General features: G+C 40.3%; 3 protein-coding genes, 2 long non-coding RNA genes and 1 other non-coding gene across 23 annotated transcripts; 4 read left to right on the forward strand and 2 right to left on the reverse strand.

Annotated features, from left to right (window-relative positions):
- Window positions 1–43,142: 43,142 nt before the first annotated feature.
- On the reverse strand, window positions 43,143–44,283 carry LOC139073405 (uncharacterized). Its single transcript, XR_011522101.1, has 2 exons — window positions 44,004–44,283; window positions 43,143–43,524 (listed from the first exon to the last, which is right to left on the reverse strand). It is a non-coding gene; the product is annotated as an uncharacterized lncRNA (long non-coding RNA).
- Window positions 44,284–44,668: 385 nt separating this feature from the next.
- HEY2 (hes related family bHLH transcription factor with YRPW motif 2) lies at window positions 44,669–56,533 on the forward strand. 2 transcript variants are annotated; one of them, XM_008544818.2, is made up of 5 exons: window positions 44,669–44,867; window positions 46,833–46,911; window positions 47,043–47,126; window positions 49,380–49,461; window positions 53,425–56,533. In XM_008544818.2, the coding sequence occupies exons 1-5, from the start codon at window positions 44,785–44,787 to the stop codon at window positions 54,108–54,110; spliced, it is 1,014 nt and encodes a 337-aa protein (XP_008543040.1). In that variant the 5' UTR covers window positions 44,669–44,784; the 3' UTR covers window positions 54,111–56,533. The 2 variants fall into 2 exon arrangements, with proteins under 2 accessions (XP_008543040.1, XP_070413094.1); XM_070556993.1 differs by lacking the exon at window positions 44,669–44,867 and adding an exon at window positions 46,378–46,664.
- Window positions 56,534–61,953: 5,420 nt separating this feature from the next.
- On the forward strand, window positions 61,954–63,081 carry LOC139073406 (uncharacterized). Its single transcript, XR_011522102.1, has 2 exons — window positions 61,954–62,243; window positions 62,370–63,081. It is a non-coding gene; the product is annotated as an uncharacterized lncRNA (long non-coding RNA).
- A 6,631-nt stretch (window positions 63,082–69,712) lies between these two features.
- TRNAE-CUC (transfer RNA glutamic acid (anticodon CUC)) lies at window positions 69,713–69,784 on the reverse strand. The gene has a single exon. It is a non-coding gene; the product is annotated as a tRNA-Glu (tRNA).
- A 717-nt stretch (window positions 69,785–70,501) lies between these two features.
- NCOA7 (nuclear receptor coactivator 7) lies at window positions 70,502–217,563 on the forward strand. 16 transcript variants are annotated; one of them, XM_070557006.1, is made up of 18 exons: window positions 79,725–79,861; window positions 103,229–103,342; window positions 137,027–137,144; window positions 139,148–139,249; window positions 143,212–143,432; window positions 163,053–163,132; window positions 166,611–166,718; window positions 169,842–169,955; window positions 170,521–170,646; window positions 172,158–172,342; window positions 176,055–177,097; window positions 177,751–177,919; window positions 198,690–198,837; window positions 208,261–208,386; window positions 209,682–209,834; window positions 214,505–214,600; window positions 215,009–215,082; window positions 215,458–217,563. In XM_070557006.1, the coding sequence occupies exons 6-18, from the start codon at window positions 163,094–163,096 to the stop codon at window positions 215,591–215,593; spliced, it is 2,517 nt and encodes an 838-aa protein (XP_070413107.1). In that variant the 5' UTR covers window positions 79,725–79,861; window positions 103,229–103,342; window positions 137,027–137,144; window positions 139,148–139,249; window positions 143,212–143,432; window positions 163,053–163,093; the 3' UTR covers window positions 215,594–217,563. The 16 variants fall into 16 exon arrangements, with proteins under 16 accessions (XP_070413105.1, XP_070413099.1, XP_070413096.1 ...); XM_070557009.1 differs by lacking the exons at window positions 79,725–79,861; window positions 137,027–137,144 and adding an exon at window positions 78,642–79,150 and having other exon boundaries at window positions 176,088–177,097; XM_070557005.1 differs by lacking the exon at window positions 137,027–137,144 and having other exon boundaries at window positions 79,468–79,861.
- An 18,565-nt stretch (window positions 217,564–236,128) lies between these two features.
- On the forward strand, window positions 236,129–255,352 carry HINT3 (histidine triad nucleotide binding protein 3). Of its 2 annotated transcripts, XR_011522649.1 has the most exons (6): window positions 236,129–237,223; window positions 244,714–244,831; window positions 246,754–247,749; window positions 248,424–248,493; window positions 250,732–250,858; window positions 253,068–255,352. XR_011522649.1 is itself a non-coding variant. In XM_008544760.2 (5 exons), exons 1-5 carry the CDS (start codon window positions 237,020–237,022, stop codon window positions 253,098–253,100), a joined length of 552 nt encoding a protein of 183 aa, XP_008542982.1. In that variant the 5' UTR covers window positions 236,668–237,019; the 3' UTR covers window positions 253,101–255,352. The 2 variants fall into 2 exon arrangements, 1 of the variants encoding a protein (XP_008542982.1); XM_008544760.2 differs by lacking the exon at window positions 246,754–247,749 and having other exon boundaries at window positions 236,668–237,223.
- Window positions 255,353–261,222: the final 5,870 nt, after the last annotated feature.

The following is a 261,222-nucleotide window of genomic DNA, read 5'->3' on the forward strand; positions in this document are numbered from 1 at the left end:
AGAACTATTAAAAAGCATAAAAGTACCCGTATGAAAACGCATATGTGACTTAAAAATTGAAATAAATGTTTAGTTTATATCCTCTATTTGAAATTCTGAAACCTACGAGGGATAAGTAGGTCAGAATCTTACGTTCTTAGTTTGTACGATAAGGTCACAATTCAAAAAACGATGCTTTGTATGTTCCAACATCTCAGAGAAAGTGGATCCCCCAAGTTTGGAGTTTCTTACAAAAACAGCTCTTCTGTAATGGTTTTGGATTTCATGTGGTTGTGATCTTTCCAGAATGAAGGACTAAGTCAATCCTGATGGAACTTTGAAAGATGCCACCACGTCTAAATGTTTCAAAGCCAACACTTCAACTGCAAAATTGTTCCCTCTGTTTTAAAGGAGTGATTATTTGATTGTCGATGGGGGTGGAGAGAAATCCTTCACCAGTAATGCATATGGGCGCCTGTCTCCATGATTACATATGAAAGAGGATGGGATCTGGGGAAAACCTCCTGATTCATTCAGACACACAAATCATCCAGAGGAGGGGGTTACCCTATTTTCTATTGAACTCTAGTAGGAAATTTCCCATGCCATAATTGTATTTGTTATAGTGCAATGATCAAAGTCAATAAATTCCTCCATCTCTCCCCATTCAGGGAAACCATATGGCATTCCTAGGAGAGTCACATGTAAGACTGGTTTGTTGGATATATGATTAAATACCCATGGGGGAAAGGAATGTGAGGGACAGCAAAAACACTTAAAAGAAGAGACTAAAAGAATGAACTCCGAGAGACACATGAATATATATTCTCTTCTGTAAGACCTGAAGTGGTAAATCTATACACAAAACATACTGCAGCGTGATCATGACAGGAAAAGAGGACTGATTCCTAAAACTAATGGGTGATTTCTCTCAGCAGCTGTGCACATAGAACCATTTAGGTCTTCATCAAAAATTAGCTGTTCTTGAGGCCAGCCTGGTGGCCTAGTGGTTAAGTTCATGCACTCTGCTTTGGTGGCCTGGGGTTTGAAGGTTCGGATCCCAGGCATGGAGCTACACACCGCTCACCAAGCCATGCGCTGGTGGTCCCCCATATATAAAGTAGAAGAAGACTGACACAGATGTTAGCTCTGGGATCGTCTTCCTCACACACACACAAAAATTAGGTGTTTGGGGAGACAGATATTTCCATTCTGGTGTCTATTGATTATCAGTCAGTCCTATTATCTGATGCTCTGCTTGGTTGCAAGGAAGATGTTACCACCTAGTAAAAAGCAAGGAGGTAGCATTTTCTTCCCTTTCAGATTGGTGAAGATTAGAAAGTTTGATAATTCCTAGAACTGGTGAGGATAGAAGGAAATAGATACTGTTGGAGTGAGTGAATAAGATTTTGGAAGTGCTATATAACTATATTCATCACAATTTTTAGTTTGCATAAACAATGGCCCCACAATTCTGTGGCTAAGAATTTATCTTACAGAATAGGCACAAGATACAAAAATATGAGTATCCATTGCAGCATTTTTTATTCTAGCGAGACATGGAGGAAATCTGAATATCTAGTAGGAATGGCTAAATGAATTAGAGTAATCCCCACAACAGAAGAATATGCATCCAGTAAGAAGAAAGAATAAGGTAAATCTACTTATTTCAGTCCAATATTTTTTTAAGTCATATAATGAGTTCACTCGTATAAAAAAAAAAAGAAAGAGAGGCCTGGCCCTGTGGCCCAGTGGTTGGGTTCGCACGCTCTGCTTCGGTGGCCCAGGGTTTCGCTGGTTCAGATCCTGGGCATGGAGCTAGCACCCCTCATTAAGCCATGCTGAAGCAGCGTCCCACATGCCACAGCTAGAAGGACCCACAACTAAAATATACAACTAGGTACTGGGAGGCTTTGGGGAGAAGAAGGAAAAATAAAAAGTAAATAAAATCTTTTTTAAAAAAAGAAAGAAAAGAAATTTTAAAGCATAGGCATATCGGATAAATGTTTGTTTATAACAAACAATGGAAATAACACAGAAAACTTCTGGAAGTTTGCATAAGAAATTGCTTGTAGTAATATGTCCCCAAAAGTGGGAATTTGAAGAGGAAAGGACTTTTACTCTTCATTGTACATCATTTTGTTGTGTTTGATTTTTTTATTTTAAATGTGTGTGAACATATAATTTTTAAAAACTAACAAAAAATTTCATGTATAGCTCAAAGTTTCTCTTTTTCCTAATCAACCTTTATTGAAGCTCAGTTTATGTGTAATAAAATTCACTGATTTTAGTGACAAATGTATACAGTCATGTAACCACCATCACAATCATGATAGAGAATATTTCCATTGCCTCTAAAATGTGCTCCTACCCCTTTGCTACCCATCCCATAACGCTATTCCTGGGTCCAGGAAAGCCCCGGTCCTCTTTCTTTCACTAGTTTGAACTTTTCTAGAATTTCATATAATGTAGCTGTATAAAATAGAATTTTTCATCTAGCTTTTTTCGCTTAGCGCAAAACTTTTATTTTTTATTTTTATTTTTTATTTTTGCTTGAGGAAGATTAGCCCTGAGCTAACACCTGTGCCAATCTTCCTCTACTTCGTATGTGGGCTGCTGCCACAGCATGGCTGACAAGTGGTATGTCTGTGCCCGGGATCTGAACCCACGAACCCTGGGCCACCAAAATGGAACATGAGCACTTAGCCACTGCACCACTGAGCAGCCCCATAATTGGCGTATTTAATTGGTAGCCACTGGCCATGTGAGCTCTCGAAATACGGCTACTATGAATTGAATTGTGCTTTAAGTGTAAAATATAAGATTTTAAAGACCAAGTCTTACATGAAAACAAAATAGAAAATACCTCAGTAATATTTATCTGATTACATAATAAAATGATATTATTTTAGATATTTGGGGTTAAATGAAATAAATTATTAAAATTATTTTCACATATTTTTATTCTTTATGTGACTATCAGGAAAATTTATATTATGTATGTGGCTCATATTATATTTCTGTTTTTAAAAGCTAGTTTAGATAATTTACATTTAATATTTTTGTCAATGTGGTTGAGCTTAAATCTACTATACTAATTTTTTTAAGACTATATTTTTATAGTCTATAAAGTCTATTAAGACTATATTTTATAGTTTTAGGTTTACAGAAAAATTGAAGGGAAGGTACAGAGATTTCCCTTAGATCCCCTGCTCTCATACACACATGCGTAGCCTCCTCCACTATCACCATCACCCACCAGAATGGTACATTTGTTACAATTGATGAAGCTACATGAGCACATCGTAATACTCGAAGTCCTTAGTTTACGGTTCACACTTGTTGTACATTCTACAGGTGTGGAGAAAAGTGTAATGCCATGTATTCATCATTATGGTATCACACAGAGTTTTTTCACTGTCCTAAAAATCCCCTGTGCTCCTCCTAGTCATCCCCCACCCCCAGCAACTACTGATCTTTTTACTCCCTCCAGAGTTTTGCCTTTTCCACTCTCTCATGTAGTTGAAATCATACACTATGTAGCCTTTTCAGATTGGCTTCTTTCACTTAATAATTTAAGATTCTTCCATGTCTTTTCATGGCTTGATAGCTCATTTCTTCTTAGAGTTGAATGTTATTCCATTGTCTGAAGTTACCGCAGTTCATTTATCCACTCACCCACTGAAGGACATCTTAGTTGCTTCCAAATTTGAGCTGTTATAAATAAAGCTACTATAAACACCATGTGCAGATTCTTGCGTGGACATAAGTTTTTAACTCTTTGGAGTAAATGCCATGGAGCGTGATTTCTGGATCATATTGTAAGTGAATGTTTAGTTTTGTAAGAAACTGCCAAACTGGCTTCCAAATTGACTGTTCCATTTTGCATTCCCATCAGCAGTGAAGGAGAGTTTCTGTTGCTCCACATCCTCATCAGCATTTGATGTTGTCAGTGTTCCAGAGTTGAGTCATTCTAATAGATGTAGAGTGGTATCTTATTGTTTTAAATTGCATTTCTCTGATGACATAAGAAGTGGAGCAACTTTTCATGTGATTATTTGCCATCTGTGTAGCCATATATTGACTTCTTTGGTAAGGTGTCTGTTAAGATCTTTGGCCTATTTTTTAATTGGGTTGCTCACTTTCTTATTGTTGAGTTTTAAGAGTTCTTTGCATATTTTGGATGACAGTCCATTATCAAATGTATCTTTTGCAAACATTTCCTCAAAGTCTGTGGCTTGTCTTCTCATTCTCCTGACATTGTCTTTCAAGGGCTGAAGTTTTTAATTCTAATGAAGCCCATTTTATCAATTATTTATTTCATGGGTCATGCCTTTTGTGTTGTATCTAAAAAGTCATCACCATATCCAAGGTCATCTAGGTTTTCTCCTATGTTATCTTCTAGGACAGTTTTGTGTTTTACATTAAGGCCTATGATCCATTTTGAGTTAATTTTTGTGAAGGGTGTGAGGTCTCTGTCTAGATTCTTTTTTTTGCATGTGGATGTTCAGTTGTTCCAGCACCATTTGTTAGAGAGACTATCTTTGCTCCATTGTATTGCCTTTGCTCCTCTCTTTTGACTATATTTATATGGATCTATTTCTGGATTCTCTATTCTATTCCATTGATCTATTTGTCTATTATTTTGCCAGTACCTCACTGCTTTGATTACCATAGGTTTATAGTAAGTCTTGAAATCAGGTAGCATCACTCCTCCAACTTTGTTCTCCTTCAATATTGTATTGGCTATTCTGGGTATTTTGCCTCTCAATATAAACTTTAGATTTCATTTTTTTCAATATCCACAATATAACTTGCTGGAATTTTTATTGAGATTGCATTGAATCTATAGATTAACTTTGGAAGAACAGACATCTTGACAATATTGAGTCTTCCTATCCACGAACATGGAATATCTCCCCATTTATTTAGTTCTTCTTTGATTTGGGTCATCAGAGTTTTGTAGTTTTCCTCATATAGATCTTATACATGTTTTGTTAGATTTATACCTAAGTATTTCATTTTTGGAGGTGCTAATGTAAATGGTATTGTGTTTTTAATTTCAAATTCCAGTTGTTTCTGGTACATAGGAAAGTAATTGACTTTGTATATTAAGTTTGTATCCTGCAACCTTGCTATAATCGCTTTTTAGTTCCAGAAGTTTTCTTGTCCCTTCTTTCAGATTTTCTACTTAGACATGTCATCTGTGAACAAAGACAGTTTTATTTCTTCCTTCCCACTCTGTATACATTTTATTTCCTTTTCTTGCCTTATTGCTTTAGCAAGGATTTCCAGTACAATGTTGAAAAGGTATGGTGAGAGACAACATCCTTGCCTTGTACCTGATCTTAGTGGGAAAGCTTCTAGTTCTTTCCTATTAAATATGATATTAGCTATAGGGTTTTTGTAGGTATTCTTCATCAAGTTGAGAAAGTTTCCTTCTACTCCTAGTTTTTATCATGAATAGGTTACTATGTTAAAATTTGTTTTCATTTTGTCCCATCTTTTTTTTATTCTTTTTTTTCTTTGTCTTTTACTGCCTCCCTTTGGATTCACTGAAAATTACTTTATTTCATTTTATCTCCACTATTGGATATTAACTATACTTCTTTGTTTTATTTTTTGAGGACTCCTCTGGAGTTTGCAATGTACATCTTTAATTTATCACAATCTACCTTTGAATAATATTAATTACTTCATGCATATTGTAAGAACCTTACAACAGCATACTTCTATTAACTCCCTTTTGACCATTGTACTATTGTTATACTTTTTACTTCTCTATGTTATAAATCTCATGATATATTGTTATTTTTGCTTTAAACAGTTCATTATTGTTTTAATGTTCATATCCTTTTCTCAGTATAATTCTACTTCTAGATATCGATCCTAAAGATTTAACTAATGTCTATAATTTGTTTACTAAATTTTCTAATTTGATATGTACTATTGAATTAAGGAAATATCTTTTTCATTGAGGATACAGATGACATAATATCCAAAAATACTACTAAATTTTAATTCTGTTGTGTGGGGTTTTTTTCTTCTATGCAAAGTTTACTTTTACATTGTTGTGTTTGCAGTTTTTCTGAGTTCTTACTGGCTCTGAGATATTTGCCCATCTATCCCTCTAGTCATAAAAGTCCATTATCTTTTAAAGAGATTTAAATGAAATTAATAGCATCTTTTTTTTTTTTTTTACACACATAGTGACCATTTCCAGAGCTCCTCATTCCTTTGAGTAGATTCAGATTTCTGTATGGTATCATTTTCCTTCTGCCTGAAGGACTTCCTTTAATATTTCTTGTAGTGTAGATTTGCTGTTAATAAGTTCTTTCAGCTGTTGTTGGTCTGAAAAAGGCTTTATTTCACCTTTGTTTTCAAAAGATCTTTTCACTGGGCAAAGAATTCTAAGTTGGCAATTCTTTCTTTCAAATAAGTTAAAGATGTTGCTCCACTATCTCCTGACTTGCATTTTTTCCAGTGACAAATCAGCTATCACCCTTATCTTTGTTCCTCTGTATTTAAGAAGTCTTTGTCCCACTAACTGCTTTTAATAACTTCTCTTTATTGCTAGTTTTAAGTAATTTCAATGTTATTATAATCTGGCCTATTGTGGCCAATCTTCATATTGCTTCTGCTTCACATTCATTGAGCTTCTTGGATCTATGGATTTATGTTTTCATCAAATTTAAAATTTTTTTAGTGATCACTACTTTAAATGTTTTTCTGCCCTCTTCTTTTTCGGGAGTCCAATTGCACCTACGTTAGATAGCTTGATGTTGTCTCACACTATGTGCCACAGGTGACTAATGTTTTGTTCACTTTTTCTTAGTCATTTTTCCTTCTGTGTTTCATTTTGGATAAAATCTATTGTTAAGTCTTTGAGTTCACTAGCCTTTTCTTCTGCAGCATTCTAATGTGGTATTAATTATTTTCGCTGTACTTTTCATTTCAGGCTTTGTATTTTTCAGCTTCAAAAGATCCACTTTTGTCTTTTCTATGTCTTCCATTTCCTCTTCTAATTGTGTTCATATTGTCCTTTATCTTTTTTAACATATGGGTATATTTATCATTGTTTTACCATCTTTATTTGCTAAGTCTAACTTCTGAGTCATTTCTGAGTTTGTCTTCAGCGATTGATTTTTCTTCTCCTTATGGGTCATATTTTCATGTTTCTTTGAATGTTTGATAATCTTTTTGTGTGTATGACAGACTTAGCAAATATTATGTTTTTGTCTGCTAGATTTTGTTGCATTCTTTTAACATTGTGAAGCTTTTTCTGGGACATGGTTTTGTTACTTTGAATCAGTTTGATTCTATCAATACTCTCTTTTGAAATATGTTAGGGTGCGTCCAGAGCAGGCTTTCATCTACAGCTAATTTGGTACTTTCTAAGGACTCTACCTAATGTTCCATGTATTAGGAGGTCATTCTACTCTGGCTGGTGGAAATCTAAACTATTCCCAGTCTCTCTAAGCTTCCTGTATTGTCCTACCTACTCCTTTACAATAATGCTTTCCCTAGCCTGGAGTAGTTTGCTCATATGCATGCTCATAAATGTATTCAGTCAAAGACTTGAGGGAACCCCTCTGTAAATCTCCAGAATTCTTTCTCACTCTGTAGTTCACTCTTTTCTGATATTTTCCTCTGAAAACTCTGAACTGCAAACTGTGTCTTTTTAATTCAGCAAATTGTCCAAACTCTCTTTGGGTTGCCTTCTCTAGGTTACAGCCTGGAAAATACTCCCAAGCAGTAAACTTTGGAAATCATAGAGTTTTCCTCATTATTCTCCTTCTTTTAGGGATCACTCTCCTGAGCTTCCTGTTGACCATGTCTGAAAACCATTGCTTCATATATTTTCTCTGGTTTTCTAGGTGTTTGAGGTGAAATGTATATCAGGTCCCTTACTCTATAATGGCCTACACAAAGATTTATAATTTGTAAATAATAGGAATACAAAATACAGATAACTCCAAAACTATCTGAATATATTTTACTTTTTACAGGACTTCAGAATTTTAGATTGACTCTTGGTCATCTTTCTAAGAATCAGTTATCATATATTATAGTTCTTCAGAATGATATTATATATACAAACTTCTGGGAGAGAATATTACATCTTTTCTCCACCCCACATCTTACTGTCATCCTGGATGAAGCCAATGTTTACAGACAACTGCTGCAATTATCTATTTTTACAATTCTTTAAAGCATTGATTTTTTTCCTGCTTGCCCATCAGATCCATATTCAGTGCTTCTCTGCTTCTTTCTGCCTTCTGTTTGGTTTAACCAACAGAAGCCCCTAGCAGGAGATCCAAGGGTGGGAGGAGACACTGATCCCATCCTCACACTTCTTTTTCCAGCCAAGTTTTTGGCAATAGGTGCAGTCATCCAGTTATGGCCAGAGTTCCTGGGAGCAGTAGCTCTCCCATGGCTACACCACCAACCAGCTTCCTCCTTGGTTCTTCAGGCCCAGGGGTGAAAATGGCTTGACTTTCTGTCACTGCTATTTTCTGCAGGTATCACCATCCTTTGTTTTTCTTTTTTGTGTTAACTGCTCTGTAAACAACCCCTTTATTAAACTCTCTCTAGTTCATACTTTAGCATGTCATTTGTTTCCTATTGGAGCTTCCCCAACCCCTGGCCATGCTATTAATGCTCCACATCTGAAGTTATAAACTCAACATCAGTCTCTAACCACAACTTCTTATCCTGTCAGTTCCCTATTTCCATGACTCTTAATCTGTCTGTTCTTTCTCCAATCCTGTGCCTGACCCCTCCCTCTCTTGCTTCTCCCAGTCTGTCAGCCTCTTTCTCACTTTATTTTCTTCCCAATTCAGCCTAGATACAACAGTCCTCCCAGATGAATGGATAAAGAAGATGTGTTATATATATGCAATGGAATACTATTTATCCATAAAAAAGATGAAATCTTGCCATTTGAGACAACATGGATGGACTTTGAGGGTATTATGCTAAGAAAAATAAGTCAGATGGAGAAGGACAAATACCATATGATTTCATTCATGTGGAAGATAAACAAATAGACACATAGCTACAGAGAACAGATTGGTGGTTACCAGAGGGGAAAATGGTGGGGGGAGGGCAAAAAGGGTAAAGGGGCAAACGTGTATAGTGACAGACGAAAACTGGACTTTTGGTAGTGAACACGATGTAGTTTATACAGAAGTTAAAATACAATGATAAACACCTGAAATTTATATAACGTTATAAACCAATGTTACCTCAATTAAAAAAGAAAGTCCCTCATGTTACTCACTCTTATGTACCCCCTTTTTAACAGTTCTCTCCATGTCTAACAGTTCTGAGTCCTCAGCTTGGTGGTCAACTTTTTAAAATACTCTGGGTCTTTCTTTGTCTATAAAACGAAGAGCTGGATAAAATAATCTCTAAGTAGGATAATCATTGCCCAAGTGAGTCACTTTTGAGGGTAAAAGGGGGAGCTGTTAATTACACACCAGGACAACAGGACAGTCCCAATGAACCTGGGCATGTGAGCATCTATCTCTGCAGCCTCTTCCGGCTCTAGAATGCCATAATTCTGTTACACACGTTAAAACCAGAAAATAGACCTCGCTTTTTTTCTAGAGTCCTGAGCTTGCAGCTTGCAGTATATCCTACTTAGTGAACACAACACAAAACATTTGGAAAAAACGCTAATAAGAAATCAAAGTCGTAGAGGTGACAACTGTGAAGTGTGAAGACAGTGCAAGAAGAAAAGATCCACAAATCAGTGTTTCCTTCCAAATCTCAGGCTCCTCACACATTTGCCCTCAAGGAAAGGCCGTGTTTTTTCTACCAAGTAACTGGAAGTGAACCCACAGAATAATCTACCCATTTGGGTATAAATGGAAACTCTAATACTCTCTCGCCTACGTGTCTCTTCTCTTCCATTTTCAGTTTCGTTTCGAACCGCTTAGAAGCTGATGCTCTGCCTGTCCCGCAACACAAAGACTCTTCTGACTGAATAGACATTGTCGCCATGGTAGCTGAGGGTCATAAACTCCTGGGCTGTGGGTCTTGGCATAACTCCATGCATTATCTGCATCCTGGTGCAAATCAGTCCCTTTATCTAATTAGTAGCCTTACACATAGCCACCTGCCCCAGAGCTTAACCATTAAAGATGCAATATTGCTGAATAGCTTGAGACAAGGGGTGACGGTAACAGAAGATTGAAAGCCAATCTCAGCCAGGCCCTTCCCTCCTGGCTGCAGACACCTGCAAGCGCTGGCCCACCCACACAGCAGGGGTTCAAAGGGAGGCTGAGAACAAATTACTTCTTTCTTCTTTGCACGGCCCACGTTGAGTGTGTCCTGACCCACCAGCCTCCCAGAAGCTGGGCCTACTGAGCTCGGCCTCCAGGACCCGTTTGACCATTCCTGCTCAGGTGCCCGACTGTTCCCTGCCTCTGAGCTTCCGACCTGAAAAGTCCAGCCCTGTCTCTATCTCTAGAACTTGAGCAACTGCCCTGGCCTACTGTAGTCTACACCCCGGTCCGGATACTTCAGAATTATGTCCTGATTCGCCTAAAAGACTGGATTCTTTTTAAGTTGGTTAAATACCAAAACTTTCTTGTGCTAATGAGACCATATTCCAGACTCATATTATCTGGATGTTGGTCAGGTTCATCTCTTTTTCTTCTGGTAAAAAATTCTAAGGACAAGAAAACAGAGTTATTTGTATTAACATTCACTATAGAGAAGGAAATATCTTCCTACATTCATTCTGTAGATCATGATGAATCTAAACTTTTAAAAAGTTGAAACCAATGCATTCTGAAGGTGTACAATGTGGTGATCCTGGCTTTTGTATCCTGGGTTGAATTTCAGAAATAATACCAAGTGCTGGAGATGGATGGGTAGAGGGATGGCAGAGGAGCCTGGCTACAATTTTACAGTTGGTGTCATGGTGCCACTTTTGAGTTTTTCTATCAATATGAAAGCAAAAGAGGACTCTAAGCCAGTATCTCTACCATGAGCTTCTGGAATTAAACCAGACTGAAAACTCACCCAATGTTTTCCTTTCTTCCGGAGAATATTTGTTCCACGTGTGCAGAGCAAGTACATGTCTCGCTGTAATTTTACTGTCATGTAATGATTTCAAAATTTCTTGCTTTTTGTTCTTGCACTATGTGTTTATGAGAATATATATCCAATAGAAACCTAGTAAACTAGGAAATGATTATACTGACTATGCTGGCAATGGTCAAGTATGAAAACTACAGAAAAAAACTTGGAGGAGAAAATCTTTACTCAGTCTTTTCGTCTATTCTTTTGCTAGTGCAAGCTATGATTTCTATTGGGGCTTTTTGAGGAAGATTAGCCCTGAGCTAACATCCACCACCAATCCTCCTCTTTTTGTTGAGGAAGATTGGCCCTGAGCTAAGATGTGCCCATCCTCCTCTATTTTATATGTGGGATGCCTGCCACAGCATGGCTTGATAAACAGTGAGTAGATCTGTACCCAGGATCTGAACCAGGGAATCCCAGACCACCAAAGTGGGGCACACCAACTCAATCGCTACGCCACCAGGCCAGACCCTACTTTTGTTTTATTGTCAGATTAGTGACTCCAGTTTGAAATGATATCAAGCACAGGATTTCTCATACTTCCTCAGACGTGCTATTCCAGAGGCTAGCAGATCCAACTGATACAGGCTTCTTGATATTCAGATATAGTCTCTTTTCCTGAAGTTTCTATTGTTCTTACTTACTAATTTGTATTTTTAAATCAAATGTCTGAAAGGTCTCTGAAAAGAAGTTGGCGTTTGGAACCTGTACAAGCAAAAGTGAAGCCAGGCTGACATTCCCTCCCTGCCACTGTGACTCCCCAACCACTCCAGGAACAATCAGATTAAATAGTTGTGCTCTGAACCCAAGCCCACAGGCCATCATATAGGTTTCTTTTGAGAAATGGAGAAACTACAAACTCAAAAACAAGAGCTTTCCTTGTGAAAATGTCTGTTTCTTCTCCAATCCTCCTAAGTTAGGATTGCCAACCAGTCACCACTGTATTCAACACAGATTTAAATATTCCTATATGCATTTTTCTCTTTGGCCACTTCTAATCATCCTTACCTGGTGTTCAGTTGTAATCTTATTAAACAACAGTGTTCAGTACTTAAGGAGGTGATGTCTTCCTGGTACGTAACTGCCCGTTCGATGTCTGATTTCTCTCCAGACTTTAACCTCCATGAGGACAGGGACATTTTGTTCCTTAATCATCACTCCATCTCTGTGAACAGATGTTTATAACAAGGAGAAAGTGTGCAAAGACCTTATTGTTTAGGAACTATGAAGAAGAATAAGTTCAACTTCTATGGCTTTTGAGAATTACAAAATAGCATTTATATTTCCAGCAATCTCTTAATAATATAAACCAATTTATCATCAATTACTGAACAAAACTGTGTTTGGGCTTCAAGAAACAACAGAAAATGCATGTTCGCTGATCCTCTGACTCTAAAAATTAATGAAAATAAAAATTTCCAGGGGCTGGCTCCATGGCCGAGTGGTTAAGTTCGCAGGTTCTGCTTCAGTGGCCCAGGGTTTCGATGGTTCAGATCCTGGGCACGGACATGGCATTGCTCGTCAGGCTACGTTGAGGTGGCATCCCACATGCCACAACTAGAAGGATCCGCAACTAAAATATACAACTGTGTACTAGAGGGATTTGGGGAGAAAAAGCATACAAAAAAAGAAAAGAAGATTGGTAACAGTTGTTAGCTCAGGTGCCAATCTTTAAAAAAAAAATTTCCCCAATAACCGTTACACTGAAAGGACACTCAATTTGAAACTTGCTGAGCTATTCAGAGGAAGTTGTGTAAGCCTAAAATGCATTGTTCAGAAACACCTGAGATAACCTGTAAGTTCTCACTTACATGGTCTTTGGGATGTAGCTTTTGACTTAAAGATGACCTTCTCAACTTGACAAATTTATCATTATGATTAATAAACACAGAATCTCTTTTTTTTTCTCCAGACCATCTCGTCCTCCTCAGCAAATCCCACAGAGGACACAGGAAGAGGGCAGGAATGCAAAGGAGGTCCATGGTTTGGAAACGGCCCAAGATAAACCAAATTTTTCTCCATATACATTAAACTGTCAGCAAAGAGCACCGTGACCCAGAGCTTGAACCAAGGGAAAACCCCACAGCCCTCTGAAGTCACTGGTTCTGGGAGCTGTTTCAGGGAGACAGCAGACAACCAGGGATTATTCACATGATGAAAATGTGTCCACCCAAGCCCCTATAAAACTTCTTTGGGAGCAGAAAACTGGGATTATTTCCCTGTCTCCAGCCCAGATTGTGTGTCTTGCCCCTGAGCAGAGATTTGGGAGCACTTGTGGTCCTATAGATCCCCACAGCTGCGCTGAGACTTGCAACACAAGGTCCTGCCTTCATTCTAAAGGAAAGTCCCAGGAAACTGACATCTGAGATCCAGGATTTCAAGATGGTGGGAACCTGAAGGTAAGCTGTCGGCCCCAGTTCCTCCTGATGCATCACCTTACAGAGACCTCCTAGCTAGCGGTGTGGGATTCCTGGTAGAAGTGTGGGGACAGGGGAAAAGGGAGGATGGAGACAAAGGCAGCTTCCTGCTCAAGACTGTCCCATCTCCCCTGGTCTGGGATGACCAACTGGGAAAACTGAAGGTAGGTGAGAACCATCTACCCTCACAGGTTTATTAAGCTCTTAAACAGTAATTCTCCAGTGACTAGGTTGACTCATGTATTTATACCCTAGGAACATGAATCTTAAGATGGCATTATTGACACAGAACAATCAAGAACAGACAAGAGCATAGAGTTAAACAACTTTAATCACCAGGGTTCTAGCATCTGCTTAACTAGCTGTGTGAATATGAAGAACTTAATTAACTTCTCTAGGAACAATTTCCCCATCTTCTAAATGAAGCAGATGAGGCCAAAAGTTTCTAAGATTACTTCTGGCTTTACAATTATATGGTTCACTGTCCCTAGCAATGAATTTCTGTGAATGCTATATGTAAGCCAAGTAGAAAACATATGCTGTAGGATATTTAATAATAGTAAAGAGGGAATCATGAGAGATGTGTGTCAATGAGAATGTGCTGCTTTTTACCAGTCATCCCAGAGGAATTTATGAAAAAATAGGATGTTTTAGTGTGTAAGAATGTCTGCTGAGCTAACAGCTGCAAGCTTCCTAGACGTGAGTTGTAGCCAAGGAAATAAAACTCAAGGATAGAGTAGAACCATTAAGGAGATTGTTCCTAGAAAGATACAAATATAAGCAGCAGGGCGGGAAAAACAGACAGAAGTAAACTCAGAAGAAGCAGAGAGCTAAAGAGCCTTGAAATAGAATGTGAGGATCCAGACATATTTGAGAAGATACGTTATGGTAAAAACAAAGGACAGAAAAGATGACTCAAGCCCACCGCGATGGATATATAGAGAAGGCTGATGGTGGTAGCCATGAATCCAATGAGGGTGAGGAGGTAGTAATAATAGCTGCCATTTGTTGAGCACTTACCAAGTATTAGAACTCTTTGCTAGCAAATTTATAAATACCTTGTCTAATTTCTAGAACTCTCTCCAAAGGATATTTGTGATGTTCATTATATATATAAGTAAATAAAGACCCAGGAAAAGTGACTTCCCCAAGGGCAAGCCCAGGTCTATCTGTGCTATTTTCAATACACCATTATTATTTGCCCATGAACAGGAAAGCCCCTTATCTAGGGGTTTGGACAATCAAAATTATTAACAAAGAAAAGCAGTCAGAGGCAACCATTGATGGATCAGATGGAAGTATTTCTCACTGAGCAAAGGGACTGTGTCTTCTTTACCTACCTTTTCCCCATGGTAGACACAGATGTGCCACCTAAACGCCCCTTCGAGGAACGTCTTGCAGCCCAGCTGCTGGGAGTGTGGCCAGCCTCCATCTGTGGCCTCCATCAAGGTTGGCCTCAGCTGTAGATAGAGAAATGCCTCACCAGAGGTCATGCCCTTTCCGGAAGCCTGCATCCAGTATTACCAAGCAAGGAGAGGGGAACGGTGATGGAGGACAAAGGCCCAAAGCCGATCCAGGACAATTCTGATGGGCAGTTCTGACTCCAGAGCTCCCAGCCAAGTGAGCCGAGATTTTGTCAGCCCTGCCTTGTAATTTGACTTCTCCCCTGGCCCGGTTCTGTTTCTACTCCCTTTATTTCACAGGTGTTGATCCCTAATAAATATCTTGGACTCCAAATTCCATGTCAGTAGCTCCTTCTAGAGAATACAACCTGAGACACGCCTATTACGTACTCACTAAATACTTGATAAATGAATGGATGGATAAAGCGGTATGAGTTAAGGAGCATTTTTAAAGATTCCTTCCCCACTCCCTGCAAAATATTCCTATTAGCTGGTAACTGAGATTCTACACTTAGAGGTTTATTCTTTTGTCTTACTGCTTCTGCTCTTGCAAACACTCATGAGGTGAATAGCATGTTAACTTATTGGATACTTATACCCTTGTGTAAAGAAAGTCCTGAAAGCACATTCTGATAGAACGAGAGGGAGAAAAAGCCTACGAGCGCTGATCAAAGAACATCGAGAACTAAGTGCCTGGATTCAATCCTTGTTCTACCACTTGCTAGCTGTGTGTCCTTGGACAAATCACTTAACTTCTCAGTGCCTCAGTTTCTGCACCCGTAAAATGGGAATAATAAGTGTAACTATCTCAGAGGGTGGTTGTGAGAATTACATGAGTCAAAATACAAAAATGTTTTGACTAGTGAAAGGCATGACATACAGCACTCAATAGCTATTAACTATGTCTATTACTAACTTCATACTCTTGCTACTGAGCAGGTCTAGCCATGTCTAGACATTAAATATTGAGTTGGAAAAGATGGGAGAAAACAAGAAAAAGTGAATAAAATAGAATTCTACAAATACTGTTGATATTAGAGTCAGATTTATATATTTTTTCTTCACATTCACCTCCAATCCAGTCTGAGAAATGGGTTTCTATAATGTCTTGCGATATTTCCATCACTCAAATTACCACATTGCTGTATAATTATCTGTTTTTGTGTCTATTACTACCCTCACCAGCTGTTGTGAGATTCCCAAGGGTAAGATAGTCCATCTTACTCATCCTTTATCCCCTTTCCATCCATCTATTCATCCATTTCTTCATTCATTCAACAAATATTAAGTGCATATCATATGCTAGACACTGTTTTTTTGACAATGAAACAATAAACAAAGTTCCTGCTTTTTTGGAGCTTATGTGCTGGTGGTTGAAATGGGCAACAATAAAATAAATAAATATTCACTGTATTGCCCAATGGAAGGTACTGTGAAGAATTACCCAGTGCTGAGCTCAGAGTAGCTTTTCAATAAATGTTTGTTAAATTAATGCACTTATCCAAAAGAAAAAAAGAAATGAGAGCCAAAAGGTGAATAAAGGACATTTTTATTGTTCCTTCTGCTCAGTTCAGAAGGGAAGAGCCATGTAGGACAGGGATGGCTGGAATAGGGGTTACGCATTTTGTCTTCTGCAGCTCAGCCTCTCAGAAATTGAGCAGAGTGAAAACCACACAGAAGGGCAAGGGAACCATGGAGATCGTTAGACGGGGAAGATTATTTCCTTATTTGTGCTACCTTGGTGCTGCTTGCACATGAATTTTCACTCTTAGATTTCTTTCACCCCATAGTGATAGAAAGATTCCATCATACCAGCAAAAAAAGAAGCTTACGTCTTCCAGTGAGTCTTTTTATTAATCATCATCATCGTCATCATCAGTGCTATAACAGGCAAATGTTATATACCCATTTTAAGTCACCACAGTGCCAAAGCCACCAATGTCATCCATCCTCTGGGCCTCCTTCTCCCTTATATATCATTGTTTTGAGAATTTCATCCAGACAAAATGCAAGTGGCACGTCCACCATCATACACGGTGATTCACAAACTCACCCTCTCCTTGGTCAACTGAATTGGTAAAGGAAAATGCCCTCTACCACTGAACCTAAATAACATTAAGTTGCTCAAGATACTTTCAATCGCTTCTCAGAAATACTTCATCTATAGAAGTTTCTCACTTCTCCCTTAACGTCTCTCCTCTAAGTATGGCCTTAAAATCTGAAGATAGTTTTTCACAATGCAGTGCATTTGCTTCCATTCAGAAAATTTTACATGTTTTACATTAGATTGTCTTATCCAGGGTAGTTTTTTTTTTAATGTGTATACACAAAGCAGATGAATTTGGAAGAAGGAAAAATCACTCTAAGGACTTTGTGCACGCCCATATCTGCTTTGTTCTGTCTGTTGATGTTTGTTCTGGCTGATGATGCTTTTTGTCATCTTGTTCATCCTTAAAATCCTGTCCACCTCCCTGAATCCATCCTCTGCCACAACCCACCGCCATTCCCTATCCGCCCAATGGTCCTTTCCACCAACGCATGTATTTGCTCCCCCTTCTGCTACCAGGTTTTGAAAGGAAAAAAAAAATTACATATTTCCGAACTCTGCACTCTGACTTAAAATCTCTACCTTCTTCTCATTGTTGTCACACGCTCACTGCTCACATCCTCAGCTCACCTCTGACCCCCACACTTCCCCAGCCATGCCATCACTAGCTTGGATTGAGTCAGAGGAGTGATTCACAGAATCATAAAACTCAGGGTGGAAGGGACCTTAAAGGTCAGCTAATTCAACCACCAAACTAAGTGGAAAAACCAGCTCTTATTTTCATTCTTTCTTCCCTCACTTCCCAAATTCGACTGCAAACATAAGATCAGTGTCTAGTTGTTATGGAACTTCCTGCTTTGGATAGCTTTTTAACTGAGGTAGAGTCCCCTCCCTATGGGATAGCTGCAGTACGCTCCTGTCAACAGTAGATGTTACAGATGGGGAAACCTACATCCTCTGAATGCAGAGTGGGTCACTCTTTCAAAAAGTGTTTCAAGGGGAACATATTTATTTCACTTACTTCATTTATTCCATGGGACAACTAAATACTGTTCCCAGGAAATACAAATAGACAATCATCAAAAAAAGATATAACAATGGCTCATAAACATATTAAAATATAATCAACCTCACCCATAATAAGATAAATAAATGTCAATTAAAATTATAATGATGTAATATTTCTCATCTATGATACAGGAAAAATTTAGAACAAGCACTCTCATACACTGCTGGTGGATGTGTGCAAAACCTTTACAGACAGGGATTTGCAATATCTAACAAAACCACTTATGTGTCCACCTTTTGATCCAGCAATCCCACTTCTAGAAATTTATGCTGAAAATACACCTCCAAAAATATAAAAATGTATCTGTAAAGTATTATTCAGATTATTCATTGCAGAATTGTTTATAATTTTTAAATGTTGGAAACAAGTTAAATGCCCATTTATAGCAGAACAGTTGAATGAACCACTGTGAATCCACATGGTAGAGTATTATGCAGCTCTAAGAAAGAAGGAGGACGAGCCCTAAGACCCAGGATGTGCTGGAGTGCTTTCCAGGACATACTGCTAAATGACAAAAGAAAAGCGTATCTATAGTAGTTATTTTTGTGTAAGAAAGAAGAGAAATTTAGAAAATATACGTGTCTACTTATTTGTGCATAAAGAAACGCAAGCAGGGTAAAATAGAAACTAAAGAGATCCGTGAAAAGAATCAAAGGAATGGTGGGAAATTACACCACTTTTTATGTAATCCTGACTTGTGGAACCATTCAAATGCTTCATATACTCAAGAAAACAAGGATGGGGGTGGGGGAATGAAAAAATGCAATACAAACAGAAATAAATAAATGAACCAAGTTGGGGGCAGGGGGAAGAACTAACTCAAGTGATTTTTAAGTGGAGTAGTCGGACTATACACATTTAGGTCAAAGACAAAAAGAAGTGTTAACAATTATTAAAGTCCACTCAGTAGAGATTTTTTTCTCACAGACATAAGGGTTAGCAATTCTGAAACTACTTTGCGTATGTTCTAGGATTAAGCAAATAAGGAAATACACTGTAGTCACTGGGAGCCAGATTTCACACTGAAAATGAAGAGAGTTACAAATGCGGAAAGGAGGAAGGTCTGAATGACCCCTGTGGCTTTTCCAGCTCTGTCTGCTGAGAAGATCTAGATGCAATGACACCCATTCTCCACTTACAACACTTTCCAGACTGTTGAGTTAAAGTCTGGGCAGGGAAAGCACAAGCTGGGTAGGGAATATCTTTTTGTGGCAGAAAATAAGGAAGTGCTCAAAGAACGATGGGCTTCCCACTAGTTAAATCTTGGAAATTTGAGCATCAAAATAATATTCAGAGTAACTTATTGTAACCCATTGGATAAAATAAGAATCCATGAATCCATAGTGTCATACATATGTACATACTAAGAGAAAACCCTTCCTTACAGCACAAAACTAACTAATAAACATAGAAGAATGATGGACTTCAAAAGTCACCATTTAGCAAACATCACTGAAATAACTGATTCAGGCAAGAATCATTAATGGATGCAAACTAATGCATGCAAATTTGATAAGTGATAGGATATTTACATACTCTCAAAATTTCTCCCATAAAATATTTATTAATTACAATGAAAAAAAAAACTAACTTTTTAGTGGAGAAATCCAGCAGATACCACCTTAACCAAATGATCAACATCATCAGTAATGGTGCCTGTCGACACCATGTGCCTCCTGGTATGATACACTGAGAAGGACACAGCATCACTCCTGTGGAATTCCTGCTGGAAATGGGTAACCCGAATCTAATCACGGGGAAACATTAGACAAATTCAAACTGAGGAACATTCTACAAGGTAACCGGCCATACACTTCAAAAATTTCAGTGTCGGGGCCAGCCCCATGGCTGAGTGGTTAAGTTCGCACATCTGTTTCAGTGGCCCAGGGTTTCACCAGTTCAGATCCTGGGTGTGGACCTAGTACCACTCATCAAGCCATGCTGAGGTGGCATCCCACATAGCAGAGCCAGAAGGACCTACAACTAGAATATACAACTATGTACTGGGGAACTTTGGGGAGAAGAAGGAAAAAATAATTTGGCCACAGATGTCAGCTCAGAGTCAGTCTTTAAAAAAAACAGATGTCCGTGTCATAAAATATGAAGCAAGTTTGAAGAACTGTTCCAGGTTAAAGGAGACTAAACTGAATGCAATGTGAGACCCAGCAGGGTTTTTTTGTTGCTATTGTGTATATTTGTTTTCTCTAAAAGGAATTACTTGGGCAATATTAAAAATCTGTCCATATATTAGATAATAGTTACATATGAATGTTAATTTCCTGATTTTGGTGATTACACTTATGTAAAAGAATGTCCTTGGTTTTAGGATATACACTTGAAATATTTAGGGGTAAGTGGCATCACATCTGCAACTTTCAATTTGTGTGTGTGTGTGTGTGTGAGGAAGATTCGCCCTGAGCTCACACCTGTGCCAATCTTCCTCTACTTCGTATGTGGGATGCCTCCACAGCATGGCTGATGAGCGGAGTTCATCTGCACCTGGCATCCAAACCCATGAAGCCCAGTCCGCCGAAGCAGAGCACGCAGACTTTAACCACTTAGCCACGGCGGCTGGCCCCCCTTCAATTTTTATCTCTTTGAGAATCTAGGTGAAGGGTATATGGGAATCCTTTGAAATTTTCTTGCAATTTTTCCGTAAGTCTGAAATTATGTCAAAATTACAACATAACAAAAAAAACTATTCTCCTCATGTGGTTTATCCCTCCCTTGCTTATTGGGCATTTATCTCGTGCTCTCTACTCTACTTCACTTTGTGCTCCATTCTATGGGTCTTCCACCCACTCAGCTGGTAAAAAAATCAAGAGTTTGGGTGTAGTGGGCAGTCTTTTGGTTCTCCTAATTCTCAGATGTAAAAAGCAGACGTATTTCCACTTTTGTTTAATATTTACCAAATCCATCCTTCACACACAGTAGCAGTTATGTAGGTACATATGCTGCTCTCATTATGTCATCCGCCAGAGGTGGCAGCAAGAATATGATGTGGGACATTTGGACCAATTCCAACCCTTTTCTATAAAACTATTCTAAAGCAAGAACACCTATATCATTGGTCCAAAGAAGACTAGGGGAGACTAAAATAGGTACATTTGTACTTTTTTAAAGTATCTATATACTTAAAGATGAGCTTGTGTGCACTATATTTAATTTGTTGTATAAATGTGTGTGTCACATTCATTCATTCATCCAGAGCACCTATATGGAAAAACCAGTACTTACCAAGTCTTATGGGTAAGTCTGTAGATTTCAAAGCTAAAGGAAATGTTCCTCTTCTGAAACAGAATTTTCAGGAAAGAACAATGTGGTAAGTGCTGTAATTGGATTATATGCTATGAATTATGAAAACACAAAAGAGAGCAGTTTGATATTAAATCACAGAAACAAGAGTCAAAAAAGCCAGAAAGGACCCCTAAGCTAACTGCCTTTGCCAGACCGACATCCTAAACCTTGTCTGTGGTCTTCCTGACCAGGAGCAGGGAAAGGATGTAGTGTCATCCCCATGCCTTGGAACCAACTCAGAGGCAGGGGCAGGTGAAGGGCGGGCACTGAGCTGGGAGAGAGCTGAGCAGAGCAGCAGGTCTCCGAGCCTTCCACCACCACGCATCCAGGGTGCCTCCACTTTTTATCTTGAAAATACAGACGCCACGTAGCAATGCATTTGATAAAAAGGCATTGGTGCTAAAAAGATTGAACTGGGCATGAATTTTAGCACATGATCTCTCCCATTGTGTGTGTGTGTGTTTCCAAATGGAATGTAATTCTCTCCATATCTGGCACCTAAGAACACAGAAAGATTGTTCAAAGAGACTGCGCTAACGATAGGTGGTTTATGTAAAAGGATAGTTTTTGCTGCGACATTATTAAGAGTGAAATACTGATACAACTCAAACATCCAGCCGGTGGTTAGATAAATGCTACGCTGAGCCATGTGATGAGGGATTTTTTTTTTAAGGAGGTAGATTTATATGTGTTCATATAGAAGATTGTTCCAAATATATTGTCAAGTACATATACAATTTTATTACCATTAAAAAGCTAATCTTGATTTATAAATTCAGATACGCGAGAAAGGTGACTTTTTAAAAAAAACAACACTATACGCTAATAGAAAATTAATTCCTGATATTGCCCGTGAGTTCCAGGAAGGCTGATGTAGGGCCAAAGGTGGAAGCAGGCACATTTTGTCCTTGGATTTGTCCTCTGTCAGTACCGGTCTCCCAGGTTCCGTTCTCACCCATCTGATCACCCATCTTTACATCATGCCGCTCATTTCCGAGTCCTCCTCTTCCCGAGTCTGCCTCTCCCAGCTACTTCCATGCCCTTCCCAAGAGTCATTTCATTCATGTCAGGCTGCAGGACATTCCGAGAGATCGCCTAAAGACCAGTGGGTCTAGACACATCCCACTGGCATTTCTTCTGCTCCTGGGGTCCTGCCACCATCCCTCCCTGAGGGTCTACCAGGGAAGCAGGCACGGCCTCCCTACCTTCAAACTCCCTAAGGCAGCTTGAGTCCTTTCTCTCTACCACCAAGTTCGCCTAAGTTGGGGAGACAGGGCAGAGGATCTTCTTTCTCAGGAACCCACAGGGAAGGATGCCTCATACAGTTGTGTGGTTTGAACAGTGCACACAGCTACTTGCTTGGGCACGAGTAGGGCTGAAATCTAGAAAGTCAAGACCCTTGGCACGAGGCCAAAGCTGCTGGAAGAAAGAGGGGCTTTTGTCTTTGTTCAAAGGTGTTGTCAGCTGCCTAAGCCACTGCCCCTGGGAAGGATCCACTCAACAAACCACCTTACTGTAATTTATTCAGCAAAATGTGACCTCTTTCTAATTTTCAGAGAGAAGCAGCATAAGCTGCCAGAGGTCCTTTTTTCCTCTCTTAATCTCTCTCTTCTCCAAAGATTTGAAATCTTTTTATCTAGTCTTGAAAGCTCTAAGGCTTCTTCTGACTTATCCTATATTCTTCCAAATCTCTTTTTATTCCCTGTGTCTTTTTCTATTCCCGCAGGGCTGGAAACTCCAAACTTTGAGACTCAGGAGTTGTTGACTTCCTTTTTTTAATGCATTCAGTTGGGTCATCTTTTCCCCAAGGCAATGAATGCAGAATGTGCTAGTTGACGGAAAGGGTGAAAGTCCAGGACCACCAGGAAATACAGTGGAAAAAAACCCCTCAGTTAATATTTCAAAACGTCATGCAGCCGTTGTGTGTGCAGAGACCAGTTCTGGAAGGCTGCACACTTGTCTAACCTGTTAGCAGCAATTCCCCTCAGGAGTGAAATTTGGAGATGAGACTTCTATTTTTTGCTATATAAATTTCCTGCATCTGGATCGTTTTTCCAAGGAGCTTGTGTGACTTTTGCAAGTATTTTTGGAAGACAAACTTTTTTAAAACTGGAAAAAAATTGCTCCGGTGCGCTTCCAGTGACAGTGTTCAGAATGATCACCTTCTCATGAGAGGTTGTGGAGAAAAAGGAACCCTCATACGCTGCTGGTGGGAATGCAAACTGGTGCAGCCACTATGGAAAACAGTATGGAGAGTCCTCAAAAAATTAAAAATAGAACTACCATACGATCCAGCCATCCCACTACTGGGTATTTATCCAAAGAGCTTGAAGTCAGCAATCCCAAAAGTCCTATGCACCCCAATGTTCATTGCAGCATTATTTACAATAGCCAAGACATGGAAGCAACCTAAGTGCCCATCAACAGACGAATGGATAAAGAAGATGTGGTACATGTATACAATGGAATACTACTCAGCTGCAAAACAGAACAAAATCATTCCATTTGCAATAACATGGATGGACCTTGAGGGAATTATGTTAAGTGAAATAAGCCAGCGAGAGAAGGATAATCTCTGTATGACTCCACTCATATGAGGAATTTAAAATTATGGACTAAAAACAGTTTAGTGGATACCAGGGGAAAGGTGGGGTGGGGGGTGGGCACAAAGGGTGAAGTGGTGCACCTACAACACGACTGACAAACATTAATGTACAACTGAAATTTCACAAGATTGTAACCTATCATTAACTCAATTAAAAAAGAAAAAGAATGATCACCTTCTCATGAGTGTTTTGTGGTGCACCCGCCTCTCTATGGAACAGTTAAGCTATTTTTAAGTTCTTGCTCATTGTTAATAAATGGCAATAATGACAAATTATAATAAATTATAAGAACTAACAATGATACATTATCATTAATGTGAGTGATGGAAATGACAGTATTAACTGATGAAAACAATATGGACTAAAACGCACATAAATTGCATAATTCAATTTGATCTATGGGCCGGGGGGCCACAAAGGGTCCCATAACTGGAATGCTGATTGCCCACTTCCTTTTGCACATGAGGAAAGGCCAACACTTAACAGATAATAAGAGCAAGTCCCAAAGAGGGCCCAAAGGAACAGAGCTGGGAGAGCTGGGACGAAAGCTCCGGTCTCTGGATTCCAGTCCAGGCTCTTTCTGTTATAGAACTCGTTCTGTCCTTCAGTGAACAGAGAGAGAACAGCGGGTAGAGGTGGGTTTAAGTGAATGAGGCTCAAGCTTCGAGCGCCTAATTTGCATGGGTGCTTTCCAAGGTACTGGGTTCCCATGGGTACATGATTTTGTAAAATGTGAAAAGTGCTATTTTTTTTTAAAACAACAATTGATTAAGGCCACTGTGTCTTTCCACTTCAGCTTCCCCTCATACTAGGTGGCACTGGATGGGCATGTGGCTTTTAGGGATATGAGTAGGGAGCAGTTGATTAAGTTGGAGATAAATACAGTTTCGGGACATTGTCATATATTTCTATGGTTCACAGTTACTTCCACGGAAGTTACTCCCAGCTCGCCTAGTATGGGACTAGATTCTAAGAATACCCTTACTGCCCACCGTGTCCACGCTCTGGTCTCCTGACACAGAGGCACAGGGCCCAAGGTGGATTCCTCCACAGCTCAGCTCTGCCAGCATGCGCTGGTGGAGAGATGGGGTTGAAATGTACAGAGGTAGAAGATAAGCTGTAGAAAATTCTTCCAATCGCCAAGTGCATAAAATTTTAACAGAGCATTTGGTTCTCATCAAGATCTCATCAAACCAGATGTTTTCTCCTGTCAGGAATATATTTGAGAATACAGTATGTACAATTATAAAAGCTGCGTATTTCTCACAGCTTATGGTAATTGTATGGAACAGAACTTACCAGACTTGCTAGGTTTGAAGGAAACACACCCATAACTATACTGAAAATAGAGAACAGGTCTATAATAGTTCAACAGCATACGAGGTTTTCCCAGCTTGACAACAGTTAGAAGAATTTGTATGACATTACTAGTAATGATGGTGCTAAAATTTTGTAAGCTATCAATAGTTTTTTTAATATTCAATCAACACTAGGCTAAATTATCTTTCTTTTCTCTCTAAGAATATAAAATTGATATTTAGTGAAGAAGCAATCGAGGAATATACAGCCAGAACATTATTTATTTAAAAGTACTATAAAGTTATGGCAGATAGTTAATTAATTTAAAAACTGCTCTTTCTAGCTTTTTTGATATTTATGGCTTTGTGAGATTTTATAAATGTGTAATTTGTGTGATCTTTCTGTACCTAATTTTGTATCTTTTTTTTCAAAGAGGGCCCCTCAAGTTGCATATGCTTCAGGAAGCCACTGAACCCAGATTCACCCCTGACGGCGAGCACAGTTTTAGATTTGCTTTTGAGCTTGCATCTGGCAGCTTCATTAATCCCTGCATTTTACTGACTTCCCATCCCACTTCCCCCTACTTCTTCTCTCCCTCATCCTTGAAGGTAATACACACAGAAGCTGTTCACAGATAACTAGTGAGAATCAATGGTTCTTTTTTTCAAAAGAACCACAACAGCTAGTGTTTTCCTGTGTCATACTTCTCAGAATCTGCCTTGGATTAATTTATTCATCAAATATATCCTGAGGACCAGTTATACGCTGGATTCTGTGCTAGGTCTTCCTCCCTTAGACCCGGCCTTGCCCAGGTCCCTGTATTTTAGAAGGTCCTCCAGCCACGCCCTTCCAAATGGGCTGGGGTCTGTGAGGCCAAGGGGGCATGCTCATCCAGAACCTTCGGCTCCTTTCCTAGATTACCTCCCGGGTACCTGGGACTCCAGAATTCCTTGCTTAAATCCCTACTGAGTCTGCTTCTGCATGGGCCTCTTCCCCTGCTCCTGCCTCCAGAGGGCTGATTTGCCTTGGGTATCTCACTCCTAGGGCCAAGGAGAAGCTGTTATTGCAGTGGGGGGAGAGGATACAGAGCTCGCATGTGAAGCTGCAGTGTCCACACACGTGCGTGTGATCCCACGAAGGTATGAGCTATAATGGGAAAAGAAAGGAACAAGCTAGTAGCTCCATTTGTATTCATGTCCCAGCCTCTACAAATGTCAGTCATGGGCCTGCTAAGACTGTGGGTGGATGTCTATGTCTTGTTTTTATCCCAGAGGTTCCTAAACTTTGTCTCTGTAATTTTTTAGTGTCTCTGTAGTGTTTCTCATGACATAGCTAGGACAAAAGAAATGCCTACCAGTTCCATTTATTAAGTAATTACATCCAAACAACTTAATACATAGTACTAATTCACATGGTGTCTGACAGATGTCACATGGTTTCCTTCGAAAATGTAAAGTATCGGAGCCAGCCCAGTGGCATAGTGGTTAAGTTCGCAGGTTCAGCCTCAGCAGAGGCCCCAGGGATCATGGAGTTCAGATCCCAGGCGCAGCCCTCCAGCAAGAAAGAGGAAGATTGGCAATAGGTGTCAGCTGAGGGTTAATCTTCCTCACCAAAAAGAAAAAAAGTAAAGTATCCTGCAGCTTCCCTGTGAATTTGCCGCAGAGACCTGTGGTACCTCAATGCATAGTTTGAGAATTGTGGTTTTATCCACTAGATTATGAGCTTCTTTGGAAAAGATGTTGTGTCTTATTCATCAAAGCAAATTGTATTTTCCAAAGAAAATCATATTTCCAGTCCCACAGACTTATCTAGAAACTTACCACTAAGTTTATTTGTGGTATATCTCATTGAGCTCTCTCACTGACATACAGCGTCTAACTCCCTTCCCTCGAATTTGCAGGGACCAGGGACCCACTTGTAATCGATAGAATGCAGCAGCAATGACACTGCATGACTTTCAAGGCCAGGTCATCAAAGGTGACATAGCTTCTACATTGTTAGCCAGCACACTTGCTCTGAGCTGCCATGTAAGCAGTCAACCGCCTCAAGGCCGACGTGCTATAAGGAAGCCCAAACTGGCCCACACAGAGAGACCACACGGATAAGCCCTGAGCCTACTTGAAGGACGACAGGGTCCTCAGCTCTGCCAGCTCCCTGCTCTTCCAGCTCCAACCACTATCTGGGTCCAACCACATGACACAGCTGATGTCATAACCATCCGTCTGAGCCCCTTCTGAATTCCTGTCCCACAGAGCCTGTGATCATAATGAAATGACTCCTGTTATTTTAAGCTGTCAGTCTTGGGGCGACTTCTTAAGTAGCAATGATAACTAGAAAACTTTTTCTTTTTTTATTTCCTTGAGAGTTATCACAGTATTTTGAATATTTTGGAAGGTCAACAAATGCTCACCAAATTGAGTGGAAAAATGGAAAATCTCAAAGTACTAGTGATTGATCTAAACTTCAATGGTGATTGAAAAGAACAAAATTACAGATGTGAACGTTGAAAATACAGGATCTTAGGTTAGATGTATACTGACACCAGAACAAACTTTGGATATTAGGATCCAAGGTTTTATAGAGTTTTAATAAATCCCTTAAGTGAGTCTATTTCTTTGCCTTCTGATTTTATCTCCTCACAGCAAAGGGCAAGAAAAGTATTCGAAATACTCATTTGCAAACTCGCTGTATCAAGAGCTCACTGTAGGGGTCGCATATGCTGAATTATCAATTCCATTTAATTGAGGATTTTAATTAGGCAATTCAGATTAAGCAAGGTACTACTATAATTGGTGGATTCCAAGGCAGCCATCTGTTCCCTTTGTGAGTATTAATATTATGTCATGTAATGTCTAGCAAGGAGAAGAATTTGTCAAGCAGAAATTTTCTTAACATTAGCAAAAGGTGAATGCTTAGGAAATAAAAGGCAGGAGCTAGGACAGCAAACAGATTAAAGACAGGAAAAAAAGAAAAGAAAAGAAAAAGCCCAGGAAGAAAGGAAACAGTCCAATTATTTGCTATGTTAAGAGAACCAAACCGAATTTAACCTTAGACATCTGTTTGTGTCTGGTGGTGTGTTTCATTGGAGTGGAGGGAGGTAATTAAAATGCCATGTAGCTGCTTGCCTTGTATGCATTTCTAAGCATAATTCAAACTCCTATGAATCTGCCCTCTCAAAGAAATAGCTGATTACAGAAACAGAACAAAACCTCTTTGATCCCTCTTGTGATACAACTAGGTCATGAGAAGCAGAATTCCAAATATATTGTGTTTTGGATGGCTCATCATGGAACGTCTGACTCAGGGAGGTTTTGAAATGAACAATGATGGAAATCAAGGCAGCATATAAAGCAAACGACTTGTTGGCATGAGAAAGCACCAACTCTGCAAAGGTTACTTAAATGGACTTTTTGTTAATATGACTATTTTTTTTCTAACTTCCTTCATAATAGGGTTTTTTTCCCCTAATGAACAGTGCCTAAAAGGTACAAGGATAAATATCAGGTGTGTGTAAAAAGAGATGAATTGATTGTGCCATGCAAAAGACCATAATGTCTTGGGTATTTGTGAAAGAAAAAAAGGACAACATTTGCAAGTTTCACATAAACTTCGACCTGGTTTTCTAGTGGTTTTATTATCTAAAATACATAAATATATCTGTGTCTTCTAGTCAGAGGAGAAGTTTTGTGCTTTTGGAATTAGTGGTGTCTCTCTCTAAAAGCGAAAACTTAAAATATTTTGCGGAAAATCTAGTATTTTTTAACATTTATCTGTAAAATAAAATGATTAGGATAAAGCTATATATCAGTAAAGGTGTTTTTTTTTTCTCCCTTACAAAGAACAGACAACCACACACAAACTAGTCCAAAACACAAAAGGGACCTAACGGCTCATATAACAATAAAGCTCAGAGTTAGGATTGGCTTCAAGTGTAGAGCAATCAGGACATGGCTTCGTTTTTCTACAATTGTCTTGGTTTTGCCCTTCTCCATAATGTCACCATCAGGCTTCCCTCATGATTCCAAAACAACTCTCCAGTGAAGGAGGGTTTTACGTGTCTTCACCGCATCACTCAATGTGCTCACTAATTGAACTTGGCTGGCCAACCCCAGGGGCCTGGGGACTGCACACATGCGTACATCAGCCTAATTGGTCACGTACATCTGATTGGTTGCCAGATGCATACATCTGATTGGTTGGTCTGGACCAATTCAGGGCCCACCCCTGGACTGGAGTCAATTCAATCCCACCGCAATTAATGGCTCCTACACAATGAGGAGGGGGGCTCTTCAAGGTGAATCCTGCAAGAAGGAGGGAAAAGGGGTAACGGATACCGGAAGATAATTAATGTTCACTACAGGTAGTTCCTAACTGTCACAGCAGCTCTGCTGTTTTCTGGACAAGTATAAGATTTTTGCCAGAAAAAAATAATCCTTCTAGTCAAAATTATGTTTTAAAAAATGCAGAAATCCTGAGTTTATCAGAAACAAATCAACGAATCAAATTAGCAAGAATTTCAACCAAGGAAAATGGTTTATAACAGTAGTTCTGATTCACTTAATGAATCCTAATTAAGGACTTACATGTCCCAGGTGCCGAGCTAGGTTCTGCACACCCAGGATCTCTTTATTATTTTTCTACTTGAATTCTGCATCGAAATACCTATCAAACTACAAAACTATTAATTTCTTGTCCCATTTTAAAGATGAATCAAAGATATAACTTATAAGAAATACTAAAAGGTAAAAAAATGATCAGTGCTGAAATTTTGAAGATAGTTGGCATTTATATTAGTTTATTCAGTATCATTGTGATATAAATAAATAGACAATATTATTTCTGGTAGCCTAAAAGGCATTCTTAAGGATTTAAATAAAAGATGTGTCTGTGATTTCCCTTAGGCTTTTAGAAATCATTACTTTTTCTCCCCAAAAATATTCATGACTACTACTGCCCATCACTAGTGATGCAAAGGCCCCAGATTAGGAACAATGACCAAAACAAAATAAAACAAAAAGTGTAGACACTAATATATATATAAATCATATAAATTCTGTACACAATGCTATTAACTTTAAAGTCAATTCTCCACTAAATCATTCTCTAGCAGTAAGATCTACTCTGATGAGGAGGCCCCAAATTTCCTATTTACCACGTAAATGCCTACAGGAGTCAGAATGAGCCAGCCTGACTCACTCTGAGCTCAACCTGAGGTTGTTTCCTCATCATATGACACTGAGCAACTCAACCCCAGGCCTCGGGGGACTTCTGGGAATGCAGGAGGAAGAATTAACCTTAAGAATTGCCATCTTTAGTATTCAAGTAGCTCATACCACTCACAGATTTCTCACTAACAAAGAATAGCCTGTATTTTAAACATTAGTCAAAAACCTAGCAGAAGTGTACACAGGACCAGCCAAGCACACAGCTGCCTTCCTATCAGCAATGAATGCATGCTGAGCACCCACTTCCCACTTTCCAAATTTCCATCCTGCCCCCACACAGCCAACCTCTGTTCAGATAATCATTTTTACTCAACACTTCACCTCCCACAAAGCAAGAGTGTGTAAGATTTATATAATTAATGTTTGTAAGGGACTCTTAGAGCCTTGTCTGAAAGATGCCTTTGAAGAGGAAAGGATTGTTGATACTATGATGTCCTGACTTTCTTATCCTTATCAAGACTGCTGCTATAAGGAGGAGCTGCAGAAATGATAGATGGGACCACTTTTATTCAGCACTGTTACAGGTGGCAAAACACGGCTGCAAGACTCCGGCAAGAATATGTCCCTGGGCGCCATCAACTGTATAAACATGTATCGTGTCAATCACTAAGAATGCAGGTACAATACTTTATAGATCAGGGATAATGTTAATTCCATCCTGCTTACATTGTGCTTTGTACTGGAAAAGTTCAAGGTGCTTCACAAGCACCATAATTTAGTGAAGCGTGAAATGAAAGCTACACATAAGAAAATTGAGGCATTTTGAAAAATTAAGACATTAACTTTATTCAGCTATTAACCCAGAAGGGTTGGCATTCTGTGCTACAAACGCTTTCTCCCATACAAGCTACTTTTGTTGTTATTTAGGAAAGGAAGGAAAAGGAAATTGACCTTCATTGAGTATGTACAGTGGACTATATATTGATGGGAGGTTTCACATTATTTATATTATTTGAATTCTAAAACAACTCAGTGAGGTATATTTTACAGTTGAGGAAACTAAAGCTTAGAGGCAAAATTAATATGGCTGAGATAACATAGGCTACTAAGAGACAGAGCCAAGAACTTAAGCCAAGATTCCAAAGCCATTGCTCTTTTCACTACACATATAACAGTGGGAGAATAAACACCACCGATCTACTAGTTTCTTTCTTCTAGGAGCTTGTCCTTACCTTTGCAAAGAACAGAAGAAACATAACTTTTTCAAATCAATTATTCTTGGAATACCCATGAAGCTGTCTCATACTTGCCAGCCCTTATTTCCCATTTGCATCCCTGAACTGTGGACTAAAAGATACAGGTTAGCATTTGATTATTTACAGGAAATCTCTATTTTAAAATAGTGCCTGATTTACACCTACTCACTGCCTATCAGACACGCAAACCGCCTCCAACACTTCCACCATTGCTGGGGTCAGAAACGTCATTATTATGGTGGGGATTCCAAGAGGAAAGAAAATTAATGGTTTCATCAGTGAAAACAGAGAAAATACCTGAGAAAACAGACAGGCCTTAAGATTGCTTGTACAGGCCGGCGGACTCAAGAAACTGGCCCTGAGCTCAAAAATACATTACCCTCCTGTAGACTGAAATTTTAAAAGATACTTTATTATAGTATTGGAATTTGAAAAAAGATAAATAAATCGTCTAAGTTCAGAAACATCGTTTTCCTAAAATACGCATTCCACTAAGAAGGCTACGAGGCATCTAATATTCACACCTTAGGGACAATTCAGATGGTTTTCCCAATACCTCTATGAGATCAATTGCACTGAGGAACTGTCCATTTTTGTGAGGAGAATAAAGATGGAAGTAGCTAATTTCGAAGCATGGGGCAGCTTGAGGGAAGGAGAAGTTCAAGGATCGGGGTACAATGCTGGGCTTGAGCCAGTATGAAGGCTAGTACCCTGGGAGAGAGGATTAATAGAATGAAAGGTAGATAGAAGGGGACATGAGAGGATCTTAAGAAGACATTAGGGGAGGTACTTGAAAAAATGATTCTAAAGTTCTTCCAGAAGTATAAATACAAGGGACACCACCAACAGACGAATGGATGCACAAAATGTGGTATTACGTACAATGTAATATTATTCAGTCATAAAAAGGAATGAAATTCTGATAAATGCTCCAGCATGGATGAAGTTTGAAAACATTATGCTAATGAATAAGCCAGATACAAAAGGACAAATTTTGTATGATTCCGCTTATACAAAATATCTAGAATAGGCAAATTCGTTGAGAGAGAAGGTAGATTAGAGGTTACCAGGGGCTGGGGGAGTGGGTTACAGGAGGTTATTGTCTAATGGGCACAGAGTGTCTGTTTTAGGTGATGAAAAGTTTTAGAAATAGATAGTAGTGATGTTTGCACAATATTGTGGCTATAACTAATGCCACTGAATTGTACACTTAAAAGTGGCTAAAATGGCAGATTTTATGTTATACATGTTATGCCACAATAAAAAATAGTAAAAAAAAAAAAAAAGAACCCAAAGGGCCAAGTTAAGAAAAAAGCAAAAGGAATGAAATCAGTCCTTGCCTTACTATTTATTGAAATGCATTGTTTTAAAATTATAATAATTAGAACAGCGAGGTACCAGCACAGAAACTGAGAAACAAATAAATGGTATCAAATTGAAAGTCTATAAGCAGATCTGATTATACACATGGATCCAGTATGCAATGAAGGAGGTGTTTAAGTTAGTGAAAAAGTAATGTATGGGGCCGGCCCGTGACCGACTGGTTGGGTTTGCACACTTGGCTTCAGCAGCCCAGGGTTTGGCAGGTTCAGATCCTGGGCATGGACATGGCACCGCTCATCAGGCCATGTTGAGGCGGCATCCCACATGCCACAACTAGAAGGACCCACAACTAAAAAAAATATGCATCTATGTACTGGTGGTGGGGGGGTGCTTTTGGGAGAGAAAGCAGAAAGAAAGAAGAAGATTAGCAACAGTTGTTAGCTCAGGTGCCAATCTTTAAAAAAAAAAGTAATGTATGCACATCTGCAGTTGATTCTGCGACACCTAATGAACGATTTGAAGGAGGAGCTGCCTCCTGAGGGCAGGAATTCTGCCTGCATTGTCCCCCGGTCCCCATGCAAAAGCATGATGCCTGTACAGTGTAGGCCTGCAGTTACTGTTTGTTGAATGAACTAAAATCCATTTCTATAGAACAGAATATATCAAAATAAATTCTAGGTTATTTGAATAAAGATTTTTTTAACTGGGAAAAAAGATTAAATACTGATAAACTTGAAAAAGCAAACCTTGTATATATACACATCAAAAACCTTGTATATATACACATCAAAAGGTGCATGAATAAGATTTAAAAGAAAATGACAAACTGAAATAAATATATATGTATATTTGTAACATGTGGGACAAACATTAAGTGCCTTGATTTATAATTAACACTTTTCTTTTTCCTTTTTCTCCCCAAAGCCCCCCCAGTATATAGTTGTGTATTTTTTAGTTGTGGGTCCCTTTAGTTGTGGCATGTGGGATGCCGCCTCAGCATGGCTTGATGAGTGGTGCCATATCCGCGCCCAGGATCCAAACCAGCAAAACCCTGGGCCGCCAAAGCGGAGAGCACGAACTTAACCACTCAGCCATGGGGCCGGCCCCTAACACTTTTAAGTCAATAATAAAAAGACAACTGGGGCTGGCCCTGTGGCCTAGTGGTTAAGTTTGATGCACTCCACTTTGGCGGCCTGGGTTTGCAGATTCAGATCCCAAGCACAAACCTACACCACTTGTAAGCCATGCTGTGGTGGCATCCCACATATAAAATAGAGGAAGATTGGCACAGATGGTAGCTCAGGGCGAATCTTCCTCAGCAAAATAAGAAGAAGAAGAAGAAGAAGAAAATAAAAAGACAACTATCTCAAGAGAAAAATAAAGTATATCAACATTCACAAAAAATTACAAATAGACAAGACTATGAAAAAATTCTAATGTCATAAATAATGCAAAAAACTCCAATTAAAATGATACTCGTTCATCCATCAGGTTGGTAACTGTGGAACCATGTGGTGTTGGTGAGGATTCAGGGAATTGAGTCTTCTCACACATTGCTGGCAGGGATGTAAACTGGCCCAACTGTTATGAAAGGTAATTTGGCAGAAAATATCAAAAGTGTTTAAAATGTGAATATTGCTTGGTCACCTGATTCCATTTTTAATAATTTAGACTAAAAATAATTTAAAACATGCACACATTTTTTACCTACAAGGTGGTTTATTTCAGCATTGTCCCTAATAGAAAAGAACCATAAACATTTAAATGCCCAATAATAAGAAATAGTTAAGTAAATTAATGATACATCCAGACTAAAGAATACTACACTCTCAAGAAAAATGATGCTCTAGACTATTTAATGAAATGGGGGAATGTTCATTATATATATTTAGGTTTAAAAGCAGGCTACTAAATAGTGTTAGGCAAAATGATCCTATGTTTTGTTAAAAGGAAAAAATATAAAAACTGAGAGGATAATAATCAAGTTCTAATGGTGATTGTCTCTGATTGTCGGGTTAAATGGCCATTTAAATGTTACTGCTAACACAATTTCCTACTTTTTCTGCAATGAACATGTATTGCTACTATAATATACAAGCAACAAAAGATGGTGTTAATTTTAATAAAAAAACAAAAAGGTAACAGGGAAGTTGGTCCCCTGATCTCAGGACCCATGATTAGTTGATCAGCTATAATATCTGTCTCTTTCCACGTATCTATCACGTTACTAAGTTACTAAACACTTGACACCATTATTTTATTTGATCCTTACTCTTTTACTAGCTATCAGTAACCCCAGCCACGAGGTCCTAGGTTCAGAAAAAGGAATATGCTCAAGGCCATGCAGGTAGTGACAGAGCTAAGAATGGTGCCTCTAGTGTCTGATGCCAAAGCTTATGCTCTTAACCACAAACTTCCCTGGGGCCTGCTGTAGAGTAGTTGGGCTTTTAGACCCCCAAAAAACTAACCATCACGTACCACATAGTTTCTATGAGAAAATGTTTTGGCACTCCAAACAACACACTTATAAATGGTCTCTGGGAAACAAATTTTTCTTAAACTGTGCATTGCTTCTACCTGTTTGCACTGTCTGTGTCTGTGTCACCTGCATTCTTCTTAGAGGCGATATTCAGTAATAATAAGAACACTGGCCCAGAATCAGATTTCCTGCATCAAACCTGATTCTACCCCTTAATACCCACAAAGCTTTGGGCAGTTGCTTAACTTCACTGGGTCTGTTTCCTCACTGGTAAAATAAAGATAATGATTGTCCTACCTAAAGGGTCCTGGTGAGGATGAAATAAACTAATCCACACAGTGCATTGTCAGCTCAGTGTCTGACACATAGCAAGCATTACTTGATAAATGACAGCTATCTCAATCATTAATGTATTCTCTGGATAGTAAACTCCCTGAGGGCAAAAATCACGTGTTACTTTGCTTTTGAATTCCCTGAAGAGCTTGCTAGATGCTTGATCAATGGATTGAAGCTGGACATAAGGTAATATCCAATGGGAAATCTCTGCATATCAAGTTTCCCACTCTGATTCAAGAGGAGCCCTACCTTGTCAACCTTTGCTAACTAAAAGGAGCCTTGTTTTATTCTTATTTGCAATCCAGTGACTAAAAGAAAATCACTATTTAAGGCTGTCTTGTGTTTCTCCATTAAACATTAATGCTGTTTACTGATTTAATATTCAATATTTAAATGCAAATTACTTTCATTTCAACAAGGTCTTTCAGGAAAGGATGTAACTTTATGAGTCTAAAAATAGTTAAATGACATTTGAATTGTAACATCCCTGAACATTTATTTATGTACCCTGTAAAAAGTAACTCTAACCTATTTCTCTCTTTCAGCAAGAAAGTAGCAGGAAAGAATCAAGGCTCAATCTTTCACTGAAAGTATTTGATCTGGATAAATCTGAGACAGCTAGCAGTGTTCATATACTATGTGTTACTTTGAAGTCAGTGAAGCTGAAAATCTCACTTTAGAAAGTTCTCTTAATCCTTGAGAGTATAACAGTGTGCTGATTTTAATTATGACATGGCAGATTTTAAAACAAATCTGTAAATATTGATGTGCAAGTCCTGGCATAATTCTGGGAATACTCCACAAAACAGGAGGTGAACACATGTTCTTTCATCTAAATCGGGTCATATTAAATAAGCCCAAGGAACTCAACTAAAACTATGAATTTCACAAGGGCGGAGTCAACATCCTACCTGCCAGTGCTCTTCTGGTGGCTAAATGACTTGCACTGAGAAACAAAGAATATCAAAAATTCCATTTATAAAGACAAATTGTCCTGGAATTTTTCTTCGACTATGTTTTCAATTCAAATGAGTGACGATAAGTAAAACGAGGAAGAAACTTGAGTGGATCAATCTAACGAATTACAGCTCTAAATATGTCACTTCTCCTAAAAACATCCAGGGACTTTCAAATGACTTTAAGAGGACACCCAGCTTGGCATGCGAGCTCCTCCATGACTTGGCCACAGCCTAATTCATTTTCCCCAGGACAACTCTCTCCCTCTACCCACCTTTCCTCCATCTCCTTCTCTCCAGCTCAGGAGCACCTTTCTTTCCCTTAGAATCTCCTGCACTCTTCAGCCTCCATGTGTCTTTGCAAATGCTGATCCCTCTCCAAGAAAGTGGACTGTGTCGAAGACCATAGTTATTCTGGACATCCTTCAAGGCTCTGCTCAAATGCCACTTTTTCCCTTAATCCTGTGATTGCACCAAAGGATAGATAAGGGGTTAGACACCTGTCCCCCGTATCATAATGTTTAACAGCAATACAAAAACATCCCAATAAACATAATATCTAAATAGAAAGTGTGTCTGTTCTATAAATGGAAATTGAAGACTAAAATCCTTGGGCCACTCCCGCCCTTCCAACAGGATTGCTGCCTCTAATCCTACACAAAAATGTTGGAGCTGCCACTGATGAAATCTCCCTTTAAAAGTGAATCTTCTTTCTCTCTATGACTATAGCATGCAGTTTTTCTTTTACTTTGGCCTTGAGTACAACAGTTGTTTGAATTCCCATATTATTTCCTCTGCTACCTCCTGAGAGCAAAAACTGAGTCTTATTCACCAGGTAGCACCCACACTGCTTAACAGGGAGCATTGCTCAGAGTTGGTATTCAATACGTTAGTGGCCTGGAAATGAGAACAAGCAAATTTGAGAAAGGCACGCTCTGAAAATTTAGGCCGTGATTAATGAGTTAGCCTTATTCCTACTTTCAAGTACACACACTAACTTCTGGCAGTGACCTCTGCCCATAATCTCTTTCGTTTCATTCTGAGATCATTTCCCCCCACAGTTCTGTTTATTTAGTCCCCCTCTGTGGTGTTCCCAACATATTAGTTCTCAAACTACATTTTTGAATGAGGACAAAGTGTTTCATTGTTGAAATTAAAGTGTGGACATTCTTTCCCAATTTACACTCCAAAAAAATAAATTTATCATTAGAATTTTTCAGTTTTAAATTTTGCTCACACCTTTGTTATCTCAACTAGAATCTATGTGCACAAATATATAGTGGTGAATTTATCAATATTTCATGAGTTCATGCAAGCAGAACAAGATTTTCCAGGTATTCCACCTGAATACCAGCAAGAATCACTCCCCCAACCCTTTATTATAACAGTCTTGTTCTCATTGCACCACGAGGTTCAAAATACTAAAGCCTGCCTTTCTAAGAGTCCACATCTCAAACATTGCATAAAGAAACTGATTTAAATTGTAGATGATTGAATACACAAAAGATAAGGTATTTCAGTATCTAAAATAAACTGAAATACAATGAATGCAATTTTCGGAAATAGAGAAAATACAAAAATTATAAAATTTGTAAATTCCATTTTACAAATGGTGGTTTAATTACAAAATGAAGCATTTTCCTCTCTGACTTGAGCTACTGGCTTGTGCCAGATATTACCATAGCCTTTTATATACTAACAATCAAGTCATGTCAATTAAAAAGTTTTTAATTATTTTGTGCCTTTTTATCTATCTGTATATAGATACTTGTATCTATTTGTAGATAGATATACACATATATACCCACATACATAGTTTATGCTGGTTTTCTATTTTCTGTTCGTATCTTGATCTTCTATTTTCAGAGTTTATTAATGTTCCCATTGAGAGTGTTATTGTAGCAAAATCCTGATAGCCAGACTTGACAAGGAAATCCTGCAGTGCTGTGAGTTTTGATTCATGACTCATTGCCGCCCTAGGATTCTCAGATTAAAAGTGCTACTGAAACATACAGTGCATCTTTCTTACATACTCAAGGCACAGTGCACAGCCCTTCTGCATGCTGCAGCTGAGCTTGGCTGCTCTCTGCTAAGCATCAAGACATCATGTTTCCAAAGAGATTGCATTGCCCTGATGACTATTGCAATTCCTCAAAGAATTGTTATTTTCTTTAAGTTTTCGTTTCCTAGAAATGGAATGAGCTATTACTTAAGACCAAAATCTATCTGTAAAATAATTTTAGTCCAATGTTCCCAATACATTATTAAATTATTTTAAAGGCTAAAGCCAGGAAAAAACCCAAACTTCTATGTTGTTCCTTTCAACCAATAGATACCAAGAATTAGTGAAATTCTTATCTACTACAACCAAAACAGCCCAGTTAAGGAAAAAAAAAAAACTTGCTATTTTTCTGTTTCTTGTAAAGTACATACTTCAATAGGTTTGCAAAGCATGAAGGTCCAAAAATAGCCTGTATTTTTTTCCACAGAAAATCTAAAATTAGCAACTCCTTATTTCCAATCTACAAGGGGATTTTTTCCCCCCAGAAAGTCATATATCAATTTAAAACTAAGCAGATAAGGGCATGAATATGCACACATCTAATAAAAATGTTCTAATAAGAGGATTAAGAAAATATAGATGTTCATTTGCATTCTAGTGGGAAATACTTTTAGTCTTAAAAATTTCCAAAGCTGTTATTTCAGAAATCTGTAGAGCCTCTCTCTTTCTTTCACTTTCATCAAGTAATGCCAACCAACTAGATCCAGGAATCTTTGATTTGAATTTTTTTCTAAAACTGAAAGCAGAAACTTTCCTATGGAGAATCCACATTTTGGAAACTCTGTGAGGCACTGGTCCTATTAATATCAATTAATTAATCTTGAGAGCTTAGTAGATAGCTTATTGAGCTATTAGAAGAAAAGCTATTGTCTTCATTTATGCATAATATGAATGTTATTGTTCATGTTATAATTAACATAGATACTTGAAGAATTTTAAACCAAGAAAATAATTAAATAAAATGTTAAAAGTCTGTGAACAAGGCAATCATGTAGTTCTTTTAGAATTCAGTGACTGGATAAAGTTTTTCTTTTTTGAAAAACACTGTGCTTCCTCTTTTCTGATTACTATGATAAGAAAACTCACTATGTTTCTCTTTCTGACTTGGCTGCCAGGAAGCTCAGGGCTGAACTAAGGGCCCATTTACTGTAAATGCTTTCCTGCTGATATTTAAGCATATTCTCTTCACTTATTCATTTATTTTAGTTCATGATTATTTCTATTTCATTATGCCAATGTATCTAAATTCTATATGTATGGAAAGAAGCTGGGAGGTCATCAATTTCAACAAGAAATTCATTCCAAACCATTTATTGTGTAACCACTACGAGTCAGGCACTATTCTAGAGGATGCGGATGTAGTTTGTTAAAAGATGATTTTCACAAGAGAAGTGAATATATCTAACTGTATCCTTAAGAGAGAGAAAAAACCTGCCAATCAAACCAACTTCAAGAAAACAGAAATTTCAAAGAATTTCCTTAAAAGAAAAGCCTGCCAACATCAATTTAACTTTCACAAAGAGGAAGTTAATATAGTGAATGTAGTTATCTTCTGACTTGCTTTCACAGGGTTATGAAAACTCATTACTTAGCTATATGACCCTCTTCTCAAGGGTTTGGCAATAAAACCAGCCTTCATCCTGGGGCATGTGCTAAGCAGTAATAACACCACTCATGAAATAAAAGCTTCCAAATAAATTACCCCTTAAAAACAGAGGTCAATTTAAACATTCTAACTTCCAGGAAAGGGGGCTTTGGGTCTAAGATTTCCTACCTTGGAGCTTCTGATGCAACAAATAAGTAGCACCTACTGGGGCAAGCCAAGAAACTCGATGTGCTTCGCATGGCTGACCAGGCAAGAATAAGTGTTAACCGGTGAAGCACTTCCCTTTATATAGATGACTTCAAGGTTGGTGGGCTCAAATTTGCCCTTGCTTTCAGCTTTGTTTTGCTTTACTGGCTTGCAAATACATGTTGCACAGTGCTCCTAAGTTGGCCTGCATGCTGCCAGCCTGATGTGGAGGAAGGTATTCAAACTTAGAAGGATCTTGCCCTTGGCCTCCACTCTCAGGCCCCAGCGTTCTCGCTCACTTTAAAGCTGCCAGCTCCCAATAGCCTTGTAATGAGGGAAGGCAGCCCAACAAGGCTGCCCACAGATGCATGTGCTTGTCACCTGCCCCAGCAATTGCAAATGGACTAGCAGTTCTCAGGGCAACATGCTTGCCTTCCCTTTGCAAGAGAAAGCTGTGTAAATAATTATTACATTTCAGATAGGGCAAATTATTGGACTTCTCGATTTGAACTATGGGGAGAGGGCTTCTCAGACTAACATAAATGTCTTTAAATAACAGCTGCCTGTATTTCATCCAGAAACTAAGTTAACACTTTTTAAAGCGGTGTCATGCTTTGGTGACTTTCTAAGAGAAGCCAAACACTGGAGAGGCTGACGCTTTTTAAGTAACTGTAAGCAGCATCTCAAAGGACTCAGAGAAGCCACAAATAACAAAGTCTGACAATTGATCTAGAAAAATCAGAGTGCTCTAATTAAGAAAAAAGCAGACCAAGAGGAATTTTTTTAAAAATCCCAGATTCGTGTCCAAAATGCTGTAAGGGGAATTTTAGAATTACAGCAAGGTAATCACTTCATTATTTTGTGCCACAAAACTCAAATTTTGTGGGACAAGATAATACTGGGTCAAGATCCCCAGACTTATAAATACAGATGCAAAAACTGTAACTTTACATTAAATGGGTGGGGGAAGAGTTGGGGAGCGGAATCAGGACCGCTGAGCCGGATGTTTCCAGTTCTCGGCATTCGCAGATGCACGGAACACAGACGGGATGATCAATTTTGGGAAGGCGGCCGATTCTCCCCTCCTCCATTGCCTTTAGATCCGTCGTCCTGGGCTTTCTTTCCTAATGGCATTTCGTTTCTAGGAAAGTCCCTCATATCTTTCGGTCTAATTACCTCATTGTACAAATCTTTGAAAAGGAAAGAACTTCGGCTCGCTCTGCGCGCTGACATCTTTTCTTCTGCCTGGTCTCTCAGTAAGCCTGCAACCAACTTTCGCTGAAAAGGATGTAGCTGAAGGGCGATGAGGCTTGAAATCCCGCCGTTCTCCTCTCATTCTCTCTTTTCTTTCTCTCCACGTTCGCCACCCCTACACCTTCTCCCCTCCCCCGACCATCTTCGACCGTTTTTAAGTATGCTCGGGCGTTTTAAAGAGTTTCCTCCCTCTGTTTCTCCCTCTGATCCGAGAGGCACTTTCAGTGGAAGGTAGACCATAGCAGGCGCCTGACCTGGGCATAGGCAAATGGAATACTTGAGAGGAGTAGATCTAATTGAAAAATCTCTTGCTGCCTAATTGCGATTAAGTATTTCGCAGATAAGTGAGCATATTATTCTTTTGATAGTGTTCAAAACTCCAGTCTTTTGCCCTTTGCATTCTTGTGTATTTAACAGACTTATATAGCGCTTACCATGTACCAGGCACTGTTCTAAACGCTTTTAAAATATGACCTTCTTTGCTTAAAAAATATCTTTGAGACATTAACTCCGAGTGTGCTTTTCGAACGTTCCCGCTATATTTTTCCTTATAACATGGTACAGCGGTTATCTTCAAAGAAAAATATGCAAAAACTTTAGTTGCTACTTTATTGCAAGCAAACCATTTCCCTCTTTGAAATTTTTTTCAATTATTGTAATCAAATACACTAGTATAGGGAGGAAGAAAATTTTTTTCTTTCAAGACGATCTCAGGTTTTGCCTCTGGCGTTTGCAAGCGCCCGCTAATTTGCTCGCGTGGCAAACGTTAATTGCACCTGTAGGCGTTCGCTTTCAGAGAAACGTGCAGCCCTCGCTGAAAGTTGTGCTGGTAGAGTTCGCGCCAGGCCGGCTGCGGCGCGTTCCCCTGTGGCCTGTGCGGACTGGCCACTGGCACATGCGCCTTGGAGGTGGAGCGGGCACCTCGCGCGCGTCGGGCTCATCACTCGCAGGGCGCGGGGATCTGGAGGGGGTGGCGTCTGGAGAGGTCTGAGCAGGTGGGGGCCGCGCCGGCTCAGCTCAACGCACCGCGCTCAGGCCGCCGGCGGGGCGGCGAGCAGAGGCCCGGAGACCTGAGCGGGCCGGCCACCCGCCCCGAGGCCGACAGCCGAGCTGGGGAGGTCACCGCCCCCCGCGGCCCCGCCGTCCTGACCTGACCTGGTCCACTCCCACCAAGCCCCGTCCGGCCCCCGCCAACTGTGTACTTTGCCCGGGGTTACTTTTCAGAAGTCAGGATGGAACGTTTCGGGTTTCTGTTCACACGGTTATTGCAGGCACCGCGGTGGGGACCGCACAAAAGAGACGAGGGCGTGTGGGGAAGGGGTTTTGTGTTTTAATGAGGGCTTAACACGCTGGCTGCAGGTCCTTCCTGCTCTCCCCGAGCCCAACCCCCCCCCCGGGCCCGGTCCTTTCACGTCGCATCCTTTCCTCTGTTCCTCCCCGCCCCGTGCCGGTCTTGCGTGGAGAGAGAATGGAGCGTCAAAGGGACGTCCTAAGCAGATCCCCCCAAATATGACTCCGTCCGTGGCGGAGGGCCGTGGTGATGGACAGACGCCCCCTTCTCAGAGGCTTTTCTCCACTCAGCACGGAGCTGTCCCGGCGCAACGAAGGGGAGTCTCCGGCTTGACCCGGACCGACCCGCCGCCCGCTCGGTCTGCTCAGCTCCTGCCCTCCGGAGGCACACCGGCGCAGCCTGTCCAAAATTGCAGGCACCGCGGCGCATGCAGAAAAAAGACAGCTTGAAAACATGTTTTGAAAGCTCATGTAGAGTTTCTACAACCCACGTTGTCCAATGCTCTAAAAACTGGACACGAATTCGTACGTTAGAACAATTCAACTTCCAAGAGCGATTTTTTTTCACGTCCGGAATCCTAATTAACTCTACCGCTGCGACTGCACACATCAGGGGGAGTGGAGAGTTGCAATTATCTGGATACTCCAAGCCCGAAAAAGTCGAACTTGAAAAACGACTAAAACTGTGCCCTGAAATACCCGCACTATTGCTCTAGTCCTGCCTGCCACCAGAGTAGACACAACCTCAGCCCACGGGCTACTCGGCGGGACCTACTCTCCACAGCCCCACTGGCCTAATGGAAATAACTGATGTAGAGCAAATCCAAAGTCCTAGGGTGGCCCACCTCTCAGACCCTCCGACCGCCAGCGGTTAAGTACCTGGTCGGGGAAACTCACGTCCTTATCTGTTCACAGCCCAGAGGCCGCGGAAGGAGCCTCGGCAGTTGCCAGAGAGAAAAGCAACTTTGATTTAAGGTTTTCAAAAACCCCAGAGAGCAAATGTGACCGCCAGGGTCAGCCAGTCAGCACTTTTGGTCCAGACAAGGGATAGCCGAGCGGGGCGCTTCGGTTAAGCCGCGGCGCCTCCCGACGTCACACACGCTCGCTCACACTCAGCCACGCGCTTGGGGTTAGTGTTCAAACACAAGACCGCAACTTCACCGGCAGACTGCGGCGAGCGGAGGAGGGCCCCAGCCGGAGCGCGGAGCCCACCCCCAGCCGGCCCGCCTCCGCCGCGCCCGCGCCCGCGCCCACGCCCGCGCGCTTCCCCGCTGCCGCCGGCGACCTCGCCCCGCCCGCGCGCAGCTCCAGCGCCCCAGGTGCGCGGCCGCGTTCCCACGCCTTGGCCGGAGCCCCGCGGCGGGCATTGGCGAGCGCGGCCCCGCCCCCCGCCCCAGCCAATCGCGGGCCACGCCGACCCCCGAGGAGGCGGTGCCCGGGGGGGTGGGGGAGCCTGCGCGCGGGAGGCGGGCGAGGGGGCCCCGCCCGCGCGGGGGGGCGTGGCCGGCGCCGGCTCCTGCGGTCGCGCTGGGCTGCGGCGTGGGAAAGAGCGGCGAGGAGCTGACCGCGCCGCCGCCGGAGCCGCGCCTGCCGGGCCCGGGGAGGGAGGGAGGGAGGAGGCAGGCGGGGAGGGCGCTGCGCCCGCGCGGTCTTCGTCGCGATGAAGCGCCCTTGCGAGGAGACGACCTCCGAGAGCGACATGGACGAGACCATCGACGTGGGGAGCGAGAACAATTACTTGGGGTGAGCGCGCGCTCGGCGGGAGCTGCCCGGAGCCCGGGGCGTCGGGAGCTTTGTGCACGAGCGGCTCCTTGGAGATCCCGAGGCTCCTCTCCGCGCGTCCTAACGGAGCGGGGAAAGTTCTGCCCGAGAAACTTGGAGCGGTGGGCGCTCTGGGAGCGTGCGTTGGGGTGGGGCGAGGGCTGTCGGGTTTCGCTGTAGGGGTGGGGCGGAGAGGTCGGGGGACGCGGCTGAGAGAGAGCGCAGGAGTGGGCGAGGGAGGGTCCCCGGCTGTCAGCGTGGGGCGCGCGGACAGGCACGTCCCGGAGACCGGCGACGCCCCCGCCACTGAAGTTGTGTTTGGAAGCACTTTCAACATGGGCCGGGTGAAAAGAGAAACAGATTGATTTTTACTTTTAAAGGGACTTGAAAAATGACTTGCTTTTTTTTGAGAAATGAAAGCAATTTGCGATGTCAAGGCCGAGTAGCTTGAGCTTTCCAGGTTGGCCGTGTGTGACTTGGCTGACGGGAGAGTGAGTGACAGATGTAAGGATCGTTTAGGGCATCGTCTCTTTGACTGCTTGTTCCTAAGTCTGGAAAAGATCGGGGTCGTGATCACAGAAGCCAGACCTCCACTTTCCAGTGACAGAGGGAGATTACCGAGGCATTTTAGTGCCAAGGCGGGTCAAATGATAATTGCTTCTAATTGGCATCCCCAGAAGCACCTTAATTATTTATCTGTCACTCAACGAGCAAAATTCTTCCTGCCTTTGGAAAACTGATTTTATTTCAATTTTGTCGTTCTAATACGTACAGACCAAAGCCTGACATCAGCGAACGCAAAGATATTTACATGAAACGTTGTTTGCAAAGTATCTTCGAATTATTAAAGTGTTGTTATGTCATCTTAGAAAATGAGGTCTGAAAAACAGAAGATGTGTCATGTGAAAGGCGAAACCCGTTGAAAAGGGGTGGGAATGAGGGGGACAGTGAATTCAGAAATAAGATCCAGAAGTGAGAAGGCGAGGTAATAAGAACCCGGTGTGTGCAACATTTCTAAAATGAAGGAGAACAAATAGCAGGAACCTGGAGAATTTGAGAACAGAAAGAATCGTAGTCTCCATGAATTATGAAGAGAAACAGATACAAACTAGAAAGGATCGTAAAAATTACGTGACAAAATAATGGTTGGTTGAGCTTTCAATATAAAATATCTCTTCATTAGGAAACTCACGATGGATTGCAGCTTCTAGAGCGTTAAGCTTAGATTGAAGGCTGAGAGAGATTCACCTACAGTTTCATTTTCAAAGTAAAACATTTCCCTCGTAGTTGATCTCATTTTAATTTCCCTACCAATGGCGTATTTAATCCGGGGCATTCTTTTGGAAGATTAGTCTGCAAAACATTAAAATTTGTCGGTTTTTTTCCTGTTGTGAGATATGACTAATTGAAGTTTGGAAATAGATAACTTCTGTTTATTTTAAACATTGCGTCTAGGGACAACAGTTTGACGTGACGACTGTATCTGTTCGATAGTGTGCTAAGCATGGCCTTTATTTTAAAATAGCTTTGCCTTGTTCACTGTGTCTGATGGAGAGAGGCGGAGTGATGCTATTCGGGATTAGATGACTTTGAAGAAACGTTTATGAGTGGAACTAGGCAGTACTAATAGCTCACTTCTCACCCTGACTGCCCATGATTATTTCACTGGGAGACCAAATAAAAGTCTAGGGGCGGTTTTGCCAATGGATTTGGCATCTGGATACTCCTGAAAATTTAAAAAAAAAAAAAAAGCGGGGCATGATTTCTACCTGAAAAAAGGTAAGGGCTGAATGCAAAGTATGTTCAGGGTAAAGCAAGAATTAAGAATAAAATCGCACGGACCTGAACTGTGCCATCTCTCTTAATACTTAATGTGTGCCATCGAGTGCCCAGAAGAAAGCATTTTTATGTTAATTCGGCACCTGACATACTCTTCCTATTTCTTAGGCAAAGTACTAGCTCTGTGATTAGATCGAATTCTCCAACAGCAACATCTCAAATTATGGCAAGAAAGAAAAGGAGAGGGGTATGTGGTTTTTTTCTTTTTATTTCATGTAATCCAGCCGAATGTGTAACAGTTGTATTTTTCCATTATGAGGAAGTTTATCATGTGTGTATTCATAAACTTTCATTGCTGTTTTGCTTTCTTTGGGATAGATAATAGAGAAAAGGCGTCGAGATCGGATAAATAACAGTTTATCTGAGTTGAGACGGCTGGTGCCAACCGCTTTTGAAAAACAAGTAAGCTACCCTCAGCCCTAACCACCTCAACCAAAAAGCTCAAAAAAATCTGATTCTCTCATCTGGGAATGTGGGTTCTTGTTAAAGCTCATTAAAATAATAGTGTATGTGCCCTGATCTGGTACAGAGCAGCTATTTCAATAAAATGCTTTGTTGTGGCAAAACTATTAAAAACATAATCCATCATGAAGTTGAAAAACATTCCCATTCTTCAGCTTATTTTCCCCTTAAGGGTAACAGTGTTCATGCTTTCTCTGTTCTTTCTATGAATACCAGTAGTGGTTTTGTTTAAAACCGAGCCGTATGTAGAATTCTTAAAACAAACAAAAAAAAAAAGATATGTGAAATTTCATCTTTGTCTCAAACTGTTAAAAAAAAAAAGAGTAACCTTTTTATTTTAAAAGTAAGCAAAGCCCAGGAAGTAACATCTCTAGTTCTGTTTCCTAACTAATAATAATAATAAAATTTCTTTACCAAGCCACTTGGTTTCATTTTTAATCGCTGGGTGAATAGAATGATATTTGAGTTGGGGCATCTCTTTTGGAAGTTTGGTAAAAATCAAAGTAGCCATAAATGCCCCTTTTCAGAATTCAGGTATTCCTTTACAAAAAAAAAAAAGATTTTGCACAGTTATAAAAGTAGGAAGCCAAGTGTTTAAATCTTCCTTTGTCGTTTTGGAAAAGTTTGGTTTCTCCTGCCGCCATGGCTAATGGCACAGACTTCTAAGAGCATCTTTCAAAGAATACGGGATCATACCCTTGTTGAAAATACTTTCAATTTAATTCAAATAGGGTATAAGACAGCAGTTGTTTGTTTATTCCATTTTGCTGTTTAGTTCATGAACCACAAACATTATAAAGCAAGCCCTACAATGCCTTTGGACATTATCCAGAAACTGCAGTTTTGTTATTAGTCACTTTCACTGAAACTCCTGTCCATCTGCATGGAAAGTTGAACATTGACAGAAGTACAAGATGCAATATGCTATCGATTATACATTTTTAAGAGAAAAGAGACACCCATTCTATATGCTGAAACTATCTTTGATAAGCTAAATATAGTAAGGAAATTCTAGCTTTGATTACTAGCATTTTCAATGACAATAGGCTGAAAATGAAAATGCCAGTCATCAGTGATGTTTTTACTTTGAGTGCCAAAACGTCTACAGTTATGAGGAACAGTCAGTTTGGTGATTTTTTTTTTCTTGGTTTGTTGGACATTTTTCTAAAATGTTGACTTAAAACAAACCTTAAAAGCTGGCCTCAGTTGTTTGGCAGTCAGTTGCCATAAACACAGGCTTTCCCATTTGCCGAACTTGGCTACCGACCCTAGTGAGCTGGCCCTGTCACAATATGATTAGAACAGTGTTCTTTCGAGCAGTTTAAATAACTCTGGCACTCTCGCCACGGATGGGGTGCTGATAATTTTCACCAAACAAGTAAAGCATAGGAACCTGAAATAAACTTCAATGTCCTTTTCAAAAAGACATATTGATTTAATTATGTAGCTCTTCCAGGAAATTAGAAGCCACCCACAGCCCTCTGAGACAGTTTGAGGTGGCACATTTGTATTTCAATTGGTTTCCAGAGGTTGCCTTGTTTTAAGGAGGGGGGACATAAAAATACATTTCTAAGACAATTTTATAAAGAACTATTTTAAAGGGTTCAAATATCTTTAAGCACTTATGATGCTTATTAGATAAGTAGTACAGTTTGCCGTCTTGTTTATGGTCTTGGAATTCACAGTGACACCTGCTGGTAATTATTAGGGAGAAAAACGTAAAAGTAAAGACAGAATTTTCTGTTTTGAAAACTCCTAACAATAATTTTCTAAGATCCCATGTCCTTATCCTCCAGAGCTGGGTTCACCCGACCTAGACTTCAGTGTTATTTAAGACTACTGGATGTGCTGTAATAAAATAAAGTTTATGATTAACCAAGGTAGGGATTAGATGCAAAGTTTGAGATTTTAGCAATTGTAATAGTTTTGGAGTATACTTAGGAGTATAATTATTCTTATGATAAAATTATTTATTATGCCTTTTAGTCTTTAAAAGTCAAAATGGCAAGTATCTGTCATTAGGTGTGACACAGTAATTAGTGTTTTCATGTAAAGTTTGGAAAGAATTCAGATTTCTCTGTGAAAAAATTTAATTTAAAATTTTCTAGTGGGAGGGAAAATTGAAAATTCAGTGTAAAATATTCCAAATTAGTTTCCCTAGGACTTATAAGACTTTCTTCTTTGTTTATTAAGGGATCTGCAAAGTTAGAAAAGGCTGAAATATTACAAATGACAGTGGATCATTTGAAGATGCTTCAGGCAACCGGGGGTAAAGGTAAGTTAGTGACTTCATTTTTTCCCCCTTCCCACCTTTCTCTTTTCATTTTTTCCCCCTAAGATTGTAGGGAAGTCATAGTTGAAGAGTTCTTTAACAAGCTGAGATAGGAGATCCCAGATTAAAGCCGTGGAAATCAATGCTAATGGCAGGATTGAACTCGTGGGAAAGAACTTCTGGAACAAAAGAAGCACTTGACCCTGGGCTTGTGTTTGCTTTCATAATACTGTGGGAGTAAAGCTTCATTCACGGCAGCCTGGTCCGAGATTTGTTTGGGACCTCAGAAGCGCATGCTGGAATCTGTGCAGAGAGACAAAACAAACACCCAAACATAAACAGGAGGTTAGAGGCAACCTCTTCTTCTTTCCCTTCGCCTGAGCCCCCCTTCAAACAGAGCTGGGACCTAATATAATGCAGCTATTCCAAAGGAAGTGACTCTAGAATTATCTTCATTGTTGTTTGCAGATTTGGGTCGGTCTTGGATTTAGAGCAGACAGAACATTTGAAGTGCTGGTAGTGAATCTCTGTGCTGGAAACCATGCACGGAGCAGTCATTCCTGTGGAGAGCAAAGACAAGCAGGTGCCCAGTGCCCAGTGCCCTGGAGAGGAGTCCTCTGCACTGGATAGTGATGTGGGGAAGGATATCCAGGGGGTCAGGACAGACCGTCACCTTGTGCTAAAAATTATAGACTTGAGATCCTGAAAGCTGTAATACTCATTCAGATTTCATTATCCACTTCTCACACATCACTTAGACTTGATTTTGTCCTTTTGTATCTTTTTCGCCCTTCAGGTTAAGCCTTTGCTATTCATCATAGGCAAGGGTGTTATTCAATATATTTGACGACTGGGTAAGGACAGAGTACCACAAGGGGCTGAGCGCTGTAACTACACCCTGGACGTGTCTCTGTGCTCAACATTAGCCTTTTATGACAGTACCATAGATTGCTCTAGATCAGAGCAGGGGCAGGGCATTGGAGGGAGGCAGCTGTTCTCCTGTTGCTATGGAAGTATTCAGTATTTAACTCCAGCAGTGCCATGCTGCTGAGGATCTGTGGGACCCAGCCCTGCCCTTCACCGTCTGTTACCTGTGTCGGGTGGAGGGTGGTCACTGCACAGGGAAGCCCACACAGTGTCACTTACCTTCAGTTGCACTTCTCAAGGAACCATCCTGAATGAGTGGGCATGAAATTGTGCTTTCTGCTCATCGAAATGTAACCCCAACCATAGGATGCAAGCATTCTTCCATAATAGAGAAGAGAACTGGATGAAATGGTAGAAGCCAGCCGTCCAGCCCAGCTTGGCCACTGCCTCGCCTTTGACCTGAGACAGAAGTTCTCTGCTGCACTGTGAGGCCACACTAGCACTCTGAGCTCTAAAGACCTCCCCAGCCCCGTGATTCTGTCTCTGCATTTGCTCCCTCAGGATATTAGGAGACTGACTGAATTTCTGATGGTGCGAGAAAGGTTGTTTGATTGCTCTACCTCCTTTGGCATTGTGAGCCACAAGGCTAAGAATTCTTATCAGGGTTTCAGATATTTGGCATGAGCTGTACTTCTAAAGAGTAATATTGTTCTTATGCCTTATTATAAAAACTAAGTTCCATCTTGGTTGTTATTCTTGGCTACCTGAACAGTCCTAAAATTCATCCCAGAATAGTTTATGAACAGACATTTCCAAGCAGGCTCCATGCTCATCGGCTCACTGCCAGGTCCTTAGGTCATACACAGCAGAATGTGTGGGCCTTGAAGAAGGGAGGCTGGCAGTGTGGGCCCGCATCGTCCAAGACTCATAATGGTTATGGGGTCCTCATAGTGCCGTGGTGAAGGGCATGGACTCTGCACTTGGGCTGCCTGGTTTCAAATCTTGCCTCTGCTATTTATTAGCTCTGTGACCCTGGGTAAATTACTAACCCTCTCTGAACCCCAGTTTCCTCACCTGTAAAATGAGGACAGTGATAGTGTCCGGCTCACAAGGTTGTTGTGAGTTTATTCACTTAAAGCTGTAGGGCACAGAGGAAGTGGTACGGACCTGTGTGCTATTGTTATTGACCCAAGATCCAGTTACAGGAGACAGCTGCTCATCATCATTTCCCTCTGCATTCAGCAATAGGATGGGAACCACATAATTTATATTCCTTAAGATGCAACAGAGAACTCAGCCATATGTAATAACATATAGCTGGCAAACCATAAATTTTAATTACTCCATGCCCGCTCATGAGAGTTCTTGGAAGCTCCTGGGGTTCCAATTCCGTTGGTTCATTCTTTGTTGCAGTCTATTATGGTATTAAGTAGTTCCTCGAGAGAATTTAGTACAGTAACCTAAATTTCTAAATCTCTCTGGGTTTCTGGATTCTGTCAACTCTGATGATTACTCCCTCCTTTTCTCATGGAAGTTGGAAGTCTGCAGAGCCCTCCAGAGAACGCTGAGGGCGCTTACGTGAAATCTTTCCGTGGGGGCGTCTTCTTCAGGAAGAGCTTTCCCTGCTAATCCCAGGGTTTTGTTGCTAACTACGCTGAAGTCCTGGGATGATCACTATTTTTATTGCTGATCTTCGACATTTCGTGTTATTCTCTTATATCAGCTTTGGACTGTTGTTGTTACTGTTTTAGTGGTGTATATTTTTGCCCCAGATGTCGTTTTTGAGACTTCCAAATTTCTGTTGGAATTCTAGCTTTAGGACTTTGAATATTGTGACTGTTTTCTAAAGTGCTTTGATTATAGAATAAGATAGTCTATTAATAGATGCTAAATGAAACAGGTAATGCATCGATCTGCCAAAAAAAAAAAGATAATGTAGTAAATGCCTTAGGTGAAAATAACCTTGTTTGATATTTCTCATTTAGGTATATACACATCCCAAAAGTGAGTAGACTAAATTTTAATTGGAAAATTGCTTTAAAAAAAGTTGCAAATGAGGAAGAATCTGAAAAGGATATGTTTATACATATTAGAGGTCACTAATTTAATTTGGTGATATTTCCCCAAGTGTCAGATTATCATCGGTACCCTAAATTGGCACTGATAATAATCAGACATTACTATTTTCTATTCTAATATATTATCTTTGCACAAAAAAGTGATTCTCATAAATGTGACCCAGCTCCACCCACTTTTATGTTAGTAACCATAGGTGTGGGTATTGGTACATATATACCAACACAATTAATATGCATTTTTTTCTTGGGTAGATGCCAGGAAAAAGTAAGCTAACCAATGAGGGAAATATATATTTGAACTTCAGGAAAACTAGGAGTTACTGTAATCTCATATCAGTAAAGGAGCCTTATATTGCCTGATAGAAAAATAAGATCTTCAAATTAGTAACAAAATTTTTTAAAAAACCATTTTTCTCTCATTAATTTTTTTTCATACAAAGTAATGACAAGACGTTTTCACTTTGTGGATAAAAAACACTGTGAGTCAAGAAGCATTTATGAGATTCTAGCACATTTCTGAAACAGCCCTCAAGCTGCTAAGATGCATTTCACATCTCTGTTATAAACGCCAGGCGGATGAGGGTGTCTCAGATAAGCCCTTTAATCTCCAACTCATGTGACAGAGACAGAGAGACTGGCACTATGTGTTAGCATGAACAAGTTTCGTAGGGAATTTCACTATCCCACAGTACAAAAGGAGAGATACCTTTTTTTTTCTCAAAGTGTTTGAAACACAGATGGTCTTAATTTTTTCTGCACTGTGACATTTGGTTGCAAGGATAACTATCATCTATAGCCTTGCCCGAGTTGTGAATTGCACATGTGAATTGCAAAGTACACTTTCTTAACTTCTTTGAACATTGCAACCCTAAGTAGCTGACAATGTTTTCAGAAAGGATCGTCATTCTACTTAAATCTCTGAAGGACAGAGTGGAACATAGGTGGTAGTTACTCTTAGTAATGGTATTGTTTTCTTTCTCACTCTTTCTTCTGGTCCCCCTGTGCTCAAACCCTGCCTTAGGCTACTTTGATGCACATGCTCTTGCCATGGACTTCATGAGCATCGGGTTCCGAGAGTGCCTAACAGAGGTGGCGCGGTACCTGAGCTCGGTGGAGGGCCTGGACTCCTCGGATCCACTGCGCGTGCGCTTGGTCTCTCATCTCAGCACGTGTGCCTCGCAGCGGGAGGCGGCGGCCATGACCTCCTCCTTGGCCCACCACCATCACCCCCTCCATCCGCACCACTGGGCAGCGGCCTTCCACCATCTCCCCGCAGCCCTGCTCCAACCCAACGGACTCCATGCGGCGGAGTCAACGCCTTGCCGCCTGTCCACCACTTCAGAAGTGCCTCCTGCCCACGGCTCCGCTCTCCTCACGGCCACCTTTGCCCACGCAGATTCTGCCCTTCGGATGCCATCGACGGGCAGTGTCGCCCCCTGCGTGCCACCTCTCTCCACCTCTCTCTTGTCCCTCTCAGCCACTGTCCATGCGGCCGCTGCAGCAGCCACGGCAGCTGCGCACAGCTTCCCGCTGTCCTTCGCAGGGGCCTTCCCCATGCTCCCCCCAAATGCAGCTGCAGCAGTGGCAGCCGCCACCGCCCTGAGCCCTCCTTTGTCGGTTTCAGCCACGTCCAGTCCTCAGCAGACAAGCAGTGGAACAAACAGTAAACCTTACCGACCGTGGGGGACAGAAGTGGGAGCTTTTTAAGTTTTCATTGGACTTCTTGCAGTAGTAACTGAATGTCCTTCATTTCTGAGTCAGCTTAAACCCTCTGCACCCCGAAAGTAGCCATACAGATGTCTACAGATCCACAAAGGAGCAATAAAGCTATTTGAGACACAAACCTCACAAGTGGAAATGTGGTATTATCTTTTTTCTCTTTTTTTGTTTAAGGCAGCTTGGTAACTGACATCAGCAACTTCTGAAAACTTCACCCTTGTTTCCATTTAAAAGTTTCCTGGAAAACACATGGACGGTTCCATCCAGCGGTGCATCAGTGTGTGTGATTGGGAAGGAAAATGCCCTGACTGAATTCTCGTGAAACTAGATGGAAAAAAATTCGTGTTTCATAAGTGCCTGAGCTAGTAAAGTTTTCTTCTGAACATATAACATTGCACAAGTAAAGAAGAGCATAGAGGTTAGGTTAAGAAAGGAAAGGGACAAGCGTCTTGCATTAGGCTGCAGACATTTTAATACAATGCCAGAGATGAGTACTTTGTTGAAACCAACAGGTTTTTATTGGCCAAAAGGATTGCTGAAAATAATTTTCAACTTGAAAGACCTAGTTTTATCCTAGTTTGCTTTCTCTGTTCAGACTTGCCAAGTGGCGGGTGACATTTAGCAATGCATTGGTATAAGCAATTATTCCATCAATGCTCAGATTAACAAGCATTTCTGCTCTGCCTGCAAACCCCCAGGCACTTTTTGTTCATGGCTCAAAAGATGGTGCTTCTTTATGTAAACCACACGTTTACAGAGTGCACCTAGAAGCATTTGTCTACTGTGTCCCACCAGAGGCTCTTTGATTCATGCCAACTGGAAAACTCGCCAGTTTGTAAAAGTTTAGATTAATTTATTCAGTTTCAGTTTGGACTGTTTTTACATATTTGTCCTCTTCAGTTTGTCCTGATAACGTGTAGTATCTATTCTTGTCACCTTTTGGGGAGAAGTTGCATTTCTGGAAGTGATGAGACAGGGAGAGGGCATTGGGAAGAGAGAAGCCACAATTTTGAAACGCTCTGTGTTAAACTTTGTAACTGCATTTGATCCCAAATCAAGATGAATGTATGCAAGGGATGTACATAAATTATTTTTGTCCATGCCTAGACTAGTGCTACGTAATAGTGTTTTGGTTTTGTTTTTTTATTTTGTTTAATGACAAAATAATCTCTTAATACATTGAAATTGAGCACATGAGATTTTATGTTTGAAAGATAAAGACACAGCATGTATTATTATGCACTTCATTTCTCTGCTGTGTGGAGAAAGCAATAAACATTATGAGAATGTTAAACATTATGCAAAAGTATACTTTTAAATATTTGTTTTAAAATTACTGTACCTAGTTTTTTTTTGCATTACTTTGTAACCTTTTTCTATGCAAAAGTCTACATGTCACTAATTAAATGAAGTCCTTTTTGACTATTTTTATGTGGAAGATTTACTTTGCAGAATGGAAAGTTGACATGAATTTTAAGTAAGGCCTTCCTTCACTAATAAGTTAAGCCATGGCTTTTCTTTTTCTCTTTCAAAGTCATTTGATATAATTCACAGCTTGCTTGAAAATAGCATTTATCTGAGCTTGTAAATCAATTAAGCACGGCGGGTATGACATGATTTGGAGGCAGGAAGTGATCAGTTTCCTCTGCCCTTTATTTTTAACCATGGTTCTTGGAAAAGTGCAAATACCAGAACTCCAAATAATAGTGCACCAAACATAGGCTACTAAGCTAGAATGTGTCACACATTTTGTAACTCAAAAGCACTTGTAGAGTGTTTTTGAAACATCACATGCATACAAGGTAGGCATATACGTGCCTCGTGATGATAAATCCTCTGTATCTACCTCAATGGAAAGTTCGTTAGATGCTGTAGAAATTATGCCGATATTCCTCTTTCTTGAATGAAGCCTAAAAGACACTATTTCAGAGTTTCTCAAGCTATTGGGCCAAACATATGAAAAGAATAAAAAGTAATGTTTTTATTATACATATCAATTTTGCTCAAAGTTATATGAAAAAAGTGGGAGGCTTCTTATATTATTTCAGTTTTGAAAAATCAAGCATGGTTTATCTAATTTCTTTTGTCTGTAAGTGGGTTAAAAAAATGAGCAGAAACAGATCAGCATGTTCCTCCTGTCTGTGAACTCCATGGTTATTGTATCTTCAGTTAGCTATGCTGGAATTAGGTAGCAAATAAAATGGATTTAGTGCTATTTGAAATTTGCTTTTTAATCATGATTTGTGGATCACAGGCATAGAAATAATTTTTGTTTAGGATCTCATAGCTGATTCTGTGCCTATTGTAATGTCAGCATTCAAAGAATTTCTTTTCGTTTTTTGGAATGTAAACTGTTTTAGAGATCAGGAATTTCTTTCTTTTAAAAATTGGATTAAATGTTTTAAGATAAATCCCCTTCCTTGCTCCTCTCCTCTCTTTCTCTTTCTGTTTGTTTTTTTCTTATATTTCTTTTTTCCCAGTTACATATGGGTTATTACTTTTCAATTTAATTGGTTAAAATATTTGCAAACCAACTTGCCACATAGTTGCTAAGGGTTGTCAGTGTTCCTAAAGATAATCATTGTCGGTAATTTATGTCATTTAAAGTTAATTGGTCCTTGATCAACATTTCACATCATAAGCTTTTAACATCATATTTCCCTCTTTCTATTACCTTTACCATTGAGTTTTTCATCTCCAAGCCAATGTTTTGTGAAAGTGGTGTTCCACCTTTAGGAGTGGTAATTTTCATGTTTGCTACCAAAATAGAAAAAAAAAAATTGTTCTCATAGTTCAAGGGAAAAAGAACTTTCGTGGTTTGATTTATTGATGGCATTTATTTGTGTAAAAGTTATTCTCAAAGTTAAAGGATTTTTTGGTAAGAAAAAAAAAGGACATTGTTAGAAATTTAGTTTTCCCCAAATGTTAAAAGCTATATTTATGCCTAATTAGAACAGTTTTGTATCAGTGTGCCAGAAAGCGTTTATTGAATAACTACTGTGTGCCCAGCACTGTGCTGTATACATCAGGTGTTGCATGGTGTGTAGTAGCGCATGAAAGTGTGATCCCACAGCCTGACAGAGGTGTGGCTGCTACCCCGGCTATTCACAGGGACCCTCAAAAGAAGGAGGGGCCCCAAGAGTGAGGAAAGGGATTCTGGGAACTAGTCCAGAGGCTTTTTGCTCTCCTTGGGGTCTTTTGCTATCACAGAAATGCTATTTCCTATCATATTTGAAGAAATCTAAGGGCCTTTTATAGTAACATTGAAACAAAAAAAATCCAACTATTAACTAGAGTGGTGGCTCTAGGATCCACACGTACATAGCTAGCATCAATTTTCATGAAGCCTTTTGGATTATCTTTCTTTTGCTAAAAATTAAGTGAACACAAAGTAAGAGAATCACCTTCAGTAACATTATCACAAAGCAAGATGATTCTAAAGTTCCATATTTCCAAGAGTCTGACTCCATCAGTTGGAATATATACTATTGGTTTCAGGCAGTTTTTAAGGAAAAGTGCCACCGCGGCATAACTTTACACATTGATAGAAGACATCCCAATTTCCAGAGAGTAAAAATGAAAAACAAAAATGCATCTTGGATTTGAGGCAATATTATTATATAATATTGTACTCGAATGTATGATTTAAAAAATCCATGGCTAGAGATTAGCTAGAGAAATGAGGCTGATTTAGTTGACTATAAAAATATCTCCTCGGGATCAGGTCCCAGCCAAAGAATCTGGATTGACTTTGTAATGGCTTAATGATCTAAAGATAAATGTATTTTTTTAAGCTTTTCATGTTTTAATTGCCCATTGGGACTACTCCTAGTTCTGAATTTTACTGAAGAATGGAGTTTGACTTCCTCTTGTAATTCTTTTAAGATCTAAGCAATAACCGATGTTGTGAATATTTCAGCAACTACAACAAAGCGTTTGAGCAAACATGACATCATAAACTGTCACTGTAGCTCATAGCCTCTGGAGGGATAAGTCTTTGAACTCGGATGGGGGATCTTAAAAAGAAGAAAAGCTTCCATAGACCATCTTGTATGAAGGGCCAGAAGCATATGAGAAATGGTTCTCTGCGTACCAGGGGCAACTTTCTCCCTCTCTTCTAACTTCAAAGGAACAGGCAGGAATGGGGTTGGTCAGGGAATTGGGTCCTCTGGTATAACTGACAGAACCAGCACCCGCTGTAAGTCACAGGTCTAAAGAAGAAAATAAAATGTAATCCTTACTGCTAATACTGTCTGGTTGTTCTCTGTGCTAAGCTCCATGCTGAGTGTTTGAAATCTCTTCTCTCATTTAAGCCTCATAACTGTCCTATGGAGTAGATAGTATTTTATCTTTACATATTAGGAATCGGAGAATGAGAGGTTAATTGTCCAAGGTCACAGCCAGCAGTTTGAGCTATGACTCAACCCAGGCCTGTCTGATTCTCAAGCCTTTGACCTCTAGGCTGTGGCTTTTCACAGGGCCTTTTTGGACTCAAACTCATTCAGACTAACCAAGAATTTCAACCTGCTTGGGATCACTTGTGACTAATGACAAGAGTAAATCTGTCTATACTATTAGCATAAAAACCTCCATCATCTCACCCTTTTAATATATGAAAGGATAAAAAAAAAAAAGGAATAACTCTACCTTATTCTGTAATACAACATGAAAGGAAAGTATTTTAGCAGTTCTCTGGTTTTGACTTTCAACTTTCAAGCAGTTCGGAGTTAAGAAAGTTTTAAACTACCTTGTTTAAGGGTACCAAAGAATATTCTATCATCCTAGTCAAGGTAGTTGACAAAAGTGAGGCAAAATAGTGAAGTATTAAGACTAGATATCTGAGTAAATTGAGTTTGAAAAGAAAAATCCTGTCTTCGATTGGATGTAAAAGATAAAAGATTTTTTTTGAGGGGAGAGGGCAGAATGCTGGATCGTGGTGAATGTTTATACATTCCAGGTCCATCATGTCATCAAACAACATTCTTCATTTGGCCTATGAAGACCTGCTCAGTAACCCATGCACTTCAACAATTCTCATTGTGAGGAAGGGCTTTTTCACTAATCTAAACTCATCGGCCTACAGCTAAGCATGCTTTCTATAACAGTTAACAGTTATATGTGCATAATTTCTCAAAAATCTTATATCCAGAGACATTTTTATATGCCTCTAAGTTCTTGGTCTTCTGAGAACCGAATATTCTGTTTCCTTGACCTCTGTTGTCATTCTCTTCGTCTGTGGGAATGGAGAGATTCATGCGTATGAAATGGTATATGCATGTAATGGAATGCCTTGTAAACTTTTTTTTTTAAGGGATAGAAAGAGGTTGAGTATCTTTGGCAAGTTAACTCTGAGGTTTCTTGAATTAAGTCTGCATTGTACTAGTTTTGTATTTTCATTGCAGTGAAAACAAAGTCACATATTCTCATGCAGAAGAAAAACTATTTCGCAGAGAATGGCTATTATTCATAATGTTTCACTTGTGTAATGGGGTGACAAATTTAAAATTGCTCATAAACTCCTAAAACAACTAAGTATCTGAGTTAACCCTTCCTTTCTTGATTATAAACTATCAAGCTGAATATTATTTACCATACTATAAAACTCTGCTTCCTGGATCTTTCATTATTTCTTTTTGGACCTTTTTCCTTAATTGCAGAAAGCCTCAAGAGTTTTTTTTCAATAAAACAATGCGAGTGAAGTTTTGTGTAGCTCTGTTTGCATGGACTTTCTCCTGGGCCAGCAATGGCTGGCCTCTTTCCTTGTCCTAGCCAGTCTGTCCCAGCGCAGCTGCTTTAAATAGGTTTCCCTTGGGGTCTGGCAAGATGATGGAGACGTGTTCAAAGTCAGGAGGGCAAAACAGAGAGGCACACAGACCATATTTTACTCTCGTCATAACACATTTCTCTGTCACAGTCACAAGCTGCCTCCTAAACAGGAACTAAGCCAGTCACTTTTTAAGTTTCACAAGTAGCCACTGTTAGATTTATTTTATTATTTTGACATACTTCTGACAGCAGAAAGATAAGCATGGCATAGAACAAATGGTCAGATGTAACGACATTATCACAACCCACATATAGCCTGGTGAACATCAGATGAGGGTACAGCCAAGCTCAGGGGACAAGCGTTGCCTATGGTGACAAACATCCTTTACTGCCACAGTAAGGAGGCTTGATAGCCATTGTGCCTCCTTTTCAAGGTTCAGAAAGCCCCCCAAAAGATATCCCTGCATCCATGACTGCTGAATCATTGAGCAGGCTTAAGGCATATGCGTTGCACCAGGAGAACAGACTTGAAGACCAAGTGCCTCCCGACCATGCCTATCATGGGAACGGGTCTCAGCAATAAACCCATGAATTATCTGGCCCACGCTGACCAGTTCTCACAACAGAGCTATGCCCTTGATGTGAGCGTCAAACGCCAAGCATGCCCAAGAGTGGGAGCCACAGACAAAACAACACAGGAGCAATAATTCAACAGAAATACCTTTAGCCACTTCTCCAAACACCAAGGTCCAGCAGGCAGCTTCCTTGCTCTGAATCTCAGGAGCTTGAGACAAAAGGAGAAACAAAGTTCACCATTGTCTGTCTTCATGATATGACATGGTGAGAGAAGTGGTGAAAGTTATTTGTCCAATTGTTCCTTTTAAATGTATAATTTAGAAGTTAAAATTCTGTAAGCATATCCTCTATTAATACAGGAAGGACATATTAACAAAGAGGTGGTTTGTTTAACGATAGTGCAACTCCACAGTCGCTTCCAGGATGATGCATGTTTAATTACGTACGTAAGTCTATCAAGCAGTTTTGTTTAAGATGTGGGGGCTTAGTAAAATTCTCGGTACTTATTCCACAGACCACTTATAAATAACTTGAAATCCATATTTATAATTCTAGTGAATTTATCTCTACTCAACATTTATAAGTCATTTTTAAAAATCTCAACTCTTCAATGAATAGTATGATGACTAAAAGGACGAGTTCTGAAATCAGACGGATCTGGATACATCTTGAGATGTATTAACTGTGTGACTTTGGACAGATTACTGAACCCGTGCAAGCTTTGTTTTTCTGATTAGTAAAATAGGATAAAAAAAACCACCTGTCTCACAAAGATTTTCTCAAGATTAAATGAGATAATGTACATAAGACCTGGCACACAGTACACTTTCAATAAATGGAAGTGTAGCTTCTTCAAATTCAGTTTATTCAAAATGTCTTATGATCCAAAATAAGTCACTTTGGGTCCCATTCACCCACTTTTATTCAAATACACACCAAGGTAGTCCCCAGCACCCATTCTCTCTACATTAAATGATTACATTAAATAAAAAGCATGGACGTCTTGCTTTTTATGAATATATTTACAGATTCACAGAATTTCAGAGTTAGAAGAACATAACCTAGTCCTGTGCTTCATTTTTCGGATGAAAAAACCTCAGGTCCAGCCAAGCTAGATAATCTTTGCCATAGTCACCGACCCAGGGCTCCTGATTTCCAATACACCGTTCTTTCTGAGGCAACACGACCATCATGTAAACATTTTCTTTCATATCTTTTATATTTTAGGTGCCAAAGTTTTTAGTTTGTTGTGGATGAGCTAAATAGGTCTGTTTGTTAAAACACCACACTTTATGTTTCCTGTTTTAAAAAGCAGTGGTTTTTAGTCTGATTCAAAATAAATACAATGGAATCAAGTTTCTTTAAAAGAAAAATCTTAAATCCAATGAATATGGCAGAGATTGAAATTACATTACTGTTTTTAAACGCTATCCTTCATCATCAAAAAGCTAATCACGCGCCGGTGAACTGAGCTGCGTCATTATCCGGCACTCGGACCGACTCTTTCAGATACTGGTTCCCCCCGCTATCCGAAAGTTCGCTTTACGCCACTTCCTCTTTAGGAAAGACCAACGTGAGTACCGGTTTTTGCTAACCAAAGGAAATCTGAATATGAAAAAAAAAGGCGAAAAGTAGATACAGCCTTCAGCGTTTGTCTGGCAGCGAGCTATATAAAGGCAGCGTCCATCCCCGGCAGCGAGAGTGGCGCCACCAAGCGCCTTCCCCAGGAACTGCACTCAGCGTCTCCGCGTGAAGCCCCCGCAGCGTTGAACCGAGTCTGTGAGCAACTGTGCTTTATCTTGATTTATTTTGGTAGGGTATTTTTTGGGGTCTGGGAACGCTCAAAACTTTTCCCCATATAAACTAATGGTAACTGCTTTATCGCTTTATGTCATTTCGGCTTAGGAAGGATTTCATAGGAACGCCCTACTTTCGGAGAGCGGGGGAAACCCGTGTACTGATAAAGCCGCTGACTCACCAACGACTGCGAGTGGGCTTTGAGCTGCTGCTGCGCCCAACCCCGTTTCTGTGGCTCCTTAATGCTCTCAGTGTGAAGACAAAATCCTTAACCTCAGACTACAAAGCCATGCCAGATCTGTCCCCTGCCCACTGCTCAGGCCTCTCCTCGTCTGTCTTTCTCTGCTACCTCTGATTTGCCGTCAGCCTTCCCGGCTCTCTTTCAGCCCCTGTTCTACTTCCTCTCTCCTGCTACAACAGCTTGCACATGTTCCTTCTACTTGGAATGTTCTTTTTTCCTAGGTAACAACTCATCTTCATTTTTCAGATCTAACAAACGGATCACTCCTCTGGTATCTCCAACTGGTTCAAAACCTTGCTGTGGAAACGGGTGAACCACGTACTTCTCCTTCGCAGAATTTATCAGTTGCAATTTAGATTTGTGATTACATAATTACTGTCTGTCTCCACCACTACGCTGAAAGCAAATGATAGTGGCTGTGTTTTTGTTCACAATGTTAAGTCTCCAGGGCCTCTTTGCCCTGTGTGTGGAACAGAAGGGAAGCTCAACAAATATTGTGGACATTGGTTAAATGAATGAATACATGAATGCATGATTGAATGAGGCATGAATGAATAAACGTCATATGCTGGACCTGCACACTTGTTGCATTGAATTTATCTGAATGCTTCCTCCAAACTTTAATCTGATAGCACAGTACATATGCAAGGAAAATCAAGCACAATCGATGAAATGAGAAGAAAGAAGCTAAAAGAAAAAAATCCTCTGCTGCTCCCTATGAATACAATAAACTCTAGATTTTCAGCGCACCATATTATAGCATCTCCAAGATAAGTATGGGTTACGTGGAATCTGAATCTGAATGAGACACATGAGGCTAGGATGCCACCTTGTGGCTTGTTTTCACATTTATCATTTTCAACCTGCCAGGAACTTTCCTACCTTAGAAAAGTACCATTATAAACTACGGCAATAGAGAGGAGTGGAATTTTGCTCAACTAAATATTGCTTGCATGCCATTATCCCAAAGTCTTCGTTCATTTTGTTATTCGTTTTAATTATTGAGTTGGTAGAGAAAATAGTATAACATATGTATAAGTTATAAATAATCAAATGAGAATGAATCCCTGTGTACCTATTGCCCAGCATGCTACTACCTGTACTGTTATAAAACACCCCTGTGTGGTTCTTCTTGTTTTCTTTTTGGTGAGGAAGATTGGCCCTGAGCCAACATCTGTTGCCAACCTTCCTCTTTTTTTTTCCTCCCCAAAGCCCCAGTACATAGCTATAGGTCTTTCTAGTTCTTCTACGTGGGATGGGGCCTCAGCATGGCTTGATGAGTGGTGCATAGGTCGGTGCCCAGGACCCCAACAACGCACCCTGGACCCCTCCAAGCAGAGCGTGCCAATGGAACCACTACGCCACCAGGCCAGTCCCCTCTGTGTGCTTCTTGCTGAATCCTTCCTCCATCGTCTCCATTAATGGGGAATAACTACTATGTGGCTTTTATTTATAAGTTACCATTCATGTATATGTCAATAAACAATATTTTTAATTTAGCATTTTAAAACTTCATATAAAATGGGATAATTCTGTATTTGACTTGCTTTATAAATGAATTAATATTTTTCTGGGATTCCTCATGTTGATAAGAGGAGCTGTAATCCATTTGTTTTCATTCCTCTGTAGTGTTTCATTGTATGACTATACCACAATAGATTTAGCCACACTGCTCTTCATCAACATTTAGGTTGCTTCTAGTTTGGGGCTATTACGATGGTGCTGCTGGCAGATTCCTGTATATATCACCTGGGGCTCACATGCAGGATTTCCCAGGGGTTGAATTGCCGGGTATGGCAACCTCCAACTTTACTAGATAATAACAAATTGTTTTCCAAAGTTATTTTATTGCATCAATTTACACTCCCACCGTTAGTGTATAAAAGTCTCAGTTGTTCTACATCCTTGTCAACACTTGATATTATTAGATTTTTCCATTTTAGCCACTTTGATGGGTGTAAACAGAATCCCTTTCGTTTTAATTTGCATTTCCTGATTACAAAAGAAGTTGATCCTCTTTTCAAAGCTTTAGTGGTCATCCATGTTTCTTCTGAGAAGTGCCAGTTCCAGTCTTTGGCCTTATTCTTTCATTTATCCACTCAAGAGTCATTTGAATTGTTACCATGTGTCAAGTACTGTCATAGTCTGGAGGATACTAAGATGAATCTGACCTAGACCCAATCCTCGTGGAGCTCTTGGCTTACTGTCACTTCACTGCCTTCAGGGATGATACTAATTATCAAAACCAAAAAACTGCTTCAATTTTGACCCCCAATTATATGATCATCACTTTGCAAGGCAGAAGTATGTTTTCTGAACTCTGACCTCAAGGAATTTACAAAAACATAACAAACACAAAACAATAGCAAATTATTTAAAATATTATGTACTATGTTACATACATTATAGAAATTCAGAGGATGTAATAATCAGAAAAAAAGCTAATTAATCAAGTAGGTCCTTGGTTTAAATTTAAATTGCTTTCCTTTCACATAACTAATGTAAAAATATTTTTTATAGCCTACTTAGTAAAGGAAGAAGATGAAAAAAAGGAACCATTTTAAGTCAATAAAATAATAACGATCAACATGGAGATGTAGCCAAGATTATTTTTAAATAAATAAAAATTTTACTGAAGAAAAATCGCTTTCACAAATCAACACACTTATCCACAAATGCAAGTACACTGTGTTTGCTTTTAATCTTAATTCTTAATTAAAAATTTTCCGCTTCTTTCTATGGAATCTGGTTTTGTCCAATAAGCAGCTAATGGGGGTTGACTTTCACCGAAGTTGTAATGCGTAGAATTCAATTATACTTTTGAAAGAGAACCTGAAATGTCCCGCAATTCCTCTTTGCTTCTATGCAACTCTCCCTATGAACCGCCCTATTTGTGAAGACTGCTCTAAAGAAAACCCCACAGTGCCACCAGAAAACTTGTTGTAGTGTGGGGAGTCTTAAGACAGGATCTGGGCTGGGCAAATCCAGGTTGGAATCCTGGTTCCCCCACATACTAGTGTGACTTTAAATGTTATACATTTTCTGACTCTGTTTCCTAAACTACAAAATAAGGATAATTGTTGTAAGGATTGATTCTATTATTATGGATAAAGTGCTTAGTTCAGTGTTCAGCATCCAAAAGAACTCAATAAGTGACAGACATTATTCAGAATGACTCAGTTTAATTCTTTTTCCATTTGTTCTTCTCTCAGTGGAAATAGCATTATGAGGGGCTTAACATGTATGTGACTGTCTTCAAGAGAAGTCCTAACAATCTACTTCTTGGTTAAATTGATTACATAATTCATTCATCCAGCACCAACCACATGTCCAGCACTGTACTAGACGCTGAAAAAAGTTCTTCCCTTCCTTCCTGCCCATGCTTGGTTACGCTCAGCCATTCTTACAATTCTGGTACGCATCCGCACAACTCAACATCCACTAGAGTAGTTCAATCCTAGATGAATGACAATTTTCTGTTTAAAATAGAATAATTTGACAAGGTCAGAAAAATATTTTTGGTGTGCAGCCAATAACCTTTGCTTTCTTTTGTGCAGGTTATATACTTTCTATTTCTTTACCTTTAAAGAACCTCCCCATATGTGGAGCATTTCTGCAAACAGTCTTTCACCATTTCCCCGTTCTTCATAAACATGGAATCGAGCACAATATTCTGGCTCTACAAAGCAGCAACTTTGTGCTATGTGTAGGTGCTGTGATATAGTGCTGTGTCTAAATGACAATATCACTTAGAAAAAGTGTACTTCTTTGACGAAAAATTACAAGAGAATGAGTAAAACACAATAAGAATGATATCAAAACCAAACAAAATAAAACTCCATTAAAAAATTAACCAAACAAGAAAGATGCCGTATGCTGTTAATGACTCGCTGCAATCTTCAGGGTCTTTCTTCTTTGGCTTCCTTGACCCAGACTTGTCCGGACCATCTTCCTTCAGATTTTCCTCCTATGTCCTCCTCTAGCCCAAGTCAAGCCTGCAAATCTCAGCTCTTCTTTGTGCTTCACTCAGTGCCTTGGCAAGCCTTTCCATTCTCGAGGCTTCAGTTCTCACCTCAGAGCAGAATCTCCTCCAAATCTACCATCATTACTCAAAAATTCAACCCATGTACAGGACAGCTGCATTTGGATGACCTCTCTTCAGTCCAAATCTAAATGCAACATGGCTTCCTGCTCTGCCTCTCTCCCAATCAGCACGCTTTCCAAATTACGAGGCCATAATCGAAAGCTTAATCATTTTCTTCTTTGATTCCTACTCAACGTGATAGAGACAGTCTTATTGCCCTCTGTAGGCCTGTGTCTACAAGAATGACTCGCATGGAGTACGAATTCCATAAGTGTTTGCTAAATCAGTGACTAAATGAATGATGACAAGAGATTTTCACATATTGAGGCCTATGAGGTAACTATTCGGGTTCAAAACTGATTCAGTCTGAACCAAAGAAGCCCGACTTATGGCCTATCAAACATACATTGTACATCTGCTTAACAATTAAAGTAAAGAATGCACTCTCTTAAAATAAGAATGCATACTTCTCCTCCTGCGCCTTATTGGCACCGTCCTGTTGGTAAAGCCTGTATTAATCCCTTTCCCCACATCAGGGTCATGTGGATCTGCTAATTTGCAACTGAACACCTCTTTGAAACTTTGATGAATATCTATCCTGGGTGTGTTTAATGTATGTTTTTTGTTCTAAAAAGGTATAACACTGTACCGAAAACCATCTTCTCCAGAACGCTTTCTTCCTTTGTGGAAAAGGCCTTCCCGGGTTATAATCCTCAGTTTGGGCTCAAGTAAAATTCATCTTATCTCTCTTATCTATAGAAAAGTTATTTGTTATTTTGTGTCGAAAGTGACAATAACTCTGTGAAGCATCATGGAGGCTGTTAGCATCTCCACTGTACAGATAAAGATCTAAGGGTTCAGAGAAGTTGTCACCTTCCGAAGGCAACCCAGTTGATCTTGGCAGTCAAGATTAATTCAGTCTCTGGCTCCTGAACAAAAGTGCTTTCCTAACACCTCTTTTTCTTCTCCATATTTGTTCTTCCATAATATCTAATTCATTGATAGGTTTGCTGTCTCTTTCTCACTGTAGTCCAGACCATCAGCACCTTGAATCATGTTTGTAGCAATGGCCTCATAGACAGACTTGCCCACCGTGATATTGCCTCTACTAATCTATTCTGCACCCAATAGCCATTGTCTCACCACTCATCTGTGCTTAATCGCCTTCATTGTCTCCTTGACCTTTTTACAACATCCTGTCCTCTTCTCTGCCACTTCCTTCTTGATCTCTCTTATCTGGTCATTACCTCTCTTACTGCTATTTTGCTATTTCCTTTTTAGTTATCGTACTTCTTCCTATTCTCCACTATTGCATTCTCACCTGGGTTTATTCCATGGTCTTCTGTCCTTTTTATAGATTGTCCTTTTGAGAGAACTCAAATCTTCTCAAACTGCTAAACTAATGGCTCCAAAATCTATTCCTCCCACCGTAAGTTCCAGCCTGTTTTTCCAGCCACCATCTAGCCGTGCTCTCTGTGGGGATCTGGCTGAGCTTACCTTCTCTTCCCAGTCTGTTTCCCCATCTTAACGTCCCTATTACTTTTTAGGCTACTCCAACTTTACTAATCACATAGAACATGTATAATGGAGTCATCAGTGATTCTTCCTGATTCTTAGCTCTATCTATCCTATCAAATACCAAGGCTTCTTGCATTCCCTTCATAACTCCATAGCTTTTCTTAAGGTCCCCCATAATCTGGCTGCACCAACTGATCTGATCCAGACCTGTGCTGTTCCCTAGCACAGGTCCCCTGCTATAGCCAGCCTGACATGGCCATCCTCGGTGAAGATGCTAGGTCTTGATCATCCCAGATCCTCTAAGATGAAATGCCCATTCCCCTCTTCTCAAGATTTCCAGATCCTACTAGCCTTTAGGCTAGCTTGGGAACCAGTTTTCAAGTTCAATTTTCATTCTTGTATCCACTTTCTTCACCCTTGCCCCACCACATATTGTAATTATTTAAAGTACCTATCACTTGGTAAATAATCAGTGAATGGTGCCTATTATTTTTGTTAATGGCAATAACAATAATAATAATACGCATATATTTCTGTCAAGTCCTCAATATAGGGCTCCTTAAAACACTAGAGTCACATCTTCTCTTCTCCACCCCCTGGACCATTAATAAATACTCATCATTTTCCTCTTCCAAACTAGTCTCAGCACAGCTAAAAGGAAAGTAAAACAAAGCCATTTTAGTTGTAATCAAGCTTTTAGTCTGTTTCTATGCTATTGTGAAATTTTAGATTTAAACTAAAATGGCCAAAAAAACCCAATAGCTCAAAGAATGGCAAAAGTTAGAATGTTTTTGAAATTTCAGAATGAAAAAAATTAATGCCTATATAGCATTCTTTTTCTTCTTTGACGCCAATATTTCCATATTTTCTTTTGGGGAACTCGCAGAATCCTATTTTGCTCTGAATATAAAAATTCCTGATGATACTTAACTCCATTTTTTGAGAGGGCTATATGATTCACCTGCTGGGAACTGACACACCGGATGCAAGAAATTGGCAATATTTGTACGAATCTCTTAGAGAAAATGTAAAATAACAGATAAAATGATGAACTAGAACAGGTTATTAGGAGAAAATATAATAAACCAACTGCTTGATAATTAACCAGCAACGTACTGAATAAAGATCTTAGACTCATAAAGGAGAACAGGTTAAGAACAGCTCCAACATACACAAATAATCTACAAAGTACGTAATCTGAATACGTAGAACTTGGATATAAGCATGATGCAGAGTAGGTATAATGCCACCTAAAATTATTTCCTCCTTTTAGCAGTCAAACAAAGCTCAAGATTAAACAAAGGCTTAAAAGTTAATGCTTGTATACACATCCAAATTATCTTCAAAACCTGGAAAATGCAGTTTTAGAAAAAGCTTCATTTTGGGAACAAATGTGTATAGAGTATTTTAGAATCAGGGATCTTTATGTTGTTTATTTGATTGTAAACAGTATTTGTAAAAAGGTAAGGTGTATTTTAAATCTTAGATTACATAATATTTAAACACTAATTGCATTTTTATGATTGGAAAAGATCAGCAACAATTACCGAAACTCAAGCAGTTAAAACTCACTGCTTTTACCTTGCCAAGTTGGCACAAAATAACTCCTTCCCTGACCGGGAATCGAACCCGGGCCGCGGCGGTGAGAGCGCCGAATCCTAACCACTAGACCACCAGGGAACTTACCAGCTTGGTTTCCTGAAATTTATTTGATTCTTTCAAAGCCTCCGCGTAACCGTGACCACTAAGAAACAAGTTTGTTGTTTCTAAGCTCCACCTACTTTGTTCCGGTTCTGAGTCTCCGCCTCCTAAACCGAGGCAAATTCTCGGCACTGCCTGGAGAGCTCCGCCGGCGTATTAAGAGCCGGGCCCTTCACATCTAATCCTCTTCCCGCTGCCCTCCTGGAAAAGACGCCCTGAAATTTCATGCTAATTACGTAACATGTAAATATCTATATCCAGACAAAAGTTAAAGTACTGCCCAGAACCTTGTAATTTGCTTTATTATTTTCTTAATCATCTAGCTTTTCTTTCTAAATCTAACCTCTGTCTCTTTCTGTCTTTCTGTCTTTCCCTCTTACGCAGATGTTAAGTCCCAGTAAACATTTTACTAAATCTGAACGATGGATTGCCACCGGCGGAGAGCATTTCACGTCCTAGAGCTGATGCGACAACGCACACGTCCTTGGCACAAAGCACATGCTCTATAAATGTGGGTTATGAAGGGCCACGGGGCCTTAGGGGACGCGACTAGATCTATAATATACATATGTCGTCGTGATTACTCAATTGGGAGTCAGGCTAACAAGGCTGAGAGAGCTGTGGGTGGCATGCCTAGTGAAGAACTGGGGCATCTACACGCGGAGCCAGTAAACCCTTCGAACCCACCGTTCCGTTATTCTCATATTTGTTATCCTGTGTTATCTGGGCAATTGCTTCACCTCTCCGCATTGTGTACGAGACACGGCCAGGAAATGATGCAATTACCAAAGGAGTCAAGAAACCTTCCAGCTCAGCCTCAATTCAGAAACCCCCATGAAATAGGAGCAGAAGGCCATAGGATGTAACTCAGCTTTGAAAGTACCAACCATTACAGCTGAACAAATGTGACCCAAGAGACTCCGATCCGCTGCAAGATGGAGGGAGGGTTAAGTAAAATACATATAAATTTGTAATGACCTTGCTTACAACATCCGGCGCCACTGTGAGTTACAGCCATCATCCATCACCACAGAATTCAGGTGAGTCTGTGCTGGAGTGTTGTTTATTGTTTTCAACAACTCAGAGATGGAGTTTAGATATTGATAAAATTTATCTAAAATTATTTAACAGTATGCAAACAGAAAGATTGAAAGGGCTCATTAAGACTAATAAAGATGGAAAAGTCACCAGAAGAAATTTCTTAACTTTTTATATTTTAGATGGGGCACACACCTCTTTCCTGTATCAAGGAATCTTTAGGAAGTCGAATTCAGTAGAGGGAGCTCTTACCTCTCGTTTGGGGATTGCCAGAGCTCAGCATTAGAGAATTCGGTTTTGAATAAAAAGGTAAAGCAGATATTACTTTTAGACTAATTTTAAGTTTTAATTGGTTTAGTCACTAAATTGTACAAAAAGGTATAGTGAACACCACCGTCCCTCTCTTATACCCTAATTTCTCCTCATTTCTTCTTCCCAAATAACCATTGTTAAGTTTCTTCTGCATCCTCCTGGAAATAGTCTGTGCAGAACCAAACTAATGTCAATCTCTTTTTCCCCCAACTTTTTTTCTTGAAACATCCCAGACCTACAGAATATTGGAAATATAGGACAATGAAGACACATATGTACCCTTCGTCTACACCTGTGCTGTCCAACTTAGCAGCACCAGCAACATGCGGCTATTGTGCATTGAAATGTGGCTAGTACGAATTTAGATCCTCTAGAAGCGTTAAATGCATACTGAATTTTTAAGTCTTAGTATGAAAAATAAAAGAATGTAAAGTATCTGTAATAATTTTTACATTGATTACATTTTAAGTGATAATTGAATATATTGGGCTAAAATGTTAAAATCCATTTCACTTTATTTTTACTTTTTTAGTATACTTACTAGAATATTTAAAATTATATCTGTGGCTTGCATTATATTTCTATTTTACAGTACTGATCTAGATTCACCAGTTGTTAATATTTTGCCATATTTCCTTTCTCTTGAGTTAGTTTTTCTGAACCATTTGAGATTAGTTGCAGACTTAATGATACTTTACTTCTAGATACTTTATCACATATTTCCTAAGAACAAGCGATACAATTATCACATATTTCCTAAGAACAAGCGATACAATTATCACACTTAGGAAATTTAAATTTAATACAATATTTTTTATTATACAGTCAATAATTAAATTTTCCAGTTTCCTAATAACACCTTTTATGCTTTTTCTTTTTATCCAGGATCCACTCAAGGATTATACATTGCATTTAGGGGTCATGTTTCTGTAGTCTCCATCTTTTAATCTTTTTTTTTTACAACATTGATTTTTTTGAATGGTGGAGGACAGTTGTTTCAGAAAGACTCTCAATTTAGTTAAATATGTATATTTTTTCTTTAAAGATTGGCACCTGAGTTAAAGATTGCCAATCTTTTTTTTTTTTTTTTTGCTTTTTCTCCCCAACCCCCCCTCCCCCCAGTACATAGTTGTATATTTTAGTTGTGGGTCCTTTTAGTTATGGCATGTGCGACGCTGCCTCAACATGGCCTGATGAGTGGTGCCATGTCCGTGCCCAGGATCCTAACTGGCGAAACCCTGGGCCGCCCAAGGCGAGCACGTGAACTTAACCACTCGGCCACGGGGCCGCCCTTAGTTAAATATTTCTTTTGGCAGGAAAGCTACCTTAAGTGATGTGTCCATCTCAGTGCATTACATCAGATGGCACATAATACTGATATATCGCGTTTATCTCTAAGGGTCAATGTGGTGAGCAGAATACTGACCCCTTTGGAGATGTCCCTGTCCTTATCTCCAGAACGTGTGAATATGTTACTCCACGTGGCAATAGGAACTTTGCAGATGTGATTAAATCAAGGATTTTGAGACAGAGGCGATTATCCTGAATTATCTGGGTGGACCCCAAATCATCACAAGGGTCCTTATCAGTGAAGGAGGGAAGCAGCAGAGTCAGTATCCCAGTGATGTGATCTGAGGAAGACTCAACCAGCCTTCGCTGGCTTTGAAGATAGAGGAAGGGGACTATGAGCCAAGTAATGCAGGTGGCCTCTAGAAGCTGCAAAAGGCAAGGAGATGGATTCTCTCGTAGAGCGACCAGAAGGAAAACCGCCCTGCCAACACCTAGATTTTAGCATAGTGACATGCCTGTTAGACTTCTGGGCTAGAGAACTGTAAGGTAATATATTTGTGGTTTTTTCAACCACTAAGTTTGTGATAATTTTTCACAACAGCAATAGGAAATTAATACAGTTAAGTGTGATCATTTGATTAAGGTGTCTGCCATATTTCTCCATGTACAGTTACCTTTTACACTTGGAATTAACAAATGTTGAAAAAAGCAATTATCACCCCATGGAAGTAATACTTGGAGAATGTATATGTTTTCTGTTCTTCAGCAAACTTTCACCATGGTTTTAGCATCCACTGATGATCCTTGCCTGAATCAATTATTGCTATGTTGGTTGCAAAATGGTGATATTTTATCATTCTCATAGAAAGAACTTTCCTTTCTCTCCTCCCTCTTTTTATTCTTTATTTAATTTTTAAATATCAGTTTGGACTATTCTTTTTGCTTTGTGTTTTTATTTCATGTATTATCTATTGCTATATCTACGTAGTTATTGATCTAATCTATTGCATTATTCATTTAATATTTAAATTGTACCAAATTTGGCCAGAAGGAGTCCTTTCAAGCTGGCTCCTGTATCCTTTTGACATGTCCCTATAAGGTTTTGAGCACTTCTTTCTGGCACAAGATGGTCTAGGGACACCCTGTACTTTATAGATTAACTGAGGAAGAATTAACATCTTTTTTAATTTCCTTTTTTTAATTTTTACACAAAGAGTGGCACACTCTATATACCTTTCTGTGATTTTTAAAATTATTTCTTCCAAAGGATATCCATTCTTTATATAAAGAGTTTTCTCATTATTTTTGATAATTCATAGCATTCCACCGTAAAGACATTTTATTAAAGCAGCTTCGTATCATTGGGCATTTAGATCGTTTCCAATCATTTGCTGTTACCAAAGCACTACAAAGAATTACCTTGGCCCAACATAATTTAGTATTTAGTTTTTATTAATTTGCCCACAAAGGACTCACCTTATAGAGTACCAGTTTCTGATTTGAAAATTGTTGTTATATATTGCAAGAAAAATCATGGCATCCAATTCAAATTCAGTTATAGTTATACCTTATTGATGATTTATTTTCAATTTGATTTCAACCTTACCAGTTTTTCTTCTTCTGTTCATTAATTTGTTCATCCACTGAACAAATATTTATTCACTACCTAATATATGTTAGGCATCAATGACATCAAGATGAACAAAGCAGGATCCCTGACCTTGAGGCTTAGTCTGGTGGGGTTCAAGTAAACGAGCAATTACAATGTGGTAGAGTAGTGGATGGTAAAAGAAATGTATGACTGTGCTTTAACTTAGTAAGTTTATTTACTAGGTTCAAAATGCATCATTCATCGCACATACTTTGCTGGTGGGAATGTAAAATGGTACAGGCACTCTGGAAACTCGTTTGTCAGTTTCTTTTAAAACTGAAAAGGCACTTAACATATGACTCATCAATTGTACTCCTGGGCATTTATCCCAGAGAAATGAAAACTTTTCACACAAAAGCTGCACACAAATGTTTCTAGCAGCTTTATTCATAATAGCCCCAAACTGAAAACAACTGAAATATCCTTTGATGGTGAATGGCTAAACTATGGTACATCCATACTATGAAATATTTATCAAAAAAGGGAACAAACTAGGGCCAGCCCAGTGGCACAGCAGTTAAGTTCGCATCTTCTACTTCAGCAGCCCGGGGTTTGCTGGTTCAGATCCTGGGTTCGGACCTACGCACCACTTGTCAAGCCATGCTGTGGCAGGCGTCCCACATAAAGTAGAGGAAGATGGGCATGGATGTTAGCTCAGGGCCAGTCTTCCTCAGCAAAAATAAAAAGTGGGGGGAGGATTGGTGGCAGATGTTAGCTCAGGGCTAATCTTCCTCAAAAAAATTTTTTTTAAAAAAAGGAACAAACTGTTGATACACAAAACAACTTGGATGGATGCCAAGGGAGTTAGGCTCATGAAAAAAAAAGCCAATCCAAAAGGTAACATACTGTATGATTCCATTTATATAGCATTTTTGAAATTATAGAGATGGGAACAGATTAGTGATTGACAGGAATTTGAGATGTGGTGGGGAGGAGGATGGATATGACGGTAAAGAGGTAGGCTTTGGGAGCTTTGCTGTGATAGAACAGTCCTGTATGTTATTGCAGTGGTGGTGAAAGACTCTATACAGATGATAAAATCTCATAGAAAACACGCACGCGCGCGCACACACACACACACACACACACGAGTGTATGTAAAACTGGCGAAATCTGAATAAGCTCTAAAGAGTATACCAATGCCAATTTTCTGGCTTTGTTATTGTACTTTAGTTATGCAAGACGTTACCACTGGGGGACAACCAACTGGGATGGCGGGGGTGGGGGAAACCTGGCTCCCTGTATATCTTTTGTGAATCTATATTTCCTTCTTTTGAAAAACTCCCTGTTCAGCTTATTGCACTGTAAGTTTCTTTCACCCAGTAAATCCAAACCACCACCACCACTTACTGTCACTTTGAGTTTAGGGATTCATTTCAGAATTTTAAATTATATCTTAGCACCACAGTCTTAGCACCAGTTTATTTGAATATTTTTCAGAAAATGTAAAAAATATGTAATGAATTCTCAAGCTAGTGAACAGACCATTTTTAGCAGAAATAAGAGAGAAGAAACTGTCCCGAAGCAGCTATTTTTAAATTAACTGTGAATAAAAGAAAAGGGCAAATTTATTGTGCTTAACCTAAATATCAGCATAAGTTCTGTGTGCTGACAGGCACGCAGACAGCAATCCATTTCTATATGTCAGTATTTCTTTCTCAATACGCTCTGGCAGTCTCCTCCTTTCAAATTGTAGGAAGATTTCTATCTCCTCTTTAGACTTTGTAACAAGCCAAGAGAAACACTGAACCCAGGTCCATCCATAAAAGGACCTATTTATGTTCTTCTCAAAACTCAAGGTGGAATCTGTGATGTGCTGGACCAATGATCCCAGTTGTGAAAATGAGCCACTGCCTGCAACACCATTAAATAGTGAACTCTGTTCTGCTCTTTAGGTGCAGGATGGCTACTCACAGACCTTCACAGATGTCATCAGAATCTACCTCCTATGAAACTCCTGTGTGTCAACAGCCTAAGTCACCTGTGTGAAAGCAGGTGTTTCTCTCTGTGCTAGAAAAAGGAGGGTAGGTTTAACTATTAAAGAGTGAACTTTCTTGGTGCTAATAGACTAAACTCATGAGCCAATGCACAAATCTCCTCCTTTATACCTCTACAGAGAAAACTTCCAAAGAAGTTTCAATTCTTTCAGTGATGGTGAGCCTATTACTTATCCACTGGCGAAGTGTTAGAGGTGCATTGGCCCATGTTCCTGGAACTCCAGTTCCATGACAGGTCCCAGGTGTTGTGCTTAAGAAGATGTACTGGCCATACTTCTTTATTACAAAATTATCTTTAGATAGATGTGTAAGACAAACACTGAACACATTTGCAATGATCGTTGCTATTGTTTGGTGATTTTTTTGAAACCATGGAATTCCTACCCACACCCCTCCTCCCCCGAAGTCGCTTAGCGCCTGAGCTCAGGGATCCAGTTGCCTCCCACTGGTCCAGTTCCTACCCTGTGGAGCACAAGGAGGGCAAGTGAAGTGACCCCTCTTTTCTTCCTTTAAGAACTAAAGAGATCTCTGCTTCTCCATATCTACCCTGAAGTCTCATCATATAGGGTTCTTTGTCTCAGAAAAAGTGAGATGACAGTTCTACCTAAATTGCCCTAAAATGGCCTCTACCCTTCAACAGAGATAGAATGGTCAGTCTTTATATTTAACAGAGGCCCTTGGATCCATAAAATCAGTGTAGCACTATCCTTTTTCAGTAACTTAGCATTTACCGAGCACCCTCTATTAGCGAGGTACAGTTAGGGGTGCAAGGGATACAATTATTCAAAAAGGAAACCTTTATTAGAATAATGTATCTTGTTATGGTAATAGCTAACTTTTATTGAAGCCCACATTCTAGCCTTTAGCCTAAGCATCGTTCATGGATTATCTCATTTAATCCCTATGTCCACACTATAAAGTTGGCACTACTATTGCCCCCCTTTTACAGATAAAGCAACAGAGATTAAGGTACCCAGGGTCAGTACATGATGGAGCTGTGGTCTGAAGCCGGAGCCTGAATTCTTAGAGAGTACCATGTTCTTAAGACATATACATTCTAATGAGGTTTGATCTGTAGTGTACTAAGATTTTTCCAAATTATTTTATGTGTTATATATTATCTCCCAATTAAAATTTCGAGATTTATTTTTATTTAGAGCAGCACTGTCCAGAAGAATTTTCTGCAGTGATGGAAATGTTCTATTCTGTGCTATGCTGTCCAAAAGAGTAGTCACTAGCCAGTTGTGGCTCTTCAGGGCTTGAAGTGTGGCTAGTGGGATGAAAAATTGCATTTTTAAATTTCCTTTCATTTAAACTTAAACGGCCACATGTGTCTAATGGGTACCATATTGGACAGCACAGATCTAGAGGATAAGGAAATGGTTTCATTTCTTCTGATTTCTCTATAAAGATAAAGCTTAGGCAAATCGATAAATGCTGAGTTAATGAAAAAGAATGAGTGAAGACTCTTTAAGGGGGAATTTCCCCCGTCTAAGCTGGGGAGCGGAAATCTATTATACGGAGACTTTCACTATAATAAAATGTTGCAAGCATATGATACAGCATGCAGTCCTAGGGGAGTTCAGGAAAACCACAAAGAGGATCCTCAAACTGCATGCAGTGTTTTCAAAAGGCTGACAAACATTTTATAATCGATGGTTACAACTTTTAAAATACATTGTTATATCTTTGCCTAATAAACAAGATCACTACTTAATTTGTTTCTTGACAAAACATGGTGTTCATAGAGAGAAAAACAAAAGAGGATGCTTGGTGGGGAAAGGATGGAAACAGGGAAGAATTAGAACTCAATGGACGTTTCCTGCAGAAACTACATCACATATATACATTCCTGTAATCGACTTATTCCGATTTGGGGGCAAAATATCATGAATAATAGTAGGTATCTTTTGAAAATAAATGGGGCTCTAGATGAGTCGGAGTCCCTGGAAGTGATGAGGTCCTGACCCCAAGCCCGTGCAGCTCCTGCTCTGCTCCCCACTGGACCTCCACTTTGCTTGAAAGAACTATCTCAAAAATTCTTAGCGATTGTATCACAGTTTGTACTTCTACGGAACATGTCTTTTCTTTGCCTGTTTTTTAAAAATTAACCTTAGACTTCAAAATCATAAAAGCACTCATCAAAGAAGTGTGAGAGCAGCTCAGTTTCTCTGGAAATCCCTAACCGTGTTCTTTTGATTCAATGAAATCAGCTCTTTATATTTTTAGGAGCCTGATTTTCCCTTGAAAATAATTTGCAAATAACACAATGCTTATAGAAAAAAGAGAAAAATACCCAGTACTTCACATTCAAACCAAAACTATGTAAACCTGAGCTCCAATTTTATACATGCTCGGTGCAGAATTGGGCGCTTATTCCTTATTTCGCAATATAGTACATGACCACTTGCAACTGAAATGCCAAAGGCACCGCAGTTAAATGCTTTGCTCCGCCTTCCATGCGAGGCTGTTACAGCACAAGCAGCATCAACAGCCCAGAGGAGGCCGCTATCTGGCGTGCCTGTGTGCGTGTGGCCTCTGACACACCAGTGTTATCAGACCAGCTGCAGGCTCTGCCTTGAGTTTTTTTCTGTGTCTAAGGGTGAACTTCAAGGCCAAATCCTCCTAGTCATCTTGCAGTGCTGGTCATGGGACCACACAGCTCCCAAGTGGGGATGGGCAGTTCACAGGCACTGACCTGCAGCTGATGCAAATCCTCCCAAACAAGGCTCTGTCGGGTCTCTGCCAAGAGTCAGCCTGCAGGGCCCAATTGCTACGTCCCCTTTGCTGTAATGATTGCAATTTGGCAGCATCCGGGATGCGGGACGGGGACGGGAACGGGAGGGGGAGGAGATGGTGGGCCCCTTTGCGAAACGCAAAGCCGGAAAGGACAGAAGGATGAATTTATTGTGGCCAATGGTCCCCGAGCTGGAAGGAAACGCAAGGCTTTAAAACTCTGGGAGACGCTGTAACTCCAGTCCTGTTCTCAAAGCCTTACTTCCCACGAAGAGTGGCGGCCACGGCGGGCCCGCTGTAGGGGATGCGGCCCGGGGCGAGGTAAGCAGCCCCTCCCAGGCTCCGGCAGGCTCGCAGCCGGCGTCCGGCCGCCCCGGCAGCGACGAGCTCGCTCTCGGGAGGCGTCACAATGGGCTGAGGCCTGCAGAGGCCGCGCGCGCAGCTCTCCGGGGCGGAGCCGCCTGGCCGGGCTGGGCTGGGCTGTGCCCGGGCAGCGGGGGCTGCAGCAGCTGGGGGCGGCGGGGGTGCCCGGCCTCCCAGCTCGGAGGGCGCCGGCGCGGCGAGGATGCCGCAGGGGCAGCCCGAGCCGCCGAGCCAGGCCGCCCGGCTCCCCGGCCCCCGCTGCTGCGGAGGGGCGCAGCGCGTGGTGAGGGCCGGGCGGAGCTAGAGGCGGGCTTCTGCACCGCGTCGCGCCACCCGCAGCTCCCCGCCTCCAGCCGGGCCCGAGAGCCTGTCGCGGCCGATGCCCTGACCGCGGGCGCAGCTGCAGGGTTGGCAAGGCGCCGCGCGCGGGGCGAGGCCCGAGGAGTCCCGGCGGCCGCCAGCTCCGGACGCCGGTCCCCCGGGGCGCGCGCCTCGGGGCTCCTCCCTCCTGCCCTGCTCCTCCTCGGCGCACGGTCCTCCCCCGACCCCTCCTTCCACCCACCCTGGAGGATGCGCTCCCCTGCGCCGAGCAGCAGAGGCCACCGCTCCCAGAAATGCGTGCGCCCCATCCCCTTCTGGACGCGAGGAGCCGGCGCCCCCGCCCTGTAGGTAGGTGGGTGAGGCGGGGACCTGCCCTCGCCGCCGCCCGCTGCTGATGCTGCCGCTGGGGAGAGGCGGGGGGCAGGCGCCGGGACCCGCCAAACTTGCCTCCCGCCGCGCCTCGGCGGGGCGCTCGGAGGTGTGCTAATGGCGCTGGGCGCAGCCCCCTATCAATCGGACAACCTTTCTGGAGCTCAGGAGGCCGAGCGGTGGGGAAGGAGAGCTTGACCCTTCCCTGCCCACCCCCAGGGCCCGTGGGGTGCGCGCTGCGGGAGGGGGTGGGGAGGACGAGTTGGCGTGTGCTCGTTTGCGGGGGGCGGGGGGAGGGAGATTTTCAGCAGCTCAGGTAAAAGCATTTCACCGTGTTTTTTCAGCTGGGTGAGCAGATGCGTTCTTCCTGTTTTAGCCAAACGTGTAGCCACGCAAAGCGTTATTTAGCGGCATGTAGAAGTCGCTGTGGGTTTTTATGTATTTCACAGCTGGCTGGCTGGTATATAAAATTGATGACTCAAACCCTTACAGTCAACATTTTAGGGCCAGTTAGAGAAAGTCCTTCTGGAAGTCAGATTATTCCGGAGATAGATGGGGTTGGGGGTATTCTCGTGCTGCCTCCTGCTTTACGGGAAGGGATGCGTTTAAGAGTGGCAAGTTTGATACAGGTGTTGGGAGTTGAGAATCTGCTGGAAGGATGCACCGAGTCGGCCAGCAGAGGCAGCCTTGGGCACAGCCTGGCTTCCAACTAGATGTTACGGTTTGTATTTGTGAAAAACTGGTTATAAACTCCTTCTTCTCCCCCAAGTGTAAAGTTCATACCTCAGAGCTTCTGGCAAGATTCTCTCTTCACAGGCTATCATTTTTTATTTTATATTAAGCAATAAAGTCTAGAGTTTTGGCAAGTGGATCATTGTAAGCTCCCATTTTATATTAACGTATTAAGGTTAAAGCTATGGGAAATGGACCAGTGTAAACTGCAGGACAGTCTTCGTCTTGTTCAATCCTGTAATTCCTTGCGTCTGATGCATGATGGGCGCTCATTAGTTATTTGTTGAAGGAACTGCGTTTCAAGCTTCATCCAACGACAATTTAGGATTAAAATGTATTTGTGTATCTGTGACCATTGAAGTTTAACTGGATTTTTAAAAAAATCTTCTTTGTATAAACAGTCAAATTCTGTTAACATCTGAGTTTCAATTTTGACATTTTTAGGACCATATCTCTGATGTTTTATTAAATGGGGTAATTTTCCCTAGTTCCTAATATAAATTCATTTCGTGTCTAAGCTTACAGATTTTCCAGTCTCGTTGCTAATCAGATTTATTTCGGTTAAACTCTCAAGCACAATTAAAAAAAAAAAGTGCAATTCATGTTTAAAAGAAAATTTTAAGTTACTCAAGAGGTAGCTGTGATTTGGTTAATAAGTGACATATTAGCTCATTTTAGAGTTGTGGTTGATCTAATTATAATGTATTTTGTTACAGGTAAAGGTAGAAATAAAGCATTTAGGAATGTCTGTGATTCCTAAATGATTCAAAATATACAGTATAGATACACATTTTCAACCATATGTGTTTTCCTCAATATATAAGCAGATCAATTTCCAAGTTTGACACCCAGGGTGGGTGTGAAATCTGAGATTTGAAGGATCCAGTGCCTTCTGCTTTTAAATTTTATGTTTTCTTGAAAAAAAAAAATCAAGGATAACTGCATCACGTTTCATTTGCTTTATTTTTGCAGTATGATATTTCCTGTTTTGATTGTTTTTATTTTGCTGTTATGTAAGTTTTATGAGTCAGTATTAACCTCTTTTCAGTCTCTTTGCTTAACAAAATAATCTGGGAGTGGTCCAGTCATTTATTTCTTTTCTTTCTTTCTTTCTTTTTTTTTTTTTTTTTGGTCGTTTTAATACCTCTTCACTGTCCTCACTACATGTTACCCAAAAAACTTATTTGCACCAAACTATGGTAAGCCATTACTGTTGCTTCTCCAGCCTACTTGAGTTCTTCCTAGATGGCGAGGAATTAACACTTTCATGGAAAAGGTAGTGAGATTGGAGGAACCAACCGTGGGGGGGAACTTATGAGAAATATATTATGATTTATTAAAACAAAGCAAAAATTCCCCCATGAAATAAAGATAGCTACATTTTACACATCTGAAATTTGTGATCAAGGACATTGAGCCATTAATTTACATTATTCTTCCTTGTTCACTTTAAACTTCTCAAAAGGGTCCTCCCTGATGGTTATAGTAAACTCTTTACTTTGCTGCAGATAATAAACACTTATTTGTTCACTTGACAGATAAAAGTTGAGCACTTAGACGGTGTGGCACTCTTGGCCTTGAAATCAGTCAAGTAAGAGCTGCTTCCTAATCTCAGAATGGAAGAGGCGTTTTTCTGTATTTGTCCTGCATCCAAATGCGCAATGCCTCTGCGATTGGTTGACTCACTACCTGGGTCCCATCTGGTGAGCCTCCAGCACCCGCCTCCATATGCACCACTGGAATGCAATTCTAAGACCTGATTTACTCTATCTTATCTTTCTGTATTTTCCCTAAGGTTTTATTGCTGAAACCTCTATCCCTTCTTGCTAAATGTTATTTACTGTCCTTTATTATTCCAGCATAATTTTTTATCCCGGTTCTATTTTATCTTACCCATACTGTTTGTTGTTGTTTACGTCTAATAGGATCCACTCAATTCACTTATGTTGGAAACAAAATTGTTATGGTTGCAGAAAAAGTTTAGAAGAGAAAATGTGTATAACCTTGCATTTCAAATAGAAGTAAGTGATGGCTGAAGAATAATTGTGTATTCAGCTCCCCTCAACAGTGGTAGGGAATGCCTTTATTTCTGCACATGCCAGAGAATATGAATTGTCTGCTCATAAATTTGATCAGAAGTTTAATGGAGACAAATGTTTACAGAGGATTGGCTGAACAAAGGCCATGACATCCACCCATTCTCCTGCAATTCTAGATGTTAGACCTGATCTTCAGAACCTATGTACTTTGGTTACACTATTTTACATCCTTTGCACCCCTCTCCCCAACTTTCACTCATACTGGGGGATTCTATTAATAAACACAGTCACAAGAAACCTACCATTACGTTACTTAAGAGATGTGGTTATTAAGATCATGGTCCCTTCTACAGCTCCTGTTTGGAGACCCATGCAAGAAATACCATTCAGCTCCAAATGCCGAAGAAAAGATTTAGGTCTCCTGAACAGATCTCTTTTTTCCATCATGCGAAACTGGAATCAGATCATTGATTCTATTTCCTTTCTGATTTGGCTACTAGGAAATGTGGAGTCAAATTCGCAACTCAATTTTAATAACCTTATATAAACCTGTGACCTAATGTCGATGTTCTAACTTTCCCTTTGGTCTTGGAGCTTCTGTTCTACTTTGTTTATCTTGATTCTGATTTTTATCTAATTATATTTTCCTATTTTATTGAATTTATTATTTTAAGCTGACTCACATCCTTCATAGAAAAAGGCAAAATGTAAAACATAAAATCAAATAAAAGAAAACGTTTGCAGAATCAATCTGTGGACATAGTGTGTTTTTGATTAACAAGTTGAATCGGTTCCATTAAATATGTTTTGAACGAGTATTGCAAGTTTAGTATATTTGAGCTTATATAGTCAAATGGAAAACAGTGTTACATAGTTTTGTGAACCTAAATGCCACTTATTTTTTTACTATTAAATTTATGTCCACTTATCACTAATTGAAAATTGGTAAAACCATTTTAAGTCAATTATTTCTGGAGTACTTGCCTTGTATGCTGTATTAGGCTGAGCAAGAGATTCATTCCGTATAATTTGAAAAGTGGTTTTTAGCCAAAGAGCTAGCCTACACTAGCTTGATACTCAGTATACTGGACCTCACATCTGACCTCTTTCACATCAGTAATTTATTTGATTCATCTTTGTTTTAATAAATCAGATATAAATTCTTCTTTGAGCCTCTTTTCTTTACCATAACATTTAAAAGATTGAGCTCTGTGAGTTAACTGACCAGACTTTCTTCATTCTGGTATTTGACAACTACCTGTTAAGTTGGTTGATTTAACCAGGTAAATAGTTACTCACATCTATATGATGCTAAGTTCAGTTTGATATATTTATCACCCAGGTTGACAGAGAGATTGGCTCTTCTCAAGGGTCAGTCATTGGTACAATCTAGGAGTCTTTGGGGTAAAAATAATCTGAATTCAGAAGTGCAACTTGAAACATTGGAGGGGGTTTGGAGAGAGATGTGGGAAAAGTTTTACATTGAGGCATCTTGTTCTGATAACCTCTGTCTTTTAAAAATAAATTTATTTTTGTGGAAGGTAATATACTTTCATGCGACTCAAAAGGCACAAATGGGTACACAGTGAAAGGACTCCCTCTCATCCTCTTTCCCTATTACCTGCTTCCTCTGTCCGCTGGCAGCCAGTGTTAGCAGTTACTTGGGAATCCTCCAGTGACATTTTATGCATATATAAGCAAATATACACATTCAGCATGCTCATTTGATCTCCTAGCCATTTCTCAAATTCCCTTCTTTCCATTCCCACCACCCTTGTTTGGCTCCTCAGATGTGTTGGACAGTTGCCTGCATTTTACCTTTTCCTACGTTTCAGCCAGTCTTCCTTCTATAATTTCCTCTTCTAACACAAAGCATTCCTATCCTACATAGGAAGGAGTCCATCATGAATCTTAGCCTAGTCTCTTGGGCCCTGAGGAATTCTTCTCTTGCTCCCTGCCCCTCCCCATCATGCACTGGCCCATAAATGTTCTTCACTAATCCTCCCACTCTCCCCCAGAATCAGGGACCCTTAAAAAAAATCTGATGAAAGTCGTGGTCTCATCACACACCATTTTTCCTACATGTCCTGGTTTCTGGACCCCAAGTTAGGAATCTCTGTTTTAGTAATACAAAACTGGTTGTCACCCCTGCATGTGCATAGCCTATGATTTTTCCTCTCCATGCTGTTCTCTCTGCTTGGGACACTCTGTCCTCCTATTTTCATTAGCAAGCCACACTCAGTTCTGGTGTCATGTCTAGCGGCCATTCTTAGGTGAGATTCCTGAAACTCATGGAGCCTTCCACATGTAATATAGTGTCCCAAGTAGCCTTCCATCCTGGGAACAGGCATGTCCTATAAATAGCAAAATTGTCTTTCTACTAAAAATTAACTGTGATTTTGGATAGCATGCTAAGATTGGTCCAAAAAAAAAAATCCATGGTTGAAGCCTTTATTTAACCATTCATTTCTCTTCTATCCCCCACCCCCACCTCAGTATTCTACATGTCCGTATCATTTTTCTTTAGCATTCCTGGCTTACTTACAAATTCTCAAACATTGTGTTAACACTCCTTAAAAATAACTTTTGTATTTATTATGGCCCTCATCTGGGAGAGTCTTTTATGCCTCCACTGCTGGGTTTCCCTGTGTAGTTGGTACATGAAGGGGCAAAAGCCTCCATCAGGGTGTCAGTGACATTTAGGGACCTAATAGGAGAAAAGATTACTCTTAAGAAATTCGAAGAATTAAATATCAATGCTGTTAGATGACAGGGACCCTCTGAAGAGAGTGGCCCTTCCGAAGAAGTGATCCTAAGGCTGTGAATGAGGTATTTTCAACTCCAAGCCAGGGAATCAGAGGGTGTCCTGGGTGCTGGGTTTTATTGCAGAGTGCCTGGAATGAGGTCTTATGCTGTTGACTGATTAACAGAGGATTTAGAGTAATAATTTAATAGTGTTTGTTCAGCACTGTTGGTGTGGAATCCTCTGACTGGTGGATGCTTCTGATCACTAACCAGGAATGCTGTGGAGAAGAGGAAAAATTCGTGAGGTGGCTCTGTTCGTGAGAGATCCAACAAGGTCTTTTATTTTCCTTCTTTAATGCTGACCTCACTAAGCAAACATCAGATTTACTGATTTGTTTCCCCAGACATGTTGATGTGAGAATTGAGGGTGTCCTGCATGGCAGTAATGAATATTCCAGGCATTGGATAAGTACAGCCCCTGCTGGGTGGTATAACGCACAGTTTCCAGCTATCTGTCTGTTGGGAGGGCCTGCTCAGTCCTTACGGTTGCTGGTATTTACAGCTGAGCCCTCAGCCCTAGGTCCTGGTGATTCCCCCAAGGTGCTGCCTGTCTTTAGGGTCCCACTGGAACAGCTAGTTAGCCACTCTCTTTGATATGGTGAATCACAGCACCTTCCAAAATAGTTTCAATTTAACATGCTTTAACTCTTTAAAAAGCATTCTAGTAGGGAACTGTGTTAGTCTGTTCAGGCTGCTATAAGAGAATACCATAGGCTAGGTGGCCTAGAAACAGCAGAAATTTATTGCTCACAGTTCTGAAGGCTGGAAGTCGAAGACCAGGGTGCCGCATGGTGGGATTCTAGTGAGGGCTGTCTTCCGGGTTGCAGACTGCCAGCTTTTCGTTGTATCCTCATGTGGCAGAAGGGGCTAAGGAGCTCTCTGGGGCCTCTTTTATGAGTGGCACCAATCTTATTCATGAGGGCTCGGCCCTCATGACCTGAGGACCTCCCAAAGACCCCACTTAATACCATCACCTTGGGCATTAGGTTTTCAATATATGGGTGGGGCACAATCATTCAATCTGTAGCAGGAATGGGAATAGATAATTCACAGAAAAGGAACTACATATGCTCAAGGCATGAAATGAAATGAAATGAAATGAAAAAAGATTCGACTTCATTGCATCAAAGAAATGCAAATAATAATTAGATATTAAAAGTCCATCACAGGGTTGGCAAGGTTGAGGTTGGGTCATAGCATATTCCCCTTTCAGGGATGGTGAGTGGGTATGTTGGTATACCTTAGATGGAGAGCAGGTTGGCTCATAGAATCCCTTGGCACCAGTGATTCTCTTCTAAGAGTATATCCTAAGGAAATCAGAGATCAGGCTTAATTTCAGTGGTGAGCACGTTGTCTCTGGGAGGCAGGTGGTATGGTAGAGTGGGTAGAGAAGGGACGCTGGAGCCAGCTGCTTGGCTTGGAGTCCTGTTCCACCATTTACCAGCTGTGTGAACTCAGGCAAGTTAATTTCTCCTTGATTTTATCATCTGTAAAATGAAGATAATAGTGTATCCCTCCCACATTGTATTGAGAATTAGATAAGTTAATATATGTAAAGTACTGGGAACCTGTCTGTCACAGAGTAAGCAACTATGTAAGTATTGGGGTGATGAAGGGTGACATCAAGGGTGATTATCAAGCATGAGTTGTGAAAATTTGAGACAAATCCAACAATGGAATCCTTTTTAAAATGATAGTCCACCAACCTATATGTACAAAAAGATCCTAATTTGATTTTAAAATGCCTCTGCATAGAAAAAAAGAAAATGACAAAATATTAAAGCTTTTTTCCTCATTGATGGGATTATAGGTAATTTCTATTTTCACAATTTTATATATCTATATATTACAGTGATAATTGTTAGAAATTAGTAAAAGTAATATATCATAGGATTCTTATAGTCTCAACTTTTCTTTACGAAATGCATACTCATTTTAACATATTTTACTTTCTCTTCCTGATTTCAAAGCTACTAATATTTCACTTCCTCAACATCTTCACCCACATGCCATCTGCTTGGTATTTTCATGCATTTAGCTTGCTTGCTTTGTGTATAGATCAGCTGCAAGGCTAGTTCTGCAAGAATAAATAGACCAAGTCAAATGATTTATGAGATTTCAGCGGTGGTGGCTTTTTCTTGGAAGTTAAAGCCAGAGAATGCTGGCGAGGTGATGATGGAACCGTATACTCTGCGCATGTCAGGCACTCAGCCTTAGCTCCCATTCCCCACCTCCATGAACTCAGCACTCTGGTAGGGTCAGAATCTTCCATACCCCTCATACACCACCGGGTAATTCCTGCCTCCAGGCTTTTTGCTACCCTCTCTATCTGAAATTTCCTTCCACATTTCTTCCTTTAAAGCCAGTGTTCTGCACCAGGTTGATACGCAATTCTGTGAAGACTTTCCAAGACATCTACTCTACCCCTGATCCAGGTTTTTTTTTTTTTTTTTTGAGGAAGATCAGCCCTGAGCTAACTGCTGCCAATCCTCCTCTTTTTGCTGAGGAAGACTGGCCCTGAGCTAACATCCATGCCCATTTTCCTCTACTTTATGTGGGACATCTAGCACAGCATGGCTTGCCAAGCGGTGCCATGTCCACACCCGGGATCTGAACTGGTGAACCCCGGGCTGCCGAAGAAGAACATTCACACTTAACCACTGCGCCACCAGGCTGGCCCCTGATTCCAGTTCTTTTGACACTTAACTATATGTACCACAAATTAAATATTGGCTGGCTTAGTTGGTCTTATAGTAAGCCAACAGGGGTTGTGTTTTATGTTACTCTCTGCCCTTCAGTTTTCTAGCACAGTGTTATCCACATACCTGCACCTGGAACACAGGAAGGTTGGATGTTGTGTGGAAAACATTCTTAAGAGATGACTTATGAATTTTCTGTTTCATCTTCCCCTTTGCCCATCCTTCTCTTTCCTTTATTTTCAAGATCAGAATGTTATATAATTTGGTTCTTTCAGTCTTGCAGAAATTTGCCTGAAAATCCGATAATAGATTTTCATTCCTAAAATCTAAAGACCAAAGGGTTGAGCTGCAGAGAATGCCACGGTTAGCAAAGGCATTTCCAGTTGGAGTCTAGCAATGTACAAACTAATTTTAGTTGCAAGGACAGCTCTGTCATCTACTCTAAAATATTGCTTGTTTGATCAAGACAGTTTCATGAATCTGCCAGAGAACATGCTTAAAATTCATAAAATGTTAGGTTCTGTTAAGATCTTGCATTTCCTGGAAAGGGCCAAATCCTAGGAAATGTTTTCACGTATTTGCTCTTGTCGTCTGGACCAGTGGTTTCCAAACTGAGGTTCACACGCCCCATCAACATATAGGAAGAAATTGTTAGAAAGTGTATCTCCTCTTTTCATGACTTTTATTTTTGTTACATGTTTTATAATGCATATATTACTGCAGAAGATGTGTTTTTATAAGTAAAAAATATACCTATTAAGATTTTTGCTCAGATGCTTTTATTGATATGGAATATAACTTTTAAAAATGGAGACCACTAAGCTAAATAAAAGATGAGACTTTATTGTTCCATAATCCAAAGTCAGTTTCTGTTAGGTATTTAGCCATAACATATCAAAAATCAACTTATTAAACATAAATCCTATGTCTAATCTAAACTGGGAGTTGTGTGTGTGTGTATATGTGTGTGAGCACACGCACATGTGCTCATGCATGTACAACATAAGACACATTCCCTGCCTTAGAGAGCTTACAGCCTGATTGGAAGGAATGTGGGCATGAGGAACAATTGATTAGAAAGTGGTACAAGATAGCATAAGTGTGTGTAGGAATATGGGTTTCTAGCTGTATGGGTTTGTTAGACTACAATTGCTGAAGTGTTATATGAATGGCATAATACATGGTTTTATTACATTCTCAGAAAATTTCAAAACCCCTTTTACACTAAAATTTTTCCTTGATAATCAGGTCAGTTCTTAGTCCACCTACTCACTTATCTCCTTGAATTATCTCCTGTGTACAGGTGTTAACTGTGTGAGCTTTCTGCTCTAATCTTCAAAACAAGGTTTACCAATGCTCTCAATTTCATGCCCACATTTCCTTTAAATTATAAGAGAATGTGGCAGAATAGACATGGTGGGAAAACAGTAGGTTTTGGAACAGTATCCTTTGGGAAGAGTGATAGTGTGTAAAATTTAACATAAGTGAATTAGTTTCCTAGGGCTGTCATGACAAAATACCAAAGACTGGGTAGCTTAAAACCACAGAAATTTGTTGTCTTACAGTCTTGGAGGCTAAATATCCAGAAGCAAGATTTCAGCAGGGCTGTGATTTCTCTGAATGCTGTAGAGGAATCTTCCTTGCCTCTTCAGGCGCCTGGCGATTTGCTGGCTATCTTTGGCATTCCTTGCAGCTGCATATCTTTAATCTGCTTCTGTCTTCACGTGGTGTTCTCCCTGTGTGTCTCTGTCTTCATATGGCAATCTTATGAGGATACCAGTCATATTGGATTAGAGGCCCACCATACTTCAGTATGACCTCTTCTTAACTAGTTACATCTGCAAAGACCCTCTTTCCAAATGAGGTCACATTCTGGAGTACTGTGGATATGACTTCAACATTTCTTTTTTGGGGTGACACAATTCAACCCATAATAATAAATAATACCAAAGTCTATAGATGGGTATACCAAGATGTGCATAAGTCACTTTTGATGTCAAATGATGCCTTCTTACAACTAAACCTCCATAGCCGTGCACATTGGTTATAGGGTAAATGACAACTGGAAGGAAAGGAGGCTTTCTTGGCTATTTGTGTTAATTGGCCCCTTATGTCTCTGGGCTTTATAGTCCAGGCCTTGGTAGAATTATTTGTATAGACAGTTATACGTACAACAGTATGTGGCTTTGGTCTTCCTGGTAAAAATCCACAGAGTAATCTGTGGCTCAGGATATTTCTAAGAGTGTAGTGGCTTTTTTTGTGATACTGCTGCATAACAGCCTCCAAGTCTCAGTGGCTTGGAACCACAAATATTTGTTTCACTTTCATGAATCTGCAGATTGACTGTGGTTTGGCTGCTCTTGGCTGGGTTCAGCAGGGCTGGCTGGACTCCAAAACTGAGGTAGGAGTTCAGGTCTGTTCCACATGTCTTTATCCCAGGACTCATGCTGAAGAAGGAAAAACAGCTACCTGGAACGTTCTCTACTAGTGGAGAGCAGAAACTTGTCAGGCCTCTTACAGCCTCAAGTCAAAAGAGGTACGCTGCTGATCCACTGTCTGGTGGTCAAAACAGGCCCCACGGCCCCATGGGTGGAGACGTATACTCTGCATACTAGTACCCAGCATCACAAAGTGGCATAGCAAAGGGTATGGTTGTATCATTACCTTACAGGGAGGCAGGAGTGCCTAATTGGGAACAACAATCCAGTCTAGCAAAGGGTCATTTTTCTATCAAATTCTACAAGAACTTTCCTATGAAGCAACTTAAAAAACCTGTAACAGAAAAAGTACTTAAACCACAGAGTTGGTTTCTTAACCTAGCCTCTTGGAAAATTGCAGTTGAATATCATATATGCAATTTTTTTCCAAGAAGAGGTCATAATACTTCACAATGCCGATTTAATTTCACGTTAGGCAGATTTCCTGGCCCTTAGACACTTCTTGTTATGCCTTCCTCCTGAGCCCACATTTGTGTATTTATCCCATTTTAGGCTGCAGTAACCGGGCACTGCCTGCCGCTCTCCGTCTTTACGTGAGACGTCCGAGGCAGGATCTGGTGAGATTGCTGTCCTCTTGAGCATGCTCTGATGGAGAACATTTTCATTGAGCATGAAACTGTTTCTGGTTTACAGAATTGATTGTTGATTGTGTAGCACTATTGAAATATAGCCTCGAATGGCGGTTTCTGGTGTTGTCCCACGTCAAACACCTTCCCTAACAACACATGCCCCCGGCCCCATTAGCACTTCTCAGTGCATCACACATTTCATTTGGCATTAATTTTTATCATACTCTTTTTCTCTGATTGTTTTGTTTATGTAAGTTTTATCTCCCTCGTCAAAAATCAAAGTTTTCTTAGAGCATATTGAGTTCTTTTTATATCCATAGGTTTTAGGTAAATAGTGCAGTGGTGGGCGTGAAACAGTTTCTAAGTAAATGCTTACTGAATTGAAGAGATTGCTTATAAACAGTTGACAAAGCACTATTTTGGAGTAAGTGTAAATTGCATATTGCCATCTATACTCCTCATGTAAATAAATATGCTGAAAGTACATTAAAAACAGTGGTAATTTGGTTTTTTATTTTGCATTTCTACAAGTATGAGTGTATGTCAGTGTATTTGGAAAATGCATTCAGTTGAAGATAACATCCGCAGAGAACAAAGAAGCATGTGGCCTTTTCCTTAGTGAAATGGCAATTCACCTGGTAGAGAGAACTTGACATCTCTTGATAATCTCCATTAAATATCTTATATTTAAAACAAATGGGACTTCATCAGACTAAAGAGCTTCTTTAAGGCAAGGGAAAACAGGATTGAAACAAAAAAAACAGCTCACTAATTGGGAAAAAATATTTACAAGCCACTTATCCGACAAAGGGTTAATCTCCATAATATACAAAGAACTCACACAGCTTAACAACAAAAAAACAAACAACCCGATCAAAAAATGGGCAGAGGACATGAACAGACATTTCTCAAAAGAAGATATGAATATGGCCAATAGACACATGAAAAGATGTTCATCATCGCTAATCATCAGGGAAATGCAAATCAAAACTACACTAAGATATCACCTTACACCCGTTAGATTGGCAAAAGCATCCAAAACCAAGAATGACAAATGTTGGAGAGGTTGTGGAGAAAAAGGAACCCTCATACACTGTTGGTGGGAATGCAAACTGGTACAGCCACTATGGAAAACAGTATGGAGATTTCTCAAAAAGTTAAAAATAGAAATACCCTATGACCCAGCCATCCCATTACTGGGTATCTATCCTAAGAACCTGAAATCAGAAATCCCAAGAGTCCCTTGCACCCCTATGTTCATCGCAGCATTATTTACCATAGCCAAGACGTGGAACCAACCTACATGCCCAGAAACTGATGATTGGATAAAGAAGATATGATATATATACACAATGGAATACTACTCAGCCATAAAAAAAGACAAAATTGGCCCATTCGCAGCAACGTGGGTGGACCTCAAGGGTATTATGTTAAGCGAAATAAGCCAGTCAGAGAAAGACGAACTCTTTATGACTCCACTCATAGGTGGAAGTTAATATATTGACAAGGAGATCTGATCGGTGGTTACCAGGGAAAAGGGGGGGTGGGGGGAGGGCACAAAGGGGGAAGTGGTGTACCCACAACATGACTAACAATAATGTACAACTGAAATCTCACAAGGTTGTAATCTATCATAACATTAATAAAAAAAAAAAACTTGGAAAGAAAAAAAAAATCTTATATTTAACTCTTGAAAACTGGTGTTTGCAACCAATATACTGTATGTTCTTTGAAAAGGCATTCCATTATATCTTTTGTCCATCAAATTTTATTGGTTTTGTCTGCATCAATTAACTCTAAATCAGATCCTTCAAAGAAACTCTTCCCACCAAATAATAATAATAATGCAATAATAATAATAAAATTAGTAGTATTAACCACTGCTCACACTTACTTCTGTTCTGGAATTGAAGGAGCTGGGGCATACTGCAAGATCAGGACCCATGCAGTGGTGATGGCATTTGCTGTGAGCACAGGGAGCTGGCACAGTGATTCACATTGGCACCTGTTCTCTGCAAGGCCTTGGGGAGTGCAGTTGAGTTCTGTACCAGTAGAGAGACTCCAGAAAAGTATAGAGCTTAATTCCTTTTGGGCCAGGGCTAGAAGATGTATGGGAAAACACTCAAACTGGCTAGAGATCCTAAGCCTTTAGGAATGGGTCTGTCTGATAATATTAAATTGAATTCCAGAAGTAATTGAGGACAAGCTTTTCTTCCCATGTCATCTGTTTCTTTGTTGATGATATTTGGAGCCTACCACCTTTAGATTCCACTTAGAGATGATCTGAAGTGACCTTGTCGTACTGGAGCCATAGTAGGGAGTGTCCCCAGAAACCACCTTTGTGAGTGACGCAGCCATCAGATTTTCCCAGCTCTTGTGAGGAACAATCATATGCATATATCAGACATCCAATAAATAGTGATTGATGGTGAGAAAGGGGAAGTTGTCTCTTATGGTTGATAAATGAGATCAGCAGAGTAGACTCCGTTCTGTTTTCATGGCCTCCAATAACTTTCTGTATGAATTTCTGCATGTTTTTCCTTTCTAATCTGTCTTTGTGTTCAGGTAGGAAACTGTTCAAAACTGAATTCTTACATCCTTATGAGAATCAAAATTCCATTTTCTGATTCTGATTCTCTGTATCTGCTAATTTTGTTTTCAGTGGAGAAATTGGATTGGCGGAAGATGACATTTCAAAACCACAGAAACAAAGAAGTTGCCAACTGCTAGGGGAAATATTTCTGGGATATTCAAAGTTATGTTATTACCTCTGCCCTTAAAACTTAAGAGGTAACTTATTTAATTTAGTGAATTAAGGGAACGTGCTTTCCAGTTAGCTCTTTAAAAAAATCTAATTCAGTGCAATCAATATTTATCGAATGCACAGATACGTTCGGTGTAGTGCATTTATTGATGAATAGTAACAACTAACCTGAATACTGTTCAGGATTTACATCCTAAAGGACAGTTGGCCAGAAAGCTAGTGTTCACCCTCTGTTCTTTTTGATGGTTGGTAAATCCAGGGAGAGCCCGGCAGTTGATGTGAAAATTCTGTGTAGTAATAGAACCTCTCATTAGAGGCCGTTGTTAGAGGTTCTGACTTTCACTTCAGGCAAAGCTGATCATTCTGGCTCTAACCCTTATGGCTGTTTGAGCTTGAGAAACTTCTTTAACCTTTCTAAACTCCTTATTCTTTATCTGAAAAGGATTGAGAATGTTAACTTCTCCCTTTACACAGTCATAAAGGTTAAACAGTGTGCGTAGCAGCATTGAACAAAAAATTTGGTGCGTATGGTTAATGTTCAACAAATGTTCAACTGTTGCTCCTTGCTGTCGTCTTTATCTTCTCTAGGGTTGCCTAGCTTCAGTTAGTTCTCTCTATGGGGGCAAATTTGAATCCAGCTCTCCAGGTGCTGTTGAAGGTAGGTGTAACTTTCATGAACACTTGAACATTTGGGTTCATTGAACTCTCGGTGGATAGAATTTTCTGTTTCGTGGGTCACTGTACTCTGTAGTCACCTTTTGGACACACTTAATCTCTATAACAGCCTGTTTACAGATAAGGATACTGAGGGCTGCAGAAATTGAGTAACTTGCCCAAGGCTACATACCTTGCAGATGCTGGAGTCTGGTTTCTAACCAGGCCTGTCCTGCTTTAAAGGTGTTGCGCTGCTCCAATAACATGGTCAAAGGGGTTAGCCAGTTGAAGCACAGAGCATCTTGAAAACAGAGCTTCTCAAGTGTCCAGAGCTTGTAAAAATCTCAGCTTTGAAGGAATTTTTGAAATTAAAATTTTTTAATTAAAAAAACAATTTAAGGGGCTGGCCCTGGGGCCTAGTGGTTAAGTTTGGCACACTCCGCTTCAGTGGCCTGGGTTCAATTCCTGAGTGTGGACCTACACCACTTGTTGGTGGCCATGCCATGGTGGTGACTGACATACAAAAAAGAGGAAGATTGACACAGATGTTAGCTCGGGGTGAATCTTCCTCAGGAAAAAAAAAATTAAAGTATTAGCTTACCCATAGAGCTTGATATCCTCTATAATCGCAGTTCTCAATGAGTGCATTGTCCCTCCACCAGGGTGCAGTTTGGTGGGCATGGTTATGGGGGAGGGGGCACTACTGGCAGTTAGTTGGGGGGAAGCAGAGGTGCCACATTCTCTGCAATGAGTGGAACAGTCCTAGACAATGCAGAATTGCCCCTTATACTTGGGAATTTCATATCTTTGTAAGAATGTGTCTGAATATTTCTTGAGATATTTTAAAGAAAGAGATTAGTTCTCACTTACCATGTATAGAAATAGCTGTTTGGTTATTACTTATAGCACTAGTTTTTATTCTGATGTTCCATACACCCCCCCGACCCCGACACCCACCCTCATCCTCTCCCTTCCGCTCTCTCATTTTCCTGTACTTCTCATATGTAGTGAAATACTTTCTGATCTCATTTCTCCTGGAGCTAAACTTGTCCTATACAAGTTGGTGTAGGCGTTTGGGTATTTCCTTGTGTCTTCTAGTGAACTCGTGCCTGGGAATTTACTTATTGAAATACCTGTTAGAAGTTACTTTTCTTTTGGCATTATGGTGATTTTTAAAATCTGAGAATTTGCATGTTCAAATACCTTTTATCAATTACTTTCCTTTTGGACATTATATTGATTTCGTAAAATTAAGTGTGTAAGTAGATTATCTGTCAGCTTCATTTCAATACTATAAGGGCATATTATAAAATGTTTACGAATTCATTTAGATGAGAGGTGTTGATTTTGATGAGGTTGAGAACTGCTGGTCTACAGCAATCCCATGAAGTGGTGGTTCAGTTTGTCCTCCATCGCTCTCAGAGACTGGGAAGCCACTCCATCTGGAGGCAGCTCTTTGCGTCTGTCTGGAAGACAGTTCTTCCTGATATTGAGCCAAGACCCCTCTCCCTCCGTTTCTACTGCCTGGTCCTAGGTATACTCCTTGCAGGTCTACTGGTGCAAGCCCAAATTCTTTACCAGATAAAATCTTTGAGACATTTGAAAATAGCTATCATTTCATCCAGCTTTTTCCAGGCTAAACCTGACCAGCTCCTTTGACTAATATTCTTAAAACTTAGTTTTATGTCACTTAAGCATGCTGGTTGCTCCAATTTCCTTATATTTCACCTATAGTGTGAGACCCAGAGCTAAATGCAGTCATCTTGATAAATTCTAATCCTCAAAAAGGGTGAGACAGAGCATCATAATCTTTTTTATGTTGGGAGGGGGCAGTGGAATCACACCCTTGAGTATATGGATCTTACTGTCACCTAAAACCGCAAATCATATTCACATGTGCCAGTGCTCAGCTCTACCCTTCTTGTTCCCTAGCACTTCACCCAAGTGTAGAACCCGAGATTCACGTGGAACAAACTTCACCTTTCTGTAGACAGCTGAGGTCTGTCTGAATCCAAATGCTGTTATCCAGGATGTTATTTGTCCCTCCAAACGTCCAATAAGGAGGCCTGTATTTTCAGTCAAGTCCGTGATAAATTTACTGAGGACAGTGCCTTAGAACAAATACTGCATTAAGCTATTAACATCCTCCCTCCAGGTTGAGGATGGAGGTCAGCTCCCAGCTTCAGGTTGAGGCCAATCAGCGGCTCAGCACATACCTCTTGGTACAGTGGTTCAGTTCTTTCCTTTACCCGTCTAATCCTAGAAGCATCCACCTATGTCCAGCCCACCTTTCTCCATCTTATCCATAAGCAGGTTGAAAGAAACTTAGCAAATGCCTTTTAAGTACACGTACACTGAGTTTACCTCATTTCCTTGATGCACTAGAGAAGTATCTATGTCCAAGAGGGAAATTGATGTCAGGGTAATTTGGCTAAGTCATCACTCCCTGAACTTCCTCCTCTCCCCCGGCCCTAAACTCCAGCCTTACCAGACAACTCAGGAGTCCCTGAGCATCACTCATCCCTCCCGACGGCTTGCACATCCTCATTCTGCCTAAAAAGCCCAACGTCTTCTGCATTCACCGTCTGGGAAACCCCTGCTCCTCCTTCAGTGTCCAGCTCTGGAGTGACCTGTGAAGTTTCCCTGACACTCCTTCCCTTCCTGGCAGAGTTAGTTGCTTCCCCCGCTGTGCTTTGTGGCTCCTTGTACCCACCACTATCTGAGCACTCACCACGTGTCTTACCAGCTGATGGGTTTCAGTTGCCTGTTCTACCTGAGCTTCCTGGCTCATGAATGCTGTCTTCATCTCTGGATCTCCAGCAGAGTACTTGGTCCATGGTAATACCTCAAAAAGGGATCTACTGGCTTTGTTGTTGTTCTGCTGAATGGTTGGTTTTCTATGAATGTTCTGGATCTCAGGGTTCACTGCCTCCTTTTCCAAGTCCTTGCTGACCTGCCTTTAATGATCATTTCTAAAGTTTTGCTGGGGATCTCTATGATGTTCTCCACTGTGTAATTTGCACAACCCCTTTTCTAACTTTTGTTGAAAATTAAAATGTGTTTGCTCGTTGTCTGGCTGCCAGGACTTTCTACATCTTCAGCAGTTCCTGACCCTGCCAATGACTCTTTAGAAGTCTCTTCTTAGAGACTGCACATTCTCTTCTTAAAGAGAACTTACAAAATGATCCATCAGCCCAGAGTTGGGTCTTCATTTAGAGTAGCTAGGAGCTTTGATGAAGTCTCCTTGTTCATTTTAGATAAGAGAGCACTGAAACTCATATTTGTTTAATTCTTTTCAGGTCTAATTTCAGTTCCCTAGGCAAAGAATAATGGAATAAGAGTTGATGAGTTCTCCATTCATTTTACTATCGATTGGTGTCGTTCCATTTTCCCAAGTAGCAGACCACTGGCCTGTCCTTGATTATCACCTTGATTCAAGCATAACTTTTTAGTTCTTTTTTGCTGTTAAGTTCTGTTTTCTGTTGTTTTGTTTTTGTGACACACGTTTCTTTATTTGAGGGCCTCATCTCCTGGAGCGTCCATGTTTGTGACATACTTTTGTATCTTTCTATCCCTTTTTCACCAGGTTTCTTGTTTGAGTATTCAAATTTCTGACCTTGGTTAACACTGAAATTTGAATATCCTTCCTCTGTTTAGATGACAATGTGGCTTTGAGAATGACTGAACACCTGTTATATTTCTGTATAAGTGTAAGTATTTTCTAGGAGGAAATGTCTGCATAGAAGAGTACATTTTGGTGTGTTCCTTAAGTGGCCAAACTTAGTGTGACCAAGGCTCAAAACATGTTCTTGTTGTTATTTCATTTGTATAATAAGAAACATGTTGTGGGAAAACACTGGCTAGACATCGTGGGTATGCTGGTGTTTTTCTAGTCTGGAGTGGATATGCTGAATGTCCAGGGAGTTGCAGTGTGTTAGATGTGAAGCCAAAAAGCCGCCCTGGGCTGTGTGGGTCCACACTGATTTCGTGTAGTTAGGGAGTCTCCAGTAGCCCTGTACTTCAATTCCTCCCAAGTGGTGCCGTGTTCCCAAACAGGGAGCGCTGTGCTGGTAGCACAGAAAATACTTTGTCTTCAACACAGTCCTTATGAGGTAAGAATTTTGTATGTGCCTTTTTTACTTGAATAATGAACTGAATTTAGGTTTAAATGGACTATCCTGATTTAAGATTGCAAAAAGAAATATTTAGATAGGAGATTCATCTTGTGCTCCCTCATAAAATTCTTTTTGGTCTGTAATATGCCGTAAATGCAGGAGACTCTTACAGCTCAGTATTTGGATGAGTCTAGAGTTTATCGATGTGAAGAAAGTCAACAGCAAATGAAAGAAGGGCTTTTAAGGAGCCCATTATAACCACTTATAATGGAAAATGTAGTTCCCATTAGAGAGTGATTTAAGGAACTCTGGTTCTTCACTGAAGCGTGAAGCTGCTGTGGAGTGCTCTGTGCAAGTCATTTTTATAGCATGCTTTGCAGATCTCTTTCTGGTTAATCTGTTGGTGTGTCTAGACCTGAAAGGACTGCATTTGTCTGTTTAAGGAATATAAAAATTCCCAGAAATTTAAAAGAAACCGAAGTTTAGTATATTTTTTGTTTATCGAATGGACTATGGGGGGGTGGGGGGTGGGAAAAAAGCTTTGCCAGTTCTAAACAGACACAGCAGCACCAGATGTCAGTTCTTGGATCATTTCATCTTTTTCTCTTGTGCTTATTTTTGTCAATTTTTTTCCCACTAGAGCCAAATATTAGCTTCTGGCTCAGCTTGCAATATAAAAATTTTCCAATTAGATTGTTATGACTTCATTTTTATTCATGAGGGGAATCTAATAAACAGAGATCATCACACATGGCGGCATGCAGGAGAGGAACTTTCCAGCCCGCCACCTGGCCCAGGGCAGAGCTGAGGGCTGCGATTCTGATCCTTTCTGGAGTCCACGTCTGGCTGGTTTGAGTCGACATCCCCTGTCCCCAAGTAATTCTTATTTTGAGACAAATCCTTGGAGTTATAGCAGTCTGCCGTATAATTGACCTTACCCCAAGACTAGATTATTTCTTGTCTTTAATTTGCATGGATTTTCTGCCTCGTTCTGTGCTAGGTATTTAGGGAAGTGTGAAACACGGTGGTTTTTGACTTGGAACTTTTGGTGTGTTTGGGGCTGCGGTGGCTGAGTGAAGTGGCATTGTCACACATGTATGGTTAAGAGCCTCACTGTGACTGGTAAGTGACATGCAAAATAAGCTCCTGACAAAGAGAGAGACTGGCACACGAGTGGTCAGGGAAGACTTTAACGCAGAACTGGGCCCTGTGCCAGATCTGGTCAGAAAGAGGAGTGTAGGAAAGTTAACCTTAAGCTTAGGGAAAGAGAAAAGATGAAGGTGCAGAGTTGAGGAGCCCATGGGTTCAGGCCACAGTGTGAGACTGAGCTTACGAGAGTTGCATACTCAGCCACTGAATTTTCTTTCTTTTTTTTTCTTCTTCTTCTTCTCCCCAAAACCCCCCAGTATGTAGTTGCATATTCTAGTTGTGAGTGCCTCTGGTTGTCCTATGTGGGATACCGTTTCAGCATGGCTTGATGAGTGGTGCCATGTCCCCGCCCAGGATTCGAACCAGCGAAACCCTGAGCCACCGAAGCCAAGAGTGTGAACTTAACCACTCAGCCAGCGGGCCAGCCCCTTATTTTTCTTTCTTTCATCACCCAAATTCTTGAATGAGTACTACCCTCATTCATTGAGGCATGACTTCCACTCCCACTACTCCGCTGATGTCCTGTTGGAAGTCCTCAGTGACCTGTGGCCAGGTACATTTGTCTTAACTTGCAGAATCTACACTGAGGCATTGGATGCTGTTGATTCTAGATGACTTTTTCTAGCTTATGTCCAAGTCTGGCTCCAAAGGTTATTGAGAGGCATTGAAGTGTGTGCCACACTGGACTTAAATCCCTGCTCCACCAGAGCTGGTGCTGTTGAACTAGGGAAATTAGCGTCTCTCGGCCTCAATTTAATGGAATTAAGGGTATCTAACTCATAATGTGGTTGTAAGGATTTAAAGAGATACAGGTGCAGGTGGATAATCTGTTGAAATAAATGACGTAACAGTAGGCAGCCATCATGCTTGGTTCCTTCCCTACCTGGTATACTCACTCTGCCCTTCTCGCCTGAATGTGTTGCGCCCTTTTCACGTCCATGCCCATGTTCAGGTGTTCCCTCTTTCTGGATTGCTGTCTCTCTCTCTCTCCTTTACCTATTGAAATCCTCACTACCCTGAAAGGTTTACTTTATCACTTCAATCAAGATGCAAGTTTGTATGTTCTGGATTCTCAGTATTATTCATTGGACAGCTCCAAGTTACTACCCGACATTTTAGTTATTTTCACACATCTTATTTTCCCTACTGGATGGTAAGCTCCTTGAGTGTGCAGCCCATTTCGGGGATGTGGAGATAACCAGTAAGAGTGGAGATTGTGTCTCTGTTGTTTCCATACAGAGCCTTGTGTGTAGTTGCCATGCTTCCAGGGTGATCTCATCATTGTATCAGGTTTTTTTTCTTTTTCTTTTGTTAACTAAAACCATATGCTGATAATTTCTAAATCTTTTTTTCTAACGCTCACTGTACTCCTCTGCTTTAGACATAATCAAACGTCTGGTGAATGTCTCCAGCTGACTATTACACTCACACAGTTACTGCAAAGGCAACATGTCCAAAACTGGTCTCTCCTCTGTTTCTGCTCCGTGCCCCGCCCCACCCCAGCCTGCCTCCTTCATGTGGTGGTGTCATATCTGCTGTCACAGTCTACCTGGTCCCTGAAGCACAAACTCGGAGGGCATTCCTCATTCCTTCCTTTCCCTCATTGTCTACACTCATGAGTCACCAAGTCTCGACTCATTTGCCTCCTAAATATTTCTTGAATTCATCCCTCCACTTTCTATGTCAAATACTGCTGCCTAAGTATAGGCCCTCCTCTTAACCAGTTTCACTGTAATTTCTTTCTAATGGATCTACTTTACCCTGTTCTTAAGCTCTCAAGTCCATCCTCGACAATCTGCGTATCACACTCTGTCATGGAAAACCCTTTGGTGGCTTCCTTTCATATGCTTCAGGGATGAGGAAATTGGTTTTCTGTCGTGAATCAGCTCCGATCAATTTGGTAATGGCTGCTGTGAGTGCTGTTTCTGGGTTCAGCATGATCACTTAGTGATGTCTGACATGGGTGCAGCAGAGGGAGTGGGCAGCACATAATGCATATATAGGATGAAGTGTAAGCTTGTTAGCATGGCATAGAAGATCCTCCATGGCCCTAATCCTGCCCAAGTCTTCATCCTCAGCTCCCAGTGTTGCCCTCCTTCACATTACATGCTGGGCCAGCAGGGAAATATTGTGTCTTCTTGCTTTTGTTCAAGCTGGACCTACTTCTCTGTACCCTTTAACTGGGAAACCCATTCTTATCCTTCAGATCCTGGTGTGTGGGGGGAGTGCATGGGGTGGGCTGCGTCAGGTTGAGTGTTCTTCCTCTAGGCTCTAATGGCACCTGTGCCTCCTCCGTAGCAATTCGTATCCCACTGACCTGAAATCCTAAGTGTCTCCCTCACAAGACGGTAAATTCCATTGCGGCACATTTATCTTTGGTATCTGAAACTTATCGCAGTACCTTTCATGCAATATGTATTGTGAATTAAGTTGTTTATTGAATTGAAATGAATTAGTAAATAATTTTGATTGGTGAACATTCTTGGCTTTTTCTTCGGTACCCCTTCAGGGTGAAAGGACAGATTTTAGGAGGTGTTAATGCTCTGCAGAAAATTTAGATTAGTGAATCAGACAGTAGGTAGACATTGGAAATTTTTGAGCAGGGGAGTGGCATGATGAAAGTGGTATTTAAGGAAGATTGATCTGGAGACAACCTTTTATTATAGGTGGAAACCACTACTGGGAAACATAGCTGAGGGTAGCTGGGGCAGCGGAGCAGGCGGGGCAGAGGAAAGCTTATGAAGCCATCTGAAGAACAGCTTCCTGAGGCTTCGTACTTTCATTTCCACATTTGCTCAAGTGGGATGTACTCGCTGGCATGTTTCTGAAAATAAAACAGAGTGCTGATTTATTTTTATTTTTAAAGAAAGAGCATTCTTGTAAAACACCTATGTGATCGACTTTTCACAATTATGTATGACACATTTGTCACTAATTACTTGAAAAGAGTGATTATGAGTGCAAAAATTAAAAATAAATTAAAAAAAAACAATTAGCTTCTGCATGGCTAGCCTAAAATCTTCCAAAGTCAGTGGTTTTCATTTTAGCACATTTTGAAATAATTGTTATTTATGAGGAAAATACTTCAGTTTACTTTTCCAGCTGCCTTTTATTTTATAGTTTAACACCTCTATTCTAATTGTAGTTTTCCCCCCCACCGTGGGCATTCGTGTTTCATATATGACTCATATGGACTGTGTTTACTGGTTAAAGTTTATCTTCCATTTGCTGTGGGCCATGTAGCTTCACTCTGATTTATTCTTCACGTTGGTCATGATAAACTTCTAATGTTTAGTCACTTTGTTGTTATTGTTTTTTACAGGGTTATGATTTATTGATTAAAAAGAAGGACTTTCCCAAATACTTGGCACTTTTGATTGCATATTATGGATACCAAGGAAGAGAAGAAGGAACGGAAACAAAGTTATTTTGCTCGGTAAGCATTCGCTTTGCAAAATTGTATCAGTACTTTAAAAAAACGTTTGAGAGGACTTTGTCCGCAAGCATTACTTGGCATTTTGTTTTGTAACTGTTCAGAATCAGAGCAGGTAGCCAGGGGAAGTTAAATATAGTTTGTTTCATCCTTTTTGTTATTTCTATTAGAGGAATAACATTTGGTTCTTCTTGTATCTCTGGTGGTTCTCAGGTCAGGGCTGCTCAGGGAATCTAGCTGTCAGTATGCCCTGAACTGCAAATTGCTTGGAATCCCACATTTAGGAACTTACATTGAGTTTTTTTTTTTTTTTTTTTTAAAGATTTTATTATTTCCTTTTTCTCCCCAAAGCCCCCCGGTACATAGTTGTGTATTCTTCGTTGTGGGTTCTTCTAGTTGTGGCATGTGGGACGCTGCCTCAGCGTGGTCTGATGAGCAGTGCCATGTCCGCGCCCAGGATTCGAACCAACGAAACACTGGGCCGCCTGCAGCGGAGCGCGTGAACTTAACCACTCGGCCACGGGGCCAGCCCCTTACATTGAGTTTTAAATCCTAAATGCTTAGTTCCTGCTGCTCTGTAGCTTAATTGGTTGAGCTATAACTAAAAATCTATGACATATTTAAACCTCGTTACCTTGTGTGGAGTTTCTTCCTAAAAAGTATTTTTGTAGGTGGATGGAATGGATGAAATTCTACCCTTGGAGTCCATGTCATTTTGAAAACTGGAACTCATCCAACATGTATACATTTGTTGGTGTCTGAATGGAAGTTATCTAGTATATGGTTGGTTACTGTTTACAGATTTAAACATCTATTTGGCAGTCACTCGCTAATCATAATAAAATCAATAATATGCTAAAACATTTATAAATCATTTTGATATCTGGAATGTTTTCAAACTCAGAGTGAGAACCTAGACTTAAAATGATCATTATGGTTTTCCAAATTGAAATACTTCTTAAAGACTGAATTCAGCCTTACCACATCCCCAACCCCCTCAGTCTATGATGTTAAAGGTGCATTTCCTGTTTTTCAACTATGAACCTTGGAAACTCAGAACCAAAAATTTTTTGACATTTTTATCAAGAAATTAAGCTACGTTTTTAGCTCGTTAATGAAAAAAGGAAGGAAATGAACATTTAAGGAACTATGGGCCAACTAACTTTACTTATTATTTTATTTATCTTCACAATAAACCTATGCTGTAGGTTTTCCCCCTATTTTACCAGTGAGATAACTAAGACTCAGAAAGTGTTTTGCCCATTTTATTCAGTGTAAGAGTCAGTATTCAAATATAGGGTTATCTCCAAAGGGCCTGTTCCAATTAGTAATAGTAAACTAAGAATAAGTGTTTTTGGAAAGCAAGAGTTAAAGTACTAATTTTAGTGAAATGTTTTTCACTGTTACAACTACAGAGAGTAACAGGTGTTTGGGGAAGGAAGAAATTGGGCATCTAACAGGTGAAATATTAGAAAGATAGGACACTCAGAATAAATAAGCACCATCTAGTGATTTTTAAAAACATTTTATATTGAGATACTTGTAGATTTACATGTAGTTGTAAAAAATAATACAGAGAGATATTCTATATCCTTTATCCAGTTTCCCACAATGCTAATACCTTACGTGACTATCCTACAATATCACAACTAGGAAATTGACATTGATACAATCCACTGACCTTATTCAGATTTCACCAGGTTTACAAGCACCCATTTGTGTTTGTGTGTGTAGTTAATTCTGTGTAATTTTATCACATGTGTAGATTTGTGTGGCCACCATCACAATCAAGATACAGAACAATTCCATCCGAAAGATCCCATGTGCTACCCTTTTGTAGCCACATTCACCTTTGTCCCTCTACCTGCCGCTCCTGAAAACCACTAATCTGTTCTTAATCTCTATAATTTGTTATTTCAAAAATATCATATAAATGGAATTAATTATATAGTATGTAACCTTTTTCACTTAGTGCAATTCTCTTGGTGTCACAGTCCATTTGGACTGCTATAACAAAATACCACAGACCGAGAAAGTGGCTTATAAACAACAGGAATTTATTTCTCACAGTCTGGAGGCTGGAAGTCTGAGATCAGGCTACCAGCATAGTCAGGTTCTGTGTCTGGTGAGAGTCAGCTCTCTGGTTCACATAAGGCCATCTTCTTACTGTAACCTTACATGGCAGAAGGGTCAAGGAGCTTTCTCAGGCCTCCTTTATAAGGGCACTAATCCCTTCCTGAGGGCTCTACCCTCATGACCCAATCACCTCCCAAAGGCACCACCTCCTAATGCCATCGCATTGGACATTAGGTTTCAACATATGAATTTTGGTGGAACACAAACATTCAGACCGTAGTACTTGAGATCTGCCTGAGATGTTGCATGTATCAATAGTTTATTCCTTTTTATTGCTAAGTACTATGTCATGATATGAGTGTATCACAATTTTTTAACCATTCATCCATTGAAGGGCATTTGTGTTGTTTCCAGTTTGGGGCTGTTAATGAATAAAGCTGCTAGCATCATTTGTATACAAGTTTTTGTGTGAATGTAAGTTTTAATTTCTCTGGGATAAATGCCCACGAGTGGAATTGCTGGGTCAAATGATAAGTGCTTGTTTAATTTTGTAAGAAACTGCCATACTCTTTTCCGGAGTGGCTGTACTGTTTTACGCTCCTTCCCATCTGCAGTGTATTAATGACCCACTTTCTCCGCATCCTCGTCAGCATTTGGTATTGTCACTCTTATTTCAGCCATTCTGATAGGTATGCTGTGATATCTCATTGTGGTTTAATTTGCATTTTTTTAATGACTAAAAAAAGTTGAACGTCTTTTCATGTGCTCATTAGCCATCTATCCATCTTCTTCAGTGCCGTGTCTTTTTGCTGTGTTCTAATTGTATTTTTTTTATAGTTGAGGTTTGAAAGTTCTTTATACATTCTAGATACTAGTCCTTTGATATGTAGTTTGTAAATATTTTATATTTCTTTTCATCCTCTTAATAGCGTCTTTGGCAGAGCAAAAGGTTTTCATTCTGATGCACTTCAGTGTATTAGTTTTTCGTTTAATGGATTGTGCTTTTGGTGTCAAGTCTAACAACTCTTTGCCTAGCCCTAGGTCCTGAAGATTTTCTTTCATTTTTTTTCCCTAGAATTTTTAGAGTATTATGTTTTATATTTAAGTCAGTCGTTCATTTTGAATTAACTTGTATATAAGATGTGAGTTTAGGTCAGAGTTCTTTTTTTTTTTTTTTTTTTTTTTTGCCTATGGATGCCCTACAGAGTGATTTCAAAAGCTAGAATAGTGCCTTCTCAGTCTGAATCCAAACTGATTCCAATAGTAAGCGTGACTGTTGGTTCATGAACAGCCTGCTCAAAGTTAACCACTTCTTGTTTCTAAGATGTAGAGTGAGAGGAGCCCCTTAAACTGAGAATGCGAGATGAAGCTGTTCTGGAAGAAGAGCATAGTTTTTTCAACTCCGAAATGTAAAATTTGTCATGCTTGCTTTGCCTTCTAGTCGAAAGTATTCTAACAATGAAAAGAAAAACATCTTAAAATGAGATGTGACCTCAGGAGCAGAAAGATAGCAGGACAAGGACACAAATCAGTGATGCTATTAAAACAGTGAGGAAACATGATTAATTACTAGGAAATGAGAGAGAGAGATTGAGAGATGGTGGGGGGAGAGATAGAGAAAGAGAGAAAACAGACAAACCCATAGTTTAGCTATTATCATGAAATGGCAGCCCCAAAATGGTCAAGCTATTAAAAGCAAAAAGCAAACCAAAAAAACCTTCATTGTCAGAAAAGAGGCAACCAAAGTTATAAACCTTTTCAAATGCCTTCTAACCAAATTGTGGCATTCCGTAAAGTGGAATTACCAATAGGACCTACTTGAAAGCCCGTTTCTAACAACACAGGGCCAATTTCTCTGGGGCAGTGTGCTAAGGGCATTCCAAGCAAGATGTCCAGAGAAGAATGTCAAGTCAAGCCAAGGGGGAGGCCCAGCTGATGCAGTCACACCGCCGTACACAAATCTCTCTAAGGGTGCGGAGGAGATCAAAAGGAAGAGTTGTCCTGATTTCTACCTGCTACCACAATGTCTATCTGAAACCCTCAAAATTGCCTTTAAACTCTGTCCCCCCATCCCTTTTTCCTTTTGAGTAGTTAAATACCCTCTCTTTCCTTGGTGCGCTATTTTACCATGTCGTTTCATAAACATTGCATGATTGTGTTTGGTAAATAATCCTTTATCCATCTCTTTTGTTGATTTTTCTCTCTCTCTCTCTCTCTCTCTGCGCCCCCAACCTCAGAATTGAACATCAAAGCAAAGTTAAGTTTAAAAGACCCTATTTTAATAATTTTAGATTGAAATGAGCAATTCGAGGAACACCCAAAACCTTCTCATCGTTTGTCTTGAAACATGCCTGTGTAACTCTAAATGAAGGGTGAATTAGTGTCACTGCTAAATAGATTTATTCTGGATAAGCCCTAAGGAGTTTTCAGGATCTCCTGGTCCTGGCCCATGTGGTTTTCAGGATCTTCAGAGTTGTTTTGTACCTGTAGTTTATTCTAGATCAAATAATTCATGGATACCTTTTCCCATATTTTTGCAAAGAATTTGTATATACAAAATTAGTATGTTAGTATGTTATATACATGTGTATTAATTCCTTGGTTCTTGACAGGTCTTGAAACCAAATGAACAACTGAATTATTTAAGCAAATTATGCCCCCTGTACTGTCGTCTGGAGCGATCGCTATTCGTTATGGCCCCTGCACTCTCCTCCTTCCTCTGTAGTCAGAAGGCGGTGTTTTCTTCAGTCCTGCTGCGCAGGGCTCTCTTCCCTTCTCATTTTGATGTTATTTGGCTTTCGTAGAATTTGGACCCATTTAGTGATTTTTGTCTCAATCTCTTTGTGCTCTTTATATGTTTGAAAATTTTTTAAAAACATATTTTCCAAGATCAAGGATTAATTTAGAATAGCAAAAATATATTTTTAGTTAACCCAAAGTGGTGTTTTGTAGGAGATTTACTTTTCCTCTCTGATAAGGTCTGAGAGAGCCTGTGAGTAGACATGAGTGATAGAGACTCATCAGTAGACTGTGCCTTGTTCACATAGGTCCCTCTTCTCTAGACTTGCTGGCCTCCTCCCACTCCTTCCTGGTTATTAGAAAAGCAGAACTGCCACTGCCACCCAGCCTCTTCTCTTACCCACCCGCTTCAGAGCCTGTGGCACACAGCAGGGAGGGGGATGCTGCTCATGTTTCCATCACAACCGACCACGCTCAAGGGTACAGAGTGTCGAATACATCTTACCCCCCATGCCTGCTCCCCTGACTCTTCCCACTCCTGTCCCCAGCCTCTACCCTGGCATTTCTTCAGCCTTGAGCCTCTGACCCATCAGCAGAACACCTAGCATTTGAAAAGCACTCCAGTGTATAATCTTGGCAAAGTTGTCTCAACTCCGTCACCCTACATATCTTCAGTTGTTAAATGTGGCTAATAGTAACCCACTAACAAGATGGCTTCAAAGAAGGAAGCATCCCAGCCCGAACCAGGGAGAAGAAGCCCAAATGGGACACAGCAAGGAGGACTAAAGCTGAACCAGATCGGTCCCTTGTCCACACCGATTGAGGTTTGACCCCTTCTTCCGGGAGGAGGATCTAGAGGTGTTTGACTCACTGGATAGACTTTTTATTAAATATACATAGTAAACTGTGTAGCTCCCTCACTCAAACAAAACCAAACTGAGATGGCTGTGAAGATTGAGGTAACTTTTACAGAATGCCTGGCACAGTGAGTACTCAGTCATTCCTTTAAGGACAAATCCGTCCTAACCTTATCTTCTATCCCTCGCTGCACCTTCATCTTCACCCCAAAGAATCCTCATCTTGACACCCCACTCCCATTCCATGAGCTGCTCTTGCTATTCAGATCAGGGAGAGGTGGGAGCAATTACAACAATCCAAAGTGAAATCATAGTTTCTCAAAGCTTCATTGTTATGAGCGCAGCTAGATTCTGGGACGTCATGAAGTGGAATCACATAGTCCAAAGTTCTTGGAGAAATCTGAGGCACCCTTTTAGTTACGAGTTGGGCCCTAAGCCCACAAGGGGAATTTGTCAAAGATGTGTTGGCCCCCTCCCAAGGCACTTCATATCTAGTAACTGCTAATCAGAGCCTCACCGCTGGTGTTGCTTGACATAATCTCATACCTTGGGCAGGCGTGCCGGAGACACTGACGCCTCAGCCCTCGGGGTGGCTGGAGACCCAGGCTGCTCAACTGCAGCCATGGGCTGCATCCTACCCAGGGTGCAGTAGAAGTATTATCCTCTTCCGTGCCTGCTTTGCTGTGAAAAAGGTTGAGAAAACTGGTCCAAGTTATCTTCATCCCACGCCACTGATCTATATACAAATTTTCATCCCCAAATATTGATTTGACTGCTGTGGAAATTTAGACTCAAATGGGTTGAGGTTGAATAACTTCCGTGAGATTATACAGCAGGCAGGTGCGGCAGCATCTGAGCCCAAGGACATCCTTCTCTTCTAGAGCTTACGCTCCGCCATGCTGCCCAGGGCCACGTGGCAACTTAGTGGTGGAAGGGGGCCTGTCGAACACAGGTTACCTGACCACTGCTATTCTCAGTGTGGGTTGAGAAGATTTCTGTGGGCAGTCCTAGCAGCTTACCATTAATGTGTACCATTGTAAATTAATTTGCGGAAATGCATCCCGGATTCTAAAGACCTAATTTATAAGTGACCTATTCCAAAACAATTTGTTTATAACTTGAAGACATCCTACCGTACATGTCTTGTCGACTTTACCCATCTGTAATATGGTTATGTCAGAGTATTAACCAACCAAGGCAGTGTGAAACATGCAGCCTGTATACCCTGCCTGTGTCGTCAGGGTTTTGCCTTAGTGATCCCCTTTACTTGCTTGGGTTGCGTCTTGTCTAAAAAGAGTAGTTGCCTATAATACAAATGAAAGCAGAGAGACATTTGGACGGAAAGCTTCAGCTTGCCCTCTTGGTCAGTACAGAGTCTAAGATCCAGTGGAAGGTGTCGCCTGCACACTTCTGGCGGGTTGATTGGCAGCCCTGCTGAGGACACGGGGAGCGCTCCCTGGCCCCGGCCCCCAGAGGCAGTCTTTGAACCCTAGGATAGAGCCAGCTCTTTCTGGTACGCCTGTGCTAGGAATGAACGTACTGCATGGGTGGAGTGGGGTGGCGTCAACTCTTGCCCTTCCTTTAATTAACAGTCCGTGGATTGTTTTTTCCTGCCGGCCAAGAGCCATTAAAGAAGGACCTTAGTATCCAAGATTTGAGGAGAAACTTGATTCTGACCCGTTGTTGGATTTGGATATTCTGTCATATTGCAGGTTTTAATGGAATTTATACATGAAGAGCAAATAAAACTGTTTTAAGTGCTTGGTAATTATACCTTCTTAATCTTTGGGTAATATTTTGTTCTCTAGGTTTCACTATGCCTACTGATTCTAATAAAAGTTACTAAGAGCATTTGTTAGTACTTTACAGGGTGCTTGCATGTGCCTGCCCTCACTCTACCTTCACCAGGATCCCGAGTAGATATAAATGCAGATGAGGACTCCAGAGCTCAGGAGGGTAAATAACTTGCCTCAAATCACTTAGCCTTTAAATGGAGGGTCTGAGCCCTGAATCCCAGTCAGCTTTGTTTGTTTCTGATTATTTCCTTCATTCCATGTTGTCTTAGTTTAAAGTGCATTAGGCATTAATTTTTACTTGTCTGAGAGAGGGAATTAGAACATGTTGTTAGCTTCATAATGTGATAAGTAGGAATAATTACTTTTGGTTTGGGGGTAGAATGTTTTGGTTGACTTTACTGGAAACCATATTTGATTTCAGTTTCTAAGAACCATCCTAGAGGATGCTGGTTGTTAAAGTAGTGATCCACAGCACTGCCCAAGGACGCTCTTGTGACCTTCATAGCTCTTATTTGTTTGTTAATGTGTTGACAGTCAATCTCCCCACTGACGTGGGCCCTCTGGACGGTGAGGACTCTGCAATAGTTCAGTGCTCCTTCTCTGTGCCTTGTTAAATAGTGGTTGGCATTTAACAAATGCTAGGTATTTTTTGACCAACTGACAGACTGAGAATATTTACAATATTACAATATGTAGGATAGAAATGGTTTGTGAGTCTTAATTTTTATCACTACAAATTTTTCAGTATTCAGCAATTTCATTAATCTTAAAAAGATGAAGACTTTTAAAACCATTTCCTATGAAAAAGTTTCTTGTGCCTTATTTGAAAATCTTACTCATTACCAATTAAACTCTTAAATGAGCTGTAATGTTGTTTAAGGCTTATGTTTCCCATTTTCTTGATTGAGTTCAGATCAGGCAGCTCTTAAGGGAATATTTACATATTGCTTGTCATTCATTAATGGGAAAAACATCCATGGTCAAGTTTGATCTTCTAATGTTTTCAGGAAATCATTAACTCTTTTCTACAGATTAGAAAAAGCTTACAAACATTTAGACATTAACAGTTAGGCTCATGCTTTTTGCTTCATTTTTAGGCAGACTGAATTACTTGATTTGATTCCGGGTAGAATACTGCCTTTCAATCAGTAGGTTACAGCCCATTGGGGCATCCTGAAATCAATTTGGTGGCTAGGAACCAGCATTTTTTTTAGTGGAATGGAACAGATTAGTATAGACTAAGCTAGACTGAATAGAAAATATCAGAGTGCGTTGTATGTAGTCAGAATAAATAATATTTCATGAAGTTTTTGTTTTAAATATTTATAAGTATGTATATATTGAATCACAATTTAAAATTATTTTTTATTGTGAGCCACAATCAAAAAATGACTCATTGATTTAGAGGAGTCTTTGGTGGTTAGGCTACTGGGAGTGAGGTTAATTTTCCTCATTGAAAAACAAATTTGTTTGAAAATTGTTGATCTAGCACACATTAACCAATTGTTGAAAGACAGTTGTACATAAAGTACCTTTTGTATAAATATACTTTTCTACAGTGCAGTGTAATGGGTCCCTATAAAACTATGACAAGCATGTCTCTGTTTAACCTGGAATCCCAGGCTTATCTGGATTGTCCCAGATCTGGAGTGAGACCCAGTGAAGCTGTAACAAAACACAAAACCTAACAAAACCACCAGTTGGAACTATTGTGGTCACAAAGCTTGGGCAACTGTATGTGGGCCTCCCGCAGGTTTCTTCTCTATAGCGCTAGTTACTAGCTGTGGGGCCGTAGGTATAGTTTCTTTTCTCCAAAATGAAAATAATAATAGTACCTTACCTTATAAGATTGTTGAGAGGATTGACTGAGTTAAAATATACGAAGTCCTTAGAATAAGCACTCATGAAAGATAAGTACTAATGAATTTTAATATGAAAGCATGCTGCCTAAGTGAGGAATACAGAAATAAACAAGAAAGAGTAAGAATAAATACATAGGCACAAATTTTGCGTAAATTTTCAGGGAGTTTATATATCCTTTGAGACTTGTCCATGATCGTGCTCTAGACACAGCCTTCAGTGAAAGACTCAAGATTCCAGACTCTAAGACACAGAAAAGACTGAAGCCCATGAAAAGTAGATTTAAGTTACCCCTTCCTTTTTTAACGCTGTTGCTGACAGTTGAGGAAGACTTCAGCTGAACTGGCTCTTGAACTTGGGCTTAAACTTGGCCCTATCAGCCTGAGATACTTTCATTACATGCATTTGAAACCTTTCATTTTTGCTGGTACAACAATTCCTCAGCAAGAGAAAACTGAGTTCTGAACCAGAAAATGCTTTGTGCTCACAGCTCTGACACTTCGTTGCTTGTGCTCGTAGTCCAGCTGTTGGTGATTTTGGTAGAAAAGTTCCTCTTTTCCCCTGAAATTTATGTCTGAAAATTCCAAGAATCGTTACCCCCCCTCTACCCTCATAAGTCAGATGCTAATTGTGTACCCTCCCACGCATCTTCCCAGATTAGTCTTCTGGAGGCACAGTTCAGATATGACACTTCTGCATCCCAAATTCTCTCAAATTAGAGGTTTTGCACAAGATGGCTCATTCCTACCTCTGTCTTTATCTCCTACTTAGATTTTCTGTACGTCTTACACTTTGCCCCCTCAGAACTTGCTTTCATTATACAAAGAACTGCTCTTGACTATTCTCTCCTTATGTACAGTGATGGCAGACCCATCAGTCTGGCAAATCCATCTTAAATTGTGACACTGTCTCCTTGAGACCTTTACTATTTCATTTAATCCTTCACCCCCCTCCGTCATCCCCCTCTCCCCCCACCAGCATGTGCGAGCACGCATGCACATCCACACACACACACACACACACACAACAATTAGATGTGCCCTTTCCTGCCACTGGGCTCAGAGGGCATTGCTAGGCTTCCTTCTCTTGGGGCCCTTAATACAGTCTGTCTTTGGATACACCCAGTAACACTCTCATCCTCTCTGCCTTATTTCTCTGTTGTTATTTATTGTTAGTTCTTTTTCATTTCTGTATTCCTCACAAGATCTGGCTTAGTGCCCTGCACCCAACAGTCATTCACCATGAATGATAGCTAACATTTGGTGAACATTTACTATGTAACAGACTGATTTGTCTGCTCATGTAATCTAACAATTACTCCATGAAATAGGTCCTGTTATCATCCTAAGATGTTATGTAACTTGCCCAAGGTCACATAACTATGAACTGGCAGATCCAGGACTCAACCCCAGTTGCCTGATCTCTTAGCCTGTGCTCTTCATCGTTCTGCCATATTCTTCATTAAACTCTGTTGAATTGAGTTTTATAGACCCTTATCAGTTATCCATACTCACTGATCTAAATGATTAAATGTATTTAAGTATAAACTGGTATTTTCTGATTTTCACTATGAAGATATTCTTAGGAACTTTGGAACAAGCTAGGGAATCTCTGCTCTTTTGGGGAAACTTTGAAAGTCCCTGCATACCAAAGAAATGTCAGCCATCTCCTGACCTTCCTCTGTAGTTCTGGAATGTGGCAAGAATTCCCCTATTAGAGTATTTCCTCTCTAGATTCAGAGCTGGAGGCCTCAACAGTTGAAGCACACCTCACTGGGCACTTCCGTTGTAAAGGTGATGACCTGGTGCTTGAGCCATGGGGCATGGGTTCATGTATTTTTACTTCCCACTTCCTGTTTCCTTCATTTACCATTCAAATAAAGTTTGCATAAACAAAATGGTTCACCTTCCATTTTTTCTGCACTCACTTTATGGTCCCTTCTACCAGTGAACATGCGGCAGGCCTGCCTGCCTGTTTTAGTTTTTTGCTTCTTACACAAGTGGAGACAGTAGTGAAAAGGATACAGGCCAGGTTTAAAGAGACTGAGCCAGACACAGGGTGGCCTGTGGTTTGCAAATGTGGTTCAGCACCAGAGAGAGCAGACAGATGAGTAAGCACCGTAGCAGGCATCCGAGTGTCCTAGACACAAGAAGGGAAGATGAGGTAGTTGGGTTGGGGGACCTCGTGAGTCTCTTCCCAAAGCAAGAGAGGATGTAGCATCTGCTGGGGCAGAAGGTGGTGGAGAGCAAGGAGGAGGTCTTCTCTGAGTAGTTTTATTAGAACCACGCGACTGATTTCACTTGAAGAAGAATCCAAGATGACTTTGAGGTGGGGATCTCACAGAGTGAAATGAGAAATGCAGCTTGAAAGTTGTGAGACAAGAATTGTTTAGGTGTGAACAGAGAATATGAGATAAATATAGAAGAACGAGAGAATAAAAATATGGATTACATCAGGATTTTAAAATGGTATTCAGTAGTGTATTTATGGAGTACTTGACAGACTGGATGGCCAAATCATGACCCTGTGAACTTAGGAAGCAGTTAAATTAGAGGCCAGGTATTCATGCTTTAAATATTCTTTTCTACACTAAAAAAATAAAACCTAATTATATTTCTAAACTACTCTGGCATGTAAAATACAGTTTGCATGTATATTTTCAAGAACACATCTGTTGTACAGAACAAAATAGAATCAAAATTGATTGATCCCACTCTGAATAGGTGGAATGAAATCCCTGTCATGGGTGATTTGAGCTAAGTCATTAATCATTCCATTAATTTTTTTCTGTGTATGTGAGAGTATGTTACTGTTGATTATGACAGCCAAGGTGTATGTTCTTCACAGAGGTAGAAGAGGTTTTGGTTTGAGAAGTTGTGTAATATATAATTTAAAGCAGGTGAATTTTGATCTTTCAGATTAATTTTGTTAGCACAGCAGAAAGCTGAGTGGTAATTTGGTTATTTCATTTTCAGAAGGTAATTGAAGCAGATGCTGGTGAGGTCATTGGGGACAGAGCCATCTCCATTTCAATGGCTCCATCATCCTTTTTTTTTTTCTTAACTGGGGGATATTTCCTTTTACTCTGCTAAATCAGCTGCTTTCACTACATAATGAGAGAGACTTAATTTTTTTAAACCACAACTCTGAGCTTATACAATCAGGATTTCAGGATATTTTTCTTTTATGAGATTAGATGTATTTTAAATGTAAAATAAGTATAAATACACATATGTGTATGCAAGTATATAATATAATTTTTCTTTTATAAGAGTATATGGGTTTTGAAAATATAAAAATTAGTCATAAACACACACAACACTATCTTTAAGTGCAGTTTGTACTGTGTTAACAGGTCATTGAAAACTTAAAATTATAAAATTGATTGAGTTATGAGACTAATATATGTAATCTTTGCCTTCTTTCTGTTGATTTTTAATGCATAGGAAAACCTTTAATTTTGAATAAATGACCATTTTGGTTTTTATATTATCTGATCCAAGTGGATACTTAAAACGTCTTCCAGTTCTTTGACTTAATCAAATATAAGACTTTATTAGAGACATATAATGTTTATCCTTGGATTTGAAATACATTATTGTGTTGTGGGGAAAAACTTATGCATGCGTATCTCTCAGACAGACTTTATGTGCCTGCACCTGTTAAGCCGAGAAAGTAGGGCGGTGAACACAACAAATGTGGTCCTTGCTCTTCTGGAGGTTACTTTTCACAAAGACATTAAACAAGGAAACACGTAAATGCATATGTCATTAGAAATTGCAGTGTTTGCTGTAAGGGGAAATAACAGGATGTTATGAAAGAATTGCAAGGGCAACATCCACTTTAGACAGGAGCGATGATCAAGGAAAACCTCTGGAGGATAATGACGTTTAAGCAGATCCTGGGTAGGAGCAGATTGCCAGCTGATCTGTGTGTTTAGGAGGAGGACTGGGGAGAAAGGAAAGGGGGGGACTATTCTGGGGGAAATGCTTAGACTCAAAGACTTTAAGGTGGGGAAAAAGCTTGGCAGGTTCCTGCATCTGCAAGCAGGCCAGCGTGGCTGGAACAGAGCTGTTAGGGAGGATAGCACGGGAAGAGTGGAGCAGTAGGCTGGAGCAGGTCGTGGAGGCCCATGCTTAGGAATATGGATTAAACAATTAGATGGATGAAGGTGCCATTAAATGAAATGAGAAAACTACAAAAATAACAGTTTCGGGGGGGGGGGAATCTCAAGAATTTAAGCTCACATGTGTTAAGTTTGAGATGCCTTTGAGACATCCAGTGGAATCACAAAATGCAGAGTTGGGTATGTGAATCTGGAGTGAAAACAGAGTGATCTGAGCTGAGACAGAAATGTAAGAGTTGTTAGGCCCAGCCGTGGGAATCAGTGAGGAATCATTCAGGGAGAGAGTGTAAACTCTCTTCAGAACCCCAGAACGAAGGACTGGGGAAGAGAATTGGGTAACTCCAACAGTTAGTGGTCTACTAGGTTGCAATCTAGAAGAGCTGGAATCCAGAAGAGGAGAAAGCAGTGAGAGGTAAATGAAGATGAGGGCTGCAAAGCATCCACTAAGTTTGACCACTCGGAGGTCCCTGCTGACTGAATGAAAGCAGTTTCAGTGCAGTGGTTTCAGAAGCCAATTAAGTGAAAATGGGATGTAAGGGAGTGGAGACCAAGCTTCTGGGCAGTTCTTCTGGGAACATGGCTGGAAAGGGAGGCCAAAAATTAGGGCCATAGCAGGAGAGAGATGTGGAGTTCAAGGAGAGGTAAGTTTTTAAAGATGTAAAGCCATGAGGACATGAGCAGAGCAATAAAGCAGAAGAAGAGCCACTCCAACTCCAGGTTCCTGTACCTGCCCGCTCAGGACCTATAACACGTCATAAAGTTTTACTTGTGTATATTGGTGGTACCATGCGCTCTTTTGCTGACTGCTCACTCTGTGCCAGGAGACTTACAAATATGACCCCATTTAATCCTCGGAACAGCCCGGGAGGTTGATGGTGGTATTTTCCTCATTTTGACAGACAAGGAAACAGACTTGGAGTGGTTTAGTAACTTCCCACGTTATGCAGCTAGCAAGTAATGGAGCCAAGATTTCTTCCTCTTTATGTCTAACGCCAAAGCTGTTATTCTTAACTACTACCTACATAGTACCTTCCAAATATAATGTCAGAATAATTAGAGTAAATCTGTTCTGTAAGAGAAATTTTCAGTTGTAATATCTTCAATGAAAACTCTATAGAAATTTTTTCCATAAAAATTTTTTTAACAGCAAAAAAAAAATTATTATGATTTGTCCACTTTGTAATGTATCCAAAAGTAGTTGGAGAATTCATACATGTTTAAGTTTACTGAGTAGAACTTTGCATATTAGTTTAAGGAACAGATGTACAATGCTAGGAATTGGGTAACTTGGTGGTGTTAACTTTTTTCCTTACTGATATAAATTTTTTAAAATAAACTATAAGTGACTGGATTTTTTTTATTGAGCTGTAAGTGACATATAACATATTCGTTTCAGTGTAATGATTTGATGTGTGTATATATTGTGAAATGATCATCACAATAAATCTAGCTAACATCTATTACCACACATCGTTAGATTTTTTTTTCCTCGTGATGAGCACTGTTAAGCTCTACTCTCTTAGCAACTGTTGGATATACAGTACAGTGTTATTCTGTAAACTCTGGTGACTGGATTTTCAGATATTAGTGTTTTAATATAATTGTTCTGTTATAGTTGAGCATCAATCGTTGATGTCTATTTTAAATGAAGACAGATAATCTTAATGCTGTGGACAGTGACATCTGTATAGGAACTTGATGTGTGATATGTTTGATGAGAACGGCCAGTTCTGTTGTAGTATTCTCTTCTGTGTACAGAAAGCAAGCCACTAGCAAACACCTTCCTGCATTTTCAAGTAAACAGTGTGCAGCAGTGTGGTTATGTCTGTATAGCTCTGATAACAGCTGGTAAATTTATTTTCCTGTGCTCAGAATTCTAACAAGCATCTCCATGACTTGTTTTTAGTGCACCATTTCACAATGACCTTATTTCATAGGCACCTTGGATGAGGACCTGCAGTCCCTCTGTATGAGTAGGTCTGGGATGTAGAAGCACCAGGTAATAGAATAATTAGGTAATGCCCTGAGGACCTGGAAGAAGTGATGGAGAGATTAGAAAGAAAAGGCAGCATTTTCTTTTCTAAGCGTCAAGCTCATGTTAACTTGATATCTTATTTTTTCCTTCACATCATCTTCTTTTTTTTGTCAGGAAGATTGGCTCTGAGCTAACATATGTTGTCAATCTTCCTCTTTTTGCTTGAGGAAGATTGTTGCTGAGCTAACATCTGTGCCAATCTTCCTCTATTTTTGTATGTGGGGTGCTGCCACAGCGTGACTTGATGAGCAGTGTGTAGGTCTGTGCCCAGGATCCAAACCCACGAACCCTGGGCTGCCGAAGTGGAGCACGCAAACTTAATGACTATGCCACCAGGCCAGCCCCTCCATCATCTTCTTAACACAGGCACCAGGTCTAACTTCAGAACATAAAATTGTTTAGTTGAGAGAGAGAGGTCCTCTGGGCTACCATGCCAGGGCCAGAATCTCTGCTGCATCTGACAATATGCCTTTTTCAAACTGGATTTGAGCTTTTCCAGCTACAGGGATGTCCCAAGGACTCGAAGGCTGCTCATTCGTTGCTTGAAAAACTCTCACTAGTAGAAGATTGTTTTTAAATTTTTAGTTAAAATTTATTTCCTTTCAATTTATTCTACGTATTCCCAGTTACTTAGCATCCACACAGAAGACCTCGAATCCCTCTTTCGTATGTTATTGTTGGATGTATCTGAGGACAGCTTCATGTTCTCCCTGAACGTTCTCTGGTCCAGGCTGAATACCCCAAGTTTCTAAACCCCGCTACCTAAGGCAGAGTTTTCAGATTCTTGACCATCTTGGTCTGATTCATGCATTTATAGGAATGTTATTTGTCATCTTTTTATTTTTTAAATACAGCTTCGTATTTCCTTAGTTGGTTGACAATAGTTAGATTCACACTGAAGAAAAAAAGTGTTTTTCCTTGTGAAATGGAATTTTAGTTTTATCTTGTTTGTTTTCCATCCATTACTCTAAGTTTCCAGGAATTTTGAAGCCTGACTTTTAGCACCAAACATATTTGCTGTCCTTCCTTGCTTGAGTCAGATATACAACCTGAATAGCATGCCTTCTATGTGCTTATCCAAGTAGTTGATAAAATTGCTGAATTGGAAAGCTTTATGTTTTATGGCAAATTAATACCATCAGTGGATTAAATAATTCAGTCTTTCAACTTGCTATAAATTAACTTGCTCTAAGTTTACTTAACAAAATTCTCTAGCCCAGCTGTTTCCCTCTTACTTTCAAGAACACAGCAACAGACATTTTCAAGGACCTTAGTGAAATCTTGACATACTGCCTCCTGTGACATGCCTGTCAATATGCCAAATGTAGAAGCACTCTTAAGACAGAGAATTATGTTAGTTTGTATTCACTCAGTTTTAGTGTACCCATGGTGGCTCCAGCTGTCGGTAATTCATTGTCAAGTAACCACAGATGATTTGTCTAGTATCTGTCAGTTTATTTTTCTGGGAGTCAGTATCAAGCTGCTCAGTGTGTCATTTCTAGAATCTTGGTTGTTTTTCTTTTTCCTTTAAAAACTAGGATTTTTTTTTCATATTTCCAGTCTTTCTCTATGATTCATCCGAGCTTACTGGTAGTGGTTCTACAACTCAGGTGGTTACTTCTTACAGGGCTAGAGACTTCGTCCTGGATTTCATTTTCTTCTTAGCCAGGATCCTTCATCCTTTTTAGTTTTTCCTTTAGTCTCTCTGATAGAGCTGCAAAATAGGATTCGACTAGATCTGCTTTCTCTCTCTTGTAAGTGAACTTCACCTAGTGTGCTGTATGTAGCTGGTCTGTTGCTTCTTGCCTCCATCCTCTCACCATCTGTAAAATTTCCTTGTTACTTTTCCCTCTGCATACTTCTGCTCATTCTGAGCTTCAGCTTTCCATTGTTGTTCTTACAGATTTCTGTCCTTTGCTTTTTGCTTGTGTTAGAGCTTCCTTTTGTGCCTCTCTGCCATCCCTTATCCATGCCCATTGAAACTTGAGTCCCTTAGGACACATTTCTTTCTTGAGATGCTTTCTGCTTTGCCTCTTCCACAGGCTCATTTGTGATGGAGTTGACAGAATTTATTTTAGAAGAACATGTCATCCCTCTTGAGCCGTTTTCCTCTTAGACTCTGCCCATGACATCATACTCTTCTGTCCTTTCCCTCAGCAAACATTTGTAGGCATGCACAGTCTGGTGTAATAATGGGATGCTTACAAAGTGGTAACAATGGGAGAAGTACTGGAACTGAGGTGACTGCCAAGTGCTAAGAGTATGGGGCAGAAGAAGTGACTGTAAAAGAGCCTGGACATCATCATAAATGGAGTGACACTGGGCTGTCTTCAGATACCATGAAGAGAGAAGGAAGGAGGAGCGTTTCACCTAAAGGGAAGACCATGTGCGGATGCATGGACACGTGAAAGTGCATGGGATTTGCACGTGACTGGGACACTGAGAGATTCCTTATATGCTTTGAGAGCAGCCTATCATTTGGATCAGTTCTTTCACACTATTTACTTTGTTCTTCCATATCTTCCTTTTGATTTACTGTCACAATCTTCAACTGGAAGGTAAGGGGAGAACATCCTTGAAGACTCAACCCTATAAGATTCCTACCCAGAACTTCAGAGTCTCTAAGGAATCATTTCAGGTTTCTTCCATTGGGGTCAATCCCTTGTCTATGTGTCTGGACAAGTTACTCTTGACTGATGGTTTTGATAATCGTTAGGAAGTTCTCTGCCACTTTGTTGTTTTGTATGCTAAACCTAACTAACTCTACCAGGTCAAATTTGGTTGTTTTCGTTCCCCCTGACAGGGAGCCCCAAATACTTTACTCTTTTTCTTTTAGCTATTGAAGGGATTAACAAAACAAGCACTGAATTAATTTTATTACTTGAGAGGCAAGAGAAGACACACAGTTCATTGAATATGCTAATTAAGGACTGAAGTTTGCACCCTGGGTAGGAGGAATGAGTCAGCAGGCCCACAAACGATTGGTTTTAACTAGTCCTATTTGTCATTGGTTAGTAAAGAGCCTTCAGGGCTGGCCCATGCGGATCTAGCTTACCAAAGATGCTCACAAGTTCACAGTGTTTTTTATCGTCTTTGGTTGGTGGGCTGTTCAAAATTCACAACCCGTTATAGTGAAACTCGGCACCCAGTTTCCCTCCCTGGGAAGTGCTGCTACAAGTGGCAAGTTCTTTGAAGGACGGCTGGGATCTCTCAGCCGCCCTTGTTTTCCGCAGGTGGGCTGGTCCAGATGTCATGCTGCTGTGTCACTCCATGGCATGGTCTCCGAGTCTCCTTTCTCCTCGCTACATGTTCTGCACACCAAAATTCCGTCACAGGTTTCAGTTTCCCTCTGGATCCTCAGAATAATGTTCTTTCTTGCATCCTAGATACATTCTTTTCCAACTTCTAAAAATTGTGTTTAACGAAACATTTATTTTTTTCAAAATAAAGTTTCTACTCCAATCTGTATTACCATAGAGTGGAACTATTCGCCCTAGAAACTTGGTGATTTGTTAATTTGAGGTCATACATGTTAAGAGATTCTCATAGTTTAACCTCGTTGAAGACAAAATGAGAAATTAAGGAAAAGGCAGAAACCAGGAAAGACAAATGTGCTTATAGTGAAGGTCACACACGTACTCACGAAATGTTTAGTTGACGAGGCAGCGAACTAAAACTCTTAGAAGAAATAAGTGGGGCTGGTCTTTTGTGCCAGTCAGGATGGAGGCAAGGAGGTGTTTTAGGGGCTTTAGTCCCCTCCCCCACTACCATTGTCATCAGCACTCCACATGTGCCACCCCAAATACACATGGATCTTAATAAGGGAGCCTGCCTGCTTAGCAGGTGCAGCTGTAAGACCAGGCCCGGCGCCTTCCCTAACCCTCCCAAACTCAGTTCCGCCTGGCTTCCTCCTGTGGAGCAGTTGGAGAGTGGCTGCTGGCTTAAGTCAGGCCATCTTCCCTCTGTCTCTCCTGTTCGTTTTGTTGGTTCTACAAAGTTATTTCCTCTGAGAAATAATCATGGGCCTTTTTAAAAAACCTGGCATGTGAAGCCATGAAGTTTTCACTATTTCTTAAAAATCGTAATGCATGCAAAAGCATTTGGTAGGCATAAAGAAACATGTGAGCATCTTATTTTTGTTTTTAATAAACACAAGTGTTTGGCCTTAACCATGGAAAGCTCTTATGAAACACTTATCTGTGTGTCTGAAATCATCACTAGATAAAACTAATGTGACTTAAAAATAATAATAATACTTAATTAAATGCACGTGAACATAGGATAGTTAGTCCTCTGCAGCTATAAAAAAATTCTAAGAAATTTCATGAAACATAATGAAGATTTTTGTTCTCCAAGTAATCAATCCCCATCAGATTTAGTTTTATTTACTTGCTTAGTTGTTTATTTTTCTAGACATTTAGGGCTAGAAAATACCTTTTTAAAAACTGATTAGCTAACTTCTTGGTAAAGATAAGTTACTGAGTTGAGAGGTTGTTATTTAACCAGGGTCGGTTAGTGGCTAGTTAGGGCATCATTCATTCATTCATTCATTCAATGTATGTTTTGTGTCTGTTGTGTATCCAGTTTACTATGCTAAGCTCTGAGTATACAGTGATGACTGAGGCAGACGTTGTCCTTTCCTTGATAGAATTTACGTTCAAATGGGAGAACCTGATATTAAACAACTAGTTGCAGTAGTAATTTTCAATTAGACTGTTGATAAGTGTTACAAAGAAAAAGTAGATGGCAGCATAGAGCCTGTAGCAGGGAGACATGACCACGGGAAGGCTTCTTGACGAAATAACATTTGACCTGCTCTCTGATGATAGGAACTAACAAGGTAAAGGGTGATGGAGCGCGTTCCTGGCAGAGGGAGCAGCGGGGTATAAAGGCAGAAGGTAAAATCAACCAGAAACAGCAGTGGTGGAATGTGGAGATTGAGAAGGATTAGGATCCAGGGTCCAGGTTTCTACTTAGAGGGCTGAGTGGATAGTGGGACCCCTATAAGAATGAGACACCTCAGGGAAACCAGGTTTGGGGGAGGTAAACGACAGGCTTGGTTTTGGTCATCTTGAATTTGTTGTGCCTGTGAGGAGGGCGCGTGGAGAAGTGGAATAGGTGATTGGATACTCAGGATGAAGCTTAGAGTGAAATTCTGAGCTGGGAGTATAATTTGAGGGTCATTCATTTGGGAATAAAAAGGAAGCCGTGGGAATGGGTCTTCTTAGGAGAGTGAGGCGAGAACTCCCAACCCTGCTCCATCCTTAATCTTCCCCTTCACAGTGAGCACATCTACCCATTAGCTTAAACCAAAAACCTAGGAGGTGGTTTTAACTCTTCTTTCCTTCACTTTCCACACCTAATCCACTAGGAAACCCTGTTGGCTTCACCTCCAGAACATCACCTGAGTCTGTCCACTTCCTCTCCTAGTTACTGTCATTTCTCTCTGGAATGCTGCTGGAGCCTGTGGTCTCCTAGCTTCCACCCTTAACTTTCACAATCCATTCTTCACATAGGAGCCAGAAAAGGACTTTTAAAACACAAATCAGATCATCTCAGCCACGGGATTAAATCATCCAGTGGCTTCTCATAGCCCTTGAAATAAAATCAAAACATTTTACCCTGGTACAAAGCCTGCGTATTTCAGCCTCTGCCAACCCCTCTGATCTTGTCTTATTGGTGTTCACCTGGACACCACTGCCCAGCCACCTGTGGCCTTCCTCCTTGAGCCCGAACACAAGGGATTGAGATGGAGAGAGCTCTCAGCTCGAGAAAGGGGAGGGACAAGAAAGCCAGAAAATGTCTGTTCAGTAGTGCTGCTTGCAGCTGAGGGGTCAAGTGAGGCCAGAATTGGAAAATGTCCACTGAGGCCTCCTAACCCCTGGCCCTTTGCTCCCTGCATCCCTCCTGTGCTTTGTGTGGCGCATTTCCTGAAGCCAGCCGCTTTGTGACAGCAGTGCCCCTGGGATGAGTATGCAATCCTGTGCTACCAAGGAGTTTGTAAGCCTAACTGGTCAAGGGAATGACACACTGAAGCATTCTTATTAAAACGAGAAATAGAGAATAGAGCAACAGAGGGTAATGAGAAAGAATACAGTTTTTACTGACTGCAGAGGCTCACCCTTTGTCATGGTTTAAAATGATAGTGAGTATTAATGATAAGAAATTCACAGTGTGAAAGAGTGTAGGGTAAATGATTTTTAAAGTCTTCTGAGCTTCTTTTCTCCCCCTCTCCTCTGCAATTTCTATTCCCCAAAGGTAACCTGGGTAATAGGATCATATCTGTCCTTTCAGAAATACTCATGCATATATAATCATGCTTCCTCCCCGACCCCCATAAATAGACTCTTACTGCTGTGTAACTTCCTTTTTTTTTTCTCTTAATGCAATATGTAGACATCTTTTTATGATGACTCCATAATTTTTGCTATTACAGTTGTTGCATTAAATTGCATTTTATATAGAGTTCTGTTTTTGTCCAAACATTTCTGTAGAATAAATTCCTAGCAGTGATCAAAGACTGTGTACATAAACTTATGATAGTTATTCCAAATTGCCCTCCGAAAATTGTGCCCCAGCTTGCACTCCTACGAACGTTGTTGTTGGTGGGATGTTACCATTCTGCTGTGAAACACGTGCTTTGAAAAAGCTGCTGCTTTGGGGATGTCTTGGTCCGCATCAGCGTCTCCTTCCTCCTTTCTTCCTTCCCTTTTCCTGTCTTTTTGTCTTTCTTTCCTCATTCTCTGTCTTTTTTTCTTACTTTTCTTTCTTCTTTCCCTTCTTCCTCCCTCCGTTCCTCTGTTTCTTCCATCCACCAGTCAGCAGTATTTGCTGAGAGGGTGTTCCACACTGAGAGGTGCTGTACAGCCCTACACAGCTCATGTCGTCCTGAGAGAGAGGGCACTAGAGCTCCATGCCTCCCTCCTCAGTCCCCAAGGAGATGCTGCAGGCACACTGTGTTCCTTGGAGAGCAAGGCATACGTTTCTTGTATGAAGAGAAATGAAAGGTACTGGAGGTATTTAGTCTGAAGAAAAAAAGAATTTAATTTAGTGGGGTGGGCCTGCTAAGTTTTAAAGGCCTACCACAAAGAGCAGAAATCTCAGTTCTCCATGGAACAAGGGAGGAGAAGTCAAACCAATGAATAGAAACTTCAGAGGCAGATTCTGGCATTCGGCATAATCAAGAACTTTATGAATGCTATTTATTTATTTACAAATAATAATAATTGTTTTCTATATGTTATTGACCTTTTTGATACAAGTGGAAAAAAAAATCTCAAAGAGTAGCCATGACATTAAGAACAGTGGACTTTGGGGTTCATATACCCCATCTCTCAGCCCTGTGTCACCTTCCTTCTCAGACCCCACAATGAGCTCCTGGGTGGCTCTGGACACTCATTCCATGGTGACAAGAAGACTGCCAGAGCTCCAGCCTCATAGCTCCCTGGGGAGGAAAGGGCAGGTGTGTTTTCTGGTAGCTCATTCAGGTGTCCAACTCGGTCGCCACCCTGACTGGACTGAGGTGAGAAGTCCCATTTGGGAAGGAGCACACGGTGGCCAGCACTCTGCTGCACCTACTCGATCTTGCTGAACAGGACAGGAACAGCAGGTTCTCCTGCTCTGGCAGTGGAACAGCTCCCTGCTCAGCCTGAGGGCAGCCACCAGTTCTGCTCAGAGCAACTCGCTCTCGTTCATTGTCCTACAGCATCGACGAGGAGCCGTGTTGGGAGCTGGACTTCTCTAGCAGCCCATTTTCTGATGGCACAGTTTTGGGGACCTAGAGATGACTTCTGGAGTTGAGGAATTACAAGTTCATCTGTTTGACAAATCAGGAGTTTCTCTGGCAATACAATTCCATTTGAAAACTGAGCAGGCTTTAATTCTGTTTTCGTTGGCCGAACACCGTAGGCTAGAAACCAGAACCACAGATTTGGCTGAACTGTGGCCTTTGGATGGAGACAGAACTTGGCTGGGGAATTTTGGCCCCTCAGCACAGAGCTGCTCATGCTCAGCCCATCTCCCTACCATTCCGAGTAGCGTTAACCCCTGGGTCTCTGCTTCAGTGCGGAAAAAAACAATGGCTTGAATAGAAACCCTCCTGAGTCGGGGAAGCACTATTTATTTGCTTCTCAGGAGCCCTGGACTGTCTGACGGCTGTATTGGTGCACTGAGGCCATCATTCTGTGTGTCTGGCCGAGGGAATGCCTGGAAGTATTTGGGAGGCGCTTGAGGAAGATCAGCTTCTCACAGATGCTCATCTCAGTAGAGCGAAGTTCCCTATACTCCTTGCACCAGCTTTAGTTTGGGGGAGATAATTTGGCTTTCCCACCTTTGCAAGACTCCAGGTCACCAGAGTCTCAGCAGTTGCAGCCACAGACAAAGGTTTTCTGTTAGCCAAGTTGTATTTTCATCTGACTCCACTTTCAGCAGATCAGTGACAGCCCAAGCTTGTCTCTTTCTTCTAAGACCTTACAGAAAGCTAAAGGAAGTAGACAGTTTACTCCAGAATCTGAAACATTCCCTCAAGTCCCCTAATAATGCAGCCCTGATAGACGTATGATCTAGTTTCAAGCTACAACAGGCATCCATTTTATTGTCACATGACAAAGATGTGCCCAGCTGCCATCCAACCCCAGTTCAGCCAATCTACATTTTGGGGTCATTCACAGGTAAATTTCCATAGTGGTCAGGACTCTGTTCCCTCTTTTGGGGTGAGGGGTGCCAAGTAACAGAAAACAGATAAACTAGTTTAAGGGAAAAAAAGGAGTTGGAGGACCTACTGGCACACCTCCGTTATAAGTCTCAGGTTAGATTTTAGATTTGACTTCAGGAATGCCTGGAGTGGGGTCTCAAATAATGTCATTGTGACTCAGTTTCTCTGTATTTAAGCTCTTCCAGTTTTTTGTCTACCTTCTCAGGTTTTACTTGCTAAACACTGCTAACCTAGATTCTCCCTGCTGCAACAGCAGGCAAAGTGAGTGTTTGTCAGTAGCTCCCAAAGTCCTGAGATGCATTCTGGTTGGACCAGCTTCGGCCATGTCCTGGTTCTTGGAGTAATCACTGCACCTGGGCAGCTGTCTGAGAGGGGCCTCAGTGCTTGGTTGGCCTGGGTCGAGGATTGCATCCTTGGAGCTGGGGTGGAGCCCTACCAAGATATGGTATTAAAAGTGGGGGCAGGGTATGTTTATTGAAAATTTGTTCTTGATGTCAAAACAAGGAGGAAAAGATTGTAGGGAGGCCAGCGAGAGTCTATTGCAATTATCTGTAGTGTGCCAGGTGCTGAACTAGGCCCTGGAGTTAACATTTTTAAAAAGAAGGAAGATATATGTTGAGTCTCAGTGAGTTTCTAGGTGCTGGAATGTTTTGAAAGAGTCTATAAATAAAGTAGTTAATTCCATCATTGGATAATTCAATGAGATGACTTTTAAGGAGCTTTCCTACCTGAGATTTTATGATTTATGCTTCTTAGAAAACAAAATGGAAAAGGTGATTTATCAGGTTAGGTAATTATTTTATCATTTTAAATTATTTACCATTTTAAAATTTTTAATATTGTGACAGCATTATGTAGAATTCTGAAAACTCAATTCAGTGCTTTCTTTCCTCACGAGTTTCCTAAAACAATATCTGAATATAGAAGAATTAAATATTGATGAAGAGTGCCTTATTTTTTGTGTGTATAGTATTCTTACGAAAGATATAATAGTAGACAAATGCTGAATTTTCGTTTTTGCCCATGCCACTGTGAAATTGTAATGCATACCTGGGTTAAACATTGAGGCTTGCATTTGTTCATTGGAGCTTCTTTGCCCTAATCCAGATAAACAGTGATGAAACTTTCCTTTACTTGACTTTCATTTGAACTGGGGCTAATATATGCCCTGCAGAAAGTCTCAGTAATAGTTAAAAACATATTTATCTCCCCCACCTTATGAAACATTGTTATCGTTCCATTTTGGTTTTCTTCAGAAGCCTTTAATCTCAGCAAGAAGACACTCCAGCTGAGTTTTCTTATGGCTTACTGCAGGAACATGGAAATCCACAGGAAATTTGGATGACTATTATTCCAATATTATAAAGGCTTAAAAGTTTTGTAATGTGTATTAAAATTAAAGGGAATTCTTGAGATCAGAACATTTAAAACTATATAAATAAATGCAAATCTATGAGAAATTACCTTGCCTTTTATCAACAACTATTACAAAATCGAAAAGAAAGTGTAATAAAACCCAAGTGTAAGTTTCTTGGTGAAGACTGCTATTGGGGAGGGTGGTTTGATTACTCAATTCATGGCATGTAATGAACTCTCTTTCACCTCTGTGTGCCAAGAGACATATTAGGTATAAAGAAGATTTAATGAGAGGAAAGTCCATTCTCTTTCTTTGGGGGAAATAGGCAGGTACTCGAATGGTGGGGAAATTGTTAGGTCTCAGGGTAGTTGTCCCTCTAAAAGCACCCCATATTATTCTTTAACTTAGTAGATTAATGTTGAGTGAATTTTGATTCCTGTCATTGTATGGGTGTAGAATAATCTCACTTGAGATATTGGTCCCTTTTAATATGTGACATGGTCAGATTTGGATCAATTTGTGAAATTTGACATGGGTAAGTCAACTTATAATTAGCCTGCTTTATCATTCCAGAACTGAAGTTTGTTCATTTTCTTGTTTTTTCATTTGTTCCTTCATGCCCCACCTTATTCTACAAAGATTTGAGGCACCTTATAAAAACTCCATATATGTAACTCGTATATAACCAGCCTAGTTTTGGTCCAGTCCCAGCATTAAGTTACATTCAAAGAAATAAGTGTGACAGAGAAAACACTTTAAAATAATTCAAATATTTACTTCACTTCTCAGAAAACATCCAAGAGGGGTGCATTACATATAACAGAACTTTAAAAAAATCCTCTTTCCCCATCCCTGACCTTTTACGTGGCTGTCAGCTATTTTCCCAAACTCTCTCCTTGAAACCCACACAGAAGCTCTCCCCAAATCCACTCATCCACTGATGTCCTTACCTTTCCTCCTCTTTCCCACTTCTTTTTTAGGTACCTTTTCTTCTATTTCCTCTCTCACTATATGTCCTTTTCTACTTCTCTCCTCCTCCTAATTCGTTTCTCACATTTGTGTTAATAAGCCCAGAACCAGAGAAATGAAAAAAAGCTGAGACTCAAACCCAGAGTTTCCCTTAGGGGGCAGCACAAGGAATGAAGCTGAGACTATCCATGTGTTAATATCTTTCTCTTTGTTGCCCTTAAAAAATTATAAAATATGAATTAAAACTTGAAAGTCTAGGCCAGGGAATGAAATTGGACACTAAACGGCATGATTTTAGTTGTGTAGTTAACTCAGAACTGCTTCCATAGTCAGTGTTATAAAGAGCACATACTAGTTCCCCAGGTGACAAAGCCCTTCCTAGCCCTTGTAGCCTTCATGACCTGTATAAAAGGAGCACTAAAAAATGTAGTGTTCATGTCCTTAACAACATCCATAAATGCCGTTTCTTGCAGCAAAGGTACAAAGAGAGGACATGTTGCCAGTCTATGACTCAGTAAGGAGAGTCTGCCATGGGCCAACACAATATGGTGCAAGACTGCGGCTTTCTGATGACCTGAACTGACCCAAGAATAAAACTTTATGCTGTCTGGAGCAAAAAATGCAAACAATGACCTTAGGGACCAAGGTGGTGATGTAAATAAGTAATGATAAGTGGTAATTGCCAGCCTCAGGCATCGTATGCTGTAGGGAGGCAAGAGACTGGCGGCTGGAGAGCACGTGCCCTTGTGTAGGAGGAAGGCTGCTCTTGCTCTGCTTGCCATGACCAGTACTGTTATGTCTTCTCATTCTTCAAGTTGAGCCTGAAATCCAGATTTTCCTCTGAAATGTCCCCATTTTAAATGCTTATCCTTTAGTCATTTGTATTTTTAAAAAGTACTTGTAGGCCAAGCAGAACATGCCAGCAGGCTTTCAGTTATCCATCTCTGCTCCGAGGAAAGGGTAGACTGCATGTTTTTATGCTAGTCTATATCAGTCTCCCTTCCATCTTCTTTGCTGTGCTCAAGATTGGTTCCCTGGCAAAGTATAGCATGTGATATTTTCTGATTCTCCAACACCAATGGGATGTCCAAACATTCAATCCAATTCAGATACTAACTGCCCTGAGTTAGTGTCAGACTCCACAGGTCTAAGGGCTCAGTCCCTCAAGACTGCCCTCGCTTCAGGTGCCAGTTGTATGTCCCAGATTCCCAGTTAACCCATACTTCTGTCGGACTTAGTTTCAAATTTGGGAGCTCCCATGATCCCTCCTCAGGTCTGATAATTCACTAGAACAACTCACAGGACTCAGGAAAACACTTTGCTCAGGCTTACCAGTTTATTATAAAAGAACAGCCCAATGGAAGAGATGCTTAGGGCAAAGTATGGGGGTGAGGGTGTGTAGAGCTTCCATGCCCTTGCTGGGTGTGCCACCCTCCTAGTACCTCAATCTGTTCACCAACAGAAGCTCTCTGAACCCTGTCACTTAAGAGTTTTTATGGAGGTCTCATTGTATAGGCATGATTAAGTAAATCATTGACCATTGGTGATTGAACTCAATCTCCAGCCCCTCACATCTCCCTAGAGGTCTGGGAGTAGATCTGAAAGTTCCAAGCTTCTAATCAAGGCTTGGTGTTTCTGGTGACGGCCCCCTATTCTGAAGCTATCTAGGCCCACCCCACATACAACAGGAGTGATCTCATCAGTAATTAGAAGATAATCACTCAGGAGATTCCAAGTGTTTTAGGAGCTCTGTTCCAGGAACCTGGGAGGGACTAAGACCAAATATTTATTTTTTATTGTACCACAGATGTTGTTTTTGGTTGGTTAAGAGCGAATGAGTATTCTTGAGAGAAGACCACTGATGAGGCTTTTTGATAAGCCCAACCCAGACTGCCTGTGGCCGGATGGTCATTGCCCTGGAGAAGGGCTCTCAGAAATATGAAAGCAAGGACAGACTTTTTCTTCAAAAATCTATTTTTTGTTCACTCTTACACATGAATGAATTACCCTGGTGGTCTACACTAATTTTAGAAGGGAAAAATTTCAAAGTAGGTATTACTAGTCTCCCACCCCTGGAATCCTATTTTTGAGCAATGTCATTTCCCAAGGATATGGCCAGTATATGTCAATTGGAAAAAAACACCTCTCAGAAATTGAATGCACATATTGGGTGTAAACCAACTAAATTGAGAGTATCTGCCAAAATAATTTTTAAAATATTATACCTGATATTACATTACTCTTTCTGGAAGTATCTTTAAGGACAAGATGAGTTATGAGGCCACTTCTAGCTTATGACATTGAAATAACATTTTCATAAAACAGGAAGTATATATGTGTGTCTAAAATTGTTCAAAAGCAGCTAAAAATTATTAGAATATATTTTAAAAGTTGGAAGGAGGAAGAGAAGTTGAATTAGAGCCTGTTAGAATTTTACGCTGCTCAATTGTTTTCTGTTAGCAGGCCGTTTCTGCTGATCATAAATGTTATGTTTCCCTCAGTAGGCTTACAGGAGAGCACAAATTTATATACTAAACTGATTATTTTCAGGACTACAGTTTTTACCTTTACTTTCCTCCATGTTTCTACAGTTTAAGCAGTTAATAGGGAATTAAGTTAAAAACTGAGAACAAATTCCTAACATCATTGTATTTCTGCTTGAAAAATTTCAAGGTAGCTATGCTTTAATTAATTGCTTATTTTGCTGAAATTGCTTCAAGAAATTAAAATTTTTTCTGTTTCTCTGGAAGAATTGTGTCCCTGAAATATATTGCTGTTATACTGAAACATGTATGTCATTGAAATATATCCCAGTGCTGTTCTGGAAGAGTCGTTGGGGAGTTGGGGTGGTATGATTCATTTTGAGTAAAAAATATTTTCAAAAAATTAATTGACCAAAAAAAAGATTTCTGGACACACTAAGGAGCTCTAATAAAGGAAAAAAGTATTTAGAAGACTTCCTTAGCTTTGCAAGTGATCATATACAGTGGATAACTGGTTTCAGTGACTATCGAAGTGATCAGACATGAAAATGAGATTTAACTCCCTAGAAATCCTACCCGTTAAAATTTTCCTTCCGAGATCTCCACCTCCCAGAGGCTGTTTTAAAGTCACCCAACATAAAATGGAAGCTCATGTCTGTAATATTTCCATTGCATCTTGAGATTTCAGGATAGTCCTGAATAAACGTTTCAGTTTTTCTTTAGAAATACGTGCTTAGTGCCAGTCACTGCCAGCGGTGAAGTTTTTCAAGTAACATAGGTAATACGTGGCATTGACCTAATCCTGATTTGGCCAAGGGAAACTAAGACCCTATGATGATATAATGCTCAGTTTACAATTTATATAGCACAAACACAAATTTAGCCAGTGTGGTATTCTGAATAATTACCCCCAAAGATACCTAGGTCCTATTGCCTGGAATTGTGAATGTCACCTTATATGGCAAAAGAGACCCTGAAGATTGATTAAGTTAAGGATCTTAGATAGGGAGATATCCTGGATTATCTGCGTGGGCTTCTAAATGCAATCTCAGTGTCCATATAAAAAGGAGGCAGAAAGAGATTTGACTACAGAGAAGGCAGTTTGACGTTGAAGCCAGAAACTGGACACTATGCTGCTGGCCTGGAAGATGGAGGAGGAGACCACAAGGAGTGCAGCTCTGGAAAGCTGGAAAGACTTGGTGGGAGCCTCTGCCAAGGGTGCTGGCCTGCAGCTGACTTTGGACTTTTGACCTCCAGATGTGTAAGCGAATCAATGTGTGTTATTTTAAGCCACCAAGTTTGTGGTAATTGTTACAGCAGCCACAGGGGGCTAGTATAGCCAATTAGTTAAATTGTGTTAAGTTAAACCAACCACATGCACAAGACCACCGTAAAGCAGAAAGCAATAGAAAAACTTCCAAATACTTTGTCATTTCTTAACGTTTCTATTTCCGGGTTTTGATTAACTTCCGTGTTGCCATGTTTCACAGCTTATTCTTGATTGATAAGCAGTAAAATTCCTGATATTTAAATACCGTATTTACAGAACTTTACTGATGACGCTTAACCCGGTTCTCTGAGCACCTGGAGCAAATTCCTTTTTCTGGTTCCCTCCCTCAGGTGGTAGCTGAGGTGGGGATCCCCATTGTCGGTGACCTTCATTTCCATTGACTTCCCTAAGGCTGTGACACTGCATCTGACCTCTAGAAAAGGGAACCAGATTCCCACACCAGCAATCTATATATGCAACAAAAGCCTGTCTTGTGTCGTGAACACAAGGCAAAACATCCGTTTTGTGGCAGTGCCATTGTCATCCTAGTACTGGGGGGAGCACATAAGTTTCTCTGAAATGTCCCTTGTGAACCCACCCCAAGGCTCCTCTGAAAGGGTGACAATTTGCATCCATTCCTGGCACCTGCCCTTTGATTACCAGAGTTCTCTCAGGTCTGCTGACCCCAGAACTATTTTAATAGCACAAAGAAACCCTAAGAAAGGGAAATGTTTTTGGTTTGTTCCTGATTGGGATTCTATTTAGTGGTCATTATTAGAATGTTATTGTTTCTTGAAGCCAAAGGAAATTCCATTGTCTGTGTGTGTGTGTGTGTGTGTTTGTGTTTGTGTTCACCTGTGTGGATATATTGCTAGTTATTGAACTCAGAGCCAAAGGATCTCTTTTTCTAACTGTAGTTGGAACCACAGTATTTCCATTTTACCTGATGAATTTTGAGGGAGGACTCTCATTATCAAAATTAGACAAAAGTGAAAAAAAGAACACACATCTCAAAGGGTGGCACTAGAATCAGGGTCTTCTACAGATTTTTCCGGGGATAACGTCTAAACTTTTTGGTTTTATTTGATCATAGTTTCAAGAGAGAATTTTCATCATTACTTTTTTTTTTTAAATTATTTTTCTCCTTCTGGCCTGAAGTTTGATTTTATTTGGCATATATCACAATTGGGAATTTGCAGTGAAATCTGAAAACTGATCTTCCTTTTACGAACACACAAAGTGAAACGGAGTACCAGAAGTGATGTTCTTCTAAACATAATAAATAGCTTTGTGCTAGTAACTAAATTCATAGCAGAGTTAAATGAAATTAATGTTTATGCAGTGAGAAAAAGTGTACCCATAGTTATAATGATATCTAGGATTATATCTATCTAGATTAGACGTATCTAGAATTTAATCTTCTTATTGTGTTCTGCTGCTTCAACTGTTCCTTCCTTTTCTTGGACCCTGCGAAATCCCTAAGTAACGATGATGCTGTAGCACAACAGAGCAGTGACTTCTGGCCATTGACTCTTACTGTGAACCAGGGACAGGTTGTGTTTAATAGTAAAAGTAAATTTTCTGTATGCTATCTAGTTTAATCATCACCAAAAAATCACTGGAGGCCCTGTTTCTACTTCAGCGACTGGGAAGCTGAGGCTTAGACTTAGTAACTTGCCCAAGGACGCACAGCTCAGATGGACCAAATGGGGATTCAGACACAGATGTCTCTGACCCACGAGCCAAGCTCCTTGCTTGGCAGCACCCCATTTCCCTGAGTCTGGAAATGGCAAGAGTCAGGTTTAGGCAACCAGGAACCAGCCTGAACTCGGAAGGTCAGAACAGGACAATGACAAGGTTGCAGTGAAACCGCCAAGAACAAGAACCAAGAGAGGGTCCCCTGAGGGCGACAGGCCAGCTCGGCATGGTGGAGAAGGGAGAGGTACCATGATGCAGGAATTCACTGAGATAGGGGATGCAGGAGGGAGAAGAAACCGCTGGGCCAGATTTAGCAAAATATTGCCATAGGTGCAAGTATTTAATTTTTATAATTTTTTTAGCCTTATAGTTACAAAAGTAGTATATGCTTGGGGCCGGCCGTGTGGCGCAGCAGTTAAGTGTGCACATTACACTTCTTGGTGGCCTGGGGTTCACTGGTTCAGATCCTGGGTGCGGACATGGCACTGCTTGGCAAAAACCATGCTGTGGTAGGCATCCCACATATAAGGTAGAGGAAGATGGGGATGGATGTTAGCTCAGGGCCAGTCTTCCTCAGCAAAAAGAACAGTTAGCTCAGGGCTGACCTTCCTCAAAAAAAAGAAAAAAAAAAAAGTAGTAAATGCTTGCTGTACAAAAAGTTCAACACCTAATTATATAAACGTAAAGTCAAAGTTGGCCCTCTTCTCTCGCCTTCCCTGTTGACCAATTGTTTTCCCATACCTATATGTCTAAACCTATGTACATATATATCTAAAGAGAATAGTTGTTAGCTTGGAAGGGTTTTGCTTTATTTTTTGTTTTATTCCACAAAAATAGGGTCATATTATACTGTTCTATAACTTTTTTAGTGAAATAATATTACATCTGCAGCTTTTATATTAGTGCTCTTTATCTACAGAGGGAATTTGAGCAGAAATATTTGTATTAAAACTGGGGGTGGGTGAGGGGCTGGCCCCGTGGCCGAGTGGTTAAGTTCGTGCACTCCACTGCAGGTGGCCCAGTGTTTCGTTGGTTTGAATCCTGGGTGCGGACATGGCACTGCTCATCAAACCACGCTGAGGCAGCGTCCCACATGCCACAACTAGAAGGACCCATAACGAAGAATATACAACTATGTACCGGGGGGCTTTGGGAAGAAAAAGGAAAAAAATAAAATCTTTTTTTAAAAAAAAAAAACTGGGGGTGGGTGAAATGGATGAAAGTAGTCAAAAGATACAGACTTCCAGTTACAAAATAAATAAGTTCTGGGGATGTACTGTACAGCCTGGGGACTATAGTTAATAATACTGTGTTGCATATTTGAAAATTATTAAGAGAGTAGATCTTAGAAGTTCTCATCACAAAAACAAATTTTGTAACTGCATGGAGTTGGATATTAAGTAGACAGCGTGGGGATCATTTCACAATATACGCAAACATTTAATCATTACGTTGTATGCCTGAAGCTAATGTAGTATGTCAGTATATCTCAAAAAAAAAAAAAAAATTCCACAGGGCTGTCACATGTGGTTTTGGAGGTCAGGAGTTGGACCTGACCTGCTTGAATATCTCCAGTGACGAGGAGTTCACTACTTCATGAGCAGCCAGTTGCATTATTGGATTGCTGTGTGAGAAAGTTATATTAAACTAACGTTTATTATTCCATGACTGCCTCTCATTCGGTAATCTGTTCTCTGAAATTCCATAGACCAGATCTTATCCTCTCTTCACCTGTAACTGGATAATGTGAGACACCAAGGGGTGTGCTTAAGGAAATTAAGAAACAAGGAAACAAACAAAGGAAGATTATAGTGTCCTCATGGCTGGTCAGTTTTGACATTTTCTACTTTTCTTCATGGAACTATTAGCTCCAAATTGTAGAGCAGTGCTTTTCTTTTCTTTTTTTTTCTTTTTTTTTTTTGTTTACATCTTTTGTATAAGAATGATGTTTCTGGGGGCTGGCCCCGTGGCCGAGTGGTTAAGTTCGCGCGCTCCGCTGCAGGCGGCCCAGTGTTTCGTTGGTTCGAATCCTGGGCGCGGACATGGCACTGCTCATCAAACCACGCTGAGGCAGCGTCCCACATGCCACAACTAGAAGAATCCACAACGAAGAATACACAACTATGTACCGGGGGGCGTTGGGGAGAAAAAGGAAAAAATAAAATCTTTAAAAAAAAAAAAAAAAAAAAAAAAAGTGTTTCTGTCTTGGACTCTGGACTTTCCCAGGGCTGGATGCTCCGTGGTGGAAGGGAAATGTCCTCAGATATGAGGGAGCACAGGGAAGTGCAGGTTCTGGGAAGGGTTAGTTTGGATTTAAAAGTGGGTTTTTTTTGTTTTTTTTGTTTTAACCTCAAAACAGATTTAGCCCATTTCCTAATCTCAGCCAAGTGTAAACTGTGAGAGCCAGACAGGACCTTGGAAATCATGTCAGCCTCTTGCGTTTGTGTACCTTAGAAGTCCGGGAGAGTTTATCGTATTTCCAAAGAAGGTCACAGCTGATTACACAGGGAGCCAAGCCCAGAACCTAAACCTTTCCTTTCTGTGAGCGTGTTCTCCATGAAGCCCCTACACTGCCAGGCGGTTTTCCCCCAAATTGTTCATAAAATTTGCAAAGTCCAGTGGATTTTCTTTTAAAGTCAAGTTATATACATACGATGGAACCTTTTTAGGAGAAAACCTGGGAGGCCCTGTGGCCATTGGCTCAAACCCAGCTTTATGAATTCCTGCTCCACAGCTTAACTGTGCCCTGTGACCTTGGGGAATGGCCCTAATTTTCTCAGCGTTCCTTTTCTTATCTGTAACACGAGATAAGATCGCCTACCCTGTTGTGAGGACAGCATAATATTTGTGAAGTACATAGCATGTGCCTGGTTCATTAGTCAACTCGACAGTGGTTGCTGTTAGAAGAAAACTCTTTCAAACTTTTCATAATAGTCTTTTTCAAGAAGTAAAACTTGGGACCTGCCCAATAGTGTAGTGGTTAAGTTCATGTTCTCCACCTCGGCAGCCCAGGATTTGTGGGTTCAGATCCCAGGTGCAGACCTGCACACCGCTCATCAAACCATGCTGTGGCAGCATTCCACATACAAAATAGAGGCTGATTCGCACAGAGTTTCTCTCAGGGCCAATCTTCCTCACCAAAAAAAAAAAGGGGGAGGGCGGAATTCAGTCTTTTAAATTTGACACTATGTAAATGTTTGATCATTCTTATAGTAGAAAAGAGACTTCAAAGACACAACATTTTTTTTGACTAGCTATTAATACATGATATAAAATCCAAAAGGTACAAAAAAGAACACAAAGAAAAGTAATTTTTCTTACCCTCTCATTCCCCCTAGTTACTTTCTTTTGCTGCGAAATCACTTTACCAATTTTTTGTGTACCCTTGTAGACATATTCTATGCATCTACTCAGTAAGCTTTAAATATGAAATGATTTCTAGCTTCACCCTTCCCTCTAGTCTCTTGCTAATAGGCTTACTGTTGAGTGAGTGGCTCTAGGTCAGTGCTCTCCAGTACTTTCTGTGACGATAGAAGCGTTCTATATGTGTGTTGTCCAGTGAAATACCCACGAGCACGAGTCTATCGAGCTTTTGAAGTGTGGCTCTTGCAACTGAAGAACTGATTGCCATGCTAGATATTTATGTCTATGGCACTTTTTACAGAAACACGTAGACCTCAAATTATGGAATTAAGGAAAGAGTCATATTGAACCCCTAATATAATATTAAGTAAAGAAGTCTATAGTTTAATATATTTTTAATTATATGTGGCTAATATGTTTTCTTTTTAAGTCAAGTATCTAAATAGGATGAGAGTTTATTTTTCAGAACATGCTGCTCATCAGAGAAGGCTGTGAAATGGCATGTTTATAGGAGAGCAGATCTCAACCAAATCAGAACGTAGCCTCGTTTATCCAGTCACTCATTCAAGTAGGTATTGTGTACCTAAAGTGTACCATGCATGGGCCTGGGAGTACGGCATTTGACAAAACCTGGAGAAATCCCTGCCCTCATGAGGCTTTCCCTCTAGTGCTAGTGAAAGAAAGCCTCTGCTCATCATTTGGTCCCTTTTGTGTTGCGTTTCACTGGATGTCTGCAAGCAGCAGAGGAGAGGCCTCTGCGGAGACAAAGAAAGGAACTTGCTGGAGGCCCTGGCTCTGATTTCTCCCAGTCGCCTGTACTGACTTCCTTTAGTAAAGGAAAAAGCTTCAGAGGAAACAGTTTGCATTCAGCTACTAAAAATTGTTTCCTGAGCAGCATCACCTTCTTTCTTTCTTCAGTCTGCTAACCCTGGATTGGAAAGTAGGGAAAAAATGAGGTATACATGTGTCCTATAAGTGCACCAGTTTTAACGTAAAAAAAGCCAAGAGATTCCAAAATAAGCCTTTTAATATTCCTTTACAGGAAGGTACAAAGAAACTCTGAATCATCATAGTGAGCCACACGGCCTCGTTCTTCTGCCCTTAGGGAAGGTCTGAATAGTGTAATTGCCCCTGTTTTCTGACTTTCACATTATCTCCCCAGACAGTGACTGCTTCTTAGTGTTAGCATTGCATTTAGGTGTTATTCTTTTTACTTTTCTGCATTTTCAAAATCTTCTAGTATGAACATGTATTATTTTCATAATAAAACAAAGAATAATAAATTATATTGTGAAAAATGGTACCGACAGAGAGATGATGAAAGCCTGAAATGATTCAGTGGGAGCAGAGATCAAGAAGAGAAGGTGAAATTGAGAGGGAGAGATTTATGGAGAGAACTGACAAAGCTTGGTTACAATGTGAGAGGAGATTGAATAATAAACACTTGTTTTATGTAAATTTGAGCTATTTTAAAGAAAGACAAATGTAGCATCACAAACTGAAGGTTTTTTTTTTTTTACTTGTATTCATGGCAGTCAAATGTTAAATATTCCTCATTATTTCCAGTCACTTATCTGTTTAAGATGTTTTGCTAAGTACTTCCTTGGTCCACCATATAAATGTGTACATTTGGGGTCATCAAAAAACCTTAGCTGGGGCCGGCCAGTGGCTCAGCAGTTAACTTCACACGCCCAGCTTCAACGGCCAGGGCTTCGCCTGTTTGGATCCTGGGTGCGGACCTATGCATAGCTTATCAAGCCATGCTGTGGCAGGCATCCCACATATAAAATAGAGGAGGATGGGCACGGGTATTAGCTCAGGGCCAGTCTTCCTCAGCAAAAAGAGGGGGAGTGGCAGCAGATATTGGCTCAAGGCTAATCTTCCTCAAAAAAAAAAGAAACTTAGGTGAAATAAAGCAAGTTTATTTTCTTATATAACCTTTTGTTTTCAGTTTACCTTAATTTAATGATAACAAAACCCTATTGTGGGAATGTCTTTCAATGATAGATTCTGACTTGAAGAACAAAAGAGAAGGCCTTAAAGATGAAAGCCCTAAAAAGGAATGTTTGAAGAGTATTAACTATACCACATTCATCAGACTGGCAGTTATTCCCCCTGAGAAAAGATGTTAAAAATATATTTCCATGCTTTGAAGGAAAGACTTTACAGTGGGCTTCCAGAACTCACATCTGATTTTCAGCCACAAGATCAGAATGCTCCACTCATATTGATAACCTCCAGAAAAACAAATTCTCATGAATACTATAGTCAAAACAAAAGATGTAGCTGATGGTAAAATTCGTGGAGTATTAAAGTGTACCCCATTTTCTGTTAAACAAGTTTGGTGTTGCTATTTTCTAGCACTTTTTTCTGAAATAACAACTGTGTTTGGCTATATGTGTTGACAGTAATGGTCTGAGTAGCAAAGGGGGAAAATGAGTAAAACAATGTATCCTATTTTGTTCTTTCCACGTGTGAAAATCGGTCTAATGAGATGTCCCCAAACACTGCCGCCATTCATCAAAACATGTGCCCTAGATCTGAGTGAGTTTAATTATCATGGGGACCAGGAAATGAGGACATTTAAATCAACTTAAAGTGGAAAAATTCAAGTGATTAAGAAGCAACATATCTCAGGCTGCCCAGATCTAATTTTTGATGGCTCTTTTCTGTCCTCCTAGAAGGAATCATTTTTGGACATGGGCAGTAAGGTTCATCTCAAGCATGTTTTTGATAAGCTGATTTATCGGAACAAGATCTGCACATCCACAGCCAGCCTTTCGGACACAGAGGTGGACCTCCCTAAGCAAAGAGCTGACCCCATGTGATATCTAGGTTACTGCATATTAATTTCAGCCTCATACAGTAATCTGGATCAAGAGAGAAACTGTTTTATTAAGAGCATTATCTGATTCGACTTTGCACAGAGCCACCCACTCTTCTACCAGAAAAAAAACCATTTAAAATCTGAAGATAGAAAATAAACGTGTTTACTGAAGATAATTTCTTTCATGAGTCTCCAATTTGGTTTGGTTTGTGGTTTTATTTATTTTGTTGCTTTTTTAGCAAGTAAACATAAAATGATAGCTAAACTGTGAGATGGGGAGTGTATTCATCTGTGATTTTTTCCTGTTGTCCTTTTCCCTAGGCCGTATACTCATTTGTTAGCCAGTGAAAATCTAAGAACTTGGCTGCTCAGTGCTCAATGAATAACAGCCTAGTTGAAATATTTTGTTGGAATGTGGGATCTTTTTCTTAAAAGCTGAAGGTGTTATATATCTTACCATGCTTAGTTCTCATGTCATTATATGATTGTATTAGGGGATATTTTACTGTTTCTGCTTCTGTTTGTGTTAAATATGTTATATTATTATAATATATGTATTATGTTCTCTCCATCGATCCTGATAAAAGACCCTGTTAGATAGCTTAGCCTCAGTGAGGGACCTCTCCAGACTGTTAAATTGATTTGTCCAACGTCATAGAGCAAAGCAGCATGAAATTAAACCTTAGTCCCTGTATTATTTTACTGTTATATCATTTTTCTCCCCAAACATTCCCTATCCTTGTCCAACATCAAATTGTGTAGATGCTCAAGAGAGCAGAGGAAATAGACATGTGTAGGAGAGAGCTGCGTGTACCTAGCAGACTGCCCCATATTCTAGAGGCCAAGACCCTTCTTCTTTACATTCTGGGGAGGTAAAAACATTCTGGAGAAGGACTGGTAAGTACAGAGGGATACATCAGTTAATTAGAGTGATACATTAATTGCAAAATATTTTGAGTTACTGAATTTCAGTGAATTGTGATGAACTTTGTCCCTTACACATCTTTAACTGAGGAGTAAAGAATCGAACACATCAAATATGTTAACTATTAACTATCAGCTATATATAACTATCAGCTATTAGTAATCAAAATGATCACTATGTATTGTTATTATGGCATTTTCTATCTTAGGAAATGCAGCTCTTTCTTCAGGACAACTATCATATGTGTAAAGGAAAAGAATTACTTAGACCTGAACCAGTTCATACCTTGCCAAACCTTTAGACTCAGTGTGTGAGTCAATTAGAAAGGATGTATTTTCCACAAATGTGCTTGCTAATCAGTCCAAAGATACCATGGAAAACCAGAAACTCTCTCTCTCTCTTTTTTAAATGTAATACTCCAAACATGGCATTAGAGTAGGGTAGCTTTATATCTTGGTTAAAAATACTCCACATTTAATATCCTATAGAAGAATCCAGTTTCTCCTCAGGAGGCCTAGAGCATTTCCCAATAATTTTCTGTGACATAAGTATTGAGGATATAAAACCAAGGAAAGACTACAGGTCTCCACATAAGAATTTTTAAGTAATTAGAAAAGGAAAAAAAAAATAACAGAAAGGTGTAATTAACGATAATTTAAGGAAAATGTTTTCTGTATCAGTTAATTACTTTCTCAAAGCTCAACAGCATGAAACTCAGAATAATTCCTCCTAGCAAATCATTTCTCCAATGTTTTTCCTTTTTTTTCCTCATTCCTAGGTTGAAAAAGAAAAAACAAGCCAAACAAAATGTGGAGACAGCCTCAGCCATTGCTACAAGGACTCATACTGGAAAAGAAGATGCTACTACAGTCAGTTTAGAACAGGACAAGTGCAACATCGCTGTGGAAGAGGAATATATTACTGATGAGAAAAAAAAGAGAAAAAATAATCAGTTAAAGGAGATCAGGCGTACAGAACTCAAGAGATATTATAGTATTGGTGAGTATTGGTGGCAGTACTGCGGTATTTTCATTTTAAAAATCTTAGTAATTTTGAGAAGACTATAATTTGTAACCATAGTAACAGTTTATTAAGCAGCTACTGTGTGCCAATGGTCCTTGCTTTATGTACGCAACCTTGTGTAGAGGGATGGCAATGAAATAACATTGCTATGTCTTGTTTGACTTTGTGTTCCCAGCATCTAGTGCAGTTCCTAGTACAGAGTGTGTGCTAATAAATATTTATCAAATGACTGGTCACTTTCCCTCTATGAGAAATAGTTTTCTTAATGTATGTAGACATATCCATAAAAGTATTGATAGAAGTGCCTCTACATTTTGGCATCAGCTGGCAATAGAAAAGGGAGGAGACATGGCCTAGAAGTCTATCAGTTGAAAAAAAGACAAGGGGCTGGCCCATTGGTGTAGTGGTTAAGTTTGTGTGCTCTGCTTCAGTGGCCTGAGGTTCGTGGGTTCACATCCCAGGGGCGAACTTGTATGCCACTCATCAAGCCATGCTGTGGCAGCATCCCACATACAAAATAGAGGAAGATTTTGCAGATGTTACTCAGGGCCAAGCTTCCTCAAGCAAAAAGAGGAAGATTGGCAAAAGATGTTAGCTCAAGGCCAATCTTGCTTACCAGAAAAAAAAAAAGACAACTTGGGAGTTTTATTTGAGTGGAATCTTAAAATGAGTCCACAGTGTTATACAGTTTCTCAGAATAATCGTTACATCTGAAACTGCCTCAGCAAAAGTGGCATATCCAGCAGGCTGGAGGTGGTAATCCTGCTGTACTTGGATCACCCGTCTCACACCTACTGCTCCCACCGCATGCCAGCCTGGAATACGTTCAAAAGAGGATGCAAAGAAAGGGAACTGGGAGTCGAACCTTGATGTGGCATGCCCGTTACAGTGTACTCACGATTGTGAGGCTAGAAAGAAGACTGAGGGGGTCTCTGAGAATAAACTGCATTACAGTATGTGAAACATGGGCTGGTAGCAGAAGTTTGTTCCATTGGTCTTAATTAATGCTGAAGTTCCTGGGAGACAGATCTTGTCCCCCTGTTTAATATAACTTTTCTAACAGTGCTCATCAGAGAGAAAATGGGCTGCTGTCGGGCTGGTCCTAAGGGTGGCTTTGCTGACATTGCTGCAACACAGGCAGGTGAGGTGTCTGCCGTGGAAAGAGTGTGAATGGCAGCCGTCCAGAGGGCTGAGGCGGTTCGCTTCTGTATTACATGGCTTAGCTGATGCTGTGGACGCTGCATTAGGATAGCTTTTTAATGTGCCGCCCTCTGTTGTGTGTGTAACACTGAGTCTGAAACAATACCCTTCACTCACTTCTTGATCTAACTCTCACTTGACTTCACAAAATCAGCTCAGTCATCATTTCTTCCAGAAAGCTCTCCCTGCCCTGGCCATCACGTTAGACTTCCCTTCTGCCTTGTCATCATGGATTTATTTATCTGCTTCCCTATATACAGGCTGCCATGACTTGGACCCTGTATTATTAGCTTTGTGTCGTTTCTGCAGCATTACAGCTGGTCTTTAAATGTGCACTGAGTGGATGAATTAATCCATAGATGAAGGAGTACTCTGTTTTCATTTGCTTGAGTTTCATGAATATTCTGGAAGGATAGAAGGGACAGGGCAATAGGTGGGTCAGAATTATCCTGTGATTTTTATCTGGTAGCAATAAGTAAAGAGATGTCATCATAGCTCTTCATCCTCTCTCAAGAATGGCAGTGATGACAACCAGTTGGGAAGTTTGGGGCCTTTCCTCAGGAGAATCCAGTGCTTAGGGGAAACCGCTAGGTGGGCCACTGAAATCCAGGGTTCCTTGTTCTTTCTACCTCTGACGCTAGCTGACAAGCACTCATGTTGGCAGGTTTCCTTCATCTCCTAGGGCTGACCTGGTGTGTTCCCTAGACTCCTGTCGCAGGATGTCATTCTGTACCACTAGGTGGAGCGTTAGACCTCAAGTCATCCCAGTTCCAGTCAGTGCTGCGTTTGGTGGCTCTAGTCTGGGGAGCAGAGACGTTGAACTGGGAGGGTCTTTTCAACCACACTCAAGATTTTGACTTTATCCCACCCTGTCGTCAATGGGGAGGTGTTGGTGGAACTCCATTCACTCCACATTTTAAGATGGTAAATCTAAGGACAGGGGGTAGAAGTGAGTCTGAAGGCAGGTTCTGCTGGTCCAGACTGGGGCAGAGGAGAAAGAGCTCCGTGACGAGAGATTTTCTCGTGGAAACAGCAGTATTTGGTGAGCAATAAATGTGTGAGGGAGAAAAAGAGCAGAGTCCAGTACTGGCAAACTGGAAAAGTCAAGAAGGAAGATAATGAATTTGTGTCTGGAGATGTTTTCATGGTGCCAAGTGGATTTGTCTAGAAGGACCTAGATTTCAGGTGAAAGGCCTGGAAATTGCTACTTAAATGTGAGAGGTAAATCCATACATGTAAAAGAAGTAATCCAGGGAACACGGAGTCAAAACAAAAAGTTAATGGATGACAAATGATAATGAATTTATAGAAAAACAGACTAGAAAGATCTATAACAATATGTTGATCATTGTTTTCTTTGGATATAAAAATTGCAAGCTTGGTTTTCCTCATTTTTTTGCGTATTACACATTTTATAATTATTTTTAATATTAATCAGAAAATATAGAGAACTGAATATTAGAGCAGAGTAAAGCCAAGGGCTTTGCAAAAAGAACATTAGACAAATGTAGAGTTCTATAATCAGTATAAGAGAATTACTTTCTGTAGGCATCTATTTCCACATCTATAACATTACCAACCTAAGGAAGCATATTTTGAAAAAATAATGTTTTTACTTGTTAAATTATATTTATCTGTGCCTCATGTTAGCCTTGGGCAATAATTCGTTGCTCTCTCCTGACACAGAAGAACACAACACTTAAGATGCTGACAAAAGATATTATGGAAAGATTGAGTCATTAGAATTGCCTGTTCTAACAAAATGGTGTGATTCTAAAAATGTTTTGTTTTTGAAAGGGGAGTAGGAAAAAGGAAGTGGAGTAATTATGTAAGGCAGATGGCATCAGATAAGTCTAGATCCAGCCCTAGTATAGCGTGTGGCATACAGTAACCATCTCAAAAGAAGCTTCTAGAATAAGTGAACCCAAACTTTCTGTGCTTGAACTTGATATATAGGACTCCCTTTTCACTTATTTTATTTATTTATGTAAACTCCTAAGGAATTGTTTGATAAAAATACATCTTAAAATACTTTTTAAGATTAGCTATTAAATTTGACACATGTATGTTGGAATGTTTACATATGTATCAAAAGATGTTTGGTCCATATTAAAGTATCAAAATATATTACATGGCATGAATTAGATCACAAAATTCTTTTACATTAAAGAAATACGTTATTCCTTAAGTGCACATCTTTGCTTCTATGGAAGTGATGATAGGAATGGGAATTTTATAAATGTGGATAATATCTCAGCAGGGAAATTCTTCAACTGAAACACAGGTATGCAGGTGTAAGATTTAAAGGAGGTGGAGAAATTGTATACATATGGGAGCACGCGTAAAGTGAAATAAAATATACTATTTTTTTAGTATTTTTATATAAAAGATTAATACTAAGAATTCTGGATAATAGAATAGATATTTTAAGAGAATTGGGAAGGTATTTTAACAAACAGAAAACACTTGAGTATGGCCAGTTTTGTGATTATCGCAGTTAAAGATTTATTTAGAGAGAACCTCAGCAGTGTAAAGGATGAATTGAGCTTTGTGGTAATAAATCTGTAATATCTATATTAATCATTTTGAATCATAGTTTTCCTTCCTGAATACAAAGGAAACTTAAAAAGAATAAAACAATAAGTGAAATTCTCTACTTTTCCTTTGTTAAACTTTTTTGCATTTCACTCCAACATGAAAGTAACCAACTACTTGATTATGTCAACAAAAATAATCCATAACCAATCTATAAATGAAAATTTGGGAGAGTTTATTCTGAGCTAAAATGTGAGGACCATGGCCCAGGACCTTTCTTCCCTTAAGGAAGAAAGGGCACCAAATAAGTGAGGTATACAGAGTGGTTATATACCCCCAAAGAGGATGTTTCACATAGGATTGAGATGTCCCTTTTACAATAGTCACCAGACTGCTCTGTCACACAGCGATTGATGGACACAGCAGGGTGTCAGGTCTTTGTCTCAAGCTGGGTGGACACAGGTGAGCTGCGTGGTCAAAGGTGAGCACAGCAATCAGTTCCTAGCCTAAGGAAAGATGCTTATCCTTAAGGAAATGCCAATGTGGGGGGAAGTTGCACCTTTATCTTAAGACCATTTGTTCTTGCCATAGGAAATGTTTAAAGCAGATGTACAGTGCATGCTCAATGGCCATGTCAGGCCCTTTTGGAAAAACAAAGTCAGGCCGAATTAAGTTTACACCAAATGGCCTTCTTGTATACTCCAATATATCCTATTTCTTGCCGTTTCTGTTTGTCAATTATTTCCCACGATGGCAACCCTGACACTTTTCCTTACACAGATTACTTTTTCTTGAGGTTTTTAAAACCACATATGCGAAGATTTCCTATCTGTTGTTTGTCTGTGTTTCACATTGCAAGTTCAGAAAGTCAAAGTTATGTTATTTTGATAAATTAATTCCCAAACATAAAAGTAGGTCAAGCCACAAACATATAATAACACTGTTGTATTCAAAAGTGTGATCATTCTGGTACTGTGGAAGCTCAAAGAATCAGAGAATACAAGATTAAAATGGAATTTAATGATTTAAAAAACATAATGATAAGGTTGAAATTTCTCTCTGGGCTTAACTACTTGACTTAGTCATATATGTAATTACATTCAGAATGTTCGCTGGGTTTATGACTAAGTCAAATGTTACAGAACAACTGAAATAATCGGTTTCCTCAGATGTACAGTGAGATTAGTTCATTCATTCCACAAACACCTGAGGGCCTGCATGGTGCTGAGGCGGTATTAAGCTCTGAGGTAAAGTTCCGTGATAGACAACTGCCCTGCCCTTCTTGCATTCTAGACTTTCCTTCTGCGTGACTCATTTTAGTCAAGGACTGTAGTGTCTGTGATGTGCTTGAAGGAAGGAAAATAGCATTTGCGTGACGTTTTCCTTTCTGTCAAAAGAGGGTAAAACATGGAGTCATAGTGAGTACAGAACAAAGTTGAGTACAAACCATAATAGCGGGAATTCTTGTATTTATATTGGTTAGTGTTAATATTTGCTTTCGGTTTCTCATATAAAAACTCATTTCAGTTTACTTGGGTATTTTTTAGGAGAGTTTAGAACAGTCTTTAATTTCTAAAGAGACTGTCGGTGAACCAGTGGGCCCCTGGAGTACATTCTGCATGGGTGTTGCCTTGCAGGGCTGTGAAAGGTACACGCCAACGGGTGGCAAGGATTCCCTCTCCATCCTTGGGGTCTCCGTTATATCTGTGGTGTTTCTGCTTTCATCTCCACTACGCAGTTTATTTTTATAACCTTAAACACTTGTGGTTTAGCCTTGCACCGCATTAGGTTAGCCTCTTTGTTGAAATTCAGTGGAGTGGGAAATATTATGCCCAGAAGGCTTGAAAGCTTTGCTGGAATGGCTTTTAGACCCTTGTCGTCCACAGAACAACAGAAATAAAAGGAATGGGGTGGAGCTCATGTATTGCCTATGGGTACCTCTCCCACTGCACACCCTGGAATCTTTCTTCTCTAAAGCTAGGGTGGGGCCTCAGTGCCTTAGTTCAGGCTGCCTTTAGGTAATTAACCAGCTACCACAGACCTGGAGGTGATGTCATGAAGTCATTCAGTTTTCATTCTTCTGGGGAAATTGCTTCTGATACACACCCTTGAGGGTTCCATTGCTTTTTCAGAAGCATATTTCTAATGAATATTAGAGAGTAACTAAAAATCCCTCATCATGTTAAGGAAGTTCACTTTATTCTTAGTTTTCTAAGAGTTGGATTTTTTTATTTTGTTCTTTTTAAAATATAATAGCTGTTTAATTTCATCAAATGCTTTTTTGGTATGTATCAAAGTGAACAGATATGGTTTTTCTCCTTCAAACAATTTATATTCATCTATCATATTAATGTTATATCCTGTATTTCTGGAATGAAAGCTTTTTGCTTATGGTTTATAATTCTTTTAACACTCAACTCTATTCAAATAGCTATTTACTTATGTTGACTGAATTATTGTTAATAATGGAATTTTTAAGCACTTACTCTGTGCCAGGCTCTGAGATAAACACTGTATCCATCATCTCATTTAATCTTTTGAACAACATTATGAGATAGTTCTTAATTTTACAGAGAAGGAAATGGAGGCACAAAGATTTCAAGTAACTTGGTTAGCATCACACAGCTGTGAGAATATGTCAGGGTTGCTAGTTGAACCCAGTTCATTTTGACCCCAGAACCAAATTGTAATTGGAAAAATGTTTGGTGACATAAGAGAGGTGCCACATGACCTGATTTTATGATTAATGTCATCAAACTGTCATAGCCAAATGCACCAGTTCCCAGTATGGGGATATGCCTGTCATTGGAAACAAATTCTGTTTATAAGTCAGGATGCCCCTTTCTTAAAAAGATCTAGAGAGACATAGACAATTTTTGCTTCTCCAAATCCCCCTCATTTAGATTCCATGGAAAGCATCCTCCCTCTTTAGACAAGGTGTGGGGGGTCCTGTGCTGTCAGCCTCCTGTACCCCATGCGGTGATCTTATGATAGAGACAGAAGGAGTGGGGAGAATGGGTTGGTCAAGGGAGTAAGCAAAGAAGGGGGGACACACCCCTCAAGTAAGTGTAAGGCCAGTGCAGAATTGGTCTTGATGTAATTTGAAAACCTGATGGTTTTCAAAGTTCTGTTTGTACTTGTTCAGATCATTGATAACAGAAAGAAAGGCAACATACTGTCTTTTCTGTCCTTCCTATATCTATGTGGAGATTATGGAATCAAGAGCAGGGGATTCCCAGGTGTCTTTTGTTTCTGTTTTCAAGTACAATAATGAATAACGTCCATTGTCCTGCCTTCAGCCGGTCCCCAGTGGTCAATGAGAGGAGCTAGATGCTCAGGTTTGAAAGACGTTGGTATTGTATCATTCTTGCTGGTTTTCCTCAGAACCAGCACATCTAGCCAGTGCTGCCTTCCTTAACCAGCCCCTCCCCCGCCCAGCACAGAGAACTGGTGGCATGAGAGGATTCGGCTTGGTGTTGCTGGCTTTGCAGGTGGAGGAAGGGACCTTGAGCCAAGGAAAGCAGCCTACTTCTAGGAGCCAGAAAAGGCAAGGAATCTTCCCTAGAACTTCCAGAGGGAACTGCCTGTTGACACCTTGATTTTAGCCCAGTGAGACCCGTATCAGACTTGGAACCTACAGAACTGTAAGATAATAAATTTGTGTTTATTTTTAATTTGAGCCACTAAATTTGTGGCAATGTTACGGTAGCAATAGGAAATTAATCGCCCTGCCATTCTCCTGACTCCAGCATCCCCGTGCCTCGCCCGCCATTGCTCTGACTTCAGTGCCCTGCTCGCGTGTCGTAAACCCCACAGGCGGCCGTTACAGCAGGGGGTTTGCTTGCTCCTTACATGGTCTGTCACCCTGGTGTTGAGCCCCACCCCTGGGTGAATCCTTACTGCTCCTTTCAGTAGTCACATTATTGAAACCCTATCTTTGCCATAGTAACTCTTCCAAAATCTACAATCCCTCAAGCCCCCGATCCTGTCTTCACCCCATTACATTTTAGCGAATGACGTTTCCCTCCTTTACTGATAGAGTTAACACCATCTATCTTGAGATCCCTCCACTTTTCGCCTCAGGACTCTGTGACCTCCCAGTTATCCATTTCCAGGTTTCCGTCTCTCATTCTCTGTGAAGCATTCGGCAGTGTTGTTTTCCGTGGCCACTGTGACATTACACTCCTCATTTTCCTGTCTTTGTAATCACCTCCCCGCCGCGCCCCCCCCCCCGCCCCCCACCCCGCTGCCATCAGTTCTGTTCACTCCCCACGTCAAATCCTTCCTCAGGTTCTGTCCTCAAACCTCAGATCTTCTCTTAAAATTGATTCACACCTTGGCAGTTGTAACCGTGTCTGAGACGTCACAGATGACCACTGCAAAGGATTCCTTCACATCTAGCCTTTATGGCCCTCCAGGCCCCAGACACCGTCCTGAACATCAGCCTCTTTTAGCCCCAGTGCTTGGAGAGAGAGGAGTCTTCTTTCAGTAAAGGTGTATCTAGGCTCTCCTGGGATGTGGGAGCCGAGAGCCTGTGTTCCAGGCACTCCTGGCCCTCGTATGGGGTGAGAGGGAGGAGGCAGGGTACCAGATCCACCTGGATTGAGGTCAACATAGGTCCCCCCACCCCATTTCAGCCCTTACCTTCCAGGATTTGAGAAACGAGAATGGGCTAGGCTAAAGGGTCTGTGTTTCATTTCTCCAGGGTTTTGGTCGCTTTTGTCACAGTTACTTTCTTATTGCACTGGGAACAACCAAATCTGAAGCCTTCTTTTCAGAGGTGGAGCAGGTAGGAGGTTCGATGACTTTGCTCTGAATGTTTTCTGAGGACACCTGGCCAGCTTTCCCCTCCGGCAGTACATACTCTTACATCATTTGCTTCACATTCCCATGAGCAAGAGGGTCAGAATTTGGGTAGGTATAAAGGTCTGAGGAGGCCTGAAGCTGGAAGTTGAGGTGTCAGTGTCGCTGGGAGATAGTTCCACCCTTGGGGATGGTCATGGGTACTCGCCTGAAACACTGGAGGGGGAGCACCATCCTGAAGCGCGGCCAAGAAGCCCTTTCCCCAGGCAGCTTGGGTCTCTTCCCAGCTCTCTTCAGGGCCAGAAACTTCTCCAGTGCTCTGTGGACTATGTGCTGCGGAACCTGTCTGGGTAAGGTATACAAGACTTCATTTACTGAGACACATAGTCTCAAACTTACTGCAAAAAAATATTTAGAAAGCAATATGAAAGCTTACCTTGTGGTATAATGACATGAAGACAATTAGGATTTAGAATGTGCCGGTGACCTCTCTGCTTTCTCTATTGAGTCAACTGTAAAGCGTAGTGTTCCATTTGTGACTTTGATAGGTTCATGTGATTTTTCCAGTATGATGTTCTATCAGTGAAAATGTTGGCCGCAATCAAATTCATCAGGCTCACGGATCTATATTAGGAAGTTTATTTAAGTATATACACTGGCTATCATATTAAGGCACAAGGCTTTCAAAGATGGGTAGGTACATCATTCATGGTCCTTACCTCAAGAATTTCAAAATCTTAGACTCTGGAGGGAAGGCTTTTTTTTTTTCTTTTAGTAATATTGCTATGAGATTTGTCTGGCCTACCCACCTGGGCCAAAGGAAAGTAATGTAATTTTTGTACTAATTCAGGTATACATAGTTAAGTTTATCCTGAAAGGTTCTGCCGGCACCTGTTTTTCCTTTGCAGCCGAGCAATATGGAAACTCACAATTTGCTTGCTTGTCACAGTGCTCCCACTGGGACCAGAGATAATTATGCACAGCTTATAGAAGGGTGTGGACCACAAGCTGCCACCATGAGAAGAGGAAGCTTAGGCTCTAGAAATAGGAAGCACCTACAAAAGGAAGTGAAGAGACTGTTCTCAAAGCAAGAGCACCCAAGTGACAGCTGTTTATGGCGACAATGGGAAGGGCAGGATTGCGGGACAAAGGGAGCAGAGCTGAGACATTCAAAGGAGTGAACACCAGTGAGGTCATAAGAGTTGTAAAATGCGATGGTTGGGTTTTTCAATAGGCTGTGTGGACTCTCCCGATCTACAGGATCTGGAGATCTAAAACACAGGCAGTAGCCTCATCCTGAAGGAATTTAGATGTGGCCGCCTGAAGGTAGGGAGGTCATTTTGTATAGTCCTTTGGTTCTATGTATGGATCTGATGGGACATACGATGTCTAGAAAAGGACTCAATAGCAGCACCTATTTTTTTTTTCTTGGTTTTTACTTTTAAATAATGTAAAGGAAATATTTAAAAGTCAGATAAATCCCATGTGAATTAACTGTTTTCCTGTTTCTGTGTTACCTTCCAGTTCTTGTCTCGTACACCTGTATTTGTTGTATAGATGAAATGATATTGTTGATCTGTGTGTATGTGGGGACGTGGGACCTCAGATGTAAGGGGCTGAGTTAATCATACTTCTCAGTTCATGGCATGTCATCACTGGTCAGAGCTGGGCTCCCTGTTATTTATTCATTAATTCCCTTTTATCCTCATTCCCCTCTCCCATTTCTCTCCCCCATTCTATTCTGTTGTGTTCAGTGTATATAGGCTTCTATTTGTATATGGTCTTGAAAAATGTGCGCATCTATTTTAAATATTTGTAATGATAGTCTGTACATCCATTTCTGTTTCTCTTGATGTAAGCATGTTGCTGTGTATATTCTGGCTCGTTATTTCTAATTACTGCCTAGAATCTCAGAGCATATCTACCACATTTTGCTTACCATCCAGCTCCTCACTGCCACAGATGATGCTGTGATGCACCTCCTCAAGCAGGTGACTTGGTGAATGTACATGAAGTGTATTCCTCCTGGGAGAGGATGTATGTCTGTGAGTTAGATTGCTGACTCATACGGGCTATATATACTTATTTGCTGGAACGGCTGTACCAGTTTACATTCTCAGTAGCACTTCACATCTCTGCCAACACGTATTATCCAGCTTTCTGATTTTCGCTGTGCTAATAGGTGTACAATAATACCTTCTTAATTTGCAATTTTCTTCTTTTTTTGTCACATTAGTTTATAACATATAAATTTCAGGTGTACATTATTATATTTCGACTTCTGTATAGATTACATCATGTTCACCACCAAAAGACTAGTTGCCATCCATCACCGTACAAATTTTCCCTTTTCCCCCTTTCGCCCTCCCCTCACCCCCCCTTCTCTCTGGTAATCACCAGTCTATTCCCTCTATCTATGTGTTTGTTGTTGTTGTTGTTTTATCTTCGACATATGAGTAAAATCATACAGTAATTATCTTTCTCTGTCTGACTTACTTTACTTAGCGTGATACCCTCAAGGTCCATCCATGTTGTCACAAATGGCAAGGTTTCATCTTTTTTATAGCTGAGTAGTATTCAATTGTGTACATACCACATCTTCTTTATCCATTTGTCTATTGATGGACACATAGGTGGTTTCCAAGTCTTGGTTATTGTGAATAATACTGCAGTGAACATGGGGTGCATATATCTTTTCAAATTAGTGTTTTTGTGTTCTTTGGATAAATACCCAGAAATGGAATTACTGGATCATATGTAGTTCTATTTTTAATTTTTTGAAGAATCTCCATACTGTTTTCCATAGTGGCTGCACAGTTTACCTTCCCACCAGGAGCATATGAGGCTTCCCTTTTCTCCACATCCTCTCCAACGCTTATTTCTTGTCTTTTTAATAATAGCCATTTTGATGGGCCTGAGATGGTATCTCATCATGGTTTTGATTTGCATTTTCCCCCAGAATTAGTGATGTTGAACTTCTTGATCATGCGCCTGTTGTGCGTCTGTATATCTTCTATGAAAATATATGTGTTCAGATCCTCTGCCGATTTTTTAATTGGGTTGTCGGTTTTTTGTTGTTGTTGAGTTGTATGAGTTCTTTATGTATTTTGGATATTAATCCCTTACCAGATATATGATTTGCAAAGATCTTCTCCCAGTTGGTAGGTTGTCTTTTCTTTTTGTTGATGGTTTCTTTTGCCATGCAGAAGCTTTTTCATTTGATGTAGTCCCATTTGTTTTTCTTTTGTTTCTCTTGCCTGAAGAGACATATTCAAAAAGATACTGCTAAAACTGATGTCAAAGAGCATTCTGCTTTTGTTTTCTTCTAGGAGTTTTATGGTTTTATGTTCAAGGCTTTAATCCATTCTGAGTTAGTTTTTATGTATGGTGTAAGATAGCAGTCTACTTTCATTCTTTGGCATGTGACTGTCGGGTTTTCCCAGCACCATTTATTGAAGAGACCTTCCCTTCTCCATTGCATCTTCTTGGCCTCTTTGTCAAAAATTAGCTGTCCGTAAATATGTGGTTTTATTTGTGAGCTTTCAATTCTGTTCCATTGATCTGTGCGTCTGTTTTTGTGCCAGTACTATGCTGTTTTGATTACTACAGCTTTAGTATACTTTGAAATCAGGAATTGTGATGCCTCCAGCTTTGTTCTTTTTTTCTCAGGATTGATTTGGCTATTTGGGGTCTTTGGTTGTTCCACATAAATTTTAGGATTCTTTGTTCTATTTCTGTGAAAAATGTCATTGGGACTTTGATAGGGATTACCTTGAATCTGTAGATTCCTTTAGGTAGTGTGAACATTTTAACTATGTTAATTTGGCTAATCCATGAGCATGGAACATCTTTCCATTTCTTTGTGTCTTCTTTGATTTCTTTCAACAATGTCTCATTGTTTTCAGTGTATAGGTCTTTCACCTCCTTGGTTAAATTTATTCCTAGGTGTTTTATTCTTTTTATTACGATTGTAAATGAGATTATATTCTTGATTTCTCTGTCTGCTGTTTTGTTGTTTGTATATAGAAATGCTCCTGACTTGTGTATGTTGATTTTGTACTGTGTGACTTTGCTGTATTCATTTATTATTTCTAATAGTTCTTTGGTGAGTTCTTTAGGGTTTTCTATGTAGAAAATCATGTCATCTGCAAATAATGACAATTTTACTTCTTCCTTTCCAATTTGAATCCCTTTTATTTGTTTTTCTTGCCTAATTGCTCTGGCTAAGACTTTAAATACTGTATTGAATAAGAGTAGTGAAAGTGGGCATCTTTGTCTGGTTCCTGTTCTTAGAGCAATAGCTTTCAGTTTTTCACTGTTGAGTATGATGGTGGCTGTAGGTTTGTCATATATGGCCTTTCTTATGTTGAGGTGCTTTCCTTCTATACCCATTTTATTCAGTTTTTATCATAATCAATGCTGAGTCTTGTTGAATGCTTTCTCTGCATCTATTTAGATGATCATGTGATTTTTATTCATTTTGCAAATGTAGTGTATCGTGTTGATTGATTTATGGGTGTTGAACCTTCCCTGCATCACTGGAATGAAACCCACTTGATCGTAGTGTACGATCCTTTTAATGTATTATTATATTCAATTTGCTAATATTTTGTTGAGGATTTTTACGTGTATTTTCATCAGCAATACTGGCCTGTAATTTTCTTTTTTTGTATTGTCTTTGTCTGGTTTTGGTATCAGGATAATATTGGCCACGTAAAATGAGTTAGAAAGCATTCCCTCCACTTCAGTTTTTTGGAAGAGTTGGAGAAGGATAATAAATCTTCTTTACTTTTATTTTTATTTTTTGAGAGTGAGGAATATTGACCCTGACCTAATATCTGTTGCCAATCTTCCTCTTTTTTTGCTTGAGGAAGATTGTTGCTGAGCTAACATCTGTGCTGATCTTCCTCTAGTTTGTATGTGGGATGCCACCACAGCATGGCTTGATGAGCAGTGTGTGGGTCCATGCCAAAGATCTGAACCCGGAAACCCCTGGCTGCTGAAGAGAAGCACATGAACTTAACCACTACACCACTGGGCTGGCCCCTTAAATCTTCTTTGAACGTTTGGAGGAATTCACCAGGAAAGCCATCTGGTCCTGGACTATTCTTTCTTGGGAAGTTTTTGATTACTGTTTCAATCTTCTTATTAGTGATTGGTCTATTTGGAGTCTCTATTTCTTCTTGATTTGGTTTTGGAAGGTTGTATGATTCTCAAAATTTATCCATTTCTTCTAGATTATCCAATTTGTTGGTGTCTAGTATTCTCTTATAATCCTTTGTATTTCTGTGGTCTCCATTGTAATTTCTCCTCTTTCACTTCTGATTTTATTTATTTAAGCCATCTCTCTTTTTTTTTCTTGAGGAGTCTAGCTAGAGGTTTGTCAATTTTGTTCATCTTTCCAAAGAACCAGCTCTCAGTTTCATTAATTTTTTTCTATTGTTTCTTTAGTCTCTATTTCATGTATTTCTACTCTGATTTTTATTATTTCCTTCCTTCTTCTGATTTTGGGCTTTGTTTGTTCTTCTTTTTCCAGTTCCTTTAGATCTACCGTTCAGTTGTTTATTTGAGATTTTTCTTGTTTATTAAGGTAGGCCTGTACTGTTATAAACTTCCATCTTAGTACTGCTTTTGCTGTATCCCCTAGGTTTTGGTATGTCGAATTTTCATTTTCATTTGTCTCTAGGTATTTTTTTATTTCTCCTTTGATTTATGTTTTGACCCAGTAGTTATTCAGTAGCAAGTTTTTAAAATCTCCATGTATTTGTGACTTTTCTGACTTTTTTTCTTATAGTTGATTTCTAGTTTCATACTGTTGTGATCATAAAAGATGCTTGATATGATTTCAGTCTTCTTAAATTTATTGAGACTTGTTTTGTGGCCTGATATGTCATCTGTCCTGGAGAATGTTCCATGCGCATTCAAAAAGAATGTGTATTCCTTAGTTTTCGGATGGCACGTTCTGTATATATCTATTAAATCCATCTGGTCTAATGTGTCATTTAAGGCCAGTTTTTCCTTATTATCTTCTGTCTGGATGATCTATCCATTGATTTAAATGGGGTGTTAAAGTTTCCTACTATTGTTGTGTTACTGTCTATTTCTCCTTTTGTGTCTATTGATATTTGAGTTATGTATTTAGGTGCTCCTATGTTGGGCGTGTAGATATTTATAAGTGTTATGTCCTCTTTAGATTGGTCCCTTTATCATTATGTGGTGCCCTTCTTTGTCTCTTGCTGCAGTTTTTGTTTTAAAGTCTACTTTGTCTGATGTAAGTATTACTACCCCAGCTTTCTTTTCATTTCCATTTGCATGGACTATCCTCTTCCATCTCTTCACTTTCAGTCTTTGAGTGTCTTTAGGTCTGAAATGTGCCTCTTGTATGCAGCATATATACGGGTCTTATTTTTTTAATCCATTCAGCCACTCTGTCTTTTTTTTTTATTTTATTAAGGTTATGAAAGTTAACATCCTTGTGAAATTACAGTTGTACAACATTATTAGTCATGTTGTAGGCACACCACTTCACCCCTAGTGCCCTGCCCCCACCACCCTTTCCCCTGGCAACCACTGATCAGTTCTCTTTGTCCATATGTTAACTACCACCTACTAGTGGAGTCATACAGAGTTCATCTTTCTCTCTCTGGCTTATTTCACTCAGCATAATACCCTCAAGGTCTATCCGTGTTGTTGTGAATGGGACGACTTTGTCCTTTTTTATGGCTGAGTAGTATTCCATTGTATATATATACCACATCTTTATCCAATCATCAGTTGCTGGACACTTAGGTTGGTTGCATGACTTGGCTATTGTGACTAATGCTCCGATGAACATAGGGGTGCATGGAACTTTTAGAATTGCTGATTTCAGGTTCTTAGGATAGATACCCAGTAGTGGGATGGCTGGGTTATAAGGTATTTCTATTCTTAACTTTTTGAGGACTCTCCATAGTGTTTTCCATAGTGGCTGCACCAGTTTGCATTCCCACCAGCAGTGTATGAGGGTTCCCTTTTCTCCACAGCCTCTCCAACATTTGTCACTCTTGGTTTTGGATATTTTTGCCATTCTAACAGGTGTAAGGTGGTATCTTAGTGTAGTTTTGATTTGCATTTCCCTGATGATTAGTGATGATGAGAGCCACTCTGTCTTTTGATTGGAGCATTTAGTCCATTTACATTTAAATAACTATTGATAAATATGAACTTATTGCCATTTTGTTACTTTTTTTCTGGATGTTTTTGTAGTTCCTCTTTTCTGTTCCTTTCTTTTTCTCTTGTTCTCTTCCCTTGTGATTTGATGATGGTCTTTGGTGTATAGCTTTTTATAGTATCCTCATAATCCTTTCTCTTTATTTTTTGTGTTATTATAGGTTTTTGGTTTGTGGTTACCATGAGGTTCATATATAATAACCTATGTAAATAGCAATCTGTATTAAGTTAATGGTTTCTTAAGTTCAACGTCATACTAAAAGCCCTACACTTTTACTCTCCCCTCCGCTATGTTTCATGTTTTTGACATCATATATTGCCTTTTAATTTTGTGTGTCCCTTAACTTCTTATCATAAATATAGATGGTTTTAATGCTTTTGTTTTTTGACCTTCATACTAGCTTTATAGTTGGTTGATCCACTTTACTATATACACTTTACTGTATATTTGCTTTACCAGTGATCTTTTTTCTTTGATAATTTTCTTTTTCCTATTTGTGGCCTTTTCTTTTCCACTTAAATAAGTCCCTTTAACATTTTTCATAAGGATGGTTTAGTGGTGATGAACTCCTTTAGTTTTTGCTTTTCTAGAGCACTCTCTCTCTCCTTTCATTCTGGATGATAAGCTTGCTGGGTAGAGTATTCTTGGTTGTAGGTTTTTTCCTTTCAGCACTTTGAATATATCATGCCACTCCCTTCTTGCCCTTAAGGTTTCTATTGAAGTCAGCTGATAGCCTTATGGGTTTCCTTTGTATGTAACTTGTTGCTTTTCTCTTGTAGCTTTTAGGATTCTCTCTTTAATTCTTGATGTTTTAATTATAATGTGTCTTGGTGTGGGCCTCTCTGGGTTCATCTTGTTTGGTACTCTCCATGCTTCCTGTACCTGGATGTCTGTTTCCTTCCCCAGGTTAAGGAAGTTTTCAGCTATTATTTTTTCAAATAATTTCTCTGCCTCTTTCTCTCTTCTCCTTCTGGGACACCTATACTCTGGATGTTAGTAGGCTTGATGTTGTCCCAGAGACCCCTTAGACTGTCCTTGTTGTTTTTAATTCTTTTTTCTATTTAGCTTGGGTGATTTCCTCTACTCTGTCCAGATCTCTGATCTGTTCTGTGTCATGTACTCTGCTGTTGATTCCTCCTAGTAAATTTTTCATTTCCATTATTGTATTCTTCAGCTCTGATTGGTTCTTTTTTATATTTTCTAATTCTTTGTTGAAGTTCTCACTGTGTTCATCTATTTTTCGCCCCAGTTCAGTAAGTATCCTTATGACCACTAGTATGTACTCTTTCTCAGGTAGATTGTTTTTCTCTGTTTCATTTAGTCTTTTTTCTGAAGGTCTGTCCTTTTTTTTATTTGGAACATATTCTTTTGGATCCTCATTTTGCCTCCTTCTCTGTGCTTATTTCCAGGTATTACTTAGATCAGTTTTGTCTTCCAATCTTAGAGATTTGGCCTTATATAGGAGATGTCTTATGGGGCTCAGGAGCATGCTTACCTCTCATCACCCATGCCAAATGCTCCCGGGGTGTGCCCTGTGTGGGCTGTGTGTGCCCTGTGTGTGTGTGTGTGTGTTGTTGCAGGGCTGCTATTGCTGCAGGTATGCAAGTAGGCTGGGCTGGCCCCTAGGCTGGCTGGTTGTGAAGCCCGGCTATGTCTGGCTGCTACTGGCTCATTATTGGGTTGGGTAAGCCTCCGGCATGGCTGGCTCCAAGGTCTGGTAGCACACAACTACTGCAGGTTTGCTGGTGAATGACTCAGGCCCCTAATGTGCCTGATTATTAGGCCTGTGGGTACACAATTGCTGCAGACCCCTGGTGTGACTCGCTGTACAGCCTGGCAGTGGCATTGCTCAGCTGCCTTGGGTGTGGTGGCGCAGGGCAGACTGCCAGTGAGGCTAACTGCATGGCATGTGGCTGTTGTTAGCTTGCTGTTAGGTGGGGCAGGCCTCCAGCATGGACTGGCTATGCAGCCTGGTGGTGCACTGCTGCCTTCAGGTGCACTGATGGGTGGGGCAGGCCCTCGGTGCAGCGGCATGCAACTGTTTCAGGCACGTTGGTAGGCAGAGTAGATCCCTTTTGTGGCTGTTTGCTAGGCCCAGTGGTGCAAGTGTGCTACAGGTTCGCTGGTGGGTGGAGCCGGTCCCTAGGACAGGCTGCCTGTGCTGCTGGCTGCGCTTGATTGCCTCTGGTGCTCTATTAGGCAGAGCAGGCACCTGCGCTAAAAGGCTAGAGGAAGAATTCCATTGGTACCTGCCAGCATCTGTGTCAGCATGGCTGAACAAGGTCACAATAATGGCTGCCACCAGTGTGTCAGTCCCTGGGAAGTGAGCCCAGCCATCTCCTGCCTCTCTGGAATGTGCTCCGAGCTTAGTAAGTGAGTCTCTTACCAATGGGCTGTGCACTTTTCTATCTGGTGTTCTTGTCCTGATTTCTGGGTTGAGTGAGTCTTTGCTTGGGCCCTTTAAGTGCAGGTTTTTCTTTCCCTGAAGTTATATAGTTTTCCTGGATATATTCCTGGTTGGTTTTCAAAGCCAGGTATTTGGGGATCTCATCTCTCTTGTAGCTGGATCTAAGGGCTGGCGTGCCTAATGTGGAGCTCAAATCCCCTGTATCTCCAGGTAGAGCTCCCTACCTTTGAGATCACTCCCAACTGTGAAGTGCTGTGAGTAGGGTGTAATTTTTTCCTCAGCAGGGCTGTATCTCTGCCTCTTGTACCCTTCTCTGTGTTGTCCCTTGTTATAGAGGTTCTTTTCATCCAGTTTCCAGATCTCTCTCAGAGGAAATTGTTCCACAGGTAGTTGTAGGTTTGTTGTGTCCGTGGGTGGAGGTGAGCTCTGGATCTTCCTACATCACCATGTTCTAAACTCTCTTTAATTTTCAATTTTCTGATCACATACAAGTTAGAGCATCTTTTCTTAGTTAAATCGATTTTATATTCTTTTTGTCACTTATATTCTTATCCATTGCAATATATCTCTCTAGTTTTTTTTTTTCTCTTTTTCTCCCCAAAGCCCCCAAGAACATAGTTGTGTGTTCTTAGTTGTGGGTCCTTCTAGTTGTGGCATGTGGGATGCCGCCTCAGCATGGCTCGAGGAGCGGTGCCATGTCCGCACCCAGGATTCGAACTGACGAAACACTGGGCCGCCTGCAGTGGAGCACGCGAACTTAACCACTCGGCCATGGGGCCAGCCCCTGTCTCTCTAGTTTTTAATATTTGGCTTGATATATCAAGATGTATTTAACCATGATGAATAGGTTGAATCACCTGCAGCTGCCAAAGGTCGACCATTTTTGATCTATAAAATCTGTAGTTCAACTTAATATCTTGTTGGACATATAGGTCTTTCCAAGTTTTATTCTAAGTAGTGTTATAATAACTATATGCTGTGACATGCAGCATTTTTCTCCTTTTAGATTTTTTCTTAGGACAGATTCCTAAATGAAGGCTGACTGAGTCAAAGAATGAAAATTCTTATGATTATTGTTACATTTTCACAAATCGCTTTCTAAAAGGGCTGTACTGATTTACCTTATGCATCATTTATATCATGACTGCACTAGTTTTACTCTTTCATCGTCATTGTACATTATCATTTAAACTATTGTTTTTAATAACTGTAAAACATTACCTCACTGTTACTTGTACTGTTTGGTTATGGTTAACATTAATCCTTTATTCAAGTGTTCATTGACAAACAGTATGTTTTTGTGAATGTGGTCTATTTGTGCCGTTAGTATGTTTTTCTATTAGTGTCTTTTTTTTTAAGTCAGTTTGAAATCTAACTATAGATTACCTATCCTCAATTCCTGAAAAAGAAATTATTCATTTACGTGCATTTTGTTCTTCAGATGACAATCAAAACAAAACACATGATAAAAAAGAGAAGAAAATGGTGGTTCAGAAGCCCCATGGTACTATGGAATACACTGTAAGTATAAACAGGATGGTATGAATGTTTGTTAATATTACTAGATTTACACAATGTTTCTCCCTGACACATCCTGCCCCTTAGCTGCGTTCCTCTTGTATACCTGTTAAATAAAGAAGCTTCTTAAGACCTGTTCTCGGTCATTTCTCTTTCCTTCGTATTTTGTCCCCAGACAAGCTCATATAAACCTGTGACTTGAATTATCTTTGACGTGCCAATGACCACCTATTTTAGGTCTATATCCCGTACGTTGCTTTTGAGTTTCAAAACCATAGATTTAGTTGCCTACTCAACATATGTACTTAGACCCCCACAATTGGTCCTTTTTCAAGAAGCAATGGCTCTATCATCCATACATTTCTACAAGCCAGAGCCTTATATTTGACGTCTTCCCATAACTCTCCATGTTCAGTCTTACCTGTGTGACCACTTGGTAAGTCTAGGCCACATCCCTTCATTTCACTCTCTCTAGAATCATGTTCCTTTACATCCTTTATCTAACTTTAACATTATAGATTCACTAGTGTGATTGTTATTTTAATGTTTATCTTGTACCTTAATTCACATATCCTTGGATAGAGAGTAGACCCCTTTTTGGTCACCATTGTATTTCTGGTGCCTTGCAGGCGGTCAACTCTGCATTGTTGGATCAATAGATGAATAGTGGTATGTATGTGTCCATTGCTGCACCTCCACACTGTGTGCCGTTTGCTCATCTCTCACACTGCACATGAGCTCCTGGAGGCCAGGAGCTGTGTCTTTATCCTAGGCCTGGCAGAAAACAGCACTCAGTTATGGATCTGTTTTAATTCACTCTGAGATAGCTTTGTTGAGAAGTGTCCTCTGACTTCTAAGAAGAAATTAAATGCTATTGCCATTGCCTGGTCATGTTTTCATAATGTGTATTTATTTTATACTCATTATTTGTGTGCCATGCCAGCTCTGTGTAAGGCAAAATGCAAGAGCTGATCCCTCCCTGGCATTTCTTCTGGAATGTGAATCTTCTCCACGCCTCTGTAGAGATGTGTTGAAGAGCCCTGGCACAGGCTTTCATGCTCGGTGTTCTGTGAACATCTCTAGGTGTCTTTCTGTGGCTTATAGGCCTCGTCCTTTCCAGAAAGGCTTTGGGTGATTATATATCTCACATTACCACTGTTTACAATATGTTGTTGACCCCGTTACACGTATGCAGTGTCTTACCTCATTGCAGGCCCTCAGGAAGTGTCGGATTATTTATTATTAACAACATATTAATTCTAAAGCCACGTGTGTATCTAGCAGTGTGGTTCACACACCCCTCTAAAGAAGTGAGAAGTGTTGTTTGCTAGGAGACACTTCACATAGGATATACTAAACAACGTGGTGAGAATAAAAATCAGCCCTCAAATTAATTACTATGAACTGGTGGTGAAGTTGGCAATGCAACTGTGTCCAACTGTTTGATTTATATGTTTTGGAGATTGGTTCTCTTTGGCAGGTTATTTTGTGTACTTGTCATTGGAAATAAAAGGTGATTCGTAACTTCATGTCTAGAGAACCATGCTGGTGCTTACCAGATTGTTTATGTGACTCCGGGGCTGCAGATGTTGAAGCACTCGGGCTTAGTTTTAAACATTGAATGATACCAGGATCCTTCCCAGCGTTTGTGGCTTCATTCTCTAAATATGTCATATCCTTAGGTGATAACTCTAGATTGTTAAAGTTTTTCTCCTTCTCTGAACCTCCTACATGCAATATCTTCTACAAGCTTTTTCGTAAAAATATGAAGCAAATTTATTGATTGTTTGCCATGTAGTAAGTGTTATGAAGCAGAAATTACAATTATCTCGAGTTGATGGATGAAGAAACTGAGACACCAAGAAGTTAAGCAAATGACCCAAGGTCACACAGCTAGCGAGTGGCAGATCTGGAATTCAGATCCAACAGTCTGGCTTTAGAGTGTATTCTCAATCTGTGTCTTGTACTGACTCTAAACCCTGAAAACCCCTGAAATTGAATATGTTATATAAATATATAATATTGGAAAATATATATATTTGGAAACATTTTTTTCCAATTTTAGTAGAGATGGTTTTGCCCAGAGGTAGGGGCATATGTTATTAAATTTCAGTGATTTTTAGAAACATATGTATTTATGTCCTAACTTGTTCTAAAAAGGCTGTGAGGTGAGTATAGTGTAATTGTAACTGTGAAGTTGCTTGGCCTGACACAGCTCGCCTCTTTGGTGGGTTTCTGATGCTAAAGGCAGCGGTGAGTTTCATTCTACATCTGTCTTTTCGTCAGTCCACAACCTCCTGCAGCCACCTCACATCTCCACCGAATTCAAGGCTCACCTGTGGAGCCAGTTCTGCTTATGGGGACAGCCACGCATCTTGACCCAGGGCTGTAGATGGGAACTTCTCAGTGACATTCACCGGAGGGACCTCCCACTAACAGGTTCCATCCAGTGACCCTGGACAGGGAGTCTGTCCTGGTTATTGACCTGACCCCAGGAGCAGACTTCTTTTTAAGGGGAGCTTTTTGACTGTGAAGTTTCTCATCTTCTCAATGCCTCTTTATTCCTGTTTCTTCTCTATCAGAGAAGGAAAGAAACATATACACCTGGAACATATATCACAAATTTTATAGATTTAGAGAAGAACTCTAATTTGTTTGACCACGAGAAATTGTCTTTTTCTTTTTTTTTTTGAGGAAAATTATCCCTGAGCTAACTGCTGCCAATCCTCCTCTTTTTGCTGAGGAAGACTGGCCCTGAGCTAACATCCGTGCCATCTTCCTCTACTTTACATGTGGGACGCCTACCACAGCATGGCTTTGCCAAGTGGTGCCATGTCCACACCCATGATCCAAACCAGTGAACCCTGGGCCACTGAAGCAGAACGTGTGAACTTAACCACTGTGCCACTGGGCCAGCCCCGGAAATTGTCATTTTAATGACAGTGAACAATTTTGGTAGCTAATCTGAATTTCTTTCAGATTTCCCTGCCTTTCACCATATTCATTCGTCAAATATTTGAGTGCCTGCTCTGTGTCGGGCACCGTGGGGAAGATGACCATTAACAGGCCACCATTCAGGAGCCTATAGTGCAGTGAAGAGACAGGAAAATAGGCAGAAAAACGCAAAGAGAAAATAGCCGCATTTTCCCTGTGGGTGGTATGCGTGTATGTTTTGTTTCTTGTCTTCTTACAGTTTTATGTTATGCCTCAGAGTCCTCTACTCTATACACCTAAGTTGTGCCAAAGTAAGTTTAGAAGTCTATTAGTGGACAGTGAAATTTGAAGGTAAGGGAGCCCAGAAATGAATAACACTTGAAACTTTTTTCCCTAAGAACTGAGAATGTATTCACTCTTTTTCATAATACATCTGGATATATGTATTACTTTTTTATTCACTCATATCACAAATAACGTCTATCAAAAGGAATTTTGTGGGATTTTTTGCTTTGTGTGTTAAGTCTCGTTTGTTTGATTGTTCTAGGCTGGAAGTCAGGACACCTTGAACTCTATAGCACTGAAGTTTAACATCACTCCCAATAAATTAGTGGAAATGAATAAACTTTTCACACATACTATTGTTCCAGGCCAGGTAATGATTTTCTTGTTGAGTATTCATTTTGCATTTATCTTTTATTGCCATTTTTAATGCCTCACTATTAGTGTTACAGAATTATCATCAATGGTAATGTTCATTGGGTTAGTCTTTCCTCTCCTTTAGATCCAAGAATTCTGAAAGCATCCTAGTACTTACGAACTGTTCAGAGATGAATGCTTTGCAAAGGGTTAACACAGTTTGCTTAACTATCATTAGTTTACATTGCATTTATTGGCTAGTTTATTGTGCTTTTAATATTTATGTTCTTGGCAAAAGGAGAAATTAGTATACTGCCAGTACCAGGTAACTGAGCAGAAATGTGCATTCAGACTTTTCAAAAATTAATAAATTTTCATCTCTAGGAAAATTAATAGTTGATGTCAATCTCTTTTTTGGGGGAATTCCTTATAAAATATTGCTGCATAATGTGTAACTGACCCATAGTAAAGAACCTAGGCATATATTTACTAACTCAAGGCTGAAGACTATAGTCACTGGAATTTAGTAAAATAATTTCAGGTGATTCCTTATTTTTTTACTATGTCCATAAACAAAATATTGGTACTAATTAAGTTCCAGTAGCCAATAGGAAGTATAAGGACTGTTTTAATATGCCTACTATAATGGTAAAAATAGCAGAAATAGGAGCCGCGAAGCTTTGTTTCTGACTGGCCTTGTAGTAGCTGTTTGACCTGGACAGATCACTTCCTTTTTTGGATCTGAGTTTCCTAATCTCTGAAATTTGGGGTTGCGCTGCGTTATCCCAAATGTCCCTTCTAGCCTTCACTGTGCTGTCCAGCCCTCATATAACCCAGCTGTACTCACGATTTTGCTGGCAAAGGTAAGGAACCGAGAAGAGTGAAATTGATTGAGGAGCTTTCAAAAACTGTCGATGACCTTTTGCTGTCAAGAATTTTTAAATCTTCTATCTCGGTGCCTGGAGGGGTAGGTATCCCTCTCATCTCAGTAAATCAGATAAATTCAAGCCAGTTTATCTGCTGTGGTTCCAGAACATTTGAGACTCACCCTTTTAGAGACTGATTTGATGGTTACCTTGAGGTAGAGACTAAACTGGTCTCGCTGGGTGAGTAACCACATGTAGGAAGGGATTTTCAGAGGAAGTGACCTGGAAGTTTCTTGAACTGAAATCTTATTCTAGACTTTTTGTTGCTTCAAAAGACCAAAAACAATATCAGACAAACTTAAAAAGAAATAACTGAAGCATAAAAAATTTTTAGAAGATCCTGAGTTTGGCTGTTCGTTCTGAAACTTCTATCAAATTTGAGGACATATACCAAGAGTGTCCTTTTTCAAGTAGTTTATCTTGAGCACACTCAGAAGTTACCTTGCAGATATATGGCTTGAGATGTTTTATATTCATGGGGCACCTTGGCTGCACATACATGGACAAATTTCTAGGCTAAGATAATGACTGTTTTGTTTTATGAGGAAAAACTTTAGGACCTCAGATCCCCCATTTGCCATGTTTTGGAGCAGACCCAGAATGATTTTCTGAAGTCAATAGGAAAACTTCACCCCTGCCCACAATCCAGGCTCACTTCCAGGCTAAGGGAGCACATGTTCTCATGTTCCGCACGTTCAGCTGTCACCTCTGTCTACAGTGCAATGAATTGTTAAAGCACAGGAATTACCCCTTTGATCTGGCATTTAGAACACATCAGACAATGGAATCACAACCTGTGTTGCCTAACACTTGTCAAAAGCTCAGGTGCAAAATAATGTTAATGGAGAATTGCTTGGAAAAAGTGCCAGCAATTCGTTCCTCTAGTCTAGATACATGAGACAAATAAGAGAGCTGTATATCAAGACCACATCATTTCCGCTCTTCGTAAATTGCTTTTACGCAACTCTAAACTTTGGCATTTCCCTTTGACCCACATTGAAGACGTTAGAAAGAACAGTCCTCTAAAACTGGTTATTATATTTACTGTCAATGTGTCATCAAGGACGAACAGTTCAATCTAGGACACTCCTTTTTTTTAAGAGATTTGATGGAGAATACTTGTACTTCGGAGAAACTGATTTGTTATTATCTCATGGAAATTGAATTCTGCTAACTAATGATATCTATCCCTCTGCATTGGTTATTTGGAAACTCAGGGCCAGTTTTATGGGCCACCTCTCAACAAGTGTTTGGTAATTTTGGAGCATGTACTTTTAGTAGTAATCAATCCTCATCTTATTTCTCCTTGATGTTGTTTTTCCTACTTTTATCATAATATGTCTTTTGTTGTTCCCTCAAATTTTTTTCTGGAGTCAAGAGTGATTTAAATAACTCAAGTTAGAAGAGATATGTGACTGGAAGATGGGAGAGCGTGAATAATAATATTGAACAGTTGTTATATGACTAGTTCTGAATTAAGTTTTATAACATTAGAGGTCATCATTTTAACACTGTATTGATATATGCCAAAATGTAGCATGTCCTATTAAAAGAATTTTGAGTGACAGGGTCGCAAGAACACTTTGGGAACCAATGTGTTTTGCAGAAGGAGACTATTTTGTACAATTCGGGGGATTTTTTTTTTTCAGATTACCCAGTGATGGAAGAGAAGGTATTGAGATTATTAATATTACCTTGTACAGTTTATTGTATAAGGACCTTACTCCGTTAACACTCAGAGCCTGCTTAGCCTTAGCGAGCCTGGATTTGTTCTGTTTCTTCCTGACACAGGTGTTATGTTTAGAAGCATTCTGTGCTACTTTCTCCTCTATTCCTTTGTATTGTTAGTGTCCTCCTCTGGAAGACTCTTCCCTTCATATCCAAATCCTACCTAACGTTCAAGGCTTCATTTGGACCCATCTGTTTCACTTGGCCTGCCTGGAATACTCAGCCACCTTGCTCTTCCCTTTTGTGAGGTCCTGCAGTGTCTGCAGGTGTGTTATGTACCTTTTCCACTGCACACATTCATATGGCTGAGTATCATTTCATGGATTAGTCTAGAAGACCCCAAGTTGCAAATGAGTTCCATGAAAGCCAACTGGGTGTGAGTCATGCACCCAGCAAGATACTGTGCAGAGAGTAACCGCTGTAAACACTGCCTAGTGGTTTGCCTGATTCTTGGTACTCACCCAACTTTTCTTTCCTGTTCGCAGGTTCTTTTTGTCCCAGATGCCAACTTTCCTTCCGGTACCTTAAGATTATCCTCCTCCAGTCCTGGTGCTACTGTCTCTCCTTCATCATCAGATGCAGAATATGATAAACTGCCTGTATGTATGTCATTCACACCCTGAAGTTCATATTTATCAAAAATGTTTTTTGAGTTATAGAATTCTACATGTTATTTTCACAGGATTTCATCTGAAATTTTCCTCAAAGGGGTGGGGTTATTTGTCATTAGTTGAGAGAACGCAAGCTATCCAAAAGAAGCCTGTTCACTTTTAGGTCTCAAAGGCAGAAATGCATGCCTTGTTTACATAGAAGCATGAAGTTAAACTCTCAATGAGACTGATAGTTTGTTTGTGCTAGTTTTACTCCTTTTTCTAAAGAACTTGAACCATGAGTCAAATATGAATTCTTTCATTTAGGTTATTTTCTAAAGACATTGATGAGCCATTTTTATGGGTTCATACAAATGCACTTTTTTTTTTTAAATGTTAGTTTAATTTGGATACTTACTGTTTGTGATAATTTTGAAGGACAAAGAACATTTGCCTTTTTAATGTTCAAGTTAAATAGAAACAACTACAGGGAACTTATGTAGCTTGATTTGTATAAATAATCTGTTTTGAAAAAGGGCTTCTATTTGATTTTGGAAATTTTTGCTTTCTAAAGGATGCTGACTTAGCAAGAAAGGCCTTAAAACCTATTGAAAGAGTCTTATCTTCCACTTCAGAAGAAGACGAGCCAGGAGTGGTAAAATTTTTGAAAATGAATTGTCGATACTTCACGGATGGAAAGGTATATGGCAATGAAATTGGTTTCCTTTTCTTGGACTCTATGGAAAACTCAACTAGGTTCTGAAGTACTGAAGGCAGGCTGCATTATGATGTCTTACCCATAGTTTCAGCGTAAGATTTCACTATTGTCCATTAGTTTTCCCCTTCTGGATCCTTGGCATGTTACTTACTGAGGGAATAGTGATCACTGAGTGGAAATGTGATTTTTTGTGACCTTGGACTTATCACTTTATCTTTCAGTTCTTAACCTACAAATTGTTAGGGACACAGTATAGAATGTGTTTAACAGCAAATGCTGGAATCACACTCACTGCATTTAAGTTGACATTTAAATTCCAACTCCACCACCCACTAGCTCTGAGACCATGGGCAAGGTATTTAAATTTCCTAAGCTTTCATTTCTTCATCTATAAAATAGGGACAATAATAAATTTAACCAATAGGGTGTGGTAATTAAAAGAGGATACATGTAAAGAGCTTATCACCTAACCTGGAAGAACCCTAAGCTCTCAATACGTTTGCTGTTGGAGATGCTGGTATGAGAAATGTCCGCGATGTCATGTTTTTAGTGTTTTGGTGGTTGGTACTTTATACAAAGAATGAATCTGACTTTTATTAAGTCTCTGAAAAAAGAGTTATGTTGATGTAAAGTGAATTCCTGCACTCATTGTAGAGACGTCACGCCAGGTTCAAATGGTAGGAAACAACAGTATTGATATGCACTTAAAACTTTGGCCACCAAGAATAAGTAACGCATGAAATGCAAAACTTTCTGCAAAGATGATCACTAAACTCATTAAGAGTACCAAGAGAAATTATTTACCTGCAGGGAGGCATCTGCATCCTGGTATCCCAGGTAGATCATATCCCTGTGGCCAACAAGGTCTATACTGTAAACTGACCAAACTTCAGACCTGCAGGTTCCCACCAAACAACTGCTTTTTGCTTTTAATTTCCATACTTCAGCTATATTCACTTCTGACCGTGAAAACTCATAGTCCTATTTGTGTCAAATTTTGTTGAATGTGGGCTTTCTAATCATTTTAGAGAAAAAGTATAAGACTGTCCTTTGGCACCGTGACTCTAAGAGAGCTGCTCCCTTAGCACAGTACCGTGCACTTGTTGGACACGTGGTGTATACGTGCTGAGTGAACTGTAGAGCACCCAGTTCTCAATCAGGAAAGCACGTGGGACAGCCCCTCTCATTTTACAGACGGTGTCGGAGAATCTGAGACATACTTGTGTAACCCAAGATCCCACCACAATTGTACTGAGGCAGCAGCTCTGCCAGAACCAGGCTCGATTGATGGCCACGGCGAGACGAGTCCATTTCACCACACAGCACCCAGTGTTGCATTTCTTCAGCCTGCTTTTCCAGCCCTCATAGAGGGCATGTGATTGTTATGTAGGATCCTGTGGTTCACAAGTCAGCGGAATGACAACATGAGTTTGTCAGAGCTGCTGTGGTTGGTTGCTTCTTGCCTGTAGTGATTCTGTGCCCATCTCCTGCAGGGTGTGGTCGGAGGCGTCATGCTTGTCACTCCTAACAACATCATGTTTGACCCTCACAAGTCCGATCCCCTGGTCATTGAAAATGGCTGTGAGGAGTATGGCCTCATTTGCCCCATGGAAGAGGTGGTTTCCATTGCACTCTACAACGACATTTCCCACATGAAGATCAAAGATGCCTTGCCATCGTAAGAGACATTTCTTTGTTTACCAGAAAAAAAAGGGGGTGTTGGGAGAATTAAATGCAATTAAAAAGTGAGGCATTGGCAGGAGCAAGAGATCGTGTAGAGGTGAATCTGAAGGTGGAAGATTTGTCCACTAAATTTTAAAAGGATAGGAAAATGAGAGGAAATGGAAATGATAAAGTCAATGGTAGGGAAAAGTGGAACAGAAAAAAGGTGAAAAGAGAAAAGCGAAAAAGCCAGCACATAGAAATGATATTCATTTGGCTTATCTTTTTGAAAAACAATGCATGTTCTTAATGAGTTTATGAAAGAAGAAATGAAGTCTCTCTGAACGAATTTTAGTCTCATTGCCAATAAGAGAATGATGTTTTCTTTTTGGTTTAATTGCTACACAGAATTATGTTCTTCTTCATTCAAGTTCTAGGGTAGGTGGTCTTCCCTTAGTCCTGCCTGGAGAGCGGCTGGAGTGGACAGTGCAGAGGCCACAATCCCTGTAGCCAGATGACCTTAGGTGATGTGAAGACGGAATAATACTAGTTTGTTTTGTCTCTGAAATGTAAATGAATCTTACTTTAGTCCTAATGAATTCTCTCTTACTAAGCTGAGCTTTTGTTGAAAAAAAAAAAAGAGAGAGAGAGAGAAGGAAGCTCCCCATGAACAAAGAGAAAGAGTTAAGAAAGCTCAGAGAATTGATTCCTTGTAGGGATAATCTGATTCTTACTGTCATTTTGTCGATGTGTCTGCACACAGTGTGCCATGAGAACTCACGTGAGGAAGTGTCCAATTGCCTTGGAATCTTAGATGAGGAGGAGGAGAGGAAGTGAGAAGAGTTAGTTTTGGAAAGAAGAAACGAACATTGCATTCTCTGTGACGAGAGGAAAAAAGATAAGATTAGGTAAAGATAGAGCTGCGTTTGGAAGTGGACGGCCAGGCAGATAGGGGCGTTTCTTGCCCAATGATGGCTTCTAATGGAGTAATACTGTTGCCCATCTTCAGCTTTGGATGTCAAATATTCTTTTTAATAATGGAAAGGGAAGGTACACCTTTACAGAAAGATTTCTCTCAATGTGAGATTGTGTTTATATCAGAGTTGTGCACTGATTCCTGCCATGGATGCAGGTATATAAAGAGTTTTCAGTCTAATGAACATTGTGCGCCAATGAGCAAAATAGAATGTGTGAGTGGAATCAGTGTGAAATGAACTTAGTATGGACTTCAGAATTCCATCAATTGTTTAAAAGTTTAAAATAGTTTAGGGTCTGGCCCAGTGGTTCAGCAGTTCAGTTCATGCGCTCCGCTTCAGTGGCCCAGGGTTCACCAGTTTGGGTCCCGGGCTCGGACCAATGTACCGATTATCAAGCCATGCTGTGGCAGGCATCCCACATATAAAATAGAGGAAGATGGGCACGGATGTTAGCTCAGAGCTAATCTTCCTCAAAAAGAAAAATATTTCGGGGGCCGGCCCTGAGGTGCGGTGGTTAAGTGCACACGTTCCGCTCTGGGGCCCTGGGGTTCGTTGGTTCGCATCCCGGGTGTGGACATGGCACCGCTTGGCACACCATGCTGTGGTAGGCATCCCACATATAAAGTAGAGGAAGATGGTCAATGTGTTAGCTCAGGGCCAGTCTTCCTCAGCAAAAAGAGGAGGATTAACAGATGTTAGCTCAGGGCTAATCTTCTTCTTCTTAAAAAAAAAAGTTTAAAATTTGATTATTGCTAAAAGTTGTATGGTGAAACAAGAAGTGCAAATTATCTAGCTGCAGTGTACAAATAGTTTTAAAAGTGTGTGTGTGTGTGTGTATAAAATCTCTCCATCCTCACCTTCAGGCTTTGTGTTTTTTATGAGGACATTTTGTAACTCCAGCTGCCACAGAGACTAGGAAGGGTACAACTGAAGGGATTTTTGATCATCATTAGGTGCCTGGCTGCGTGTAGAAAACATGAACAGCAGGGCCAGTTGACACCACCCTCCACTTTGCCCCAACAGTGCTTGGCAGCTGCATTGAAGAAAAAGCAGATGGCTAAATTAATCCCAGCTTGGATTAGGCAGACGAACAAGAAGGGAAAGGTAGACAAGAAGGTAATATAGGAGGCTGATTAGAGTTTAGTCAATTTATACTTTGTGGGGTCAAGCTTGGTAGAGAAGGAAGAGATGAGAAAGGGACTTAGATTTTCCTGGAAGACGCTTTTGCTTATTAACCAAGTATGTGAGGAGCTGGGTTTCTTTCTTACAGGACTTATTATAGCCTTTAATATGCCAAATTAAATTTTGGGTACTAAAATGGAAATTACACCATGTTATACTAACTTATTTGACTCTCTGACTGGAGCATCTTTACCATCTCCCGGAGTGCTAGTGTCGGGCAGAACATTTTTGTGTAGGCAGGTTCCTGCAGAACACAGACACTGTCACATCGTCTTTTAGCATATGACATTTAGGAGCTCAGTGAATGCTTAGTGAATTGAGATGAATTATGAATTAAAGAGGCTTTTTAAAGCATCTGTCAGAGCCTAACAATTATGTAGACTTTCATTTTCTTTTGGAAAGAGCATGGATGTTCTCATGCCAGTGATTTATAAAATAACTTTGGGGAGAAGGTCTTGTGACTTGAGAACTTCCTAGTACTTTGTTGCTTTATTATCGTAATTATTTGAAAGCCAGAATAATAAAGTCTTACCTGAATATGACCTAGTCTTTTTAAGAATTTATTTTTGAAATCTGAACATGTTATTTTTAAAAAGGGTTTTTATATCTCTGTGTTTTAACTGAGTATCAACACCAAGGTAAGTGAAAATACAGGTTAATCAAGATATTTCCAGTCATGGCTTAAAAAGTATATTCGTGACCACTTATTTTAAACTTTGGAGATCATGTTTAGTCATGTGTGATTCAAATTTGGGTAGTAAAGCATCTGTTATTAAGGAAAAATAATTGACTGCATCCAAGGAAAATACGTTTCACCTGATAAACCAGTTGCCCATCTCCATAAAGTTAAAATGATATTCCTATAAAATGAAAGAGTTAAGAAATTTAAACTAAGTAGGTAAGAGCTTATTCGATTTACTTTTCTATAAATTTTTAAACTGTGAAATGGAGCAGGTGCTGTATATCCACAATAATAGTGGAAGCTTCCCCTTGCATCTCCTTTGGACATAGAAGGATGTCTGTTATTAGAAGCATCAGATCCTAAGCCATGAAATGCAAAATTAGGGTTCAGGGTCAGTCATTTTACAGAGCAGTTAAATGAGTAACTACTCAGTCAATTAACTATTCAAAATTAATGTAGTTGGTTTATATCCTATTTTATAAAAACAAAAAGCTTTGAATATTTAAGAAATTCTAGTCCTACTAAAACACTTCCTCTCCTTTGTTCTTTCCTTCATGAAAATCAGAAACATGTCATCATTAAAAATCTAGTGGGTGACATCTCCACGTTCATAATGACTTCATATACATTCGTGTGCTTCTAGTAGGATGTGCAGCTCTCATGGTGTTTTGCTTTGTCACTTCTTATAGTTGATTTATGTTTCATTTTGAAGTCAATTTCTTGATTTCATTTCTTTATTCTGAAATCATTTAAACATAAATTTTAGTTGCGATATGTTTCTGTTTTGGTTTTTGGTTGGGTTTTGTTTTGATTTTTGCCTTTCCTCCATTTTGCTTTTGGTTTTGTTTTTAACATTCCATGTGCATCCACCATTTTTCCCCCGACAGTGACCTACCTCAGGATCTTTGTCCTCTGTACAGGCCTGGAGAATGGGAAGACCTGGCTTCAGAAAAGGATATCAACCCATTCAGTAAATTCAAATCTCTCAACAAGGAAAAACGACAGCAGAATGGAGAGAGAACCATCACTTCAGATTCCAAATCAAGACCCTTGGAGAAGTCAGCAAAATACACACATATGAAGCCCTTAGACAGCTCTGTGTCAGGAAAGTTAAAGAAACTGGAATCGTCTACAGAGGCAACCACTGGATCTACCATAGTAACTAACGTCAGCAAGGAATCTCCTGACACTCAGGCTGCATTTGAACCTATAGCCAAAGAAAATTCCCTTTTAGGGGAAGATGATGACTTTGTTGACCTGGAAGAACTTTCTTCTCAAACTGATGGTGGAATGGACAAAAGAGACACCTCGAAGGAGTGCCTTTCTCTTGACCCAGAGGAGCTAAGGAAGACTAAGTCACAAATAATCAGTTCTGCAATGGAAAGGCAGGTACAGTCAGCCCTGAACTTTTCAAGAACAGAGAGTGATGCTGAACTGAAAGGAGCCCTAGATTTAGAAACCTGTGAGAAGCAAGATATAATGCCGGAGGTGGACAAGCAGTCTGGTTCCCCGGAAAGCCAGGTGGAAAACACACTGAACATCCATGAAGATCTGGATAAAGTTAAACTCATCGAATATTACCTTAATAAGAACAAAGAAGGGTCACGGTTATCTGATAACTTGCAGAAGGCAGAATTAAGTGATGACAAAAGTATTGAACCAGTGGGAATAGACATCACCCTTAGTAGTACTCTTCCCCAGACGAGTGATCTCCCGACTGAGGGCAATAAAGAGCCAGACAAAACCTGGGTGAAAGAGAGAGCGCCCCTTCCACTGCCTCTGGGCTCTTCTACAGAAGAAACTATGAATAAAGAGTCTCCAGACTCCTCTCTGGAATCTACTCTGGACAACAGTTGCCAAGCTGCACAAATGGATAATAAATCTGAAATTCAGTTATGGCTCTTAAAGAGAGTTCAGGTACCCATTGAAGGTAAGCCATTTTTCTTTAGAGTCTTTATATTCTGTTGTATAGTTGCCTTACTTAAACTTGCACATGAGATAGCAAAAGTAGTACAATTATTTGAGAACAATGTTTTCTCAATAGAGCATATCTTTACTGTACATTAATAATTGGGGGAAAAAATTAGTAGGTGATATCTGTTTTTGAAAATTGAACTGTAAATACTATTTCAAAAGTAGTTTGCTTTTTTTCATCTTTCCAGTAACTTTCCTGTTTTATTTTGGATTTCTAAATCTAAAGGAGTTTAAAATGTTTTTGAAGACATTTCAGTTCTAAATGGAATTGCCTTATGGCATGATTGGATCCTCAGTACCATTCATTAATATGTATTCTTGTGGGTTGTCACAATTCTCCACTATCTGTTATTGTGTTGGTTTTGATGCTTATTCCCAGTACGGGGCATCTCATGTGATGTAGACCACCCTGAAACATCCAAAGCTTTTTCCTTTTGTGCTAAAGAAGGTCCGAAACATTTAATTAGTCCTATTGTGATGATGTTGTTTGATGTTTCTGCCATGTGTTTTGACTTTCCATCACTAAGAGGGGATTGGACACTATTCTTTGTAAGTTGAAAGGTTTTACTGTCGCCAATATTGAGGGAGATTTTTTCATGTGTGATTCAGATATACTTCCTTCAAAAGAAGAGAAAAGCAAGACCCCGCCCATGTTTCTTTGCATTAAAGTGGGAAAACCAATGAGAAAATCCTTTGCCACTCACACTGCAGCCATGGTCCAGCACTATGGCAAACGAAGAAAGCAGCCGGAGTACTGGTTTGCTGTTCCTCGGGAGAGGTGAGTGTGAGCGAAAATGGAAAATCTGCTGGTCAATTAGATTCAAATTGCATCTTGATTTTTTAATTTAATCTTAAAATACTTAATTTTACTCTCAAATAAGAGATTTCTCTTAATTTAACTTTTTAGAATTTCTAGTAGGATATTATTTGAGTAGCTTTCTGCTAAAGGATGGTTTCAAGGTAGCAAATTTGAGATCATCTTAGGTACCGTGTGCTGAGTGCGTGTGTGACTCAGCAGCATAAGAAATGTGACATCAGATCATCTGGGTGGGGTTGAGGGGCTGTAGACCTGTAAAGAGATTTATATTTTTCAATTGCCAAAGAAGAAATTTTATTGGTTTTATAACAGTCTAGCACAGTAGGGATGGTGGCATAGAAATTCTTCAGCAGCACACCACTGAGGACATCTTTATAATAAAAATAATCAGGAAACATTATTTTTAGAAAAAATAAGTTTTTCTTTTATATATTTGGTAGAATAAAAATGTCTTTACAAAGGCCTTGCAATTACTTTTCAAAATTGTTAAACCTACACATTTTTCCTTTCCCTGACTTTAAAGTCATTGAGCGTCATCATCTGGGCAGACTTTGGCTAACACACCTGCCAAGAACAAATGCACTTTGTCTGGGCGGAGAACGAATTAAATTCACATGAGACAGAATAGCAAGAGAAAATTAAACAAAGCTTTTTGAGGAACCATGGCCCGGGGCCAAGGAAGAAAGGGTGCCGAAGAAGTGGGGTACACAGAGGGGTTATATACCCCAAAACAGGATATTTCACATATGTTTGAAATGTCCCTCCCACAATAGTCACAAGATTGCCCTGTCGGCACAGCACATGATGGACACAGCAGGTAGTGGGTCTGCTATCTCGGTGGGCATAGCAGGAGGCAAGTCTGTTGTCTTGAGCTGGGCGGTCACAGGTGAGCACAGCAATCCCTAGCCTAAGGAAAGATGCTTAATCCTTAAAGAAATGCCAACGTTGGGAGGGGGAGGGAAGTTAGTTACAGGAGGTTACCAGACAAGCACGATAAAATGCAGATTTAAGTCCTTGCCTTTGGCATTGATTAAGAGTTTCTAGAGAGAAGGTCATCTCCTTTCTTCTTCCTGGTACAGAGAGGGAGGCATCTTTTACAGCTAGAGATTTACCTTACAAATGTAAATGTCTCCTAACAAAGGGCGAGTTCCATTCCTCAGAGCCTCCTTCCCTGTCCCAGTTTATCAAAATAATCAGCCTCAAATAATCCTGATGCCAAAGAGACATATCTTGGGGTGGCCAATTTCAGGTCCCCACACTATGAAAACAACACTATTGCTCCTAAAGGAATGTTTCATCTGGAAGGTAATCCTAAATTGATAGAGTGCGACAAGCAATAGGTTTTTGGTATTAACAAGCATTTATCTTTGCACCTTCGTTTTGCACAAGCCTGTGCTAGAAGTTTTCTGAAGCATAAGAAGAAGACAAGAGCATGCCCTGCCCTGGAAGAAGTGTGCCATCTTGGGCTGCCCTCTCTGGGCAGTGGGATAAGGAGCCCCAGAATCAGACAGAGTCAGAGCTGGCTGAGAATCCCTAGGAATTGTGGGCTCTAGAATGAGATACTTTATCCATTTGAAACATAATTTCTTAATTTGAAAAATGGATCATGGTGAGTGTTTAGTAATTGGATGTATTTGAACAAACAATTATTGAGTGCGTACATCCTGGCAGGCACTGGACTGGTTGTGGATAAATAAGACTGGGACCCTACCCTGAGGAGCTTATGAAAAGTTGTTGAAAACAGTTCCTAGCACTTTCTAGAGACTTAATATAGATTGTCTTTCAAAGACTTGGGTACTCTTCTATATAAAAAATACAATTACCTTTTTTCTTTCTTAATACTGGGAGATTATTTCTTTTTTTAGAAAGAATCAATAATTCCTGTTCAAATTTAAACTTTTCTCTTTTTTTCCAATTATTTATGGCCTCTTAATCTCTCAAATGTTTTATAAAAATTGATTTTGTATGATCTGACTTTTAAAATAAATAAGATGGAGATGGAATTAAATAGCAGGAATTACGGAGAATTTGCCAAGTCATGCATAAATGTTTAATCCAAGCTGAATTAATTGGTTAGTGTGATTTGGGTAATAAGTAAGCTAATAAGAGGGGGGATGTGGGAGAGGGAGAGCCTGTGGGTATTAAAAAAATTTCTTAAACTTGAAAATAATTATGCTAAGACAATTTAGCAACAGTTGAAGATACAGATAAGTGGGGCAGCGGTGGTGGGGGGAGAATCTATTTTGTGGTCTACTCTTTTTACCACTTAATATGTTATGCATATTTTCCATGTCAAATACTATATTATTATATGTATATGAACACTATAGTCAGCACCCCATTGTGTTTCCTGATTGATTGATCATGTTCCTGTTTTAGATAGTAGCTTGTTCCAGATTTGTTGCCATTATAAACAATGCTACATTAAACGCCTTTGTAAATCCTTCAGGTAGTCTTACCAAGTCAGAAGATATGTTGCAGACTTTCAAAATGCATGTCACACGTGACATTGTGGCAATTTATACACCGCCAGCGTGAGAGTGCCCTGTTTCCCACACACTGGGAAACCTTAGTAGTATGATTCTTTATCAATTTCGTAGATGAAAAAGCAAGCAAAAGTAGCTTTAAAAATCTTTTATTTTAAAGCTGAGTGAGCACTTGCTAAATAACATTTGTTTGATATAAAGTCATGTCACCAGTGACCTGAGGAGTTTTATTTTATGTGACTCCTTTAATAATAAACTTATTTATACTTTGGTATACAAATATATCATGTTTCTCTAATCAGCTTCTAATTGATGTCAGCAAGCCCTTCGATTTATACAGGATACCTATATTTTGTGCCTGCCCACAGTTAGAATAAATTCATCCATACATGTTGTAGAAAGCATGATATTCCTTATATAATGTCAAGAATAACTGAAGTTCCCAAGCACTTTATAATAATTTGGATTTTTTTATTATTTCAAAATTGAAATGTACTCATGAGTGCACAGGTATCTGTCCTTTTGAAGGGTCTGCTATCCGTGTTGTATGAATATTTCTCAGATCTGCTTTGTGAGCGCAGTAGTACTTCCTGCGGTATATATGCTCTCCCCACGGTTCCCCGCGGTTGCCCGTGGACATGCAATTGGTGTTTCATATTTAAATATATTCCATAGTTAATTCTTAGCTCTAGCTAGAGGAGATCTTTATGCTCATAGTTGCTATTCTCTTAATGGACTTTTATAGGAATTTCTTTGTTTTATTTTCTGTTCTTTACTATTTTTCCTGGTGCTGGTATAATAGAATGTAATTTTTTAAATATCTAATCACATTTTAATTTTATGAGATTACTTGGATATCCATATATATTTATATATATATATATATATATATATATATATATATATATAGTTTAAAGACTATTTTAGTCCAGTTTCTGTTGGTTTTAAATTCTTTACTACAGTAAATACAAATGGGGATTTATTGCCCTTCCTCACATTTCTAGTAGCAGCAACCATATATACAAAGACCGTGTATGTAACCTTTCCACCATCAAAGCTATGTTGTATTGTTAGGAGTGACTGGTTGATGGCAGATCCTAGTCAGGATCTACCTTTTAATTCTCTTCGTATTTTCTTTTGTCTTTAAAAAGTATTCACTCTGAATTTTGGACTATTTAGAGTAAAGCCTGAAAGTCATGAGTACTGGGCCTTTCTTGATGTGCTATCCATCTGAAATCTGATTCATCTTCAAACTATGGGTCTGAGAGCTTCTTTGGACCCTGATATAATTCTGGTGCCTGAATTGCAACTTTATAAAATGCATCAGATTATTCTGGTTGAGCACTTACTTTACAAAGATGCTTCTATGAGATCTTCATCATCCTAAGTAAGGATTCCCACTCTTAAAAACTGAAAGGAGAATATCAAAGAAATTAACCTAGTGGCTCAGCTATCCATTTCCCCAGGTCTAAGTCAGAAATGGCTAGAGGGCAGGAAGCGCACTTTCTTGATGCCCTTCTTGGCTCAGTGCCAGATGCGGTACTCTGGATGGTACTTTGCATAGGTATCTCACTTAATACCCGTGATAGTTCTTGAGGCATGTGAGATTATTCCCCATTTTACACATGCAGAAACTGGGAAACACTGAGTTTCAACACCTTGCTCAAACTGGCAAATATCAAATCCAGGATTTATACTCAAATCCATTTGATTTCAAATTCCATTCTCATAACTAGACACCAGAGCAGGCAGTTAAAACTTTATTAATTACACTCTTTATTTGGGCTGACAAATCACTGAAATGAGTGTGGGAGAGGAATACTTCATACACTCAAAGTCTTTTCCTAGCTAGTGAGGGAATGAAATTTTGCAGCATCCCCAGATTTATTCATTTCCTTGGACTTTGCTAAAGTACCTTCCATCTGGGCTAGATATATTTCAGCAATTATGGGGAAAGGAAGTAACCTACTTTATGGATGATGCTCCATAGTGCTCATTAATTGAATGGAGGTGATCTAATGAGAACATTGTATAGAAATAAAGAGCTTAAATAAACCATCCTTTCTCTGATATTGGATGTCTTAACTTAGTTGCAGGCTGATTCTAGCATTGGCTCATTAATACAATGATTTTTTTTTTTTTTTTTTTGAGGAAGATTAGCTCTGAGTCGACATCCGCAACAAATCCTCCTCTTTTTGCTGAGGAAGATTGGCCCTGAGCTAACATCCATGCCCATCTTCCTCTATTTTATATGTGGGACTCCTGCCACAGCATGGCTTGGCAAGTGGTGCGTAGGTGCACAACCAGCATCCAAACCAGTGAACCACGTGCCACCAAAGTGGAGCATGTGAACTTAACCACTATGCCACTGGGACAGCTCCAATAGAATAAATTTTTATGTGCTATAGTGGTCATCTGACCAAAACCAAAAGCATACAAAATTCTGTCCTCTGAAGCTAATGTCAGAGGATCCAGGTTCCTTATTTTACCTGACTTGCTGTGAGCACAGCACCTTGTACCTAAACTACCATTTCCTATTCTCTAGTTCCTCCTCTTAAAATCTGTTTTGTACCCTATGGCCACAACGATCTTCTAAAAAGTTATTTTGGTCTTGTCATATTGCCACAAAAAATATCTTAAGTCTTCAGGACTTAAACCCTTGTCTGTTTTTAAAATCCCTGTGCAGACTGACCTGCCTTTCTAGCTTTTTCTTGATCTGCCTGAGTCTGCGGCTTTACCAAGATTGGCCACTTTATGGGCTTTGCCCAATAAGTCTAGGACTTTTCCAGCTTGGCATCTTTTTTAAGTACCATATTCATGAACTCGAGTGGTTCCTCTCTCTTCTCTACCTGTGCCAATCCCTGTTTCCCAGAACAGTACACCCTACAATGGTCTCTCCCTGGAGTGGCGGTTACCGTCCTTTGCCAACCAAAACTTCACCAGTGAATAGCCGTCAGGTGCAGAGGCTTTAGCCGAAGGAATGAAGTCTGGTACACTTTCCCCTTATAGGAGCAACTGGTCTCCAATTCTAAATTCAGAAATGTTGCAGGCTGAAACCTGTGGAGGAATGTATTCTGTGTCTCAGATACGAACGTGTAGGAGTTAACAAAGAGTTCATGGCTTAGATCAGTGGGTGCCAAACTTGGCTTTGTAATAAAGTCAGCTAGGAGCCTTAAACATATGGAGTACCAGTTCCTTCCTTGAACTTCCTGCGCTTTGGATTTGGGTTAGAATGCTAGAATCTGTTAGGCATTCTCCATATTGTGATAAACAAAGGGGAATTGTTTTGTTCTTATTTTACTTTCATGTTCTGTAGTGTTTATCATCCCTTCCCAGTCTTTCCTTCCTCTGTTTCCTCATTAAATGTTACCCTTTAAATGACCCTCTCTCTTTCTCACTATACAGTCATGCACCACCTAACAACATTTTTGGTCAACGACAGACTGCATGTAAGATGGTGGTCCCATAAGGTTAGTACCATGCAGCCTAGGTGTGTAGTAGGCTATACCATCTAGGTTTGCGTAAGTATACGCTATGATGTTCGCATAACGATGAAATCGCCTAACGATACATTTCCCAGAACATGTGCCTGTTGTTAAGCCATGCCTCACTGTATATACAATTGCCTAATTCTTATATGCCAATCATTTCCTGGTATTTTCAGTTTAGAATTTTCTACTGAGCCCCAAACACATATATATTTGGTAGTCTTCAATATTTGGATCATCCATGGATCAAACAAACTCAAGACAGATCATACCCTAAACTGGGTTTCTTATTTCCATCTTTGTCCCTGCCACTGTCCTCACAACTCCTGCCTGCTGTTTTCTCCATCATAGTCACTGGTACCACCAGCTATTCAGTCCCTAAAGACAGAATGTGGACATCATCTTGCTTCTCAGTCATCTCCCCACATCGGTCAATCACCACATCCAGTTTATTGTATCCATTTAACATCTCTAGGGTCTCTTGTTCCCATTATAACTTTTTGGTGGACGACTGGCCATGTCTCAACATTAATAAATGTGAATCAGACTTAAGACTGGCTTGGGATGCCCGACTTCCCCCCTTTACCCACCTTACCTAAGTGCACATATTAGTTCAAATGTCTCCTCTAGGAAACACTCCCTGTCTGGTGTAGATGTCCCTCCACTGTACTCACCTCTGTCATAGCGCTGACTGCGCTCCTCTACCAATGGGGACTACTTGTGGCTTTTTCCTACTGGATGTTAACCTTCTGAGAGCATGGACCAAGTGTTATGACATTGTGTCCTAAAGCAGCATAGGGTCTAGCATATAATATACTCCTAAATGTTAGTTGGATGGATATGTAAATAAATTAACCTATAGTCTAATAGATAAAAAATGTTTAAATAGCATTTCTTATAAAAATAAATGTTTAATATTTTTTATTAAAAATAAAAATAATGTATAGACTTTATATAATATTTAGAAAAATCTAAAAAAGCAAAAAGAAAGTTAAAAGCTCATACTTTTGTTGCACAAAGCTAACTACAATTTATTTTTATTTTTGTGGCCTTTCAACCTTTTTTGTATGCATAGGTTACTGTAATAATAATGTATGTATAATATATATATATGCTATTTTGTAAACTGCTTTTACTTATTATCTTTCTGTGCCATTAAGTATTCTACCTGCAACATTTAGTGCATGTGTTACTTTTGTAATGAGAAGTAAAAATCATAAAAAAGAAAATTGATTCTCCTAGTAAACTCTCTTCACAATGGGAAGATGCCCAAGTCTAAGGACCATCTTGAAGACTAGGCAAAGTGCTCTTACAAACATTTTTCTTAGAGAAAAGAGGATGAATTAAAGGAATCACAAACTGACCTAGTTTGTTAGCATGAGATCTTTAACCATAGTTAATGCTGAATTTTCCGATCAAAAGTCACCTTACTTTTAATGGGATCACGCCTAAATTGAAATCTTTAATGACTGTCAGTGCCAAGAAAGCTGTAGTGTTTAATAGCCTTTAAAATACTGTACTTTCTAGAACAGCTTTTGCCTAACTAGTCAAACCAGGTATCTTTCAGAATACAAACCCTGGGATTTTTAAGTATCTCACACCATTATGTTATACTGTTACCTTATAATGATGTTTTAAGGTGACAACATCACTAACAACGAAAAAACCCAAAATGGTCTCCAAAGCAATCCTTAAAGGCGCTGTCTTTCTTTGAATTTAACAGTAGTTATAAGTTTTGGAAAACTACTGAGCTAATATAAGTCATAGTATTATTAGTCACTTAGGTAAATACTCTCACTTCTTTTTAATATTTTAAAATGTTTTGAAGTGATATTGCTTCCTCTTATTCTTTTCCTGGCCACTTTTCCTTTTGTTTTATCAACTTAAAGTTCTGGAAATTCATTATCACCTTCCAGAAGCCCCTTCTTACGCAGCCTTCATGACTTCAGTAACCAGCTTTGGCAAATGCCTGGAGTTAATGAGTGACTCTACAGCCAGACCTAAGCTCGTGAAAAAATAACCCCCTGTATAAAATGAGCTCTTCACTGTGCTGGCTGTGCTTTCTGCTGGAGGAGTGAGCACCAGCACTTTGGAGAGTAGCTTGTCGGCCGTTTCCACTGCAGGATCATTCATCCCTGCCGATGGGAGCTGCACACAGTGTTTGGGAGTAAGTATGCAGAAACAGTAATTATTGCAAACCAGAATGCCTGCAGGAGCCAGGCGGAGGAATGGAGGGAGGGAAGCTGACGCCAGTGTTTAATTACCTGCTCCAGGGAGCAACTGCTGCATACCTCCAACCCCGTGTTGCTATGTGGGGAAGGGAGCCTCGCTGGATCTTCCCGTCTTTTTCAAAGGAAGCTGAAATATGGATGATATGTGTCAAATTTCCCCCATTTTTTTAAGTATTAGCCACTGTTGGATTGTTTTTTTAAAGAGTAGTGGGTAGACCAAAAAGAATGTATCTGCTGCGAAGTCCAAGCTATGAGCCACCAGGCTAAGACCCCCAGCGTTGGTTTTAGTATAAACTTTTAGATTTTACCTTTTTTTTTTTGCAAATGTTTTTGGTGAGGAAGATTGGCCTTGAGCTGACATCTATTGCCAGTCTTCTCTTTTTTTCTTCCCAAAGCCCCAGTAAATACTTGTATATAACTAGTTGTAAGTTTTTCTATGTGGGATGCTTCCACAGCATGGCTTGATGAGCCGCGTGTAGGTCCACGCCCACGATCTGAACCGGTGAACCCTGGGCCACAGAAGCGGAGTAGGCAGACCTAACCACTATGCCACTGGCCCAGCCCCGAGTTTTTACTTATTTTTGAGTGATCCTTTCTATAACTATAACTGTTGTTTTGATCAATGATTCTCAAGAGAACTTTCCTATTATTTTTGATGAACCAGAACAAAGAAGCATATTTAGTTGGTACTTTGTAAAAGTTTTCTTATTATAGACACACTAAGACCCGTTCAGAATGGGTGTTACACCAGGGCATTACGAACTGTTTGTGTCATTTGGAGTAGTAGAATACTGAGTCCACAGGGGACTTTACAGGGCAAAGGAAAATTACCTTTTTCACGTAAGGACCTCAGGCCAGGCCATTGCGGTGGGTTTTAAAAAGTGATGGTTTTCTAGTAAAAACGTCCGTGGTCCAGAGTGCTTTGCCCTATTGGGCTTCTGTGGCTGTCCATTCAGCAGGGGGCTTTTGGAGGTTTTAGGGTGACGTGCATTGGAATATCTGTAACTCAAAATTAACAAGACAGTGGGACTGCATAATATATATTTCAGTACTCTCTGGGTCACATTCTTTCTTCTTCCCTCTCCTTGTCTTCTTATTTCCCATTCTTATGCCATAATGTACTCTGAAATATGTTTTTAATGTAATAGGTATTAAACTGTTTAATGGTTCCGGCTTATTGTTTTTAAATCAAGTGGGTGGTTTGGGAGTCTTATTTTGCTGTGTACAGCCTCAATTTCTTTTCCTATCAATCAAGTGGCCTTGGATAAGACAAGAAGGCCTTAACTGTTTCTGGGTCACTTTGGTCAAGTTTATTGGTTTATGTGGTAGCAAGATTTTAGATAATCATACAGAGGGGACTTTCCAAAAGCAGAATGGACTTCCTCGCATTTTTAATGCTCCTGACACCTGTCTGAGGAGCTTGCTTTCCTTATCTTCATTTTAGAAGCTCAGAGAGATTAAGGGACTTTCTCAAAGCCTCCAGCTAGTTTGGGACTTCGGGTCTTTAACCTAGAAACGGGTCTTTAACCTAGAAACGTGGTGGTATTGTTTTACTTTACCTCACAGCTCTGTTAAAAACAAACAAACAAAAAAAGCAACAGTAAATAAAATCTCACCATAACTGGTAGTGAGTCTTGTTTGATAGAAGAGATCGTAATTAACCTAAAGTAAGAAGAATTACACCTAAAGGATGAATGATAGAATAATGTTTTGTTTCAAGCATCAACTCTTAGATTGCTTGTCAGGTTTTATATCCCTCAACCCTACAACTTCGTCAGTGACAAACTTGTATGAAATGGTAACACCAGGACAGTGGGACTGACCCTAGAGGAAATGGTAAAGCATATTGGTGGCAACCATATTGGGCGCATAGGTCCACCCCTAGTCGGCTGCATGGCCTGGGGCTAGTTAGTTCATCTGTGTCAGCATCTGTTTCTTCCTCCATTAAATAGGAATGGTCATTATAGTGGCCACCTCATGGGGTTTTATGAGAAGAAAATGAGCTTGTCCATGCACTAAATCAAAGTTAGCTGTTTCTGCTACTGTCACTTTTTCTGCTTCTCCTATAACCTGCAGTGCTTTCTTGCCTCTGAGGCAAGGCCACTGCCTTCCAAGAACCTGGATCATTTGCCTTCTTTGATTTTCTTCTTCAGAGGTGACAACGTTCTCTGGTAAACGGAGATTTGTAGCTTGCATTTGATGTCTCCTTTGGGGTGAATCCCTAAAGGAGCCTTGTGTTGACGATAAAGACATTTGAACTTACGAAGAAATCTGATTAAGCCAAAGTTGTAATTAGACAGGAATCCTAAACAAAGCCTGGGTGCCAGGCATTGGTGTTAGCTGTGGCTGGCTGGGTTGGAGCTGGTTTTGTGCCTGGAGGAGTGAGTCTGGCAAGCTTCTCCCCATGTCCACTGCCTGGCCTGGGCTCTGGCTTTGATCATCTCTGGGCCGGATCCCTGGTGTAGCCTTCTCAACAAGGCCTTTGTTTCTAGTGGGTCCTATCTCTTCCCGACCTTCCCTACTTGGCTCCACAGCAGTCTTTTAGACTACAGATCTGGCCAGGCCTCTTCCCTGCTAAATCCCAGGGTGTAGCCTCCTCAGTGCCCAGAACAGTGCTTCTCAGGCCTCAGTCATTCATACACTTCCTTCACAAATACCCCTTATCTACATACCCTCTGGACTTCTGTTTACCTCATAGATGTCTTCAAAGGACTTACATCATCCTTATTTTTTTAGCCTTTTCCTGAATAGTAATATCTGTGAGATCAGAAGTATAATACACTAGTTATATTTACTACTAATGCCTTTAAATAAGTACATGGCTATTAAAATATGTTCCTCTGTGTACCCTCAGAAGTCACTGGAGCCACCCCTGCCACACTTTGGGAAAAAGTGGCCTCCGGATAAGCTCCTGTGACCCAGTGACTCAGCCCCTTTGGCTTTTTCATTCTCTTCTCCTGCCATTCCATGAAGCAAAGAATAACTCTCCCTCTTTCATTCCCCTGTGAGGAAGTCTGCCCCTGCTGGGTCGACGCGGGCATCCCAGGCAGATGCCCGCTGGCTTCTGTCACTGGGTTGTTGGAAGAGTGTTAGGATTTGCTCACTCACCTAAACCTGTGCACTCGAGGCAAGGCCTGGGTCTCCTGCATCTCAGCAGCCCTGTCTTGTTCCAGAATCCTCGGTCAGAAGTCACCAGTGGTCTGATTGCATTGCCCTTCTTTCTCTCTGCCATGTCCTCTTGGACCTCCTTCCAGCATCACCGTGCTCTTGAAATGCCATGTCTTGCTACACACCTTCCCTCGGGTAGAACGCCGTTTCTCCTTCCACCTGTAGCTGACTCTTGCCCCTCCCTCAACACTCAGCTTGACCATGGCCCCGGGAAGCCTTCCCTGATCCCAGCCCTCCCTGATGCTTCTCCACTGGGCTTACTCTTGTCATCACTCTTCTTAAAAACATAATAATAATAAAAGAAAAGAGGCAACAGCCTGAGCACAGAGGCCAGAGTGGATGTTGGAGCAAAGATACAAGAGCATATGGCTGGAACAAGGAGTACATTTTGGGGATTGGCATAAAACAAAGCTCTCAGGCAGCCCCAAGGAGTTTGCCTTCATCCTGAAACCTGTGGGGAGACTTTGGCAGGATTTTACACAGCTGGGTGGAGTGATGAGCTTTGCAGTTTATAAGATCACTCTACCTCTCTGCCATTTCTTCTTGGCTTCCTTCTAGGACCACTTCTTCTGCTTCCTCCTCAAATATTATCATTTTCCAGAACCCGGCACTTGACCCAGTTCCCTGCTCACGTGTGTTACCGCACTTACTGCTTCACAATCAGTTAGCAGCCAGCATAGCGGTAATTGCTGGTAATTTTGTTGGCTCGACCAGAGGCCCTCGACAGTGTCCTGAGGCAGCTGAGGTCAAGAGAAGCTCAGTGACTCAACCCAGATCACAGGGTGAGTCACCAAGTGTGTTTCAGAAAAGCCATCAATAGGCTTTCGGAGGTCAAGACAAATGATGACTGAGATACTGTTGAGTGTGACAATAGGTCACTTTTGAGAAAATCGGCTTCACTAAAGTAGTGAGGGAGAGAACAAGATTTAAAACTCTGCCTCCTTCCAGGCAGTATCTGAGGCAGGTTTAAAAAAGGACATATGCTAAAAGGTTGATAAAATCAGAATGGCAAATTCAGGAATGAAAAGGAGTTGGAAAATAATGCCAACCCAAATGTACACTGAAGGGAAAATGAGGTATGGGAAGGGAGCTTTAGGGAGAAACAAAATCCAGGGGCTTTTATTTTTTTAGGATGAGGACTTTCAAGCACGTTTGTGGGTTAAGATGAAGGAGATAAAGGGATGGAGAAGGTGGACAGGTGGGGCGGAAATAATGGAGGCAATTCGCCAAGGAGTGGAACTGTCGAAAGTACAGAGAGGAGGGTTAAAATGGGAAAAAGAAGAATTCCTTCTTCTGGAGAGAAAGCTCCCTAAGAGGGACGGCAGAGGGGAGCACATTGTCAGAATGGTACAGTGGAGAATCTTCTGTCCTGAGAGGGAGGCGAGTAGGAGAGTGAGGTCGAGAACCTGAGAAAGCAGAGATTTGCCATAGCTGCTGTGTGGGGTAGTAAAGGAAGAGAGCTAGAGGTGATCAGGGAGCCCCACCAGGGAGAGTTTTTGCCAACCGAGGTTAGGTGCCTTTGATTTGTAGTGGATCCATTAAGCACGATTAAGCAAACCAGCAACGTCCATCATCCCAAGAGAGGAGCTGGAAAGATGACTGTTTCTGTTTCTGTGGGCAGGTGTTCAGAAGGCAGGTGCAGTAGCAGGATCAAAGCCATGCTCCTCCAGGGGGCTCCAGTGAGGGTGCATGGAAGGACTGGCCTGGAAGTGTGTGAATCCAAGAGGGGCTGAGGCTGGGGGAAGGGAGTGGTAAGGGTCAAGGTGAGAGCAGAACTGATACGATCATGAGGAAGGAGGAGGCGTGTGGAGGCACAGAGGGACGAGGAGGGGACTTTTCAGAACCGGAGGCCTGTTTCCAGAGGGCAGGGCTGAGTTCTGGGAACCAGCCACTAGGCAAACCTAGTTAGCCAAAAAGAACCATTCCAAGAATTAGGTTAAATAAACTTAACCTACAGCTGCTCTAATCTAGAAGAAAAAAGATGAAGTCATATCCTCTTCCTCTCTTTCCCCTAAGTCGTAAAAATAACATAAACGAAGGATAGAGAATTGAGCAAAAGTAGAGCTGGAAAGAAGGACACTGATTCCTTCCATTTGCTCTCCAGGGGCCTAAGAATTAAGTCCTCAAATTGGTTCCAAAGGGACTTTAATTTTCTCTTGTGGAACAGGCCATTTTAATTCTTCAGTCCTTCTGCCCTTCCCTGAGAGGCGTAGTGTGAGGGCCCGGTCTGCAGGAGAGAATGAGGTGGTTTCGTGTGGGAGGCTGTTGCTGAGGGAAATCGGGGTGTGCCAGTGCCTTGAATGTCTGAGAGAAGAGACGTGAACATTTCCCATCAGGACGCCCCGTGCAGAATGGATATCTGAGGTTTCCCATCTCACCTCACCTGAGGCTTTCCAAGGCTGAGGTGACTTTGTAGCTGCAGAGATAAAACCCACCACCCGAGAGAGCAGGGAGGCCCAGGGCTGCTGCCCCGCGTGCCGCAGCCACTGGAGAACCCGTCCCAGAAGCATGGCTGAGGTGAGGCGGCTGCACCGTGATGTTCCCCGAGTGCAGAGCACAGTGAGCCTACCGATGGAAGGTGTAGGAGAAGGAATGGGCAGTGGGCAGCATGTGCTCTATGGGCCACCCAGGCCATCTCACTAATATTGCTTAAGCTTCATTAATTAAACCCAAAGCTGAGGAAGCAGTTGACTCATACTAAGAGACCTCTGACTCTGGACAGGTCCAAAAGTGTACCTGTCCCCCTTGGAGTTCAGCATTCATAGAAGAAGAGGCTGTCGGCTTAGCCTGGCTGGAACATTTCTAGGATGGGGTGTTTGGGCACATTCTTCAGTCTGCTAAGTCTCAGTTTCCTTGTCTGTAAATTGGGCAAAATGATACCTGCCTCTTAGAGTTATTGTGCAGTGTGAGGTCCCCGAGGCAGGGAATCACGTGTGTTCTTTTTAGGTAGCTGATATGTTATATGTCTCCAGCATTGCTTAAAATGTAAGGTCGCTTCTGTGTTTAATCCTAAAATTTTTATGACTCGGAGCCTCTATTCTGTGATATTTTTGAACTGCCTTTTCCCTCCTTTTTAGAGACTTCCCTCCTTTGGTAAGTCCAACAAACCCAGTGCTTACTCAGGTTAAGGGCTGGCCCTGGCTGCTCCTGACTCCCCAGGGGCTGCTGCAGAATAGGTCACCTTCTCTGATCGCATGCAAGCTCAGAGGCTTGAGTCACCACTCATGGGAAATCCGGCAGTCCCAAGAGAAGAGGTTTGGGATAAACCCCCTCACCTGCTCGCCCCAGAGACCTGCCCCAGGCTGAGATGTTTCTTCTCGAGAGAATGGCACGTGCAGGCAAGAATGCTTTATGCCAAAATAAGTCAGAGGGAGAAAGTCAAATACCGTATGATCTCACTCACAGAAGTAGAAGATAAAATCAACAACAAACAATCACATAGAGACAGATTGGATTGGTGGTTACCAGAGGGGAAAGGGCAAGGATGGAGCGTGAAAGGGGTGACTCGGCATATGTGTATGGTGATGGAGTGTAATTAGTCTTTGGGTGGTAAACATGATGTAATCTACACAGGAATTGAAACATGGTGATGTACACCTGAAATTTATATAATGTTATGAACTAATGTTACTGCAATAAAAAAATATATGTATATTAAAAAAAAAGAAAAAAAAAGTAAGTTTGGTAATGAGGAATTTAATTTAAAAATCAGAACCAAAAATAGAAATTAAAACAACAACAACAAAAGAATGTTTTATGCCAAAATTTACTTTGTGCCCCTCACTGACAGCTTGTTCCAGCTCCTAAGGAACTCACACATATGTGTATGGCCTATGCAGTCATTTCCTTCCATAGAATGCCCATTGCGCGGGGGACTTGGTCTAAGTTTTGCCATCAGCAGCACACCATGCCCAAATTAACCTGCTCCTAAAACAATCATGGCATTTATTTGGATCCCAGGTCATCAGTCTAGACCAGACCACTCCCCCTACTCCAAACCCCTTGAAGAGTTTCTCTCTCCAAGAAGATTGGGGTGGAGGAGGCAGTGTTATCTTCTCCTATGGGCTTACCTCTGTTAGGACCACCTTAATTCATCAGAGATGCTCTAATAATCTTGAACTTTGAAAGAGAAGGTATTAGGCATGACATTCCTACTTCCCAGGAAATCCTTTGGTTCTTACACAAATCTTCCCTGTGGGTTGTAGGAATGACTTGTCTTCATAAAGCAGGGAATGTCCAAATTATATCTTCTTCCAGAATAGTAAGTCTGACTTACTTTCTATCTACGTAATTAAAAAGGACTGCTCAAGGGGGCTGGCCCCGTGGCAGAGTGGTTAAGTTCGCATGTTCCGCTGCAGGCGGCCCAGTGTTTCGTTGGTTCGAATCCTGGGTGCGGACATGGCACTGCTCATCAAACCACGCTGAGGCAGCGTCCCACATGCCACAACTAGAAGGACCCACAATGAAGAATATACAACTATGTACCGGGGGGCTTTGGGGAAAAAAAGGAAAAAATAAAATCTTTAAAAAAAAAAAAAAGGACTGCTCAAATGGTCTCCAAAAGTAACTTAATGTCTTCGTCACCTAAAAGGGAAGTGACTTGAAAATTGCTGATTGAGATCTCTCCTTAAACTCTTTATTGACCTTCAGTTTTCACAATTTATATTTTCCTATAATGTCTAAGAAGAAATGAAGTCTTAACTCCAAATCTGCACCTCCTCCCTCATTCCCTTGCAGTCTTGTGCAGAGACACATGTCAGCATGAGTTTTCAGCATATCTTGGAGTGCTTCTTGAATGCTTGTGCTTGTGCAACAACTTCTCCTATGAGGGTAAAATGTTAGGGGACAAATGAGAAATGCAAAATGGATCCAAAAGTGATAAAAATGTGTCTTGTGACATAACCAGGAAGTTAACTGGGAAATGATTCAGAAATCAATGTGAAGGGAGGACTTTGTCGTGTGATTGAAAGACCCCTGACTGCCACCTCAGGAGATCCAGCCCTGGCTGTGATGCTGTTGGTAGATGTCAGACCCCCCCCTTTCCCTTACATCTAAGGAGAGTTAATTGGATTAAATGACACCAGTATCCCCATTAGCTCTAATATTCTGGAAGGTAAACTCCACATGGACAGGGTCGCTGGTATATCGTGGGTGCAAAGAGTGTGTTGTCGAGGGAAGCAATGCTGTCCAGCCGGGGACCACCAGGAACACAGCTGAAGCTGAATGAGTTGGGTTGACTTGTTGCAGTGAGGGAGAAGGCACGCCATGGGACCGTGAGCCATCTCAGTAAGAGGGTGCCAGAAAGGAGTTATGGAAGTTAGGTTTGTGTTGTGTGATTTGGGGGAGGACTTAAGGAAGGGGGCCTTTGCTCTGGATTGGATGCTATTAGGAAGCAGAGGTGATTCTATGTTTGGGTATCTTACAAATCTTATCTAGAAGGCAGGAAGACAGAGAGGCTAATGCTGTACTTGGTAAAGAAGCGTTCATTCATAGTAGCCAAGTTAGAGGGCTGTTTGGTCATTTTTGTGGCTGGATAATGTTTGTGTTTTTGCGTTCAGATATGAGACCTCAGAGTGGTCTTGTTTTTGTCATGATTCATCATGGTCATGGAGTGGCCTTGTCTGATGTTGATGTTCTGGGAAATTGTTTACATTCAACCAGAGAATATCAGGGCCTCGCTGTGAGTGCCAGACCAGTTCCCGGCAACACTGTGGCCTGGCCGAAGGGACCAGGCTAGCTCCTGGGTATCAGGGACTGATTTTCTCTTTCTCACAAGTAAGCTAACTGACAATAATTAGGAAGCCATTTTATCTGATGTGGATATGCATGTAATAATTGTCTCCTTTTCCAAAAGTTAGAGTGAAGCGTATTTGGTTCTCAACTCTCTTCCAAAGTACAGTTAAGATGGACTCAATTTTATGTATTAGTAAACTAAAAGGGTTAGAATTGTATACTTATCAGACCTTTCTGGAGGAGTGATTTATTTCATTTTTTCTAAGTTAATTTTTAATAGGAGATTTCATACTACGTGGTAAAAATACTTCAAAAGAGTATACATATTGCTGGTGGGAGAGCAAAAAATGATATCATCCCTGAAAAGGGTAACATGGTATTATATGTCAAAATTCTAAGTGGATTGCTCCTTTAACAATGCAGTCCCCCCTCTGAGAATGTATCCTTCAGCTATACCTGTACGTGTGTGAAATGATCACAAAGGAAGTTATTCATCATGGCATTGTTTACGATAGCATAATCCTGGAAATAACCTAAGCATCCAGCTATAGAGGATGGGTTCATAAACTGTGGTAAATCCACACCATAAAGTACTGTGTGGCTATAAAAGAAAGAATTGAAGAAGCCATCTATATACTGATGGGAAAGAGATCCAGGATATATTGTTAAGTGAATAAAGCAAAATAAAGAATAGTGCTAGCTTTTGTAGAAATGCAAGACAAAAAGAATATATATTCATCTTTATTTATAGCTATATAAATAACACTACAAAAATACACAAGAAACTAATAAAATGGTCACCTATGGCAAAATGGGTGGGCACACAATGTGGTGGACAGGGGTGTCAGTGAGAAGGAAACTTATTATATGCTTTTGAAAATATAGTTTGGATGCTTGAATCCAAAAAATGTACTACCTATTTCCCCAAAATTAAAATAACTTAAATATATATATGAGGTAAAATAGGTCCTTCTCCCACCCCATTCCCTTGCCCAGAGCTATCCATTTTGATCAGTTTCTTATATAGCCTTTCAGAGTAGGCCATTGTATTAGTCAAGGATCTCCAAAGAAACAGAAGCAATAGGATGTGTATATATATATGTAGAGAGAGAGAAAGATTTGTTTTAAGGAATTAGTTCACGTGGTTGTGGGGGCTGGCAAGTCTAAACTCTGCAGGACAGGCTGGCAGGCTGGAGACCCAGGAAAGAGTAGATGTTGCAGTCTCAAGTCTGATGGCCATCTAAAGACAGAATTCCTTCTTGCTCAGGGAACCTCAGTCTTTTTCTCTTAAGGCCTTCAACTGATTGGATGAGGCCCACCCACATTATGGAGGTTAACCTGCTTTACTGAAAGACTGCTGATTTAAATGTTCATCACATCTAAAAAAATACCTTCATAGCAACGTCTAGACTAGTGCTTGACCAAAAACCAGCTAAGGCCTAACCAAACTGACATATAAAACTAACCATGATATCCACGTACAATCCTAACATATCTATACCTATTTTTTCTTTAAATGTAAGTGGTGGCATATCATATATACTGATACGCACCTTGTCTTGGGTGACAACTTTCTGACTTTTGAAGGAGTAGGAGAAATTTCAAAATATACCTTTAAAGTATATGAAAATTGGTAATTCTATATTGTGGAAGAAAAGACATGATTAATATAAAAAGAGAAACAAAAGCTTAGAAACTCATTTGATAGTGGTTCCTATTTACATGACATAAGGGCTACCACAATTGGCAAGAGACGCGTCGACTTCACAGTCACAAAGAGCCAATTCATGAACGAAAAGCTACAGCCAGGAAGAAAACTTGTGAAAAATGTTCAAGCCAACTAACACTCAAAGACGTGCAACATGAGTCAGGTCAAACTTAAATATATATTAAACTCATTTTCTTTAAAGGGTAAGCAAGATTGTTATAAAACAGACTCAAACAGCAGTGCTGGTGTTAAGAGTAAACTAGCAAACTTTTCAAAAGCACGTTGGCAGGATGAATCATGCACTGTAAAATCATGCCCTTTGGCCCAGTGATCCTTTTTCTGGCAACTAATCTTGAGAAAATAATTCAGAAGATGGTGAAAGGCATAGACCATGAGGACGTTCATTGTAAGTACAATCAAAGAAATGGAAACAAGCTAAATATCCTGAGGACATGGGAACAGAGGCTAATTATGGTTCTTCACTTTCCTGAAATGTAGCCATTGCAAACCAGCACAAAGACAGCAACATGGCAAATGTACCTTCTTTAGTGTTACATATAACAAACAATTATGTCTTGGCCCTAATTACAATGAAAAGAAAACTGTGTACGTATGGACAAGAACAGATGGGAATATGGAAGCCTAATTCTGGGATATCAGAATTGTGGGTGACTTTTTTGTTTGTTTCTTTTAGTTCCATTAATATTTGTCTTAGCCTGTTCAGGCTGCTGTAACAGGATACCATAGACTGGGTGGCTTAAAAACAACAGAAATTCTTTCCTCACAGTTCTAGAGGCTGGGAAGTCTGAGATAAAGTGCTTGCAGATTCGGTGTCTGGTGAGGGCCCACTTCCTGGCTATCTTTGTGTCCTCACTTGGCAGAAGGGGGCTAGCTAGCCCTTTGGGGTCTCTTTCATAAGGGCGCTAATCCCAGTCATGAGGGCTCTGCCTCATAACCTAAGCACCTCCCAACGGTTCTGTCTCCAATGACTATTACATTGGGGATTAGGTGTCAACATTTGAATTTGGGAGAGACACAAACATTCAATCTCTGGCAATAGTGTTATAATATTTTTATGTAATTATAACTTTTTAAAAACTAGCAAGAAATTAATATTGTCCCAAACAGTAGCCTCAAATTGGAATTACCATTTGTGATTAGAAAAGACTTTAAGAATCATTTGATCCTGTCTATCACCCACTCCCCGACTCTGATGGTTGCAGGTGTGGAATCGAAGGTCAGAGAGCTGCGACTCTTACACTTGGGGGAATATTGTGGATGCGGGGACCCAGAGCTCCTGTTTTCTCCTCAGAAACTAGCCATCTCTCTTTTGATTAATTCTATGGAGATGCTTCAGAACCTTCAAATGTTACATATGTATAAGAGAACAGAGAAATCAGAAGCAAACTGCATTCCTATGTCAATAAAATTGTCTCTTTCTAATGTTAACATAATAGCTAGTATTATTCCTGACATATTCTACTTTTTAAAGATAGTTTATTAAAATTGTAATAATGCTTCAATATACATAGAGACCTATTTGGAGTATTGCTTATCTGTTCCCATCTAAAGCTTCAGATCCATTTTTTCCCAATGAATATAGGGGTTCAACAAAGGAACACCCAATGAGGAAAAATATTTGGTATAAATATTGCATTGTGTTTTTCAGTTTTATATCCCATCCCTTGATCTTTTTCTCAAATTGAAAGACAGTCTCTCAGTGTCTCTGGGCTTCTGCTTCTATTTGTTGACTTATTATCCGAGTTTGGAATGTGCTCATAAAGATCGTCTTCACAGTGGGAAATTTCCCAATTAGCAAAATGGATTTGCCAAGCTCGTTGTATGTGCCCAGCTCCCACTAGTGCCTGCCAGGAAAGCGGATTTGGTGTTCACTCCTGTGACGAACATGTTTTTCAGGGTGGATCACTTATACACATTCTTTGTTCAATGGTCTCCTGACGTCTATGGGAAAGATGCCAAAGAGCAAGGCTTTGTGGTGGTGGAAAAGGAAGAACTGAATATGATCGACAACTTCTTCAGCGAGCCGACCACCAAAAGCTGGGAGGTGAGAGCTCAAGAGGGGCTGCACTGTCATGGTCCTTAAAGTACAGGATGCAATCAAAGTGTTCTTGTGTCTGGATTCCAAGAACTTCTTGGCTGGGTTGAAGTTAGATTTCCTGAGCGCCTTTGAAGTTATACGGGAAAATAACCTTATTCCTCTGTTTGAAGCTCGTTATGTCTGTCAGAAAGACCCTACCACCATCACCACCACCACCACTGCTGCCACCACCGGGTCATTTCACTGCCCCCCCCCCCTTTTATTTTGGTGAGGAAGATTGGCCCTGAGCTAACATCCGGGCCAATCTTCCTCTAGTTTGTATGTGGGACACCACCATAGCATGGCTTGATGAGCAGTGTGTAGGCCTACACCCTGGATCCAAAACCACGAACCCCGGGCCACTGAAGTGGAGCATATGAACTTAACCATTATGCCACTGGGCCGGCCCCTTCACTCCTTTTTTAAAACTGCTGCTGAGTTCCCTTCACGTACATGATGAAATTCAAGCTCCTTAATTTGGCCTGAAAAGCCCTTCATAATTCTTTTGAACATTTACCAAGCCCTTCCCATGTTAGGAACACAATGGATGAGATAAGTAGAATTTAGCATCAAGGAATATAGATAAATCATTACAGTACAATGAGGTAATTGCCATCGTAGGCAAAGTGCCACATGCTGTAGGAGCCTGTAGCCAGGCACCTGGATGGAGCCGGGGAGTCAGGGAAAGCTGCCCAGAAGGAGTGAGCTGAGCTGAGATCAGAAGAAGTGGGAATATAGGCAGTTGGGGTGGGAGTAGGACATGGAATGTGTTCTGGCCAGAGAGAAAAGTCTGTGCAGAGGAATGACCCAGGGGAGAAAGAGAGAGCATGGGGTATTTGATGTACTAACAAAAGGTCAGTGTGGCTGGAGCATGGGTGCAAAGCTGAGGGAGCAGCAAGAAACGAAGCTGGAGAAGTAAGCAAGGGCAGATGGTGAAGGACCTATGAACTGCGTGTAGGACTTCAGTTATTTTCCTGAGGGCGGTAGGAAGGTGCTGAGCTGCTTTGAGCATGGAGAAGTGCATACAGATATGCATTTCGGAGAGCTCTCTCTGCCGACAGATGTTCAACGGGTTGGAGTTGGACAACACTTGAAGCTTGAAGACCCATTAGGAGGCTCTTGCAGTAATCAGTGTTGAGAGATAATGGTTCCTGAAAGAGTAGCGGCGAGGAGAGAGAAAATTGACAGATAGAAGGTGGAATACACAGAACTTTGTGAGTAATTAATTACAGGTGGAAAATAAGGAAGATGTTGAGATTGATCTCTTGGTTTTTAGAGTAGGAACTGAGGGGATAGAGGTAACTGGTCTTCACTGAGATAAGGAACATAGCAAGAGGATTAGATTTAATAGGAAATGCTCTGTGTTCCTGTTTTAATCTAAATTTGAGGGACATTCCACATTTGTGGAACAACTGAGAATAAAACTCAGGGAAAAGATCTGAAGATATACTCTTGGAACTCATTAGCAAAGTAGAAGTTATGAGTGTAGATGAGGTCATCCCAGGAGAGTGTGTAGGGAACAGGGCTCAGAACAGACCTTAAGGATACCGGCATTAAAGGGCCAAATGAAGACATGGAGCTCACAGAGGTGACTGGTGTGGAACAGCAAGGGAAGAGGCAGGGAAATAAGGAAAGTCGTGTCTTAGAAGCCAAGGAAAGAGAATGTTTCAAGAGGAGGGTAATTGTTCAAAAATGACTTATGCTGCAGAGGAGTCAAAAGACAAGAACTGAGATCTGTTTTTTGTTTATTTATTTATATATTTTTTTTTATGAGGAAGATTAGCCCTGAGCTAACATCTGTGCCAGTCTTCCTCTACTTTGTGTGTGGGATGCCTCCAGGCCTCCAGAGCGTGGCTGATGAGTGGAGTAGGTCTGCATCTGGGACCCAAACCCATGAACCTTGGGCCACTGGAGATCATGCAGAACTTTAACCACTCGGCCATGGAGCCGGCCCCTGAGATCTGTCTTTTGGATTTGGAACCCAAGGGGTAGCTGGTGACTTTGGCAAAAGCTCTTTCATCAAAGTGATTGGTTCAAAATTTAGATTCTAGTGGTTCAAAGAAAGTGGAGGGTGAGTAAGTGGAGTTAGTAAATGTGGGCAAACACGTCACGTTTGTTTGGGAGGAGAACAATGAGGTAATGTGGGAGCTGGAAGAAGAGGTGCGGTTGGGAAGGGTTTTCCCTCTCGCTAGAGAGACTTTAACCTTTTGGATGAGGTCAGCAGGACGATAGAGTACAAGGTGTAGAAGATAAGGGAATGAGGGAGTAGATCCCTGAGGATCTGTTGGGAATGTGGAGGGTAGGGATCGGATTGGGCTTAGACAGGTGGTCCAAGTAGACAGTAGAAAAGAATAGGATATGTGCAAATAAAATGGAGATTTGGTAGTGGCAAATCATGGCATTTCTCATTGTAATGGTTTCTTTGAGGTCGAAGGAAGGGGTGTCTCCTAGACGTGAAGGAGGAGTTAGAGGAATACAGAGAAGGTATGAAACAGCAACTCTGGAGATGAGGAACAATGCTAAGTAAGGAGGTGTCATAGGATATCTGCCTGGGACTGAAGGCCCTGTCGGGGTCTGCCACCGTACATTCATAGTGGTGCCAGGCAAAAGGGAGGGGTGGTTTTCTCCAGCAGCAGCCCCAGTCTGGTTTGAGATTCATCAAGGAGGCACTCAGATTCTTCCAAGGCTGGGACCTTGCCAGGTCTGGATGACACAGGGTGAGGAGGCCTGCCCCTTAGGTCTGATCCCTTCTGGAAGCCAGGTCCTCTCAAATGTGTGTGTGCACCACTCATTCTCTCCTTTCTCATTCAGTCCCTCCCAGCCCAAATGTGTGCATGCGTATATACACAGCAAACTCCTGTCGTCCTTCAGGGTCCAGCTCATTGGTCACTTCTGAGATGCTTTCTGGAAAACTTACTCCTCCTGTCCTCCCACAGCCCATTGTTCATACCTCTGTAGTATATTTCCCAGCAGTATTCTTGTTGATGTGTTTTTCTCCCCCTAGTTCATAAGCTCCTTCTTTGAGACCATTATTTGAAGATTTAAGCCTGTCTATCAGGCCCTCCTTCCTTTGGCTTTTTATGTCAATTTTGTTTTTTCTGTTCATCCTCCTGTCTCTGGCCAGTCTTTCCGAGTCTGCATGTCCGTAGGAGTTTGTCTTGGGTCTCTTCTCTTCATCTGGTACTCTTCCTTGGATGAGCACATCACCCCTCGTGACTCCCACATTTGCCTCCACCACACACCTCTTTCTCCCAGGCTGCTACTCTAGAGCTCACAGATGCCCCGCAGGCACTGCTGGAAGTCTCCACGAGGCAGAGATCATGTGATGTTGGTATTCTGGCCAAGGCACCCAGGAATATCAAGTCCTGTCCTCACCTAATCATCCCTGCCCGAGAGGCCCCCATGAGATGTGTGCACAGAGGAGGCAAAGTCAGGAAAGGGACATTTGCTTACTGTAGCCATGGCCTCTTGCTCCGCTAGGGAGTCCCGGACAGAAGTTTAGGTTGCATTGGGGACTTAATCCTTTTCTGACCAGGCCTGAATATCTTGAGCCAAAGCAGTTCTCTTAAGGCCTCTTCTGCCTCTTCCGACTAATCCTAACCTTGAATCTCAGCTCTTGACAACTCCGGTGAGAGACTAAGCCACACCTACCGGCAAGAGCTACGCATAGAGAGCAAGGTCCCCTTCAGAATCTACGGCAGAGCATGCTTGGGCAGTCCACCCCAGGCCTTCTCAGACTAAGTCCCTGAGGAGAGTGAAAGAGAGAGCAGATCCCTCTAGAATGGAGTCTCTAGACCTGCAGTGGCAGAGGAAGAAAAGAGTTGGCCTCTTCCGAGCTCCTGGCACTCTTGCTGACACTCAGACACTTGGAAAGATAAGATAACTGGAGAGACAAGTGACTGGACTGTTTGGGCCACCTTATCCCTATTTTCTTGCCACGTGGAAGACAGTCCAAAAGTGCAATGGGGAGTAGAATGCTGGCCAAGCTCGCTCCCGTGTGGGAGCAAGCTCTGCTTACGAGCATCACGTTAAAGCTGGGCCACCAGGACAGCATTTCTTCTCCTCTGTGGGTGGGGAGAGCAATCCTGCACTCCCGAGAGGCGGGCAAGTGTCTGAGCCTCAGGATGTCCAAAACGTCTCATCATCTTTCCCCGAAACTTTCTGCTCCTCACATATTCCCATCTTCATTAATGGTGCCCCAAGCCAGAAACCTAGATATCATCCCAGATTCTTCTCTTTCATCATCATATCTAGTCGGTCATCTCTAGTCAGAATCTTGTTGATTCTGATCTTGTCCAGTGCAGGGACCTCTGCTCCCCTCTAATACCCCTGCCCTCATCAGCCTGCCTGCACCCTTCACTGGGACTCCTAAGGGCACTAACCATCCTCCTATACACAAGGACTTTAAATAATCTTTATTCCCTAATATTATAAAAGGATTACCTGCTTATTGTAGGAAATGTGGAAACTACAGAAAAGTACCATGCAGAAAATTTTAAAATATTATCTAACCGCACTTAACACTTTTGTACATTTCCTTCGACTCCTTTTTTTTCTATTTTGTTTTAGGATGTTTTCTAGGTGGTGGGGGTTAGGAGAAGGTGAGTCTTGCTTTTTACTTTTGCAAAATGGGGTCCTGCTCTATGTAGAGTGCTATATCTGCTTTTCTCACTGGCATATTGTGATAATTATATTAAAGATTTTTAGGTGGTCTAGTGGTTAGGATTTGGCGCTCTGACCTCTGTGGCCTGGGTTCATGATTTCAGAATGTTAAAAAATGCTTAAATAACCAAAATGAGGCCAGGCCTCATAGTCTAGTGGTTAAGATTCAGCACTCTCGTTTCCCAGTCAGGGAACCACACCACCCGTCTGTGGGTTGTTATACTGTGGCAGCTGCGTATTGCTGTGATGCTGAAAGCTATGCCACCGGTATTTCCAACACGTGCAGTCACCTGTGGTGGACAGGTTTCCATAGAGCTTCCAGACTAAGACAGACTAGGAAGAAGCACTCATTTCTGAAAAATTTGGCCATGAAAACCCTAGAATAGCAGTGGAGCATTGACTGGTACAGCACCGGAAGATGAGAGGATGGCGGAAAAGATGGGCTGGCTCTGCTCTGCTGTACGCAGGGTCACTTGGAGTCAAAATTGACTCGATGGCACTAACAACAAAAAAAGATTGTTAAGCCTTATTTTTATTTTATTTATTTATTTATTTTTTTCGAGGCCAATTATCCCTGAGCTAACATCTGCCAATTCTCCTCTTTTTTTTTTTTTTCTGAGAAGGAAGACTAGCCCTGAGCCAACACCCATGCCCATTTTCCTCTCCTTTATGTGTGGGACGCCTACCACAGCAAGGCTTGTCACACAGTGCCATGTCCGCACCCGGGATCTGAACTGGCGAGCCCTGGGCTGCCAAAGGGAATGTATGCACTTAACCATTGCGCCACCAGGCTGGCCCCTTAAGCCTTATTTTTGATGGTTGCATAATATTTTTAATCTCAATTATGATTTATTTAATGATTCCACATTTTTAGGACAAACTTCAAGATTTTCACAAGGATGAGATGAACTGACACTCTTAGTTTCCTGGAAGTGAAATCACTTGGTCTAAGGGTACTAATTGTTTAGGACTCGCATTGTTTATATAATGCCAACTTAACTTGCCGCGAGTGTGAGGAATACTCTTCTCACTGTGTTTCTGCCAGCAGAAAATATTATTACTATTACTCCTTTCTAAAAATTTTTGGGGGCCAGCCCAGTGGTGTAGTGGTTAAGTTTATACACTCTTCTTTGGTAGCCTGGGGTTCACAGGTTTGGATCCTGGGCATGGACCCACACATTGCTCAACAAGCCATGCTGTGTCACACACAGATGTTAGCACAGGGCCAATCTTCCTCACCAAAAAATAGAAAGAAAGAAAGAGAGAGAGAGAGAGAAGAAAGAAAGAAAGAAAGAAAGAAAGAAAGAAAGAAATTTGCTATATAATATGTTTAAAATCTGTGTTTCTTCTTCTTTGTGATGCCCATTCATTTCCTTTGCCCATTTTCCTAAAGGAATCTTAATAGTTTCATCATACTATTTCAGTTCTTTATGGTTAAGGATATTAATTCTTTGTCTCCTGTATTTTTGACAGATTTTTTTCCTGGTTTGCTATTTGTCTTTATTTTATAGTTTTTGTTTACAGTTTTTTTATAGTGCTTTTATGTATAGGTGGCCTGAGAGTATCAATTTAAACTCTACTCAGTCTACAGTTGATTTATTGATATATGATAGGTAATATTTTTAATAGTCAATTTTCCAGCACTTTTTAATGACTTCTGATGTTTCCTGCATCATGTTTAAAGGTCTTGTATATGTTCTGTGCTACCTATTTAGCTTATTTAAATAACACAAGGTGGTCATATACTCTCATGCTTAAAACACTCAGTGGCTCCCCATTGCGGTCATTACCCACCTGGCCAATTGTCAGAACCACTACTTAAGTCAGGTTTTTTTGCTGAATCCTAGACCCTCACCACCAGAGGTGTTAATTCAGTAGGTCTGGGGGAGGAATGTCAGGATCTGTATTTTTTAAAGCTGCTAGATGATTTTGAAGAACAGTCAGGTTTTAGAAACACTGGCCTACAGGATAAGTTCTCAGCCCTTTTGTGGCACGAAGGTTCTTTGTTTTCCCCACTCCTGCTCTTTCCCCAGCCTCATCTTTACTTCTCTTGCTCTCTATTCTCAAGACGTAGTGAACCTAGAACACATCCCTGGCCCCCGCTGTACCTCCAGCTCCCGCTCCCCACACCCCACCCTCCGCTCTGCAACTGAAGCCCCACCTCCTCTGAATAAGCGTCTCAGAACTCTCTAGGTGTCTCCAGCCTCTTGACCCACTACTATTAGCATTTGTATCGCATGGAATGGCACTCATTTATTTTTAAATGTCTCTTTAATTGTCTCCTCACCCAGTGGACAGCTTTGTGTCCCTGTGCCTGGCAAAGCACCCACGCTTACCATCACACAGAAAGCACTCAGTAAATGTTAGTTGTCATGAAGGGCCAGGTACTGAAGAAAATGCTGTCGCACTGGCACAAAATCCGAGTGCTTCTGCCCCAGATTGTGTCCAGGCTCTTGCATTGAGAATCAGTTCTGGTTGACCTGGGCCTGGCCACTAAGTATCTGCCAGCAGAGTCATCATTAGAACTGACCCCCAGGATGGACTATGCAATAGCGCTCCAGTCCCCTCAGTGGTACCCAAGACCGAAAGGCCGTTTAGGTCTGGAAAAGTCACAGAAAGATCACCCAAATTGATCCAATGGTGATCTACATTTCTTTCCACCCCCCTGACATCAGATCTGGAAAGTTAGGAGGACTCATCATGTTTATTAGACATGAAGACTAATGTTCTAAAAAGTAAAAAGGTAACTATTCCTTTGAAGGCTCTTTTGAAAATCTGAATCTAAAGGAACACTTTGCTCAGTCTCGTATAAACCAGGTGTTTTCTCGTTCTTTGAAGTTCCTCGTACCCAACAAGCATGACACGGTATTGAAATGAAATGCCATTGCTCTTAAGTGAAAGGAATCATCCTCAGATTCATCCTTCCTTTGAGATTCAAAGTGATGTTAGGGAACATAGTAAAGTTTAAAACGGGAAGTTTAGCTTTAGAGAAGGTGCTGGAAAAAACTCTGAAAAGGCACGGCTAGAAAATTAGCTTAGCCAAGGACAATTTGGAAGAAAAACATAAGATGACCAAAAGAAAAAAAAAAAACAATGGAGTTTTGTTGTACTGTTAGGAAATCACCCTTTAAAGGTGAAAGTGTCGTTTTACAGCCTCACCGCTCTGCCGGACAGGAAGTGGGTGTTGCTCTAAATCCTAATTTGGGTGTGTTCCTGTAGAAATGTTAAACCCTCTCCTAAGGGAAACAGAAACTTAATCACGCAGGCAGCGAGATATTTCAAAACCAGTTGTAGCTCAGCCTGGCTACAAGTGACAGTGCTGTGGAGGCAGATAGAGAAAAAACCTGTTCCTCAGTAGAGAGCAACAGACAGTCCTCACCCGGTCACGGTCACGATGAGGGTCCGAAGATTGCCCGTGGACATTCAGATTTTCTATTGTGCTGGACCAGACCAAGAGCCTTTTGTGAAGGTATGTGGGAGTCCCTGGGGGCTAATTAGGTGAAGGTGAGTCCTCAGAGATTTGCCACTGAGTCTGTTTGGAAATGCTTTCTTAATTAGGATTGTGCTGACATTTCAACCAGACCAGGTATTTTATTCACTTTGGAGATAAATACAGTGTGGTTTGCCCCTTGTCTTTGGAGTCAAAAATCCATATTTGGTTCTTTTCATCCCACAGCCTCATTTTTTACCTGTGTGAAATGTCGAGTTCACCGAAAACATGTGCTTCATTTAATACATTTAAAATGCTGGATTTGTGATTCCTTGAGAGTGTTTTAAGTAAATTCCCCTTGAGAAGATGGTAAAATGTAAAAGCTAATTTCTTACCTGTAAATCTGGCTCCGACAACAGCAGGTGATTTATACATATCACTGCATTTTGAAAATTGAGTAGTGCATTATCTGACAAGTCCACTGGATGTAACTTAAGTGTTTTTTTCTCCAGAGTGCAAAAGTCATTAATACTGGTACCCAGGAATTTGGGTGAATAAGTCACTTCATATATATCCTTCAATTTGAAAATAATTTAGTGATTTATCCAGATTTTAAGAGGGGAAAAAATAAAGTCGATTTTAAGATGAAATTGACTTTGGGAGTTCACAAGCCTAGTTATAATGAAGTAATAAATGTTGTGTACAATGTCATGTTTCTCAGTTTGGGAGGAAAGATTACTTCAATAGTTTTTGAACCTTACATAAAGAATCATAACCTAATTGTTGTTCCTGGTAGCTGTTACAACTCGTTATCAGAGTTGGTTGCTATGTACATAATCTTAAGAGAAGATATTAGGAGTCTCGATTTTAAAGACTATCTTATCTTCCCAGTTTTCCTATTTATAGAAGACTTACTCACAGAATGATCTTTTGATTAATCTCTTAACCATTCGAATTTAGATGCAAGCTAAAGGAGAATATTAGGGCATTTCAAGGGTATAAGTTGCTTGTGGAGTTATCCATAATTTTCACTCAATGAGCAATCGGCAGCAATAGTAAAAGCAGAAAACCTGTGACTTTAATTTGTGCATATTAAGTGCCCCAGCTGTACTGTGTTAAATTCTGCATTTGTTCTGAAATTGAAAAATCAGCCATTTCCCCAAAGCCCCATTTCAATTTATATCCTGCTGCTAAAACTCCACCTGTTGCGGGCCGTTGTGTACCTGGGGTCGTTTTCAGCAGGCAAAGGAAAAGCAAATGCACCGTTTTTCTTGGCTTATGTGTCTTCTCCATTTCAGATCATCACCGTTGAGGAGGCAAAGCGCAGGAAGAGCACGTGCAGCTACTACGAGGACGACGACGAGGCGGCCCTGCCAATCCTGCAGCCCCACAGTGCGCTCCTGGAGAACATGCACATCGAGCAGGTGGGCCTCCCTGGGGACTTAGGTAGGATGGGGGTTTTCCAGGCCTTCAAATGCATTTCCCGTCCCTGACTGCATTTGCTCTTCTCCCTAGGGGTGAAGGATCAGTCAGGTTTTAAAGGAAGAGCACCAGCAGCCCTACCAAGGCCGGTGTTCCTTTCTCTGCTTCCCAAAGCTTACATTCCCCACCGCTTTCTTGGGGGAGTGTGAGCAGTTGACAAGACACCACATCCATCTCCCAAACCTGAACGAAAAGCCATTTCTTGTCTTCAAAACACTTTTTAAAGTGTCCGACCATAGTCCTGATACACTTAAAAAGCATCCAAATGCGTCCTAGAGATTATTGCAGAATTCCAGTGGCTTTATCAGGCTCAATAAAAGTCATGTAGCAAATACACTTTACTTGCTTTATGAAAACTATCTACCGCTAGGAAGAGTTTTCCTTTGTCTGTGATTTTCTTTGCATACTTTATATTTTCTGAAAATCTGTTACTTCAATTTTATGAAATACTATAATGTGCTTTATGTGAACTTTAGTAAGGAATCTCTTGCACTTCTCCCATTAGCTTAGAAATCTGAATTTCAAGGACCTTAGAGAACCAACTTCACCTCCCTCAATTTACAAATGAGTCCGTGCAGGCCCAGGAAAGCCAAGAGATTTCACCAAGCAATTACAGAGATGGGATTCATGCTGATAGAACTGATGTTAAGCTTTCTGAAGACTTCAGCACTTCATAGTCTCCTCGTTCGGTATTTTTGAAGAGATGAGCATTATTGGCATTTGTGGCAGTTAAGTTTAAGCTAAATATTAGTGTAGGTGAAAGATACAGGTGAAACGAGGACAGGCTACATTTGACTACAAGCGTAAACACCTGTGTTTTCTTCTTCTGCACTTATCAGTAGCAGATAAACCTATGAGGGTTTAAAAAGAACGGTGGCAGAAACGTGAACTATTTGCTGAAAGCCAGGTCGAAGTGTAAAAGGGAGAACGTGTCTAATTTATGCATCTTTATCAAGCTAGATGCGGTATCTTCAAATGTCTAGTGGCATAGTGAGCCCGCAGTCAGGTCCCTGAATAGGAAAGCATACTCTGGCAGCATCTCTGCCAAAATAAACACCATCAAGCAATGATTTTCCCTTCTCTTACTGGTTTATAGTGGCAAATATTTGCCAGAGTAAACATGAGCAATATGTAAGAAAGTGTGATTTTGAGTCTGAGCCACAGGTGCTTTGTGCTGCAAGTTCATGAGCGATTGGTGGGGAACTGCATATTCACATCTCCATCTTTGGAACTGCAGCTGGCCCGACGCCTTCCAGCAAGGGTACAAGGGTATCCGTGGAGACTCGCATACAGCACGTTAGAGCATGGGACCAGCTTGAAAACTCTTTATCGGAAGTCAGCATCACTGGACAGTCCTGTCCTATTGGTCATCAAAGATATGGATAATCAGGTGAGTCTTGTTCCTCTCATAGAAAACATTTTTTAATGAAGATTTTCAAACCTGCACAACAGCAGAGAGACTGGTGCAGTGAGCTCCCATCAGCCAGGCTATGTTAGCAGGATTTTGCCACATAGGCTTTGTCTGTCTGTCTTTTCTTTGTTGATTTTTCTTTGCTGAAATATTTTGAAGTAAATCCCAATTACCATGTCACTTTGCCCCTGTGTACTTCAGAATGCATCTCTTAAAAAGAAAATGGAACATCTCTCCTAATACAGTCACATTCTAAGGAATTTTTTTCCTGTGCTCACCATTCAGTAGGAATCTCTAATGATATTAGACCTAAAGCTGGAGAAGATGGGGAAATTCAAGTCTGGGTTTGGAGAAAGTTGCAGGAGAAGTTGCGGTGCCATACCAGAACTTTTGCCGGTAGCTGAGGTAGTGCCATGAGCTTGCTGCATGGATGCTGGGATGGAGAGTCAGTCAGGGCCGTGATGTGTGGTACCTGAAGGGTGCAGTTGTTATGACACAACAGGGAAGGCTCTGTGCCCTTGCACACTGCAGTTTTGCTCTGTTGCTCTTGGTTTGGGAGGCACTGGTGAAATCTAGATGTTACCCCATCTACCCTCCACTAGTACTCCTGCCCTCAGTCAGCTTGGAGTGTGAGTGGAGTCTGGCCAAGTTTCATTCATATACTACCCAGCCAGGCTTCTGCTTCGCAAGAGGAAGGCATCTTTCAGGTCTGCTCTTTCTTCATTTCAGTTTGGTCTGTTATATCAAGAAGAAATTCCCTTACGTTTTTAAGATGCAAATGCCATTCTTTTCTCTTTCTGGCATAGAAGCAGGTTTTACTCAGCAACGATTCATTTACTCATTCGTTCGGCAAATGTCTAATGAGTGCTTGTTAAGCATGGGGCACTATTAAGCAATGGGGTGCAAAGCCATAGAATTGAGATCATTTTAGGGGAAATAGATCTTGGGAAAAATTAGCAGACAGATAGGGGTGCTGTGGGCACTGTCTTTCTGGACTATATCTTTCCTGTGACGTTATTGCGGCATAACTGTAGATTAAGAGTTGTGGGGAGTAGTTTAGCTATCATCATTATTACTATTATTATCTCCTGATTGATGACATTATATTTAATAATGATCCGAGCTGAATAGTAGGTAGAGTCCAGTTAAAAATTAAAATATATTAACAAAAGTTTAAAGCAGAATTACTTAGGGATTTAATGGAATGTTTGAGAAGGTGGATGCTGTGTTTTAGATGAGAGAGGCTAGATGCTTTTAGACCACACCCCCAAACCCTCACCGTAAGTATAGATTAATTCTCCTGCTGATTTACCAAAAGATATCAGACCTGGCGAGGAATGTGTTGGCTGCACAGAGCAGGCATTGAGGAAGCACAGTCTCACCCAGCTTCCTGTCAGCAGATATGTAAAGGAGGCCCACACCCGAGGGTTACACTGTTTGTCAGGGGGTGTGGTCTTACTGAATCTGGTCCCCTGGAGGCGCTTGTGTTGTTTGAAGACATCTGGATACTAACTCTGCTTTCCCCACCCCATCTATGCCCAAAGCTAGAATGTGGCTTTGCCACATTTGAGAACATGATAGAACAAGTCTATAAATTTATCTGGAAATGAGTTACATAAAATTCTAATAAAAAGATATTACATAAGCATAATAGCAGCAATGAGGAGCTCTAAGAGTCAATCCCTAGTGAAACAGCCATAGCTGGTGGAAATTCTAAAAACCACAATCATGTAAAGGCTCTTCAAATTGTCCTCAGGGCATACAGCAAGTGAAGAAACGTTTATTTAAGAAAATCTGATAAATCTCAGTAATAAAAGTGTGATTCTGTGGCACTTGAGGCACAACTTGCTCCTTGCCCCCAGCCTCTAGTTCAGACTGACGGAAGCTCCATTCGGGGCATGTGCAGACAAGAAGATGGGGCTCCCTCTCCCCTCAGCTCCCAGGCAAGGGCTGTGATGGACCCCTCCAGGGGCAGGTCCCAGCACTTCTTATCCCCGGCCTGAGGTCTGGGTCTCAGAGGGAAACTTCCAGGCAAGTGTGGCCTAGAGACAGGGGTTCTCTTCCTCCACCCAGGTCCCCCTCATAGGGCAGATGCTCTCCCTTAGGCATGGCAGGCCAAGAATACAGGGGTCTCTATTGCCCTTACCCCAGCTCCTAGGGCCGAAGTTTCCTGCCAGGTGAGGTGAGCCAAGACCAGTGGCTACGCTGCCCAACACTCTGCTCATCAAACAAGATTGTCTGAGACAAGCAGGCCACTGTCCCGCTCCTGGCTCCAGAGCAGAGCCCCGAGTTCCTAGCTCCCAGGGAAGAGACAGACCAAAAGATAGAGAGCTCTGAAGCTCTCCCCAAAGCAACTGAGTGACTCTATTTAGAAGGGTTTGGGGAAGTTCAAGCCAAAGGGCACTCCAGGAAACAATGACAATTTGGGTAGGAAGCAATTAAGAGGAAGCAGGTAGCTCCATGAAAGCAAGAAGCTAAACTGTAGACTATCTGGTTTACCAGGGAGAACCAGGGAAAGAGGCGGCTAAGAAGAGGCTTCTCGGAGTCAGGATAAACTCATAGACTGGCCAAAGAAACTGCCTCTGCAAAGGAGCCCAACTTTTATTGAATCAGACTGTGGTGTAATTTGTACCACAAAGCATTATGGAAAATAATAGAACAATCATCAGACAATTAACAGAGTCTCATTTATACCTACTAAATTCCAGTGAGGTGTAGAAATGTTACTCCCATATTGCTCTATTCCATCATTCCACTTTTTCTGGTAATTTTGTTATACATATCGCATTGATATATATTACAAACCCAATAGTACATTGTTATGATTACTGCCTTGTATAATTTTTTATCTACTAAAGAAGCTAAGAGAAGAAAGGAGAGCAAACATACATTTACAGATTCTGTTATATTAACCTTTCATTTCCCAATTCTGGTTGTCTTCATTTATTCTCATGGATTCCTTTGTTCTATTATTGCCAAGTATTTTAAATTTTTATATGGTATAGACCTAACAATACCATTACATACATATTGTACAATTTCTTTCAAAATAAATTAATAGAAAAAAAGAAAGTGGACATTTTCTTACACAACCACAATGCTATATACCTAACAAAATTAACAGTAATTCCTTAGTATCATCCAATCCTCAGTCCTTACACACATTTCTATGATTGCTAAGAAAATTTTGGCCAAGAAATGATATAATTAGAATCCTGCGGAGGGTGGGAGAGTAAGGATGGCTCTTCCTATTCATTGATCAGAGGAGGACCCACTTTCTTCCACTTATGGCCATTGCTCTTCTTGTCATATTTTAGCATGTGCTTTTAAAAATAGAGGCCCATCTCAGCTATATTTTCGTTCTTTTACTGGAAGATCGCCAGAAGAAAGGAAATGGAGTTTTGATGTTTTTGTTACTGTTTTGTTTGTTCTGAGCAGCTCTAGGAAAAGATGTAGGAGCAGGAAGTATTAAGGATATTGGTTAGAAAGATTTCTAGACTTCTACTCTTCCTGATTTTTAGTATTTCAAGGAGCCAGAACTGAGTGTAATTGGTGAAGAGGAGATTCCACACTGATTATAATCCAATTAAAATAATTTTTTAAAATTATAAGACATTTTTCAGATAACTTCCAATTAGAGCAATGTTTCTCAAGTTGGATTTGGAGTAGAAGGTATATTGGAATCACCTGGGGATATTTTCAAAATATATATGCTCACTCTTGCCAACCCTTTCCCCTGCAAGCACTGATCAGGATCTGAGCAGAAGGATAGGAAGCTGAGGCAGTGGGCATGTATATTCTGGGACACTGCTCCTTCCAACCCTCGACAAGAAAAAAACAGAAAAATCATTGATTCAAATATTTATAAATCACCTTTAAAGCCCGTAGTATTGGGGAATTGTTACGTTTTTCTTAAAAGCCATTTTGAAGTAAGGTATACAGTCACGTGTGGCTTAATGACAGGGATACACTCTAAGAAATGCGTCATTAGGCAATTTCATCGTGGTGTGAACATCATAGAGTGTACTTACACAAACCTAGATGGTATAACCTACTACGCAGCTAGGCTGTATGGTACTGATTTTATGGGACCTCTGTCATATACGCGGTCCATCATGGACTGAAACGTCGTTAGGTGGCACATGACTATATTGGATCAGTCACGTTAAGGACACAGTTTTAATAGGCATATTGAGAACGTATTTTTTACAAATCAAAAAAGAGCAAAATTGATTGTCTCTGGGGAAATGTCTAGTCACAATTCCACTTATAAAATGCCTAAGAGACCTGCCTTTGTTCTCTCAACCACTTATTTCGGTGTGCAGGGTGCATCTTGTTGTTTTATGTTCCCAGTATGTCGTCTCCATATTCACTGAAGGAAACATGTCTCCATAGTGGACTTTGGAAGTCTTTTAAAATTAGAATAATTGTTGGCCTTTGAGAAATAAGTTCTCTGAGCCACGTGGGTTCCAATTAGAGCTGGGGACATATTATTTATCTGTTTGTTGGTGGTCTTTTTTATTAGAGCTCCAATTTAGTAATGATCTTTGCTGAAAGAGGTATAATGAGGTCTCAGAACAGGATTATGTTAAAATATTTCGGAAAGGCTGTCTTTGAAAATAGACAATGTTTCTGTTTTCTTTTGACAGATTTTTGGAGCATACGCAACTCATCCTTTCAAGTTCAGTGACCACTATTATGGCACAGGCGAAACTTTTCTCTACACGTTTAGCCCTAATTTCAAGGTACCCAGATGGGAGAAATTTGGCTTCCCAATGTCACAGTGTAGGGGTGTGGGCGGGGTTGGAGGTGGGGCCATCGGTGGAGCAGCTGCTGTCCCATAACGTCGTCTGCACTCGCTCTAGCCTGGTCAGCAGTTCATGACTATAGCACGCACCCCGCTCAGAGTCCCTCCCTGGGCCCGGGGAACTGCCCCTCAGCGGGATTGCAAGTCAGAGTCAAAGTGTGCCTGAGAGGTCTTTCTGGCTTCATAACCCCTTTGGAGATCTCCTCCTGGTACAAGAAAGGTCTGGAAGTCAGGAGTTTCCTCAGCCAGTGGGTAATTCCCTTCCACACAGAGGTACTGTCCCAGTATTCCCTCCTTGCTAACCAGTTGAAAATGTCTGTTCTCTGTCTTGTGTTTCTACCCTAAGGTCTTTAAGTGGAGTGGAGAAAACTCATACTTTATCAATGGAGACATAAGTTCTTTGGAACTTGGTGGTGGAGGGTAAGGTTTTTGTTATTATCACTTTCCCACCTGACCTGAATGGGTCTGTTTTGACCGAGGTAACCAAAATCTTGGTGTGAGGTGATTTTAGCTAGTCCGTGTACTTAGATTAATTAGGGCAGTGGCCTGATACCTGATACCAAGAATCAAAGATAAAATGATTTATTGATGTGTCTAAATGAGGGACAACTACCACTTGTCTTTTAGGAAAGACAGGTCGTTGAAGTGAAATAAAGGAAATGTAACCTTTTTTGACAAGCAGTTTAGGATTTTGTCTGTCTCTAGCATAAAGGAAAGAAGATGGGGCAAGGGAGGACAGAAAGTGTGCCACACAAGATTGAAATGTTTTCACCTTTTTGGTTTTAACCTTCTCAGGGGACGATTTGGTTTATGGCTAGATGCTGATTTATACCATGGACGAAGCAACTCCTGCAGCACTTTCAATAATGATATACTTTCCAAAAAGGAAGACTTCATAGTTCAGGACCTCGAGGTATGGACATTCGAGTGAAATTCAGACTGCCTTAAAAAATAGCATTAAAAAGACTGCGCTTCATCAGCCCTCGTAAAGCTGGCTGGAAGACGAAGCCCCAGCCCAGACTGTCTCATCCCGCCATAATGCTTTCTTTCTGCCATCATCTCAGAGCATGGTCCCATCACAGAGAGACTCTAGAAGGTAGATATGGAGGGCAGACAACGAAGAAAGAAATTTGGAGTCCGGATTGGTGACCGACTTTATACTCTCACTTCCTTCAAATCCATGCAGTGGGGAATCAGAGTATTTATAGATGTATGAGTTGAATGCAATTTTTATTTTTGGTAACTGTGAAAAAAAAAGATACTGTGGAAATATATACATGCCTTGTGTATTTATCAACATAATTTTCATTACCAAAATGTACAGCATCCTATTGTTTGCCATGGAAAAGGTTAGTCTCATTTAGAAGAATTGCAAGTGCACAGCACTTAAAGGGAATATATGATTTTTTTTTAACTTTTATTTATTATTTCTAGTATATTGTCTGAAATGTGTTGGCAGTTTTTTTCTTTTAATGTGTCAAATCTTGAAATAAAGAAATATATACATTTTGTGCTATGTTTTGGCAACAAATCCATTTGATTTGTATAGTTTTATATTGAATTTTTGTTGCCCTGATTGTTTAGGGTGATAGGTCTTAAGCAGCATATATTTATATATATATATGTGCATAATTCTCAATTTTTAAAAACTCATTAACGATGTTCATTGGTTTGACTGTTTTTGGCCAGCTTTCCCTTTGGTTATTAAAAAGGTACATTTTTAGTTCCTTACTCTGAACGTAGTTGTGTAAAGAAGAATATGCCGTTCCTCACAGTCCTAGCTGATAGTTACAGAAATGGATCCCTCTATGAACCTACACTTAGAACAGTCCCTGCTTTTGAAAAGAAAATGTTTTGCTTCTTACAAACTCATGTGTATTAACAAAAACTTTATTTTCATAGTGTGTTTTGAATAATTTTCCCCAAGTTTTTACATTAGCCAACAGACCTCTGTTTTAAAAGAGACTGTTTTAATTTCTGCGTATTTCATATCAAACTAAAAATGTCAAATTAGCCCGATTGTCTTGGTTCCTAGACTCTTACTTGAGAAAAAGCAATGCAAAGAAATGCATTCATACTATAATTGAAATAAAAAGTAAAACCTATTTTTTAACATCAACTCATTTTCACATCATAAAAAACTCTTTTATTAAAAAATAATAAAGCCTTGTTAAAAATTTAACCAATATTATTGATTGCCAGACTTTTATGAAAGCCAAAGACTGCTAATGGAAAAAATTTTCAAATAATAACCAAAGCTGAGAAGTGGTCTGTCGTAAGTTAATCCCCAGTGATCACAGAAAGGAAAAATTAATAACAAGTAATATTTATATACCTGCTTTTAAAAACATGAAACAGCTCTTAGAATATTAGCCTTAAGCTGGCAGAATATTTCCTTTAGATTACTCTCTTATTTTAGACTATTGCTAAAAGAGAACAAATTGCCATGTGGCCTCCTGTCAGATAAGCAATTATTTTATTCTACTGACATTCCACACAAGTTTAAATGAATGCTATAAAATCTTAAATCTAGCTGGGTGTGCTTTCACCCAAGTTCTCCTATTGAGAACCCTTGATTAAGAGCATATTGGCAGTTTAACCTTAATCTGCTTGTTAAATAATGTGTTGGTGTGAGATATCAGGAATGTGTCATAATGATCACATTTACCATTTATGCCATTTGCAACCATATGCTATTAACAAAATGGTCATTTGCGTATAGTTTACTCTTACCTAGTTTAGTCCATGATATTATACTTGTGAGAGAATATCCAGATGCTGTGTTCTCTATTTACAACAGTATTGTCCAATCAGAAATGTGTGGCCCTTCATTTATGGATATTGAGTATATGTAATGCAGTGCTAGCCCAATATTTTCAATAAAGGAATTTATGCATTCTGTGTGATTTTCTTTCTGAGGATTCATTCAACAGATATTTATTGAATGCTGGAGTTTTTCCTTGTGTGAGAGGATGATGAAATGTCCAAGACTAAATAATTAGGTCCAGTGCTCGTGTTTTTATTGCCACCCTGGAAATTTCTTCTTCCTTTCCTGTAGCCACTCTCCTATTCTCTCATCAGTTCATGAAAACTTCACCTGTTATAGTTACTGGAGACAACTCTTGGCTCTGTCTCTCTGTGCTTAATCCTTCTAGCCATTTTTTGAATAGTGGCCTCCTCCTTTTAACATCTCTCTTGACCTGCTTCCTAATTTCCATGAAGGACACCTTTCCCTCTGATCAGTTTTCCTTGGCATCCTGTCTCCTAGCCCTTAAAGAGGAATACCCCAAGTAGTCTTCATTGCTTCTCAATTCCTCAACTCCTCATGAGTCCACATCAAAAGACTTGGGTGAGAGGGTGCAACCAAATGTCTCAGCAGACTCTGTTGAAAATGACTTAGATACGTCCCCATGCAACAGACACCAGGGATACCCTGAGCTAGTGTGAGAATTATTACTGCCCTTCATCTCCCTTTCCTTAATCCCTTTTAAAATTTTAGAGGCATGTGGAACAGGACTAATAAAAGAACTACTTTCCTTTTGAGAGAGGCATTGAAAATCTCTTAAACTAGAAAGGGAAGCTAAGATTCATGTTCTTCTTGGGATGCCTAACCTATTTTTACCAGTATAATCAGATAAAGCAAGGTAAGGAGGTCAGAAGCTGAAGGAAGTTCCTGAAACTCAAAGTCAGTCATACTCGCCCCTTCTGTGAGTATCAGAAGTACCTTTGACCACTTCCTTCTGCCCAACCAGGTGACAAACTCTTCTCATTCAAGGGAGGCCCTAACCTCAGAGCACTGCATCCTCTGCTCCCACCTCCTTGCCTATGACCATTATCCACAATGATCCCCTATCAGAAGGTCTCTTTACTGGGAAAATTACCCTTTACGATTCACACGAAAATCTAAAGTCTTACTGCCTTCCCTGCTATTTCAAATCTCTAGTGATTCAGAATAAAAATTAGACAGGGCCTGCCTAGTGTGGTCTTTCAAGCCATCAAAGCGGTGTCACTTGACAGAATGTCTTTGGGGACCTATTGTTTATCTTCTGGATCAGTACTGCTCAATAGAACATTTCTTCAATGATGGAAATATCCTGGGAATTTGCACTGTCCTTTATGATAGCCACTAGGTACCATATACATAAACCATACCAATAAAAACCATACTAGTGTTGAACACTTGAAATGTGATTTGGGTGACTGAGGAGCTGAATTCTTAATTTTATTTAATTTTAACTCATTTACATTTTAGCCACATATGGCCAGTGGCTGCCATATTCAACAGCACAGCTCTAGATCAAGATCAAGATTTGGCACAGCTCAGACTGTTAACTTCCTCGCCACAAGAGACCCTTTAGTTCTAAGTACTTAGATTTGTCTCTGCTGTTGTAGATGGTCACACAGCTTGGCACTGCCTAAAGTAAGAGGGTGTGTCTCACTGTTTAGTTAGTCAGCTAATAAAGCGACCAGAGGGCTGAGTTCCACACTGAAACTTGAATCTCTTAGGGCTACTGATCTCCATCTCTAGCCAAAGGAAATGAAAACCTCTCCCAGTGCCCAGGCTTTGTCTCAAATAAAGACTTCCTGCCTTCACCATTGGCATGTGTTTCATTCCTATACTGGGCATTCTACTGCATATGGCAGCCCTGTACAGTGCCATATCCCTCACCAGGCACCCATCCACAATGCATAATGAGCCACAGGAAGAAAAAACAATTTATTCCTTACTCAGAGTTGTGTATCCAGTTTCAGAATCATGAAGGGATAATGAACCACCAAGAATACCTCAAACAGATCTGTTCAGTGACCAATCTTCCTTACTAAGCTTGCCAGCTCCGGTGCCCACCAGCTGTGTGCACACCCAGAGAACCTGCCTGCATGTAGAGAAAGTTTTCAATATCAATATGTTAAAACGAGAAATCGAAAGGCATAATAAGAGAAGAGAACGTTAGATCATCTTAGTGTCCTATTTACCCATCAACAAGGACCCATCATTTGATCAACCACTCCACCTCTAGGGTAACAAAAACTAACCCTGATATAGCTTAACCTAACCCTTGAGGAAAGTGCTAAACAAGAAACACATTCACGTTCAAAAAGCTTGGATGATAAGACATGTCCTCTTGTCTGCAGCTAAAAAGTCCTTACCTTGACATACTTTGAAAACGTTGGCATTCAGCCAATCAGTTCAGCCTTTAATCCCCACAGCCATCCTTCTTGGCTTAGCCTCGATCTTCACTGGCTGATGGATCAACCACGTTTTAACTAACAGCTGACTGAGATCAACGCTTTCATCTTTGAAGACTCCAATTAACAATAAGAACATTTCTACAGAGATGTGCGGTGTTGAGGTATTGTGTCGAACTTGAGAGTTGTTAGAAGGCCCCACTGTTAACTCCATACTCAGCAAGGCCTAGGCTTATTCTTCTGCACGTCTTGTTTCCCTGTTAGATCCTCCAAAGGGTCAGAAAAGTGGATAAGTTTGACCTGGGGTGTCCCAGGGAGAGTTGTGGGTATACAGTATGTGTCCCTTTCAGCAGGTCATATAATCAGATGAGAAGTCAAAGCTTCTAAAGACTTCAAAAGGCAGCAAAGCATAGTGGTTAAGGCATGGATTCTCTGGAACCAGACATTCTGGGTTAGAATCTCAGCTCTAGAGCTTACTAGCTATGTGACCGTGGTTAAGTAATTTAATGCTATGTGCCTCATTTTCCTTATCTACAAGGAGGGAATAATAAAGCACCACCCCCTTGTCTGTGGGGGATATGGTCCAAGACCCCCAGTGGATGCCTGAAACCACAGGCAGTACTGAACCCTATGTATACTATGTTTTTTCCTGTACATACATACCCATGCTGAAGTATAATTTATAAATTAAGCACAAAAGAGATCAACAATAATAATAAAATAGAACAATTATAACAATATACTGTAATAAAAGTTATCATAGATCTTAGCAACCTCAGCATATGACTTTTTTCTTCCCTTGTTAAATCAACAGCTTTGACCTTTTCACTTAAAGAATGTACTTTACAGCTTCTCTGTGGCATATCTGAATTGCCAGCATCACTACTCTTGTGCTTTGGGGCTATTATTAAGTACAATAAGGGTGACTTGAACACAAGCACTGCAATAGCAGGACAGTGGATCTGACAACTGAGATGGCTACTAAGTCACTAACGGTGTATACAGTGTAGATCCACCGGACAAAGGGATGATTCATGTCTCAGGGGATAGAGTAAGATGGCACAAGATTTCATCAAGTTACTCCAAAGGGCTCGCAATTTAAAATATATTTATTTCTGGGATTTTCCATTTAATATTTTCCGACCCAGGTTGACCAAGGGTAACAAACTGCAGAAAGCGAAACCGTGGTTATGTAAGGAGGGCCTAGTGTAATAACCACCCCCTGATTGTATGAGGATTAGAGCACTTAAAGTAGTGTCCAGCATAAAGTAAGCACTACTAAGCATTAGATACACAAAATAATGCAAGAATTCTTCCTTCAAATGGAGGAATCAACTAATGATGTGAGAGCTGCAATGGAAAGTTCATCGTCTAAGACAGCGACTTATTTGGTTATGAAAATGATTTGCAGACATATTGCAATGGCTCCCATTTGCTCTTTAGATATTTTGAACTCAGGTTTTATTTCCTTTTTTAATTATAAAAGTAATATATGTTCATGGTAAAGTTTTCAAACAGTACAGAGGGAGTTCAGTAAAAGAGAAACCTTTCCCTCCCTGCATTCCTAGAGGTAACAACCACAAAAGCTCTTTGTGTTCCCTTCTAGAGCATTTCTATGCATATATTATTTATGTCTTCTTCATATGAAACAGAAGCATACATACTGATCGTCAGTTTGCCTTCTTAATTTAACAGAATGGGAACAACGTTTTGTATGTGTAGCATCAGAACAACATGAGTATACGCAGACTTACCTCTTTCTTCTCTGCATGCATGTGTCATTGTTTAAACAGTTCTTCATTAACGAACATTTTTTTTTGGCTATTAACAACAACTCTTAGTGAACATCCTTGTATATAGAACTTTGTGCATTTAAGAATTGTATGTTTGTAAGATAATTTTTAGCAGTGAGTCAAAGAGTGTGTGCACTTGTTATTTTAAAAGATACTATTAATTATTTCCCGATAAAAGTTATACTAGTTTAACCAACTGCGCATGAACACGCCAGTTACCTCACACCCTCACCAATACTGTTTATGTTGATCTCTTTTTAATCTTTGCCAAAATGGTATTTTATTTTAGTTTTCATTTTCTAATCATGAACGATGTTCAACATCTTCCAACATGTATTGGCTCTATTTGTGTCTTTTTTTTCTGAATATTCTGTCCAAGTCGTTTGTCCATTTTTCTATTGAGTTATTCATCATTTTACTTTTTTATAAGCATTCTTTGCATATTTACAAAATTAGCCCTTTTTATGTATTACATATATATGTGTATGTATATATATATAGCATATATTTTGCTTGGTTTATATTTTTAAAATACATGCATTTTTCATACATGAGGAGTTTATTAATTACAACTTTTTTGTAGTCATATTCATTAATCATTTCCATTACAACTTCAGGACCATAATTTTTTAGATCAAGTCAAATTTATTCAGCATGATTTTCACTCCTCGCTTAAACACCTTTCAAAAGTATGTTTTAACACCATCCTCCAGCTTACCTGAAATGCATCCTCTTGCTTATTCTATGCTAAATTACACCCCCTCTCATACTTCAGAACATTTAGAAATAACTATTCCAAGATCAGTTTCACTTTGCACTGGCCTGTAATCATTCCATTAAGACACGTCTTTAGGAAAAGTCTTGGGACAAGAACTGAATGTTCATCTTAAGTACCATCCTCCAGTGAGTAAACTAGAGCTGAGCAAGATTGATGGACAATTTCTTTCTAGATCTCCAAACCCTGTCACAATGCTTTGCTGAGGAACAAGTGACAAACTAACAATAATAATAGTGTTGAAAAGGTGAATGAAGAGGACAGGTAACATTTATTTACCATGACTTTCATCTTCCTTTTTTATGTGCATTATCTTACTTGATCCTCAAAAGGAAGTGAGTATAATTGTTATCTCTGTTTCAGAGATGAGGAAACTGATTCTTTAGGAGGTCAGGTAACTTGCCTGAGTCATAGAGCTCATGAGGGTTAGAGCCCGGATATGTTTAGTTAGGATCGACCCTAGAGCTGAGCTCTTCACCATAATACACTGTCATCGCCAGTCTTTCCCACATCTCCACCACCTGGTTACCCACACTCTGCTTATCTCCCTCAGGCACTAGGATCCACAGTCCTCCACTCTAGAAAGAAAGCTCGTTAATGCCTGGGAACTCCTCCATGGCTAATAGGTCTTATCCACCCTCATGTCCCCAAGGCCTGGCAGGATGCATGGCACCTAGGAGTCATTCGACAAATGCTTGTCAAGTTTGACTGAACTGAAGTGCATAATGAAGGAAATGAACCCCAGAGAAGTTAATGGATTTGCCCAATATTCCATAGCTAAGCGGCAGAGCAGGGACTAAAACACAGGATTTGGATTTCTGGCTCTCCTCCTGTCCCTCCTATACAATGCTCAATCAAAGTTTACAAGCATCATTCTTAAGATTGTGACGCAGGAAGGAATAACCCTCCCTCTAGCTGCTCAAGTTGGTCCCTTTGGGTCTTATAGGTGTAAGAAGAAGGAGACTGGGGAAGAGATTTCTGGGAGGGAGGGCGGTTGTCCCTGGGAGACAAATTCCTTCATTTTCAGGTCTTTCAGTTATCAGCATTCTGAAAAATGAAGACTAAAGGGAAGTTTCAGGGCCTCAGGGCTTTGGCAGTCACATTCTCCTTCCAAAAGTGAAACCTAGAAAATGGTTCTGAAGACCAGTTAAATGAAGATCAAACTATCCATGAGCTTGCAATTAGGTGACGGGGTGGAGAGAAGAATGAAAAGACATAAGATAAACTGGATTCTCCAGTCCCAACTTGTTGTGTTGATTTAGGAAGGAAGACTTATCAGGCAAAAAAAGCAAGAAGGACATTTTATAACGACCATTTTGGATAAAATAGACAATCCAGGCAAGTACAGCATCTGGTACCATATAAGCATGCAGTAAATTTTAGCTAGATCCTGGAACCTCTACTTATTAGCAAGTTACTCAGACTCCCTGTGCCTCAGTTTCCTCATCTGTAAAATGAGAGCAATAGTACCTTCCTCAAAGAGATGTTACGAGAATTAAAAGGGTTAATATATGCAGAGTGTCATTATGCTACATACATTTACTTGTTAGAGACATGCTTTTTTCTTTTCCTTTCAACATTGTTTCTAAGATTCGTTCATGTTGTTATTGTAGCTATGGTTCATTTGTGTTTGTGCGTGTGTGTTTAATATTCCTCTGTGTGAATATACCACTAATTATCCATTCTTCAGTCAGTGGATAGAGTTGCTTGCAGTTTTGTGCTTTTTGTTTTGTTTTGTTTTTCTCTGACCATTCTCCTGAGGCCCACGTGAAAGAGTCTCACTGGGCTGGAACTGGACCATGGGGTATGTGAACATTTGACTTTACAAGATAACTCCACAACGTTTCACAGAGTAATTGAACTATTTACAAGCCCATAAGAATATTTTGTCCAACGTACGATATCATTAGAGATCTTGTTTTCGCTAATTTCAAGGGTGAGCAATGTTATTTCATTGTGGCTCTAATTTGCATTTCCCTGACTATAATTGAGGATGAGCATCTTTTTTTTTTTTTTAAAGATTTTTTATTTTTTATTTTTTCCTTTTTCTCCCCAAAGCCCCCTGGTACATAGTTGTATATTCTTTGTTGTGGGTCCTTCTAGTTGTGGCATGTGGGATGCTGCCTCAGCGTGGCTTGATGAGCAGTGCCATGTCCGCGCCCAGGATTCAAACCAACGAAACACTGGGCCGCCTGCAGCAGAGCTTAACCACTCGGCCACGGGGCCAGCCCCGAGGATGAGCATCTTTTAATATGTTTCTTAGCCATTCATGTTTTCTCTTTTGTGAGATGTCTATTCGTGTCTTCTGCCTGTTTCTTCCAGTCTGTCTTCTGGGAAGAGGTCACATGAAATCCTTGCTGTTCCACCCTTAAGAATAATAGACATTAGTCAGCCTGTTAATCCTATCTACTTCTGATGAGGAGGCCAAATAATTTACATGATGACATAGAGGTTCTCTGGTCCTACACTTTGGTAAAGTGAATTTGTGTGTGTGTGTGTGTGTGTGTGTGTGTGTGAGGAAGATTAGCCCTGAGCTAACATCTGTGTCAGTCTTCTCCTACTTTGTACGTGGGATGCCTCCACAGCATGGCTGACAAATGGAGTAGGTCTGCACCCGGGATCCGAACCTGTGAAGCCCAGGCTGCTGAAGTGGAGTACATGGAACTTTAACCATTGGACCACAGGCCAGCCCCGTGAACTTTTTTTAGAAGCAGCATCAAGCAGTTCAGTTGTAATAATAGTAAACATTTACTTAGCACTTATGTGCTAGGTACTATTGTAAGCACTTTACATATATTACATCAATTAATCATCATAAAAACTTGTGATGGTCATGAGATAGGTACTACTATTATTATTTCCCAACTGAGGAAATGGAAGCCCTGAAAACTCAGTTGATTGTGTCGATGAAAATAATCCATAACCAATCTATAAATGAAAATTTGGGTGAGTTTACTCTGAGCTGAAATCTGAGGACCATGGCCCAGGGCCTTTCTTCCCAAAGGAAGAAAGGGCACCAAAGAAGTGAGGTGTACAGAGTGGTTATATAACCCCAAGCAGGACGTTTCACATATGATTGAAATGTCCCTCCCACAATAGTCACAAGATTGCCCTGTCAGCACAGCGCTTGATGGACACAGCAGGTAGTGGGTCTGCTATCTCAGAGGGCGTAGCAGGAGGCAAGTCTATTGTCTCGAGCTGGGCGGTCACAGGTGAGTGCAGCAATCAGTTTCTAGTCTAAGGAAAGATGCTTAATCCTTAAGGAGATGCCAACGTTGGGAGGGGGAGGGAAGTTGCACCTTTATCTCAAGGGCCTTTGTTCTTGCCATAGGGAATATCTAAAGCAGATATACAGTGCATGCTCAACGGCCTCTGTCAGGCCCTTTTGGAAAAACAAGGTCAGGCCGAATTAGGTTTATACCAAATGGCTTCCTCATATTCTCCAATATATCCTATTGCTTACCATTTTTATTTGTCATTTGTCAGAGGTGGAATCACTACTAAATGACAGAAACAGGCTTCAGATTGAGGGAGTCTGATTCCCCAGCCCACGCCTTTAACCACTCAAATAAACATAGGAGGTAGCAAGTTAGTTGGGAGTACAGCAAGGACAGAGGGAGGACATGGTGGGTGCCCAGAAGCAATTCAGGGAATTGATGAGCCTCAGATCTATGCTGGGTAGGGAAGGAAGTGAAGATGGGAGGGCGACTGAAAGGGCTGAAGAAAGATCAAGAACAGAAACTACTAAGAAGTCAGGGCAAGCAATAGGATATATTGGAGAATATGAGGAAGCGATTTGGTATAAACCTAATTCGGCCTGACTTCTTTTTTTTCCTCCAAAAGGGCGTGACTGGCTATTGAGCACGCATTGCATATCTGCTTAGACATTTCCTATGGCCAGAAGAAAGGCCCTTGAGATAAAGATGCAACTTCCCCCCCAACATTAGCATTTTTCCTTAGGCTAGGAACTGATTGCTGCACTCACCTCCCAGCTCACCTGTGACCACCCAGCTGGAGACAACAGACTGCCACCCTGCTGTGTTCACCGAGACAGAAGACCTACCTGCTATTTCCATCAATCGCTGCGCCGACAGAGTAGTCTCCCGACTATTGTAAAAGGGACATTCCAATCATATGTGAAACATCCTCTTTGAGGGTATATAACGACCCGGTATACCCCCCCACCTCTTTGGAGTGCTCTGTTCCTTTGTGGAAAGACTCTCCCGGGTTATAATCCTCAGATTTAAGCTCAGAATAAACTCACCCAAATTTTCATTTATAGATTGGATATGGATTATTTTCGTCGACAGAAGGGAGGAAGTGAAGATGGGAGGGCGACTGAAAGGGCTGAAGAAAGATCAAGAACAGAAACTACTAAGAAGTCAGGGATGTGTGAAAGCTGCTGAGACAGGTGCTGGCAGAGATGCAAAGAAGCATTGCAGTTCAGGTTCTCAGAGCATCGGGTAAATGTAAAGTTAGGATTTTCACAGGAATGAGGTGTGTAAAGAGGAATGGAGGCAAAGGGCACTGGAATCCAGGTGCTTGAGAAGCTGGGAATCACAGAAGTTGAGGTTGTCTGAGATAATAGTGGGAGTCTTGCAGCATTGGTGGGCCAGTGGCTGAAGCTTTCTGTGAAGCTGGGGGAGTGACCCAGAAGCCAGTGTGTGATGGTGATTATGCTTCATGCTACAGCGTGAGACTCAAAAGGGGGTAGTCTCACCGCATGAGACTCCTACTGTACAGAGAGTTGCACATGGGTAGGAATGGAATCACCTGGAACTGGTAGTTGGGAGAGAATGCCTACACTGCTTCCAAATCTCTCTCAGCATGTTGGAAGGTGGGGAGAAAAAGCAGGTTTTGTTTGTTGAGGCTCAAGGGGAGTGATGTCCTTGGGGGAAAGCCAGCTTTCAGTGAAGGCAAGAAGGTGAAGGTATGGTTCTGTGAGGAGGGTGAGGATAGAGATTGCAGTGCTTACAATGAGACTGTGGTTTTTACAGTGGAAAGAGTTTCAAATAGGTCAGCGGTGGAAAAAAGTTGGGGGAAAAGAAGCAGAGGACAGTTTGGGTACTTGTAAAGAAAAATTTTTTCTTTGAGGGCAACTAAGAATGAATGGTGTCAATGAGATTTATTGGCCTTGAGATTATAAAGAAATACAGGTGTGAATGTGACAAGAAAATTGACATTAACTTAAGATGATGGAGGTGCACTGATTTACACAGTAGCTGTTTTCTGTTAATTGTGGGGAGACAGGAAGTGCCTCTGGTGCTACTAAAAAGGCTGTGAGATGGACCCCTCTATCATCCACCAACTCAATGATCTTAAGTAGGCTAATTCATCTTCCTATGTCGCATTTTCTCCGTTTATAAAATAGGGATAATAATATCTACTTCTCTGAGTTGTCAGGAGAATCAAATTAATTTATGTACATGAAAGTGCCTTAGAAAATTGTAAAATGCCAGACAAAGGTAAGTTAGTAGTATTATGGTGTTAGTCACATCAAACTTGAAACTTTGTTTATGCTGAATTCTTCATCAGAAATGCAAAGTCCAAGGGTAATCCTGTTACTGATAAAAAGCAGGAATTACTTTCAACGAGTTGTTTGAAGACATGGCTTTTAGGAAAACATTATGAAAAGAAGCAGAAGTGTCTGCATTATATTCTACAGACAAGTAAAGAAAATAATTTATCAGGGAAAAAGCAGGAATGGAAAAGTCGTTGTAAGGAGAAGAGATTTTTTCTTTTGTCATTCTCTCCATTATGAATCATTTACACAGTTTCCACTTAAGAACAACAGATCAGGACTTCCCGTAAAGTCCTTTAGCAAAGCTCAAATAGCCACAAGTTGGGACTCTGGGCTGATTGCCAATATTTGTTCAAAAAGAACTCTAAGTAAGGCAGTTTAATAATCAGAAACTGGAAATTTCTCTCCTTTCCCACACACAGCACTCCTCCCTCCCCTTCCTTTGCCTAGACATGTCCCTTCTTCCATCAGACGGAGGCCAATATACATGCAATATTTAGTACCAGGCAACAGCACTCACCTTAAGTACTTCCTTTTACACTGTTTTTCTTAAGGAGGGAGAAATGTGTTCATGCTTGTTTTTCTTTTACCTTCAGAAAAATCTAATATTCTTGAGACACTGGTTGATGCGGGGTCGGCGAGCCGAGGAGTCGAAAGAAAGAGTTCTTAGACTCTTAAGATCTGGCAGTAGTGCTCTTTTATTTAGAGAATAGAATAGCATGGGGACAGGACCCATGGGCAGTCAGAGCTTCTGCTGCTGGCATGGGGACAGGGCCCACGGGCAGGCAGAGATGCTGCTGCTGCCCCGAGTTGAGGGTTAGGGCTAATTTTATAAGGCATGGCTATGTGAGTCATCTCTTTACAAGACAAAGGAAAGAATATGAAAAAAAGTTAACATGGTATCAGTGCAGGTGGGGTCTGGTCATTGGGTGATCCCATGACTTTTAGACAAGAATCAAATAGGATTAAGTAAAGGTTAGAAAGGTTAGAAGCCACCACCCTAAATCAGTTACATGAGATTGCCAGACAGCAACCAACTTAAGTTCTTGCCTTCCCCATTAAGAGTTTCTAGGGACAAGGTCATCTCCCTTCTTCTTCCTGGTACAGAGAGGGAGGCACCTTTTACAGATAGAGATTTACCTTACAAACGTAAATGTGTCCCAACAAGGGCAAGTTCCATTCCTCAGAGCCTCCTTCCCTGTCCCAGTTTATCAAAAGCAATCAGCCCCAAACAGTCCCGATGCCAAAGAGACATATCCTGGGGTGACCAATTTCAGGTCCCTACAAGGTCATCCCCCCCTTCCTTCACAAATGCAAATATCTCTCCAAGGCCAAGAAATTCCAGTCCTCAGAGCCTGCTTCTCATCTGCAGTTTTTTAAAATCAACCAGCCTAAAATCCTCATCACTGGTGAAACGGCAAAAAGTTATTTCTATTTACTAAATGTAAGCCAGGGGAACTCTTTGTATTGATGTTCAGGAGATTTCTATTCAGAATGTGGAAAAGGGGTGTCTACTGCTGAGATGATACTTTATGAGATTAAGACAAACCCACCAACACACTTTCCATGTTCTCACTGTAAAATGGAAAGAATTACTACACTGTATCAGACATATGGTTGTAGCAGCTCTAAAGTCCGTCTCTGCTAGAAATACCAAGAAATCTGCCTGAAAATGCCCGTATTTTCTGATATCGGGTTGAACAACTAAAAAATTTATGGAATGAGATTACGAAACAGAAAATGATTAAAGGAAAGGAAGTTTATCTGGAATCCTGAGTTGAAAAAATCTGTTAGAATGTTTTCCTTCTGACAAAAGTAAGATATTTTCATTGTCGAAAATGTAAAATATACAGATAAATAAAAAGGAAAAATCCAAGCCATAATGTATTCATCCAGAGATCAGAGTACAAATATATTTTGTATATAACCTTTCGGGCATTTTCTCACAAGCCCATACATATATTTAACAAACAGGCACTCCTACTCCACATACCACCTTGTAACCTATTGAACATATGCATGTGGTAAAGTACTGTGGTTAAGAACACAGGTCCCCATACGACTGTTTGGGTTCAAGTCTCAGCTCTGTCACTGATGAATGGGGTGACATTGGGCAAGTTTCCTTTTCTTCTTTTTTGCTGGGAAAGATTTGCCCTGAGCTAACATCTGTTGCCAATCTTCCTTTCTCTCTTTTTTTTTCTCCCCAAAGCCGCTGTACACAGTTGTATATTCTAGTTGTAAGTCCTTCTTGTTCTTCTGTGTGAGCCACTGCCACAGCATGGCTACTGACAGACAAGTGCTGTGGTTCTGTGCCCAGAGCTGAACCCAGGCCACCAAAGTGGAGCACACTGAACTTTAACCACTAGGCGACCAGGGCTAGCTTGCAAGTTTCTTAATTGTTCTGCCGATGGGAATGGAGGTTTTGAGCAGAGGAGGGACAGGATCTAGAGCTGGAAGGATTAGGTTGTCATCAACCCAGATCAGAAATCTGTGAATAAAAGAGGCCTGTAGTGGGGAGATCAGCAGTTCAATCTATTGGACATCCGAGTAGAAATAACAAGTATGCAGTTGAGTTTTGATTTGGAGAAAGGTATGAATAGAGTTAGAAATGTGGAAGTCATGAGCATATAAATATTGAGAGCTATGAGATTACAGGAGTAAATGAAGATAGAGAAGAGCAAGAAGTAAGCCCTGGGGCACTCCAACACTAGGAGTTGATGGAAGAGACACATGAAAAGGAACTTTGTGATGAAGGTGGAGCTAATTGGTGGGGAAAGAATGGTAAGTTACTGTAGCTTTCTCAGGCTCCAAGAAATGGAGACACCTGAGTACATGGACGTGAATGATATATATTTACTTTGAATTGGCAACAGTCACTGCTCCTGTGCTTAGACATTCCAGGATCTCAGCCTCTGCCGACCTTTATCAGTGTAGCTTATGGTCTCTGACAATCTTTGTGTACCTTCTTTTTTTCCTGTGAATAATCTGTTTGGTCTGTGCATACTAGCTACCTTTAATTCATTTACCATCATTCTCCCTTAAACGCAGTAGAATCAAGCTTCTTCCTCGACCCAAACAGTAAGGCTGCTTTTATTAGCTTTATCAACCACCTCCACTCAATTCCCAGTCCTCCTCTTCTTACCCTGCCAGCAGCCTTTGACAGAGTTGATTACTCCCTCCTACTTGGAATAATCTTTGCTTTACCTCTAGCACACCACTTTCTCCTGGTCCTCCTTCTGGTTCTCACAGGACACTTTTCTCAGTCATGTTTGACAATTTCTCATTTCTCTGATTTCTAAATGTCAGAGGGCCCCAAGCTCAGTCCTTGGAACTTCTTTCTTTTATATTTATACTTACTCCTTTGGTGATCTCTTCTAAATTCATATGTGTAAATACTATATGCTAAAGATTCTAAGGTTTCTATTTCCAGCTGGGACTTCTCTCTTGAACTTCAGGCTCATATATCCAACTACCAAATAACATTGCCAATTAGATGTCAAATAGGCATCTGTAGTAGACTGTATTATTGGTTGAAATATGTTTTACTTTTTCCAGTCCTGGGAATATATTTAATCTGTTCTGCTGATGTCAGGGTTGGTCACGTGACTTGCTTTGGTTAATGATAGGTGAGTAGAAGTGACATGTGCCAATTCTGAGAAGAAGCCTTAAGGGCCATCATGTGGCTTCACTGTGCTCTTTCTTCCCTCTGTTCTAACACCAGAAATATCCCTGCTCCCTCAGCCTGGGTCCTGGGATGAAGTCCACACAGCCACAGCCAACCTGCAAGAGACACAGATGTGAGCAAGAAATAAACCTTTTGATTTAAGGCATTAAGATTTTTGGAGTTGGGGGCTGGCGCCGTGGCTGAGTGGTTAAGTTCGCGCGCTCCGCTGCAGGCGGCCCAGTGTTTCGTTGGTTCGAATCCTGGGCGCGGACATGGCACTGCTCATCAAACCACGCTGAGGCAGCGTCCCACATGCCACAACTAGAAGAACCCACAACGAAGAATACACAACTATGTACCGGGGGGCTTTGGGGAGAAAAAGGAAAAAATAAAATCTTAAAAAAAAAAAAAGATTTTTGGAGTTGTTTACTGCAACAAACTTAGTCTAAACAGACTGATATAACATCACAAATTAATGTTCCCAGAACCCAATGTCTGGTCTTCCCTGCCCCCAAACCTGCTCTTCCCAGATTTTCCATCTTAATAAACATCAGCTTCAGTCTTCCAGTTTTCAGACTAAGAATCTTGGAGTTGTCCTCGATGACATTCAGTACTTCACACTCCATGTAGAGACACAGGGGACACTTCGATGAACTAAAACCAGAGAAAAATGATAAAAATTCCTGTTGAGATTACATTCAGTGAGGATGAAAATGACAATAATAAATAATCATAGTAAGTTAAACATGTAGTATTTAAATACTTATATATAATAATATTACTATATAATAGTAAACATTTAAATTTAAATATCTAGAAGGTAATGGGTACAACAGAAATACTAGACCCAGGTAAAGGAGAAGGGAGTGCTGAGGGTGCTCATGAGGGGGTAGGTTGTCAGGGTGGTCAGAGTTGACTTCGCTGGGAAAGAAACACGGAGCATAGACTAGAAGGAGCGGAGAAGAGCAATCTGCATGACTGGTAGTAGAAAGAGTGTTCCAGGCAGAGGGACAGCCAGTGCAGGTGTCCAAATGTGGGAACATGCTTGGTGGGCACAAGTAATGAGTCCAGTGTGGCAGGAGCAGAGTAAGCAATGGGAGTATTTGTTGTAGCTAATGTCAGAATGTACAGAGGTGGGCAGGTGGTGTATAAGGTAGAGATTTATGGGTCCTCAGAGGGAAGTGCTTTAGCTTTTATTCTCAGTGGGATATTGAACCATGGGAGGATGTTGAGCAGAGGAGTGACATGATTTGACTTACATTTTAAAAGGATCACTTTGGCTGCTGTATTGAGACTAGGCAGGGATAGGGGTGGGAGGAAGGTTGGAAGTAGGGAGACCAGTTAGATTATTGGATAATTCACATGAGAGGTGATAGTGGCTCAGTCAAGGTTGATAGTAGTGATAACATCAGATTCTGGATGTACTTTAAAGAATTTCCTGATGGGTTGGATATGAAGAGTTAAAGAGAAGCATCAAATATGATTTCAGAATTTGTCCTGAGTAGATGGCAGAATGGACTTCCCCTCAACTAAGATGGTAGCAGGTTTGGGGAGGGGAAGAGGAGCTCTCCCCATAGGAGCTCAGTTTCAGACAGTTTTGTAACATCTGTTAGACATGGGTACAGGGTGGCTGAATAGGCAGTTGGATATTCAAGTCTGGAGTTCAGGGAAGAGGTCTATACTAGAGATTTAAATTTGGGAGTCATTGGCACATATGTGGTGTTTAAAGCCATGGACTGCATGAGACCACCAAAAGAGTGAGTGAAGCTAAAGAGAAGAGTCTCATCAAGTTGGCTATCTCAAATATACACTGCTTTGTGTATGTCAGAGAGAGACAGGGAGGGGGAGGGGAGAGAAAGGAGACAAAGACCTAGGACCAAAACCCATTAGTGATGAGAGAGGTTTGGAAGAAGATGACGAAGCGGCCAAGGAGACGGAGGAGGAACAACCAGTCGGGTTGGAGGAAAGCCAAGAAACTGTGGTGTCCTGGGAATCAAGAGAAGAAAAGTTTATCAAGGGGGAGAAAATGATCAACTGTTGCTGAAAAGATGAGCACTGAGAAGTGATCATGAGATCTGGGGACAGGGAGGTTATTGGTCACCTTGACAGAAGAGTTAGGATGGAATGGTGGCTGTGAAAGCCTAATAGGAGACAGTGTGAGAGGAGAGAAGAGAGAGATTGGGAAGAGTATAGACAACATTTTTGGGGAGTTTGGCTGCAAAGGAGAGCAGAGAAATGGATCAGTAAGTGATGGGGAAAGCAAAGACAAATGAAGGCTTGTTTTAGTTATAGTATGATGTTCAAAGTTGGCTCTCAACAAACGTTTGCTGCTGGTAACAGTAATGTGACTCACATCCATATTCTAAATTATTTTCAAATAAGATGATATCCCGATGCATTGTTCTACATGAAACACATTCATGGTTTTTTCTAGTCATGACTTTAACCAAAGAAAGTAGCCAAAGAAATGAGAATGATGGGTAAATTCCCCATTAACCAAGTTTATAAGTTGTTCATAGTCAGTTACAATGTAGTGAACTCTTTAGCCATCAAGAAATGACCTCTAAAATTGAAAACATTATTTTCTAAAGTAATAACTAGATCATTAATTGCTTCAAGTTTATCCTAGATAGCATCATACAGGATAAATGACACTACAAAAGCATAGCTCAGTCTCTATCCTGGATAGGAGCACTAAACCTTCTGTATTTAAATGAAAGTGAGCTATCTGGTCACTTAAACAATTTCACACAGCATCATTACCTATTGGTAATAATTGTTAACATTTATTGAGAAGTCTGTGCCAGGCTGCCAGGCTTTAGTTCTCATACTAACGTTTTTATTAAGCATGACTGCTATCCTCATTTTAGAGATGAAGAAACAGAAAGCCTCAGCACAGAAAGATACATAACCTAGCTCAACTCTTCACAGATGGGAAGCTGTAGAGTTAGTTGTCTGACTCCAGAGCCTGCTCTGAAGCAGCGCTGCTGCTAGCTCATATGGTGTCCTTGCGAAATTAGAAAACAGCACTGCGTTTTGCAAGTAAAATTTAAAGTTAGTTTATTGTCACACAACCCAAATGGCTATTTCCCAGGGGAGTCAGCCAGAGCACCACATGGTAGCAGCTCTGTCTGTGCTCACACAACTGCCTGTACTTTTGTCTGTTCCCACACCAGGACACAAACTCCATCTAATTTTCAAATACTTTGTGTTGCTCCTCACACTTTCATCCTCACACTTCCATGGCAGGCAACTATATCAAGTTCAGCGCTGAGGAATGGGAAGCAAGTCTTTGAAAGTGACAGGTAAGTGAGAGAAGCAACTGCAGGTGTCACTAGGAATGTGGTCAGGACAGGTGTGTGTACCAGTATGTAGGTGAATGGTTTCCTCAGTGTATGTGTGTGGCCATATGCACCCAATGTGGGTTTTTGCAGGAGTCAGCTCTCCACTGCATCAGAACTTGCTCTGGAGCCCTGGAATCTCCAGGCCTGCCTGTGCTTTACATAAGTTAATATTTGTCTATGATGTGAATTAGCAAATTCTTATTTGTGGTGTTCTTGTACAGTGTGCAACCTGAACACTCCTATGCAGCAACCTTATTTCTAATCACTCTTTCGTTCATCAATTAAGTGTCTACCTACATGAAAAGCACTGTACTAGGCACTATGAGAGATTCAAAGACACCCTTTTTTTTTAAATCAAGGAACATAATTTCTAGTAGAAAAAATAGGTACATAAATAGCATGTAATACAAAGGTGATAATTTCTACAAGAGAAGTATTGAAAAACTGCTGTGAATTCACAAAAGGAAGTGCTTATTTCAGTTTGGTTAATTAAAGATTAAGTTCATGAAGAAGGTAGCATTTGAGGAGTGGCTTGGAAGGTGAAATTTGGATGTGCAGAGATGGAAACAGGGAAATTTCAAACAGGGGAAACAGCGTGGATAAAAGCAGAGTGACGTGCAGGTGTACTGTATGCATAGAAATAGTGGATACTCAAGTTGGGCAAAGAAATGTAGTGGTTCTGAACCCGGCCTTGGGCTCTCCAGGGGCTATGAAGCTATTATAGGGGTCCCCCAAAATGTCTTGAACACATATACACAACTACTTAAAAAATATGTAAATCCTTTTAATTAAAACAACATAAATTCATTTAAAAATATTACTGAGTTCATAAATAGGACTTTGTTATTATCTGTTTTCTAAATCAACAAACACCAACGGTACAACTACTATAATAAGTCAGTCTAAGAAATTTTTCAGTGTGAAAAAGGAGTTGCGTTCAAAAAGGCTGGAAGTCTCTGGAGTTAGACAAACCTTTATCTGAACTCGGCCACTAATTAGTTGTGTGGTATTGGGCAAGTCTTTCTGAGTTTGTTTCTTCAACTCTGGTGGGGATTATAAAACCAACCTTGTTTATTTTGACGATTAGAGAAACACCTGGCACATTTTAAGTGTCCAGCAAATGCCAAGTATTACGAAATGAAAAGTCGAGGTCAAATCAGAGTCCACCCGGAATACCAAGCTAAGGAAGCGGTACTCTTTCTTGGGGCGCCATGGTTACTGAAGGGTTTTTGAGTGACAGCAGAATCAAGCAGGGAAGCTATAGTTCGAAGGTTATTGCAGTGGTCGAGGTGAAGCATAATGAGGCACCGGCAGGGAATTTCTGGACTATTTCAGACTATAAACGCCGGGACTCCACATTGACCTGCGTGTGAGGAACGTGAGATAAAGGCCGCTATTCTGACCTAGCTGATACTGTTAACAAGAAGAGTAAACAGTCACGTGAAGCCCAGTTTTGGACATTTTGAGCTTAAGCATCTAAAATTATCGTGACTGAAAATGCAATCACAGAGCATCAAACATGATCTTTGTTGAAAAGGAAGCTCTGGAAATTTTGTTCATTCTCTTAAAACGTATGAATTAAAATTTTTTTTCTTAACGACAGGGTAATACACTCCTACCGCATACTAACATCACAAGCCTTGGGGAGACGACACCCACATCACCAGACTCCATTTGGACTGGCCTTCGGGCGCGCCGGTGACGTCACCGCGACGCGGGGCGCGTACTCGCGTCTCGGCGGACGTCTTGCGTCATCACCAACGAGACGCAGGGGGCCGAGCTCTCCTGCAGCTGCAGCCGGCTTCCCCTCCCCGCCCCCCGCCTCTCCCGGGTAGCGTCCTCGTGCGCCCCCTCGTGGCCACTAGCTTCGAGGCTGCCGCTGGCTTTGGGGCCCAACCTCGCGTTGCCTTCCCTCCAGCGTCAGTTTGGATCTGCGCGTGCGCCCAACTACCACCAGGGCCAGCGCCGGGCGGCGGGCGACGCCTCCAGGTACAGCCGAGGAGGTGCAGGAGGCCGGCGCAGGCCCCCTTGTCCCAGAGGCGCCGAGGCCCTCGGCCGCCAGGGGCAGGTGCGATGGCTGAACCGCAGGAGAGCAGCAGCGCCGAGTCGGACCCCGGCAGAGAGGCGGCGGCGGCGGCGGCAGCGCTTCCCAGGTCTTTGTCGGAGACCGCGCAGGTCGTCGCAGCGTCGCCGGAGCCCGAGGAAGACGGCGGCAAGTGCGTGTTCTGCCAGATCGCGAGGCAGCAGATGCCGGGCACCGAGCTCCTGGACTGCGAGGTGGGCGGTGGCGCGCGGCCGGCGAGCGTGGGGGTCGTGTCAGCCTCGGGAGCTTGGGAGGGACGCTTGCGGGTGTGGACCCAGGTGGGGGGTCTTCTCAGTCCCGGGAGATCGGGAGGGACGTTCGCGGGTGTGGACCCCGTGGGGGTCGTGTCAGCCCCGGGAGCTCGGGAGGGACGTTCGCGGGTGTGGACCCTGTGGGGGTCATCTCAGACCCGGGAGCTCGGGAGGGAGGCCTCGCGGGTGTGGACCGGGGTGGGAGGATCCTGTGTGGATGGGGCCGGGTGTCCTGTTGTTAATGACAGACTTGCTTTTCCTGGGTCGGTAATGTCTCCCGCGTTCTTTGCTGTTCCATTGGGAGAAAACGTACTGATGAAGTCAGATACTTCGGTCTGTCTCTGCGGGTACAGAAGTATTTGGCAGAAAAGAGCATTTATGGCTTCTGCTTTTATTAAACGGACCCCATCCCCTGCCTTTCTAGACTCTGCTTTTAAATTCTGCACACTGTAATATTGATATGGAGAAAACTAGCAGGAGATAGGTAATGGTAATTGTGAAAAGCTTGTTTGTTAGATTGACTGAAAGGCAGGGTGGCGTGGGGTGGGGGAAATCCGAGGTCGAACTATTACTTAATAGCCTCTGATTTCCACTGCAGGGTACAGGTCCCAGAGGTGTTATCAGTTGGGATGTGTGCACATCTTGAGGGCACTAAGGCTTTGCCTAGATATTTTAAAACAGAGATCTGGTACACACTTTCTTCTGCCGGTTCTACTTACATTTAAAGAAACAACCTTTTGAGAGAATCAGCTCCAAAGATTCTGGCTTTTTGTAGTAATCATTTATTCATTTTGTAAAAGTAAGTTGAATTCCTTGTAAGCACCTAGACTTGCAGATTCAGTGGTGAACAAGATAAAGGATAGTCCCTGTCCAGATTTTATAATCTAAAGGGTGGAATGAATACAGATGGAGGAGGCAGCTGATTACAATGCCCTGTGCTGTGGTGAAATGGTTTTACCACCTATGGTATTTTGCAAGCCCGTGGGAGGAGCACCTAACTCAGATTTGAAGGGTTAGGGAAGGCTTTTCCGAGGAAGTGAGACATGAAGAAATAGGTAGTAGTTGACCAGGTGGGAGATTAATGTCCCAGGTAGAGAGAACCTCAGAGGTTTGGTTTGAGCCATAAGGAGAGCTAACAGAAATTCAGTCTAAGTGGAGCGTTGAGCTTGAGAGGATGGGAGGTGTGAAAGATGAGGCTGGAGAGGGGAACAAGGGGCCAGATTATTAAGGGTGCTGTAGTTCATGGTAAGGAGTTTTGTCTTTATCTGGAGAATGAAGGGAAGCTTCCTTCTTCCGAATGTTTTATCTTCTGTTTGCCAGTGTTCTCTCTGGAGAAGAGGAAATGTTTAATGCAGGGTTGGGAGGAAGGGGTTGAGGTGTTACACCAGGGGGTTTGATCTTTGGAAGATCCTTTGGGCCCCACTGAGGAGAATGATTTGGAGAGGACCAGTCTGGAGGCGTGGGGACTTGTTAGGAAGCGATTGCGGTCATCCAGCTGATAATGGCCTTAAGTAGGAATGTGGTAGTGGAGATGAAGAAAAGCGGATCAATTTAAGGGTATTTCGGAGGTGAAACAGGCTGGACTTATTGATGGAGATGGATCAGTGGTTTTCAAATGGAGACTTTTGGTTGTAACAACTGAAAGGGTGGGGAGGGCTACTGGCACCTAATGGGTAGAGGTCAAGGTTGCTAACATTATACAATGCACAGGAGAGCCCCCACCATGAAGAATTATCTGGCCCCCAAATGTCAGTAGTCCCTGGGTTGAGAAACTCTGGTTTAGATGTAGGACAATGAGGAAGGTCAAGGATGATTTGTAGATTTCTGCTAGGGTAAACCCATAGTGGTGGTACGATTTCCTTATAATTGGGAACAGAGGAGGAGAAGGTGGCCAGGAGGTGGCAGAGGGCAGGAGAGTGTTGGGCATCTAAGCAGAGATGTCCAGTAAAATGTTGGGTAGTCTGTCCTCTGGAGAGAACTATATCTATAGCCCACATGATGGGAACTGCCAGTTTATGGATGGAAATTGAGGAGAGGGGAGTTGATGAGATCTCCTAGGAAGCACATGTAAAGTAAGCAGTGAAGGCGGGGCCTACACAGAACCCTAAAGAACACTAGCATCATAAGGGACAGGCAGAGGAAGAGGACCTGGAAAAGAGACAGAGAAGGAGCAGAGAAATAGAAGGAAAACTAGGAATGCTGAGAAAAGGGATATGTGAAGAAGAAAGGAAGTGGCAGCGGTGTCAGCCTTTCCTGATCTTCAGTCTGGGCTGGTGATCCTCCTGCATGCTTGCAAGAGGCCAAGTTAGACCAGAACTGGTTTTGTCCCTTAAGTGATAGTCATCGACTTCGAGGAGAACAATTGCGGTGCAGTGCTGAGTCGGAAGGCAGATTGTAGTTGACTGAGAAGGACCTGGGAGAACAAAAATTGAAGACAGCAAATATAGACAGCTTGTGAAGGAAGTTTGGCAGTCTTGGGGAGGAAGGAAAGGGAGTAGTAACTACAGAGGAGTTGGGGGTTAAGAGAAAGGTTTTAAAACGGTGAAGACTTTGGTGTGTTTGAGTCCTGATGGGAAGTTGTCAATGGAGAGAGATTTAAAATGGCTCATGCGGTAGAGCTTTGTACCTCAGAAAGAGGAAACTCACTTACTCGTTCGTTCTCAGTATTTGAAAGAGTGCCGTCTATACGCCAGGCACTGTCGGAGGCACTGGGATACAGCAGTGACAAAATGTGCAAATCCCTGCCCGCGTGGAGCTTACGGAAATGGACAATAAGCAATATAAGTAAAATACACAGTTTATCAGACAGTGAAAAAATGAAAGAGATGCAATTTTTAAATTTTAGTCAGGAAAAGCTTCACTAGGAAGGTGGCGTGTGAGGGAAGGTTTGACGGAGGTAAGGGAGCAAGTTACAGGGTCACTTAGAAGTAAAAATTTGAAGTAGCTCCTTGGAGGCCGGGAGAGAGGATCAGGGAAAACAGAAGGGTTGCTGGGTAGTGATGACGGTCAGTTGAGGTTGAGGACGTTCAGATTAACGTCTGCACAACTGCGTGGGTTTTTTTCACCCCTCCAGCAGTGGGGCAAAGATAAGAATATATGGCTAGAGAATGACTGATGTGATAGACTGTAAAAGCCATGCTGAAGAGGAGAAGGACGTGGAGGCAGGAAGCGGCTGATTCGGAGAAAGATTTTCGGTCAGTTATCTGTAAAGCGGGCCTCTGCTGAGCTGATCCAGAGTCAGAAGGGACCGATCTCTGCCTCTTCATTCACTCCTTATTTTACTAAACATAAAATTCGGTTAGTGAGAGGGCAAGTGAGCTGTTTAACTTCAGAGTTCAATATTTCTTAGATTCCTGGAAACTGCTTTAAAATTTTGCACGCTCCAGTACTGATGTTGAAGAAAACTAATAGAAATAGATGCTAGTGGTTATGGAAAGCTTTGTTTGTCTAAAAATAGTCATCAAGAGGGGTTGGGGTGGTCCAACTTTCAATCACAGCTTTCTTCCTGGCCAAAGGTCAGGAGTTTTTCTTTGTTAGGAATATCTCAGAGTAAACTGTGTGAAGAGCACAGGGCCATTTTTTTTTTTTTTTTTTTTTGCTGAGGAAGATTCACCCTGAGCTAACATCTGTGGCCAGCCTTCCTCTTTTTGCTTGAGGAAGATTTGCCATGAAATAACATCTGTGCCAGTCTTCCTCTGTTTTGTGTGTGGGTTGCTGCTACAGCATGGCTGATGACAAGTGGGGTAGGTCTGTGCCTGGGATCTGAACCCTGGCCACTGAAGCGGAGCACACCAAACTTAACCACTAGGCCATGGGGCGCCAGCATAGGGCCATTTTTATAGAGGAAATTAGGCATGATCAATACTTTCATTAACTAATTTATCCCCTAAATAGGGGGCAGAGGATGAATATATACAATAGTCCATGTAATACAGAACCAGTCTCCTAGCTGAATTATGGACACTTGGGTTAATTTCAGTCTTTTATCATAAATCATGCTGCAAAGAATAGCCTCCAGTACTATGTTGAATAAGAGTGGGCATCCTTGTCTTGTTCCTGTTCTCAGGGGATGGCGCTCCGTTTTTGCCCATGGAGTATGATGTTGGCTGTGAGTTTGTCATATATGACCTTTATTATGTTGAGGTAATTTCCTTCTATCCCCATTTTGTTCAGAGTTTTTATCATAAATGGCCGTTGGATCTTGTCAAATGCTTTCTCCGCATCTATTGAGATGATTATGTGGTTTTTATTCTTCAATTTGTTGATGTGGTGTATCATGTTGATTGATTTGTGGATGTTGAACCAACCCTTTGTTCCTGGTATGAATCCCACTTGATTGTGATGTATGATCCTTTTGATGAATTGCTGAATTTGGGTTGCCAAAATTTTGTTGAGCATGTTTGCATCTATGTTCATCAGCTATATTGGCTTGTAGTTCTCGTTTTTTGTGCTGTCCTTGTCAGGCTTTGGTATCAGAGTGATGTTGGCCTTGTAGAATGTGTTAGGAAGTGTTCCATCCTCCCTAATGTTTTGGAATAGCTTGAAAAGGATAGGTATTAAATCTTCTCTGAAAGTTTGGTAGAATTCCCCAGGAAAGCTGTCTGGTCCCGGGGTTTTATTCTTTGGGATGCTTTTGATTGCTGTTTCAACCTCTTTCCTTGTGATTGGTCTGTTCAGATTGTCTGTTTCTTCTTGACTTAGTTTTGGGAGGTTGTAAGAGTCTAAGAATTTACCCATGTCCTCTAGTTTATCCATTTTGTTGGCATATAGTTTTTCATAGTATTCTGTTATAATCCATTGTATTCCTGTGGACTCTGTTGTTATTGCTCCCCTTTCATTTCTGGTTTTGTTTATTTGAGCTTTCTCTCTTTTTTTCTTTGTAAGTCTGGCTAGGGGTTTGTCAATTTTATTTATCTTCTCAAAGAACCAGCTCTTTGTTTCATTGGTCCTTTCTACTGCCTTTTTTGTTTCAATAGCATTTATTTCTGCTCTGATTTTTATTACTTCTCTCCTTCTGCTGACTTTGGGCTTTGTTTGTTCTTCTTTTTCTAATTCAGTTAGGTGTAATTTGAAATTGCTTATTTGGGATTTTTCCTGTTTGTTAAGGTGTGCCTGTATTCAGATGACTTCTAATCAGGATGTATTCTATACCAAAAAGAATCACTGCTGGATTTTTAAAAGTTAATGTCATAATTGAGGGGAAATAAAAGCATATAAAGTTGTATTCTGAACCAATCTGGGAAGTACAGTTGTGGCAGTTCTGTTCTGCTAGATTTGACTCCCCAATACTGATTGTTTCTCAGAAGGAGGCATTAAAGAAATATTGGAAAACCTTAAACAATTAAAAACATTGTGGTCCTTGATCTTATCCTTTTCTAAAACATTCTATAGATGTCAGTATTTAAAGTTAATACTAGACAGAAAAACGATAATAAAATGGATTAAAATTGATATAATTGTCTTGTTATTTTAGGGTTAGCCTTTGGGGTTCCCCAAGTCATCAACCTTCTGGGATTTCTCTTTTTACATCTATATATATATTTTAAAAATATATATTTATATATACACACATGTGCACATACACACATATATATGTATGCATGTATACGTATTCACATACATGTATGTATGTATGTGTATACACACACACGAAACTGAATTGAACCTCTGTCCATGTATCACAGGAAACCCACCACTCTCCCAAGTTTATGAGAGGAGTTTATCCTGAGGCTGGGAGGAGTGTGCTGTATTCATTATCCCTAGACACCGCTTGTATTTTCTGTTTCTGTTGAATATTGTACCTTGGCCTCAAACCTTTGTCTTGCATTAACCAAAGAAAGTAACACAGGTTCTTTTCCTTTCATTTTCGTGATACCTTAATGCAAAGCAACAGTTGGTATAGATTTTTCCTGAAAGTTTGGGGGTGATGAAGGATTGTCCTATTCAAACACAGCATCAAATCCCTGTTTCTGTCAGCAGGTACCTCAACTCAGTTCTTATTTGTGTACTTTCCTCCCAGCTCCTGCTGCATCCAGTTTACCCTCACTGTGTTTACCACAAGATCTTTAAAGTACCAGTTTTTTCCCCCTCCCTATACTCATCATATAGGCAGGTTACACTTAATAGCTGGAAAAATAATCAAGATTTTTGTGTAGTTGCACCTCCACATTTTAGCAGCTTCTAGGCTGAAGGTTTATAAGTGATGACAGCAACAAAGTCAATATTTAAACAGTATTTTAATAAAGTGATATTGTGGGCATTATACAGAAGTCTTAAGGTAGGAAAGGGACATGTAATACCTTGTTTTTGCTGCTTCCATTTCAATCATGGCCTGCTGGGGGCTAAAGTAAACAAAAAGTCCCAGTCTCTGAAGCATGGTCTACTGGAGCTCGACTTGTCAGTCACCTGAAGCTTACATGAGCTGTATAGATACTGATACGGAGGTTCATGGTGCAGATGTGCAATGGCCAACACCATTATTCTCACTGAACCCAAGATTACTGGCATGGATATGAAGCCCTTGTTCAGATTGAATTTTGGTTCCTAGAATTGAGAACTAATGAGCAACAGTATGTTCTGGGGATTTTTCTGAGGGAAACTATACTTATTGGTACTGATTTTATATAACTTTGACTAATTTTTTTATATAAGATATTGAATGAGGTTATTTAGGGAATGCAGATTTTTCTCTTGGAAAAGCTTGAAACTCAAATGTTAATAGGTTGAAAGATTCCCTTTTTTGTTTCCTTTTCTGTTTTCCTTACATTACTGTGTGGAGTATGTAAACCAGAAAATGGATGCCACACTTGAAATGGATTGAGCACATAGCTTTGTACAACATACAGGAATTTGTTTCAGCATTTCAAAGTCTTTTTAATGCTGTAAAGTGGCAAGTAAACATAAAGTATTTGTATATAATTGCTGTAAAAAATGTTTAAAAATGTAACTGTTGGATATGTAGATGCTAGATAATGTTCTTGTTATAATTGAGGAACATGCCACTTTGGAAAAAAATTAAGTGTAAAAAACAACTTATCAATCTTGCTATGATTCTATAGTCAAACCTTTGAAAGTACGTATTGAGTGAAAAAACCTTAGGGTAGAGATGGAGAAATACGTAATAAAATACAAAAAACTCTGGGATTGTTGGTAATGAAGTTGTAATGAACCATATTCATAATTGTTTTCCTGAAATTGACTTTATATAAGTCTTTTTATTCTCTGGAATAAATGAGCATCTCATGAAGGCAGCTAAAGCTTGTCTTTATGGACCTAATGCATAATCACAAAATTGCTCAATGGGGCTTAGTTGTAACATAAGTACCATTTCCCTATCAGACTGAGATTTAAGATGTTTAAGACATGCCAGAACAGCATTAGGAAATTCTTTTAAAAAATTCACTGACTAACAAATGATATGTTTTTTCCGTTAGAGTGAAGACCTAGTTTGCTTCAAAGATATCAAACCAGCAGCACTTCATCATTATCTTGTGGTGCCAAAGAAGCATATTGGAAACTGCAGAGAACTAAAGAAAGATCATGTAGAACTGGGTAAGACAATGGCGGTATTCTTCATGATTATATCATCTTGAATTGGCATCAGCAATGGCAGTGACGATTAAAGAGAAAAAGCCTAGCCAAGTATTACAAAAAGGGAGCATTATGACTTTTTGAAACTTTCATTGTGAAAAATTTCAAATATACACAAAAATAAAGAAAACAGTATAATCTCCATGTATTCATCACCCACCTCAACATTTATTAACTTGTGGCCAATCTTTTTTCATATATTAACCTTCTCCTACAGTAGATTTGAAGCAAATCCAAGACATCATGTTATTTAACCTTTCAAATCTCTAAAAGATAATGCCTTTTTATGCTTTTAGATGATGGCTTTTCTTGACTCTGAAAATGAAAGGTGCTATGAAAAATTACAAATAAGTTATGATATGGCACATGAACCCATACTGCCTGAGGGTGAGACCATATTGGTACCTGCCTTGTAGTTTCCTGTGTAGATGAACTAGCACCAAAGTTTAATTATGAGATTTTAGTGATGAACTTTTAGCCTCTGAAAAGGAGATTCTGAATCTTGTCTCTTATATGATTATCCTATATTTTCCTACTCATGATTTCTGTGACTTGTCAACTATCATTTACTAAGACATTTCTAAGGTCACTTCAGATCTGCTTTGATAGCCATTGTCACCAGGGTCTGGGATTAGTTTGGTCAGTATTTTAAGGTAGCTAACAAGACGGATAAGTTGGGCTAGATTTTTTGAAGGTGAATAAGAAATGTCTTTGATGGAAAACCTTGAAGTATAGTTCATTAGGGTTTAGATTACTGAATTGCCAGTTTTTAAACTGTTCTTTTCTAGATATTATAAAGTTCCTTAGTCATCTGCAGTTCTATCAGTACATTTCACACTCATTCCAACAGACGGAGGCCAGTATACATGAAATAGTCAGTACCAGGCAACAGCCACCATAGCCTTAAGTATTTTTTTCATACTGCTTTTCTTAAGAAGGGAAAAATGTGTTCATGCTTGTTTTCCTCTTTTTTAGCATTTCTTCTTTCTTATTAAAAGTTTTTATAACTGTTGCAAGTTAAATGTTACTAATTTTGAAGCAGCGTAGTGAGTACTTGGGATTTCATTATACTGTTCTTCCTGATTTTGTGTATATTTAAATATTTCCATAATAAAAGTTAAAAGTTCTTGAAATTAATATTTTTTTATAGTCCATAAAGTTTGGAAAATAATAAGCATATGGATGAGCTCAATAATACTATCAAGCACTGTGACTACAATTGACAGTAATTGAACTCCACTTAGCTATAGAATGCACATTTTGTTAAGAGTACACATTTTCCAAGATATACTATATTCTGAGGAATAAAATAAGTCTCAATACATTTCAAGTGATCGAAATCTTATATGTTCTCTGATAACAGTGGAGTTTGAAAAATAAAATCTAGAATAACACTAAAAATCTTTTAACAAATGCACTTTTAAATAACTTCTAAATAAAATGTCAAAGAAGACAATATTTTGAATTGATTGGTAAGAAAAATACAACATATCAAAATTTTTAGACTGTAGCTAAAGCAGTGCGTAGAAGGAAATTTATAGCTTTAGATGCTTATATTAGAAAAGGAAGTTGAAAACCAATGACAAGGTTCCACTTGAGAATGCTAGAAAGAGGCAAGCAAATCAGACCAAAAGAAGTATATGGAGGGAAATAATAAAGAGTAGGTATCAGTGAAATAGAAAAGAGACAGTAGATTGGCTCCATGTATTTCGGATCTGATTTTAAATGAATGCATAATTATGATTGTCATGTCTTCTCGATGAATTGATTGTTTTTTGTTTTTGAGTGACTCAAAGATGGCTTTTTTTTTTTTTTTTGGAGGGAAAGAGTCTCCCTGAGCTAACATCTGTTCCCAATCTTCCTCTTTGTTTTCCTCTCCAAAGCCCCAGTGCATGGTTGTATATCCTCGTTTAAGTCCTTCCAGCGCTATGTGAGCCACTGCCACAATGTGGAAACTGACAGATGGGTGCTGTGTTTCTGCATCTGGGACATGAACCCGGGCTACTGAAGCAGGAGTGCTCAACTTTAACCACTAGACCTTCAGGGCTGGCTCGAACTGATCTTTTTTTGTCATTATAAAATGTCCTTCTTTATTTCTGTAAAATACTTCTTGAATCTAGTTTGTATGATATTAATTTAGCTACTCCAAATTTCTTATTATTTATTGTTTGCACTGTATATTTTTTCGGTCCTCTACTTTCAACCAAATTGAATATTTATATTTAAAGACTTGCAGATAGAAATATAGTTGGGTCTTGCTATTTTTTTTAAATGTAGTGTGAAAATCTCTGTCTTTTAATTGGAGTGTTTAGTTCATAAACGTTTAATGTAACTATTGATATAGTTGGATTTAGTTCTACCATCTTGCCATTTGTTTTCTGTTTGTCCCATTTGTTTTTTGTTGCCTTGTTTCTTGTTTCCTGCCTTCTTGTGGTTGATCAAATGTAGTTTTTAGTACCCCACTTTCTCTCTTGCCGTTTTAGCTGTTATTCGTTGCATTTGTCTTTAGTGTTTGCTCTAGAGAGATCCTGTAATTATCACAGCCTACAGTTCACATTGTATCAATTCATATAAAGTATGAGAAAGCTTGCAACACTATGTGTTAATGTGGTTATATATATTACATCTACAAACTTTATAATCCCCTGATACCATTAAAGTTATTGCTTTAAACAGTCATATGTCTCTTAAAGAAATTAAAAAGAAAAAACAGTCTTTTATCTTTACCCACATGTTTGGGATCTTGGGAGTATTTTAAAAGAAAACAAGACAAAGTCTAGCTTGAAGTAACTTGAACTTTGTTTTTGATCGTATGGGATATGGTACTGGCCTTGTCATGGAAGTCTGGGAGCCTCCCTGCTCAGGCCTGACTTAGAGAGGTAAACATTAGCAATGATTTTATGTCTTGTTGTAACAATTGTCCTCTGTAGAGTCTCTCATTTCTTCCCCTTTCAAACACTTGATTTCACCATTCAGAAACAAAAGAGGTCTAAAGTTTGACGTTGTGCTTTGAAGATCCCAGGGTATCAAAATTTTTCTAATGGGGAAGCATATTCCCATCAGCAGGCCCTGAAGCACCGAGACAGTAAAGATGCTAAGGCAGATTAGAGTTTGGAAGCCAAAACAAGTATACAAACATTTAGCTAGTCAAGGCTAGGCTGGCATGAAGGGATATCATATCCGTAATTTGGGCTCAAAGACAAATTCAAAGTTTTCCTGTCTTCTTAATTCAAACAAGTTTTTTTTTAATTACTTAGTCTCCTTATGATTAGAAGTAGACCTCAGTAGGATCATAAGTCCTAAAGGATCACTTGATAATACCCTTCTACAGCTGTTCAAAGTCAGCCTCTGGGTGATATTTTGTGATAGGGTGAACCTTCAGTTCAGTTGTTGATAAGCAGATTTCTCAGTAACTTAGAGCTGTTGAATGTATCTTTAAATGTTTACCCATTTGATATAACTTTTGACTAGGACCCTAAAAGTTAAGATTAATAACAACTTAGTGAACTTAATGTCTCCTATATTGTAATGTAGTTTCTTTCCTATTTTATAGTTGAGAACATGGTAAATGCTGGAAAAACCGTTCTTGAAAGGAATAATTTCACTGACTTCAAAAATGTGAGGTATGTGTACTTCCAGATAGAAACCAATATATGCATTTAGTTTTTCTGAAATGTTGTTTCCTCCTGGAAAATGAAAGCAGAGATGGCAGAGTTCATGGTTTAAATGCAGTTTTTCTGAACATGAGCATACAGTTCATTAGTAGTATAAATTAAATAAACAAACCTCTTCCTCTCATGTCTCATTTTCTAATAATCACCAGTTATACATTATATTCAAGCAGTGGGTTACAAGTCTACTTATTTTTGTTCCATATGTGCATTCCTATAAAATAGTGTATGAATTGAATTTCCTTACAAAAAATTTTATGTGATTTAAAAATGTATTATTACACTTGTAGTATGACATTAATTTGAATTCATTGCCTGCTGAACTGAATTCTAGTATTTGCCAAAGTTTGAGCAAAAGCACGTCATGTTCAATTTGGCAACTGCTTTAATTAATCTTAATAGTTGTTTTTTCTTTTTAAAAGACTTCTGATTTCGCCTTGTGTGTCCAAAGCAGAGCCAAGGCAGCTGTAGTGTAGATTACTTCTAACACCTCTGAACTGGAATTCAGAGAGGTCTGAATTCTAATGCTATCCATACTACTTGCTGTGCACTGTACTTGTACTGGCTGTGTTACTTCAGACTAGTCGTTTAACCTCTCAAGATAATACCTGCTCTGCCTACCTGTAGGCTCAAATGAGATTGTGTGTGAAAATTCTCTGAAAACTGTTAAGCACTATCCAAGGGGATAATGACAAGGAACAGATGGTATCTGAGACCCTTTTCCCAAAAGCAGCACATTCGCTTCCCAGTCGTAGGAGTGCTTATGAGGAGAATGAGCATTGGACTAGGAGTCAAGAGCCCTGAGCCTCAATCCTAGCTCTACCATTGCCTAACTTTGTGACCTTGAGAAGGCTCTTAAACTTTCTGGATCTTGGCTTCCCTGTTTTTAAAGTGAAAGGGTTGAGTGAACCCCTGAAGTGCTTCTAGCTTTTAGATTACTAGATTCTGCATTATATGACTCCTGTTTCACAGAGGGAAAACCTCGTCTCCTTTTCTAGGTAGCACTGGAAGCTTTTCCATATGTGTTGTGTATCTGACTCCCCCTTGTCCGTCCTGTATTCCTGCAGTATAGCACTTCTCCCGTGCCTTCTTCCCATACTCCCGCTCACTTCTAGTAATTTTTCTCTTTTAATTGAGACTTAGTTCTAGTTAGAACAGGCGGATATTTCTAGGCTTGGATTATTGTTACAGGTGTGTCCTGCTCCACTCAGAATCAGTGGACTTAGGAAACTCTAAAATGATTTTTAAGAGGTTAAATCATATTAAAAAAATTTATTTTACTAGTCAAAGGAACTCTTTTATAAATGTAGAAAGCAAATAATTATGAATAATTATCATCTAACTTATTTTCAGTATTAAACAGGAAACTTAAGTGATGATAAATTTTTTTTAATGATGGTGTAATTAATTTCACTACTGAAATATTTGTAAGGAAATGATTGACTACTTTATTGAAGGAGAAAGCATGCCATCTCCTGGCTATGTCTTAGAATAAAGAAACCCTTCTTCTACTTGAGTGTCCAGTAATTTTTTTTTTTTAATTATTTGGCTTGATTAAGCCTTGTGTTTTTTTGCACAGGAAGAGTCACCCTAAGCTAACATCTGTTGCCAGTCTGTCTCCTGTTTTCCCCCTCAAAGCCCCAGTGTGTAGTTGTATATAGTTGTAAGTTCACCTGGATCTTCTATGTGAGTCACTGCCACAGCATGGCTACTGACAGACAAGTGCTGTACTTTCACGCCTGGGAACTGAACCTGGGCCGCCAAAGTGGAGCGTACCAAACTTTAACCACTAGGCCATCAGGGCTGGCTCCAGTAGTTTTTCTTTTTTTAAGATTCATTGCAGAGGCATATCTTAGGAGAATTAAAGCTTAATATGCTAAGGACTGAAGTGATAAGACATAATGCCAACTCAGAATTCCTACAAGTTACACTGAGGCATAATATGCGATTAAGGCCTTCCTTGATGAAGAGTTTATGTTACTGTGAACTTCCACATGAAAAGAAGAGGAACTTTGTGAATATTCTGAAATATATAAAGAGAAACAGTAAAAGAGATGTTTGAGTGGTAATCTGTCTACCTTAGGTAACCTGTTTTGTATATCTTTAATATTTATGTGTTTTAACCTGAAAAAATAGCTTTAAGCAATTGTGGAACTCATTTGTCAATTATCTCTTACTTTTCTGTTTTAGAATGGGTTTCCATATGCCGCCATTCTGTTCCATTAACCACTTGCACCTTCATGTGATGGCACCAGCCGATCAGCTTAGCTTCTTATCAAAATTGGTTTATAGAGTGAATTCCTATTGGTTTATCACAGTAAGTATTATTGTTATAATAGCAGCATATAAAAATATTTATCCTTTTGTTGTAGTTTTCCTTTTCTTGGCAACAGTAGGCACTTAGAGCTCTCATAGACTTGATCATCTAACATACTGCTTGTACATATCCAAAATAATATTTTTAATCTGGGGGATTTTCTAGGTCATCAGATCTGTAGGAAGAGAAACTATGGCTAAGTCTCTCCATTGCAAGCAGAGGATAGGATATAGAAGCACCATGGCATTAATAATTCAGAATCCCGAGTCAGATCTGGATTCAAATTCTGGCTCTGTTAGTTACTTGAGGGACCATGTGCAAGTTACTTAAACTTTTTAAGGCCCCAGTTCTTTATTACCTGCATATAAGTAATAGTGCCTACCTCTAGGATTAAGAGGATTGATGAAATAATTTACATGAAAAGCACTTAGAACTATACTTTGCGTATAGTAAGTGTTGGTAAATGTTACCTGTTGGCTTTGTCATCATCACCAACGTCATTGTAGAAACTGAGGTTTTGTAATTTTTGGTAGTCAGTTTGAACTCCTTAGAAAAGGGCTGCAGTAGAAGCATTAACCACCAGAGCTGAGCCTGAAGCTTTAAGCCTAAAAAATTGCAGAATTCTGCTTTGCTAGGGCAAAAGTAGCATAGAATTCATCTGATTATAGGTTTGTGGCCTGACAGTCAAGCTTTAGTTATTAAGTGGCTCTGTCCTTCCAGGGCCACTTGACTAGTAATTTACCAGTCTCTTATTTCATGTGTCCTTGATGATAAGGTAACCTGTAGTTGCTATCTGAATGATCATCAAGTTACAAGTTAAATAATTATCATTAATTAATATATATTATTATAGCTACAGTACACAAATTAAAAAGCATCTGATTTCTAGAAACTTCATATTTCAAACTTATTTCCTTTTCTTCCACTTGTTGTCCAGATGATTTTATTTAATTAAAAAATATATTTAAGATATATATATGTGTGTGTGTGTTTATTTGAAATAAACAAGTGGGACATCCTGCAGGACAGCTAGAAGGGTCTCTTTAAAAAATCAGTGTGATAAAAAAGGGATTTTTTTCTTACTTGTATTTCCAGTTTTCTACATGATCCATGCTTTTGTAATAAAAAAGTAATTAAAAATATATTTTTGTAATGTTTTAAACTGTATTTCCTTACATGAGTTTTCAGTTAGAAAAAAACTGAATGAACAAAGTTATAAGATCTGTTGAAGGTTCACCCTAGGAATCTGAACTCTTCTTAAATGTGGGACTTTGTCAGTATATATTATGAGACTTTGAAAAAAATCAAGATAAAGATACTAAAGTTTATTCCAAAATCTCTTATATAATGTTCCAGATACATAAGATGATTGAGAAAAGTATCTGAAATAATATAACTAGAAGACTTTAGTTTACTTTTTATTTATTTAATAGATTTTATTTTTTAGAGTAGTTTTAGGTTCACAGCAGAACTGAATGGAAAGGACACAGAGTTCCCATACACCTCTGTCCCCACATACTTAAAATCTCTGTCACTGTCAACATTCTCCAGCACAGTGATACATTTGTCACAATCCATGAAACTACACTGACACATCATTATCACCCAAAGTCCATAGTTCACATTAGGGTTCATTCTTACTATTGTACATTCTATTATAGGTTTGGACAAAAGTATAATGTCATATATCTACCATTATAGTATCATACAGAATAGTTTCATTGCCCTAAAAATCCTGTGTTCTGCCTTTTCAAATATCCCTCCCACTTAATCCCTGGTACCCACTGATCTTTTTAATGTCTCTACAGTTTTTCCTTTTCCAGCATATCATATAGTTGGAATCATACAGTATATAGCCTTTCAGATTGGCTTCTTTCACTTAGTAATATGCATGTAAGGTTCCTCCGTGTCTAGTGTACTTTTTAAAGCTATAGTATTACATTTATTTTCCTTCTCTTATTGAAACTTTTTAATGAATATGTAATATGGATAAAAATCTGCTTATTTATATACAATCTAGAATAATACCTTTACTACAGTTTATAAAACTGTTACATTGAGAGTTTTTTTGCAAGATATTTTTAGGAACAAAATCCTTAGTATCTAGCTCTTCTGCTGTGGCTTATTATAATAGAAATGCCAGTAGAATTATTTCATACAGGTTATGATTACTAGAATAAAAAGTATGTTATATATTTTTTAATTACAGGCTGATTATTTGATTGAAAAATTAAGAACATGAAAATGTCAACAGTGGAAGATTTTCCTGATTTTGGCTCAACAGAAACTACTATTTTGGTCCCTTTGAAGTCTAATTATAGTTCTGAGGTTTCTTGGGTTTTATGAGAGGCTATCACTGGGTAGCCTTAAATCTTTTCTCAATGTCTATTTCTTGAGATCTGTAATATAGTTACGTGAATACTTTGTCATTGACTTCTTTGTTTTAATGGTTATTTGTCTAAGGTATAAGGTACTATAGATAAAATCCCTTTAAAACAAATTTTGTTAATCAGGAAGTGCTCTGAATTAAAAAAAAAGTACAAATATTTTCATTTCTCAGTAGTCAATTATAATCGTGATTTCTTTATGAATAATAAGCCAGTATGGAAAATACTTTGTTGGAGGTTTTATTACTGTGAAGGAGAAAAAGAAATACTACTTCTTGACAGTTCCATAATTTTACACATAAAATTTCAAAATAAAGAGTTCCGTACTACACAGTGATCTCTGATCTTGTTGATGGAAAGAATTGTGTATGTGTCACTTTTTACTGAGATTTCAGATGCTTTTCACTTCTTGAAGCCTTGCATCTTTGTAATAAATTGATCCTGAAAGCTATATAATATATATAAAATAAATTCTAACAGTGAATTTGCAATAACAATCAATTTGGCTATTCAGGAGAATTCACTGCAATGGAGTTTTATTTGTAAGAACATAAATAGGAAGAAACATAAAGTGGTTATATTAATGTATTAAAACTGGTGGAAACTGTTGCTTTATGGCTTGTTTATTGTACCAAAGGAAAGTTAGAATTAAAAATTGGTTAGACCTAGCTTTTCTAATAAAAAGGTCCTGATTTGGAAGTAGAGATAGATAGACTTGGATGAGAAAATTTGTTTTAATAACGCAATGCTAATATTATTGATAGATCATTTCATGAGACATATTTCTTTAGGAATTGTCTTTTGATGCTAATTTACACTAACAATAGTGAATGCAAATGATGAGTAGGTGGTGAAAGCTAATTGTATATTGTGCCAGTGTGTAATAGTACCACGTACATGAATATAAATGAACCTAAGGATTAAAGTATTGATGTTGGAAACAGGCTGAGATGACTGGTTTTCTTTCTTTTTGGGGGGGCATGATATTAAACATAATTTTAAGTAATGAAATACTTATTACAATGTTTAGTTATAACATCTGGAATCACTATTGTTTAGTTTACTTGTTCATTTATTTATTCAGCAGACATTTACTGAGCATTTAGCATCTAACAGACACTGCCAGGATCAGGAAATACAGAAGTGAGAAAGGACAGCCTGCCTTCAATTGCTAATACAAGACTCACACAAAACCGGTGAATACAGTTTAGTGTGTTAAGGGTTATAATGTCCAGAGAAGAGGCTGTGGAGAGGGAAACACTTGAGAGCAGGTGGCAGAAGAGCTGAGTATTCAAGACTCAGTGTTAGGCAGGTAGACAGTGGAAGATGGGGCAAGAAGAGACCCACATGTACTCTCCTCAAGTTCTGCTTCCGTTAGTTTTTACTTAACAATAGAAATGAATGTCTAAATTCCATTTTATTCACTGAAAGTGGAGAGAGGGATTTGGAAGTAGGGGTTATGGGCTCTCAAAATTAGATTTACAAGTTTTTCAGCACTGCTTTGTTAAGTAGATCACTGAGCACCTCCACAGATAAGCAGGTACAAGTTTTTATAAATCAGTTCAAATATGACCAGCTTCAGAAAAGGAATTTTCAGCATGTGCAACATGTTGTACTATGTGAACTTGCAGTGATGTGATTGACAATATTATGGTAATAACATGTAAGGTATTTAAGGAATTCTCAATTGCTTGATGGACTTCTTAAAAAATGTGATTAGCCAATTGATTTAATTAATATAGGTTTATCCCCTCTCATAGTAAGTTTTTCTTCTTGTTGGAAAATCCTTGGATCCTCACATTTTTAGTAGCAGTTCTTTTATATCTAAAGATTAATAATTAAACTACTACAATTGAAATTCACTCAGCCTTTTCAGTAGTTTAAGTATTTGGTAACTCTAGCTATCTATAACGTTAGTTCATCACAAAGCTAATTCATAGTCTGTCTTAAAAATGTTTAAAGTAGTATTGAGAGCATTATTTATGCATGTTGTGATACTATTTGTTTGTAATTGCAGAATTGTAAAATTATTAATAATGAGATATGTCAAACTATGCTTACTTAACTAAAAGAAAGCTAAATAAATATGGAAAAATACTGTGTCAAATTTTGCCTCTGCGGACTTTTTTTGTTTTTTTAAGACTATTTTTTTTAGAGCAGTTTTAGGTTCACAGCAAAATTGAGAGGAAGGTACAGAGGTTTCCTATATATCCCCTGCCCTTATACATGCAGAGCCTCCCCATTATCAACATCCCCCACCAAAGTGATACATTTGTTATACTGATGAACCTATTACATCATTATCACCCAAAGTCCGCAGTCTAAGTTCATTCTTGGTGTTGTGTTTTCTATTGGTTTGGACAAATATGTAATAATATATATCCATCATTATAGTATCATAGAGTATTTTCACTGCCCTAAAAATCCTCTTTGCTCTGTGTATTCATCCCTCTGTCTCCAAACCCTGGCAACCGCTGATCTTTTTATTGTCTGTATAGTTTTGCCTTTTCCACAATGTCATATGGTTGGAATCATACAGTTTATAGCCTTTGCAGATTGGCTCCTTTCACTTGGTAATAGACATTTAAGGCTCCTCCATGTCTTTTCATGGCTTGATGGCTCATCTCTTTTTAGTGCTGAATAATACTCCATTGTCTGCAGGCACCACAGTTCATCCATTCACCTACTGAAGGATCCTGGTTACTTCCAAGTTTTGGCAATTATGAATAAAGCTGCTATAAACTCCGTATGCAGGTTTTTGTGTGGACATAAGTTTTCACCTCCTTTGGGTAAATACCAAAGAGCACAATTCCTGGATCATATGGTAAGCGTATGTTTAGTTTTGTAAAAAACTGCCAAACTGCCTTCCAAAGTGGCTGTAGTATTTTTCATTCCCACCAGTAAAATGAATGAGAATTCCTGTTGCTCCACATCCTTGCTAGAATTTGGTGTTATCAGTGTTGGGGATTTTGGCCATTCTAATAGGTGTAGTGGTATCTTGTTTTAATTTGCATTTCCCTGATGACATATAATATAGAGCATCTTATCATATGCTTATAGAGCATCTTTTCATATGCTTATTTGCCATCTGTTGTAGTGTCTGTTAACATCATTGGCCATTTTTTAATGGACTTGTTTGTTTTTTTATTGTTGAGTTTTAAGAGCTTATTGTATATTTTGGATAACACTCCATTATCAGATGTGTCTTTTGCAGATACTTTCTCCTAGTCTGTGGCTTGTCTTCTCATTCTCTTGATATTGTCTTTCACAGAGCAGTAGTTTCTAATTTTAATGAGATCCAGCTTATCACTTATTTCCTTGATGGATTGTGCCTTTGGTGTTTTATCTAAAAAGTCATTGCCATACCCAAGGTCATAAAGGTTTTCCCCTATTATCTTCTAGGAGTTTTAAGTTTTGAATGTCACATTTAGGCCTATGATTCATTTTGAGTTAGTTTTTGTGAAGGTTGTAAGGTCTGTGTGTAGATTCAAATCTTTGCAGGTGGATGTCCAATTGTTCCAGCACCATTGAAAAAGCTATATTGTGTTGCCTTTGCTCCTTTGTCAAAGATCAGTTGACTGTATTTATATGGGTCTATTTCTGGGCTCTCTATTCTGCTCCATTGATCTGTCTGTTCTTTTGCCACTACCGCTGTCTTGATTCCTGTAAGCTGTGTAGTAATAAGTCTTGGAGTCAGGTAGTGAGTCCTCCAACCTTGTTCTTCTTCAGTGTTGTGTTGGCTATTCTGGATCTTTTGCCTTTGCATATAAATTTTAAGATCAATTTGTCAATATCTACAAAATAACTTACTGGGCTTTTGATTGGGATTGCATTCAGTTTATAGATCAAGTTGGGAAGAACTGACATCTTAACAATATTGAGCTTTCCTATCTGTGAACATGGAATATCTCTCCATTAATTTAGTTATTTGATTTTTTTTAAATCAGAGTTTTGTAGTTTTCCTTGTGTAGATCTTATACATATTTTGTGAGATTTTTACTTAAGTATTTCATTTTGGGGTTTGCTAATGTAAATGCTATTGTGTTTTTTATTTCATATTCCACTTGTTCATTGCTGGTATATAGGAAAGCAATTGACTTCTGCATATTAACTTTATATCCTGCAACCTGGCTATAATTGCTTATTAGTTTCAGTAGTTTTTTTAATTGATTCAGATTTTCTACGTAGATGATCATGTCATATGCGAACAAAGACAGATTCATGTCTTTCTTCCCAATTTGTGTATATTTTCTTTCCTTTTATTGTCTTATTGCATTAGCGAAACTTTCCAGTATAATGTTGAAAAGGAGTGGTGAGAGGGGACATCCTTGCCTTGTACCTAATCTTAGTGGAAAGCTTTGTGTTTCTCATCATTAAATATGTTAGCTATAGGTTTTCTTTATCACAGTTGAGAAAGTTCCTTTCTAGTCCTAGTTTACTGAGAATTTTTATCATAAATGGATTGTGGATTTGGTCAAATGCTTTTTCTGCATCTATTGATGATCACGTGATTTTTCTTTTTCAGCCTGTTGATGTTTACATTACCTTAATTGATTTTCAAATGTTGGACCAAGCTCGCATACTTGGGATAAATCCCAGTTGGTCATCTAGACTTTTTTAATATTACAGACATGCACCGCATAACGATGTTGGGGTCAATGATGGACTGCATATATGACGGTGGTCTCATAAGGTTAGTACCCTGTAGCCTAGGTGTGTAGTAGGCTATATCATTTAGGTTTGTGTAAGTACACTCAATGATGAAATTGCCTAATGGTGCATTTCTCAGAACGTATCCCTGTTGTAAAGTGATGCATTACTGTACTAAAAACAAAGTTTCAAATCAAAGATGTTTAGTAAATTGGCTGATCCTAATATATGAAAGGTTTGCTGTCAGAAATGGAGACATACCTCTTCTTTCATAAGAACCCAAAGTCAAGAGCACAGTCTTTATTATTGCAGCATCTTATACATTTCTAGATACTGATGTCAAGAAGTCATCAATAAAAGTTGATGCCTACATTTTCATTAAGTGCCCACTACTCCAAGTCACTAAAATGAAGCTGATACCTGTTGATTTATCTGCTTATGGATCAGCTTGTATTCTAGCAATATAAATACAAAAAAGAGATCTCTGATTCAGCTTAAATAAACTTAATTAAAATGTCTAGGTCTACCTTTGATTAAGAAGAATCAGATCCTCATTGTATGATTAGTTATTTAAAGCCACAGAGGTAGAGATAGATCCACAGTCAACAATAATCCATTAATTAAACCAGTCCTGAAGTCAAATATCTTTCGGGTAAATGTATTGTATTTTCTGTTGACGTAAAACAGGCGTCTCAGACTTAAAACGTGTCCTCTTCTCTCCCCATTCCTCTCAGTCTTCCCGATCTTTGTTAATGGCAACTGTAAGCTTTGAATTGCTCAGGCTAAAAATCTTGCAGTCATCCTTGATTCCTGTATCTCACACTTCATGTCTAACCCATTTGCAAACCCTATCAGTAGTACCTTGAAAATATATTCAGAATTTGACCACTTCCCACCACCTGAACTGTGATCTTGGCCATGTTCTCATCATCATGTGTCTAGATTACGGCAGTTAGCCTCCACACTATCTCCCACCTTTTGTCCTTACCCACTCTACAGTCTATTCTCAATGCATGTATACATTCAATAAACAGAACACGGATGCCTGAGTGTTCTCTCAAGCTCACAGTTCCCAAGCACTTTGCCCTCAGACACAAAAAGTTTTGGCACCAGGACGTTTCCTTGGAGGGACCTGAAACAAAAATCAGTTCATTCCTCTCAGTACCCAGTGTCTCCGCCTTTTCAGACATATCCTCTCTTGCCTTGAATACTGCTAGAATCTCTTGCCTGGGCCCCATGCCTTCAGTTGCTTCCTTTCTCACACAGCCTCCATCAGAGTTCTTTCTAATTACTGACCTGATCATGCAATTTTCTTATGAAAACCTCACCATTTACCCTCAAAATTATTCATCAGTCCTTCCAGCTTTATTTCCTGCATTGATACCCCATATGTCAGCCATTTTTACTATTCCAACGCAACTGAGCACACCTTTGAAAATCTGTTTAGCTTTAAAGCCAGTTTAAAATGTTACTTCCTCTTGGAAGTTTTCTCTGACTTCCCATCCCTACCCATGGCAATATTTAGTGTTTCTTCAGCTCTGACCCATGACATTTTATTTTCCTAGCATAGGCCTTACACAGTCTAGCCAGGAAATAACGGGGTATCTCTTGCTACTGGATTTAGAATGCTTTAGAGCTGGAAGATCTCATTTTTTATTTAGCTTTGTATCCCCATTGCCTTTGCCCAACGACTCATTCATGTTACTGGTCAGTAAATATTGTATTAACTGAGCCCCTTCGAATGTTACGGTAACATAACAAAATTTGATTGAGCACTGCATGATAACCCTAATTTCAGGCAACTTTCAATCCCAAAATCAAAGAGTATAACTTAGATGTCAGCTGGATCCCCCTGATCTTATGTCCTTCATGGCAGTATCCATGACCAATATAACTCAGGTATGAAATCTCTTTGATTTCAAAAAATCCATCCACACCAAGCATTGCATAACTAAACTTTTGCAGGGCAATGGGAAAGTGTCATCTAGCTACTGCCACCTTGCTGACTTTCCCTCAACTTCTCTCCTTGCCTTTGGGACACATTTCTTTTTGCATTAGAATTTTCTACAATTTCTCTAAAGTCGTGGTTCTAACCAACATGCCTGACCCACAGGAAATCACCTTACTTAAGTTGGCTATTCTAGATATTTTCTCAGCTAATGAGATTCAAGATTCTCAATCTAGCTGGTTAGACAGGGTTGTTCTTGTTACATCTTCTGCTGAGAAAAATATTTGCAGCATTTTGCAAATTTATCACATAAATTTTCTCCCCAAAGCTGGGTAAGAAGGCAAAACATGCTATTTATTTGTGGTATCTGGGACTCAGAGCCCATCCATCCATCCCCCTCTCCCAGGTAGTGATTCTCAAACCTCAGTGTGCATCAGAACCACCTGGTGGGCTTGTTTAAAACACACTGCGGGGTCCCACACGTGAGTTTCTGATTCAGCAGGTTTGGGGATGGGGCAGGATTTTGCATTTCTAAATGGTTCCCAGGTGATACTGATGCTGCTGGCGTCTGCACATTAAAATCAACAACTGAGGAGCTTTTAAAAACATCTATGTTCAGGTCACACCTCAGATAAATTAAATTTGAATCCCTGGGGATAGATTCCAAGCCTTGTATTTTTAAAAACTCCTCAGGTAATTCCAATGTGCAGCTCAATTTGAGAACCTATGCCCTATGGAATTGAATAAAACTCCTCTTTCAGGCCTCTTATAGTAGACTCTCAGGAAAATCCCTTTTATGGGACCTGAGATCATTGATACTATATATAATAATTTTCCTACTCATGGGGAACAAATAGGATCAAGAGATGGTAATTTCTTGGAACTGTGCTTAAACAAGAAGCTCTGTGTCCTTTCCTAGAAGGTAAGCTGCACACCTACTTTGAGACTTCATATTTGCAAATTACTTGCTAAAAGCCTTTCTTTGTTGAGAAATCATGTTTGCTTCTTATATTTTAGGACAGGGAGCAGGAAAGTGGGAAGGAGGCAGGGAGGAAGGACAAAAAGACCTGGCTAAAATGATGCAAATGTGCTATGAACTTATATCAACCCTGGTTCACAAGTTCTGCCCAAGACAAGTAAGTAATAAATGGGATCCCATCCAAACGTGTATAATGCTCCCTAAGATACAAAGCTGAAGCCTGGAACAGTGTGGATAATATCCAGGTTTTGTTTGGCCTTGTATTTGGAGTGGAGTAAAAGTAGAGTGAAACCTTTTTTGGTGTCTTGCAATCTCGATCTCATTGCAAACAAAAGAATCCAATTAAGGACTGGCCCAAGGAAAGAGTGAAGGCATCCCTAATTTTGGCATGCCCTAGGTT

Source organism: Equus przewalskii, chromosome 9 (assembly GCF_037783145.1).
Source record: "Equus przewalskii isolate Varuska chromosome 9, EquPr2, whole genome shotgun sequence".
In the NCBI taxonomy this organism is placed as follows: Eukaryota; Metazoa; Chordata; class Mammalia; order Perissodactyla; family Equidae; genus Equus; species Equus przewalskii.

What these genes read in the sequence shown, in the direction of transcription:
- HEY2 (XM_008544818.2), top strand. Translation starts at nt 44,785, where the DNA reads ATGAAGCGCCCTTGCGAGGAGACGACCTCCGAGAGCGACATGGACGAG. An exon ending in CAACCGCTTTTGAAAAACAA is followed by an intron (nt 47,127 to 49,379) that starts GTAAGCTACCCT and finishes TTGTTTATTAAG; the next exon opens with GGATCTGCAAAGTTAGAAAA. An exon ending in TCAGGCAACCGGGGGTAAAG is followed by an intron (nt 49,462 to 53,424) that starts GTAAGTTAGTGA and finishes ACCCTGCCTTAG; the next exon opens with GCTACTTTGATGCACATGCT.
- NCOA7 (XM_070556998.1), top strand. Translation starts at nt 103,293, where the DNA reads ATGGATACCAAGGAAGAGAAGAAGGAACGGAAACAAAGTTATTTTGCT. An exon ending in AAACAAAGTTATTTTGCTCG is followed by an intron (nt 103,343 to 143,211) that starts GTAAGCATTCGC and finishes CCTCATTCCTAG; the next exon opens with GTTGAAAAAGAAAAAACAAG. An exon ending in ATCAAAGATGCCTTGCCATC is followed by an intron (nt 172,343 to 176,054) that starts GTAAGAGACATT and finishes TTCCCCCGACAG; the next exon opens with TGACCTACCTCAGGATCTTT.
- HINT3 (XM_008544760.2), top strand. Translation starts at nt 237,020, where the DNA reads ATGGCTGAACCGCAGGAGAGCAGCAGCGCCGAGTCGGACCCCGGCAGA. An exon ending in CCGAGCTCCTGGACTGCGAG is followed by an intron (nt 237,224 to 244,713) that starts GTGGGCGGTGGC and finishes TTTTTCCGTTAG; the next exon opens with AGTGAAGACCTAGTTTGCTT. An exon ending in GAAAGATCATGTAGAACTGG is followed by an intron (nt 244,832 to 248,423) that starts GTAAGACAATGG and finishes CCTATTTTATAG; the next exon opens with TTGAGAACATGGTAAATGCT.